Raw genomic sequence first — 215,403 nt, forward strand, 5'->3', positions numbered from 1 at the left:
GAGAAGAGTAAGCACTCTGTTATTTACATCCATGCCAGGCCAAAATACCCAATTAAAATCATGTATTGAGGGTATTATTCCAGATAATTTACTCTCACCATTCTATTCACACTCTACTATATATATGGGGGGGGGTAGGTGGGAGGGATAATACATACATATATGTTGCTTAAGGGGAAAGAAAACACTAATTAGATCCCTCTCGCTTCCCTACCTCTCTACTAATGTAGCTCAGTCCTGAGTCAGAAACTTCCTGTGAGGAGGGGCTTTGCAGAACTGAATGCAAGAACACTTCCAGGAAAGAGAGCTACAGATTTTTTTTTTTTTTTTTAAGCAGTTATTGTGTCTTTAAGATAAAACCTGTCACATCAAAGAAACAATGCACCTGGAGCCAACTACACTGGATAGAATGCTCCAGAAGTCTGGCCTCAGTCCTAAATTGCTGAATTACCTGGGAGACACAGCATGCTCAGGTTACAATCTTTTCTTTATCCTGATAAAACAGCCTCCCCTCGGAGACTACGTGTCGTCCAACTGTCCGCTCCAGCACATTCTGAGGCCTTTTTTTTCCCCCTCAGAGTTGTTGGATGGGCCCTGTGCTGATTCAATAGAGCTGTTAATAGAGTAGAGAAGAGCCAGAAGATTTTTGCCTCCGAGAGCTCAGCACTCCGTTGTATGTGGATGCCCCAAGCGTGTCTCTCTTAAACACTTATTTCCCCAAAAAAGTTTCCAACCCCAAGAGTGTAACTGCATGAAAATTTTCATAATGAAAACCCAGAACTTTCTGGCCTTCCAGTCTCTGTTTCCTGTATTATTTTGCCCTCAGTTCAGGACAACAGAGTCTGTGTTTGTGTTGTGAGTCCCTGTCTTAGCTTTCTTAGGTTGTGCTCTGTCTCCTGTAAAAGGTCTGATTCCTTGTGCCTCAGACCCATTACCATCAAGAGATTTTGCTAAGGATGCCCCACAGGCCTGTCGTATACACACCGAAGTGAGAGCTAATAAAGCAACCTTACACTTTTGTGCCAACAATCAGTACGAAGTGTTAGGTCCCAGTTTTCCAATGAACCAGCAGCCTCTGTCTGCTGGTGCAAATACTTAAGTAAAACAAGTGTCAGTGCAGTTGAGCTTTTTTAAAATTTTTATTTATTTATATATTTTTTGAGTGCCAGTTGTGACTGACTCCCATTATAAACCTCCTCCAGCCACGTGGCAGAACCCATAGCTACATAGCTAAAGAAATTGGCTAAGAACACCTGCGCAGAGTATCAAAGAATCTTTGTGGACCTGTTGAATCATCCCATTACTTTCCTCATCCTCAGATACTTTGAAAATTCAGGGCTCACAGGAGGAGGAAAGATAATCCTCAGGCTTCGCTTCCTCCTGAATTACACTTAGAAAGAAGTGGAACAGAAGTTGTCCTCACACTGATAGACCATGGGAGCACCTCCCCCATGTGGGTTTGGGAAGATCCTAATAAAGGTATGTTGACTTTACGTTGGGCAGGCAAAAGTCTTACAGTCAAATACACTACGGTGGACATCCAAACCCAAAATGACGTTGTACTAAACTTTTCCGGAAGCAACTGGACTTGAAGAAACTGGTCCCATAGGTCAGGGTCAAGCCATCACTGCAACCCATTTAGGCCAGCATTGAGGGGTCCTGTCGGTATTTAAACACTGTTACTTTCCCAACACTTGGCGGCACTTGAAACTTCTCTCAGTGGGCCGAAATCAAGAACTCTCCAGAAGTAGCTCCCCAGGCATGTCGGTTTCAGACAGGTCTGACTGACTGGGCATGTTCAGGTAGGAGGTTGCTTGCTGCTAACTTGAAAACCACTGGGAGCTTCAGCCTCTTCGGGGCCCCAGAGCCCATATTCAGATAGACGTTCACCCATATAAGCCTCACAGAGCAAATCACAGCAATGTTGGAATTGTTATTTTCAAGTGCTTATTTCACAACATTCAAAGAAATATTTTTTCTTGGTATATTAAAATTAAAAATAAAATCATAACTTTTGATTTAAAACCAAACAGTGTGTGCGGTTTCTTTGATCTCTTGTTCTGGGCAGTTCGAAAGGGGGCATCCTGGACACTCAAAATCTCAGAAAGGTCATTCCGTACTTGACACCAACATGCTCAGGGAAATGCAGTGAGTCACTCCAATTCTTGAGTAGAGCTCAACAATGATGTAGTCCCCAAATACCACCGGTCTAAATCCCACAAGATGCCTGCCCTTCCGTGGTGTTTCACGGATATGACACTTAAGAACTTATGTGCTTGGGGCTCCTGGGTGGCTCAGTGGGTTAAGCCTCTGCCTTCACCTGAGGTTATGATCTCAGGGTCCTGGGATCGAGCCCCTCATTGGGCTCTCTACTCAGCAGGGAGCCTGCTTCCCCCCCTCCCCTCTCTCTGTCTGCCTTTCTGCCTGCTTGTGATCTCTCCCTCTGTCAAATAAGTAAATAAAATTTAAAAAAAATTTTTTTTCATTTAAAAAAAAAATTTATGTGCTTTCCAGACCTATTAGCTCACCACAGCCGTCCTCACAGGGCAGACAGTCCAAGTCAGATTCCCATTTTACTGATGAGGAAATTTTTCCTGTTAGATCAAATGTCACAAAAGTAGAAGGAATGGAAATTTCACATAATCTTAACTTCAGTTTCATTGTTGCCATTCAAATCTTTTGAAAGAAGTAGGGTATGAATGAATTAAACTCTAATACTCAGTCCTGAACTAGGAAGCAATTTTCCCTGTCATTGAACAAAGGATTTCAGGGCAGAATGTATGTTGGGGAAAATATTTCGAAAGCACAGCACCTCCTTCCTAGGAAGGCACTTTGCATACACACCTGTGGGATATTAGCGAGCACAGTCCCCCGCACTTCAACTCCTGGATCCTAAAATTTGACCTGCAACTGCTTGTGTTCTCATATGTTCTAGCAGGTCCTCTTTAGGTTAAATGTCTTATGGCGTTCTTTGTGGTTTGGGGAGACCTAAACAATGTGTACAACAGAAAAGCCCCTGCAGGATCGATATTCAAAACCTAGAACCTGCCATTTGGGGATGTTTTCCAGTGCCAAATTACTAGGAACGTGCCTCTTTTCACAGCATCTCAGAATGAACTTTTTATTTCTTTCATAACCTATTTAAGGTGTGTTCCTAATTTGGGACAAAATGGGAGGGGCCCTCTGTTACACACAGTATTTTTATTAACTTCACTAAAAAGGAAGAGATTGATGGAGGAAGGGAGAGAGAAGGAAGGGAGGGTGGGAAAGAGAGGAATGGAGGAAGGGAGGGAGGAAGAGAGGAAGGGGCAAACGAGGGAGGTGTTTCTGGTTTTGCTAGAGCTCTCAGAAACCCACTACAAATGACTACACCATCATGTAACTTCTGATAAAAACACAATCTGATACAATGTGAGCTCCAGAAATTAATAAAGCATTAAACATGCAAGCATTTTACATCACTGTCTAACTAATAAAAAGACTGCACTTAGGTAATTTCAAAACCAAGAAATTTACTACCAGCAGTCTTCTTTGAAATGAAAACATAAGAATGGGATCAGAATACCCATATTTCCACAATATGAGCACTCTTGGCTGCTTTTTGTTTTTCAAAATGAATGAAATTAATTGGAGCCTGTGAATGCCCTAAATCAATGGTCAGGACAGTTAAAATAACTAGAAGAGCTCCCCCCTGGTCAGTCTCTAGCTTGTTAATCTCCAGCCCTGGTAGATGTGAAGCAGGAACTCAGTTACTACCAAACACTTCTCCTGGGGCTACAGGGAGGCATGCCAAGAAGCAGTGGCCATTTGGTAGTGGAGGGTGGGGGTGGGGAATGGGATGTGCCACGTGACCCCCCCCAACCCAGGCACACACAGCGGGATACTCACACACAGAATTGCTTGTCCTCGCTGTCCTAAAACCTCATGTCATTCCCTAATAAAGGACTGGCCCAGCAAGATGAGAAGCTCTGGGTCAGGGAAAGATCTGATCTTACTGATGTAAAGAGACTGTTTCCTAATTCGCTATCTCATTTTACACGGTAATCTTTTACATTTCCTTCTGCTTTTCGTCGTTCATGCCTATGTAATAATTGAAGGGGAAAACCTTTGGTATTTCACCTTATTTATATATGTGTGATAGGATATGTAGTTATAAGGAAAAGATCACACACCTTCACGCAGGAAAACAATATTGCAGCCTAAGCATTTAAACACATGTGACAGCCCCTTCCTGTCACCAGCGCTTCCCCCTCCCCCACCACCAATACCGCCATCTCACTACTGGATTCTGCGGATCTTGGGTATTTTCAGGCCCCCAGGGGGCCTGAAAACCCTATGCTAGGGTTTTCTGGGCTTTCATACACAGCCCTGTTTTCTATGGACTACACTAATTCCTTTCATACTAGAGAGAAAAAGTGCCCCCATGGGTGTTTGTCTGCTATGTTTTATTTATAAAACTCTGATGGGTGTTTCTTAAGGCAGCCAATATCTCTCTACAAAGAGAAGGCAAACAGTGTTCTCCCTGCATCCTCCATGGCTCATAGTTATATGGGAATTACTGTAAAATTCCAGAGCATTTTTGCAAAGTGAACACTTTGTCTCCACACGAGAAACCATTCTAATTTCAGCTTAGTCTTAGAAGACTCAAATCAATAAAACACAAATAAAGGTTCTGAGTTTCCAAGCGGACTTAGGCAGCCACGCCAATGCATCTGTTCATCCACATGTAACTTGGATTTCCCTTGGACCCACCAGCCAGTGGAGACAAATTGTTTACTGGTCTGTAGCTCCCACTGATGCAGGAACTCTGACTGCTTGCCAAGTCCCTGGCTTCTAGCTCTGGACACCGCCAAGAGGAGCCTCACAGCCTCTGTCAGGCGATCCTGTTATGCCCCCAACTCACCTCCTCTCCTGCCTCCCATTTCCACCAGGCCCATCCACCGCTGCATCTCCCCACCAGGCCCGAAAATCTTGCTTTCTGCACAGCCAGCCTCGTCCTCAGCAGGCCAACCCCACCCCCACCCCATCAGGAGGGCAGAGCCCCTCTGCTCTCCTATGGGGCGAAACGCCTTTTCTCTTTGGTCGCATGTTCTGTGTGAGAAAGCTGGCCTCCTTCTCTGCTCAGGGGTCAGATGTGCCTCCAGGTGACAAATCTGGGGAACAGCCATCAGAATGTCTCTTTCCTCCACTACATAGGCAAAGCCTCTCCCTGGCTTGGGCTCAATGAACCTAGTTCCTTTCTCCACTTCAGTAAGTGCCATCCCCGGAAAGTTCATAGCCCCATTGTAAATGGGCCCTGGGACTACCCCAGACTTGCCCAGACATATCCAAGCTTAGCGGAGGACACAGGTAGAATTCCTTTTCCAGAAGCCACCCCACCCCGGCTCTCCTGCAGACTTGCTATTATCCGTCCCCACCATAGGTAAAGACATTTCTGTGACTCACTTAAATTTAACCCAGGCACCTTGGCCATCCACCCAAATAAGTAATGAAATGCAAACATATTTAAAACAAGTCTTTTTCTTCCCATTAAAAATTGGCTTTTGAATTAAACGGGCAAACTGCGGAAAGTCATGATAATTTCTGTGAATTGCTATGTTAAATCCTGACTCACAGCCTTCCCACGAGCCTGTTTCCTCTGCCTCAGAGTACAGGTTAGTTAGGGTGCTTGCATTTTCCTCTCACATTTCCGTGTGTTTCGACTTGCTGGAGCTTATCATCACAGTAATGAAACGATTAGTTATCGGTGGACTGTTTAAAGTCAGTCTTCTTCAACAGTCGTGAGCTCTGGAGGACAGGAATCAAGTTTGCCTGTTCTCCCTAGCAACGCCAGGACCTGGCAGAGGGCTGACTCCTTGTTGAAAGGATGAAGAAATGTTGGTATGTAGTCGTGGATGTAACCCGTGCCATTTTAGAGCTCATATGGTCTGTGTGTTTAGTGCGTATGTGTGTAAATGAGTGTGTTCGCATCCTTTGGGAAAGTCTTCGTACTTCTTCATTCTGTACTTACGAATAGGACGAACTGTATTTTCAACTCTTAGATTATTTGATTATTTACTTCCTATTTGCTCATTCTACTGGAAATTTTAAAGTCTCGTGCAATAGAGCACTTGTGATTCACAAAAATTCTTATCTAGGACTTCAGAACATAGGCTCTGGAATCCAACTGCCTTGCTCTGCCATCTCTTGGGAGTAGTTACTTGGCAATTCCTCATTTCCTCATCTGGGCAAAGGGTATAAAATGACACAACCACACAGAGTTATCAGGAGGATAAAATGAGATAATCCTTGTAAAGTGCAAGCATAGTCCTTGGTACAAAGTAATTGCTCAGTAAATATTAGTTAATATTCCCACTCTTGTTAATGTTATTTTTACCTTCTCTTTTCTGGATGATCTATACATGAGCCTCTCTTTGTTCTTCACCATGAGCCTTGAGACATTCGCCTATAGAACTTCTCCTGGGGCCACAGGAGGGCTGCTGAGAAGCAGTGGTGATCTCAGGGATGGCCGCCATCCCTTAGTGGGAGGGGATGGGATGTGCCACGTGACTGTCCCCCCTACCCAGACCCACACAGCTGGATACTCACACGCAGACAAAATTGCTTGTCCTTGCTGTCATTGCCTTATTATTTTCTTTAAAAATTGTTTATTTATTTACTTTAAGTAATCTCTACACCCAAGGTGGGACTTGAACTTACAAAACCAAGATCAAGAGTTGTACACTCCTCAACTGAGCCAGCCAGGCACCACAATTATTGTCTTATTATTAGAAAATGTTCTATAAACAAAGAAAATAACTTTTTCAGGCTAAGAAAGAATGAGATGCAAGGCAAACAATTTATTTCCATTACAGCAAATATAAACTTCTTCCTAACATTTTTGTTTGTTTCTTTTGGCAAAAACCCTTGAGAAGAAAATATCTTTCACCTAAGCACCCCCTGTTTGTGTCCAAATATTACTGTAACCTGTCTTAAGAGATCATTTTTCACCAAAGACCTACTTTTTGCATAAATATTGCAATAAAAAAGAAATTCTTACAGAGATAGAGGTGAGTTCCTGCATTTCATAACTTAAATAACATTTTTTGGCATAATACATTTTGAAATTGCCAGGACTATTAATCCAACACAAACATCTAAATTTAAATATCTGGGGGCACCTGGGTGGCTCAGCGGGTTAAGTCTCTGCCTTCGGCTCAGGTCATGATCTTAGGGTCCTGGTATTGAGCCCAGCATCGTGCTCTCTGCTCAGCAGGGATCCTGCTTCCCCCTCTCTCTCTGCCTGCTGCTCTGCCTACTTGTGATCTCTCTCTCTGTCAAATAAATTTTAAAAAATCTTTAAAAAAAAAAAAAAGAACATGTCTTGTTAGGAGGTTTTCTAGTGAAAGAAACTTGACTGCAGGAACATAGGCAACTACCAAATGACTATTTTATTCAAAATACCTGAAAACATATGAAATGCTGAATTGATTAAGTATGTACTTGTCATTCAAAAGTAGTAAATGCAATATTAGCACTAAGTATCCTTCAATGTAGACGCATTCGCTTACCTTTAAGCTTACAAATAAACCTTTTATTTGGAAACGTCTTCAGTGAGATATGAGGAAAGCTGTATGAATCGTCCCATCTGCTCTTGTGCTGAGGAAGAAAACCCATTTGCTTGTCTGTCCATTCCAAAGAGATTAACTGAACGTTGAAGTGTAGGTTATAGATTTTGCTTTAACTCTGGGAATTCTATAAACCTCATTTAATTAAGGTGTAAAGCCACTAAAAAGGTTTCTTCTCGTCTAGAATTTTGGTGTACTTTCTGTATTGCTTTGCAGTTATGTTACAGTGACTGCATTTTCATTAAAGCGGCATGTTTCTTTCAAAATTGCCATTCTCCTCCATGGATTTATCTTGTGTCCGGCTCTGAAACTAGAACAAACCCAGTATCCTCAACAAATAAGAGTCTTACAGACTGTTTCTTTCTCTCCTTTTTCTCTTTTATTACATATAGGTTGTTTATCAATAAAAATCCTTATTATATCAAAAAGCTATTTCAGTTCTTCCTAAAATGTCCCACATTTACATATATATGTGCATTTTAAAAAATTTTGAAGTTTTTTTATATTTTGAACTGCTTCTCAGAGCTTAATTCATGGCAACTTCATTGCATCTAACCACCGATTAAACCTTTTATCAGGGACACCTGGGTGGCTCAGTTGGTTAAGCAGCTGCCTTTGGCTCAGGTCATGATCCCAGCGTCCTGGAATCGAGTCCCATATCGGACTCCTTGCTCAGCAGGGAGACTGCTTCTGCCTCTGTCTGCCTGTGCTCACTCGCTCTCTCTCCCTCTATCTCTGACAAATAAATAAATAAAATCTTTAAAAAAAAAAAAAAACCTTTTATCATGAGAACTTTCAAACGCACATCAAAGTAAAGAGATTATAATAAGCCCTATATTCCTACTATCTAGATTAAACATTTATTAACATTTTGCTATATTTACCATATTTGTTTTATTTTTTTAAAAGATTTTATTTATTTATTTGACAGAGAGCACAAGCAGGAGGAGCACAGGCAGAGAAATAAGCAGGCTTCCTGCTGAGCAAGGAGCCCAATGCGGGACTTCATTCCGGAACCCCAGGATCACAACTTGAGCTGAAGGCAGATGCTTAACCCACTCAGTCACCCAGGTGCTCTGCCATGTTTGTTTTAAAGCAAATCCCAGGCATTATGATATTTTATTCTTACATACTTCAAGAAGCATTGCCTTAAAAAAAATTTCTCACATAACCCCAGTATTTATATTATGACTCCTACAAAATTAACCATTTATTACCATCTAATGACCATATTTCAAATTCCCCTGGTTATCTCCAAAATGTCTTTTTACAGACATCTCCTCCTACTTTTTTTTTTCATGCCAAGTGTTTTCTTGGAGAAAACAGGGTCAATAGGTCCTATGAAATGTCCCACACTCTGGATTCTCTGATTGTTAGCTTGTGCTATCATTTAACTTGTTCTCTGTCCTTAGTCTTGCCTATAAATGAGAATTTAGACCTTCAAGTTTCATTATATTCCAGCCTAAGATTTTTAGCAACAACATGTTAGGAGGCACTGCGTATTTCTGAGGAAGGCAAATAAGGCCTGGAAGCCCCACTTCTAGAGACTCTCAGACTGCCCAGGTGGCTCAAATGGCAATCTGCCCCCACTCTGTAACGTCAGCTCTCCCCTCCCACCCCTGTAGGCTAGGACTTTGACATCTTCCGAATGTCCAGTTCCTTATAAACCTCTCATCTAATCCTTTTGCCAGCCATTCTGAGAATAGCTGTCTGAATCCTTTATTTTACTGAGGGATGAAAAATTGAGATTTTATCCTTTTATTTTTGTGTCCACCTTAACTAAAATATTTTTGCTTAATTAGAAAGCATTCCTCATCAACTCGGGCCATTTGGGCATCCTGAAATAAAATTTATGTAAGGAACTATATAGGTAGGCAGGATAAATCCTTTGTTTTTGTTTTTTAAGATTTTATTTATTTGACAGACAGATCACAAGTAGACAGAGAGGCAGGCAGAGAGAGAGGAGGAAGCAGGCTCCCTGCTGAGCAGAGAGCCCGATGTGGGGCTCAATCCCAGGACCCTGAGATCATGACCTGAGCTGAATGCAGAGGCTTAATCCACCAAGCTACCCAGGCGCCCCTCTTTTTTTTTTTTCCAATTTATTTATTTTCAGAAAAACAGTATTCATTATTTTTTTTTTCTTTTTTTAATTCTTTCCTTAAATGGCAATTTTCGGAGTACTGATCTGGTGCACCAGGCATCTCCAATAGTGACAGATGAGTTTTGAGATTTTTCTTTCCTTTCATTCCTTCTTTTTCTCATTATCTTTATGAACTCATAGATTTTTTTTTTAATATATTCAATATGTTTCAACAAACTGTAGTCAATGGGAACCTGGTGGCTCAATCGGTTGAGCATCTGCCTTTGGCTCAGGTCATGATCCCGAAGTCCTGGGATTGAGCCCCACATCCAACTCCCTGCTCAGCAGAGAGTCTGCTTCTCCCTCTGCCTTTGCTCCCTGTGCTTGTGCTCTTTCTCTCTCTCTTTCTTATTCTATCTCAAAGAAGTAAATAAGAATCTTGAAAGAAAGAAAGAAAGAAAGAAGAAAACCAAAGTCATTACTCTCTTTTGGCTGCTCAAGTTATCTCATTTTGGGTCAGTGGGAGCCCTTTCAAATGGCTACTCTATCTTTCTGTCATGACCTCAGAGGTCTGATTGCTTCCTTTCCTTTTAGCAAAACAGGATGTTTCTTTGAGTGGGAAAAATTACCAATTTTTTCTCCTCTCAAGTATTTATATTTCACAACAAATCTGAATTTAACTACATCGTAAGGTTGAAAACCAACTTATTTCAAAGACTAAAAACCCGTTCATGTGCTGCTCACAAAAGACGTTTTAATTAATATAATCACCAGGCACACACAAGTAAGATTATCAAAGCACTTTGGGCATTTCCTCACTGGTTCTGCAATATTCCTAGTAAGTTGGAACAAGACAATTTTATCCCCATCTAACAAGGTGAGCTGAACAGGAAAGGAAAAATTTAATTGTACAGAATATAAGATGCATGTAAACTAAGGCATCAGTCATGTTCTCTCACTATTAACAGAAAGCTAGGCAAGGCTTTAAAGAAATTGTACAAAGCAGTCCAAAAAGTATTATACAAATGAGACTAGCTGGCAGTTATTTAATTAAATTCTAGTGAAGTTGTTTAAAAGAAGTGTTTCGATCGTAATTTTAAATATGTATTCCACAGAAAAATAGGTAAAGATTGATCAGGGATGTAATGTATTGACTAGAACATTCATTTATTTATGTAGTCAGTAAATATTTTTTGTGCCTAGAAATATGAGACACTAACATTTAGTCCATAGAGCTGTGATGTTTCAAATTAATTTCTAGAGATAGGAAGATTTTTCTGCAACTTTAAACCAATCTCCATCAAACTATTCCACAACTGTCAAAGGTAGGATTAGAGTATCGTGATGTATTTTAAGGACAAACATATGAAGAAGAAATTGGCCCAATTTCCCAAGATACCTATTCTCCTGAGGTCCTCAGCACTTGGCAGTTGATAAGCCTTTGTTTTCCACTGTGGCTGGGTTAGGGTTTCAAGCCATAAATCTGCTTTCTTCTCATTTTGGTTGCCAACTTGTCATTATCACCACCCCGACCAACCCCAGCCACCTCATTGTCAGGCATACTCTGCATCAAAGAGCAGGCTTGAGCCAAATGGATTCTTCCTCAGAGGACTGTCCATGGCTGAAAGGCCCAGGTGACTTCCAATAGGGGGCTTTTCCGTTCAATTTTATGTCTTTGTCAGCGAACGCCTTGTCACCGGGGCTGTTCCTTTTCAGTATGATTTTTCAAGTGTTGCCTGACAGCTTGCTTCAGTTCAGAGGGCGCTGCTGTGGAAAGAGCTCTATTCGAGGAAGTGAACATTCTAGCCTGCCTATAAGCGGCTCTCTGAACTGCTGCTGTCCTCTTGAGCAAGTCACCGACCTTTGACCTTCAGTGACGTCAGTGCCCTCAACTCCAGATGATCTATGAGGGTTGTGATGACCCCAACATTTTTCCCCAATTAAAATTAGATATCCCTCTCCACAGTCTTCCTAGAAATCCACATCGGCAAAGGGAGACACGCTCAAGGTCTACTTCGTTTGCATCACTGCACTTTGGTGTTTTCAGCTGGTACAACCTGTCAATAAATTGAAGTCAAGAATTTAGGAGAACTGACTAAACAACAGTAATCAAGGACTTAGAAACATCACCAGCAACTTGAGTTTTTCAAAAAATGAGCTGCCAAATAGAATTGACTAAATTCTTCAGAAAACAACCCAATTCCTCACTTAACTTTCTTGCAGGGATGCGGCCTTGTTTCAAAGGAACTTGAACGTTGTAAGCCTACAGGTACTTCTTTAAGTTGTGGCTATACCCTTGGAGGCTGTGTAGCAAAATAATGGAGAACATGTGCTCTAGAGTCAAACTACCTAGGTTTAAATTTTACTCTATCCACTAACCAGATGTATAACCACGGCCAAGTTATCTAACCTCTGTTTACCTCAATTTCCTTATCTATGAAATGTGGGTAGGAATAGTATCTCCCTCATAAATAAATGCATTAAAGTTCTTAGATAGTGCCTGGTCTATCCTGTGTCATCTGTTAATGTTAGGTAGCCTGCAGCAAGCCAAGCCACCATTCCTGACCGAAAAGAGAATTTTTATTTTTTTCAACAGACCACTGTCATCCTTCATCACCTACCTTCAAAAGCTCACAAGTCACTACATTGTTTTACAGATCACACAACACCTGCAGGGACAGTTAAAATTTCAAGGCAGTTCAACAGAGAAACCATAACTTCCAAATATTTCTAGAACACTTTCTTCAAGTTAGTACCTATCCAGTTGCAAATCAATCAAACCCATATTGGGCCATTATTGCTCTCCTGAGAGCTACTCAAAAACTCTGTCTCCTGGCAAGGGAAGCGGTCCACCTCTTTGGCACTTTTTTCCTGAAAGGTCATATCTACTTGTCTTAAAAATGTCTGCAAATACTGAAATGTGTAAGGTTTTCCCTTTTAACAGGATACTTCAGCCCACCAATCCCATACCACAGACCTCAACAGCTTTCACTTCCAATATTCAGAGCCAATAACCTGCACCAAGATCGATCAAGCACTTCCTCTCCCTATGATTGCTATGGTGGTTATAATATTTTCATAAGAAAAATTTATAAATAGGTTTCACAAAGTGTAAAATTTCCCCCAAATTCCTTCACGTATGCTGAATGTGGGAAGAAAATTAGAGTCACTTTCAGAAAAGTACATTTTTTTTCCCTTTTCTGCTATGAGGACCAGCCAGAGTAGTTTGAAACTATACGAACATGCCTGAGGATTATTTGCTTGTAAATTAAAAAGAGATTCATGTTGAAAGTTCACTATTTGACTCTGGGAGTTTCCCAGCAGCTTTCTGAAAAACAATTTCTCAGGTGCTTACATGAAATCATTGAGGCAAAATGGATTTTTTTACACAAATGGTTAATTAATTCATAGTCACATATTAAAGCATGTATTTTTGTGAATAAATAATGTGATATTGTGTTCTTTCTAGCCAGTCATAAGCAGGAGACAGTGGATTCATTTGCCAAGTTGAAAATCGCTTGGCTTACAGCTGACCAAAACAGAAAAAAAAAAAAAAAGAAAGAAAGAAGAAAGGACGAGGGTGCTTTTATCTCAGAAACCAATAGTCAGATATTCTTAGGAAAACGGTGTATGGGGGATGCCTAAGGAGGCCTTGTGGGAAATTACTCCAATGAGCCTTCTTTTCTCAAGACTTTATCTATTTATTTATTTATTTATTTGGGAGAGAGCACAAGCAAAGAAGGAGCAAAGGGAGAGTGACAAGCAGATTCCATGCTGAGCCCCACATGGGGCTCGATCCTATAACTCCAAGATCATGACCTGAGTCGAAGTCAAGAGCTGGACGCTTACTTGACTGGGCCTCCCAGGTGCCCCTGGCAGTTTTATTTTTAAGGTTACCTTAATCGGTGAACTGTACAGGGCTCTAGAGAAGACCCTCAAATGAGTCTCTAGCTGGTGAGCAAACCCAGGTACCAGTCCTCACAGAGCTGATTGGGCTGACTGCTTTCTCACCAGCCCTAGGGTTTGGGGATAAGTCTTCTCCTGCAATTCAACCTCCACACTTTGTGTCTGAGCTCTCCAGGCTTTATTCAGGATCTGTTTTAAGGCCCGGGTTTTTGTTTTTATCTCTCAGAGTGCCATTTGGTCTTTGGTTTGAGTCTTGTTTGGAACTGGGCTACCCTTAGTCTGACTTTCTGAACTCAGACTGTTTCTGTTTGAACTGTGCCAGTTTCAACTGTGTTGACCTTTGGTCTGATTCCCCCTTTTGGGGAAATCAGACTGTTCTAGTAAGAACGTGCCTGTTGGAACCTCATCAGCGTTTGGTCCGAGTCCAGCTAGGATGGAAATAGTTCCTACTGGAACTGTGCTAGCCTCCGGTCTAATTCCTTCTAGGGTCAGGCTGTTCCTGAAAAACCTTTAAGAAATAGGATCCCAGTCATTATAGTGCTTTGAGTGTCCCCCCGCTACTGAGACTCCGGTCAGTTTTATGTTTAAAAACTACGGCCTGGGGCACCTAGGTGACAGTTGATTAAGCAACCACCTTCAGCTCAGGTCATGATCCTGGAGTCCCGTGATCAAGTCCCACGTTGCTCGGCAGGAAGTCTGTTCTCCCTCTGACCTCTCCCCTCTCATGCTCTCTCTCTCTCTCAAATAAATAAATGGAATCTTCAATAAATAAATAAATAATAAAAAAACTATGGCCCCTCCGCAGACCCCTTTATAACTAAGTGGAGTGATTTAAGCAAAAGTAATAATGTTTCAATGGCCATTATGAAGCAAACTTGTTTTACTCAAAATGAAAACAGAAAGCCACGTCTCAGGGTGCCTGGGTTAAAGCTTCTGTCTTTGGCTCAGGTCATGATCCCTGGGTTTGAGCCCCGCATCAGGCTATCTGCTCAGCAGGGAGTCTGCTTCTCCCTCTCTCTGCCTGCCTCTCTGCCTACTTGTGACCTCTATCAAATAAATAAATAAAATCTTAAAAAAAAAAAAAAAAAGAAAGAAAGAAAGCCATGGCTCCTTAAGAGAAAAAGAAAGGGAGAGCAAAACTGAATGGGATGCCTATTTTAAATAGTACCCTGAGGCTCCAGGATGTTTTCAGGATTCAGGTTTGCCTCTTTGCAAAATACTATTTCTAAATTCACTAAGGCAAACACTTGAAAGAAGTCAAAATGGTTGGGGGTAGGAGGCCTTGGGGGACGTCTGCTGATGGCTGCCTTGAGCACAGGCCCCACCTCTCTACCAGTTTCCTCTGTTCTCTCTGCTGAACTTGCTTTTTTCTCTGAATTTTTCCCCACTCCCTCCTCTCTTGAACCTGTTAAAATTTACCTCTTTAAACTTAAGTCTTCTGAGGATCTAAATAAACCTCAAGTTTCTTATGTTCCCTAGACTCAGGCTGAATGGAGAGTCATAGCTAAAGAGTTTCTTCAAGTGGCTGAGGGCCCACAGGTTTGCTGAAGAATTCAAATTTTTCAAACTTACCAACCTGGCATCTCAGATTTATAGCAATTAACCCAACCGCTTGCTGGTTGGTGAAAGCCAGGCCAAACATTGGATGAAACTAGCCAGTGGGACCATCTTGAAGGAGGCTTTGAAGAAACAAACCCCTATTAACTAATTTTGTATTCTTTTCAAATTTGTGGTTTCTGAATTTGCAATCTTAAGGGTTATATTATCAATAAGACATTGGGTTCTAAACAGTTCTTTTGTGGTAACAGTACTGTTTTAAAATGTCTTTGAAGTTTTGCTATTTTGCAAATAGTTGATTAGCTATTGCTTCCTGCTTATGCCTGCACTGTATCTTTCCAGACACACTTGGTTAATTCTTTTAGTGTGTCCCTGCAGCATTCATAATTCTGCTTCCATGGCTGCTTTAAACAGAGACTTCCCGGAGGCATGCATGATTCTGGTTTGCCTTCATAGACAGAACTTTTCTTTCCTAAGTTGGAATGAGTGCCAATAAATATTTAAGTTAGTTACTTTCAGACCTTGAGTCCTGGTTTAGAACCATCACACAATGTGGAATTGTTACGTTTCTTCCCTTTTGTATAATTAAGTTTTGTATTTTGTTGGTTGTTGAGCTTTTTAAAAAAACATTGTACCCAGTAAGGTGATGGTGGCTCATTGTTGAGAAGATGTAGGCTTTTGGTAGGAAGTACCTGAGAATTTCTCCCTCCTAAGCTTTCTTGTTACACGAATGTGGCAGTTTCCAACTGCTATGCACTTTCCATCCTACAGAGGACTAGGCAACCACAAAAGGTCCTTCCTGGCACTGAGGGACAGAACCACTAATATAAAGAGCATGATTATGGATCAGCGATGCTTTCAAAGAAAGATCTGGATCAAAAGGGGAAATGTGAAAATTTATATAGGCAAACCTCACTACGAGGGAGTCAGTCAGAAAGTTTGGCATGGGGTACTCTCCTGCCCTACCTCTTTGTCATCAATCTGCAGACTCAACCGGAATAGAGAGCCCTTGCTTATGACTACTGCTCTACCATCCCAGCAGGTGGAAAGAGCGCTTCCTCCACCCTGGCTACAGCCCAGCCAGTGAGAGACCGTCATTGAGACAGTCAACTCAGCCAAAGAAACCCTGCTAAAGTTCCAGCTCCCAGCTTATTTCTAAAAGGCACACTCATAGGATAAACAAGAAGGGACACGAAGAGAAAAATAGAAAATATCTGATTGGCAGGGGCTGCATAGTCAACCTTTTTTAGATCAGAAGGAATAACATGAACCAAGCGTAGATTCCAGAGCTAGCTGGGCACCCGCGGATCGGCTGACCGGGTATACTGTGTTTCTGGTCAAGCGGAGCATTCAAGGACAAGTCTGGGTTTCTTGATGAGGTAGCTGGACAGGAGCATCTCAGTTTTGGGCCTAGAAATGTGTTTTAGTAGCTGATAACAACTCAATGGAGAATATCACTCTTTCCGTGTGTGTCTTGGGGGTGGGTGGTGGCAGTGCAAATAATACAGACTGTAATCTGGGCCAGGAACTGCACTGCGGAATTGGTCCCACCGAGGGTAAGGAGCCCGTCTTTTGTATCCGCTGATGGGGCCGATTCTGCAGTGCATTTCCTGCCCCAGATCTTCCATGGGGGAAATCTAGTCTCCAGCTTCCATCACATCCTTGTTTAGTTTTTCCTTCTTGCCCTTATTGCTGCTTCTCCCACTGCTCCAGAGAGCACTTCCCCAATGAATAACCTGAATGAGAAACCCCACATCCTAAGAGAGCTGGTATTGGTACTATATGGCCCTAGGAAGCAAAACAGAGGATAGGACTCTGCATCACTAACCTACTAGTTGGAAAGGAGACCGCATCCCTGGTGGGAGGGGGTGCGCTACTAATTCCCGGCATGGTGATTGCGAAGACCTTTAGTGGGAGGACTGAGATAGACTACAGGTGGAAAGAGGTGCATTAGCTGGTACAAAAGATAGGCATTTAGAGGGTATGTGGGAAATAGTAACTGTAGGGGCTGGAAGGGTTCATAAAGAGAGAAAATGACCAGCAGACCTGTTAATCAACAAGTTAAAGCACAGTGTGAGAATAAAAAAAGAAAACTCCTTGGCAGCTTTTAAAGTAACCTGGGTCTCCTACAGCTGGAAAACTTAATTGTAGGAATGGCAGAAGATGAGAGAGATTGGACTCCCAGCACAAGCCAAGGTCAGGGCCTTGATGGGAAAAGAGTGACCCTGAGAAAGGAGACGGGGATAAGTGAGTAGGCACCCTTGAGAACCTTGGCCCTCCTACCCCACTTGAACCACTGGTTCCTTAGCACTGCTTCTCCTCCCTTTCCTGAGTGGTTCGGGCTCCACAGTGGAGGCCCATGTGGGGTTGGCAATGATTGCTCACCAGAGAAGGGCCCCTGCCACTTCGCCTTCAGCTGTGCGCGAGCAGGCGGTCCAGGCACGGGTGAGTCACCCCTAGGACACCATTCAAGGGTCCTCCATTCACCGCTTTGTCATACGCACCGTCCTTGAACATCCGCTTCCTTGCTATCTGCAATCACTCTTGGAGGCCCGTGAGATAGTACCAACAGAAGTGCAATTACCCAGCCTCGCAACAGGTAGCCGCATTAATGGATACCGTGATTAGTACGCCGCCGAGTGTAAACGTAATGTCAAGCTTCCTTCCAGTGCCACCAAATGACTGAACATCACCCTTTCCAGACGGCTGAGCCAACTAAAATCGCATGATTACATCATGTTACAGGAGTCTTTGTCCGCATTCAGAGGTAGGATTACTCTCAGAGGTGTTTATCAGATAGTGCCGAGCTCCGGGAGCAGATGCCTGGGTAGTTTCAGGCAGATGGAGAAAGGCAAAGGGAAGTGGAGTAGGAGATCGTTTGTCTCATGTGCAGCACCAGGGAAACACCTATGGGGCACGGATTTGCCCAAGAATCTTAGCCTCTCCCTCCCCCTCCCCCACCCCACCCCACGCCACCCCACCTCACACAGACTGTGGAACCCCGATGGCCAGGGCGACAAACCAGTCTCTTCTTGGTTCCCGTGGTGGCTCCCCGGTAAATTGATTGGCATCACTTCTCTTCCAGCCTGCCTCCTGACTGTTGAGGAGTTTTCTAAACCTGACTCTGCGGGAATCTGCACCTAATCTCTACAAACTGCCCAGGGAAGTTCCTGTAGACAGATGTTTACATAAACAATCAGAGCCCCCCTAATCCAGGAAAATGATCTTGCAAAGATGTGTCCTTGATAATATAAGAGGCACTCATCAGGATTCTCACTTACAAATAATAGCTAACACCAGTTGGCACCTCCCCTCTATATTTTAGAGTCTGTTTTTGGGGGGTGCCTTGGTGGCTCAGTGGGTTAGGCCTCTGCCTTCAGGCCCATGATCCCAGGGTCCTGAAATCGAGCCCCACATCCTGCTCTCTGCTTGCCCCTCTCTCTCTGCCTCTCTGCCTGCCTCTCTGCCAACTTGTGATCTCTCTGTCAAATAAATAAATAAAATCTTTTTAAAAAAATCATTAAAAGAATCTGTTTTTTGGTTTCTCTTCCCCACCGTGCTAGCGAGTGTGAGGTGGTATCTCATCGTGGCTTTGATATTTGCTTCCCTGATTATTTGTGACGCCAAGCAACTTTTTGTGTACTTGTTGGCCATCTGTACATCTTCTTTGAAAAAAAGTCTGAATTTCTTAAATATTTTTACCTGTTGATATTTTGATTCAATCCAAAAAAGCCATGGAAATAGAGGAAGTCTGAAAAAGAGTCCCCTCTGTAACAGCATTTCCCAAACTTCACTTACTCACCAACCACTTCACGGATTTTGCCATAACCATATACCACCTCAACTCTTATTCATCTGGAATTTTAATTTAACTTCATCTTGAATTGACACAATTTTTATTTGGCCCTGGCTCCAGTCTGATATACTTGAAATCATAGACTCGATGTTCTAATTGTCTTTTTCCTAAACCATTAAATATAAGCAACCAGGGAAATCAAATTACAAATACAATGAGAACCACTCACATTGAAAGAAAGAGTAAAAATAAAAAGACTGTTGATAGGACAGGCAACCCACTCACTGCTGGTGATGTAAACTGGTTCAATCACTTTGGAAAAAATTTCCCTACATTTTCTTTAAAAGTGAAAAATATATATCTACCCTGTAACTTGACAACCACAGCTTCACCCAAGGAAACTGACAATCTCTTTACACAAAAAGAACAGACTATTATTCAGCAATACAAAGGAGTGAACAGAACAAAGGAGGGATGCAGAACAAAAAGGATGAAGAAAAAGATTAGGCTGAGTGAAAGAAGCCTAATGTAAAATTTCCATTTATTTGTGGTTTCCAAAATAGGTACAATTACCCGTGGTTATAAAAATACATATCTCAGGGGACGCCTGGGTGGCGCAGTTGGTTGGACGACTGCCTTAGGCTCAGGGCGTGATCCTGGAGTCCCGGGATCGAGTCCCACATCAGGCTCCCAGCTCCATGGGGAGTCTGCTTCGCTCTCTGACCTTCTCCTCGCTCATGCTCTCTCTCACTGTCTCTCTCTCAATAAATAAATAAATAAAATCTTAAAAAAAAAATACATATCTCAGAATAGTGGTTGCTTGGGGATAAGAGACAGGGATGGGGATTAAGCCTCAGGGAACTTTCTGAGGTGATGGCCATATTGTATATTTTTATAGGAGTTTGGGTTACACAGATATTTGTATGTATTTTGTCAGACAGTACATTTTACTCCCACAAAAACATAAACTATAAGCAAATATTGAACTCTCAATGATCTGTCTGCATACTAAAGGGTTTTAGGAGAAATGTACTAGTGTCTGAAATGCATTAAAAATAAGATGCATAAAATGCATTGAAAATAAGAGAAATTGATGGCTAGAGCAAGGGCTGGATAGACAGTTATGCATGTGATAAAGCAAGGAGAGTAAAATGTTAATTACAGAATTCTGGCAGTAGGTTTATGGGTGTTCGGTGTAAAATTCTTTCCACTTGGCTTTATTTTGAAATTTTCCATCATAAAATGTTGGGCTAAAAGTAAACACCTAACCATTATAATAAACTGTTCACCTAGGTACCCCTTGAAAGCACGCCACCTCCCACCAGTAGTACCTGTTCATAGTCCGCAAACACTGCCGCAGCAGAAATTCCCTTGCCTTGATGCCTGGAGTTGCAAAAGATTATTCCAGCTCTGTTTAAGCCTACATAGCTAAGTGAAAAATGTTTGGTTTAGAGTCATATCCATCTCACTACTTTTCATGTCAAAAATTACACATTTCTTCCAATTCGTCTCAATTCCAAGCTTTTCTGAAACAAAGGAACAACTGACTAAAATTGGTAAATGATCTCCATTCTCCTTTAGGAAAAAGTCATTCTTCAGGAAAAATGAGGAATTTGGCTTCTGGAAGTCTTGGTCACTGCACAAATATGTCTGTAATTTAAGGCATGGTGGAAAAAAATCAAAGTTGACAATTACAGAACTTGGTAAGTTTCACAAGTGTCACTACTTAAACCATTGCCTGAGATGCCATTGACCGTCAGCAGGAAAGGCTCAGTTGTGGTATGCCATTATCAAGTATGTAAATCTAATGACAGCTCGCATCAATAGTGGTTTGGATTAATTTATTTTTTTCTGACAAACTAATGACAATCATTCACAAGATTTAAGTAATAGTCCCCTATCAGAAGAAAGTGAGAAAGCTAGAACAGCAGAGCAAGCGATATAAAACAAATTGGAATAAGGGATTTGGAGCACTGGCAGAATAAACAAAACGATTTTTTTTAAAGATTTTCTTTATTTATTTGAGAGAGAGAGTGAGAGAGAGCAGGAGGGGAGAAGGTCGGAGGGAGAAGCAAACTCCCTACGGAGCTGAAAGCCCGATGTGGGACTTGATCCCAGGACTCAAGGATCATGACCTGAGCCGAAGGCAGTCACTTAACCAACTGAGCCACGCAGGCACACAATTTTTTCTTTTTTTTCTTTCTTTCTTTCTTTTTTTTTTTTTTTTAATTTTAGCAAAGGCAATTACTATCTTGGTTAAGGGAGAAAAAGCACTAAAGACAAATATTCAGTAGTCTGAATAGAGTTTGAGATGGCAAGAGTTTAAATAGCTATTCGCTTAGATTACATCTGTGAAAGAAAAAAATGGCACATGGGCTTTCTACTTGCTATTGGATATCCAAAAATTCAATGCTTATAAAACATAAGAGTCATCCCAATAGGCAATTATAGTGATTCTGTTTATTGAAACTGTATTCAAATGCAAACTTCCATTTTACGTGCTCTCACATTAAAATGAAAAAATTATTTGCTGTTACTGAAAAAAAATAACCCCACAATGCTGTTTGCTTTGTAGCTATGAATATGTGTGTCAACTAATAGGAGAGGAATCAGATCTATTTTTCTCTTCTTATGACATTGACATGAAAGTCATACTTATTAACTCCCTAGATGAGACTTACTTTAGACAGACTAACATAATGAGTTTCATATTCATATGAAGATTAGGGCAATGTCTTTAAGCCTTCAAAACTGCCCCCAAAGGGAAGAGGCCAAATGTCTGTGGCTCTACCAAAGAAAACTTACACACAGCTTAAAAGGACAAAAGTGACTCCTGCCAAGAAACCAGAGTGGGGAAGTTATGGATTTGGTCTTGATGCCTACCATTTGGCAAAAAAGGGAAGACTTGTGTTGAATTAGTGTGATGAATAGACACACCATGAACACGGCCAAGATCAGGCACCCTGCAGTGGTATAGAGGCTAACAGACTCAAAAAGGACACTTCCATTTATTTTTTTAGAGGCTTTGAAAATTGATCTCTAAAGTGGTCCCAGGTGAATGTCTCCTTGGCCCAACAAATCTCTGAGAGTACTTTGATTTTCCTTGCATCCCAGATAAATTTCTCCATTGTGGCTATGCCTCTTAATTGACGAAATGAAAAGATGGAAAAGAAGCCAAGTTTCTGATTAAACTAATGTGCCAGTCCTCTGAATTATGGAAGACCTCTTGCAAACCCCAAATGGGTCATACGGTTTTTCTGGGACTAGTTTTTAAAGAAGTGAACAAACAGCAAGACCAATTCTGACAATCCAGGGCTGAGATGAATTGTTACATGATTTCTTTCTAAGCTCCCCAAGCTGGAATAATTTCTTTGCCCTCCCCAGCCTCATGCCGGAGAACTTTCTCATTATCCTGTCGCATCCATCCCCATCACCCCTCTCCACTGCCCACTCCTTCAAGTACTTCAATTGCTAGAAATGACCTTGCAGCTAAGGGGGAAAAAAAAAAAAAAAGCCAACATTGGAGCCCAGTGGAAGGGGAACACACCACAGTGTCTCTACCAAGGAGTAAACATCTAGATTAGGGAGTAAAAGTAAAATGCTGCCATCATTTCCGGTATCCTCAATGTAGTGGAAGAGAGAGCATTCGGCACAGTATGTGGACGAGGGGAGGTGGCGGAGGGGGTAGGGTGTAGGTTTCAGTTCCAAACTATAATGTTTCCCTTTAGACATCATTTGTAGTTTGGAAATCACACTCAAGAGATTCCCTGAAAGGCCATACACGCCTCCCTGGATAAACTCTTGAAAAGGGACATTTGACTATTATAACTGCAAATCTGCACTGAGTTCAGGGATGGCAGAAAGAGAAATAATACCGTATAAAGGGGCTCCTTCTTTAGGATGGTTGGCTGAAAGCAAGTCTTTCATTTCTTCCAGAATCTCATTGAAATGACAGAAGAATAAAATCTAAACTACAAAAACTAGTTCAAGTGGACAATTCATAATTTTTTCTTTTCTAGAATATTTTAATTTTATAGGTATATTCCTTATGCAAACATCAGAAACAAGTTTAACTTAACTGTATGAACAGGGTTTAAAGGAAATTAGAACCATATCAATTATGTTGGAAAATGGCAGTCTCTCCCATTATATATAAGAAAAGGGTACAATGCAAGGTAGTCAAAATTTGGTTTCGTGATGGGGCGCCTGGGTGGCTCAGTCAGTTAAGCATCTGGCTCTTGGTTTCAGCTCAGGTCATGATCTCAGGATCGTGGGATCGAGCCCCACATTGCATAGGGATCTCCACTCAGCAGGGAGTTGGCTTGGGATCTTCTCCCTCTGCCCCCCCAACAAAATAAGTAAGTAAAGCCTTTAAAAAATTTTGGTTTGGTGAGCCATTTACATAAACATGACCTTGGGCTGTTAGCTGACTCACGCTATAGATGTATTTTAACATTTTGAACTACTCAGTCTACCCACATCTCCTGCTGTAGAGGCTGACCAAAGTGCATGTCTGTCTTCTGTCCATCTGTTCTCCTGCCAATAGCTAATGAGAGCAGTGTAATCCAGGGTAAGCAAACCCAAAAATTGGACTAGGATAATCAGATTCCCTCTTCCACGAATTTGGAATTGGGAAACTGGATCAGCTGTCTTTTGATTCACTTGCTCCTCAAAGTGGAATCTGTGGGCCAGCAGCAACCAGGTCAGCTGAGAACTTGTTAAAAAGGTACACTCCTTCCCTGAGACTTAATGAGCCATTATTTGCATTTGTGACAAGATTTCTGCATGATTTTGAGGACATTCAAGTTTAAGGGACACCGAGCTGGACACTGGGGAGGGGGCACTTGGAATGAAAGATGGTATAGAATTTGGAGTATATGTATGGTATATATATCTGGAGTATGGTGTTCAGTTTGGATATCTCGCTTCTAAAAGGACACTGATGTTCTGGATCCCCACCTCCAAGAAGAGGCAACAGCTCTTCTGAAAGGTCTAAAAATATAATCGATAGAGGAATGCACAAAAAGGCAGGGAGATTTGGCTTCTGGGGGAGAAAAAAAAAAGATTTTCAGGAGACATGTCTTGAAAAAGGAGATACTATTTTTTTAGTATTTAAAGGATTAAATGAAGAATTGGTCATCTAGCGATCGGAGCTGGTTCAGTGGATGACTGTTACAGGCAGATGTTCTTGAAACTCCAATGGCATAACAGCTGTCCTCTGAAGCACCAAGCTGCCCACGATTACAGGCAGTAAGTTGAAAGGGACCCTCTTCAGAGACTTGGGAGAGGAAATCCTACTTTGAGCATGGAACTAAACCTTTAGGATATGTTGTATGACTAAACTGTCTGGTTGCAAGGCTAAGACTACAAAGGCTCTTTTCTTCCTTCCCTTCGTGAGTATACTGAATGATCACTGAAGTCCAGATTTTTCTTTCTTTTCCTTTTCTTTAAGATATATTTATTTTAGAGAGCAAGCATGAGTGGGGGAAGGGGCAAAAGAGAGAATGGCAAGCGGATTTCCAGCCATCCCAACACCCATGAGATCTTGACCTGAGCCGAAACCAAGAGTCCCATGCTCAACCAACTGGGCCACCCAGGCACCCCCAGATTTTTTTTTCTTTTATTTTCTTTCTTTCTTTTTTTTTTTTTAGAATTCCTCTATTCTCTTGTTTTTTTTAATAAACATATAATGTATTTTTATCCCCAGGGAGGGGTACAGGTCTGTGAATCGCCAGGTTTACACACTTCACAGCACTTACCATAGCACATACCCTCCCCAATGTCCATACCCAGATTTTTTTATTTGCCTTATTTTCTGAGAATTTGTTGAGTTTCACGGCAGATTTTGAATAAGAAGATGGTAACAACTGTGGGAGAATACAAAGTCGTTTGGAGTCCAAGAGAAAAACTGAAAGAAAGCTGTGAGTTTGGAATGAGAAAGGGACGAACCTGGTGCCAAGAGTTCCAATGAGGCAGAGGACTAAAAATGGTGATGCAGGCAGAAGTCTTTAGCTTCTACTTTCTTCCATTTTGTGATCCTGACTGCCTTTCTGCTTTAATTACTTAAAAAAATTATCCCTACCTATTATCTCATGAATGCGAGAAGGACAGACAATTTCATTATCATTTCCATCTTGGGACAAACATACACATTGCTATGTTAATCTGCTGAATAATTTAGCAAACACAGAAGGCTGCACAAGGATTTGAAAAGTAGAATTGAAAAATGAAAGTTAAGAAGAAAAACGGAACAATGGATTGCTAAAGGTCAGCTTTGGTAATAGAAGGTCAAAGCAAATCAAATCACCAACATTTGAATGCCCTTTTTCCTCATAATTGCAAGCAGCATTTTATTTTTACCATACCCAACCAGGTCATTCCAAATGGCAATTTTTATTTTTTCTATGTATTTCCTCCTTTGTTAGACACAGACTTTCTTTGCCCATAACCTCCATGATCTCATTCCTCGTTTTGATCCCTCTATTTGCCAAATGTGTTCAAAATGTGTGGTGAAAAATAAATAAATAAATACATACATACATACATAAATAAGTGTGGGGGGGGGAACCCACAAAATGTGTGGTGAATAGCATTTTTGCCATTCTTCAGGCTGTTGCAACTGTGGAGGAAAATTCCCAGATCAGAACATGGTGACCCAGCCTGTATGCTCCATGGCTTCAGAGAGCCAGACTTCAGAAAGCCCAGCTCGGATAAACGCAAGGAATGTGAGTAATTCTGCTTTGGAATCCATGAAGTGCTTAGTAGAATTTAGGGACAATTTCTATTGTGTTCTTTTCACCATTTTGGAACTGTAAAATATACATTCCCCCCCTTTTTTGTCTTACATGTAGGCAGTTTACAGAGAAATAATTAACAATAACAACAATAATAAAGACCTATGTAGCCACCACCAAGACTTAGCATTAGCAATAGAACATTATTTCTTACCTATTTTTCAGATTAACCTATTTTCAAGTGTGTAGCTACAATTCACTTATTTTTAGCTATTATACAGTATTCCATATCATAATAATATATATTATATATAATACATATAATAATGATTCTATATAAGACTCTATAATAATTTCTTTTTAAGATTTTATTTATTTATTTGAGAGAGAGAGAACGCACGAGCAGGGCAGAGAGGCAGAGGGAGAGAGAGAAGCAGACGCCTCACTGAACATAACCTGATTATGACCTGAGCCGAAGGCAGACACTTAACCGACTGAACACCCAGGCACCCCAAGATCATGCAATAATTTCTTGTTCACATTACTGTTGATGGATATTTTGCATAAAAGATTAACTATTTTATATGTGCCTTGAGAGATACAAGTGTAAGGGTTTCCCTAGGATATACGCCTCAGATTAAACTTGATAAGTTGTGAAATATAAACATGTCCAACTTCACTTGGTAGTGCCAACATAATTATGCCAATCAACAGCCTACCAGCTGTGTGAGAGGACTGTTTGTTCCACGCTCTTGCTAAAACTTGGACTTGTCTGAGTGAAATGTCTGCCAGAGGCTTGGTGTGAAATGGCATCCCATTGTGCTTTGTTCCCTGAATAATAATGTAATGGTACTTCGTGCGGTTATTAGGTCACATTTGTGTTTCGTCTTCTGCCTCATTTTCTAGTGCGTTGTTTTCTCTTGCTTATTGCCTTTAGGACATATTTATATATTCCAGGTTTATAGCAAACTTTGTCAGTTATATCTGTTGCAAACTTCTTCTTAAAGGTACATCTTGCATTTTGACCTCCTTGTGGTGTATTTCGAGAAAGAGAAGTTCTTAATTTTCATGATAGTTTACTGATATTTTTCATTTTGGGGGCCTTGATTGAGAAATTCTTCTTTAACCCAAGGCTATTAAATATGCACTCTTATAAATGTTTCTAAAAGAATAACAGTTTTGCCTTCTGCATTAAAATTTATATTCTACCTTGGGTTGATTTTTGTGTAAATGTGTAAGATAGGGATCTGTTTCATTATATTCTTTTTTTTTTATTAAGATTTTATGGGTGGCTCAGTGGGTTAAGCCGCTGCCTTCGGCTCGGGTCATGATCTCAGGGTCCTGGGATCGAGTCCCGCATCGGGTTCTCTGCTCAGCGGGGAGCCTGCTTCCTCCTCTCTCTCTCTGCCTGCCTCTCTGTCTACTTGTGATTTCTCTCTGTCAAATAAATAAATAAAAATCTTTAAAAAAAAAAAGATTTTATTTATTTATTTGACAGAGATCACAAGTAGGCAGAGAGGCAGGCAGAGAGAGAGAGGAGGAAGCAGGCTCCCCACTGAGCAGAGAGCCCCACGCGGGACTCGATTTCATTTATTCCTCATTTCTTGTATTTTCATGATTTGATCTGGGGTCATTTTACTTCTGTCTGAAAATTCTCCTTTAGTATTTCTATCAGTGCATGTCTCCTGGTATCCAGTTTTTTAGATTTGTGTTATCTAAAGTTCTTATTTTGCCTTCATTTTTGTAAACAATATTTTTGCTAGATGTTGAAATCTAGTTATTTTCTTTCAATACTTTAAACATATTATTCTATTTTCTTGTGGCTTTCATCATTTCTGTCATCTGTCTTATTTTCATTCATTTGAAACTATGCTTCTTATTTCTGAATGCTTTTTAAATCTTCTCATTTTCTTTGTATTAGAGGTTTTCTTTGTATTTCTCTTATTTGATTTTGTGGCATTTCTTCAACCTCGTTTATTATTTTTCATCTATTTTAAAATATTCTCAGACATTATCTCTTCAAATACTGCTTTTACCATTCTCTCTCTTCTAGCCTTCTAAAATTAAATATATATTTATTTTCTATTGACCTATTCTCTAGCTTACCAACTGTCTATTCAGCTGTGTCTAATCTTTAAACCATTTACTGAGTTCTTTATTTTAGTTATTGTCATTTTCAATTAGTTTTTTAATAGATTCAAATTCTTGCTGGAATTCTTAATTATATATTCTTAACTTATAAACCTAAGTTATTTTGAAATCCATGTCTGATAACTTCGATATTTGAATCTCCTGCAGGTCTATTTATTTTGCCCATTTTTTTTTCTTTTCTTTTGGTTTTTGGTCAATTGTCTTATTTCCTGGTTTACCTATTAATTTTTTGTTGAATACCAGACATCATGTATAAAACAAATATTTGAGGGGTGCCTGGGTTGCTCAGTGGGTTGGGCCTCTGCCTTCAGTTCAGGTCATGATCCCAGGGTCCTGGGATGGAGCCCCACATCGGGCTCTCTGCTCAGCAGGGAGCCTGCTTCCTCCTCTCTCTCTGCCTGCCTCTCTAACTACTTGGGTTCTCTATCTGTCAAATAAATAAATAAAATCTTTAAAAAAAAATAAAAAATAAAAAAATAAAAATAAAAGAAATATTGGAGAAATAATAAGACACAGGAATAAAATTCTGAAAAACAGTTCCAGTTGACCAAGTTGACACAATGCAAAGACATGAAATATTTAAAGCTTATATTTTCCCTGTGGAAAGATTGTTAAATATTTTAATTTCTTTAATGGGTTTAGGACTATTCAGATTTTCTGTTTCTCTGTCAGTTTCAGTAAGCTAATTTTTTTTCCCTAAATGATTGTCCATTGGCTTAAATTTCAAATTTTATTGTTACAAAGTCATTCATACTATTCTCTTACTTTCTAAATTGTTACCACACCTGTATTTTTATGCCCTTTTCATTCATAATATTAGTTGTTCATTCTCTCTCTTTCTTTTGATTAATATTGTTGTATATTTGTTAAACTTCTCCAACAACTAACTTTTGGCTTTTTTGATTCTTCTAATTTTTTCTTTTTTCTTTTTTAAAGATTTTTTAAAAAATTTATTTATTTGACAGACAGAGACCACAAGTAGGCAGAGAGGCAGGCAGAGAGAGGAAGGGAAGCTGGCTCCCTGCTGAGCAAAGAGCCCTATGTGGGGCTCCATCCCAGGACCCTGGGATCATGACGTGAGCTGAAGGCAGGGGCTTTAACCCACTGAGCCACCCAGGTGCCTCAATTTTTTCTTTTTTTCAATAATTTCTCCTTTTATCTTTATGAAGTCTTCACTTACACTTCCTTTGGATTTATTCTACTTTCTTTTTTTAACTTCTTCAGTTGGGTACTTCTTAGCTCATTAATTTTTTTTTTCTGTATAAGGATATATCTTATATCCTTTATATGATTCCCTCTCAATGCCAATTTAGTTATATACCATTCATTGTGGGGTATATAGAATTTTCACAATTGTTCAGTTCTATGTGTTTTCTAATTTCCATTATGATTTCTTCCTTGGCCCATAAGTTATTAGGAAATGTTTATGTAATTTACAAACATTTTGTTTATCACTTTATTATTAACTCTAACTGAATTTCATTACAATCAGAGAATATGGTCTGTATCACCACATTCATGTGGTCCCCAGAAAATTATTGAAGCTACGTTATGGACTAGCACATACATATTAATTTTCATGAAGTTATATGTGCCCCATATATATCCAATTCTAATTACTGTACTTTAAAGTCTTCTATGTCCTTTCTAATTTTTTTGTCTCCCAAGTTTATTAATTACCAAGAGCAATATGGCAAAATCTACTGTGATGTTATTTTCTTCAATACTTCTGATAAAATGTCAATTTTTTGCTTTATATATTTGAGGATGGGTATCATATGTATATGATTTTAGAACTGTAATATATTTCTGGAAAAAATAAACATTTTATTATCATGAAGTAATTTCTTATCTCTAGTAATAAGTTTTATTATTCATCTTTAATTTCCTTCAACTTTGGATACAATCTTTAAGGATAAGTAAAATGGAAAGAATATCTGCTCCACTAAATTTTTTAGATTGGATGTGAGAACCAATGAGATTAAATAAGATAAGGAATACAATAATCAGAAGCCACGGTGCAACTGTAAGATATAATTCTGGAGAAAAATATTTTAATTCCACAGATTCAAAGTCTTTTTGATAGTGCAAACTACCATACATATCCACATCTATAAGACTAGGTAGGCTTAAATGGGATTTGGGTATAAATGGTTTAAAAGCTCCATCATAGCCCAGTCATTGTCATACTGCTTTTAGGTGGTATTTCCTTACCATTAAGGCAACAGGTGGAAATACTAATAAAAGCTGGTGATGATAGTGAAAAATTTTGGAAAGTGGCTGTTGACAGAGATCAAGTGGTTCTAGAACTCTAATTATATATTTGCTTACCTATCATTAGAAGCCACCACCTGTGTCTTTTGTGCTGCTGTCTCCAGCTCTAACAAATTAATACGTATTTAAAACTAATGTCCACATTTGACAGTGTATTTCTACTTGGTTTAACAGCTGCCAACAAGTGTTAGAGTACAATCTCCCTAGAATATGTAGACAAAGGGGTTATTCTCATAACACATAATTTGCATTATGGAAAGTCAGCTGGTATTTTCAGAAGCTTTATGAGGTTTCTCAAAAACCTCTTTAGCTTATAAGCATCTTGCCTTTAAAACAATAGATAAAAACAAAAAAAAACTATTTTCCCAGATCTACCTGGACATAGATAAACTGTACAATGTTGTCTCATAAAACAAATATAGTCATTATTAATGCTCTTTATCCAATGTATAAAACTTGATGAAAAAATGACCAACATATCCCAAACATATATGTCTAAGATGGTCATTTTAATGTAAAAGTGAAATTGAATGTTTAACCTGTCTTGATATTTGTGTACAACACCTTGTGAAATTCTGACCCAGAGGTTTAGGGCTCTGCTCTTAGCCCGATCTTCATATGCCACTTGCCTGGAAAAGAAGCAGTACAAACAAGTTTACCATACCGGAAGCTAATACGATTGAAACAGTGGTCTCAAAAAGGGGTAAAATAATAACAATAATCATATGGTTTAATTTTGTGGCAAGCATTAATGGTAAGCACCATGCATGCATTATTTCACTTCAAAGCACAACAACCCTATGGCAACCGTAATGTTATTCTCCCCATTGTGAATATGAGGAAATTGAAATTTAGAGAGATTAAGTATTTTGAAGAAGGTTACAAAGCCAGTAGGTGATACATACATGGTATTTAAAATCTAGTCCTGTGGCATTCAGAGACCATCTTTTTAACCACTACATCATGTATCATCATTACATACATAATGACATCACCTCATCTATTTGGAATTGATGTATCAGCAAGCTAAGAATACAGCTGAAAACAGTAAGGAAAAAATAAAGGTTGCAACATACCAAAAGTTTAAGGGCTAAAATCTATGTACTGTACTCAGGAAATATTCATAAACTTGCCTACAATATACATTTATTCTTACTTTATATACAATGCTAACTTGCTTGGTTATCTGAATACCACGTTTACAAAACAGAAACAACGAGAAAGGTGAGATGAGGAGCTTGCATGGGAGGTAATCGATGGAGCCATGAGGGCTGACAGCTGGAAAGTCCACAGGAAAAGTAACGTAAATAATAGGTTAAAATGTTCAGACTCAAGATTTAAGAGCATTTAAGGGCGCCTGGGTGGCTCAGTGGGTTAAGATTTAAGAACCTTTAATATGCAGTAAAGGAGCTCTGATCATCCCAAAATGATAGCATTTTATTATGGCTTATATGTAATAAAGTCCTTATTTTATTAAGAAAACGTATACTTGTGCTCAACATGTTTTTGTTTTTAAGATTTTATTTATTTATTTATTCATCAGACAGAGATAGAGAAAGAGAGAGCACAATCAGCAGGAGCAGCAGGCAGAAGGAAAAGCAGGCTCCTCACTGAGCAGGGAGCCTGATGAGGAACTTGATCCCAGGGCCCTAGGATCATGACCTGATCCCAAGGCAGACGCTTAACTGACTGAGCCACCCAGGCATCACTTATGCTCAACATGTTTTATATGATGATAGATACACTTATGCTCAATGTGTTTTATACAATGATAGATACACTTATGCTTAACATGTTTTATACAATGATAGAGAAGGAGTTATCCTAGACTGATAAAAGAGCATCAGTATATAAAGCAGTAAGGCCTACAACATCTCAATATCTTAGTAATAACACCTTAGTTTGTATTGATGCTTGCTGGGACTTATGTTGTTTTCACACAAAGAATGCTTCATTTTAGAGCTAAAGAAACCAAGCTGTGAACATTTGACTCACTGTCCAAAATAACTCCCTAAAAGTTCTGAACGATAACAGTTTTACTATGCTTTCATTATTTTGGCAGATGAGGGGTATAAATTAAAAAATAAGAACCCAAATAACTCCGCCATTAATTTGGGATTTATAACTCTTCATTTAGAACACATCCTGACAACTGGATGGAAGACAGCGGTGGAGTAGGAGGACCCGAGGCTCTCCCCGTCCCACAAATACAATTCGATAACTTTGAAATCATCCTAAATACCCCAGAAATGGACCTGAAGACAGGTCCTGAAGACCACACAACTAAATGTAGAGAAGAGGCCACACTGAAGAAGTTAGGAAGTGTGGCGATGGGCTTAGGAGAGAAATGGATCATGGCATTACTGGAGGTGGGGAGCATGGTCGTAGCAAAGGGTGAAAGACAGATTAGTACACAGAGGAGCACAAAGAGAAAAGGAATCCCTGAGCAAATGACTTAGAAAGCAAGAGGGCTTGCTTGAGTTCTTGCAACCAGTGGGAGTTAAAGTTTGGAGTTTTAAAGGTCAGCATCCTTGGTTCTGGGATAGCTTGGAGGGCACTAAGGCTGCTATTGGAGAAAAGGCCAGCAAATAGCCCAGAAACATACAGTATGAAAACAGTGATGTGAAGATTACCTGGGGCACACAGTGGGAGGTTATTCGCTCATCTCAGAGCACATCCCAGAGAGACAGCATTCATGGAGAGGTTGCTGTGGGAACAAAGAAACTGGCAGTGCCATGTCCCTCTCTCACCCCTCAGCATAAAAACAGAGCCACCTGTGGGAACCAGCACAGCACTGACACTCACTACCTAACTTGCTTACCACCAAGCCCCACCTCTCTGCACTCTGCTGGAACTGCCCCTCCCAGTCATGCTTGACTCAGTCTCAGCACAGCAGGCCCCCTCCCCCGGAAGACCAGCCCAAAGCCCTATTCAAACCATCACCTGACCTGGAGTTTTGCAGAGCCTTGGTTTTGGTGGTGGTGGTGACAGGGCTCATTTAACAAAAAGACCAGCACACACTTGGCTAAAACATACCACCTTCAGGCCAGGGACCAAACACTGCCCATAACAGGTGAAGAGAGCCACTGCAGATGGCTGGCCTGAAGGATAAAGTGGCCAAGACAAAATAGCAGAGCACACACAGCACACATTGGAGACAATCCTGGAAGTACCAGGCCCTAGAAAGCAGGGGGCACTACATTGCAGGGCACTACAAGGTCTCTTCTTCATAAGGCTATTACCCTCAAGAACAGGAGAGGTAGTTGACTTTCCTGACTTTCCTAACACATAGCAACAGGCACAGAGACTTAGACAAAATGAGAAGACAGAGAAATCTGTCTCCAGTGAAAGAACAGGACAGGGCCATGGCCAGAGATCTAAGTGAAACAGATAAGTAACATGCCTGATAGAGAATTTAAAGTAATGATCATTAGAATAGCCACTGGACTTCCAAAAAGAGTGGAAGACAGAAGTGAGACCCTTACCACAGAAATAAGGAATAAGATAGCAGAGATAAAGTGCTCAAAAAGCAAAATGAGAAACACGCCTGATGGGATGAACAGCAGGCTGGAAGAGGCAGGGGAATGTAGAAACATCTAACATGCAGGGCGCCTGGGTGGCTCAGTGGGTTAAGCCGCTGCCTTCGGCTCAGGTCATGATCTCAGGGTCCTGGAATCGAGTCCCACATCGGGCTCTCTGCTCAGCAGGGAGCCTGCTTCCTCCTCTCTCTCTCTGCCTGCCTCTCTGCCTACTTGTAATCTCTCTCTGTCAAATAAATAAATAAAATCTTTAAAAAAAAAAAAAAAAAAAAGAAACATCTAACATGCAAATGGATGTCAAAAGAAAGTGGGAGTAACAATCAATACTTACATCGCACAAAGTAGACTTTAAAACAAAGACTGTAATAAGAGACTAATAATAATAATAATAATGATGATACTATTAATAATAAGGGGAACAATCTAAGAAGATGTAACGATTGCAAATATTTATGTACCTAACATGTGAGCACCCAAATACACAAAACAATTAATAACAAACATAAAGGAAGTAATCAGTAATGACACAACAATACTAGGGGAACCTTAACATGCCACTCACATCAATGGACAGATCATCTAAGCAGAAAATCAACCAGGAGACAGTGGCTTTGAATGACACATTGGAACAGATGGACTTAACAGATATATTCAGAACATTCCATCCTAAAACAGCAGAATACACATTCTTTTCAAGGGCACATGGAACATTCTCCAGAATAGATCACATATCATCAGCCCACAAAACAAGCCTCAACAAATTTAGAAGATGGAAGTCATTCCATGCATATTTTCTGATCACAAGGCTATGAAACTAGAAGTCAACCACAAGAAAAAAATCTGGAAAGACCACAAATACAAGGAAATTAAATAACATGCTACTAAACAACAAATAGGTCAACCAGGAAATAAAACAAGAAGAAAAAAAGCACACGGAAACAAAGGAAAATGAAATCACAATGATCAAAAATCTCTGGGATGCAGAAAAAGCAGCTCTAAGAGGAGAGTTTATAGCAAGGCAGGCCTACCTCAAAAAGCATGAAAAATCTCAAACAACTTCACCTTACATCTAAAGAATCTAGAAAAAGAACACAAATGAAACCTAAAACAAGCAGAGGAAGGAAATAATAACTATTAGAGCAGAAATAAATAATATAGAACTTAAAAAAAATAAAACAAATCAATGAAACCAGGAGCTGGTTCTTTGAAAACATCAATACAATAGATAAGCCTCTAGACAGACTTATCAAGAAAAAAGAAAAAGGACTCAAATAAATAAAATCACAAATGAGAGAAGAGAAATAATAACCAAAATCACAGAAACACAATTATAAGAGAATATTAGGAGAAACTACATACCAACAAATTGGACAAGCTAGAAGAAATGGATAAAATCCTAGAAACATATAAACTACCAAGACAGAAACAAGAAGAAAATTTGGGTAGACCAATTGCCAACAATGAAATTGAAGCAGTAATTAAAAAAACAAAAACAAAAACAAAAAAACTCCCAACAAACAAAAGTCCAGTACCAGATGGCTTCACAGGCATACCCTACCAGACATTTAAAGAAGGGTTAATAGCTATTCTTCTCAAACTTCTCCAAAAAATAGAAAAGGAAACATCCAAATTCACTCTATGAGGTCCGAATTACCCTGATACCAAAACCAAATAAAGACACCACTAAAAAACGAGAACTACAGGCCAATATCTCTGGCAAGTATAAATGCAAAAATTCTCAACAAAATACTAGTAAACTAAATCCAACAATACATTTTAAAAATCATTCATCACAATCATGTGGGATTTATTCCTTGGTGCAAGGGCAGTTCAACATTCACAAATCAACCAATACGACCCATCATATCAATAAGAGAAAGGATAAGAGCCATATGATCATTTCAGTAGATGCAAAAAAAGCATTTGACGAAGTATAATCCATATAAAAGCCCTCAATAAGTAGGTTCAGAGAGAACATACCTCAACATAATAAAGGCCATATATGAAAAGCTCACAAACATCATCCTTAATGGGGAAAGAACTGAGAGCCTCTCCCCGAAGGTCAGGAACAAGGGAAGGCTGTTCCCTTTCACCACTTTCATTCCACGTAGTACTGGATATCCCCTAGACATGGAAATAAGAAAACAAAAAGAAACAAAAGGCATCCAAATCCATAAGGAAGAAGTAAAACTTTTGTAGATGACATGATACTATATATAGAAAACCTGAAAGACTCCACCAAAAACCTGCTAGACCTGATAAATACAGTAAAGTTGCAGGATACAAAATCAATGTACAGAAATATGTTGCATTTCTATACACTAATAATGAAGTAGCAGAAAGAGAAATTAAGAAAAGAGACCCATTTTCAATTGCACCAAAAATAATTAAGGTACTTCAGAGTAAACCTAAGCAAAGAGGTGAAAGATCTGTACTCTTAAAACTATAAAACTGATGAAAGAAACTGAAGACGACACAAAGAAATGGAAAGATTCCATGCTCACAGACTGGAAGAAAAGTATTGTTAAAATGTCTATACCCCGCAAAGCAACCTATACATTTAATGCAATCCCCATCAAAACACCACTTAGTGTTTTTCACAGAGCCAGAACAAGCCATCCTAAAATTTGTATGAACCACAAAAGATATTGTATAGCCAAAGCAATCTTCAAAAAGAAAAGCAAAGCTGAAGGCATCACAATTCCAGACTTCAATCTATATTATAAAGCTGTCATAATCAAAACAGTGTAGAACTGGCAAAAAAATAGTTGCAGAGATCAGTAGAACAGCCCAGAAATAAACCTCCAACTATTCGATTAATTAATCTTTGATAAGGAAAGAAAAAATATCCAGTGGGAAAAGACAGTTTCTTCAACAAATGATGTTGGGAAAACTGGACAGCAACATGGAAAAGAATAAAATTGGACCACTTTCTTTCACCATACACAAAAATAAATTCAAAAAGGATTAAAGAACTAAATGTGAGACCTAAAACCATTAAAATCTTTTAAAAGACACAGGCAGTAAGATCTCTGACATTGGCTGAGCAACTTCTTTCTAGATGTGTCTCCTGAGACAAAGAAACAATAGCAAAAATAAACTACTGGGACTTCATCAAAATAAAAAGCTTCTGTGCGGCAAAAGAAACAATCAACAAAATTAAAAGGCCACCCGTGGAATGAAAGAAGATATTTGAAAATGACATAACTGATAAGAGGTTAGTATCCAAAATACATAAAGAACTTATAAAACTCAATACCCCCAAAACAAATAATCCATTTTAAAAACTGGGCAGAAGACATGAACAGACATTTCTCCAAAAAGATGTACAGATGGCCAACACATACATGAAAAGATAGTCACTATCATTTACTATCAGGAAAATGCAAATCAAAACTACCAGGGGGTGAGATAACACCTCATGCCTGTCAGACTGGCTAAAATCAATAACACAAGAAACAACAGGTGTTGGTGAGGAACGTGCACTGTTCGTGGAAATGCAAACTGTTGGTGCAGCCACTGTGAAAAATAGTATGTAGATTCCTCAAGGAGTTAAAAATAGAACTGCCCTGTAATTTCACTACTAGGGATTTACCCAAAGAATACAAAAACATGTACCCCAAGGTTTATTGCTGCATTAGTTATAATGGCCAAACCATGAAGGCAGTCCAACTGTCCATCAACTGATGAATGGATAAAGAAAATATTGTGTATACACACCACACACACACACACACACACACACACACACACACACACACAATGGAATATTATGCAGCCCATAAAAAGAATGAAATCTTGCCATTGCAATGACATGGTTGGAGCTAGAAAGTATAATGTTAAGTGAAATAAATCAGAGAAAGACAAATACTGTATTTCTTTCATATGTGGAATTTAAGAAACAAAACAAATGAGCACAGGGGAAAAAAGAAAGTGAGGCAGACTAAGAGACAGACTCAACTCTAGAGAACAAACTGCTGGTTACCAGAGGGAAGGTGGGTGGGGAGGAAAGGTGAAATAGGTGATGGGGATTAAGGAGGGCACTTGTGATGAGCTCTGGGTGCTGAATGGAAGTTCTGAACCACTATACCTATACTAATGAGTTTGTACAGGTTGTACACCTGAAACTAATATAACATTGTATGTTAACTAACTGAAATTAAAATATAAACTTAAAAAAGAAGAAGAATGCATCCTGAAGTCTTCATTGTTGAGTGCAGCACATCTTAATTTTCTTCTGGCCCATCAGAAACTGAATCATGGCAGAAGGGCCAAATATTGCTGTAGAGGGAAAAAATATGACCACAGCTAGGAAATTTTCCCATTTTATAATTTAAATGCTTCTGTTTCAGATGTGTCCATGACTAACATGATACTAAATGTCTGCCACATATTTTCCTAGGGAGCTATGCTGTGGCTAGCATATAGTCACTAGCTACAGATGTCCTATGAAGTTCTAAACGGCAGAATTGCCTCAGGCATGTCTAACTTTGAAGAGCTGAGGTTGAAACAATGCACAGAACTAGGGTTTCTTATTTAAAGACTTAAAAAAAGAAAGAAAAGGAAAATATAACAAGAAGATGACTAGGGATTTTCTTTTTCTTCCAAAATTATTTTTAAGGATTATTATTTAGTGCTTTTAACACATTTTTTATTATCACACAATAATCATTTATTCACATGACAAGGATATGAGCTGGAAATCAAGGCTAATATGTGGAACAGGTTTTGAAAGAATACAGTGTCCTAAGCCTTCATTAGATGCTAGAAGGGGGCTGAATGCTCATTTTATACATAGTAGGTGACAAGTAGTCAAAGAGAATCACAATCGGGCACTATGCCCAAGGAGACCATGAGAGTTAGGAAATAAAAATATTCAGTCTGGGAAAAATGCAAATTAAACATCTCAGATGAAAATGCTCTTTCCTAAAAATTAATTTTTAAAAGAGGATATTTCTTGTAGAAACATGGAACCACAAGAAAGGAAGCCATCTCTTCGTGGCGATTTGTTGACTGCAAAATGTGAAGTACGTTTTCTGTTTAATTTGATAGGGAGGCCAGTGTTCCAGCCTGGTCTGAGATTTAACATGGTCCCAATTTATGAGGTATCAGATTCGTTGAAAGGCTTGAAGGAAATGGAGTATCTGGTTCAAAGATAATGTTATGCTATGAGCTACAGTGGTCTCATGTCGTCTCTTCAGTTATCATTGAAATTCTAAAAGAAAGAGGTAGTAAATTTTTTTTAAATTGTAAGATCTACACCCAGAAAACTTCAGATATGCTCACTTTGGAAAGGAGAAAAAAGATTCACACCTCGGAATATAATTTCCCCATAGCTGGGATTATTCTGAGTATTGTTTTCTGAGGTCATTTCACTCATTAGAAAAAAAAAAAATAGGTCTTCTTATCCTTTAGGGTATCAACTGTCAAAGCAAAACTTTATACAGAATACAGAAAAATCTGTATTTGTATAAATCTGGGAAAGGGGTCATACTGAATAATTATCTAAGTTATCCTCCTCACCACTAAACCTTTTCCAAAGTTCCTAAGTTTCTACTTGAAGAGATGTGCTTCAACTCCTTTTTATGCTGACTTCTGGACTGACCACGGTCTAAGGAGCTGAAGAAAAATGCAAGAAAAAGTAAGCAAAGGGACTAGCTGATGCTTAAGCTGAAAAATCCAAAGGCCCGAACAGTCTATACTTACTGTATTAGGTAGTATAATGTGTAATAACAGTGTCTTAGCTACAAGAACAAGGTTTAATTAGAAGACCTTAGGAAGGGGGCACCTGGGTGGCTCAGTGGGTTAAAGCCTCTGCCTTCAGCTCAGGTCGTGATCCCAGGGTCCTGGGATAGAGCCCCGCATCGGGCTCTCTGCTCAGCGGGGAGCCTGCTTCCTCCTCTCTCTCTCTCTGTCTGCCTCTCTGCCTACATGATCTCTGTCTGTCAAATAAATAAATAAAAATCTTTAAAAAAAAAAAAAAAGAAGAAGAAGAAGACCTTAGGAAGTTTTACTTTATAAAGTTCCAATAGATTTCAAAATTATTTTTAAGAGTATAGCAATAGGAAGCTTCGACAATCACTCTGACAAATCACTTTGGTTCAACTCGAATATCCCCTAAACTATAATTTATTATTTAACCAGGAATACAAGAAAATGTTTGTTTCATAGTGATTTTATTGAAATAATTAGAAGAGATCGATTGTTCAAAATGAAAATAAATCCAGAAATTTGCTTGCAATCTCATATTTGAAAATAAGTACAAATTCTGTGCCAAGACATGACAGGAAAATTTACCATTTTCATTTAAAAAAATATTCTGTGGGGAAAGGATAGTAATGCTTGGGAAACGTAATGTCTCCGGGTAATTTTTCAAAGTAAAATGTTTTTGTTCAAAGATTTTAAGATAGAAAAAATAAGCCAACTAATTCTGAAGAAATCAGGTTTAAGTTAATACAGTTTTTAATTAATTTATCAAAATTCATTCTGTGAAGTCAGCAGCATAGATCAAACCAGTGATAGGTTAAATGCCCACAATGTATCAGACCAGCAATTTTAATATTCTAACCATTTTGTAAGACTTAGATAAATGTTCTGTTCAGATAAAAAGAATTATCTTATAACTGACCAAACCACTGTGGTTGCCTGCTTTTAGCCCAGTTTCTTGTGGGGCTGCAGAGGAAAAGTACCTAGCTGTAGTTAACTATTGAAGTCAACACAGTTTACAAAGTAACACCGTGCTTTGGTTTCCAGTGAGTTCCCTAGTGATTCTCTCTATTACTCTTACTTGAAAACTCTGCAACAGGACTGCTTGAAGGAAGAAACAAAAGCATGACTACCTGTTTGTCTCCAGGACCTGAGGGGTGATGAGTGGTAGAGATTGTGTCACCAAAATCCATATTTTCCCTCTACCTTTTGAGATGAAGTATTACCATCTATCAACACAGTTAATCCTTTTTGATCTTCCCTTTAATTCTAGTTTTCACTGAGTCATCTTCTTTTGGGGTGGTGGATCTGGGGCCCTTTGTTGTCATATGGGTTAGCCGATAGGAGAGAATGTGGCTTCTCAATCCCCAAAGCAATGGGCTGTGCCCCACAGGAGGGGAGAGGAAAGCTCTGCTCCGTTGTCTGGGGACCAGAGCCTCTATCACTGGACAGTGGAGTGCGGCAGCCTTGCTCTGTGCCCACATACACCTGGGGTTCATTTCTCCATGATGTCCGTTGCACCGAGCCTACATGAAAGGAAAAAGAAACCTGAGGATTCACATCATTCACAATGTCCGGCAAGAGACGCCCAAATAACAGTGACTGGAGGGTAGGCCCAAAAGACGAGAGAGACATAGAATCAACCCATTCTCAGACTATGTGGACCCAATTTCTAAAAAATTCCTCTTGGTTGCATGAGATGATTCAAAGGCAATGCTACCTGACATTCCTCTTTGACTTTCTCTGTGTACTTCTCTCCCCTTCGGGGAGTCTTGGGAACAGAGCTCAGGTTTCCAATGCATTTGCCTGCCTAGTCCCTAGCGTGGCACTCTGCCTGCAACATGATGCTAACTTAACCTGCACCAGCTCATGTTGGCTGAAGTCAAGGAATATGGATCCACCACTAGCACAGCCTGTGTTTTAAGGGGTTTTCCAGGAGCAGGGAAGGACTCGGCTCAGAGCCAATCTCGATCTTTTATCTCATTTTCCTTTCTCTTTCCCTACTTTGGATCTCTCACCTCATGCATTTTATGAGACAGCTGGCCATGATTGGGCTGTGATCACTCAAATTGGGAGACAGTTTTATGAATGGCTCATAGAGAGTGAGTCAAACTGTAGTAGAGTGAGCAAAAAGGGAGACATTCTAATCTTTTCCTGTGTACTCAGCTAACCAAGTCTTTAGTTATTTTCTGAGTTTAACCACACCTTGGTCCAATCATTGTGCTGCTGGTTAACTGGAAAAATTATATGTACCTCTTTACTGAATTACTTTTGTAACAAAGAATTATGTGCTTTTAGCTCTTCAAGAAAAATACGTAACTATAAGATATCCATTCTATTACTTTCTCATAATGTCAGTATTAACAACAAAACCCAAGCAACTTTTGAAAATGCCAAATGTTTTTGTTATGCAGGTAACAACACTGGTAACAGTTTACACAAAAAATTGTATCAATTCTTAAGTGTACCCTAATATCCAAGGCCTATATCAAGGAAAAAAAAGTTCTATTGAATTTGGGTTACATGGCAATATACATAGGATACAGTTGTGAATGAGTTTTTCAAAACTAGAATCCTGCATTTTGTCTGTAAGGAAATCTAAAGAGGAGAGTAGGGTAACAATCATATATTTTTTAAAGATTTTATTTATTTATTTGACAGAGACACAGCAAGAGAGGGAACACAAGCAGGAACGGGAGAAGCAGGCTTCCTGCAGAGCTGGGAGCCCAATGTGGGGCTCAATCCCAGGACCCTGGGATCATGACCTGAGCCAAAGGCAGACGCTTAACAGTCTGAGCCACCCAGGAGCCCCAGTAACAAGCATATTCACAAAGGTCAAACATCAGAAAATATAAGCAGAGCTGAAGCCCCTCTCAGCAGAGAAACTGGTGTTTTGTTTTGCTTTGTTTTGTTTTTAAGATTTTATTTATTTGTCAGAGAGAGAGAGGGAGACAGAGAGGGAACATAAGCAGGGGAGAGGTAGGTTCCTTGCTCAGCCAGGAGCCCAATGCAGGACTCGATCCCAGGACCCTAGGACCACGACCTGAGCCAAAGGCAGATGCTTAATTGACAGAGCCAGCCAGGCATCCAGAGAAACTGTGTTTTATGGGTTCAATGTTTCTTCGAAACTTTCTAACAGCTTATAATTCAAAACATGTTCAATTTTGTCCTCTGAGTTATGAAATAAAACTGACATCTGAGCCCCATGCCTAAGACGTTTATTATCATCGTGCAACTCTTGGCAAAAGTATTATGTTGAAAAGTATCTAATTCCAATTCCACCTGAGGCAGATTGAGTCCCAGAGCAGCCTGAGAACCCAGGATGATTTTATGGATCCTCTCCCAGTAGCCTGCATGGACTTCACAGATGACTCAGGCATCTGGCTGAGGGCTGGCCCCTGATAAGAAGTGAAAATTCCCAAATCCCCAGGAGGACCCCCAGATCAACTTAAATTCACAGGAACCTTCCTACTAGAACATGGAACACATTTTCTTAGAGCCATTTACAATTTCACCAGAACTATACCTACAGCTACCAACACAGATCCCAAAGACTGACCACAAAATCCCACCGAATTCAAAAGAAAGAGTTACTTGGGGGGGTGGGAGGTTGGGGTACCAGGTGGTGGGTATTATAGAGGGCACAGCTTGCATGGAGCACTGGGTGTGGTGAAAAAATAATGAATAATGTTTTTCTGAAAATAAATAAATTGGAAAAAAAAAAAAAAAGAAAGAGTTACTCATTGTGTGCTGGCCCAAAGTGATCTAGCAAACTGCTGTGCAACCAGAGTTTTGAGGAAACAGGGTCACTTCGTGCACAATAAGAATCCAATCCAAATGCATCTCTCCAAGGCTCTGAGGCATTTCAATCCAGCCTAGCCACTGGCATAGCTCCTACATAGTTTAACTATTGTGTCTGCACTTCCATGAGACTCGGAAAAACATTCAGGATCCAGATGAAGACAGCCACTCACCTGGCTCCAGAGAGGAGAACTGGCTAACATCTGCTGCCTCACCGTCCTTGAGGGTCACGGGTTGACTTCCATTCCTGAGATTTCCGTGTTCCTTTATCACCACAAACTGCAGAGAACACAAGGGAGGGAAGGAGAGAGAGGACATTGCTATAATTCATCAATGATCTCAACATACATTGGAGCCAAAGTTTACGGCTTCATTATGTTCATTGTATGGAAGGTGAAAGCCGAAAGGAAGGCCCTGTAAAATTTCTTTCTCTTGCTAATGAAAGATTCTGTTTTCAATTAGGAGCCTCATGTCGATAAAGGCAAATGGGCACTATCAATACTTAACTGGAGAATCTATTCTAATTCTAGAATCCCAACTTTTGGGTCATGGATCCCAACAATCCCACTATTTTACTTTAAGCATTCCAAGAATCCCTTAGATTCCCTAATTCTAAGCATCGCCCCCAAGGCCAGACAAATAAGATCTCATATACGTATGCGCTCCAACTTTTCAAATATGTGTGTTTAGTTAATATGTGTGTTTAGTTAATGAAGTTCATTTAAACATGCTACCAAGTTCTTGGTAATTTGGGGTTCTTAATGGGTAATAATAACTAATAGTAGAACTACTATTTTGCAGGGATCCTCAAAATGCTTTTTCATAGTTGAACACCTTAGAAACAAGAATTCTAAAAGGCAGGCCCAGAAAGGTTCAGCATTTCTCTTCGGTCAAAAAATTAATTACTTTTGTCCTTATTGTACTATCTGCGATTGTTGGGCACTTGCAATGCAGGCTGAGCAGAGTTCACTGGCTCTCACTCACACTAGATAGATTTGATATTAAAATAGACCAATGAAAAAAAATAGATCAATGCTATAAGTTAACTCATGCCCTTGGACAAAGAGTACAATTTGCAAAGTCTTTCCTCACCAATCAGTAACCCAGCAGAGGGACTGCCCTAAGATTTTAGCTGATCATGCTCACTGTCGGTTCAGAGCTGGCCCCTCCCCAGGAGGAGCCCATAACTCAGAAGTACAATAAGAAAAATGGAATAGAAAAAGAAAAAGAAAAAGAAGACCTCCCTGCTCATATTTCTCTTTGAGATAAGTATAGGAAGAATAATGACTGGAGTCAATTAGGAAGAGAAATGTTGGCGAATCCCATGAACATGTGTTTTCATTTTCTTATTTTCCACAATGCTAATTATCCTTCACTGCTTTCTCTCCCTTAATGGTCTCCCTGCAGCAACATATTGCCAAATCAATACACAACTCACTGTTTCAGGGCACCTACCCATTATTTCTGACTAAAGTCAAAATCCAGCCCTCTGCACTGCAAATTTTCCAGCCACATGTTTTTCTGCCAGAAGAACCGAGGTCCTAGAATCCTAGGCTGAGATGAGGAAGGCAGCTGATGCAACCAGATTTGGTTCTGCTGCTTCTCCTGCTGGTTCAGATGCTTGGCTGTCTCCCACTCCCACTGTATCTGCAGCAGCAGCTGGTGTGGGTGACAGTTACGGTGGACCGTTAGGACAGCCAGGGGGACTGAGCTCAGCAGCCCGAGGCCTTCTGCCACAGCTCTGAGCCAACAAGCTGCTAATGACAGTGGCAACTGTTTTTGGTTTTTTAAAAACTAGATACAGATTGTTTCTCCCTCCTTTCCATGATTTCAATACCATGAATTAAACTTGCTACTCAAAACCTGAATGAAACACCCTATAGTCCAATAGGTGCAGTATAGGTCATTTAGAAGTCCACGGGCATGAGGGCTCAAAGAACTGAGGACTTTCTTTAGGTAAGTCCGTCCAGGAGCACACATTTAGGGAATCCAAAGATACAGAAGGGATCTCAGAGGTCCTGTAATCCAAACCCCTCGGTGTCCTGAAGAAGAAACGGGATTTTCAGTGACTTGCTGAAGATTAAGACGGCCAATTAAGAGGAGGGTCAGGCTAGACTTCACATTTCTTATTTGATTTTTGTATTTTAAGCTTTTGTAGTTTAAGTTTCAGCCAGAAAACAAGAATACACTGATGCCTCTAAGAGGCGGGATCAGCGATGACCTGCTAGGCAGAAGCATGGCCCTGGGGCAGCTACTCTTGTGGGGTGGGGGTAGAGGGGAAGCACCGTGAGTGCAGCCGGGGTCGTGGGAGGGGACGTGGTTTGGAAAGGAGACAAACGCTGCCTCTGTCCCTCCAAAACAGCCCCCTAAGAACCTTTTCCCTACTAGTCCACAGGTTTCAATCCCAATGGATCTGCCATATATTCCAGCGTCTTGTGCAATACATGCCGCACATAATACCAGCGGCATGCACTGAACTACTCAAGTTGTCCCTGACAGGTGTCTGGAAATGGAAATCCCAACAGTTTCAAGGGAGCTTAGCCTAGCTCGAGCTAGCCCTATTCAGTTTCAAGATCAGTTACTGAAGTGGATAATTTATGAAGCATTTTGAACTTCCCAATCACTGTGCTTTTTGGCAAACGTATAGGTTTGCCAGATAAAATACAAGACACCCAGTGAAATTTGAATTTAAATTTCAGCCTTCACTGAAAGTATGAATTTAGCTAGGCATCCTGTATTTTTATTTGCTACATCTGGCAACTATTTGCTGCTGAAATTTAGACATTTAAAATGTATGTGAAGAAAAGAAATCTTAAGAAAAAGATAAGATAGATAAGATAGAAAAAGTAGATAAGAGCATCTACTGTATTTCAATAAAATAAATTAATGAACAAACAAACAGCTATAGGAGAAATCACAAGGGGAAAAAAAAGGAAAGAAAGGTAGAGCACAATCTTGGGCTTTTAAGTCATCCATTTGAAAGAGACTACCTAATAACTGGGAAGGACTTCTCATATAACCCATAAAAATGGAAATTATAAGAAGAAGCTACAGGATAGAAAAAAAATAATGAGAAAAAATGAACTGGGGTCCATATGAACTCAATTTTTTGCTTCATGTACTTTGGTCACATTACCCAAGGCTGGGGACAGGAGGCCATCCTAGCCTGGCTGTCTGTAGGCTTGCTACTGCTACCTTCTCTGTTCGACTCTTCATAAGGATTCTTTAAATTTTTTGATGGCAGCTTCTTAGTCCTGCAACAAAGCCAAAATGTGAGACAATTTCAAAACAAAACACAACCAGTAGCCCACTCAGTGAAGGTCAAGGACAACTGCTTTTGCCACTGAAATGTAGGTACTTAAAATGCCTGAGAGAGAAATATCAAGAAAACTAGGAGCACAACTTCAGGTTTTCTAAGCATTCTTTTCTGCACAACTTTCCAGATACTTCACTTTTTCCAAGGTTCTGTGAGATGCCTGGGATCCTCCCACTAGTTTGATGCCCTCTCCTACTCAAAGGCATCAGACACAAGAACACACAGAGAGGAGGACCCAAGAGAATACTATCTCATGTTGCCAAGCTAGGAAGTAGAATAGGTCTCTTGCCTCCAAATCTAGCTTTATAAATACTTATTTGTTTGACAAACATGAAGAACAAAGTCTATAGAGGTCATGGTGTCATGCATTGAGGGAAAGGGGAGTAAAGGGAGGGAGAAGTAATATGAAGCTGGGATCCCTGTCCCCAGAGCTGTAGTCTCTAGAGGGAAAGGTGGGTACATGATATATTGAGCAGCCAATTAATGGAAGGCAATGAAGTAAATATGGTGGTGAAGACCACTAGCCAGCCTCAAGATTCCTAAAACAGTGTGGCTATCTTGGGCAGGTAGCAGCTAAGTCAGTGCTGCTATGTTGGGCAGGTGGCAGCTAAGGGAATGTGACCCTCTGACAAATAGGCCTGCCAGGATATCTGACCAACGGTAGTAAGGAAGGTAAGCACTGCTATGAAAACCATTCTAAGGAACTGTGATTTCTTGCAATGGATGCTGAGAGAGTATATGTTGTACTGTTCTTAATCAAAGGCATCAGGGAAAATATTCAATCAAGTGGCTAATAGAAACAGTTCCAAGTTGCAAAATAACAAAGTTATAGTTTGTGACAGAACACTTCCTGTGGATTTTCTTACAAGTGGGTCCTTCCAAGAAATCAAACTCTTTGAAGTAATAATATTATAACATTTAAAAAATTACTTCATTCCACAATCTTGAAAGATATACAAGACAAAGTGTCAAATGCTCAGTCTGGCCAAGACAGGCAAGGAGTGCTACAAAAGGAGGAAATAACTGATTCAAACTTTTTAAAGAAAATCGTTCAACACACCTAACAACAACCCAAGACTAGAGCTTTATTTATTGGTATACTTCAGTGACATGGCAATATTTAAACTAGCTATTTTAATTTGATCCTCTCAGAATCAACACTTAAAAGTGCTTGAATGCAGTCAAACACGTAGCTGAAAATTTGCAGGGGGATAAGCTGGAAAGAGTGCTGATGAGGCTTTTTTGTTTGTTTTTGTGGGGTTTTTTTTGTTGTTTTATTTATTTTTTTTTTTGAAGAAATAGTTCTTACCACTTTTGATTTTAGGCGTACAGGGATCAGAAGCTAAACTTGTTCTGATTTTTATATAAAGTCTACACTAACCCACTAAGCTGGTCTTTGAATTCCAAGTCCAAAAAGACAGCAAACTGACAAGAGCTTTCAATCCAGAGCTCTGAAGAACAGCAACAGAACATAAAACTTACTTACTACGTAATAACCCACAGAATAAGAAAAAGTACTTAATAATTATGACATACATGAACTTGACTTTCTTGCTTCCATTTTTTTCTACACTATTTGCCAAGTATCTACTTTTCTTTTGGCATTTTGTTCAATGAGATAAATCTTGGTTACTTAATATTCTTCCTACAAATCCAACACCAGGCTAAAAAGTGAAATGGTTACTGTTGGATCTCTGAATTAAAAATCTCAAGTTTGTGCTTGAGAACCTTGTCTCTCAAGGTGTAAAATGGTTCAGAACATGTCAGACTTGGAGGGACACATGACCGCTCGTAGAAAGTCATCATCATGTTAACACACTGTTCATTAAGTCCCATTTGCCAGTTCTACGCTGAACTCTTTACTTAAATTAACTCAATTAGTTTTACAGTAAGTCGAGGTAAGTATAGTTTTTTCTTCCCGTTTTATAGCAAAGGAAATTAATGAATACAAAGGTTAAATAACACGTCTGGTGTTCCTTAAGCATGACTGGGACTTGTCCCTGTGTGGTGTGATTCTAGAGCTCCTGCTCTTAACCACAATGCTAGGAGACAGTGGGATCTCAGAGAAGCATGTCTTGGATCAAATGCTGAAATTCTCCATAATACATGCCATTTGCCACCTGAGTGGTTGGGTAGCCCTGGCAAATGTGCTTGATTTTCATCTGCAGATGGTGGTGTAGGTCTTTTCTACAATTCCAGAGAATTAGTGCCATAGGTTAAGTGGGTCATAGGTTCTTCAAGATTAAAATGATGAAACTGGGGGCGCCTGGGTGGCTCAGTGGGTCAAGCCACTGCCTTTGGCTCAGGTCATGATCTCAGGGTCCTGGGATCGAGTCCCGCATCGGACTCTCTGCTCAGCAGGGGGCCTGCTTCCCTCTCTCTCTCTCTGCCTGCCTCTCCGTCTCCTTGTGATCTCTCTCTGTCAAATAAATAAATAAAATCTTTAAAAAAAAAAGATGAGACTGAATTAGATAATTCTACAAAGTTCCCCTCTGCCCAAACGTGTTATGACTCAATAATTTTGTACAGCACAAACTCTAACATCACATACAACGATAGGAAAAGATGAAGTTCTTTGCAAGAAAATGGAAAATGATAACTTCACCTTAATGTAGTAATCTTTTAATTAAATGCATAAATATTTTTGCTCCACAGTTTTTAACTTTTACCTTGAAATTACTGAAAACACAAACCCCAAGTGAGAGAAAGTAACGATTCTTTGAACAGGAGTTAATATACTTTGTGGTAAATCGACTGAGTGGAAGGCCGCCACGCAAAATTACTTACCCAGCCTATGGGGGGAAGCAGGTGATGCATAGAAGAAAAAAAGGTAGAATACAAAAATGCATTATGCTTAGTAACAACCCCATAGGGGTGCCTGAGTGGATCAGTCAGTTAAGTGTCTGCCTTCGGCTGGGGTCATGATCCCTGGGTCCTGGGATGGAGCCCTGCATCCGGCTCCCTGCTCAGCAGGAAGCCTGCTTCTCCCTCTCCCACCCCACTGCTTGTATTCCTTCCCTCTCTGTCAAAAAAATAAAATCGCTTAAAAAAAAAAAAAAAAAACATAAACAATGTAGATATACTGACAAAGACCAGAACCAAACAAGGAAAAGCAAAACCACTGAGGCTTCAGAGCAGTGAAATCCTTAGTCATTGCTTGTTTTCCTTTTCACTGTTAGTCCCCCCTTTAAACAAATGTAGCAAGTGTGTAGAAGTTCATCTCGAGGAGGCAGGCATTCCCTTGGGAGGTGGTAGAGAGAGGTTGAAAATGCCAAGGGAAAGACAGTCACCTGTAGCAGTGAGCCCCCCAGAGCCCCAGCAGCAGCAGCAAGACGAGCCCCACCACGCAGACGGCCACCACGGTGACTTGCCGCTGCCTCCCCTGGCCTGCGTGGCGCAGTTCCCATCTCAGGTCTCGGTGCTGACAGCGCTCCCCGACGTAGCCGAAGACACAGCTGTAACAACACACAAACAGAGGTCAGCGCTAAGCCCTGGCCAAAAACGCTTATGTATTTTCAGATTCCATATCCTGCTGTCTTTCAACCTCTGCATTTCCAGACTCAGCTCTTTGGAAGCATATGGAAAATCCATCAGGGGTCAGCTGAAAGCTCTCTGATTTACAAGTTAATGCAGCATGGACTTCCCCCTTTGGTCTTTTTGCCCTGGGATTGATGAGGAATTATTTGCATCCCGCCTTTATAAGGCATTGCAGAACATTGATTAAAGATTAGCTTCTGTTAGGCTAAAATCCTGAGCAGCTACCTTTAAGACCAACACAAAGCAACTCTGCCCTAAGTGCCATGAGAGTTTTTGAACAAATGTTTGGCCAGATTGCAGAGAGTATAGGTCAAAGTAAGGAAGAATTTGAAGGCAGAGTCCCTCACTTGAGACCAGACTTGTAAAAGAATATGCAGTCTCTGAACAGGAAGGACAGCCACATCAGCCAAGGAAACCTTTTTCTTAATAAATAAATAAATAAATATCATCACTGGCCCAAAGGGAAAAGGTCTCGGTGGCGACCCATGAATGTTTGAGTACTTTCTTCAAAGGAGAAAAAACTAAATGGAAGAAAAGGAGCTTTCATGGTGTTTCATGCGTGAATCTGTAACGAGCATCACCAGCCACCACCACACGCGGTGACCGCATAGATAAAAGTAAATGAAACAATGCTGCCATCTACTGGAAATGTATAGTTCCAGAAATTATGGGAGCTCGGGTACAATTGTATTCTATTACCCTTCACAGGAGCATAAACTTCAAAAATACCCTCTAAAGTATTTTGAGCTGCTCACTTGTTAGGAATTTCCTCCCAGCTCAGCCCTGGCTCAACCTCTATTCGCACCTCACTGCAAAAGGACCCAGAGGAATGAATGCCAGGGAATGGATACAGGTCCCCACAGTGGGAAGAGACAGCAAGGGAAAAAGCACGAGATAAAGCTGCAGAAGATCTCAGTCCTAGTCCCAGTTCTACCTCGAGTTGGTCATAAGAGCACTGGAAAGTCACTCTAGGAGAGAAGAAGAAACTAGCGTTTGTTAAGCACTCTTTGTATCAGACTCTGTGTTAGGCACTTTTACCCATTTTCCTTTCAATAGCAGATTCCCATTTTACAGATGAGAAAAGTAAGACTCAAAGGACTTAAGTAATTTGTACCAGGTTATACAGCTGATGAATGGAAGCGATTTGGTTGGTTGGTTGGTTGAATATAGCTGACACACAATGTTGTATCAGTTTCAGGAGTACGATATAACCGTGTGACAAGTTTATGCATTCTGCTCTGCTCACAAGTGTAGCTGCCATCTGTCCCCACATATCACTATTACAGTATCACTGACGCTACCTCTTATGCTATGCCTTTTATTACTGTGACTTATTCATTCCATAACTAGAAGACTGTATCTCCTACTCCCATTCACCCATTCTACCCGCCCCCCTCCCACCCATCAGTTTGTTTTCTGTATTTACAGGTCTGATTCTGCCTCTTTTTTGTTTATTCATTTTTAAAGATTCCATATAGGAGTGAAATTACATGGTATTTGTCTCTCTGAGTCTGACTTATTTCACTTAGCATAATACATTCTAGGTCCATCCATGTTGTCTCAAATGGTACATCTCATCCTTTTTTTGTAGCTGCACAATATTCCATCACACACACACACACACACACACACACGTGTCTTCCTTATCAATTCACGTATCAGTGAACACTTCAGTTATTTCTATACCGAGGCTATTATAAATAATTCTGCAATAAACACAGGGGTGTACCTATCTTTTTGAATTAATGTTTTCCTTTTCTTTGGGTAAATACCCAATAGAATTACTGGATCATATGGTATTTTTATTTTTAACTTTTTGAGGAAATTCCATACAGTTTTCCATGGTGGCTATATCAATTTATCTTTCCATCCACAATGTGTGAGGGCTCCTTTTTCTCCACATCCTTTCCAATACTTATTACTTTTTGTCTTTTTGCTCTTAGCCAGTGAGTGGCAGGTTTGATCCAAATGGTTTTCTGATTTCAAAGCTTGTGTTCTTTCTACTACATCGGGCTACTTCCAAAAAGGGTTTTAAGCTCTAAGCACCTCTGAAAAGCTATTCTTCTAGAACACATCATGAAAGAGATGACAGGATCTGAGTGTAGGAAGTATAAAAGGACCATCAAGTTATTCCAGGCTTTCCTGGAATTAACTGTTTTAACTCTAGCTATCTTTGGTTATAGTCATTTATTATCAATGCCTAGCAGCTACTTGTAACCTGTTGGATATTAATCTCAGAGACTTTAGGGTCTCAAGGAATATATCAGTCACATGTGCAAGAGTCCTGGGGAGCAAAAGCAAGCTGTAGTATCAGGGCCTCTCTGAGCCATACATGGCCCAAACCAGTCGGCCAGCATTTCACATAGATGGGTCCTCCCTGCTAGTTCTTTGGGTTATCAACTACTTCGGTTAAACCAAGCAAAAGATTTCTGGGTTTATTTATTCCAATAAATTATTCAAATATGAGTTTAGTTGGTCAAATAATTTCAAGAAATTCTGAAGGAAGGTCAAGATTGACCTTCACATTGTGGTGTGCTGTGATCAAGATCTGAGGACTAGAGTATATAACATTTCTCAGACTGATTTGGCCACACAACTCTTTTCATGCAACCTTTCACAGCACTGGTGTTGGGGCGGCTTGGTCTCAAGAAAACCTGGCCAGAAGCATGTGGGCTGGTTCAAAGCCAAACCAGAATGAATAAGGATCTCCTGTTAGCTCAGGAGATTTGGTCTTCTGAGAATGTCAGGACCAGGGAACCTTTGAGGAAGATGTGGGTCATGGGGACTTCAGTTCTCACATTCTCTGCATCCCAGATAGCCAGGGGATCTCTGTATATGGGGGAGGTCTTCCAATGCCTTCAAGCAAGGAAAGAAGAGCAGCCCTTTATAAACCTTCTCACGGTATGGAGAGCACTCTGCAGAATGATACCGATCAAGTGTTTCTAATAAAAGTTAGAGCTGGTGAGCATTCCTAGAGATGTGTCATGACAGAATTTTAAAAATACAAGGTGAAGTCATCAAGGCGAAAGGAGGAAAGCGTTGGATGTCTGATTAAACATTTGTTTTTGAATTTTACATTTTTATTAAATGTAAAATTCAAAAACAAAGTTATGACCCAGACTAATGGGACCTCTGTTGATATTTTAAATATTGCTTTTGATTAAAGGTCCTTAAATATGAGTGTTATCTCTAGTTTAATTGTCATTTTGTAGCAACTCATGTTTAAAACATTATCAGGGAATAAGATATTTTCATCAGGATTTAATGACAGAAAGAAAAGCAGTGTACTAAAGAGTTCATAAATCATTTAATGAATCGATGTTATCAGGTCAAGTGAAAATAATCTACTAAATGCAATTCATAATTGTGAAGTACCCTTCACACTATTGTAATGTCTCTTATAATCTAAAGTTTAAGTATCATAGAGAAAAATAAACCACAATCTAATAAAGTAGGACATTTATTTCATAATTTCATTATTTTGGATAATAAGGAACGATGAACATAAAAAATTGATTCTTATCAAAATCAAGGACAACTATTGTGAAGATTGGATTTATCTTAGGGTGGGAAATTATAGCATGCAAATATGAACATGAGGGTAGAATTTTATGAGATTTAAGTCAGTTTCACTAACAGTCATGAGCATTTTTCATCACTTTTGTCTGGCTGATGTGATTTATAATGCAAGGCCATTCACTTTGTCACAGAATACAACTTGTTCTTCTAACAATTTAGACTATGTTTCTGCTGATTATTATTCATAAAATAATAAAAGCCTTTAAGCTTATAGCTTCTATTCATGAGGATCAGAATATTTTATCACTTCTTCCTCAGGCAGAGAAAATTATCAGTGAGACAGTAGTCTAGCCACAGGGGACCCATTTATTCTTTAGGACCTACCAGTTCTCTCTGATTGACTTGAAAGCATGAAATCCACTAAAAGTAAAATTTGATGCAGAACTAGATATTGCTGCCAAGGAAGTGTTTTCTGAGTAAGTATGGTGGGAGGACCTACAATTTCAGGTCGCCCTCAAATCTACTTTTCAGCTGACGGTCCCCACTGTGAAACTGTCATGGGGACAAAAAAAGGAACAAACAGAAGCAGGGGCCACTTCCAGCAGTTGTTACTAAGCAACTATTAGAAACTGAAGAAAAATTAGAAAAATTTAGAATTAAAAAATTTAGAATTAGAAAAATTAGAACTAGAAACTGAAGAAAAATAATTTTTTTCCAGTTTCGAAAGTTGAGGGTAAGAAGTCCAATGTGTATATATAATCTTTTTGTAAATTCAGAAACATATTGTGGGTGTTGTCCACACATGCGGCAGGAAATAAATCCAAGTTTCAAGGAATTCTTTCACAAACCTAAATTTTCAGCCAGAACGAGAGGTTTCAGCCCCAGACTGTACCAGTAGCAACATTAAGTTAAGAGGGAAAATCGCCAATTCTTTAAATGTATATTTATATACGCAAGGAGGGTGCAGTATGTACATAGACACACACACACACACACACACACAATTTATATACATGTGTTTATATGGTTTTCCCTAGCAAAAACCCAATTATAGAAAAAATCTCCTTGATATAAATTTTATGAATTATCTAAAAGTTATGAACTTCAGTCCCATATCTCTGTGCCGTCACAAAGACAGCTTGACTTACTTGCATGCATATCTGTCAACTGCTTCAATGTACATACACACACCGTTATGGAGGCAGTAGCCATCATAGGATGGGGGACATTCCAGGAAACCATTTCTCACAGAATGGTGGCCGTCCTCCATGAGATGAGAAGGGGTAGTAGAGTCTACAAGAACCAAAGACATTACTTTCACTCTCTGAAGCGATTAGGTCTTCCAGGGATCAATATTCAGAACTAGTCTCTGTGAACAATTTGTGATCTAGTGTCTTTTAGTGACAAGAACTCAGAAGCAACTCCAGTTTTCATTTTCCTAACCAGACTTCATGTCATTCACCATGAAGCCAGCCATTCTTTCTTCAGCTTCAGTATTATCTGACAGAAAGCATACTGGAGGCAAGCGAGGAAACAGTCAATTCTAAATGACTGCATGAGTCCCGAGTCACTGGTCTTTTACCAGTGACCAGTCACTTACCCCCAGTATCCTGGAAGCCTCAAAAATTTCTCCCACACAATGCTTTCTTCTAAAAATGATGTAAATATCAGAGGAGCCCTCAAAGACCAGACTGGTAAGTCTGACAGAATAGAAACTCTACCATAACAGAGGGAATGTCAAAATGGCAAAGTCCCTTTTATTTTATTTTATTTTATTTTAAATATTTTATTTATTTATTTGACAGACAGAGATCACAAATAGAGCATCTGGCAGAGAGAGAGGGGGAAGCAGGCTCCCTGCTGAGCAGGGAGCCCGATGTGGGGCTCGATCCCAGTGTCCTGAGGCCATAACCCGAGCTGAAGGCAGAGGCTTAATCCACTGAGCCACCCAGGCATCCCGCAAAGTCCCTTTTATTGAATGGTTGTCTGCTCTTTAAAAGGGAATCATTAGGGTGTGTAGCAGACTATATAAATATTAGCAGTCTCTCAATACCTTTAAGAAGAGCAAATTATCTGAGAAAAATAATGTGTTAAAAAAAAGAGACCCAAGTAAGTCCTGAAATTTCCTTTCTTAAGATGTTTTGTGCTTGCAGAGCAGAGACAGGTGAATTGCTGGGAGTGGTGGTGAAAGAGACCCCAATCCTGGTTTCCAGGGTTGAGCTGAAGCCAGCTCCCCTTCTAGGGTACAGGTTGTGAGAAGATATTGCCATTTGGGGAGAGCCTCAAGAAAGCAGAAGTTGACCATTAACATTAAAAAAAAAAGAGAGAGAGAGAGAGCTGAAGTTCTAATTCAGATCAAGAAATACTAATGTTTTAAGGTAATATTTGAAAAGTTTTAAAAGTGATTCAAAATGCTAAGGGTCCAGACATCTTTCCTGACCTGACTTGACCTGCAAAGTTTTTCCAGCAGCCCCAGAAATCAGTATCACAAATTAAGACATTGGTCTCATAGTTAAAGAGAACCACCTGCATTCCCACCTTTTGAATTGTAAGTAATAAGAAAGGAATTTCTTCCAGATGTTATTAAATTAAGAAAACTTGGACTACTTCACATTCCCAAGCTCAGCATCCACCTAATCAGGAACGTAAACTCACCAGCCCGGTTGAATCGAATAATTTCTAGACTCTTCAGAGCAAATACATTGGGGTATAGAATTTTCCAGAATTAAGTCCCTTCCTTGGCCCTAGACCACCCACCAACCTACCAGTGCATATCCGCCCAGGTTCAGACAGGCTGCCGGCACACATGCAGGTGTAGTTTCCCTCCGTATTTGTACAGGTGGCATTTTCCCCACAGGTGTGCCTGCCCAATTGGCATTCATTAATATCTGCCAGAAACAAGGGAGTAGGGAAGAGAAAAGTGAGGTGCAGAGGAGGACAAAGGGTTATATTATTGGAAAAGCCAACATTCTGGGAAGGGAACAACTTCAACCTCTCCCATGCTGCACACTCTCAGACCCTCTGTATTTTTTTATTAAAAATTATATTATGAATGCTGGACACAAGGATGAAGTGGGTCCCTCAGCTGCCTGCCCATTCAGGTGTTCTAAACTCCTGAAATAAGGCTGAGTGTTTTCTCAGTGCTTGGGAGGAAAGGAGACATCCCAACATGCAGTTCAGTGGGAAGGTTGGAGATTGGTAAACCAGCTCTAGGCAAACATTTAGAAAATAAGATCCTGAAGATTCGTTCTTAACTTTTGCCAATAGACATCCAGTCATTGATATATATTTAGAGCATGTAAGACATTTCTGCTTTTTTTTTGCATAAACATAAATTAAGTCAACCCTTTCTTTCCCAACTACTACTATTTTCTTTCTCAATTACCACCAGCCTAACATTTAAATCTTTCTTCTCCTCAATTTTACATTACTATAAGACAGCCTCCCCACATTCCCTGCATACCATTTCTCCCCCACTCTACTCCTAAACACAGGCGTCAGATTAACATCCTAAAGCACATCTCCCATCACTGCACCCCTTGACTCAACCACTCCCTTGCCCAGAGCTCAGCTGCCCAATATGGTAGCCATCACCCTCTATATGTGCGTATGTGTGGGTGTGTGAGCACCTGAACTGCGACTGGTCTACAATGACATATGCTGTAAGTGTAAAACACTTAGCAGATTTTGAAAACTTAGTACTAAAACAAGAAAGAATGTAAAATATGGTATAGTGCAAAAAAAGTGAATTTTGGATCACTGAAAAAAATAAAATTTAAAAAATATCTCAATGATTTTTATATTGATCACATATTAAAATGTTAATATCTTGGATATGTTGGGCTTAATAAAATAAAAATTAATTTCACCTACTTCTTTGTACTTTTTGTAATGGAGCTATTTGAAAATTTAAAATTATATAGGTAACATATATTATAGTTCTATTAGATAGGGTTGGTCTAGAGAAATAAAACCCTAATGACCCTCAACTTCTAGTCTTCTACATATGTAATGCAACCCACCTGTTATGAACTGAATTGTATCTCCCCCCAAATCTCTATGTTGAAGCTCTAACCCCCCGCGTGACTATATTTAGAGATGAGGCCTTCAAGGAAGTAATTAAAGTTAAATGAGGTTGTAAGAGTGAGGCCCTAATCCAATAGGATTGAAGTTCTTATAAGGAAAAAAAGAGACACCAGGTCCCCCATCCCCAAACCACAGCAGAAAGGCCATCTAGTTCACATACATTATACTTAGTGCTCATGTAGGCCATTGTCTATGCCCCAAATAGACCTGTCATATGTTCACACCTGGAATGCTCCCCATTCCTTCTCATTTCTGCCTAAGGAAAATTTCCTCATGCTCCAATGTCCATGCACAGTGATCCTTCCTTCACGAAGTTTTCTTAATACCTCATTCAGATTTTCTTCCTGTTGGGAACTTTCACTGCAGTTTTTACTTCTCTCATAATGCATACCCTCCTTCACCACTTAATCACAGCTCCCTGTCTCTCAGGTCCTACTCTTCTCGCAAGCAAGCACTACCTTCATCATTCTGCTCTTCCTCGCACTTCCGGGCACTATGTCTGCACTGATAGTTGCCAAATAAATATTTGTCACATTGGACTGCTATCCCAAATGACTCAAATTGAGTCTTATTTTTTTTTAAAAGATTTTTTTTTATTTATTTATCAGAGTGGGGGGGAGAGAGCGAGCACAGGCAGACAGAATGGCAGGCAGAGGCAGAGGGAGAAGCAGGCTCCCTGCTGAGCAAGGAGCCCGATGTGGGACTTGATCCCAGGACGCTGGGATCATGACCTGAGCCGAAGGCAGCTGCTTAACCAACTGAGCCACCCAGGCGTCCCATAGTCTTATTTTTTTTTTTTTTTACTTACTTCCTACTATAATTTCTATGAAATCTCTATAACCTCTTTATCTCTGTAATCTCTCTTTCTCTATAATTTTATAATCTCTGAACCTTGAGAGACAGAGCTTTTCCAAGAATTAAGAACAAAGGTATACTCTTGGTCAAGAAACACAACCACTCCTAAGAATAAGAATAACTTACTATTTTTATGTGGCATTTATTACGTTCCAAGCACAATGTAAAGCACTATATCTACATATATCTGGAAGTAGGAAGGAAAGAAGGAGGGAGGGAGAGTGAGGCAGAGATAGCAGGGGAGGAAGAGGGGAAGGAACACAGAGAGGGAGAAAGAGAGAGAGAGAGAGAGAATAGGAATCAGCCCATTCTTCCCTGTGGCCTGAGGACTCCTTGCCCCCAGGCAGGCTGCGCCATGATGCCCAGTTGCGTGTTCACTGCTGGAAGGAAATAGGTTAGTAATACAGAATCCGGAGTTTAATGAGTTTAAACATCCAAAAGGCATACCTTCTTTCCTCTTCAAAGTAAATTAAATATAAAGCCTGTTTGTCTAAATTATCTATGAGCCTGATTAATTAGAGCAGTGACATTTTCTTGACTGACAGCCAACTATGTGCTTAAAAGACTATTTACAAATGACTCTGGACTCCACAAAACTAATCTGATAAAGGTCTGATTTAAACCAGCCAGCTCCAAAAACACTTGGTAGTCGTGACTGATGGTTCATATTTAACCTCAGCATGTGGGAGAAAGCAGTATTATTTCAGTCTCTTATCAGGTCATCTGCCCCTCACCGTGAAAAGATCTGCATGTTTTCAGAAGGCAAAGAAAATACTGTTAGAGACATGTGAAAGCACATGTCTAAACCCCAGGTAAGCACTTCGTGGGGTTAGGGTGGCTTCAGGCAGGTCCCTACCTGTGGGCGCTGCTATGTTCCTGACACCTGGCATGGCATGAGACAGCCATTAAGTGAGCTCCCAACCCAGAAGCCACACCCAGACCTTGGCAGAGGATGGAGATTATGAAAGACATCTTAATCATTCCTTCCTTGTATCAGAATGTCAGTGGCTTGCCTCTCCCGTCTACTGACACTCCTCCAGAGCTGTTCCGTGAGCCCTTTCACAGAACCACTCCCCCCTTTCCTGTATGCCCAGAGCAGGGACTTCCAACAAGCCTCCCTCAGCTCTGCAGTTCACCGCGGCTCACCTGCAAAATCCAGGGATAACGAAAATGCTGTACGACCCCCCGCCATGATGGCTCGAGGTATGGAGTATTAATGGGCACTGGCGTCACTCAACTCCAGAGAAAGAATGAGAAAGGCAGAGGGACCCACAACCTCTGTAGCATCTTGAAGCTGACTAGTCCCATCCTAGCACAAGGGCACAAACTTGACTGTTCATCCAGAATCGACCTATGTCAGTTTGAACAGCTCACGTAACTTCTCTTCGAGCGTTAACATGGGTGGCACTTATATTATACCCTGTCTTTTCTCGACCCACCACACCCACAACATTTCCCCATCCTCGGAGGCCTGCCTCTAGCCTCCTCCCTTGGCACACATGCTCTCTTACCAAGACAGTGAATCCCATCGCCTTGGTAGCCTTCTGAGCACCGGCAGACATAGCCACCTTCGGTATTGACGCACTGAGAGGAGGTGGGAGGGCAAACAGTGATGCCCGTCTCACATTCATCTATATCTGCGGGCAAAATGATTAACTAGTGAAATATGTAGACAATCCTGGCATTAAATGAGAATCATGGGAAAAAGAGAAGTATAAGCATTCATACAACCAATCACTCAACCACTTTCAGATACTGTTTGCAAATGTAATGCAAACTCTGTAGCTTGGTCTTAAAGTTCACATCCAAACCAATTTTTACAGCTTGTTTAGGTGTCTGCTTAGCTAAGTGTATGTAAATACATCACAGTGGGCCAGGGTTGCAGATGATAAAACTGAGATTCTTACAGTAAACACTAACTTAAAATTTCAAGGCACTCAATGTAATATGGAAACCCATACAGCACAACCAATTTATTCAACTTAAACTTAAGACCTCAGCTTTTAGGGGGGGAAATTTGTGTTCTTATTGTAACTGGTGAATTTATAAATTTGACTCAAGCTCAAATTCATGCTTCTAAAACTAATTATAAAATTTTCTCCTTAATATCAACTGCATATATCATGTAATTATAACAACATACTATATGTTTCATATTTTCTAGATATGCTGTTCATTATCATTTTAGCTAATATGAACTAATTTATTCTATCCTGATGATTACATAAATCCTCTGGAGATTTTGAATCAGTATTATCTGAAAGAATGTTTCTGGTTCCCTATTTTCCAGATACATGTATTGGCCTTTGCTCTTACCAAAACATACTTTTCCATCCCCAGTAAATCCTGTCAAGCATTGACATGTTGCATTTTCTCCCTCGGAAACACACTGAGCCTGTGAACTGCATCCCACAGGACCACAGTCATCAGCGTCTGCAAAGAGCAAGAACCCCATCAGATTATTTGCAGGCCTTAGAGGAAAAATGGGCTTGAATGTTTTGGGTTCTACAGAACATTCTAGCACTTCCTTCCTGAGTCCTGGGACAGGTTAACCTCCAAAGAGAAACAATTAGTTGACCTCTAAACTCTATCTATATTAAAGGGTCCATAAGCTATATGCTCCCATTTATATGCTTTCAGTAAATCTTTAGTCTTAAAGATCTATTGGTATTCAAAGAGCCTTGTGTGAACTTGTTTATAACTTTTTAAAAAGCATTTGCAAACTTGAACTATAAAATTTCCAGGAGTAATAGGCTCAAATATCAAAACTTTTATTGCTTGAGAATTCTCAACCATTAGGACATACAATAGGGGTCAATATATTCTTATGCCCCCAGAAGACACAGACTAATATTTAACAAGTAGATCTGGGTACCAACATGGCAGAGATACAATAAATAAGAATTCATTACAATCATACAAGATGCAATAAAAAGATTTATTGTCAATTTACTAAAATTATGTCTCATATATGAGAATATGTATGACACAATGTATGGTTATTGTCAAGATTTATGCAATGACTTGCAAACCTCAAGGCACTTTTACAAAGTCATGAACCATATAAACTAAACGCTGTAAATGGATCGTTTCATTTCATACTCCATTGAAATGCAAATGCCCCGGGGGACAGAGCTGCATGTTGAGCCATAAACACGAGCAAGTTTTTTTTTTTTCCTTTTGACTACTTATGTATATAATCATTCTCCAAATGCCACAGTTGGAGTTGGGGGGATCTGACCTACCACAGCAGGATATAAACTATCATCTCTCTATTCACTGGTAAGTTTGCTTACCTGAATACAGAAGAGGTAAAAGAAGTCCTCTAAACTTGCCCATAAATTAAAGAAAGTTAGATGATCACAGGAGGATTCAGGTCCCATGTAAAGGCACACATTAGGTCATTGCATTTGATTTGCTTGGCTATTTGAGTGAGATTTCTCATGCGGGAACACATGCCCTTCATTCTTGCTTGGTCATCTCCTGTCACTCATGACTCTTCAAGATGGATAAGTTCAGACTAAATCAATTATACATTTGATTTGGCATTTATTTGGAAGACTAGCTCTCAAGTCACTAGGCTGCTCAGTGTATGGTGGACAAGATCCAATTACCCAAGACATTTTAAATCACTTGCAGAATTGCCTTAAATTAGAATATAATTTAGGATTTATTTGGAAACTTGCAAACCCCAAGGCAGCTTTTGCATAATGAAAAGCACTGGATATGCTGTTGGGGGTTGGGGGCTGAGCTAGAGCCAAAGTTCTTTTTGACACAAGCTGGCTCTGGAAGGAATAAGTGCCTGGGCTTCACATCCCTCTTCTGCAAAATACAGGTGACATTTTTTGTCCAGTCTACTTCAAATGATAATTGTAAGGACTGAGGAAAAAAATGATTAAAAAAACCCCCTGAGAATAATAAATTTTATTCATATGTAAATAAGGATGATAAAGAAGAAGAGTATTGTGACAGTCTGAATTAGAATTAGCCTTATGACATTAGAAAAAGAATCCAGGACCTATTAGTTAAACTACTAAAATTTATTTTTTAAAAAGTACCCTATCACACACCAGATCCTAACATGAGCCAAAAATACAGTGATGGAGAATACAGACAGGGCCTCTGCTGTCTTGTACGATTAGTTATTGAAGTACAGGTGTGATACACACTATCAAGAAACAACACCAGGTTCTCGGGTTTCTTTGTTTTTTTTTTTGTTTTTTTTTAAGATTTTATTTATTTATTTGACAGACAGAGATCACAAGTAGGCAGAGAAGCAGGCAGAGAGAGAGAGAGGAGGAAGCAGGCTCCCCGCTGAGCAGAGAGCCCGATGCAGGGCTTGATCCCAGGACCCCGGGATCATGACCTGAGCCAAAGGCAGAGGCTTAACCCACTGAGCCACCCAGGCGCCCCACAACACCAGGTTCTAAGGGAGATGAAATAACTCTCATCTCACCCACTTAGGAGACTAGGAAAAGCTTTCTAAGTGGGATCTGAAGCTGAGATCTGGATACATACGACTTGGATGGGTGTAGAAAGAGTGTTGTGGGCTAGGAACAGAGCATCTGTCTGTTACAGGCAAGACCCGTGTGAATGAAGCCGGCCAGAGCAAGTCGAGGACAAAAAGGCCCACACAGAGGCTGGTGAAGTGTGTAAGGACTAGTTCAGCTAGCACCCAACAGGCCATGTTCAGAATTTTACATTTTATTCATGAACTTAGAAAAAGTCATTATTTTAGTAAACTTGACAAGGAAATCTTTTCATGATTGAATTTCTTTGCCTTGTTGTAGACAGAACTACTTGCTACATAGAAGTCTGTATGTCTTTGGGGAATAAGAATATATTGATCCTAACCTAAAATCTATTCTAGAGTTTTCAAATTCGTTTTTAGTATAGATACTTTGTTTAAATGAAGTCTCACTACAAAATACAAATATGACCCCTTAGCCTACCACCACTAGAACTAAAACTTTATAGACTAAGACAAAATAGAACACAAATCAGATATGGAAAGAGGAGGCAGTTCTCACAAAGACAGTCATTTCCATCTATTTTGCACAAGGTAGAGTATAGTTTCAGGTATGAAGCCAAATACAGCCTTTAATACAGTATGTGTTTTCCAAATATTTGGGCATCTTATCACTCCCCTATCCCACCCATGTGCCTAATTTACTATATCTCATTACCTTGGTCTTTGAGTCTCCCAAACATTAGTCTTTCAAAACATGCTCTGTGAACATTTAGGGATTCTTAGCAACTTTGAAATGGTTCTCAATACTGCTAATATTTATTTATATTGTTTTATCCCATCATTTATTTTTCTTGACTTCAGACTATGACCTTGGAGAACAGGTCTGTGTTTAGCTCATCATCGTATCCCTAGTGCTTAGCACAGCATGTAGCAAATAAATAATCACTAAATGAGTAATATTCATAATGTGCTAGTGTTTTCTAGGCTTTGTCTTGATATGAATTAATTATCTGGCCATAATTTTCAAAAATCTTTGGTAAAGTCATTACCTTAATATATCTTGGTCTAGGTTTTCAAATCTGTAAAGTGATGGGTTGTGGTCAGAATCAAATTCAGGGGTGCCTGTGTGGTTCAGTCAGTTAAGCTTCTGACTCGGTTTTGGCTCAGGTCATGATCTTAGGGTTGCGAGATCGGGCTCTGTGCTCAGCAGGGAGTTGCTTGAGATTCTCTCTCCTCTCCCTCTCCCTCTGCCACTCCCCAACCCCCTCTCAAATATATAAAGAAATCTTTTTTTTTTTTAAATCAATTTAGAGGGAAAGTACTTAGTAAATTCTAAAGCTCCATACAAATTGTAACTACCAAAAATATCCACCTCTGTGTGTCTGTGTATTTTATCTTACTATAAGTCCTTTTTTTTTTTTTTTTAGACAGAAGGTAGAGGGACCAAGAGAGAAGGAGAGAGAATCTTAAGCAGGCTTCACACCCAGTAGAAAGCCTGATGCAGGGCTCGATCTCACAACCCTGAGATCATGACCTTAGCTGGAATCAAGAGTTGGACACTTAATTGACTGAGCCACACAGGTGCCCCTGTACTGATAAGTTCTTATAATAGGGAAAGGGAAGAGGTCTCCAGGTCTCCTACACAGGCAAAGTAGTCTGTAGACCACAAAAGTTGAATGAGAACTTTAAGTGTATCTAAGGTCTTAATGTGGAGCTTTCAAACTTACTTTTAGCCATAGATACTTTGTTAAGATAAAATCTTAGAAATATAAATAAATACAGTGTTTCAAAGGAGATCTGTGCCGACTACAGGTAGAGAGCTGTGAAGAAGGGGTGAGGCTTGCAGAGGTTTGAAAACCACTGACCTCATGAGTAAATATAGAGTATAAAAGAATTAGGCTCCCTGAAGTTGTTAGATACTGAACAAATTATTTAGCATTCTGGTGATAAATGTGCAATATAGAACACAATTCTACTATTTGCTCTTTGTAAACTCTGGAGCAGCTGAAGCAACCAACCCATATTTGCTTATCAGTTACTATCTACTTTTCACACTAAGGGAAGTCTAGCTAGATGGGCTAAATATCAAAATTACTCAGTCTGGATGGGGACACACTTGAGTCTGTTCCATCTTAATTTTCACCTTTGTTTCCAAGTTAGATTTCTTCAAAGAAGTTTCAGCTCAAAGACTCTCCATGAGTAAATTCATGTCCAGTCTAACATGGTGCCATCGTCCTCAGGCACACGGTTCAGAAAAAAAGGATCAAAGTTTGAGTCCAAAGTCTGGCTTGACTTGTTTTGTGTACGCTTAGCCAAAGTTAGAGAGCTAATTCAGGATTCTAACTAGTAGGCTGGAAATTGTTGGAACCAAAGCTATGTTGGAGAATTCCTCATTCATACCTGATACCATGATTTCAGCCACTAGCAAACTCTGAGATTCTGTAATGCTCTCTTCAGATCCTCTATTTGTGGATGAGACGTCCAATGGCATCCCTTGATCTGCTTCACTACCTAGTGAAGATCAAAAGATACAGTTAATGTACCTTTTATGATCAAGAAACTTGGACTTAATTTGTACCTATGGCTGTGTGCTGGTTGTTTGAGTTTAGACTTGTACAGTAAAAGCATTCAGGGAAACTAGCGGTGTTTTGGTGACTTGGAAAATTTTGCCTGCTACACCATACCCTCCCAGTTTCTCCCAGAGCACTTGATGGTTGAGGGTTGTGGGAGCCAGAGAGCAAAAAGACAGGACTCTTTTAGGTACCAGCAAATACAGTTAGAGTAGAATCTAAGATCCTAACGGACATTATCAACTCACAATCACAACCCACCATCACTAAGGACAAATTAATAAGATGATCTCCCTAACCTGCTTTCCATGTATACTCCTCCTTTAGGCTACTTTCAATACTTATTTTACCAGTATTTAGAAATGTGTAAGGGTATAAACAAGTCATAATTTAACATAGGCATGGGACCTATGCAATTCTGTAGTACATAGGAAAAATGGATCTCCTAAAACACTAAGTTCTCAAACTGAGGTCCTTGGAACCCAGGTTCCCATTGCATGCACAGAGTCCATAAGGTCAAAACTATTTTCACAAAATGCAAATACATGTGACATTGGACATCAGGTAAGACTGCTGGCATCTTAACATGAATTAAGTCTATGGCACCAAACTCAACTAAAAGTCATGTTCTTCACTGTACACATTCACATACACACATACACAAACAAATCCTGTCTCACTTAAGAAGAGCCATGATGAAGCAGTTAAGCATTATTCATTTTTTAAAATCTCAACCATGGAATACTTGGCTCTTTAAAATTCTATATAACAAAATGGGAAGTATATATAAAACATTCTGGGTACATTATGAAGTGACAATGGTTGTCTGGTCATCTGGAAGAAAAGCACTGTGTACTCTTTGAGCTGCAAGCTGAAACTAGCCTCTTTTTACATTGAACATAATTTTCACTTGGAAGGCTGACTGACAGAGTTTGTTATGAACACTTAGAAATTTGGCAAGCATGTTCTCAAAAATGAGGTGAATCTGTCATTTCAAGAAAAACAACTGACAGTACTTATTGCTAATGATAAAATATTAGCTTCCAAGTAAAAAGTAGAATTTTGAGAATTTTTCTTCTCTACCCTGAGCTTGACCAAAAATACCAAAACTCAAAGACCCATCTAATGAGTTTGATGGTAATAATTAATGAACGTGATTTACATGTGTGTGTGACACTTGGAAGATATGCACAACTCAGGCAATCCGAATTTTCCACTGGAAATAATAGACCACTGGATTTTAACATAGCTGGTGACAAAAAGTTTATTGGTGTGGCTTCAGATTCACACTGCAACTATGGTTTAAGAAACTACGACCTGTCCAGTTCTGCCACAGTATCGAAAGAAGACACACAAAACAGTCATCTGAAAAAGCTATTAAATGATCAATCCTCTCTTTTCCAAATCTATGTGTGAGGTCAGATTTTCTTCATAGGCTTCAAGCAAAACAACAAAGCAACAGATTTCACATAGAAGCAGATATGAGAATCCATCTGCCCTATATTAAGCCAGACATTAGGATATAAATGCAAAACAGTGCCATTATGCTCACTGTATATTTTTGTTTTAGAAAATAGTTATTTCATTTATTTCCCTAAAAATATGTGATGCTCATACATATTAGAATATTGTTATAGCATAATGGACATATTTTTTAAACTTTAAGTTTTAATTTCTAATATTATACATATTGATAGATATACCCCACATTAACAAAAGCTCTTTGGAGTTTTCAGTCATGTTTAGGAGTGAAAAAGGGTCCTGGGGTGACACATGGTGTCCAATTCTTGATTCTGGCTCAGGTCATGATCTCAGGGTGGTGGCCCCGAGCCCCAGTGTCAGGCTTCCTGCTCAGTGCAAAGTCTGCTCACACACACACTTGAGCGCATGCACATTCTCTCTCTCTCTAAGAGAAATAAATAAGTCTTTTTTAAAAAAAAGAGTGTAAAGGGGTCCTAAAACAAAAAATATTGACAACTGTTTTTCTAAAGCAACAATCCATGGAAAATTCTGAAAATCCAAAATCTCCAATTCTGGTCCATGGATAATCAATCCTTGTGTTTGCTGCTTATCTATCACCAAACTTACACCATGCCTACTAGATAAACCAATTTTTTAAAAAATCTCTAATACTGCTTACATCCCCATTCAAGGGAAGCAGGTCAGCACTACTCACTACACATCACATTTGATATCTTCTTCCTTTCCTCTGCCTCAAAGTCATACTTAGTTTTTTTGCTTTGTTTTTTGTTTGTTTGTTTGTTTGTTTGTTTCATACTTAGTTTTTTAAACATGGGTCCAAACCTTCTCAGGCTACATTCCCTACACTTATTTACTATCCTAAAGTTATTTACTATAAAGAACTTTGCTTTTCATATTAAGACCAGTTATGTGGTAGGATTGTATATAACTACCTCTGAAATTGAGGCCATAAAATGTCTAAACAAAATGTCTCTGAACATTATCCGAGGTGGTCAAATGCTGGCATTTTTTCACCCCAAGTTTGGGCCACTCCACTGTAAATGCCAGGGAGGGGTGGAGACTGGCACTCAGTGTTTTGGATAGTATCTTTTGTTGGTTTTACAGCTAGGGCAGGTCGACTGAATTTAGTCTTTAGTAAGAAGTGCAAACTCATGAGAGCAGAAAAACAAAACAAAAAGACTCAGCATCCCTAAAAGCAGGAAAGCATTTTTGGGGGTGGGGTGGGGGGTGCAGAGGGAGAGAGAGAATCTTTAAGCAAGCTCCACATCCAGCATGGAGCCCAATGCAGGGCTCAATCTCAGCACCCTGTGATCATGACCTGAGCTGAAACCAAGAGTCAGACACTTAACTGACTGAGCTACCCAGACGCCCCGAAGCAGGGAAGCTTTCAAAAACAAAATATTAAACATCAGCAGAAGCATGAGGATTGATGTAGAACTATATCCCTGAGCCAAAATAAAATAATTTAACCATACAATTTATCATCTTACCTGCCGGAATCTGATGGCCATTCAGAGCCAGACACATTTTGCCATCTGGGGCTTTCACAAAACCTTCACGACACAAACACTGAGCAGTTCCAAACCTCTCTTTGCAAATATGTTCACAGCCTCCATTTTGATGTAAGCAGGGCTGTGCTCCTTGTAGGGAAAAGAGGTACATTCACAGATGGGCTTGGAGATCAAAAAAAGTGCCATTGATACAGATCACAGCATACAGCTTTTGGGGGGAAAATTTCAGTGTATCTAAATGGAACCTATATCAAGATCTATTTCAGAAGATTTCCTAATGGAGCCAGTTCTAAGATCAGCTCAGAATGTTATTACCTTGTGCATATTTATTGAGTATAGTCAGTACTTTTTTTTTAAAAAAGATTTTTATTTATTTATTTGACAGAGAGAGAAAGAGATCACAAGCAGGCAGAGAGACAGGCAGAGAGAGAGGGGGAAGCAGGCTCCCTGCTGAGCAGAGAGCCCGATGTGATCCCAGGATCCTGGGATCATGACCTGAGCTGAAGGCAGAGACTTAAACCACTGAGCCACCCAGGCGCCCCAGTATAGTCAGTACTTTTGTTGAAGAAGCTCGTTAGGCGGATGTGATCCCTATTTGCTGACTCATAATCTAGTCAAACCAACAAGGGGCAATCCAGAAGGAAGTTAGTACAGGACACTGATGATGTTCAGGCCCTGGCGCTCTCAGGGGGTAGGGAAATGCCCCAGTCGAGATAGAAGCTTCTGCTGCAGGTGTCTAAATCGCCCCCCATCCCTCATTCCCACCCTCAGTGCCCTTAACCCAAGACTCCTTGGAAAGGACCAACTTAAGTAGAAACTGGTCAGGAGAAGCAAACATGAGAATGGAAAGATGAAGCCCAAATTTACTACCAGATTGTCTCAGTTTAAACCCAATCCAAATCTCGGGAAATCTTAACATCCACCCAGATTAGTGAGAATTGCCATATCCTCCTCCTCTCCTATCAATTAAAATAGTTACATATGCCAGCCAAAGAAACACTGTGTGACATGGCCAGTGTACCTGGTTTTGCCAATGGATGAACTACAACCAGTGATGAAGGCTTCAGCATGCTGCCTCGGAGACGTACCCGGTTTTTGCCCGTCCTCTTGTTCACCCTCATTACCGATGGCATAGTCCAATCTGAGAGCCACACATGGTCCTCAAACACAGCCACAGCAAAAGGGTGCCCTGAAAGCAGTTTATATCCAAGTTTGAATCCAAGACAAGTACATCTTGTCTTTGCCATGAATATTTTTAAAAGAACAAGGCTTACAACATGCTCATGTGATTCCCACACTAAAGCATTCCTTTACTATAGCTGCTAAGCAAGACACATACCACTAGCTATGCCTGCACCAGGGAAAACCCACATGGTGAGGGAACCTTGTTCTAGAAGGGGAGCCCAGTGGTATGAGGTGCTCACATTGTCACACAGCATTTGGGGCATGGGAGAATGTGGGCTGATTGACAGAATATCAAGAAGGAAGAGGCTAGGGCAGCAGTGTTGTGTTTGGTGATTCTGTCACTATAGACTAAACTTCAGTGAGTTATTTTACCTGTTTTTGCACTAGGTTCCTTGTATTTTAAGTGGCAACAATAAGTAGTAGGCTAAATTTGCAAGTTGTTGTAAGGACCTTTAACAATTCGAAGTAACTCAGTAACAGTCTCTTTAAATTCCCATCTCCAGCAACACATTTCCCTGCATTGGACCCCCACCTCCTTTCCTGCCTCTCCTGTTATCTAGTTTTAGTGCACTGGCCTGTGCTCCTGGTCTCATTCTTCCTGCCTTCTCTCACACCTTGTTCTGTTAATTATCCCTTTCTTTTACATCTTCACTCTCTTCATTCTACTAGCTGCCTTCCCTTAGCTCATTAATATCCCCATCTCCCTGACCCCTCTAGCTTCCTTTTGTCTTTCTCCTTCCCATCTTGGCCAAGCTGATTAAAAGTCATTTATTATCTACTGCCTCCATTTTCACGGCTCTTATCAACCCCTAAGTGGGCTCTTCTGACCCCACCTCAACTAACCCACCTCTCCATGCCCCTGGAACTGCCCTGATAAGATATTCAAGTATTTATAGTAAGCAGGGAAATGCTGTAATACACTGTCTCAAGTAGTTAGAGGCTAAAGCTAGGGAGCCCCAAATTTGGAACCTTTAATCATGTTCAGTCACATTTCCCAGACCAGTTTTTTTGCAAATGAGCAGTGGGTTTGGTGGATTAGGATGAATGTCTCCCTCTTCTGGCAGCAAACTCAAATGACTTGTGCTGGTGACAATGAGTCTCCATCCATCATTACTGACTAGAGCCATTAGAGAATCTTAGTAGTCTCTAGCCTTTTGTTCCCAATTAAAGCCATAAATGCAGCACAGACATTTTTTATATAGATATGAGGGTTTTTTGTTATGGTAAAATACCTCTAACATAAGATATATCATCTTAACCTAGGCATACATTTTAGTAGTGTTAAGGACATTCACTTTGTTATACAGCCAACTTCCAGAACTTTTTTATCTTGTAAAACTGAAACTCTAATATCCATTAAACCACAACTTCCCATTTCCCACCCCCCTTATTCTACTTTTCTATGAATGTGACTATTCTAGATACGTCAAGTAGATAGAATCATATGGTATTTGCCTTTTGTGCCTGGCTTATTTCACTCACCATAATGTCTCCAGGGTTTACCCATTTGTAGCACGTGTCAGAATTAGCTATTTTTTAAAATCTCTTTAAAATTTTTTATTTTCCTTATTTTTAATACTGAAATATAGTTGATGAGAATTAGCTATAGTTTTTCAACAAATACCTCACACTAGAAACAATCTTCGTTAGTTTTTTAAATAGAAGAGCCACGGTTGAATGTTAAGTGAAGAATGAATTTCTTCGGGGGCACCTGGGTGGCTCAGTCAGTTATGTGTCCAATTCTCGATTTCGGCTCAGGCCATGATCTCAGAGTTGTGAGATGGAGCCCTGTGTCAGGCTCCACACTGAGCCTGAAGCCTGCTTAAGATTCTCTCTCTTCCTCTGCCTTCTGCCCCTCCCCTGTCTCTACCACGCACGTTCTCTCTCATTAAAAAAAAAAAAAAGAATGAATGAATCCTTCAATCTTTACATTAAAAATCCTGAGTGAGCGGCAGAGAAGCCACCACTTACTTACACGCCAGTAGATGGCACTGTAATGATGGAAATGGTCACTTAGATCTTTTCATAGCAAATATCTGATAATGGCTTTTTTAAAATTTAAATTCAATTAACATATAATGAATTATTTGTTTCCAGGATACAGGTCTGTGATTCATGAGTCTTACAGAATATCCAGGGCTCATTACAACATATACCCTCCCCAAAGTCCATCGATAATGGCTTTTAACAGGAAATTGTATTTGTCACAGATTACAAAAGCATAGAAATTATTCACAAAGTATCTGTTATGCTTTTTGGGTTAGCATATGGTATCTTTACATTCTGGTTAGGAATCTTCAAATCCTTTTAAGCCTTCATGTATCAAAGCTATAATTTCCTACTTATTTGGGTGATGTATTTCTTAAATAATATATGCCTCCCATGACCAAACAAAAATAAAACATTTTTGTTTTACTCTCTACTGTATCTCCACTTCCCAAAACGATTCCATAAATATCTGTTAAGTGCCTGGGTGAGTAAAGTCTACGATCTTACAAAAGCTTATGATTTATTGTAAAGTATACCTTTAATTTTTATTTTATTTTATTTTTATTTTGACAGAGAGAGATCACAAGTAGGCAGAGAGGCAGGCAAAGAGAAAGGGAGAAGCAGTCTTCCTGCTGAGCAGAGAGCCCTATGTGATTCTTGATCCCAGGACCCGAGATCATGACCTGAGCTGAAGGCAGAGGCTTAACCCACTGAGCCACCCAGGCGCCCCTTTATACCCTTAATTTTTAAGGAATCTTGGAAGTACATAAAATTTTAAATTTACTTATCATGATCAATTTAGTGTATAATATATACCTAGAAATTCATCTCCTCTAACCCAAAAAGAATAGACAAAATAAATATGGAATTATTAATCAGCTTCTTCATAGAAGAGATAGACCGTATTTTTTGCATCTACTCAACCAACCAGCTTCTGAATCTTTGAAGCGTCTTCAGCATCTCCCTGACTCTCATTTTGATATTCTATCTATTACCAAATTCTTGAAGTTTTTCATTCACAGTGACTTTTTTCTAATACTCGAATCCTCCATTTTACTTTGAAATGGCAATGTTCTATCTCAGGCCTACATTGACTGTTGACTAGACAACAGTTGTAGCCTTGTGACTAATTTCCTTCTCTCCAGATTTCAATCCAACCCTAATACTGCTACCTAAGTGCTTACAGGGAGGTGCCAGTCTTATCATATGTATTTCCTGCTCAAGAAAATGCAGTGGCTCCTGGAATACTCAGTATTTCTCTCTCTCTCTTTAAGATGCATTTATTTATGAGAGAGTTAGTTCAGGCTCACGGGAGTGGGGATAAGGACAGAGGGGAAGCAGACTTCCCACTAAGCAGGAACCCCAACCCAGGGCTCAATCTCTTTACCTGTGGATCATGACCAGAGCTGAAACCAGGAGTTTCACGCTTAACCAACTGAGCCTCAGACATCCCCAGTATTTCTTTTTTAACATTCAGCATAGACTATAGCATTTTAATATGTTTATGAACATACATGTCACCCCATGAAAAATCTGAAAACATAATAGGAAAGAAAACTATAATAATCTTTGGTTATGAATGTATATTCATTAATACCTAAAGGTGATACTATGACAGTTGTACAAACGTCATTGTCTAACACCTAACAAATGACAACTGAATAAAGTTCTTATCCCCAAAGAAGTCTTAAAATTGTTAATATTTTCCTTCTGATTTTGGCAAAAAGAAATGCTTATAAATCATCATGTTTTTATCCAGTATTCCAATGTGAAGGTAATCTTTGTAGCTCAGAAGTCTCCAAAGAAATCTGTCAGTGTGTTTGTCTCCATACTTCTCTCACCATATATGGCTGAGGGATGGGTGTGTCTGGGGAGTTGAGTGTGTGTGTCTGTCTGCGTGTATGTGTAAACACATTTTGTATCTAACAATTGTCAACACTTAGGACAAAAGGAAGAAATCACCCATCCCAAAGCCTCACCTACATCGTTCTGGGCAAGTCTTTGGCGTTTTGAACCATCCAGATTGGCCATTTCGATCACAGACAGCTTGGCATCACACCAATACAATTTGTCAGTTAAGTAATCAATTGTTATTCCACTGGGCCAGACCAGATCAGAACTAGCTATAACCAGTCGGCCAACGCCTTGAAGGGAAGAACTTTCAATTCGTGGCTTAATCCCCATATCAGTCCAGAATAATTTCCTTTAATCAAGAAAGCATAAAACAAATAAAATTTACATGAAAAAAAATTCTTCTATTCTTTCATCACTGAAAACGTCAATGTAAATCACTTTAGAATAAACTGAAGTAGTATACCAAGGAATATAGAAAGTATAGCAGTGTACTCTGGACATGTAATGTTCTCAATAGCAAAAATTGTCTTGTCTATGTAGAGCATCTTGGACAGGAAATGCTGAATTAAGTCTCAGATCATTGGATAAAGAAGAAATAAAGAAATAAATTAGTTTGAAAAATTGAACTATATTACTAATTGAAAGTGTGCTCAAGAACATATTCTTAAATTAGCATTTCATGCTGCAAAAGGCAATACAATCATGTCAGCCTGTCCCTTTGCTATGCATTTATAAAACTCACTCTACATGTAAAATTGCAACATAAAGGAAATAGCATATTTATCTGTTATCTAGTTTTATACAGTGTACTCAGTTAACTTGGTCAATTTTAAGGTACATGAATTGAATGCTGAGGCACATTTTTTTAGGTCAATATGGTTCATTATCTTTCATATTGGTTTGTTTAGAGATGGTTACATTCTCACTTTTTAAATCACATGGCTGGCTCCAAATCAATGATCAATTACTGCCAGTATATTATTTCCCATAGACCGTCATAAAATTCCCATTAGAAATAAAATAGGGCTAGTTTTTAATCCTTGTTTTTGAACAACTAGGAAGAAATACATTATTTTCCTTAATTCTCTAAACTTAAACCAACATTTTTTGCCAATATGTCAAATTCACGATCACCAACATAGTCCTCTCATCTTTCATGGTTTCTATTTCCAGTTATCTAAATCTAGGAATGACCGATCATTCAAACTCATCTTATGTTTTCTCTAAATAGAATTCGTAAGGCATGAATTCTATTTAGAGGAGAGGTTGAGGGAATTACAGTCTAGGGAACGTAAAGAATGCAGGTGAGCAATAATAGCAATAATGTAGATTTTTAAAGAAAGTAGTTTTGTGGGCTTACATCTAATTGGTTAATGAATTACAGCCCACTTCTTTTTTAAAAAATTAAATTGGCTTAAAAGGAAGGTTATGGGAATAACAAAACTTTTATGTAAGAATAGAAAGTCTAAAGACATAAAAGGATGATGAAGTCATGCTAGCTATATCATTTCTGAAAGTTTGAACCAATCTCATGGATTTTCTTGATTTCTGACTCCCCTGAACACCTGAGGTCTTACGACAAATTTTGGACACTAATACATCAAACATGAACTCTCATGACCCCTATGGGAAAGTGCATTATTTTCACAAATACTTACTTGGCCATTGGATGAACAGCAATTCCTCGTGGCTGAGAGAGATCCTCCTTGATGATTATTTCACGATGTTTTCCATTTAAATCACTCCCTTCAATGAGAGATTTCCTAAGATGCATGTAATAAAAAGGAGCTTGTTATATCAGCTTTCCTTTTTAAACAAACATACTCTTTCTCCCTGTTACTTACTGAAATGCAAAGACAGGCATTCTCAACTACCTCCATCACATGTGTGCACACACATACCCACACACTCAACACAAGTCAAGGTCATCACACAGACATACACACATGTCAGCACATACACCCATGAATTCTATTTTTTTAAACAGCCTTTTAATCAGCACCCCAGTATTTATCCCACACAACTAAAATACACAGTGCAAGGATAAGGTAAGAGGGGACTGTGTCAGGGGCCTGGCAGGGACAAAGTCAGGAGTGTAAATACCACTGACCCCTTTTCTTCACAACCTCCCAGCTCCTGCTAAACCCACTGAAAGCCAGAGGGGAGCCGCTCTCTTCTTCATGGTCACAGATCACAGGGAGGAGAGGGAGTAGGCCTCGAAGGGGGACAGAGGCAGCTAGCACAAGGACAGCAGAGGCGAGGTTTCTGTTGACTTTGTTTTCTTCCATATGATTCTAAGACAAATGGGAGTACGGAAATATTATTGCTAATCTTTACATTAAAAAAAAAATAGGGGTGCCTGGGTTGCTCAGTTGGTTAAGTGTCTGCCTTAAGCTCAGGTCACCCTTCCAGGGTCCTGGGATCAAGTTCTGCCTTGGGCTCCTTGCTCAGCAGGGAGCCTCCTTCTCCCTCTGCCTGTTGCTCCCCCTGCTTGTGCGGTCCCCCCTGACAAATAAATAAATTTTAAAAATTAAAAAAAAAAAAAAACCTGTGGAATCTGGCAGAGGAGAAAATCCTCATTTCTTGAATTTTCTATTTGTTAAATTGACCTTTATTACAAATAAGTATTTACTGAGCACCTACCATGTGTCAAAGATTTGCTGAAGCATTAGGGACAACAGTAAACAAAACCCTGCCTCTGTCCTTATAGAGCTCAGAGTCCCGCAGGAGAGGTTGAGGGAATTATAGTCTAGGGAACGTAAAGAATGCAAGTGGCAGACTCAAGACAGATGCCTTATTCCAGCATGCCTCACCCTGTTTACTAATCTGGGCTTCCGAGCAGCAACCAGGAGCAGGCAGGACCACAGGCTGAGAGAATAACAACCTCCCCTCCCACCCTGTGTCATCTGCTCAGCCTGTTTCCCTACCTGTACACTGGAAAGTATAATTATCTTTAATTCATTCAACCAACATCTGGAAAGGCCTATCCCTCGCTCTTGTGGGCAATGTCCACATAAAACAGGCCTGGCCAGAAACACAGGGCAGAACTATTCTCTCCTCCCTGTTCTACTAAACACTAAGGAGGTCTCTGCGTGTTTATGTGAGTGTACTTTCTAGCCACTCGGTGGGGAAGGGGTTTCATATAGTCCTCCTCATAGTTTCTGGGTGGGAGGGAGGCAAAGGCAAAAATGGCTCAGAGCCTGTGCTGGTCAAGTACACGGTACAAACCACCAACTCAGGGCACTGGATAACTGGAAGCCATTTGCACAACAGAGCCACTCTTAAAAGATAATTCTATTTCCAGATGAAGTGATCGGTCACCAAGGTACTGCCTGCTGGAAGGTATTTTTGAACTTGATGTGTCTGAGTGGGAGGGAAGGAATTCTGAGGCCACTTGCTTGTGACCAGGGGAGAGAAAACTGTTAGTTCTGATCTCACGGCTACATCATCTCTAAGTTCTTACTGTTTTGAACAGAAGTGAACTGATGAGAATCAAGACGGATGTAAGCTCTTGACGCTGGAGCTGTCTTAGGCAGGATATCTGGAATTTACTTTCACAGCTCCCCAGGGGCTCACCCAGTAATACACTTCTATTTCATTCAGCCAGAAAGCAAATCTCTAACTCCAGTGTAGGTGATGAGAAAGCAAAGACAAGCATGGACATCTGGGTGCACGAGTTCAAGCAAGACTGTTGATCTAATGCAGTGTCTTTCTCTTTTTTTCCATGATCTAAGTGGTCTCGAAGCCTCTGGGATGCCCCAAAACTCACCCTGTTTCCAGGCCAGGACTTGTCCACCCAGAGCCCTAGAAGAGTGATTTATACCTCCCAGGAGGTATAAATATATCTAAACATATATTTTTCCCCTCCTAATTCATTTTTGCTGGGCATTTGACTTTAAGAATCAGGATTCCTTAATGCTAAATAATAGCACTGCCAGTGGAATGATCAATTAGCTTCCTTCCTACAGTGAGATGTTAATGTGAATATGTCTTTTCCTCAGCCAATATAAACTGTAAGCATCCACTCTGGTTCTTTCAATTGGCTAAGAGTTACCATATAATCTAATAGCATGAGCTTGGAATCTCAGTTATTTAAATCCAATTTCTAGCTAATATTGAGGTTTTCAAGCTATAAACCTCTCATTTCCAGACAAATTAAAGGTTTCCTTTTAACAGCTGCCATTAGAGGGAAGAGGACTTAGAAGGGCTTGTTATTACTGAAGTCCGTGAACTTGAAGTTGAGGTCTGATTCTCCAGCCCACAGTGGTACCCGCCTATCTCCTGAAGGCATTGTCTTGCAATAGGTACCATGGGGCCATTAATCAAACACTGAAAATTAAAGGTGCCATGCAAATGCAGGAAATATGAAGAGACCTGGCATCCTTGGAGAGGCCAAGAGCGGCTGACATCTGCTGTCCGGACCAACATTTACCTTTCTGGGAACAGCCGCAGACAAACTCTGTTATTACACACAACTGACATTTTAAAACATCCTTTTAAGTAGGTTTCACACAGAGGAGGCTGTTATTATGATTTTTATCATTACTACAACTAAAACTCCAGATCTACTTCTTGCTGGCTGCTTGCCATTGGGGAAGCTACCTTACCTCTTTAATTCCCAGGTTTTTTTCATCTTTAAATTGGGGATAAGAAAACTTATCATTTTGGGATTCACAGTGTCATGACTATAAAGCTCTTAGCATAACGTCTGATGCATTTCAGATATTCCATAAACAAATATCCAAAGAATAAAGGAATAAAGGTATGTTTAAGTAAACAAACAAAAATGAATGAATGAATGAAAATGGACTACTGTGAATATAAAGGTACCATGTTATTGATAACTGTACACCATGTCATGCATCTGGCTCATTTTTTTTTTAAGATTTTATTTATTTATTTGACAGAGAGAGAGAAAGATCACAAGTAGGCAGAGAGGCAAGCAGAGAGGCTGAGCAGAGAGCCCGATGCGGGACTCGATCCCAGGACCCTGAGATCTTGACCTGAGCTGAAGGCAGAGGCTTAACCCACTGAGGCTTAACCCAGGCGCCCCCATCTGGCTCGTTTTTAATGAGAGTCATGGGAGACACCATTTGTCTCCCATGGATTATCCAGACCAAAAAAACTTTCTGGGACATAGGAAAACTACCCCCAGATCTATAAACCTGTTCCCTGGGACTTCTCCTTCTGGATTAGGACCACTGACTTCCTAGAGGTGAAATCCTAATTAATTCTACCTTCTTTCACTTTAACACAGTTGCATAGGTTGACTACCATTACACTCTGGCTTTAAGTGCTCTGATCAAACATCCTAGAGCACAGAGAATTTCTCATACCATCTTGTGATAGCTGCCTGTTCTCTGTGGTTAGCGGCCTCTCTCAGAAGCAAGGAGTGGCCCTCGATAGCACACAGAAAAGATGCAGCCACTTCCTTTCCTCACCCTCCTCCCACCACCGCCATTCCTTGGGTTCACACAAGCCACACACACACCAAGCACACCTGCCCCTCTACAGCCAGGGGAGCAATACGCCCAAAGGACAGGAACAGCCTAGCTTCTCTCTAGTTCTGGGAAAGCCAGCATCAGAGCAAGTAGACCATCTCTCCACTCTCGTGAAGACTTGGCTCATAACTCCCACGTTCAGCCTTGCTCCCTCCTTTCAGGCTTATTCACGAGGAGACAACATGTGTCTTCTGGTCTGTACAGTGAGGGGGTGGGGCTAGCTGATGCCTGGAGCCTCTTCCAAGCCCCTCCAGGTGTGCACACCCTTCATTTGGCAACGATTTATGCACCACCTTCTTTCTACATCTCTTATACTGATACGTGCGTGGAACAAGCATTTGCCCACGTTACCGAGGATGTGGGGTATCCAGAGCAGATGCTCAGAGGATGCTCAGTGATTGTATTCAGACAAGCTTTGCCTTTCTCTGATCACAGCCTGAAGAGCAAAAGCCTAGGCTACTTCCTTGGTCCTCACAATTCTCCCTTGGATATAGATCCAGTCTTGATGAAACAAGGACACCCTGCCTGGTAGTGTGGGGGGAGTGGAGGGAATGTGGACAGCATCAGTGGCATCTTTCCTCCAGTCCCACCCAAGTGCCCAGCTATATTCTCTTGGGTTCAAAGCAGAGGCTGAGACCACGCTATCACCTATGCCTCACTCCCATCCCACGTGGCTTACAAGTGAAGGAGGAAGCATACCCTTTGTCCGTCCAGTAGAATTTACGCTCAATCCAATCTATGGCAAGACCTTCTGGCTCATCTATAGCTTCCTCAATAAGCCTTTCTCGCTGGGAACCATCCATATTAGCTCTCTCTATCCACTTCAGGGCTGTATGGGCGAAGTATATCTACAAAAAAGAACACAGGCATTTCTATCTGATTTGTTTTTAAAAATTAATGTGGAACACAGGTATAGACATGGTTAGTAAATCTTTAGACCACATAGTGCAACCACTAAGAACTTGGCCTTGGAGATAGACAGACCTGCAATGGAATTCCACATTTCACCTCTGCTGCTTCCCAGATGTGTGTAAACATAAGCAGCTTCCTCCAGGTCTCAGACCCTCAGTGTCCTCCTTGGTTAAATGGGGATAAAAATATGAATCCAAAAAGGAGATATACCTATATCTATGTACATTTATATACATATAGATATAGATCTATCCCTATGCCTGGCACATATTTCTATTACTACTGGGTAATTTGTTAAACTTTGATAATTGATCAATAACCACGCCATTGTACTTGAACTCTAATGGCTTCTACAGCCTGAAAGGGAGCAATGATGAACAGTTTAGTGGGGGCTACAAACTGGGCTGTGTCTTCTACTGCTCAACCCCAGCCCTACACGTCCCTACAAGTCTGGAGACACAGGTTTGTCTCCCAGTTCAGGCCCTTCTTTGTTTTAATTGAGTTGGCCAAGTCATTAAATTCAGTCTTCTCAACTGGAAAAATGACAAAGTTAAACTAGATATTTGCTAACATTTCTTTCATCTCTAACCATATTTAATTGCATTTTAATTAATCCATCTTCAACAGAACATGAACTTGCAAGTGCAAGGCTCTTTTTCACTCTCCTATGCAGACTAGTCAACGGATACAAGAATTTTGTGAGAGTGTTAAGAACTGCCGTGGGTCAGCTGACAATTTAATGATAGCATTTGTGGACTTTAGCTGAGTAGATAAATGTACCTAAACTTCTAATCAATGATGAGAATGTTCATGAAGTGGTAATTCCTTAACCAATGGGTTATCATCTTCCGCTACAGATAAAAAAGAAAAGGTTCTATTCCAGAAGACAAAAATGGGTACTTCTCCTATTAAAACACACTCAGCTACAGCTCTTCTCAAACTCAAGTGTACACCTGAATCACCTGGAAATCTTGTTAAAATGCAGACTCTGCTTCAGAGATCAGAGGTGGAGCCTGGAAGTCCGCAGGACTAACAAGCCCCAGGCGACAACAGTGCCACTGGTCCAAGGACCCAGTTTGAAGAGCAGGGACAGGATAACTTGATGAGGGAAATGAAAAGCAGCCCCATGACTGCAAGTTCTTCTAGGTCTCTTTAGTCACCTTATAAATGCTGACTATGTCGGTAAAAAAAAAAATCTAGTTTGGTAACAAATGAATCTTGAACTGATTTTGTTCCTATTATTTTCTTTCCATTAATATAATTCTTCCAGCCAGTCATATAGATTCAGTTCAAGGAAAAGAAAGAAGGATTTTTTTTTATTAGTGTTTAAGTATAAAGCTTCTCTTTGCAAAAAGAGTTATATTTGGCTACCAAACCATAGCAATTAAACACAATCAATCTGTTTCACTGTCTCCTTCGACCGTTTACCTGACTGCTTCAAATCAGGAAGACACAAAAATACAAAGTTTAAAACTCTAGGAATGAATGCACTATCTAGTCATAACTAAATAATTAACTAATAGCTATGTAAATGTATAACTACCATATGATTAAACTCCAGAAGACACCATATCATTTCAAGCACATTCTAACCTAGCACAAATATAACCTACCCCAGCCTCCCACCACTTCTGCTATTGGCAAATAATGGAAAACCTATTTATGGCAGTCCTCCTGTGGGTACAGCACTGTGCTAGCCTCCCAACCTCATCTCCAAAGAGGAGACTAAATTTAAGAGCCTGATCTATCATTTCCAATAAAATAGCTGAGTCACAGTAAGGGCCAGGGTAAGGTTATGAGAATAGGAGAGTCCTTAACATTTCCCAAATTACACTCCAGGGTCTATATCTACATTTCTCTGCATTTCTAATCATTTCTAATCATTCTGAACTTAGCAGAGGATTTTCAAGTAGCTCAGGTCATCTGCTGGCATAAAATCCTCTACTCTGTCCTTAAGGCATAGCCACCTCGGTTCAACGACAAAGCCATACCTTATTTTCCACGGGGTCATGATCAAGGGCAAAAACCGTTCCCATCTGCTGGCTGAGCAGGGTTCCATACTCTGTTCCATCAAAATGCAAGCGTCGAATGTCTTGAGAATTGGCAAACAATAAAAATGGCTGCGGTCCTGTTAACCAAATTCAAGTACGCCTCCATTTAAAATATGTCTTGGAACCCAATAAGCACTTCTGACTTCTCCTTTCATCGTGCCCTCTTTCTGCAGTTCTTACCTACTTAATATTCCACCAGTGTGGTGTAGGTTAAGACAGGGAAGAAGTTTTCTCCTACGAGGCGACATTTTACCAGAATTCCATTTTACTGGATTCCCCTCTGTCTAGGTACCTGCTTTTAAAATGTAAATTACTTATAAAAAGAGCCAGCATTAAATAGCCAGCACCACAGCCAGATGATGCAAGTCTTAGTGCCATAATCTCCTTGATTCACACATATGGAAACATATTAATGTTAGCAGATAATATTAATTCATGTCAGGATAAATACACTTCTCTGACCTGGCACTTCTGAAAGGGGGGCATTATTATTTGAGTTAATAACAAGACCCCTGATAATTTTCAGATTACGCTATATTCACGAAGGCCCTGTGAAGTTAAGAGTATCAGGGTCTAAGGCAAACTCTGCAGGCTCCTCATTATGTTACCCCAGATTATAAGCATAATGAACCTCAGGAGAGATAACATCAATTTGATATAAATCTAGGAATCCAAGGCTGTTGAAGGACACAAGAGATAGAATGTCAGCAGATGAAAAAATTATTCAAGCATTCAACTGCATATTAAATCTTGACATAAAAAGGACAGAATTTGTCAAAGTATTATGACAGTTACATTCTCTGAAGAGATGGAAATCAAATCAATCAACAAAAATTTATTAAACACCTCTAAACTATGAAGTCTTTTAAAACCGTTCTGGTCATGATTTTTGCATATACTGGAATGCCATACTTGATGTAATGGCAAATCTTTGCTGAGTGCTGATAAACTAGAAACATTCCTCAAAAACATGATTATTTATTTATGTGATTCTTATTTATATTGACTATGTGATTCATTTTCTATTTCCAGAAAAATAAAAAATCAGACGTTCCACTCAGAAGCCAAATACAATTTAATTCCCCGTATTTCTAAATAAAGTGTTTTCATATAATCTTTTTGCAGAGACACACTTTCAAACATCCACAGCACTAACCTGATGCCACACAGCTTTTTTTGTCCAGTTGTAGGTCATACCCAGGAAAGCAACCACATTCCCAGGAGACTGGGCTGAGAGGGAGGCAGAGCTGGCTACACCCACCATTATCAGGTGACGAACAGCCTACGAAAACAAGCACTTGCTGATGACACCATGTCATTCAAAAATATAACAATTTTTCATTAAAACACTGAGTGAGCCCAATACGTGAGGGTTTTTAAAACCATTTCCACAATATTTTATACTGCTGCAATCAACGTTATTTTTCAGAGACTAGGAGGAAATTTGTCACCGTATTCTATTTTCCTATAACCTTATAGCTTGAATGTTAACCCTTCACATGGCAACAGCCCCTGTCCTCCGTTCTACCACTGAGTTTGAAGACCAGTGCGCTGACAGCGGCTGGAATAAGGAATATATTTTGATGAGTCTGACAACTGGTTCAACTCCTTCTAGTGAGTAATATATTTTCTTCTCACATATATTTTTGGACTCGTGAATTTTTTGCTTTCTTTGTTTTTAAAAAAAGCCACATATAGCTCTTATGCTAATTCTAAGTTACATCTGGCCTGCTATATGCTTAAGTCTCTATGAAGATGAAGTAGAGAGGTATTTGTTAGTAGCAAGGAATAGGCTAAAAACTCTGCACCCATCATCTTGTTTGATGCTGGCCACAAATCCAGGAAGCAGGACTGACTAACTTCTACAGATGAAAAAAATGAGACTAAGGAAGGGCAAGTAACTAGTCCAAAGTAACACTGCTACCAACAGGTAGTACTACCTCAGAGCTGTCGGATTTCAAAGCCCAAAGCCCTGGCAACTACTACACCATGCTGTCTAAAACAGAAAATATGTCAACAAAAACCTGATATAAATGTATACGTTACTCTGTTGTACAAATATCTTTTAATGTGTAATGTTGGAAAGTCTCTTCTCCTTTATAAATAAGATCAATCTTTAGGTGTCACTCAGAAAACTAATGTTTGCAAACAAACAAAAGTCAATAAACTTACCACTACATGTTTTTCCATCTGTCTCAAGCACTGAGCCTTCAGGACAGAAACATACGGGACCATCTGATGTCAGAACACAGTCATAGCTACACTTGGATGTATTGTTTGGACAGGAAATTAATTCTAATTAATGAAGCATAAGGTCAAGATTAGTGTTAAATCAGGTTTGTGAAAATTTAGCAAAATCAACTGCTAACAAAAATGCTATGCTAAAAACTATAAGTTAAATCAAGGATCAGACATTTATGAAATGCTATGGTAAGAGAGATATAAAAATAAAGAAGGATCTCAAATCTAAAAAAATTAAAGAAAGACCTTATTTTGGAAAGTGCTTCTAGCTTCCTCTAAGCTTCTTTTATATCAAATATTTTCAAAGTTACTAGTCATCAAAGTATTTTTTTGAAAGATTTTATTTATTTATTTGACAGAGAGAAAGCACCAGTAGGCAGAGAGGCAGGCAGAGAGAGAGGAAGGTAAGCAGGCTCCCCGCCGAGCAGAGATCCTGATGCGGGGCTCGATCCCAGGACCCTGAGATCATGACCCGAGCCGAAGGCAGAGGCTTTAACCCACTGAGGCACCCAGGTGCCCCAGTGATCAAAATATTTTAAATGGAACTTAGTTAAATGGTTTGCAAGTTCATCTGGAAAACTAACTGTATATGTAAAAAAAAAAAAAAAATGAAGAACATTGTAAGACTGTGGTTAGGTGTAGGAAGAGAATGAGAGGCTCTTAACAAACATCAAAATGTATCATAAAGGAGCATTAAAACATGAGTGCAGGATTAGACAGAGAGGATAACAGAATCAGATAGAAAATTCAATTTAGAAAAGACTCAAGTATGTATAAGAATGTAGTATGTGATAGAGGTTTTTTTTTTTTAAGATTTATTTATTTATTTGCGAGCACGCATGCATGAGTTGCAGGAGTAGGAGGGGAACAGAATCTTCAGGTGGACTCCCCGCTGAGCACAGAGTCTCATGCAATCCCAGGACCCATGAGACCATGACCTGAGCCAAAACCAAGAGTCCAGATGCTTAACAGATTGAGCCACCTAGGGGCCCCTGTGGAAATGTTATTTTAAATCATGAAGCATGTGAAAGATCATCTGATATGGCACAGAAATAACCGAGAAATGATTTGAGGCAAAAGCTAAATCTCTACCTTACACCATACATCAAAATAAATTCCAAGTAAATCAAAGATTAAAATATAAAATATGTGTACCATAGAGGTCTTAGAAGCCTTGACAATCAAGTGAGATTATTCATGTCATGTGTGGCATGCAGTGGATTCCGTAACAGATTAACATCATGCACTTAAGTATATTTGCAACAGGTAAATCACATGGTATGAGAAGAAGGGCAAATTCCACAGACAAGCACAAATGTAGTGGGTGATTTCCAAAAAAACTCATTACCATTATCTATTTTTAAGAGCCTCAAATCCCATAAGCACTTTGACACTCAGACTGACATATCCTGTTCCATCTCTGGAACAGGACTGGACAATATACATGGTTTTAAACATTAATTTCTACTTAGCTATGGTAGTAGATTCAATAAGAAATCTATAGGAAGGACCTGAGTATGTGATCCTAAATTGAAAATGGGTGTGTCTGTATACATTCATAGCATATTTCTTTTTTTATTTTTTAAGATTTTATTTTTTTGATAGAGAGAGAGCACAAGTAGGGGGAGCAGCAAGCAGAGGAAGAGGGAGAAGTAGGCTCCCTGCTGAGCAGGGAGCCCAATGTGGGGCTTGATCCCAGAATCCTGGGATCATGACCTGAGCTAAAGGCAGCCACTTAACTGACTGAGCCACCCATGTGTCCCCATATTTCTCTTTTTAAAAAGCGTATTCCTAACTCTGATGCCCCAAAACAATAGACACAATAGCTAACTTAATAGCAGGCTATGTTCTCTAAATATAATTTTCTCATTAAAAAGGAGCACTTCTCTTTAAGAAATTGCAAATGCCACGTCTAGAACAGAGAATATACAGGATAAGCCTGGAAAGTATGTCCTATGAGATAACAAGGCAACTTTTGAAGACTACTGGGGTCTTTGAAGAGGCTCCCACTGGCCAAGGAGAAGACAATTTGCTCATCGGTAAGGACAACAACTGTAATAGGTTGAACCATATTAAAAATGTTAAACACCCATGACTTCATAATAATTAATTTTTAAAAATCACTCACCATTCATCTTTGGAAAATATTAAGGAACCATATCATTTACTTATATAAATAAAGGAAGAAAAAAAATTCAACATTTATCCTGACTTTAATGTAAGAATTCTATCTTGAGGTGACAAAAAAGTTAGTGAGAGAAAATGCTCTTTATGAAGCATAACTAAGACTAAGTAATACAACTAGATCTCACCATTTGAAACCCTTGGTGAAGTCACGGACCTGTGTATTATTGTTTCGACCATTCATTGAAAGACCACTGGACTCTGGTCACTCCCAACCATCTTAGTGTCTTCTCTTATTTGAAAACTGTCCTGTACCTAAGGCAGGAAGATGGTGTCCTCATAGAACAAGAAAAAGTTGCTGGAATAGATCAACTCTAGGCTCCAACCCATTATGAAGAGTGGAAAGTGCATACTGTAGTACAAGAAAACACTGAAAATGATTAGACAAGGCAAACAAAACTGGTCATCCTCACCAACAACTGTTGCCCAGCCTTGCAGAAATCTAAAATAGAGTACTGTGCCATGTTGGCCAAAACTAGTATCCATCACTACAGTGACAATAACATTAAATTAGGCACAGCATGTGGAAAATATCAGAGAGGTCATTAACACACTAGCTGTTAACAACCCAGGTGATTTTGATATCGTCAGATTTATGCCCAAATAGCTTTCATGGAAGGCATCAGAGTAAGAAGATACGAAGCGCACCTCATCCTATGGGTACACCTAGATAACACCCATATCAGGGTAAATAACCCAGAAAACAACCTGAAGACTGTGGGAGACCACCTCTCCACAGCTAGTTGTAGAGACATGGCTGGGAACAAACTGACATGGCAAGACATCCCTTGGGAGGGAGTGCCACTCCAAGCATGAAGAATGGGGAAGAGCAGACCCCATCGCAGCCACGCCAGGCACAGGGGGACCCACCCTGGGAAGATGAAGCCCCATAACACTTAGCTATGAAAACCAGAGAGGCTTGGCTCAACACCAGGACCTTTAGATACCAGTAGGCTCAGCTCTGGGAGAGCTGGAGGGCAAAGGGAAACTGAATCCCTACCTTTAAAGAGAGAACATAACAAAGAGCCTCAGGGAGATACAGCATAGAAGCAGCAGTGAGAAAAAAAAACCTGGAGTATACAAGAAGGGGATTTATTTACTAATCTCAGAATGTTCACAGGAGGGGCAAGGATCTTCAGGTGACTTCTCCAAGAATAAAAGAGCTGGCTAGTGCTATTTCTCTCCCCTGGGCCAGGGGGCCCAGATACACAGACACCTGTGCAAGCCAGTAGTGCCAACACTCTTCACCTAGCTTACTAACAACATACCTTGCCCCCACCCCCTCCTGTGGACACCTACTGCATATAACCTGCCCTAGGCAAACGTTTCAAGTGGCTCCACAACATTGGCTTTATGCAAGCAGCCCAGTCAGGGGTCAGCCCCACTCCAAAGTGACTCCTGTCCTGAGGAGAGGGGAAGATAACCACACATACCAGTTTGACTGCAACTCCAGCTGCAGGCTGGGGACTGACATCAAGTCTGACTGCAAGCCCCAGCCACCACTGAAAGCCTCTCGGGAGACAACACAGGGAGAGTACCCTGCAGTGTGGTGCAGCCACAGCTCTGGCAAACATCTGTTGTGACCCAACTCAATCACAAAGTGGCCCCAGACTGGCCCATTAATAACACAGGGGTCAAGGATGTACACAGTCATGATTATATTTATTCAGTACTAGAAATCCTAGCCACAATTAGACAACAAATTGGTAGGGAAGATGAAAAACTCTCACCACTTGTACCTGACATGATACTATATAGGGAAAACCCCAAAGACTCCATCAAAAAACTATTCAAACTAATAAATGAATTCAGTAAAGTCACAGGACACAAAATCAATGTACAGAAATCTCCTGCATTCCTACATACTAATAATGAAGCTACAGAAAGTGAAATTAAGAAAAACAAATCACATTCACAATTGCACCAAAACCAGTAAAATATCTAGTAATAAATTTAACCAAAGAGGTGAGAAATCTGTACTCTAAAAATCCGAGTTTTATATCAGGGTAAATAACCCAGAAAACAACCTGAAGACTGTGGGAGACAACCTCTCCACAGCTAGTTGTAGAGACATGACTGGGAACAAACTGACATGGCAAGACATCCCTTGGGAGGGAGTGTCACTCCAAGCATATAAAACACGGATAAAAACAAATTCAAGATAACAAAAGGAACTAGACATTCCATGCTCATGGACTGGAAGAATGACTATTGTTAAAATGATTATACTATCCAAAACAATCTACAGATTTAACGTAACACCTATCAAAATACCAATAGCATTTTTCACAGAAGGAAACTAAAACAAATAATCCTGACATTTGTATGGAACACTGAATAGCCAAAGCAAACTTGAAAACAAAAAACAAAACTGGAGATCACAATCCCAGATTTCAAGATACACTAAAATACTGTAGTGATCAAAATAGTGTGGTGCTGGCATACATACAGACACATAGATCAGTAGAACAGAATAGAGAACCCAGAAATAAACCCACAACTATATGGCCAACAATCTTTAACAAAGGAGTCAGGAATATGCAATGGGAAAAAAGACAGTCTTTTCAACAAATGGTGTTGGGACACCATGGTGTTGGACAGCTATATGTAAAAGAATGAAATTGGACCACTGTCTTTCACTATCTACAAAAATAAACTCAAATGGACTAAAGACCTAAACATGAGACCTGAAGCCATAAAAATTCTTAAAGAGAGCACAGGCAGTAATTTTTCTGACATTGGCCACAGTGACATTTTTTATAGATATGTCTCCTAAAGCAAGGAAAACAAAAGCAAAAATAAGCTCCCAATACTAAAGAAAAAGTTTCTGCACAGCAAAGGAAACAATCAACAAAACAAAAGAACGACTGAATGGGAAATATATTAGTAAGTGACATATCTAATAATGGGGTAGTATCTAAAATATATAAAGAACTGATACAACTCAATACCCAAAAACCAAATAATCCAGTTTAAAAACAGGTACAAGACGTAAGCAGATAATTCTCCAAAGAAGACACACAGATGGCCAACAGACACATGAAAAGATGCTGAACATCACTCATCATCAGGGAAATACAAATAAAAACAATGAGATATCACCTCACACCTGTCAGAATAGCACTAAGGGATATTTACTCAAAAAATACAAAAACACTAATTTAAAGGGATACATGTACCCCTATGTTTATTGCAGCATTAGTTACAATAGCCAAATTATGGAAGCAGCCTAGGTACCCATCAATAGGTAAATGGATAAAGAACTGTGTGTGTGTGTGTGTGTAATGGAATATTACTCAGCTATAAAAAAGAATGAAATCTTGCCATTTGCAATGGCATGGTTAAAGCTAGAAAGAACAATGCTAAGCAAAATAGGTCAGAGAAAGATGAACACCATTTGATTTCACTCTTATGTAGAATATAAGAAACAAAACAATTAACAAAGGAAAAAAGAGAGAGAAAGACAAACCAAGAAACAGACTATTAACTACAGAGAACAAACTGATGGTTACCAAGAGGGGAGTTGGGTGGAGAGATGGGTTAAATAGGTGATAAGGATTAAAGAGTACACTTATCATGACCAAAAAAAAAAAAAAATAGAACAACATAGAAACAAAATCCTTTCCACAACAGGTGAAGAAGTGAAAAGAGCCATTGCTGATAATTGAACTAAAGGTAAACAAGGCTCAGTTACAACAGGGCACACCCGACACACATAGAAGACACCCCTAAAATGCCAGTTTCTGGTGAACAAGGGACGCTGCACTGCAGAGGACTATAGGACCTCTTCTTAGAAGGCCACTACTTTCAGGAGCAGGAGACATAGATGACTTTCCTAACACAGAGAAATAGAAACGGGGCATCTGTGTGTCACAGTTGATTGAGCATCTAGCTCTTAGTTTTGGCTCAGGTCGTGATCTCAGGGTCGTGGGATCAAGTTCTACATGGAGCTCTACACTCAGCATGCAGTCTGCTTCAATGTTTCCTCCCTCTGTCCTTCCCACTCATGCTCTCTCCCTTTCCAAAATAAATAAATAAAAAGCTTAATTTTTTTAAAAAAAGGGAAAGAAAAGAAATAGATATAGAGAGTTAGACAAAGTGAGGAGATGGAGGAATATATCTCCACTGAAAAAAAAAACAGGACAAAATCACAGCAAGAGAAATAAACAAAAATAGAGATAAGCAATATATCTAATAAAGCATTAAATGTAGTGGTCATAAAGATACTCAACGGACTCAAGAAAAGAGTGGATTATCTCAGTGAGATCCTCAACAAAGATAAAGAAAATATAAAAAAGAATCAATCAAAGATCAAGAACTCAATAACTAAAATAATAATACACTAGAGGGAATAAATAGTAGACTAGAGGAAGTAAAAAAAAAAATGGATCAGTGAGCTGGAGGACAAGGTAATTAATGGAAAGCAGTAAACCTGTAAAGGAGAAAGAAAAAAGAATAATAAAAAATGAGAACAGGTTAAGGGAACTCAGTGATACCATCAAGCCTAATAACATTTACATTATGGGAATCTCAGAAGGAGAAGAGAGAGAAAGGGGGCAAAAAATTTATTTGAAGAAATAATTGCTATAAACTTCCCAAATCTGGGGAAGTAAACAGATATCCATATTCAAGAGATAGAGAAGGCCCTAGCAACATCAACCCAAGGAAGTCCAAATAAAAACCAGTAATAATTAAAATGGCAAAAAGTACTGATAGAGAATTTTTAAAGGAACAAGAAAAAAAAAAAAAAAAACAGTTACATACAGGGGAAACCCCATAAAGCTAACAGCTGATTTTTTTTTAGCAGAAACTTTGCAGGACAGAAGAAAGTTGCATAATATATTCAAACTGCTGAAAGACTATAAAAAGAGACAAACAAGGACTCAACATAAACATTAAAGGAATAATCCAACAAAAAGATTAATAATTGTAAATATTTATGCACCCAACAAATACATAAAGCAGCTAATAACAAACATATGGGAAGTACTCAATTGTAATACAATAATAGTGGGGAATTTTAACAACCCATTTATGTCAATGGTTAGATCATCCAAACAGAAAATCAATAAGAAGCAGTGGCATTGTTAACACATCAGATCGCATGGATCTGACAGATATGTGCAGAAGGTTCCATCCTAAAACAACAGAATACAATTTCTTTCAAGTGTACATGGATGATTCTCAGAAGAGACCACATGTTAGAACACAAAACAAGTCTCAACAAGTTCAAAAAGTCTGAAGTCTTACCAAACATCTTTTCTGACCACAACACTACGAAACTAGAAATCAACCATAAGAAAAAATCAGGAAAAAACACAAATACATAAAGGTGAAATAATACGGTATTAAACCATGGATGGGTAAACCAAGAAATCAAAAAGGAAATAAAAATACATAGAAACAAATGAAAAGGAAAACACGTAGTTCAAAATCTTTGGGATTCAAGAAAAGCTGTTTTAAAAGGGAACTTTTTGATTAGCCTCTAGCCATCCTCATAAAAGAGAAAGAGAGGGAGAGGACTCAAACAAACTCAGAAATGAAAAGAGGAGAAATAAAAACCAACACCACAGAAATAAAGGAGTTATAAGAGAACATTATGAAAAGTTATGTCAAAAAATTGGTGAAAATTGGGAAAACCTGACAGTTATATGTAAGAGAATGAAACTGGACCACTCTCTTTTACCATACACAAATATAACTCAAAATGGATTAAAGATCTAAACATGAGACCTGAAACCATAAAAACACTGGAAAAGAGAACAGGCAGTAATTTTTGTTACATAGAAAATTTTTTCAAGATACCTCACTTACGACATCTAAACCAAAAGCAAAAATAAATTACTGGACTACATTTTTAAAAAATAATAACCTTTTGCATAACAAAGGAAATAATTAACAAAACAAAAAAAATCTACTGAACAGAAGAAGAGATTTATAAATGACATATCAGATAAGGGGTTAGTATCTCAAACATAAATACAACTGGTACAACTCAATGCCCAAAAACCAAATAATTCAATTTAAAAATCGACAGAAGACCTGAACAGGTAGTTTTCCAAAGAAGACCTACAGATGGCCAACAGAAACGTGAAAAGATGTTCAACATCACTCATCACAAGAGAAATGCAAATCAAAACCACAAGGAAGTATCACCTTACACCTGTCAGAATGGCTAAAACCAAAAACATAAGAAACAATAAGTTCTGGCTGTAAGGACCTATTTAGCCAGAGCGACTCCATCTTGGGTAAATAGCCATTTTGTTGTTTGTGCAGTAAACTTAAATTGACTCTCCCCCTCAAGAGAAACTTACTTAGAAACAAGTCTGGGAAACCAGTGAAATGTATTCGGCTAGTTCCTGATAACAGAGCCCAGAATACAAGGACGAGTCAGGTCAGATGGAGACATCTAATCAGTAAGAAGTACTGTTTTTAACAGTGAGAAGGTCTTGCTCAAACCTAAATGACTCCATCTTGGGAAGGACGACAATCTTATTCACACTGAATATGTTAACTGACTAAGCCTTCCCAAAAAGTACTGTTTGTAAAGGTTCCTGGTATGGGGTAATCTTAAATAACAAGTCACCAGACCAGATGGAACTAGCCAATCGTCAAGAGACACACAAACCCAGTGGGTTGAGATATCAAGATATGGGTTGCAATTTCATCCAATAAAAGGTAGCCTGTAAGACTGGGAGGGGTCGCTCTCTTCAGAGACGGCCCTGGCCGGTCAGTCTGACTTCTAATGCTTAGCATAGAATAGAGCTTTGCATAACTTTCACCTTGTCTCAGTTTCGTTCCCCTGACCAATCAGTCTAACTTCTAATACTTATCATAAAATAAAGCTTTAAATAACTTTCACTTTGTCTCAGTCTCGTTTCGTTTAATAACAGACCTAACTGGCAAGACTGTAGAGAAAAAGGAACCCTTGTGCACTGCCGGTATGGATGCAAACTGATGCAGCCACTGTGGAAAACAGTATGGAGGTTCCTCAAAAAATTAAAAATATAATTACCATATGGTCCAGTAATTCCACTAATGGGTATTAACCCAAAGAATACAAAACACTAGTTCAAAAAGATATATGCACCCCTATGTTTATTGCAATATTATTTGCAATAGCCAAATTATGGAAGCAACTCAAGTGTCCACCAACAGATGAATGGATAAAGAAGTGGTGTACATACTTGATAGAATATTACTCAGCCATACAAAAGAATGAAATCTTGCCATTTGCAACAACATGAAGGGTTCTAGATGGTATAACACTAAGTGAAATAAGTCACTCAGAGAAAGACAAATATCATATGACTTCATCATATCTAATATTTAGGAAACAAAAGAAATGAAAAAAGAAAAAGAGAAACCAAGAATCAGACTCTTAACTATAGTGAACAAACTGATGGTTACCAGAGGGGAGATTGGTGGAAGCATGGGGCAAACAGGTGAAGGGGATTAAGAGTACGCTTATCTTGATGAACACTGAGTAATGCATAGAATTGTTGAATCACTATATTGTATAGAAACTAATATAAAACTGTATGTTAATTACACCAGAAATTTTTTAAAAGAATAAAAATAAAACAAAATACATATTTTTTAAGAAGAAAGAAATATGTCCAGAACAGACTGGTGAAAAGTAAATCATGTAAAATTTTTCTTTATTAAAACTGGTGAGGGGTGCCTGGGTGGCTCAGTTGGTTAAGTGTCTGCTTTTGGCTCAGGTTATGTTCTCAGGGGTCTAGGATTGAGCCCCACATTGGGCTCCCTGCTCACCAGGGACCCTGCTTTTTCCTCTCCCTCTACCCATGCTCATGCTCTCTCTCTCTTAAATAAATAAATACAATCTTTAAAAAAAAATTGGCCAGAACTTGTTGAAAAAAGAGGAAAAATAAAGACTATTAAGGAACTTTATAATGGATGACAAAAAGAGAAATGACCAGATACTATGTGTCTTCTGATGGAAGTATAAACACACCTAGGAAGCATTCCTGCCAAAAATGTCAAAGCTGAATCTGCTCAAGCCTTCTATCTAACCACAAGTTTGCAGAAAGACAGGGACATCACAGAAGTGTGATCAGGAAAATCCAAAATGTGAGAAACCACAGGAAAAAAACAGTTTCTTCAACAGATACTTTCAAGGAGAAAAAAAAACAGAGGTGAGGGAATCTGTAGAACAAAAGAGAAGTATTAAGCTAATACAACACATAGCTCTTGTCTGGATGGTTATTCAAACAAACCAACTGTTTAAAAAAACTTTTTAAGGTAAGTTGAGCACCGTCTAGACATTTGGTGTTATTAGGGAATTATTGCTCATTTTTTCAGGTGTGACAATGGTATTGTGACCGGATAATAGATGATAGCAGGGAATTAGAGCGAGTGTTTTAGATATAATAATGTATCATGATTGTGTTTTTACATGCTTATCTTTCAGAAATATACAAGAAAATATGGATAAATAAACAATAAATCTATATATAGAGAGATTTATATACTTATTTCCCCAACCTTAGGGGTTTTGATTTAAAAGGTCTTCGGTCGTGTCATTCATGTACATAATAAAACATCAAGGTAATTCCGATGCATACCACTGATCAAGGCTATGGCTATCTGCAACCCAGATCACAGCCACCTGAGAAACATCACTGAAAATGGAAGAAAATAGTGCAATAAATACTTACGATGACACCGTTTCCCATCAGGAAGCAGAATAAATCCTACAGGGCATGTGCAGTAATAAGATCCCGGGATGTTTTCACACCCAAGAGTACAGCCGTGATTCCAAAAGGCACATTCATTGACATCTATGCAATGACAACAATAAAACATAGATGCTTATTTTCTTAAATAAATTGTAATATTGCTAATAAGTCAGCACAAAGTAGAATATCACACACTTGGATGTGCTGTAACTGACCATGTTTTTGCTACCCTCACAAAGAATGAAAGAAGTCAGTTCGACTGTCATGAAAGCCATTTTTACTCAGCTTATACGTTCAAATAAACCTGTATTTTCATACCAGAAATGCCTTCAGGAAAAAGTAACACAATTTCCCATGAAAAGATGTAGGCTTTGAAGGCGGGGACTCTTGAAAGTTCGAGATAGGGATATGACATCCCCTGCTCTGCTCTTCAGCCTTCTCAGAGCTGACAGGAGCCCTTCACCTGAATGTAGAACATTCCCCAGCAGCTTCACTGTGGTTGAAACCCAGCTTCCAGGCTACTATGCTATGGCTCTCTCCCACTGGCCCCAGGTGAGCAGGTGGTAACTTACTGGTTACCAGTTACTGGTTACACTGGTCCCAGGTGAGCAGGTGGTAACTTACACCTCAGTGTCAGGTTTACCTGACATCACACCCCAACTAACTCTACTGAATGTGTGCTATAGCCATTGAAAGATTTTCATTAGTAACTCACTGGACTGACCTCCCAGGACAGAGAATGCAGTATTTCTCCCCGGTTCACTGAATTGGGCCTGAATTCTCAAAATAGAAGGAGCCCCAGATAAACAGCCTTGGTTACATAGCTTCTCAAGATTCCTACCAGACTTTTATGAGATGTGGTATGGGAATCACTTATTCTTTGAGGATCTAATGATAGCTGTGGAACTGTACTCCCTTTAAAAATTTGAAAATGCTAACATTTTGCCACTGTGAAACCCTCAGAAGTCTCTGGAGTCCACTCAGAGAATCCCTGCCTCATACCAAGCTCTGAGTAGCTTCTAAGAGTACTGGATCTAGGAACACAACACATAGAGAAGATCTGAAAATTATTATGAAGGTTTTCACAAAAGAAGAAAAACAAAATTATTTTTCTGGGGCAAAAGAGGAAGAAAGTTCAAGTTGGTTCTACTTCAAGGCTCTGGAGGACCCACTGAAGACCAGCTACTGGCTCAGGTGGGCTGTCATTGCTTTAGGTAGCTACCCCTCACCCCACCCCACCCCCGTACGTTACCTTCACAGTACTTTCCATCTGGACTTAAAGTATATCCCTCCGCACACGTGCACGAATGGGATTTGGATCCTTGACCACACATGCTGCCTCTGCAGCTACCTTTCCTCCATTTGCAGAGTTTATGATCTAAAAGAGAAGATGGTTTATTTGGAGTGGAGATATATTGTGACAGGGAAACTGCTTGATCCCTTTGTGGTTCTTGGAAGTCTAATACCTCCCGTGACAAGAGTAGGGGTGCTGTCTTTCCCGGAATGACTCTGCCCTGGAGCCAAGCAGTATGAGCCTGGATTGTGAAGCATTCAGAGAGGCAGGCCACTTCTCTAATTTATTATTCCTACCAAAGCGGTCAGGATTGGACATCCTAATTAGCTGGCGATTTCATTCCTTAAGCTATAAACACTAAATGCAACTTAGTGTTTAATTCTGCTTTATTTATTTTTTTTTAAGATTTTTTTGAGAGAGAGAGCAGTGGGGAGGGGTAGAGGGAGAGAGAGTCTTAAGCACACTCTGGGCTGAACATGAGCCTGATGCCCAGCTGGTTCTCAGCACCCTGAGATCATGACCTGAGCCTACTACCCACGCCGAAACCAAAAGTCAGGCAATTAAACTATACCACCCAGGTGCCCCTCTGCTTACTTATTTTATATACATTTATCTTTATACAAATACAATTCTATACATTTCTCAGTGCTCATCAAGAGAACTGTATTCTTAATCCCCTTTATTTCATTCATTCCGGTTTATTTTTATTAAAAAAATGAAAAAACACATAAACAAAAATTCTGAAAATGAAAGATCTGTTTAAGAAACAAAAAATCTTTAATCTTAAGAACATCTTTTTTTAAGTATAATAGTTATAGGTCCAATCTATCTATATATCTATATATCTATATATCTATATATCTATCTATATATATATATATATATTTTTTTTTTTAGCTGTTGTTAGGATCCTTATTTAAAGAACATCTTCCAGACTTAAAATACACCACAGCCTTATGTCTTATCCCCAAATTTCTGAGTCCATTGCTGCTGGTATTCCATGTTTTACAAAACAACCCAGAGTAGATAGTCAAATCTGCTTAGTGAGGTAGGTGCTTGGACTGGATTAGCCAAATACGTGGAACAACAAAAGGACAACGTTGCACCTTTGATTTTCAGCGTCAAGAGACAAACTAGTAATGGATATATCCCTGTTCAAATTTTGTTCCTTCCTACTTTTGCCCATTGTAACAATGATGGAACCTTTGTAAAATGTTCTGGGAAATACAGAGTTAATCCTGAGGGCAGATTTCAAGACCCAAATAGATAGAGAGGTCAGAACTCTGGCAAGAGGTGACAGATGGCAGGGGAAAGCTGGGGTTGTGGCAGGGCTGAGATCAGTGAGAGCCTCCGAAAAATGAGAAGAGCCAAGGGTCCAACGAAAGGGCTGCTAAAAACATGCTGTGAATGGCACAAGCAACAAACCAGGAAGAGCTTTTGCTCCACAGTTCAAGAAGCTGATACATTTTCCATGTAAGATTTTTCCTCTAGTCTCTGTTTATCTACTTATAAGATGTCTCCTCACTCTGACTCGACCAATTTCCTTCTTTTTCAAGTCCCTACACATTCTTCTTGACCAATAACACCATGACACAGTAAATACATATTCTTGCCCTCTTTTTTAAAAAGGATTTTTATTTATTTATTTGACAGAGAGAGATCACAAATAGGCAGAGAGATAGGCAGAGAGTGAGGGGAAGCAGGCTCCCCGCTAAGCAGAGAGCCCAATGAGGGACTCGATCCCAGGACCCTGGGATCATGAAGTGAGCCAAAGGCAAAGGTTAACCCACTGAGCCACCCAGGCGCCCCTATTCTTGCCCTCTTGAAAATGTCCCCAGTGTGCATTGAGACTACTGGTCCTTTAGAGATTCTGACTTGGTCCATCAAGAGAAAGACTCAGGACTTTGCATTTTCTTTTCTTTTTTTCTTTTTTTCTTTTTTGGAATCCAAGAATAAAACCCTTTAAGGACTCTGCATTTTCAGCTGAATCAGAGTGAGTCTGTTGTGGAGAGTCTTCACACCACGCTTTGAGAAACGGCCTACTGCACTAATGAAACATCCCAGCCTCCCCTCAGTTATTAATACCTCCTTTTAGCAAGTCTGTGTTGTGAACTTAGTTATTTTAAACTTGTCTATTCAGAGCTCATGATGGAATTAAATACAAAATCAATCTTGCCGAGTATTTGATACTGTTGCAATATTACCTACTGAATCAGTTCAGATTTACACTGAATAGTTCTTAGATATTGATCCCAAACATTTTATTTCTTATATATGGTTTCCAGACCAAGCACACATGTATAGATAGCTACATTGCTTTCAGGTTCCTGCATGCTTCATATACTAAAATTTTAACTAAGCAAAATGAAAAAATAAAATGACCCAAATTTTAAAAGTAAAAGACTAAGATTAAAAGACAAAATGTACCCACTCTGAATTTCTGGAAAAAAAAAAAAAGACACGTATTTTTTATTTTAATCGTTAAAATTTTAAAATTTTAATTTTTATTAAGTTTGCAAGGGAATAAAACAATAAAAATATAGAAATGTCCAAGTTGACATTTTTTTTAAATGTGAAGATCCAATAGGCTTTATTAAATGATTCATGAATCCAACAGCACCCTATCTACAAGGTGAAGAAGCAGTCCTCTGACTCAGCTTTTTAAAGGCACAAAAGTGCTACTACTTTCTTGATGTAACCCCCCCCAAAAAAATGAGGACTTATGTTTCCTAGCAATATCCCTTGTAAAAATCTTACCAAACCCAGCATGACAGGTGAGTACAGGATTAAGGACTAGGAAAACCAAGTTTTCTGGTTCTGCCTGTACATCGCATCATGATCTCTTTCATCTTGGTTTCTTAATACATGAACTAAAAGTTTGGAATAGTGCCCGAGATCCCTTATTTAAAAAAAAAAATTATGGTTCTATACAGAATCAAATGTTTGTGGTAAATTCCTCTAAGTTTCTACCTCTAAGGAGTCTCAAACCCTAATTACTGCTTATAATGTGTTAATAAGGAGTCAAACTGCTTAATGAAGAAACACAATTAGCATCCAGGGCACAGGAAATTCTGCATTCTTCATCTAGATCCACTATTATTTATCACTTTTTTGTACTTTTCTCCTACCTCTCGCCTCCACGTACCTGTGCTCTTACCATCATCATCGCACTCATTCCATGGTCATGACGATGATGTAAATATGCTTCTTTTTTCCATTAACCAATAAGCTTCTTGAGGCTAAGGGGCGAATCCCATTCACATTTTATAGCCCAAACAGCACCCAGCATGGTGCCTTTCACAACACGGGTACACTACAGACATAGGCTTCACGCACCAAAAAACCCTGTGATCATGTCACCTGCAACTTAACTCCTACTTAGTGTTAGAACTCAGACAGTCAGTGTCCACTTGCCCAGTACCCCTTCCAAGCTACCATGGTGCCCATGGTTTGCATGGTCCTCATGAGCAATATATATCACTCTTCAACGATGAAGATAGCCATAACAGCATCACAATTCTCCTCTAAGTGGTTAGGCTGAGGATGCCACCTGAATTCAGGCACTAAACATGTTATTATTTATTTATTTATTTATTTGACAGACAGAGATCACAAGTGGGCAAAGAGGCAAACAGAGAGAGAGGGAGAAGCAGGCTCCCTGCTGAGCAGAGAGCCCAATGAGGGGCTCCATCATGGGATCATGACCTGAGCCGAAGGCAAAGGCTTTAAGCCACTGAGCCACCCAGGCGCCCCAAGGCGCTAAACACTTTAAAAGGTCATTTTAGGAAGTGGCAAAACATAGAGGATTGAGGGCTATATTTTTGCTTAATCTTCTTAATCTTCCGCTGTTCTTTAGCTTCAAATTAGGCCAAAGCAAGCATTCATCCAGCTGCTGCTGACCTCAGATAACACCCCTTCCCACAGCTCAGCAGGGCAGCTTAATTACCTCTGAGATCAAATTAAAGCTCCTAATCGTGGCGTTAATGTCCACCACCAATTGCGCCTTGGATACTTGCCTGCCTAACACACAGGCTCTCTGAGCTCTTCTACCGCTGAGTTAATCTGTAGATTTCACCCTGGCCCAATTCTGAAGTAATGTAGGTGGGCTCTCCCCCATAGACTTTTCTCAAATTCAGTGTAAGACTCGCCTCATCAAGAAAGCCTTTCTAGGGGCGCCTGGGTGGCTCAGTGGGTTAAGCGGCTGCCTTCGGCTCAGGTCATGATCTCAGGGTCCTGGGATCGAGGCCCACATCGGGCTCTCTGCTCAGCAGGGAGCCTGCTTCCTCCTCTCTCTCTGCCTGCCTCTCTGCCTGCTTGTGATCTCGCTCTGTCAAATAAATAAATAAAATCTTTCAAAAAAAAACAAAAAGCCTTTCTAGGATCTTCAGTTTGAACCCATTCCCTTTAACCATTCTTATACCTCATTATCAGCACCCCTAGTATTTAGCACATACAATATAAAATTCAAAGAACATTTTATAAAGCATTTACATTATCTCATTTAATTTTCATAACAAGCCCTTGAGCTATGCAGCACACATGTATCTTTCATGTTACAGATTAGGAAACCGTGTCTTAAGGATCAATAAGGGGTAAACCTGAGACGCAAGCTCAAGCCTTCTGGCCGTAGACCCATCGCTTGACTGATAGATAGATACGCACACGCTTGTGTGTATGTTTATGTGTATACTCATATGTATGTGCATATATATAACTATGGGTTTTTATAGAATAAATATATATTATATATACAATATTATAGTTTTTCTTTTTTTTTTAAGATTTTATTCAATTATTTGAGAGAGAGAGAATGAGAGAGAGAGAAAGCACGTGAGGATGGAGGGTCAGAGGGAGAAGCAGACTTCCCACTGAGCAGGGAAACCAATGTGGGACTCGATCCTGGAACTCCAGGATCATGACCTGAGCCAAAGGCAGTCGCTTAACCAACTGAGCCACCCATGTGCCCCAGAACCTAGTTACGTTTTGTTTCATTTATTTATTGTCTTCCTCAGTAATGAGTTTCCTGAATAAATGACTTCTTCAATTTCCTCAAAAACCTTCCCAGACTATATAATATAGGCTTATTCTTCTTTGTTAATGGAAAATAATGAGGAAGAAAATACAAGAATAGTCTCTGGGAATTCTTAACTACAGTAAAAACAAAGACCACTTAGCCAGAATTCATCTACTTGGCATCCTCATTCATCTAAACCCCTCTAAGCGAACCGCAGTGAACAGGGTAAATATAGAGACTGGATTTTCATTACAGGCAACAGAATTGTTGATTGGTTTTAACCAAGGAATGGCATGATTGGGCTCTCATTTCTGAAGGGTTATGCTCCCTGCAGCATGGAGAAGGGAGGCAGGGATACGGATTAAGTAGAATGTAGGGATGAATTGCTGCCGAATAGGGCACTAGTGGTTAGACTGCAGGCAGGGGAATTGTTAGAGGCTGGAGGTTAATTTCATGGAGAGGGAGTGAGGAAAGAGTGAGGAAAGGCTCACGCCTGGATTTCTGTCTTGGGAGATGGAGGTGAGTCTTCACTCATTGAGATGGGGACCCTGAAGCTTGGGAGATAAGGTGTGAAAGTTAGTAGGTCAATTATTTTCTTTGTGCCTAAAGCATTTGCAAAATATTCAAGCAGAAAGGCTCAGAAGGCAGATAAATATACGGGCATTGATAAGGAAGTTTTCCAAGTGCCCCTGCAGGACCCTGAGCCTGCAGGGTGCAGAAGCAAGCAGGTGTGGCCCAGATGAGGTGAGCACATCAGGAAACCACCCTAATGGTGAAACCAGTGGCTCTGCTGTGTGGACTTGGGGCTCAGCCTCCTATGGCAGCCAGTTCCTCTGTAACCAGCCCAACGAAATGGACAAGCCAAGGAGTATTTAAACCAACAAATTACTGTAGTCTTCCTTGCAAAGTTGTGTGGCTTTGCTCGTTTGTAAACCTCACCCTTGCCCTTGGGTGGACAGTGTTCATTGGGGCTGCTCATGTTCGCATGCTATGAATAAATCCCCAATGTTTTAAATCAATTTTCTCTGCAGCTCAACTGTTATTGTGCCTCAGTCTCTCTTTTTTTAATTGGTCTAGATCTCAAGAAAAAGGTCTGGGCTAGAAACAATAGATTCAGGAGTCAAGTGGGCTGGTGCATAGAAAATAAAATAGGAAAATGCCATAGGTTGTATGGCCCTTAGAGACTAACAACGCACTTGACCATATGAATGATTCTGAGAAGTCACTTGGGGAAAAGACTCCCTGTTGAATTTTATTTAACCCAGTATGTCTAAATCATTTGACCCTGAAACTTTTTTGCCCCCAAATGACCCCATTAAATCCCAGAGAACCAGTGTTTTGTAGAACATGCTTTGATAAATGATAGTTTAGGCATTTGCATGAAGAAAGTCTATTGGTACTCACATGCATATACTTAAATTTTATGTAAAACATAAGGCCAACTAGGTTACATGATTTTTCTCAGTCATTTGCCCGTTGAAGTAATCTCACTACTAAATGCCTTGCAAACCAAAGTACGACCACCATCCACCTCTCCAGAGGAGCTGAAGTCATAAGCTCACTATCCAGGAGGAACTAGCCAGCAGCTAGAAGCAGCATGTCTTTAAATGTGAAGGCACTTGGAGAAGCTGAGAGCAGCTTTACATAACCTGCGTAGGGAGTGACAATTGCACATTTTCATCTTCACCCATACAATCAAGAGATTGACATGAAGAATTCCTGCTCTACCAGGCACTAACATAATTTAAACCTATTTAATGGTGGCTACTGTAACAGTAATTTTGGAAATCAAAAGTCCTTTGCCCTTGGCATATACGTGAAGCGGGTTCTTTGGTCACCAGCTGGAGCCAATATCTCCAATATCACCTGCCTTCTGCATTTCAAATCTGCCAACAGCTCTGCAGCTGGCCGTGGCCTCCCAACCAAAGTCCATGTTTTGCCAGAGGGTTGAAACTGTTCTTTAATGAATCACTGTAGATTTTCTACTAAACTTCATGCTTTTAATGATCATATTTGACCTCCCTTTCAAAAAAGCTGAATAATAGCAGAGGATTCTGAAGAGCTCAAGTGTTTATGGTAGAAAGAACAATAACTGACAGACTCATCACCAGGATTGTTTTCTCTCCCAAACCCCTCATTAACAAGCTGTGTAATCTTGAATAATACACTCTACTTCTCCAGGTTTCAGATTTCTCAATTATGAAATGAGTACAATAGTTGCCAACCTTTCTGCGTCACAATGTTACCATGGCAAGCCAGTAAGATAACGGTCACAAAAACACTTTGGAAAGCGTGCACTTATACAGAAATGTAAGAGACAATGATGGACGTATCTATAACGATTACAAGTGAGGCTCAATAATTACTTATTCATAGTACTGTTGGTTCTAATTTGGTGGTGAGTCACCACCACTTGGACAATGAGTCATATGTGAAGAAAGCTGGAGTCAAAATTTCCCATGGAAGGTATCTGGCGGAATATCAGATTCGCCACCTCACTGCATAGAATACGGTCACCATCTCATTTATAACACTGTCACTAGGTAGTTACTTAATGTTATGCTCCAACCCACAGCTGAATTGTTTCCCACAACTTCCGCTTTGTAAATTAAATCAGTTTTTTAAAAAAATAATTTATCTGAATAAACACTTCATCTCTTGGAATTTATTTCATCCTTGGAAGTTCCTCATCACTTGCATTGAAAGCAGAGTTGTTACGCAAGTTAAATTATGGTTTCTACCTAAGTTTTTAAAGAAATCAGTTAAAAAGTCCTCACAGGGGGCACCTGGATGGCTCAGTGGGTTAAAGTCTCTGCCTTCGGCTCAGATCATGATCCCAGGGTCTCGGGATCGAGCCCCGAGTCAGGCTCTCTGCTCTGAGGGGAGCCTGCTTCCTCCCCTCTCTTTCTCTGCCTGCCTCTCTGCCTACTTGTGATCTCTGTCTGTCGAATAAATAAATAAAATCTTTAAAAAAAAAAAAGTCCTCACACTATTAGTTAGCTCTTTGAGGATATAAGAAATAGTAATGTTATTTCCCCTAGATTCCAGCCTCCCTTCAGCAATCTCATGCCTGTCCTTCTGTTCAGTTCCACAGCTCTCTTCAGGACCTGTGTCTAGGGTGGGAAAAGACACATTCATCTACGAACTGCAGCAGGGACCCACAGTCCCTACCATTTCCCACACTACCGCCAAACCCTAGTGGTACCCAACAGATAGAAGGAAAACAAAGAATTCCATCTCAGAACCTCTCCCGGCTAATTGAGGATGAGAGTAAATATATGTCAGAGTCTGCTTGAAATTAAACTTTTACATATAGAAAATGTTAGTACATCATTTGTGTGGTATATGTACCACATTGAGGAGTCTACTTTAAAAAAAGTGTATGCTAAAGAATTCAGAGACTGCATTTGGAAGTAGAAATTTGGGACTACAAATAGATTCAGTCAAACCATCCATTTTAGTAATGTTATCTAAAATTCTTCATTTATAAGTATATCAGTAACCACTGAATGTAGGGAGGTTTAAATAATAAACAAACAAATGAATATTAGGCATGGTCCCTGCCTGTACAATATTTATAATCAAGTGGGAGATAAAATAAAAAAGAAAGCAAGATAATATGTAATTACATCTTGGGATAAGTTCAGAGAAGAGTGTACTGAAGAGGTTCCTCTTGACTGGATGACCAGAGAAGGCTAATCTGAGAACATGATACTTAAGCTAGAACTGAAGACAAAGTCTAGGCTGAGAAAGGAGTGACAGCAAAAGCCTGAAGGCATGAAAGGGACAGCATATTTGAGCAACTATGGAAAGACTTGAGTCAGATTCTAGCGAGGGGAGGAGGGGGAGTGTTAGATCAGTTTCATCAAATATTGATAGGCCTGGTAAAATGTTACATTTCAATCTAAATGCAAAGGAAAGCTTTTGAAGGATTTTTAGCAGGGGAGTTCATGGATCAGATTAACTATTTAAAGGCAAGAGGGAAAAACAGAAAGATTAGTTGAGGGGCTACTACAACAGGCCAGGCAAGAAATGTTGGTTGTTGGACTGTAGAGGAGAAAAGTGGATATTAGAGATGTATTTAGAAGGTAGAATGAAAAGGATTTGGCAGTAGACTGAAAATTGGCGCAGTGGAAGACACCAAGGATGGCCCCTAATTGTCTGGCTTCAGCAGGTAGATGGGTGGGGACAAAATACCAGACTCTGTTCAAGGTCAAAGATGACTCACCAGGTGCCCAGGCATTACTCTCTGCCTTGGGCTGTAAGAGTGGATGAACTACTTTGATTCTACCAGGTGGTACAAATGATGGGTCGAGGTTGATTCTAACCATATCTTTCCCGGTGTGTTTGTTAGCTATCCAAATTGTCTTCTTTTTCCATGTTGAATAGAAGATCTGATCACCAAAAAGGGACATTGCAAACAAATTGTGCCTAAAAAACAAAACAAACAAACAAACAAAAAACCAGAAAAATATAAAGAATGGCAGAACATTTGTTCCCAGGCTTATTAACGTTTCACTTCATTTCAATTTATTGACTGAATTTTAATTACCTACCTTTTCGATTATATCCCACTTAGGTTTAGAAGCAGATATTAAGTTTAAAATTTTATTTACTCATAATCTGAATTAATGGGGTATAATTTCTAGCTTCAGATTCATTGTCCCATTCTTTTGCTAATCAGCATTTAAGTGTGATTAAAGTAGAAATAGAGAAGAAAATAGAAATACTCCAAGAGTGGATTCTGGTTGTATCCATTTCACACTTCACTAGTTTCTGCCTCTTACCACAAGCTGGTGAGTCAGTTACAGGCAAGATAGCATATCAAATGAAACATAATTGCTTCACAAATATAGGACATAGTAATTCCAAAAAGAACAACTATAACCTATAACCAACATGTGAGAACTTATTAGATGCCAAAACTCTGTTAAATGTTTTTATTTGCATTTCTTTACTTAATCTTCACAATAACCCTAAAAAATAGTTACTACTATTATCCCCACATTAAAGGAAACTGAGGAGGGGCACCTGGGTGACTCAGATGGATAAGCGTCTGCCTTCAGCTCAGGTCAGGATCTTAGGGTCCTGGGATTGAGCCCCACATCAGGTACCCTGCTCGGTAAGAAGTCTGCTTCTCCCTTTCCCACTTCCCCCCGGCCCCAATTTGTGTTTTCTCTCTCAAATAAATAAATAAAATATTTAAACACACACACACGCACACACACACACACACACCAAAAAAGGAAACTGAGGAAAAGTCATGTAATCTTCCCAAAGTCACTTGTCCAATAAATGATAAATCTAGGACTTGTACTCATCAAGCCTTTTGGACTTCCAAATCTGTGCTAAGCCATTCTACCAGTTCAGCTGGACAAACTTAATTGGCAATTGCTTTAATTTACACTAAAACCCAAACTTACCGTGTAAGGTGTTTGCTAAAATGGACAGAACCTCCGTCATAATTACAGGAACAAATATAAGAATTTCTTCCTTCTCTGTTGTACTGAATCCAAAAAAGCCGTTTATCAAGCACATCCACTGACACAGCTGTTACTCTTCCTGACGTCTCTAACAGAATCTTCTCTTCTAGGCCATTCAGGTCTGCTCTGTGAAGGCTGCCAGCCACCTCTGAAGACCAAAATATAACCCTGAGAGCAAACACATTATATAGGCATGTAATTGAAGGTAAAGTCACTTAAATGGCCAACTCTCAGTGTGACAGCAGTCCCTGGATAGCCACTCAGGATGAGTTGGACTATTTTGAAGGAAATTCCAATTCAAACAATATTTATTGCTCTGCTATGGAAATTCCATGTAATTTCAAGTTAAAAAAGGAATTAGGCTTCTCTAGAAGGAAATCGTGGTAGTCAAGAGCCCCACTTGTAGAGGGAAGCCTGCCTTGGTTCAAATCCAGGCAACCTTCTCAGGGAGGAGGTCCTTCTGAGTTCAAAATGTTGATTCTATGAATTATCATCCAACTTTTATATATATTTCAATGTCTGAAAACAGCAGTTACCTTTCTACTGGATCAATTGCTACATTTGCAGGATAGCTTAAGGTGCTTAAGAGAACTCGAGAATTGTTTCCTTTCATATCTGTTATTGTAATCATTCCTTCCTGTTGATTTGACCAAATAAGTTCTTCATTTATCCAATTTATTGCCATTCCTGAAACATTTTTCTCTATATTGCATACTCTCTGTAAAATCAAATTTCAAAATATTACTATTTTCTCATTCACATCAACATTGTTTTTATCTTTATGTATAAAAGTCTATTCTTTTAAATACTTGTCATTTTTTGTGCATTCATAAAACTATTTAAATCATGAAATAGTCACAGATACGGTGCCATTGTTTTGATGGAGCAATGTTAACCCTCCCTCATGAATATTTCTGGGCTTTAAAGTGAAAAATTATCCTAGGCTTATTGAAATTAAGCAATCAACCATAATGCATTAACAAATTCAACTATAATAAGAGAGGTTTCCATGCTATCTTAAAGACAGTTTATCCATTTACTAATGGAATTTTCCACATTCTCAGCTGAACCCAATTCTAAGCTTTGCCAAAATCTGGCAAGATGCCCTTGACCTTTGTGCACAGACTTCTAAAAGAAATCAATTTCTCATTAGAGCCCCACTTTCCTGGCCCCTTCTCTTCCATCAGGCCCCACTTTTTCTACAAGTCTTCGGTGCCCTCACATTGTGACCGTATGGCCCAAAGACCAGAGCCTCTCCTTATGCCCCTTGGGTACAGTTTCCTGCTCTGTAGTGGTAAAATGACCAAACAATAACCTCTTTTACCTCCTAATTCCAGCATGTGCAGGTAAACCGGTCAGTCTTCTTGGGGGGTGGAGGGTGGGAGATAGGGAGAAACTAATTTGTGTGGTTGCAGATTTCCTTGGTTTGTTAATATTCCCACCACAGCTGATTTCTAGCCACTGACATGACATCACTGAACTCAGATTTTGCAGAGATTAGTCTCATAAAATTCCCCTATTCCTATACCTCATGCAAAGTAATCGAGCCAAGCCATTGAACCAGCTGCCAACATATTAATATATTAGCTCACCCAGGTGAATTGTATTTTTTTAAATATTTTATTTATTTATTTGTTAGAGAGAGAGAGAGAGAGAGCACAGGCAGACAGAATGGCAGGCAGAGGCAGAGGGAGAAGCAGGCTCCCCAGTGAGCAGGGAGCTGGATATGGGGCTTGATCATGACCTGAGCCAAAAGCAGGCGCTTAACCAACTGAGCCACCCAGGCATCCCCCAGGTGAATTTTAACAGGTGTTTTTTGTAACACTGTTTTAACCCAAAGGAGAGGGATATAATGGTGGATTTTCAGCACCAGGTCAATCCTTTCCTAATGATTTGACACAAATTCACAAGTATTTAACTTTTTTCCCTAGTCTATGACGGGAAACTCTCCAGATTTTGAGATTCAAGATTTTTGAAACTATTTTACAGGTGGCTGGAGAATAATGAGTAACCATTCTTGTTAAAGGTGACATTAGTAAGTCCCAGAATGTGATAAAAGAAATTAGCACTTAAGTGAAGCTTTTAAGAATAACTGAAGGGAGAAAGAGTTGAAGAAAAACAAATGAAACAGTGGGCACTTTGTGCTGGGAATAAACACTTAAAGTTTCTCCAGTCACGCGTCTCTGTAATCCATCTCTCAGGAATCTAGAGAACATTCCTCCTGGGACTCATTTAAGGGTTCCACCAGTCACAGAGAAAGATCAAAGATCTTTTGTACGTACTTGAAGCAAAATACTTTTTATCTGACACGTGCTTTATTATTTTTTTCCCCCAGAGTGCAAACACCTTAAAAATCAAAAAAGGTGGAGCGCCTGGGGGAGGTGGGGCTCAGATGGTTGGGCATCTGCCTTTGGCTCAGGTCATGACCCCGGAGTCCTGGGTGACAACCACTGGAGCCAAAAGTAATCATGTAAGTAATCTCTTTTAACCATGAAGTGGTGACCTGACTTAATAAATTTATATAGTTTCAAAATTCCATTGACATCTTGACTCCTTTTGGGATCTTCTGAGTATCAGTGCCACATTGATGAGTTTGTTCAGTAACATGCCACAGATACAAATTAAACAAATGTCAGAAATATTTCAATTGAAATGTAATTTTCATTCATCTGTTCATTACAAATTAATGATACCATGTTTGTCAACCTATACAAAAATCCCTTAAATGCTTTAGGGTTGTACTTTACCTCTTGCCTTGTCCCATTCAGAAAAACTCTTTGCAGAAGTTTTCTTTCTAGATCTACCCAATAGATTCTTCCCTTATTGTAGTGAAAATCCATGATCACTGATACACCAGCATCTGCCACCAATTGCTCATGATTAGTTCCTTCCAGGTCAATCCTAAAGATACTGTTTCCATGGGAGAAAATTAAGAAGGGTGCAGGACCTGGGTGGGAAGAGAGAAACCAAACTGTATGTTTTCAATATTTCATCTGATTTAGACTAAATATTTCCCCATGGCAACCAATACAAGTAGGTTTAATTTTTAATTCCTGGTTTTGTATTTTCAGTAAAAAAGATTATATGAAGAACATGTTCCTGTGGATGTTCTCCATTAATTTCACAAATCATCTTCTTCACAAATGGATTGTAAGAAATGTACATTGTCAAGGAAATGTTCAGGAAAAAAGAACTATTTGAAGAGAAAACCATGTTCTACTCTCACCTGTAAAATGCCATTTTATATGAAAAAAGAAGCCACCTCCTAAACTCTGTTTTGGATAAGCTCTGGATGAATATAAATTTTAATTATGCAAAATGGAAATAATATTACAGATATTATCATTTTGGAAATGGGACCCACCTCCTCTTCTTACCTTATGAACAGAACTTCAGGGTAATGACAGAGAAGATAGGGGAAACAAAGGGCCTTTTTTTTTTTTTTTTTTTTTAGGATTTTATTTATTTATTTGAGAGAGTGAGATCATGAGCAGGAAGGAAGGGTAGAGGGAGCAGGGAGCTCAATGCAGGACTCGATCCCAGGACCCAGAGATCATGACCCAAGCTGAAGGCAGACATCCAACTGACTAGGCCACCCAGGTGCCCGAAAACAAGAGGTCTTAAGCAGAAGCAAGAACACACCCTGTGAATGCTCTGAAGTGTGTTGTCCCTGATAGCATTGCCATATAAAACACAGGCTTCCCAGTCAAGTTTGAGTTGCATATATATTGCACGGGACATACTTACGCCAAAAAATTATTTCACTATTTACCTGAAATTCAAATTTAACTAGTTGCTCTATATTTTTATTTCTGAATTGGGGTGGTGGATCTCCCTGGATTTTTGATTCCTGCAGGACCGAGCCCTGAACCCTAACCCTATTGTCTCCTGTTCCAGGCGATGGCCACCTTCCCACTTGGACTCCGGAGTAGTCAACTCCTGCTAGGGAATTCAATACTTCTCTTTGGAAACCGCGGCACCAGTGATTAGCTGACTCCGCACAGAGCTTGCCTTTGATGCTTCAGAAGAATGCCAGAGAAGAGCTTTGTCTCCTGCAGCCCGGTTAAATGCCTTGGTCTCTTCTGCCTGAGCTCCTTCCACTGCGCCTTTAAAAAACTGTGGAAACTCTGGGATGAGTGGGCCACTGGAGATGAATGCTATCATAGTCTAGCTTCCCCACTAGGTTTACATTATTCTGTTTTCACATTAGCTTTTAATACCTTAATGTGACATAGTAAATGTGTTTATTGTTCTAAGGATTAAATGAAATGATGGATTAACCTCCTCTTACTCAGGGATTATGTTCAACAGTCAGAAGACATTAACTCCACTTTAGAGGATATCAGAATAGATACAAGAGGAAGGAAGAAGTGCAAGATCCTGAGAGTTTGAAACAGATGCCAGCACGAGTGTTCAAGTGAATTAGCTCCATCACTCTTCTTGTATCTTTCCCGTGAGAGAAGATCCCTGCGCAGATACGGAGGACAGCCCATTTTCTTTTTTAAAGATTTTATTTGTTTACTTGACAGAGAGAGACCACAAGTAAGCAGAGAGGCAGGCAGAGAGAGGGGGAAGCAGGCTCCTTGCTGAGCAGAGAGCCCAACGCAGGGCTCGATCCCAGGACCCTGAGATCATGACCTGAGCTGAAGGCAGAGGCTTAACCCACTGAGCCACCCAGGCGCCCCAAGGAAAGCCCATTTTCTACTGCCACTCCAGCTGTGGAACCAGAGGTACCATAGAAGAAATGGGAAGGGCCCTGAACTGAGAGCTGAGAGGCACTGGCACCACAGCTTCCCTACACATCTCACAAGACCTCCCTGCCCACGTCAGGGAATTACTGGGGAAGAAATAAAATTATTCGGCTGCTAATTCCAACTCAACCACCAACCAGTGGTGGGTCCTTGGGAAACATCACTGAATTTCCTCATCTGAACTAGATCTATGATTTCCAGTTTACCAAGTGTAAGAATCATCTGGAGTGTCTATTAAAAACACAGATTGCTAGCCCTCAGCCTAGCCCTACTGAATTGGAATCTCAAGGGAGGGGATCTGCAAAAAGGCACACACACACTCACAGCACCCTGTGTGATTCCTGCCAACAATTTTGGGGAACACTGAATTACGTAATATACAGGGTCCTTTCAGTTCTAAGAGACTATGATAAACCCTGGATGCCATGATTAACCAGTGAATCGGAAAAATCTGAAGAGAATATTCATTAGTATTCTTCTGCCTTGGTCTGAGTTACAATCTTCATTTTACTTATGTAACTGATTTTATTTTATTTTTATTTCTTAAAAGATTTTATTTATTTATTTATTTATTTATTTATTTATTTGAGAGGGAGAGTGAGCGAGAGAGCACAAGCAGAAAGACAGGGGAGGGGGTGGAGGAACAGAGGGAGAAAGAGAAGCAGACTCCCCACTGAGTAGGGAGCCCCATGTGGGACTCGATCCCAGGACCCAGGATCATGATCAGAGCCAAAGGCAGATGCTTAACTGACTGAGCCACCCAGGCACCCCATGTAACTTCTTTCAAAACCCTGTTCATTTCTTTTCCTACACTGTTAGCATCATTTTGTCAGCCCAGGGCCTGGGTAAGTATCTGTAGACTTGAAATGTAATACAGTTTTTTAAAAGAATGAAAGACTTTGAGAATCAGGGTTGGTGGAATAGTCATTCTATACTACCACTGGAAATGATAAATCAGTTAAGGTTTTTCAGACCTGTCAGTGACTCTGTACACATCGGTGTGTGGTACAATCCATGGATTTGAATGTCAGCAGGGTATGCATGTTTGAACAGCTAAACTTGCCCCTGTCAAAATCTGTGCCGTTTATTTTGGGTGCCATTCAGCAAAAGGGAAGTGCATAGAAAAGCAAACATCATTTCTAAGGAATACAAACCCAAAGACAGCAAACAGATCACAGCAAACCAATCAGAACCTCTGACTACCCAATCTTGGGGATTCGTAAAGGATCTGCGGAAATTAGGAAGGAGGACAGAATGTTTGGAGCACACTGGTGACTTTTATTAGTGACTCCAAGAACTGGTTCAGAGGTCAGTTAGGACAAGCAGGTTTTGATTGAAGTGGGCAGCAGAAACACAGTATTTCAAAGAGGCACCTCATCAGAGGCTCTGAACTGGTGGAAGTGGCCTCACAGAGGTCAACGAAAGGAGATAGCAAAGGTCCCATCCTGGGGGCAAAGACTCACAGGACCTAGATAACACAGAAACATCCTGCAACCTGATTAACAGCAAATCCTTGTCGTCTCTCAAGCCAGCATGGTACCCTGCTCTCCCCACCTCTGGTATCCAGCTCTAAATCTGGAGATAGACTGAAGGTTCACAGGACAGAGAGTGAAAAGGGAGCTTTGGACCTTCAGGATTCAACACCACCATGGAAAAAGAATGTAGATTTAAACTGACACACCTAGGGAACCTGGTTGGCTCAGTCAGTTAAGTGTCTGCCTTTAGCTGAGGTCATAATCCCAGGGTCCTGGGATCAAGTGCCATCGGGCTCCCTACTTAGCAGGGAGCTTCTCCTGCTTCTCCTGCTCCCTCTGCTCTTCTCCCAACTTGTGCTATCTCTCTCTGTCAAATAAATAAAATCTTAAAAAAATAAATAAACTGATAGACCTGATGGAAGAAAGCTTCATGCTTCCTCTTACTGCTCCCCCCATAAACTCCTGATAAAAGTCACTTATTACTGCCTCTCAAGGGGCTGACTTGAGTAGTAACTTGGGTTTTAAGAAGGCAGGACGTTTTATTTCACTCTAAAAGTCCATCTCCATCTCCTGGCTTTTTGGTTTTTTTGTTGTTGTTGTTGTTGTTGTTTTTAATTACCATACTTGAAAGGGCACATATTTAATTTGAGAGCAATCATAGCTTTCTTCTCAGCGTATTCATTACTGTCAACATTCAAGGCAGGTGAGAGAGACACCAAGTGACCCAGAAATAATACATCCGGAAAGGGGAGCCAGAGAGGTGAATTGAAATCTTAATTCTGTAAGACAAGCTCTGGGGCTCAATTTTGCTTCCTGGAATACCTGAGTGAAGTTTGCCACGTAGTCCCACAGCGGTGGTGGACATGTGTCATCTAAAGCAGAAAGTAGCCTCTACCTAACACTCAGCCTGATTCGTGTCATCAAGCTTAAGAGGTCCACTTCCAGGTTCTCAGGATACTGAGACTAAAAGTTTCTAAAAAATTGTTTTGTTTCTTTTCAATAGGACTTCTCAGTTTTTAATGTGCCATGACACTTTCTGACACTCCAGGAAGGCAGGTGGTGAATATCACCAGAATAATAATAGCCGACATCTTGGGTGTTATCACTAGGGTAGCTCATTGGATGCATTATTTCATTTAATCGGATAACACAGGGAGGTAGGGGCTCGGCATTTTCACTGTATAGAAGAAGAAACTGAAGTTTAGAGCAGTTAATTTGCCATAGTCATGTAGCCAATAAATAACAGATTTATATTATTTATAAATAATAAAGCTATATCTTTCTGGTCACAGAGTCTAGCTTTTAAACATCATCCTGTACTGTTTATTTCCAATTGAATTTAACAGGAACTCTTACCGGGCACTGTCTCATAGTTCAACTGTGTTAAGAAACCCATTCTAGGAAACACTGCTCTAGGCATGTTCACCCTAAGGCCAGATTCTCTGCATTCACGTTCCAGGAACTGATTAGAAAGTGGATCCCTTTAACAAAGGAGCCAAGAGCCTACAGTGAGAAAGGACAATCTCTTTAATAAATGGTGTTGGGAAAACTCATACAGCCACATGCAAAAGAGTGAAACTATGCTACTGTTTATACCCTACACAAAAGTTAATTCCAAATAGATTAAAGACTTGGATGCAAGACCTGAAACCATAAAATTCCTAGAAGAAAACATAAGAGCTAAGCTTCTTAATGTTGGTCTAAGTGCCATCTTTGTGGATCAGACTCCAAAGGCAAGAGTAACAAAAGCAAAAATAAACAAATGGGACTATATCAAATAAAAAAGCTCTGCACACCACAGGAAAGCACCATCAACTGATAAGGCAACCTACTGAATGGAAGAAGATATTTGCAAAGCAGGTATCTGATAAGATATAAATATGCAAAATGTACAGAGAACTACAACTCAACAACAAAAAACCAACCCTATTTAAAAGTAGGGAGAGAATATGAGTCAACATTTCTCCGAAGGAGACCTAAAGATGGCCTAAAGACACATGAAAATATACTCGACATCACTAATTATGCTAGGGAAATGCAAATGGAAACCATGAGATAACACCTTACACCGGTCAGAATAGCTATTATCCAAAAGACAATGAATAGCAAGTGTAACAAATGTTGGTGAGGATGTGAAGAAAAAGGAAACTTCATACACTGTTGGGACTGTAAATTGGCAGAGTCGCTAAAAAAAACAGTAGGCAGATTCCTCAAAAAATTAAGAGTAGAACGACCATAGGAGCCAGCTATTCCATTTCTGGATATTTATCAAAACAACACAAAAATGTTAGTTCAAAAGATGTATGCACCCCTATGTTTACTATAGCATTATTTACAATCACCACTGTAAGAAAACAAATGGAGTGGGGCACCTGGGTGGTTCAGTGGGTTGAGCCTCTGCCTTGGGCTCAGGTCATGGTCTCGGGGTCCTGGGGTCGAGCCCCGCATAGGGCTCTCTGCTCGGCGGGGAGCCTGCTTCCCTCTCTCTCTCTGCCTGCCTCCCTGCCTACTTGTGATCTCTCTCTCTCTGTCAAATAAATAAAATCTTTAAAAAAAAATGGAGTGTCCATCAATACATGAATGAATAAAGATATGGTACATAGATGTACAGAACGGAATATTACACAAAAAGAAACATCTCGCTATTTGTGACAGCATAGATGGACCTAGAGGGTATTGTGGTAAGCAAGAAGTCAGACAGAGAAATTTTACTCCTATCTGGAATGAGGAAGGAAGAACAGGAAAGGAAAGGAAAGGAAAGGAAGAAGGAAAAGGGAAGAGAAGAGAAGGAAAAAGAAAGGAAAGAAAAGAAAAAACAAAAGGAAAGAAAAGAAGAGGAGGAAAGAAAAAGGAAGGCGGGCAGGAGGGAGGCATAAAATAAAACAAACATAAATGCAGAGAACAGACTAGTGGTTTCTAGAGGGGAAGGGAGTGAACCATTTGGGATGGATGGTAACTAGACTTGTGGTGGTGATGACTTCATTATATGCAGATGTCATATTATAAAGCTATACACCTGAGACTTACATCATCATCATCATAATAATGTTTTTAAAATGGGTCCCTTTAAATGGATTCCTACAATTACATCATCTGGATAACTACATCTCTAATTTTATAATATATTGCACCCCATATATATATATTTCCTATATCTAATGTATTCCTTCCCCATTTTTAAAGCCAGTGGTGCAGACTCTTCAAATCTCTCTCCACTTACACTGTCTTCTTCCCCCTTGCATGTTCCTGCCTCCCTCTTATAAGGACACTGATGATTACCTTTAGGATCCACCTAAATAGTCCAGGATATCCACCCCATTGCAGGATCACATTTGCAGAGTCCCTTTTGCCATATAAGGTAACATTTACAAGTTCCAGAAATTAAAACATAAACATAGGCTGCATTCAGTCTATAACAATAACGTTGAGCATCTTTACATGGACTTAATTAGCATCCTTATATTCTCTTTGGTGAAGAAACTGCTTAAATCCTTTGCCTAGTTTTAGCTATGTTATTTGTTTTCTTATTGTCTTATTTGAAAGATTTTTTAAAAATACACTTTGGATACAAGTGCTTTGTCAGATACATGAATTGCAAATGTTTTCTTCCAGCAGGCAGCATGCCTCTTCATCCTCTTGACACTGCCTTTGGCAGAGCCAAAGTTTTCATTTTGGTGAGGTACAATTTATCAACTTTTTTCCCCTCTTCTGTTTATCATGCTTTTGGTGTCATTTCTAAGAACTATTAACCCCAAAACAAAGATTTCTCCTTTTTTTTCCCCCTAAAAATTTTGTAGTTTTACATCTTAAATTTAGATCTACGATCCATTTTGAGTTCATCTTTGCAAAGGTAGGTGGTTCAGGTTGAGGTTCATTATTTTGCTCATAGGTACCGACTTGGTCCTACATCATTTGTTGAAAAGACTATCCTTTCTCCACTGAATTGCTTTTGCACTTTTGTCAAAGATCAAATGACCATATTACCTCAAGTCCATTTCTGGACATTCTAGTCCATTCCATTAATTTATGCATCTATCTCCAGATTAATACCACAGCTCAGTGTAACTTTTTAAAAATTCATAAAAATGCAGTTTTATAGAACAGTGAGTCCTGTTATAAGGTTCCTGTGCTGTAGGTAATCCCTCGTCTCAAATAAGCATGTTTGAATCTCTCTCATCCTGTCGGCATAAATTATGCTCAATTTCATTTAAAGACTGCTGCTACCAGACTAAACTGCTTTCACCAACATTAAAGCATTAGAAAAGTTTTTCCAGATGTTCACACATACCCACAAACACACACATGTTAAGACTCAGAAATGCCTATTTTGATCTGTCTTCTGTGTTTTTCTACTATATTTCCTACTCTCTGCTCAACATTTCCAGCTGGTGATATCCCACAGTCCCAAAAGTCTCTGTGCATGTGAAAAATTGAGATTATGCAATACCTTCTGATTAGTTTATGTTTACTAAAAAGACTGAATATAACATAAGAATTTAAAAATTTGGCTTAAAGTCCAATGTTTTGATAATTTGATAGCTGTCAGAGACAAACATATTTCACAATTATATTTATGTCAAATGGAAGAACTGCCTTCACTGGCTGTATACACAAAATCATAAAACACATCATTCACAGATTTTATTGAATTAGGCTAGCAAATCTGTATCTTCCTAGATTTCAACCAGTAAATGAAAACTAAGCAGAAGGTGTCTTATTTTCTTTTTACCAATTAGAAAGAACAAAAATTATTTAGAAGGTTTTTTTAAAGTTCCAAAAACTCTGCTCACAAGGTTGTTGTTGTTTTATAAGAGTGCAGACATAAGAATTTTTAATAGGTGGCATACTGACATTAGGTTGTTCAACAACCTAATCACATAACAATGGAGATTTTTCTGAACACCTGTCTTCAAGTGCTCTCTTCATACCCAAGTTTCTTACGATCAGCAGTTACTTCCTCATTGTTAGAACATCACCTTCAATTTGAAGGGGAAAAAATGTCTGATTTTATTTTTTTGAGTAGCATACTAGTAACATCTATTTGTCATCACAGAAAAGGTAAGACAACAACAACAACAACAACAACAAAAACACAATGAGACACTTATTCTTTTTTAAAAAGAAAACTATGGGGTCCTAGGTGGCTCAGTTGGTTAAGCGTCTGCCTTGGCCTCAGATCATGATCGCAGGGTCCTGGGATCAAGCCCCACATCCCGCTCCCTGCTTGGCGGGAGCCCTGTTTCTTCCTCTCCCACTCCTTCTCTTGCTGTCTGTCAAATAAATAAACAAAATCTTAAAAAAAAAAAAAAGAAAGAAAGAAAGAAAGGAAAAGAAAACTATGTAACACTAGCTCTCTTGTGTGCTTTGCTTGAGGATGCTCTATGGCAAGCCTATGGAAAGAATAGGTTCGTGGTTACCGCCCCTCCCATCCAATACAAAGTATCACAAAGAATCCAGTTCAGTCTTGTTTTGGAGAAGTCAAGTCATCAGCGATACCCCACTGCACTTTGTGCAGTTCTAGTTTCAATTTCTTGACAACACTGCTGCCCTGGGAGATTGCCAAGGACTGTGGTATAGGGCCCGCTGTGATCTTACCTAAGAATCTTTTTTGCTGATATGCCAGTAAATTCAATGGTTCCATTGGCACTGGGTACACTTCTACTACTTTTTTCATAACACATTTGTCAATAGATAAAGAAGTCATTGACTATGGGGAAAATTTCTTCTCTGATGCATTTTTCCTTTATTGGTCAATGAAAAAGTATTTGTTCTTTGTGCATTTCATTGTTGAAACAAAGACGAATGCAAGAGTGGCTAAGATCACTAGCACTGAGACAGAAAGCCCCTGTTGATTGTTTCCCAGCACCACTAATTATTAGCTGTCTGACGTTTAGCTCATTACTTAACCTCTCTGCGTATTGGTTTCATCATCTTTAAATGGAGATGATAATAGTACTTACCTCATAGAATTATTATGAAAACTAAACAAATTATTTCATGCCATGTGCTTAGAATTTTTCCTCACATACAATGAGTAGTCATTTAAGTGTTGACTATTACTTTCTGGAAAATGCCATAAGCCAAGCTATATTTAGAAACACCTTTATGTTTACTCAACTCCATAATTTTTATAATACTTTCTCTTCAAAATTTTGGTAATGCTTTCTGTGAAGTTTTCAACAGTGTTTGCTGACAAAAGAACACGTTTTAATCTGTTGTTATGCGGTTTTCCATGTATTATTTTAGCTGTGTTCTACCACAGCAGGAAGCAGGAGAAATATGTATTTCACTAATAGTAAGAGGCTTTTCTATTTTTGCTGTAATGTCAGAAATCTTGAGAACCTTCTAAATTTTTGTCATTAAGCTTAGTAAATAGAGTCCTATATATCCAAACTTTGAGCACATCTGTAAAAACCAGAAAAAGTAATTTTGCATTCCTGGATACTCATTTTAAAATATCTTGTCTGTCCTGAAGGCTTCATGTTACCGTTAGCTAACATTTCAAGGCAAAATTTACACTTGTGTGGTTCATCGCTAATATTAATAAACATAAATCCAGTTTTCAGACTATCTTCTTATTAATTTTTTTCCTTATTTTTTTTGTCAAGTCTAAAGAGACTTACATTGTTTTTGTCTCTTATGCAACCAAGAAAGAGCTTATTCTAGGAAAAAGAAAACTGTCCTTCTGTCCTTCCCTCATTATTCTCTTGAGCTTGAATTAGTAGCATTGTCTGCAATCTTTAGTTCCTTTGCAGGAAGGTTTTTAAGCCACTTGTCGGATTTTGTCAAAGTTAGTTTTGGTAAATCCAACTAATATGGTCCATAAGTCATCAGGTAAACACTCCACATCCAGCTCTTTGAGCTGGGAACCCCTCTGACCCCTCAGCAGACCCTGGGCATTTGGATCAGTGATATTAACACTGTCAGTCTAAACACATAATTGATGTTGAATAGACATTTGTTGAATTGATTTGAATTAACTTATTGGTATAATTTATATAAAAGGAAACCTTAGTCCTACTTTCAAGGTGCTTTAAATATAAACAACTAGACATATTAAGAGACTTAACCTAAACCAACCTAATATTATTAATACTTTTAGGTAAGGAAAACTAATCATTACACTGGTGGGCTTTCAACCATCAGTCATGGGAGGTGGCACATACATGGTAAATTTTATGAGTCCAGGGTCCTGAGTTCAAAGTATTACAGAATCCTAGTGAATTACTTCGCCCCTCTGGATCTCAGCTTTTCAGCAGTAACAGGAGGCCGCTGGATACATGATCTTCTAGGTCTTTCTAATCTAACATTAACAATTCAATTCCTAACCTGCTGGTCTTACAGAATTCAATAGCTTCCTTGTCTGGAACATTTTGTGAAGAAGCCAAAGCTTGTGGTAAATTCATAAATAGATGCTATTCACCTTAACTCCTATTTTCTGTGAAATGCCTTCTTCTTTCTGCTTCTCTCAACTTCAAACATCAAGTTAATAATGTGTCACTATAAGCTCTACAAAAGGAAATAAAACCTTAACCTGAAAAAAACAATGCCCACCTTTGCCATGACGTATGCTCGGCCCTCTGGAGGAAGTCTAGAAAATTCATCAACTGATCACATCTGGAAAAAAATTATTGGAGGTACAAAATGTGGTGTGGATCTCATCTATAACTAACACAATTATCTTCTTTAACTGCCTTTAAAAGAATGTTTCCCAAACTGCAAAGTGAAACAAATAAATATTTGCCTATGGATACTACATTCTGAGCATCCCTAAACAAATAGATAGAAACAAAAGAAAATTAAGAAGTGTTGGTCTCTAGATGTTTTCTGAGTCCAATTTCATTGTTCTTATTAATTCCACCCTGGCCAGTACTTAGTCCTAGGCCCCAGCTGCATGCATAGCTATAGAAATAGAGGGGAAAAAAATGCTTCATATAATTTCTTCAGAATGTTGAAGGCAAATATGACAAATAGAATAATTACTTAGGAAAAAATAATGAATTGGGGATTTTGTGCCATACTTTATCATCAAGGATAATGACAAATCACAGAGAAGAGTGGGTAAGATGATGGTGAGGCCTTGCTCATCCCAAGACACTAACTTCAGATTTCTTTAAGCATCATTACAAATTTGAAGAAATGGCATTAGAAAAATTTCACAAAGTGAAGATGTTCCTAATGTCGCAGCTTATGGTCTTTGGTAGAAAGTAACAGCTAGTATCTAGTGGAAACTCACTAAATCAGGCAAGATTGTAAGCACCTTACATGAATTAATTAACTGAGTCTTCATAAAATCCTATGAGGTAAGCAGGGGCAGCTCATATCAGCTATATAACGGAACCTTATCCATTTAAAAAGCTGAGACCTAACACAACCTGCCAGGCACAGCACATTGACAGAGGGTAGGAGAGGCTTTCATGCAAAATAAGACAACAAGCAAAGTGACACCAGAATCACCTGTCTGCAACTGCCTCTCATTTTTGGTGACAAGTTCAATTCACTTGGGTAATGCACCAACCACAACTCACTCTGCTTAAAATGTGTCCTTTGTTTCTAAAATGACATTTCATACTCTCTGTCAGAAGTGATAAAATCTGGTCATTTCATGTGCATCGACCTGGTTTATGTTAAAGAGGGATATTCACGCACAGTGTGCTTCTTTTTGGCTTTCTTTTCCGGAAGACAATATATCAATAATGAAAGCCAGTATGGGCACTTGGGTGGCTCAGTCAGTTAAGCATGTGCCTTCAGCTCCAGTCATGATCCCAAGGTCCTGGGATTGAGCCCCACATCAGGCTCCCTGCTCAGTGGGGAGCCTGCTTCTCCCTCTCCCTCTGCCCCTCCCCCACTTGTGCATGTGCTTTCTCTCTCTCTCATTCTCTCTCTTTCTCAAATAAATAAACAAAATCTGAAAGAAAGAAAAAGGAAGGGAGAAAGAGGGTGCCTGGGTGGCTCAGTTGGTTAAGCATCTGCCTTTGGCTCAGATCATGATCCCAGGGTCCTGGGATAGAGCCCCATGTTAGGTTCTCTGCTCTGCCGGGAGCCTGCTTCTCCCCCTCCCTCTGCCTACAGCTCCCCCTGCTTGTGCTCTCTCTGTCAAATAAATAGATAAAACCTTTAAAAAATAAAAAAAGTTAAACAAATTTAAAAAAGAAAGACAGTCACCTATATCATCTTTTCTTGGGCATTATTGGGTGCTTTTTAACTTTTTTTTTTTAGATTTTTTTAAAATTTATTTATTTGACAGACAGAGATCACAAGTAGGCAGAGAGGCAGGCAGTCTAGAGAGAGAGGGAAGCAGGCTCCCCGCTGAGCAGAGAGCCCCATGCGGGGCTGATCCCAGGACCCTGCGACCATGACCTGAGCCGAAGGCAGAGGCTTTAACCCACTGAGCCACCCAGGTTCCCTATTGGGTGCTTTTAAATGTATTGAAATTTTAGATGAAAATTTTTCTTCATATACCTTTTTTTTCTTCTTAGATGAAATTGCTGCCATGATTCATTAGGATAACCAGGACATATCAAAGTTTCAGTTTTTTTCCAAATTTGCTTTCCAAAATAAAATAAACTTTTGGATCCACTTAGAGCTTTTAAAATTCTCAATAATGTTGCTTGAATCTAAAAGATGTACATTTCCATATACTGGACACATTAATGTTAAAGACAATAGCCTTTGCTGTCTCCCTGCAGACCAAGGAGAGGTTAAATTCCTTTCTGCTGCAAATTTTACAGTAAACAGAACAACTATATACTTCAGAGGGAGGGAGAAAAACACCAGAATATTCCTGGTAGCTCTTGCCTCTGTGCCTGTTTTAACCCTCATAAGGGAAGGGCCTGTAATACATAGGCTTGGTGTCAGCAGCTTCATAGTATCAACTTTGATCCTCTATCATTGATCTGTTTATACAAGGATGGAATCTACAGGAGAAGAAAGATCCTTCCTCAAGCTTTTGAAATTTTAACCAGAAAAGTATTGAAATAAATAAAATATAATATTTCTCAACTGCCACACCATGTGCGGAAGAACTAGGCAGCTGCCATGATGTTGTTGGGACTCTCTGTATCCTAGCAACCATCTATCCACAGAAAGAACCACCTCGTGAATGAAATCCACTTACATATACAAAGCTGATCGAAGGCACACTGATAGGCTGTTCCAAAGGAAGGAAAGAAGGTAGTGCTTTTCTCTAAGCCCGCTATTCTCTCCTGTCACTGGGAGGGGGCTTGCAAATAAATCAACGATTACCATGAATCATTGTCACAGGGGTCTGCTGGCTCTCAAATGCCTTCACACTCACACAAATTCCAGGGGACTAAGTATCCTGGGAAACCCTTGGGAAACCCAGACACCGAGAGACATTAGCATGGTTAAGCCAGGCCTGGGAGAATCAGAAAACCAAGGTCATAAAGTGAAAACAGACACACACACCAACTCAAACTTCAGGCTTTGGAGGAAGGTCAAGAGGTGATGAGAGCACGAGTTTCTGCCTCGTATGTGGCTGAAACAACTGAAGTATTCATACATTAACTAAATTCCTGCATCAAAGTGAGAGAGGAAAACTAAAGGGCTCCATAAAAATCTGCTTTTTGCTCCTCTTCCTGCTTCTATTCTTGCTCGGATCTGTACCCCGATTTTACACATACCTCATAGTAAAATAATGTATGTCTTCCTTGTAAGGGGCAAGGAGTTAATGATTTCTTTAGAGTCTTCCAGCACAACAGATAACATCCAAGGAAGGACTGGGCAAGGACTGGGTGAGGCCATCTTGTCCATATTCCAGACAACTGGGGTTAGACATCTAGGCGCCGAGACCCGCTAGCTCCAAGTAACTTAGGGAGGACACCCAGGCCTTTGTCCTTGATCTGACCAGTTCCTGGATGCCTGGGAGGTAACGTGTACCAGACCACAATCCTCAGTAAAAACCCCAGACCCCAAGCAAATATGAGATTCTTCTTTTCCTTTTTGAGTCTCACAGCCTCTGCCAGTACCTGTACTTTCTCTATATCTTCAATAACTCTGCTCTCACTCCCTCAAAGCTTGTGTTTGATTTTTGCCTTGCATATACCCAAGAACCCTCTTGGCTGGTCCTGGGGGACCCCTGCTGGGTTCTTGGATCCAGCCTGCCTACACCAAAAGAAAGCAATCAAAAAATACATGGAACAAATAAAAATAAAAACACAATGGTCCAAAATCTTTGGGATCCAGGAGCACCTGGATGGCTTAGTCAGCTAAATGTCTGACTCGATTCAGGTTCAGGTCATGATCTCAGGGCTGTGAGACCAAGCCCCACATCCCGCTCTGCACTCAGAAGGGAGTCTGCTTGAGATTCTCTCCCTCTCACTCTCCCTCTGCCCCTCCCCCTGCTCATGTGCTCTCATGTATACATGCTCTCTCCCTCTCTCTCTCTTTCAAAATAAGTAAATAAATCTTTAAAAAAATCTTTGGAATGTAGTAAAAGCTGCCACAAGAGAGAAGATTATGGCAATACAGACCTACCTCAAGAAGCAGGAAAAATTTCAAACAAACAACCTAACCTTATACCTAAAGGAGTTAAAAAAAAAAAAAGAGCAAACAAAACCCAAAATCAGAAAGAAGGAGATAATGAAGATTAGAACAAAAATAAATAAAACAGACTTTAAAAAAAATAATAGATCAACGAAACCAGGAGCTAGCTCTTTGAAAAGAGCAATAAAATTGATAAGCCTCTAGCCAGACTCATTAAAAAGAGAGAGAGAGAGGGAGAGGGGACGCAAATAAAATTAGAAATGAAAGAGGAGAAATAATAACACCACCACAGAATTAGAGGAGTTATGAGAGAATATTAGGAAAAATTATATGTTAAAAAATTGGTCAACCTGGAAGAAATCAATAAATTACTAGAAACATATAACCCTCAAAAGTGAATCAGGAAAAAATGGAAAATTTGAATGGATGGATTACCAGCAATAAAATTGAAGCAGTAATTAAAAAACTCCCAACAAACAAAAGTCCAGAACCAGATAGCTTCATGGCTGAATTCTACCAAACATTTAAAGAGTTAATATCTATGCTTCTTAAACTAGTCCAAAACATAGAAGATTCTGAATTTATGTGAGCCAAATTACTAGTCCATTTACTTTTAATGGAAAATAATTAACTGTTCAATTCTGAACAAAAGCAAAGAATTCCCACCTTCCAACTTCTAAACTAAAATGTCGAATATTTGGACAACCACAACTTGTTCAAAATGTAAATTCATTTAAAGAATTATTTTATTATTTCTTTATAAGCCCACAACAACTTTAAACATCTTAGAGAAACTGGTTCTAAATACAAGAAAAAAATATGCAAGAAATTTAAATAATCATTTTCAAGTGGCTTGTTTTTGATACTGTTATTAAAATAAAATTATTACTGGTAAGAAATCTAGCAAGCAGATTTAATTGGTGCTTAGTGCAATTTTTATCAGTTGATGTCACACAGAAAGACAAATGGACACTTACTAAAGTCAGTTTGATGTGTTCTTGTATTTTTAATAAACATTTCTTCTGATTACAAAAATACAAGTTATAAATGTTGAAATTATTTTGACTACTTTTTTAATGTGGTAAAACCATCATCAAGTTTTTCAATGTGTCATTTTTTTCTGTGTGTAAAAAAAAAAGAAAATTTAATTATTGTAGAAGAAACCAAGCCACATTTAGAAAATATTATTACTATTGCCACCAATAAAAATAATGTTAACAATGATAAAAATACTGATAGAAGCTAAGACTTACTGAGAGCTAATTATATGCCAGGCTCTGTTTTATGCACTTTTTTTTTTTAAGCCCTTCTTATGTATTAATTTAGTGGTCCTGGACCGAAGCTGTTCATTATGCCTGTTGAAACTGCCAAAGGAGAATAAAAAAGAAAATGGGGCCTGGATTGCACCCCCAGAAGAGACTCTGACCCAGATGATCCAGGGTGGTAACCCAGACACTGGCGATTGTAATGTATGGTAGACACTGAAAACAAATACATTAACATAATCCTGACAACAACAATTTTGAGGGTGTTTTGCACTAAGGAAAAAATCTCTGTTTTGCACTAAGGAAAATGAGACTCCATTCACAAGCAGCAGAACTGGTATCTGAACCCCAGTCTGTCTCCAAAACTTAAGCTTTTTTACCACTAAGCTTGATGGCCCCTCAAAGCACCAAACCACTGAGTACTTGAGGGGGTGGTTTCATTCACATGGTATGTGTAGAAGATCATTTCTATAATTTCTTTGCAGTTAGATTTAAAAAAAAAAAAACTTTGTATAACCTTGGTTGAAAAAATAAACAAGATTCTGATCTTGGAATTACTCCGCTTTGCACAGGACTGGGAAGCTGACCAAGCCTCAGCCAGTGCTGAAATCAAGGATCTCACTGTTTACGGAGAAGAGTGATCTTCCCAGTTGGCTAACTTAGTACCCCCGATCCCTCCTGCAGCCAGCTGTCTCACGGTTGGCCTGCACTTCTTCCTCACCCTTTCTTTACTAGGAAAGTTCAGACAAATAATACAGGTACACATGGCAAACAGGAAAAGTTCCTTTTTTTCAACTGATTTTTCTCCTCCAGGGCAAACAGGCTTGAAAGTTCAGAAGCCACTTGCCAGCAGTTTTCCTTATTGCTCTTCTCACCTAACTCTAGCTCAAATATGGCTAATAAAATACTCATTCAATTAAAAAAAAAAAAAAAGAGGCAGGAAGGATGGTGGAGGGTAGAATGAAAAAACCCAATTCCGTGTTATCAAGTGGCTTACCCGGCTAGCAGTCACATGAATGACAACCTTGCACAAAGTAACCTGAACTTTGTCAAACCGCAAAGCGTTCTTCCTGCTGGCCAGAGGTGGTCTGGCTCAATGCCAAAGGCAAGTAAAAAGGCCAGTAGAATTTAATTGGCAGAAAAATAGATAGCACTCTATCTATTTAGAGGGGAGGAATACTATCCTCTGAAATGCAGGGGGCACAGAGTGTGACCCGGGCAGTTATCAGCTGACATGAGATGTGGAGTGTAAAGCAGGGGGGTTTAAACCAGTGACTTGCAAGGAACGAGGGAGCAGAGGCAGAATCACCAAGTGGCATCCAGACATTCTACACTCTCTGGGGTCTGTGCCATGTCACAAGACTGTTCAAATAAGGCACCTCCTGGTATGACTTGATCAAAGGGTTTTAGTCAAGCCGTGGAAGGGCCAAGAGACATTATTGAGCACCACCTGCAACCTCCATGCTCATGCTAGGTGCATTTTATGTGTGATCTCACGCCATCCCCATGACAATCCCGAATCGGGGGTATACTTAGTTCCCAGCAACAATCTAGTCTTGCTTAAGTATTCAATAGGTAGAATGGATTTGAAAGGAGGTGTGTTTGCTTCTAAAGCCTTCCACTCTGACACAGTCCTGCTTGACTCACTGTCTCTAGCCTGGCCTTTAGGTTTACTTGGTGCAACCAGCCTTAGTGATGGCAGCTCTGAGCCACCTGCAGGGGCAGCGAGGAGCCCAAGGCAGAGGCTCCTTTGCAAGCAGGAATCAGTCAGTTTGTTCCCTGAACCTCTAAAGGTATGTGCAGCAGTTCATTTCTCTAAAATTTTGCTCTCTCAGATTCTGCTTCTTGACTGGCTCCTACCATCTCCCCTCACATTCCATGCAGAAGGCAGAGCCTGTCTCGGGGAACTGGCCAACTAGTCTCAGAAAATTCTCCTGCCCCAGAGAGTTTCCAATCCACTTGACATAACTGTCCAAAAGTTTTTACTTCTGCTCCAACAGCTGAGGAACAGGTTCGTGGGGTCCCTTTTGGGGGAAGGTGGAGAGAAGGGAAGAAGGGGAAGCAGGAGTGGAGAGAGAGAGATGTTTTTCAGACAAAGTTCTCAAGCATGATGATTCTTTGCGTCTGGTAAAAGTTCCATTTCTCCTTGATGGAAAACCCATTTAATATAGGAGGGGTGTGTGGCATACTGTCATTTCTTAGCAGTGCTCAAAGTTTCAATGCACCTGTTAGTCAAAAACTGAAGTTGCCCTCAGAGCTCAGAAACAGCAGGAGAGGCGAGAGGGGAGAGGAGGTTGAACTTGAAACTTGGCTTTCAAAATGACAGAATCACATTTGTTCCCTATTCCCATCCCATTTTTTCACGAGTGTTTTAGCAACTTCTGAGTTCTTATACAAAGTTATCAGAAAGAAGGATTTTTTTTTAACTTTATGGCTTATATAGAAACAGTTTCCCAAAAAAAATCCATCTGTTTCCCCAGCTTCCAATATAAAGCTGACTAGCTAAGTGAATAGATACTCCTCATGTCAGAATAAAGTTTACATGAAAAGAAATGTTCAGTTACTTACAAATTACTTACTTACTTACAAATTACTTAGTTACTTACAAATGAGACATATTCACTCAAACACACAAGAACAGTTTGAGAGCTGTGAATTTTTATAGTTGGTAGCAGATTACCTCTCACAACCAGAAGGAAATGTACTTGCATTAGAAAACAAAAATTACCCAAATATACCCACCCAAAGACAAATCAGAAAAAAACACCCAAGTATACAAAACAGAATGGACAGGTATATGAAGGCAGTTTCTGGGAGGATATGAATTCCTTTTAATGAGATGACTTACCCACACAAGTAGAATTTCCCTTTCCTGAGGGAGAGGCTTCAGGGCAGTTCCAGTGTTCCAGGACTGAGAGACTAGCAGAACTACATTTAAAAACTACTGGTAACAGAATGACTAGGACGAGCAGCATAATCTTGATAGTCTTGAACCTTCAACAGAAAATCACTTGACTTTGCTTGAGCATAGCCCCAGCAGAGTGGGTACGTCTGACCCCAAGCGTGTCCCCCTGGGTTGGCCTGCAGCCCTGGGGCATCTTTCGCTCTGCTCCTTTGCTGTATAGTCTTCCAGCTCTTCCTTCTTCAACTCAAGACGGTGGCCTGCAGCCTGTCGGGGACCCCTGGGGCAAGATTTCTTTATCAAAGTTCTTGGGAAGTCAGTAAGAAATACCTGACACCCGTATGACAAATTTCACAGTTTCACGGGCGGCTGACTTCTAGAGGCCTGCTGGTGACTTCCCTGTGACAGGCAGAGCAGTATAGGCCGCGGTGAGAGAGAAAGGAAAAAAAGGAAAGTGATGGAAAGTTCCGACCGACCCTTGCTGAGGCTGAAAAAGAAGTACAGAGATAGGATTCCTCCCCAAACATAGTTTCTCTTTTTGCAAAGTAGAATGACTCCCTTTCCTTTTTAAAGCCCTTTTGGCTCCACCTCCTGTCTCCTTCAGTGACACTTGAGTGAGCCTCTGTTTGCAAATGTGCGTGTGGGCAATTGCTTGCTGCAGGAAAGCAGGGACGGCTGCCAGGGAGGAGATAACTGGCGACTCACCATAAATATTCCGGGCAGAACCAGGGAGAGAGCAATTAGGGGGCTGTGGAGTTACTCCTGGTGTCTAGGAGGTACCTGTGGGAGAGTGGCTGTTTTAATACCTGGAAGGATGGCAACAAAGCTAAACGGGGCCACACAAATCAGTGGTGAACCACAGTGCGGATAATTAAGACTTGGAGTAATTGATCATTCACATGAGCCATATTAGAACAAAATGTCAACACCAGCACACATTCCTGGAGCTTTATCTTTTTTTCTTTCTCCTGTATATTTTATAGCGGAATTTGAGAGATTATTCTTTCCAAATCAAAGGGAAATCCCTGAAGCCAAATGAAGAGATACAGTATGCACAGACACCTTTTCTTTCAGCATGAGCATAACAAAACATCAGAAGGGGCCAGGAGTGCAGGGAAAGGAGTGGGTTGTTATTACAGAGCCACATTGGAAAAAATAAGCTAATAGTGCAGAATCTGGGAAGCACTGGAAATCCAGCACAGCTGACTGCTGTCCCTTCCCAGACAACTTAGGCTATCTTTTCACATATCGGGGGTAGAAAAGAAAAGCTTGAAGTACCCATTATTGCCCCCTCGGTTGTTTTGTCAGGAATGCACCCAGAAATAGGCAGCTCAGGCAAACCGTTTATACCACATTTGATGAACAATGGAATTTTCTTCCTGTTTACTTCACCCTGGAAAACAAGTTTTCGTTTAAGTTGCCCAGAGGTAGTGTTCCAAGTGCTAGTCAAAATGTAGATAAAGCGATAGTCACAACAGTCCAAGTAGTGAGCACCCATTCTGGGAGAGAAAGGGAAGAACCCCAAGGCTTTCACTCATATTTATGTCCTCATCATTCCTCTGATACTGGGTCACTTTCTGAAACGGCTAAAGTCAGGATTTCTCTGATTTTAGTCGGCCACAGCCAGACAGCTCTGATTTCTCACAAGAGAAGCAGACCCTGGCAGGCAGCAGAAGTCACATGGGGGAATATATGGAATATTCCATTGCTTTCTGGACTCGGACTCGAAACTCAGAATGAATGTCCACCAATAACCTGCACTAAGTTACTAACCTTGTTAAGCTTCCCCTTCAGCAGAATGCATTGCCAGTGTTACAGAGGACGAGAACTAGAAGCACAGTCAAGCACTGGGCTGAATTAGTGGAGAGAGGAGGAATGAATGATATAAGCACAGATATGAAGTAATCCACAACTATATTCTATTTGGATGTGGAATCTCTTCTTATTTTTTGGTCTTAAAAAGGCTCACTTTCCTAATTACATGTGACCTGGACTAACAGGGTCATTAATGTTGAGCATAAGCCCCTTAGGAGATGATGGAATCAACATGATGGAATCAGTCTCTAGTCTTGACTAGAGACTGATGTAAGAGATCAAGCTCAACTCATCCACAGAAAACCAGGGTTGCCCAGATAGCAAAACCTTAAACGAGAGCTACCCATGCAGAAAGGACTTGCAGAGATATTTTATTACTCCATATTCTTACTCCTAGGTAAACCTGAACCTCTTCTGGGCAAATGAACATTGCCCGTATTTTAAAGGTGCCCAGAAATCAGTTTGATGGGTCAAATACCTATTCTAGTTTCAGGGATTGAGTCAAATTAATTAATTCCTCAGTTAATTAAACATTTATGTGTGATAGAGCCCTGTACACAAAATAGAAGTCATGGCCCCCTAAGTTCAAGAGCTTGCTTAGGTGGATTAACAAAGAAGGCAGTTTGTGAGTATGAGCTAATGAAAGGCCAGTCACCAACGATTCTGGAGGTGTCAGGAAAGAAGGGGCAACTGTCGCAAACTGCGGACCGGAGCATGCAGTGAAGCTTCGGGAGATAAACAGGAAGTCTCAGATCAGCGTGGAGAGGAGGAAAGCCAGGCTGACCATAGGACGTGGAACGGGAATGGACAAAGAAAAATAAATGCTTATTTATGAGGTCCCGAGATCCTGAGGGGACAGAGATGGATGGGAGGAAACCCTGCTGGCAGGTTAGTAAGAGAACAGGGTATTGATGGCAAGGAGACAGCTCCGAATGTTTTTAAGCATAAGTGGACATCAGTGGGAGAAGGGAGACTATTGGGAGACACGGTTATACGTGCTGATCACCATTCTTACTCTGCAGATAAAATTTTCCTATTGAAGCACAAAGCACCTAATTCTCCTGGGTTACAGATTTGCTGTATGCCCAGCTGCTGTTTGTCATCACCATCACCATACCATCAACAGACTGTTCCCAAGGAGCCAGGCATAGGCGAAGTACATGCTTTATTCATTTCACCTCCAATCTTCCCCACCACCTCGCCATTCACAAATCAGGACACCAGAGATCAGAAAGTCTGAGAAATTTTCCCAGTATCACACCCATTTATGGAGGGCACGGACTCTAAAGTCATTATTGTCTCCTTGTTAACAGTGGTTTTGATAAGAAAATATTTATAGCAGCTTTATTCATAATCGCCTGAGACTGGAAGAGACCAAGATGTCCTTCAAGAAAAAAACGGATAAATAAACTGTGGTATATCCATACAACAGAATATCACTCAGGAATAAACTGAACTCTCAAGCCATTAAAGACCTGAAGGAATCATAAATGCATATTGCTAAGTGAAAGAAGCCGATTTGAAAAGCTCCATACTGCATGAATTCAACTTTATAACATCCTGGAAAAAGTAAAACTATGGAGACAGTAAAAAAGATCATTGGTGGTCGGGGTTAGGATGAGGAGAAGTCAATAGGGGGAGCACAAAAGATTTTTAAGGCACTAAAACTATTCTGTAGGATACAACAGTGGTGGATACATGCCATTATACACTTATATATTTATCAAAACACATACAATGTACAACAACAAGAGTGAACTCTAAGCTACGGACTTTAGTTAATAACAATATGCATCAATAGTGGCTCATCAATTGTAAGAAATGTAGAGCACCAATGCAAGGTATTAATAATAGGGGAAAGAGGGGGGACTATGGGAATTCTCTGAACTTCCTGCAGTTTTTCTGTAAGCCTAAAACTGCTTTAATGAAAACGGTCTATTTTTTTAAGAAAAGGAAGGGAGTCACTATCCACCATCATAAACAATGCTATGCTCAATGCACAGATTAAGTAATGCCACGCTTCTACCAAATGAAATCAGATTTTAAAAAGCTCTTGGTAAACAAGAGTAAAAGAGGAATCCTGCCCATGCTCCATTTTTCAGCTAATTCCTACCTCAGTCACCTGAAAGGTGATCAAGTCTTCCTCTGACCAAGAGGAAGAAAACAGACTCCAGAAACTGGACAGACAAAAAAGAGCACAAAAATCCGTAATCTATAATTCTATGAAGTAGCAGCAAAATTTAAAATTAAAAGAAAAGCTCATTTTAGACTGCACTGCATTTATTTACAGAATCTCAGCCTGTTTGTTTGCAACCTGAGGAGTTTCTTGGGTGAAATCTGAAACTGGCCCTGCTCTGGAAGGGCGGGGAGAGACCGGAGAAAGGGGCAGCCACTCCAGATTGGTAAGTGGCAGGTTTTCTGCTGTTGTTGTTTTTGTAAGTGGCAGTTTTTTGGGTTTTGTTTTACTTCTAAAATATAAAATTTTATTTAGAAACTGATTAAAATGGGAAAAAAAAACAAACAAAATAAAAACCCTGTCAAGAAAGACCCAGTGGATGGGTGCTGATTCATTATGGCTCAGGTCCTGATCTCAGGACTGTGAACTTGACCCCTGCGGGGTCGGTGTGGAGCCTACTTAAAGACTCTCTCTCCCACTCCCTCTGCACCTCCCCCCACTCTCTCCCTCTAAGAAAACAAACGAACAAACAAATCAAAGACCAGGTGGAAAGTAGGTTTCCAATAACATGGAATTTGGGGGCAACAAAAGTCTAAAAGGCCACAAAAGGGAAACAGCACCACTGCTTTCCTTGAATAATGGCTAATTACTTGCCTTTTTTTTTTTTTTTTTTGTCATTGTTAATCACTGAATCTGGGTTTACCTCTGAATTCCACACAGAGCATGTACTACACAATTTTAACATAAAGCACCTGCTTTTTACACGCATTTTAGGATAAGCTAGGGAGGTGGCAGTTTTAATAAGCAAGGGGACTTACTTAGGAGGCTCGTCATAAGAGGTTGCAAGACAAGCGGGTCCCTGCACTCACTGGCCAGAATCTTTGAAGTTTATTTGGAAGCCTTAACAGGGTTCAATCACACACATCCCTCAGCGCCTCGCACTGCATTGTTCTCTCAAGGTTGCATCCTTGAAATGGCTCCGGCTACAGGAACAATGAGCGGAACGTACCTTCCAAGCCCAGGATTGGAGGTGGGGAGCCTCCCACTGCCTGGTCCATCTAGCGGGTCATCCGGCCTCAAGTCCTCCGGGTTACCTCCTCCGAGTATGACTTCTTCACCGTTCTCTCAGGTATTTTTAACTTACAAAAACGTTAAGGGTTAGGGAAAGGACTCTGGCTTTTTTTTTTTTTTTTAATCATCTGTAATTCACTGTTTCCCCCCGACTTTCAGTTCCACTGAATCTATAGGAAGCGTAGTTCCTGAAGTGTGGACTAGGCGTCCCTGCGTGGCTCCGTCAGCTAAGTGTCAGCCTGCGGCTCAGGTCCTGATCCCAGAGTCGTGGGGTCAGCCCCACGCTGGGCTCCGGGCTGAGGGAAGAGTCTGCTTCTCCCTCTCCCTCAGCCCCTCGCTACTTACTCCCCGCTCCTGTTCTCGCTCTCCTCTCTCTCAAATAAGTCTTCGTTTTAAAAAATTTTTTTATTTTATTTATTTAAGATTTTATTTGTTTATTTGACAGACAGAGATCACAAGTAGACAGAGAAGCAGGCTTCTGCTGAGCAGAGATCCTCATCTGGGGCTTGATCCCAGGACCCTGAGATCATGACCTTGAGCCCAAGGTAGAGGCTTAACCCACTGAGCTACCCAGGCACCTCAGCCCCCTCCCTCTTTTTTTTTTTTTTTTTAAGATTTTATTTATTTATTTGACAGAGAGAGAGATCACAAGTAGGCAGAGAGGCAGGCAGAGAGAGAGGAGGAAGCAGGCTCCCTGCTGAGCAGAGAGCCCGATGCGGGGCTCGATCCCAGGACCCTGAGATCATGACCTGAGCCGAAGGCAGTGGCTTAACCCACTGAGCCACCCAGGCGTCCAATTTTATTTATTATTTTTAAGTATAGACTGTTAGAAGGCTGACAGGAGCGCCTAGAGATGCTATAAACTTCATGTGATTAAAACTCCTTGCTTGGGGTGCCTGGATGTCTCAGTCGGTTGAGCCTCTCGCTTTTGGTTTTGGCTCACGTCATGATCTCAGGGATCTCAGGGGTGTGGGATGGAGCCCCGCACTGGGCTCCGAGCTTAGCACAGAGTCAGCTGGAGGTTCTCTCTCCCTCTCCCCTTTCCTGACCCCCGCTCATGCTCTCTCTCTCTCAAACAAAAATTTAAAAAAACTACTTGCTGTAAACTGATGAAAATGTAAACCATAGTTTGCAGTTCTTTCTTTGTCCTTATAATAGTTATAAGATACAGATATTTATAAGAACTGAAATATTTATTCGAATATTTATAAGAACTGAAATAGTTCTTTCCTTTCGTCTCCCTCCAAGGACAGAAACTACTTGGGGGAAAATATAGTTTACCACCTGAAATTAGAAGGATGTACAAAGCAGATGGTGGAGAGACTTGAGTAAATGATATATTTAAAAAATTTTAAATAACCAGAGAAACAAAATTAAGTTGCTTTCATTTGGTTTTCCTAGCTTGACTCACAGTGGAGATGCATTCATTTTGTATTTTTATTAAAATAAAATTTATGTATAGGGAACAGATCTTATGTATAAAATCTGAAGAGCTTTGGTAAACGTATAGACACATTAAACCAACACAGTGACCAAGATGAAAAATGTTTCCGAAACCACCCAACTGCCCCCTGTGCTCCCTCCAGTCAGTCCCACCCACATCCACAGGCACATCTGGTTCTGACATCCTCACAGGTTAGTTTTGTCTGTTCATGAACTTGATATGAATGCAGACATAGAGTCGTTTTGCTTTTGGATCTGACTTCTTTTGTTCAGTGGGTTTTGGACATTCATCCATCTTGCATGTATTAGTACTTCTTTCCTTTTTATTGTAGGGTGAATTCTTTAGTATGTAGATACCACAATTTGTTGATCCATTCTCCTGTCCATGGACTTTTGGATTGTTTTTGGGTGTGATCAAAATAAAAACAGTGAATGTTTTTATTTCTGTTCTGTTAATACCTAATGGCTGGTTCATAGGTTAAGTGTATGTTTAACTTAATAAGAAGCTGCCAAACACTTTTCTGAAGGGGCCGCTGGATTTTTTTTTTTAAGATTTTATTTATTTATTTGACAGAGAGAGATCACAAGTAGGCAGAGAGAGAGAGGAGGAAGCAGGCTCCCTGCTGAGCAGAGAGCCCGATGCGGGACTCGATCCCAGGACCCTGAGATCATGACCTGAGCCGAAGGCAGCGGCTTAACCCATTGAGCCACCCAGCGCCCCAAGGGGTCCGCTGGATTTTATACTCTCACCAGTAGTGCGTGTCAGTTCTGGTTGTCTCATGTCCTCACCTATATCCAGTACTGTCCATCTTTTAAATTTTAAATACTGTAATAAGCATAACTTAATATTACATTACAATTTTAATTCGACTTTCCCTGATGAATAATGGTGTTGACCTTTTTTTCCTTATGTTAATTAATCATGCGTCTTTTATGCGCTGTGTATTCATATCTTGCCGACTTCATTGGTTTTTTTCATTTTTTTTATTGATTTATAGTTCTTTGTGTATTATCTGGATATAAGTTTATATCTGTGTATTACAATATTTTCCCCTAGTCTGTGGCTTATTCATTCATTTTCTTAATGGTTTCATTGATGAGCAAAAGATTTTAATTCTGATTAAGTCCAAGTTACTCATTTTTTCTTTATGCTTACATTTTTTGTATGTGTTCTCTCTAATAATTTATCACCTATTCCAGGCTCAATATATTCTCCTGATTTTTTTCCTAGACACTTTCAGAGTTTTAGCATTTATGTTGGGATTTGTGATTCATCTTTGTTAATTTTTGTATATTACGTGAGGTTGGAATAGAAATTTATTTTTCTTCACATACATATTCAGTGAATATATAGTTCGATTTAAGAAGAACCGAGATCTTAATGATATTAAGTCATCCAATCTATGTACATTATATATTTCTCCATTTAAGTCTTCTTAAATTTCTCTCATCAATGTTTTTCACATTTCAGTGTAGAACTTTATATATCTTTTGTTAAATCTATTTGTATTTTATGTTTCTAAATGTTCCTGTAAATAATTTTTCAATTTTATTTTCCACTTGTTTGTGGCTCTTTTATAGAAATAAAATTGTTTCATACATCAACTTTGTATCCCACAACCTTGCTAAATAATTCATTATATAAAGAGTTTTTTCAGTGAGTCCAAAGCCTAATGTTTTACTCACGATACATAAGTCAGATTACAAGTAAAATTAGAAGTCATGGTTTCTTTCTCAAATATCAGCTACCTTTGCTTGTAGTCAGCCAGTAGCCACCATCAGGAAGAAGACTGGAAAAGAAAACCTCTATCTGGCCCTATGAAAAGTAGACATTAATTCTATTTTATGGAAGGTGAATTTGTGGTTAGAGAAGTTCAGGATCCTGCCCAGAGTCTCAGAGCAATTGAGTAATGGAGATGCTATGACGTGATTGAGACACATATACCCCAAGTCTGTCTGACTCTAGAGCTTATGCATAAATGTCTAGTCTCTAGGACTTCTTTATTTTGCTAATGCTGCTAAAATGGGCACCCATCACTCCCATCCTCTGTGCCAGGTCCCGAGACCAGGGCACCAACGGGAAAATACGAGTTACCATACCCATCCTTCTGTTTCCTTTTGCCAACTTTTTGGTGTCTCCCTGCATTGAGAATTCCACCTGATAAGGTCCCTCTGGCTGCTGGTTGTGTTGTTTGAGAAACGAAGTCTTCTTTTTCAGTGATCCATAAAGATGTGCCTGGAGATTTAAAAACAAAAAAGAGAGAGAGAGAGAGAACCATTACATTATTAAAGATATCCTGATTATCAAGGAAGTTTAATTCAGTACTCCAGACAGGGAAGTCATATGAGAATATAAGAAAACAACCTGAAGAATGAATGCAGGCGTTTGTGGAATAACAACTAAATAATGTTATTCTAAACCCTACACAAAGACTTTATGTATATTAGAAAAAGAAAAGAGGAAGGGATTTAGCCACTTTCGCTGAGACCAAGACATCCTGGGGCAGTTGTTAAAACACCAAATCTCGGATCCTGTGGTTATTCACCTGAATTAAATCTATGCCATGGAAAGATTCATTCTCTTATAGGTCACCTGTGGCCCCAGTTTCCCTGGATCCATTCATGTATTCATTTTAGCCTTTTCATTAAATGTATCTCCTAAACCAAGAATAACAAAATAATACAACTGTGTCATTGTGCAGATAGAACTGCTTGTGCCTGGTATTTTTACACTATGCATCAGATTCTGACTGCCTGGTTTCTTAAAAGGAAAATTACCTTGTTTCCAGGGAGTTTGGGCACTAGGTGTAATCGTCATTTCTTACAAGTGACGATTACAAAATGAAATTGAGCTCACTATGCATATATACAAGTAAAGGCTCGGTCCTCCTACTATGTGTACTGAGGCAGAAAGAAGCACTGAGATTATCTTCTCTGGGCATCAGGCCACAGCTTTTCTAAAATGTAACTTCCAGAAGGGATCCACTTTAGAATTAAGACCAAAATGAACAGAACTGAGGTTTGTGATTGCCTGGCCCATTCACAATATGGCAGAATTCATAATTCTATGAATCAGGAAATGATATGTTTTGTTCCTCACTAGTTGATAAGTGGTTAGTTTAATATAGCACATATGTTGATCTTGTATCAAAATAAGTCTGACCTTTAAAAGCCAACTTGCATTTGGTACAACCCTTTTAGCAAGCAATTTGGCAACACATTTCAGAGCCATAAAAATACTCATAGGCGTTGACCATATAATCTGACTCTTGGCAATTTCTCACTAAAGGAATAATCTCTCTACTAAAAAAAGAAGTTATAATCATACAAAAAGGTATTGTGATGTTATTCATGGTAGCAAAAATTAGAAAGAGTTTTCATTTACAATAATAGAAATAGTTAAGAAATTATTATGAGACTATGACATACTCATTAAAAAGAAGGTGTTTTCCACAATATTAGTAGAAAAATATACAAACTCTTACCGGTCCTATAATTATAGTATTTATTATTTTTGTAAAACAGATAAGAGACACAGAAAAATTGATAATAATTTATTTGAATAGGCAGTGAGTTATGGGTTTCCCCTCATTTTTAAATTAAGATTTGGTTCTTAAAGTTGTAATTTTATTTTTTGCCCATAACCAAAACTTTATTGAAACACTAACCGCAAGATAGGAGATCACTGTTGTATACCTTACAAAATTAAACATAATTACATTATCTTGGTAGAGTAATCGAATTACTGAACTGATAAGGCTTTCTGCAGTATAACACAAATTCAAGAGGTGGTGTAGATCATTAGTGCTGCTTTCTTCTTCTAAATGAGCATCCTTCTGTGAGTCTGCCCTTTCCTCCTGTTGGCTGGCACAACACTGTTGAACTACCATCTGAGCCTGGCGGAAAGCCGTGGGAATCTTGTAGCAACCTGAACATCTTACATCCATCAAATAGGACTCTGGGCTTTGAACTAGCCATTTCTTTTTGTTTTTTTGTTTTTTTGTTTTTTCTTTTCCTTTCCTAAGGTTGGTGTAGTAAATCTGTAGCCAAAGGGATGTTGACCCTTCTGCAATCCCAGCCGGTCCCAATCTCTAAGGCCTACAGTTGTACTGAAGGAGGCTTAGTAAGATTTCCACTGACCTTCAGATGAAGAGCATTACATTCAGTTCTCTTGTAACCTAAAAACCCTGCCCTCAGGTGTGCTGCCTCTAATAGTGCTGTCCTTCGGACAGCCCTGCTTATTGAAAGGAAAATTACATTTAGAATGTAACTCCCTTAGAATGTTCCCTTGCCGTCTGACACAGCCACACTTTACTCAGAATTCCATCTGGAATTCAAGACCTCATAGGTAAGGATTCTGTATCAGCCTCAGTAGTTCATGTCAAGAACATTCAGGAGTCCAAAACACATTCTATTTAGAAACTGGGCCATAAGATAAAACGATTCTCCAAAGGATGCTTGGTTTAATATTTCAAATCTCTATCTTGCCCATTGTTAGCAAATTAATTTTTATCCAACATATTACATGTTTCCAGCACAGGAGGAGAAGCCTTGACAGGATAGTATTTCCCTGAAAATCAATAAGTAGATGTTTACTTGACATAATTCTTGAAATTAGGCCTGTGTGGGTGGAAGCATGCACTAAGTACTGTTTTATTAGTTTCTTTTCAGTCCACTTTTTATGTATACATACAGATTTACTGAAGTATTTCCTTTTAAATTCCTTTAGAGAATATTTGGAGTTGGCCCACCGATGTGTCTCTTCAAGACGAGACTTATCCATCACTTCCTATCAAGCTTGTGTTCTTAATAGTGTTAAACATTTCTCTCTGCTCAAATAAGTGTTAAGCTAGTAATGTAATACAACTATAGGGCTTTAAGACAAATTTCCAGGTGGAATGTTTTCTGTGTAGCAAATATTAGATACATAATAATCTTTATCTACATCTGAGTCTTCAACAAGAACATTTGGTCTCATGATTCACCATTCTTTGAGAAAAAAATTCAGTGCCTAAAGTTGGAAATATAGCCCCCAGGAAGGTAGTCAGATCTGGATTATATTGGCCCAGGGATTAAAAGACAAAGGTAGAAATTGTGTCTGTAAATTGAAGACTTTTACATTTATGGGGAAAACCATAATTTTTTTTTACCATTTTTTAATGTATCAGTGATAATTCGTGCATTAAACTACAAGGTCTTCTGGATTTGAAAAATATTTATTATAGGCTAGGCATTTATCTGAAAGGATTGGTGTAGTTTGAATCAGTCTTGCAGCACCACAGGAATCACGTTCTACTTCTGAAACCAAAAAAACTCCTTCACTCTGAGGAAAACATCAACTACATTAATTAGCTCATGTTCACATAACTAAGAAAGCTGATGCTGGGTATAATTCCTAGATATTATAAATTTCCCATTTCCTTCATGACTCTCTAAAATTTTTATTCTTTGGTGACTGGCTTATTTTTTTTAATTTTTATTTAAATTCCACTTAGTGAACATATAGTGTATGTTGTATATTAGTTTCAGATGTATAATTTAGTGACTCGACACTTCCATACAATACCCAGTGCTCATCCCAAGTGCCCTCCTTAATCCCCACCACCTATTTCACCCACCACCACCCACCTCCCCTCTGGTAACCATCAGTTTGTTCTCTGTAGTTAAGCGTCTGTTTCTTGATTTACCTCTCTCTCTTTTTGTTTTTTGTTTTTTTTAGTCCTATGCTCATTTCTTTTGTTTCTTAAATTCCACATGAGGGAGGGGTACCTAGGTGGCTCATTAAGTTAAGTGTCTGACTCTTGGTTTCAGCTAAGGTCATGATCTCAGGGTCCTGAGATTAAGCCCCACTTTGGGCTCTGTGACCAGTGTGGAATCTGCTCCCCTGTGAACTCACTCTCTTTCTCTCTCTTACTCTCTCGAAAAAAAATCTAAAAAAAAAAAAAAAGCCACATGAGTGAAATCATGTGGTATTTGTCTTTCTCTGACTTATTTGACTTTGCATTATACACTCTAGCTCCATCCACATCGTTGCAAATGGCAAGATTTCATTCATTTTTATGGCTGAGTAATGTTCCATTGTATATATAATATATATACACACATATGTATATATACACCTATCTACCACATACAGTACTTTATGGCTGAGTAATATTCCATTATATATATATTCATATATTCATATGAATATATATATACACACATGTGTGTATATACCACATCTTTATCTATCAGTTGATAGACAATTTAGCTACTGTAGGTAATGCTGCTATAAACACTGGGGTGCATGTATCCCTTTGAATTAGTATTTTTGTATTTTGGGGGGTAAATACCTTGTAGTGCAATTGGCTGGATCATAAGGTAAATCTGTTTTTAACTTTTTGAGGACTACATGGTCTTCCACAGTGGCTGCACCAGTTTTCATTCCCACCACAGTGCAAGAAGTTTCCCCTTTCTCCAAATCCTCACCAACACCTGCTATTTCTTGTGTTGTTGGTTTTAACCATTCTGACAGGTTTGAGATGGTATCTCATTGTAGTTTTGATGTGTATTTCTCTGATGATGAATGAAACTGAGCAACTTTTCATATGGATGACTGGCTTGTTTTTATTTAAAATTAATTATCTTAGAGGGAACTACTTCAAAGTACTCCTACCATATTGCTAAGTCCCATGACCAAGCACACATCTTATCAATAAAGAGACAGTGCCTGGCACAGAGAGGACATTCAGTGTTTCTTTGTCAAGTGAAGAAATGAATGACTAGCGAGTGGAAAGTGAAAAAGAAGCAGAGGAAAATATCTCCGGTATGCATGTGTGCATTTGTGTGTGTATTCATGCACACATGTAAATATGGAGACTCAAAAATCTACCCACAGGCAAATAGTTTCCCAAAACCCAATTAACAGAAAAATCCTCTGTGAAGGTGATAGTTACATAAAGGTCTTTCTGCCACAGAAGTCATTCCCCCAAAATGACATCAACTCTAGGTAAAATCCCAAATCATCATTTGGAAAAATCTGAGGAATCCTAAAGGGTAATGTAGATGCATCACTTCTACCCAAGGAGGAAATGAGGCCACTGGGAGGGTGAACCCAAGCACCCATGTGAGAAGCCCTGTGACCCCACACAACCTCCCAGCTGCCTAGGGAACAAAGCCAGTATGTGGCTTTCAACCTCAAATGCCATGATGAGAGAATCTCGTGTGTGGCATTTGAGCCCCATAGTGAGAGACACACCCTGTTTTCTATCACAGCTGTCCATGCTGTTCTTGGATGGGGACAAGAAGGAGGCCAACTGAGAGCAAAGTCGGAGGGCAAAGGAGTGAATTTGGTGCTTGGATTCCCTTAATATTTAAACAAATTGATCTTTGCTAGATTTAATCTATTTTAAGCCAGAACTTTTGTTTGATGGCTCTGTTCTTTTATTTTTTCCAGCATGATACACTGCTTGGAGCAGTTCATACTTACTGACTCTGTACTTCACATTCACTGGAAGTTGCTGATAAAATCAAGAAACAAATCAAGAGAGAACACTAAGCTCACCAAAACCCAATAGTATGCCTTTTACTTAATCTGCTGTAAACATGCTATTTGTTTTAAAATGAATAGAGGAAATTTTTCAGTATCTTAACTGTCTATTTCACATGCTTTTTTTATGTTTCTAAACACCCAGTTAATCACATTCCTGAGAAAGGTGACATTTCTGGAGCACGGAAAGAATGGTATTCACAGATATTTCCCCAATCACATTTACTACCTCCTGCCAAGAATGTCCAGTTGATTGCTCAAGGGAATGTATCTCACCTAAAATCCCTTGGATTGTATGCATTTGTTTTATACTGGTCATGTTCGGTCAAATTCTATTAGGCATTTAGTCCAACAACTCTTTTTTTCTTCTTTAAGATTTATTTATTTAGTTTAGAGACATAAAGCACACAGGGTGGATGGGCAGAGGGGGGGAGAGTCTCAACAAACTCCTCGCCAAGGGTGGGGCCCAATGGGGGGCTTGATCTCACCACCCTGAGATCACAACCTGAGCCAAAACCAAGAGTCAGATGCTCAACTGACTGCATTACCCAGGTGCCCCCTAGTCCAGCAACTCTTAACTGAATTCTTTTCCCCTCCTAGTCTGAGTAATTCAGCTGCACTAACACAAGGAAACCTGGGGACCAAGAATGGCTGTGACTTTGGACAAAATACTCCTCCTTCTGGGTTCTTATTTCCTTCTCTGAATTCAGAGGGCTGTACCAGATGGCTTCTAAGGTATTTTTTGACTCAAAGATAGTAAGAGCTGTGATTGGCAGTGAATTGCCAATTACAGCTCACTGTTCATTTCCTGAAAGGAATAAACCACAGCATTTTATAAGGAATCATGGAAAGCCAATTCCCAACATCCTTTTTAACCAGAATAGGGAAAATGAGGCCCATAGACAAAAGGTATCTCACTTAATGGCAGAACAAACTGAGACCCAAATCTCTTGATCTTTTGTCACATACAACAGGCTGTCAAGCACACTTGTCAAATCTCCTGCTGGAAATGGAAGTTTGACATAAACTAAGAAGTGGAGGAGTCAAATGCCTCCTTCTCTCTGTTCTCATTGCTCTTTGCTAATATTTTTTCTACCACTCATCACATTGCACTATGATTAGTTAAGTACAGGTTTGAACATACACATAGTATGATGTATGTATGTATGAGGAGGATGTCCAACAGTGCTCCTCCTGCTCCCATCTCTGCTTCTCGAGTTCTTTTCTTCATCCTCTTACCCTCACGTTCCTCGTCGATTTGTCGTGCCGGCCGCGACAAGTGGCGCCTGAATAGGGACACAGGTAGACAATTTGTTAACACACAATGGTCACAATGGATATTATACAATAGATTTCCCCCTTGGAAAGAGATGAGAACTATTGATCCCGAGCCCGCTATCAATAAAAAAGGTCCAGGAACACAGGCCTGCAAAGACAGATTATAGTCTTTTGTGGCAGTATAACCATTTCTGGCTATTTGCACTCCGATTGGTCCCAGGGCAGCAACCAGTTTCCAGAGTTCTGCATGAAACATCCCTCTGGCTGTAAGGGGGGAGACGTCTTCTCCTCCATCTGTTCTGGCTGTTCAATGTGAGGCAAGCCATCCTCTGTTGGAGACACAAGGATTCAGCACCATCTTTCTGGAAGCTAGCGTGGGGTATTTTTATCCTGAGGAAAAACACAAAACCGAGTCCTCTGCAGAGGATAAGATCAGGACCCTTCCAAGTGCCTGTCGGAGGGGTCTTTCCACCTAGCATAAGGAAGAGGAGAAAAGTCTGGATGCCAAAAGCGTTCAGCTGCTGTGACCTATATCGTCGACATTCAAAAAATTTTAAAATATAAAGAGTTAAAGTTAAATGCATATGAGGAGAGTATCTCACTGTTTTCTTTTAAACCCATAAACCAAGGCAAATAAAAGTCACTTCCCCCCAGCCTTCTACAACTTACTATATACCCTCAGGTTTATCTCCTTTCAAGTTCTTGTGTAACCAGACATTTTCACTTTAAGACAAAACTACTCATTCTTTTAGGCCCTCCTTTTTGTGTGTACAGTTAATCTTAGTCCGTCCTGACCATACCTAAAATTCTTTTTCTGAAGATTTCCCCTCACAAACCTTCTACAACTTTCCTTTGCATTCAGGTTTTGTCCCAAGTCATTTCCATCCAAACAACCATCTCATTCAGGACAAAATTACCTTCTCTTACTTTTAACAAAATGCATTCTCATTTCTTAAATCTTTCTTACATATCTCCTACTTTCCTACATACAGGGTTGCTTTCTCATTTCCATCAGCCTTACAGTTAGCAGAATTTTGTACTCTCAGAAACCTCTTAATCTCTAGTGAAGACAAAATATAAACCAATTGTGAACTGTTACAACAGAATTCTTTAAGAGGCAGACTTATCAGTTAAGTATAAAACATGTTTACCAACAGATTTAAATATTCTTAGTTTCTTTGCAGTAAGACGTCAAAAGCACAAACCTACATCCAGTAGTTAATTACTTAGCAGTTTATCCTATCTGGAAAAAACCTAGATGTCTAAAAAATTTAATTTCATTTGTCATCCAACCAAAACTTTAAACTTTTAGGTTACTAAAGACTTTGAAAGTTACTTCAGCAATACCCATTAAAACTTTGAGACAGACCATTAAACATCAGTTTAGTAATTTCTTTGCTAACAAATTTTAACAAATAACACGAGCTTATTTGACCTTCAGTAAACTTCGATAGAATAAAAGCTTTCTTATACACTAACAATGAAAATACAGAAAGGGAAATTAGAGAATCGATTCCATTTACTATAGCACCAAGAACCATAAGATACCTGGGAATAAACCTAACCAGAGAGGTAAAGGATCTGTACTTGAGGAACTACAGAACACTCATGAAAGAAATTGAAGAAGACGCAAATAGATGGAAGACCATTCCATGCTCTTGGATCGGAAGAATAAACATTGTTAAAATGTCTATACTGCCTAGAGCAATCTATACTTTTAATGCCATTCCGATCAAAATTCCACCGGCATTCTTCAAAGAGCTGGAGCAAATAATCCTAAAATTTGTATGGAATCAGAAGAGACCCCGAATCGCTAAGGAAACGTTGAAAAACAAAAATAAAGCTGGCGGCATCACCTTACCTGATTTCAAGCTTTATTACAAAGCTGTGATCACCAAGACAGCATGGTACTGGCATAAAAACAGAGACATAGACCAGTGGAACAGAGTAGAGAGCCCAGATATGGACCCTCAACTCTATGGTCAATTAATCTTTGACAAAACAGGAAAAATATACAGTGGAAAAAAGACAGTCTCTTCAATAAATGGTGCTGGGAAAACTGGACAGCTATATGTAGAAGAATGAAACTCGACCATTTTCTTACACCGTACACAAAGATAAACTCAAAATGGATAAAAGACCTCAACGTGAGACAGGAATCCATCAGAATCCTAGAGGAGAACATAGGCAGTAATCTCTTTGATATCAGCCACAGCAACTTCTTTCAAGATATGTCTCCAAAGGCAAAGGAAACAAAAGCGAAAATAAACTTTTGGGACTTCATCAAAATCAAAAGCTTCTGCACAGCAAAGGAAACAGTCAAAAAACAAAGAGGCAACCCACGGAATGGGAGAAGATATTTGCAAATGACAGTACAGACAAAAGGTTGATATCCAGGATCTATAATGAACTCCTGAAACTCAACACACACGAAACAGGCAAACACATAAAAAAATGGGCAGAAGATACGAACAGACACTTCTCCAATCAAGACATACAAATGGCTATCAGACACATGAAAAAATGTTCATCATCATTAGCCCTCAGGGAGATTCAAATTAAAACCACATTGAGATATCACCTTACACCACTTAGAATGGCCAAAATTAACAAAACAGGAAACAAAATGTGTTGGAGAGGATGTGGAGAAAGGGGAACCCTCTTTCACTGTTGGTGGGAATGCAAGTTGGTGCAGCCTCTTTGGAGAACAGTGTGGAGATTCCTCAAGAAATTAAAAATAGAGCTTCCCTATGACCCTGCAATTGCACTCCTGGGTATTTACCCCAAAGACACAGATGTCATGAAAAGAAGGGCCATCTGTACCCCAATGTTTATAGCAGCAATGGCCACGGTCGCGAAACTATGGAAAGAACCAAGATGCCCTTCAACGGATGAATGGATAAGGAAGATGTGGTCCATGTACACTATGGAGTATTATGCCTCCATCAGAAAGGATGAATTCCCAACTTTTGTAGCAACATGGACAGGACTGGAAGAGATTATGCTGAGTGAAATAAGTCAAGCAGAGAGAGTCAATTATCATATGGTTTCACTTATTTGTGGAGCATAACAAATAGCATGGAGGACAAGGGGCGTTAGAGAGGAGAAGGGAATTTGGGTAAATTGGAAGGGGGGGTGAACCATGAGAGACTATGGACTCTGAAAAACAATCTGAGGGGTTTGAAGTGGCGGGGGGGTGGGAGGTTGGGGTACCAGGTGGTGGGTATTATAGAGGGCATGGCTTGCATTGAGCACTGGGTGTGGTGAAAAAATAATGAATACTGTTTTTCTGAAAATAAATAAATTGAAAAAAAAAAGAATAAAAGCTTCACATTTACTGCTCTAACTTCAAAGACTTGTCTATCTTAATTAAACCAACAAACTTAACTTAGTTCTGGGACGCCTGGGTGACTCAGTGGGTTAAGCCACTGCCTTCGACTAGGGTCATGATCCAAGGGTCCTGGGATCCAAGTCCCGCATCGGGCTCCTTGCTCAGCGGGGAGCCTGCTTCTCTCTCTGCCTCTGCCTGCCTCTCTGCCTGCTTGTGTGTACTCACTTGCTCTCTCTCTCTCTCTGGGAAATAAATTAAAAATCTTAAAAAAAAAAAAAAGTTCAAATACTGATTTATGTTCCACTTGGGCCCACTCCACTTTGAATGTTTACCTGAGACATGCATGGGAAGATCTGGAGTGGGGGGTGTTAGGTGCAGGGGCTGCTCTTCTTGCTCCTTAACAGTGAAGAGAGAAGGAGCCCTGGTGCATGATCTAGAGGCTAGTCATGCAGGTTGCACGCACATTGGTACAGAAACAGGAGAAGGGGGAAACAGAGGAAACAAAGTGCTGCCAGTAGGCAGAGAAAGGATTCCCAGTTTTAGAGCTCATCAGCTCCAAGAGAGGAGCAGACACCATGCTTTCCCACCAGCAAGGGGGGAGGGTTTAAGCAGTCCAAGTAGAGCCAGAGAAGACAGGGAAACTTCCCCAAAACAAAGAGAGTTTCAGCCGCTGCTTGGGAATATTCCTTACGGTCTCTGTCTCGAGTTAGACTAACCCCAGTTGGCTCCAGTTATAGCCATTAACACGGGAAATGAGTGAGGGAGAAGCCCCCACATCCATTAGGAAAAACAGAGTCCCCTTTGCTAGGGACGGCCCAGCAACCTGGGTTTACTAGAAGGCGGCTTATTTACGTAATTATCTGCAAGGCCCTTTTAGAGACCTTGGACCCTTTTTGCTTCATAAGGGCCTGCAATGCAGTGACAAAAAAAGTTTGTTTCACTGATTGACCTTGCCCCATGTTATTTTACTCCTGCTGTCACCCGTCAACCCCGGGCTCCTCTTACTGACTGTCGGCAACTACTTGCCTGTATGTGCGCGCTCCCTTGAAATGTTCTCAGGTCCCTGTTGGGCGCCACTTGTCGCGCCGGCGCGACAAATCAACCAGGAACGTGAGGTTAAGAGGACGAAGAAAAAAACTCGAGAAGCAGAGAGAGGGGGCAGGAGGAGCACTGTTGGACATCCTCCTCAGTGCTCCTCCTGCCCCATCTCTCTGCTTCTCGAGTTCTTTTTTTTTTTTTTTTTAAGATTTTATTTATTTATTTGACAGAGAGAGATCACAAGTAGGCAGAGAGGCAGGTAGAGAGAGAGGAAGGGAAGCAGGCTCCCTGCTGAACAGAGAGCCCGACACGGGGCTCGATCCCAGGACCCCGGGATCATGACCTGGGCCAAAGGCAGAGGCTTAACCCACTGAGCCACCCAGGTTCCCCTCGAGTTCTTTTCTTCATCCTCTTACCCTCACATTCCTGGTCGATTGGTCGCGCCGGCTGCGACAATAAGTAAATAAAATCTTTATTAAAAAAAGAAAGAAAAAATTTCTCCACTTGAGAGTGAAACAGTTATTTAAATTGTGAGAATTTAAATTAAATTTAAAAATAACATCTTTATTTAAAAAAAAATAAAATTTCTCCCCTTGTGAATGAAACAGTTATTTAAATTGTGAAGAATTTAAATTAAATAAAAAACTTTTTTAACAGAATACTACTTAAATGTTTGAGTTGGTTTTACAGAATAAAAGTTATTGAGAGTACTTGGGTGATTTAAATGAGCCCATTATAAATGTTTAGTTTAAATACATATTTTTCCTTTATAGAGGTAATATATGATTATGTCAGAAAACTTGGAAAATGTAAAAACATGGCAAGAGGGAAAAAATGAATTGCTCATAGTCCCAGCTATCTGGAGGCAACAACTAATACAAAATGTATTTCTTTCTGCATATTCTTTAGATTTGTGATCATAGCACATAAATGTAAATTTTATTTTAAAAAAAGTTTTCTGATGATAAAAGTAATATCCATTCATTGTAAAAAAAAAAAAATTCCTGACACACAAAAAATCCTCTAAAATCCAAAATTTATAGATAATGTTACTTTATATAAAAAGGAGAATGAAACGTGAACACATCTGAGCCAAAGTTTTGCTTTACAAACCTCTTATAGAAGTCCCTGGTTTTGAATCTTTGAAGAAATCGTAGTATAACATTATACTTCTAAGGTAAGCCTCTGTAGTTATTATTTTAAGGTAAATTGATATACTTCTAAGGTAAATGCCAAGGTAAATTTGTTTTCTCACAGGAAATTATTCTGAAAACTTTTCAGACACATCACTTCTTCAAATCTCTTAAATCCATTGTCAACACAATGTACCCAGAAGGAGGTTAAAGAATATATCCAACTCAATGCCAAAGTCCTGGTGGTTTTCTGGGCTCTATGATTAGAGCCCAGAGATGGGAGGGTTTTAGAACTAAAATTTAGAGACACAACTTTCTCTGAATGATAGCTAAGCTTTTAGCAAATAATATCAGAAATCACTAAGAAGCTCTAATACAGTGGTCTGAACCTCAGCTGTGCATTATGTAATCACCTGGGGAGATTTTAAAATCCCTGTAAGTAGGCCCAGACCAAGGAAGTCAGAATCTCTGGGGACTGGCGTCAGCGTTTTAAAAAACAGGTGATTCAGGTGATTCCAAAGTATATTCAAGGTTGAGAATTCTGCTTTAGGGAGAAAACATTGCACTTTTACCCCAATAATGCTTAGAATGCATAGAATGTCTTTCACCTAGATGGCCATGTACTTGTCCCACAATGTAGATTAGAACTAACCAGAAACAAGACATATTTTTTTGGTTTTCCAATTATGTTATTTTTAAACTTTTAAAATTACAAATATATTTTAAGTATACATAGTCTGATCCTTCCATTGTAAAGTTACAAGAAATATTTTTAAACTTACAAAACTAAGTTAACTAATTCACCAAAAAATTAATTTACCAAAATTTTGGATTATATCTGCTATCTACTTCACATCACGCATAAATTAAAATTACCTGTAAATTAAAACTTAACAGTAAAATACAGCTGTAAAAATTTCAAGAGAACATTTGGAGAATATATGTGCAATTTGAGGACAAGGAGGACTTTTTAAGTACAGTAATAAGGCCAGAAACTGTAAGTGTGACTAGAAACTGATTAACTACACAGCAGTATAAAACTTCTCTATGCAAAACACTATAAATAAAGCTAAACAGCATATGAAAAGCAACAAGAATATTTGCAAAATGTATAGCAGATGTACAATTAATATCCTTAATATTTAATATTTAATATTTAAATATTCTTACAAATTAAAAAGGTGAAGATTAACTCAATTTTAAAAATGTCCAAAAATAAGCTTTTCACAAAAGAATAAGCAACCAGAATATATGAGCAGATAGGTGTTCAATCTCAGCAAGAGAAATTTAGTTCAAATTGAAATAATTAATGGCCACTTATCAGACTGCAAGGAGGCCTTGATTCTCTTGGTGGGGAAATAACTCCAAAATATCCTTTATCCAGATTCACCAGTTGTTAACATTCAACCACATTTGTGTCATCAATAGCTTGATCTTTCCAAATACACAGTAATATCCAGAATAGGTTGAAGAATGAAGAATAGGTGGCATACATCATAATATATTGTGTCCCTTTACTCCTCAATTTGACATGTGCAACTCTTAAAATAGAGATTAAAATGAAACATGAGCACATCTGTGCCAAAATTTAGCATAACAAAACTCTTAGAGAAGTCTCTGATTTTAATAACTTCTATAGTTACTACTTTAAGATAAATTCATATACTTCTATGGTAAACAAAAATAAAGTATCTTTTATTATCCTTTGTTAGAATTTGTTTTCTGCCATCATTAGCTCATAGTTGTGAAGTATAAGTGGATATCGGGTCCATAGAAGTATCCAAAAGAATCCTTGGTCAAAATACCTATTAAGCAATCCTATATGACACCTCGCTTCCTTCTGAGAGTTTGGCCTCTGAAACATGACGACAGTTGATACATTTGTCCCCATACATCAAGAACTCTATTTGAATTCCAAGAGAGTACTAGAGGGCCAGTTTCTCAAGGAGCAAACTGCCACGCATGCACATAAGCATGCACACACTAGATGCACACGCATATTCAAAGAAGCCAAGAAGCTGGGACACACCCGTTGAGCAATGCTTTGAAAATTAAAACTCCAGGTGTCCAGTTTTACAAATGTGCAAATTGCTGAAGTGAAATAAGATTCTGCTAAGGGTTAAAGGATATCAGGATTACCAAGAGTGTATGAGGAGGTGGGGGAAGGAGTCCTGAGGAAAGAGAATTCAATGAATGTTGAGTTTGTAAGTATTTTCCTGGGCTAAGGAAACTACTCCATTTGTCCTGAAGAAAGGGAATCAGCTGCTGTGTTTGGGCATTGGCTGTATATACAGTGTGTTGGGACATATGGCACAGATCATGTTTAAACAAATACCAAAAATGCCTGCCTAAAGTGGTTGTATTCTAATAATACATTTGCACCATTGAATTCTATCTAAGGATGCACCTTAGTTGCATTAATATCAAAAATAATTTCAATTTTTCACTTCCTAAACGTTAGTCTTCGCCAACAAGGAACCTGATTTAGCCACTTACATTCGTTGAAGTTCTGTTCTTTCTCCCAGTACATGTTGAATTTGTGAAAAATGATTATTATCATAACCTCTGCCAACCTGAACAAAAATAGTTTCATTCCAGATTTCTATCTATAATTCAGAGACAGGGCTGTAGCAGGGTTTTCATTTCCTACCTTCATTCTGATCTTTAATCTACTACCCTGCATTGTTTTTTATTTTTCTTACTTCAAAACAACTTGAAACTGGTAAAAAAGTTACAAGTGTACTCCAATATATCCTTTATCCAGATGTACAATTAATATCCTTAATATTTGTTGTTAACATTTTGCTACATTTGCGCCATCAACCTGTTGTTCTTCTGAAATGTATATTGAAGTATAGGTTGCAGACATCGTGATAGGTCACGCCTCTTAACTCCTCAGCATTGCATGTGCATCTCTTAACAACATGAGTTTTGACTTTATTCCCTTCCATAACTTCAGTACTGTTACTAAATTCAAAATATCTAACACTGATGTAACACTTTCACTTAATCAAGCGTCGTTATCCCAGTTTCACCAGGTATGCCCTTTACACTTTTTCTCTCTTCAAAGAGTCCAGGATCCAGTCCAGGATAACATCCTGCCTTTAGTTGTTATTTAGTCTTTAATCTCCATTAAGCTGGAGCAGTTTGTCAGTCTTTATCTTTAATGACATAAATATTTTTAAAGAATACAGGTCAGTTATTTTCAAGAGTGTTCCTCAATTTGGACTAGTCTACTGTTCTCTCATGAGATTCTGTTTATCAGGGGCATGTGGATGGCTCAGCCCATTAAGCTTCTGCCTTCAGCTCTGCCCTGGGGTCCTGGGACAAGCCCTGCATCAGGCTCCTTGATGAGTGAGGAACCTGCTTCTCTCTCTCTCTCTCTCTCTCCCTCTCTCTTTTTAAAATAAATAAATAAAATCTTAAAAAAAAAAAAAAGATTCTGTTTATTTTATCCCCAGCCATAATACTACGTAGGTGATACTGTGCCCTTCTCAGGAAATCATACATTAAGGCAGGGTGTGTCTGTTGCCCTCTTACTGGTGATACTGATTTTCTTTTCCCAATGGTTAGTTCTGCTTATCCACTGTATAGTTATCATTTTTCCCATTACGGTAATGAGCGGTCTATGGAGTCACATTTGGAAAACCGTGCAAATATCCTGATTTTCAAACTTTTCTCCCTAGATTTGTCATTCATTGGTGATTCTTGCACAAACTAATCTTCATTCTGATGATAACAAAATGGTGATTTTCCAACTCTTGATTTATCAGTCAGCTTTCTGCAATATGGAAGAGTTTGGACTTTATCTATCTATCTATCTACTTTCCTATCTATGTACCAGCCTGTCTGCTATGTACTATCCATGGATTGACTCATGGATTTCTATTTTACTTAGTGGGTTATAATTACCATCTTTATTTATCTTTATGCTCAGATTGTCCCAGATTTAGCCAGGAGAAGAACCTGCAAAGTGGTTTCAGGGCGGGCTTTTGACACTACCCATTTTTTGAGAACTTCTTTATATTCTGACACAATAAGATGCTTCTGGTTCAACTCTTACCTTCCTTACCACAATCTTGAAATTAGCTATTTCTCCAAGGAATGTTCCTTTCGATGGCGAATGATATTTAGAAAGTAAGATTTGGTACTAGGTATACCGATTACTATTGCTATTGGTGTGTAATTGCTTATAACTGGTTCAGAAGGTAGAGAGCTAAAAGACAATCATATGCAGATGGATGGATGAATGGATAAACAGACAGGGATATGGAAATAATAAGTTCATAGCTTCAGTTCCAAACTTCAATCCACCCTGCCAGGTTTTTCCTTTCCTTTCTTTTCCCCATATTTGTATCTCCCTGTGCAGTAAAAATCCTGGTTCCAAGAATATCAACCCATTCAGTCATCTCTTATTCCTACAATGCATAGGAAATAGTACTAGAATTGTTAGACTTAAAGTATTCCAAAAAAATTCCAAAAGAAAGAGTTCAAGATTTATTTGTGGGTCTTTTCCCACCTTAGGGCAAGATTATAAAAGGACTATATTCAAAAGTTACTTGGGAAAAACTCCCACTTCTAGTAAGATAGACTAGACATCCTTTTTTTTAGTCCTTCTATTCAGTGCAACTAAAAAACGTGGACTCTATCCTTAACAGAAGACTCTGAAAAGAGTCTAGCCAGGTATCTCAAGACCCAAGGGACGTGATGATGATGAATTCCCTGGCTTTACTTTTTGCCTTCTGTATGCAACACTTCGAGCTGAAGAAACTGTCAATCCAGAAATGCCAACAAGCACAGACAAAAACAACAAAAGGCTGCTTTCTCTAGCCAAAGGATTAAGAAAGGGCAGCCTAGCAAGAGAGGAAACTTTTGGATAATAACCATTCAACTTCAGTCAAATCCCACAGAAAAAAATGCAGCCCCATCTTCACCCCATCTTTACCACCAGCAAAGGCCAAGTGAGGAGCCTAGACTTTTTTTTTTTTAAAGATTTTATTTATTTATTTGACACAGAGAGATCACAAGTAGGCAGAGAGGCAGGCAGAGAGAGAGGAAGAAGCAGGCTCCCTGCTGAGCAGAGAGCCCGATGTGGGACTCGATCCCAGGACCCTGAGATCATGACCTGATCCGAAGGCAGTGGCTTAACCCACTGAGCCACCCAGGTGCCCCGAGGAGCCTAGACTTTCATTCCTGCCAGGCTGTAATGAGGTATCCTAGCCTCCCCCAACTATAACTGCGTGTGAATCTACAATTATCTCAAAATTAGAATTTTAATTCAAAACGAAAATGAAAAAATTATTTAAATTACTTTTTCCTCCCTCCCTTCAATGTGGACAGATTATGAGTTGGAAATACAGTTGGGGTTTATTTGTTTTTGTTTGCATTTAACTTACATTTTTCTTTTCCCACACTTGAGGTTTTAATTTTCATTTGTGAATACATAGAAGATTAATATGCTTTCAAAGGGAAAAACTTTTCAAAAAGGTTTACTCAGAGAAGTATACTCTGTCCCCTATTCTTCCCACCCTAAATCACCCCTTCCTTTCCCCCTGCTTCTCCATACACATCCTTAGTAGGCAGTCTATTTCATTGCTTTATTACCTGTGTTTCTTTTGAAAGAAGAGCAGATATATGGGTATATTTTATTATTTCCCTTTATTTCTAAGTAGTAAGTGTCTAGCTCCAGAAAAACAAAGGGATTATTGGTATTTTTATTGGGATATTAAATTTATAAATTAACTTGGAGATAACTTATCCTGATGGCATTGAAACATCTTAGTTGGGAATAAGGAATGTCTTCTGCTTTGTTCAGATTTGTTTTTATAGCTTTCAGGTATGATTTTTTCCTTAAATGAGTTTTAAATATTTTACATTTCATTTTTTCCTATTTTATTTATTTGTTCATTTTGCTATGGTAAACAGGGTTTTCTTTTCCATACTATCTTCTGTTGGTTATTATTCGTATATTACAAAGATTATTAAATTTGATATGTTGATTTTACAGACTGCCACCTTGCTCATTTCTTTTGTTTTGAGTTGTTTTTGTCATTAATTCTTCAGGTTTTCCAACATTACTATCACATTTTTATTTTATTCTTTTTTTGTTTTCCAGTTATTTTATCTCTAATTGTTTTCTCTTGTCTAATTGAGGTGGTTAATACCTCTACTACATGTTAAATAATAGTGGAGATAGTAGGCATTCTTTCTGTGTTCCTGTTATTGGTGGGTATGCCATTTTTTAAAAAAAAGATTTTATTTATTTAATTGACAGAGAGCATGCATGCATAAGCAGAGGGAGTGGCAGGCAGAGGGAGAAGAAGAAGCAGGCTCATGCCAGGCTTGATCCCAGGATCCTGGGATCATGGCCTGTACCGAAGGCAGAAGCTTAACTGCATCTGCAGGAGCCCCAATGGGTATGCCTTTGTGTTCTCACATTAGGTAAAATGTTGCCTTTATGTGTGTGTGTGTGTGTGTGTGTGTGTGTACATATGGACACATACACTTACATGTGTGTATATACATTAATATGTGTGTATGTCAATCCTAATATCAATGATAATTGACATTTCTTAATCAACAATCTATGATACATGACTATCATACATAACCCATATTTTATCATTACATCATTACATATAGTCATATATTACCCGTATTTATTTTGAGAGTTTTTATCAGGAATAAGTGTTGACCTTTTTCAAAGGCTTTTCAGAACTATCAATGTATTACTATAGTAGTTTATATTAATAGACTTCCTAATATTGAACCATCCTTGCCTTTCTTCATAAACCCTTCTTGGTCATGATGTTTTCTTAATGTGATGAAGTCTCTTCACTAAAATGTTATTTTGGGTTTTTTGTGTCAATATTCATAAATGATATGATACAAAATACTCCCTTTAAATTATCTTTATCATATTTAGATATTAGTGTTATAATTGCTTTGTAAAAAGAATTTGAACGTTTTCCTTCATTTTCTCTGAAGCAATTTAAGTAGCACGAATAGTCTCTCTTATGGTCTCTTTTGGAGAATTCCCTTTGATATCATCTAGGCCCAATGACTTTTGTGGGAGAGTTCCTTGATTGCTTCTCTTAATTCTGTTATTAACTGCTTTGCTTATGCTTTCTATCAATACTTGGGTCTATTTTGGTAAATTGTATTTTCCTATGAAATGATGCATTTCATCTAGGTTTTCTGATTTATTTACATATTGGTATGCAAAGTAGTCCTCTGATTTTTAAAACTTTCTGTGAATAGTTACTCCTCTCTTGTCATCTTATGTTGTATATTTGTTCTTTATGCCCTTTTAAAGTTAAATTTCTTAGTGGTTCATCTCTTTTGATTTTTTTTTTCAAAAGAACAGAATTTCATTTTTTTGACTTCCTATTTTTCTATTTTCTGCCTTATTAATGTCTACTTCTGCCTTCATTATTTGCTTCCTTAAGCTTCTTTTTGCTTACTTTTTTGCTTTTTCTAATTTTTTTTGAAATTTATTTTTATTCGCTTTTATTTATATTGACATATATATTTGCCACTATGAATATTCTGCTGAATACTTTTTAAAAGTATCTTGATTTTTATATATAGAATTTTAAATTATCCCTTATTTTTCAGAAATTCTGAAACTTCTCATATATTTTAGCTTTCACCAAGAGTGGTTTATGTTTGTTTAGTTTTTTAATGTCTAGGTAGGAATTCTACTTGCTGGATTGAAGATAATAGCCATACATTTTTACTAACTTCTGTTGACAGGGGGGGTCTATTTGCCTCCCCCCTTGATTATGGATTGGGCTGTAACTACTTAAATCAACAGAATATGTTGTTCTGGGTGTATCTTTTAAGAGGACTGTCTGTTTCTCTTTGGTTTCTTGAATCCCAGACCCACCACGAAGGAGTCTGACAACTCAGCTACAGAGACCATGTGCAAAGACCTTGAAACTATTGAGAGAAGGGGAGGGACCCATCTAAACCATCTATAACCAGCCTTGCACTGTCCCCACCAGTGCACGGACATGTGAGCAGAGAAGCTATCTTGGAGGTGTATTCTTCAGCCTCAGCCATCCCAACCAACATGACAGCATCAGAAATTAACAACCCAGCCAGCATTTTCCAGATTCCTCCCTGACAAAATCATGTGCAAGAAATGCTTTAAACCACTAAACGTCTTAGGAAAAGGGGAAAATAGCTTTTTATCTTCTTTAGCCTCAAAGGGTTGCTTAACTGTATAAAAGATTGCTGGCTTGCCTTTTCTTCCTGAGTTTCCTCAAAAGGCGGCTCTGCTGTACGTTGTTTAGTATGTTGTTTTTTAGAAGTCCGATGGCTACTTAATTTTCTTAACCTTTTAAGTAATTTGACCTTTTCGCTTGGAAACCCTGAGGATATTTTCCTTTGTCTTTAAAAACAAATAGTTTCAATCTTTCTCTATTTCATGTCTTGCTTTTTTTTTAATTTCACTTGGCTTTTAAAAAAGCATGCATTTTGTTTTTGTAGTTTTAACAGGTCTTTTATAGTGCTTTTAATTCTCTTCTTTCCTACTTGAAGTTTTACTATCCATCTATAATTTTTAAATAGTATCCTTTGACTTCCACTTATTACTTATACATCAGCCAATTAATCTTCTTTCCTATCTCTCTTCCTTCTCCATTTTTCGTTGCATTCTTTCTACTCTGCCCATTTGTGCACTGTTAACATACAATTCTTCCACTCATGTACCCACCCTTGTTTTAGTCTTTGCTCTACAGTTAAATGTATTAAATGATCAATGTCAGTGCATTTGCTTTAATTTTCACCCTCTTGTTTCTTCTTTTTTTCTTAATACCATGTCTTTGGTGATTAGCACCATTCTCTAATTCTTCCTCTTCTAGAAGCAATGCTTTTCCAAGGTTTCCAACTCTGGTCCCACTCACTTTCATGCCTCTTCCCTGTAGCTCATTTTGGAACTTCTAAGTCTTAGACGCAAGGTCCATATATTTGCACTTGATATTGGCTTTTCGTTTCCTGGCGATTTTGTCTTTGCTTCACATACACTCTCGGCTCTCCTCTTCCTTGCAGTCCTTTAACACCTCCTTCTCTGCTTTCCGTACGCACCAGTTTGCAGCAGTGGCAGGACAGCCATTGGAATTTAATGTTTCTTTCTTTTGTAGGCAATTCGTAGTTCATGGTATTCTCAAAAATTGCTGCTTTTCTCTATGAACTAAATAATCTATACCAAAATAATCTATAAACATTGGGGGGGGTTCCCTGAATAATTAAGAATTAAATCATCAGTGTTATATCCTACACCAAAGAGGAAAAAATTACAGTAACTCTTTCATCCAACCACTTAATGGAAACTAACTGCATCAAAGGAAAACAACATCAAAATATGCACTGCTTAAACAAATCAAGAGTCAGATATTTGTATACAAGATCAACTTTATTATAAATTAAACAAAAAAGTGGCTACACATAAATACAAATATTAGTGTTCTCTTTCCACTAAAACCAGTGAATATATTTTTATCAGTTTTTCTTTTGCTCTGCTATAGTCAGAATGATTGACCAGAGGACTTTTAGTCTACGGTATCCTTCAGTATCCCTTCAGTATCATCCCTGACTCCTGGAATATCCATGAATGTCCTGAGTAATATTATTGCAATATGCCTTTCTATACTATTTTCTCCATCTAGTTGTTACCAAGAAAGATTATTGGTTGTTTTTTGTGTTTTGTTTTGTTTTGTTTTGTTTTTTAATGTGGAGCCACTTTGCTTCTCTGTAATTCCATTACTGCTTCTACATCCAGTGCATAGAACAGCATTTCTCAGACCTTCACCTCATCCGCATCATTTCCCTGGGTTGAGTATCAAAATGCAGCTTCCAGGGCCCCAGGCTCCTGAATCCAAATTTTTACCTGCAGAACCCAGTTGCCTCCATTTTAACAACCTAAGCAGATGCACCTCAGAAACACGCTGTAGGACAACATTCGGTGTCATGTGCTACACTAAGCTCATCTGGTCTCCTCATATGCGCTCTAGGTTCTTAACCTTTTCTTGCATGATAAAATTTCTAGATGCTTGGTGATCCTAGTTTCTTCCTATGAATGAATACTCCATAGTTTATCAAGGTCCCTATTAAATTTGGCACCCAAAATTAAATTTGCTCCTATAAAAATGGCTTATTAATGCAGAGCACAGAGGGACTGTTAATTTTCTTGATATCTACTACTTATATGAAAGTAATTTAATGCTACCATACTTAACAATTACATAACTCCATTGGTTTGTAGAATGTTTGGAACCATTCTAATCTAAATAATCTAAATGAAAAATCTCAAGTCACACATTTCTTTTTACCACTTGAACACACATTTGTGCCAATTTAAATGCAAATATTTATGTTTATATTTATCCCTGTTAGATTTAATTCTGTTCGTATGCCATCTTATTAAGATCCTTTTCAAGATTTGGTGTCTTACCTGTCATATAAATGCATGCATGGATGGCTTTATTCAGTATGAAATAGCCTGTACTAGAGAGCCGTCATTCCCTGTTTTTTACCCTATTCTGTTTAAGGTTTTTATGATTGATTTGAATGAAGATAAGTAGAGCACCTCAGGGAAATATGTGCCAAAGTATTCAAAGGCACAGAGATGCCAATTTAAAAAAGAAAACAAAAGAAAGAAAAGAAATTGATTAGACAGAGTTATTTTATATTTTAAAAATATGAAATAAACAATGAATTCTGGAACACTGAAAAATAAAAAAAAATAAATTTAAAAATATGAAATAGAGTGGAAATTCACATAGTTTTTAATTAAGACAAAATAATTCAGAGAAATGTCTCTCTTTTGGCAGCCACTTAGGATAATTGCCCTGGTTTCTCAGATGTATATGTTTACTTTCCTCTTCCATTAAGAATATTCTGTGGAAAAGTTTGAGAAGCACCAACATAAGATACCCTGTCTATTTTCATGTCCTCTGCAAACCTGAGAAGTCTGTGTTCATCCAGTCATTTACAAAAATGGGAAATAGGGGAAAGGCATCCTAACAAACACTTTCTCATGTTATTTAAAGCCATTATTAGACATTTTTGAGAGGAAGCAACCCTTATTACTCCACCAAGGCAAGACAAATAACATAGCTAGCTACTATTTGATTTTTAGGCAGTCCTTTGATGTCTGCCTAATAACCTATAAAAAAAATAAGCCATACTGGTTTATTAAAGCTTCTCCTTAGTTGACATTTGTTGGCTGCTAATGACCATAACATTCATTTCTGCATGCTCAAAATCAAGCCTTTTAACAATCTGTTGTCAATCCTATATGCATGAATCAAGTTGCCTCTAATTTCTAGAACCCACCCTATTCTTCTCTTCAAAAATAAAGATGAAAGTTAGTCAGTTATGGTCTGTGGTCTCTCTCCTATTTGCCATGAGTTTTCCAAGATTGCTAAACAGTAGCTCTGAGATTATGACTGAAAATTTTGTTACCACCCTGGTAATTTATCTGGCCTCATTGAAAATACCCTGGAATTAGTTTACTAATCTCTTACCTACCTTGGGCTAGAATTTTCACTTCAGTTAGTTTCTTCACCATATTCAGTTGAAAAACCCATTTAGAAAAGAGAAGAAAAAATAGGAGTTGAATGATTCTGCTACTTCTTTGATATACTTTCTCTTATCATCTCTAAACAGTAAACTTCTTATTTCCTTTTTCTTTTTAACAACAACATAAAAGCCTTCCAGTTCCTTCTGGCCAACTTTACCATATTTTTTATCCTGTTTATTGGGGCCTTTAGTTTATGGTGCTTTCATAATAGATTGCTACACTTCTACCTTCACCTTGATCACTCTTCCTTCTTTATACCTTCTACATATATCATTTAAACTTTCAGATGAGTAGACAGCCATTTAACTTCCCTGTCTGTTTTATTTAAATTATTTCACAATTATTCAGCTAAAAGGTTTTGGGTTTTTATCATCTCCCTTTGTTAGCCATAATCCCTTTTTGAGACACAAGTCTATGGGTCAAAAATCTTTTGTCTTTGAACTTTTTGTAAAAATTTCCCAAAGTCTAGGGTACTTGTCTGACTCTAAAGTACAGCATTTTCTTTGGCAGCCCTCATAAACCATGAGCTTGGAGTTCTCAACATGTTTTATGTGATAGCACATCATTCGTGATAGTCTCCTAGGTGACACACCCTCTCCATTTACCCATGTTTTACAAACATCTAATATATCTTGTCTGAAAGTAAAACAGTGTGATCATATTTAATTGTCACATATATTGGCTATATGTCAGTCCTGATTGCTCTCTACAATGGTGGTGGTGACATTGGCAGGCTGTTGATTATGCAGAATTCCATGCTTGCTACATCAACCTTTTCCTCCCCCTCAGGAAAGCATACTTGTAAGAACATAAGAGCAGCGATATCATCAGATATCATTTGCCTACCCTCAAATGTATGTATTTTTAGAAAGTAGCTGGTTTACAATTTTAGTTCTTTCACTATTAGTAGCACATTCCTTAGGACTCACTTCATGGGCCAAGACCAAGTTGTAGATGACAGAAGTGCCTTCTGTTCTCCACAACAGCAACTAGCTTCTCCTCATTGGTCAAAATTAAGTGCAGACTTTTGGTTATGAGGACCATCAGTAATTTACCTCATCAGGGTGAGCCAAGTCTCCTTTCTCAACAGATAACCCTCTTTTGTACAATTTGGGGGCCACCTGCCTCAGTAGTCCATAACATTCTCCTGTAGTCATTATTTCTAACACGGTAATGCTTTGGCGGTCAGTTTATATGAACCTTTTAAATATGGCAGTGAATTCCATGATGTCTGTAGAGTAAATAAATGCAAGTTTTTGCAGTCTTTTAATTTAAAATACATTGATCTCAACAGAATTTGAAGCTAGACACAAAATTGTAAAAAAGTATTTTTCTAACAAATCTTAACAATGCATACTGAATTTAAAACAGTTAGATGTTTCGACAATGCACTCAGTGATGAAAGCACCAAGGACAAACAAGCTGGAAAGGAAAGAGAGAGAAAGGAGAAGAAATTATACAAGATGGGACGGACATTTGAGAGTTCTGGACAGGCCATCCGTCTATGCTGGCCTCCTCCTAATACACAGAATATGTCTAAACTAGAATTCTTCTTCCTTTTTAATTAAGAGCCATGTGGAATGAATGATTTTTCATTGTTCAGCAGCTTGTATTGTAATTTTCACAATGTATTACATTGAAGCCAATCTATTGCCTATGTAAAATATAGGATTTTCTTGAAACTTGCTTCTCAGAATATTTCAAGACTTTTGACATACCTTTATAAACCTGTTCTGTATTCCAAAGTCTCCAATAAAGAGAATATAATCTTTAGTAAAGGTAGTCACAAACTTTTTTCCTAAAAAAAAACCTAAATTTTATGTGTGAAGCCCTTTTCTACCTATTTGTGTGCCCCACTCCAGTTCAATATCCCTGATGTTTTTACCTAGAAAATTTGACCAAGTTAATCCATTGAAGCTGTTCTTCAAAATCCTAAAACATCCTTTTCAGCTCTAAAAAAGACTTCCAAGTTATTCCTGTTAGTCCGAAGATCAAAATATAACATGGCAAAAGACAATCATGGCAAAAGACAAATAGTTGTGGTCTTTTAGCTACCTGAGTATCTTCTGACAAAGCTGAAGCTAAAAAAAGAAGGAAAGACAGAGAAAAGGAGGAGAAAGAATAGAGTAAACATCACAATATTAAAGAGATTTTTTTCAAAAGGAGCACGTTTTTTTGTTTTTTTTTTTAAAGATCCACACTGGTGAGGTGCATAAACAATAAATTTTGGAACACACACAAAAAAATTAAATTAAAAAAAATCCATAAAGTCTGTTAGCAAATGTATTAGGATGCAGTGGTTACTATTTTTAGAAATGGCCTTACTATTTTCATGATCCTCTTTTTAAACTTCTTTTTGCTAATACTTAAAAATTTTAAGGATAAAGGAAAATTTTTTCTTGAAATATTAATACAACTGTATAGTCTTATAGTGCATAATGGTACCAAGAGTTGGAGCCCTCCCTTTCCATTGGGTTGGATTTAACTTCAATGAATGCAAAATTTTGTACTTTCTCACTCTCGCCCACTAGGCAATGGCAGTGAATACCCATAGCAAATGCCATAAAGCACTTCAAACATGAATGAATATCAAGGCTTAGCTGGTTACACTAATCTTTCTTCATTTCCCAAAAAACTATCTTTTAAAATTCAGACTTCAATTTTTTACAACTATTCTCACATGAATTTATTTTTAAGAACTAAAACATTATTCTAAAACATACTATTCGCTTATTAAGAACTACCCTAAAAATTATTTCTATGGAAGTCTTCCACACAACAAAAACCAAAACTATTTATTTTTTCAGTTCAGAAGTCGCATGGTAGTTTTTAAGTAATCTCTACACCCAACATGGGGCCTGAACTTACAACTCCAAGAGTTGCAGGCTCTATTGACTGAGCCAACCAGGTGCCCCTCACATAGTATTTTTTTAAGCACGATTAAAAACACTCCATTTGTGATTTTCATAAAGGATATGAAAGTCTGAACAAAAGTCATCTACATCCTCAGATCCTTAATTGCATGGAAGAAATTTTGTGGCATTTACAATGTCCCTAAGTTGTAAAACCTTAGCAATAATACTCTGGCCTTGAACCTTCACTTTTAAAAGTCACCTGAGATTCGACGCTTGACCTAGAACAAAGCAGCAATTTTTCTGAATCATCTCTGTGCCTCCGAGTCCAAAGTTCCCCTACACTTTGAGACCTGGGGAACAGGGTCTCAAATTGGATGTAAGTTTCTTTTGCCAGATCATCTTCCCAGAAAGATTCTGACCCACATTGCAGTTTACAGACTTTGTACAACAGGAAAAAAATCAATGGCAAAACAACAACACAGGCAATACTGCTCACCACGACAAGGAAAGACACTTGAGAATCACCTTCTTCTTTCACTCTGTCAGTAGAAAACGTAATACATTGGTCTTTCTGGGGAGATTCTCCTTTTGGACAGACACATGCTGTGTATTCCCTACCAGGCTCCAAGCCATCTATGGTTACTTGATTCTTGCTGGAGTCTGCATTCAGCAGCAGCAGCTCTTTCTCACCGTACTTGGAGTACAATACGGTCATCTCAGACTGGTGTGTGGTATTGACGGTGTTCCACATCAAAGTCACACTCTCTTCAGTCTCACGGACTACCCTGAGATTTTCTACTGTGGCATTCTTTCCCATTGGTGTCATTTGATTCACTGATGCCAACTCTTCTTTTTTACTTGCACTAGCTGAGGGAAGCTTACTTCTACCTACTTCCACCTTTAAATTTCTTTTCCCATCTGGGCGGAGCTGGAGTGACTGCTGGCTGGCGATGGTAGGGCTTGTTGAAATTCTGTTGCTTGGAGTTGTGACTGAAGACATGATGGAGGAGGGGAAAGCAGATGAGGAGAAGAAAGCAGCGGAGGGAGGAGATGAAGTAGAAGTAGAAAGAAAAATGGAAGAAGCAGGGAAGGAAGGGAAGGAAGAAGGCCAGGCAGATGACCGTGAACCAGGTAGGGACGTAGCTCTAGATCCTGGCTGGACTTCTTCCTCAGGGTGATCTCTAGTTCTTTCAGAGATATCTGATGATAGAGTAGTCGTGACAACACCAACCACTGTCACAGTAACCACAGCTTCTGACGTTCCAGCCAAATTTTTGGCCTTACATTTGTAATCCCCAGCATCCTTATAAGAAATGCCTGTCAAGCTTATTATGGACCATCTGACTCCTTCCCCTGGAGATTCCTGAATTACTGTAAGAAAAAATACATATATTCTGTAAGGGGAAAAAAAGGAGAAACTCAAACAACATGCTAACCGATCTGGTTCTACATGCATCCTTTTCACATAAACCAAGAGGGAAATAGCACACAATCACCAGTCTCTGATGGCAGGTATAGTTCAGGTCTAGGGCATGCCAAGTACCATGAGGTCTATATGAGGAATGGTATTTTAAAAAGACACAGGGCTGTGAATTGGGAGACTTAGCTTTAGTAAATGTTTGTCCACAGATGTATATGTAATTTCAGACAAGTCAATTAGGATCTTTAGGCCTCTGTTTCTGTATTTTTAAAATAAGGGGATAAGACAAAGTGGTCTCAAAGATGCTCTCCAATTTTAACTCACCATGGTCCTATAAAATGGTTATTATAAGATCTTACTTAAATATTTCCCCAAATATTTTTTCATTGTCATAAAAATGCTATCTATCTACATAGCCAGATAGCATAACAGATCATTTACTGGCATAGAGAAGTCATAATTAGTATTCTCAGTCTTTCATTTTATATTTAATCTAGATAAGTTAATAAGCCATGGATTCTTTTATTTGTAGAATAATATATAGTTTTAGGGGTGCCTGGATGGCTCAGTGGGTTAAGCCTCTGCCTTCAGCTCAGGTCATGATCTCAAGGTCCTGGGATAGAGCCCGGCTTCAGGCTTTTTGCTCAGCAGGGAGCCTGCTTCCCCCCCTTTCTCTGCCTGCCTCTCCGCCTACTTATGATCTCTCTCTCTCTCTGTGTCAAATAAATAAATAAATAATCTTAAAAAATAATAATATATAGTTTTTGCATTGGAATTTTACTTTCCTAAACACTGAAATCTAACATATTACCATTCTGTCTTGATTTCTGAAACTTTCCGAAGAAGAATAATATACTAAACAGTATCCTAGTATCCCAAAATTTAACTTACTACTTTAAGCTGTGGGCCATTTACTATCTATTTGTAAGAATATTAGGCCTTACCTATTTCTTCTTCCATCAGGTTTCATTATTTTTACTTTGATTTACATTTACCTTTATTTTACTTTGATTTACAATTAATTTTTTAAATTTAATTTTATTTTTTCAGTGTTCAAGTTTCATTGTTTATGCACCACACCCAGTGCTCCATGCAATGTGTGTCCTCCTTAATACCCACCACCAGGCTCACCCAACCCCCCACCTCCCTCCCCTCCAAAACCCTCAGTTTGTTTCTCAGAAACAAATAAAATTTACATTTAATTTTAAATATATCACTAGTTTTTTAAATATATCACTTTAATTCACCAGAATATCACTACTGAAACTAAAGCTGAAGCATTGAGTTGGTTATAGTAGGATCTAAAAAGTCTACATAACCAGTATTTCTAAAAATTACACTTTTTGCTTCATGATAAGGTTTGTATGTAATTTATTATTTAAACAAAAATGATAAACTTGCATGAAAATCTTTTCTAAGAAAACTGTAATAGTTATACATTTTTAAGTGAGTCATATCCAAGATGACGCAGCAAGACAAGGGGCCTTATTTGCAATCATCTATCCACTGGATCATGTTTTCTATCAAAAAAAAAAATCAGATTGTCTAATGTCATCTATGTAATTAGATAAACTGAGGAAAATATTAACAAATAAACCTTTCAAATTTTTTTCATCCAACAATCTTGGCATATTTTATTAGAATTTACTAGCCAATTATGGGGATGCCTGGGTGGCTCAGTTGGTTAAGCGTCTGCCTTTCTCAGGTCATGATCCCAGGGTCCTGGGATCGAGCCCTTTATCAGGCTCCCTGCTCACGGGGAGCCTGCTTCTCCCTCTCCCTCTCCCTGTGCCCATGCTCTCTCTCTCTCTCTCAAATAAATAAACTCTTTTTAAAAAGGAATAAAGAAAATACCTGTGTGATTAACTGGGGAGCTGTCAGACCTGGTCCATGTGAGCTGTGGGGTAGGGTACCCAGTAGCATCACACCGCAGCAGAACATTACTGCCCAGGGCAGATGTGATCTGGGTGGCCGAGGTCATAACGGACGGCTTCAGACACTGCTCCAGCTCAGCCCGCTGAAACAAAATCCCTGTCAGGCGCTCAGGCTCACTACAAATCATTAGAGGATCAAGCAGCACTACAGCAGGGTCAGCAACTTTTGACAGCTCGATCATTTTGGAAATGTGGCAGTCACAGAACCAAGGGTTGTCCTGCAGACCTAAACCAGAAGGGAGGAAAAGATGGACAAAGATTATTCTGTTGACTTCTGTTTACATCACAACCTCTCAGGCAAGCAAGTATCTGAATTATCTCCCTAAAAATAGAGGTGCTTTGAGAGATGGAATGGAGTCGCCTCCCTGTCAATTTTGCTCTGCAATTTGGCTACCTGAATGAATACTGCCTGTCAGGTCAGGTCGTTAATGACCATAGTCAACATTTATTGTGCATGTACTCTGGGCAAGGCTCTGTTCTAAGTGCTTGTCTGTATTATTTCATTTAATCCTAAAAATCCTATGAGAAAGAGGATTACTATCCCCATCTTAAAAATGAAGAAGCTGAGATACAGAGAAATCAAATTATTTGAGCAGGTGCAGATAGCTTAATCAGCATCCGAGCCAAGATTTTAATTCAAGTACCACAGAATACTATAAAACACTGCTAGAGATATTTCTAGAGTGCTAGGAAAGTATATTATTGTCAGTATTGGAGGGTGTAGAGAGGCTCCTAATTCAGCCTGCACTGTGTCATGGTTTTGCATGATTTGAAGACCTTTGAAGGTAGTACAAGTTCTGTGTAGCAGAAGTACAGAGTGAGATGAAGGCAATGTCAGGAGATAAGACTGGAGACCGGCAGAGGCTAGAACAGAGCTTGGCATGAATGTCATGTATGGTGGCCAAGAAGGTGCACTGCTCAAATCCCCCTACAAGAGAGAATCAGCAGCAGAAATACAGTTAGCTGACAGCCTCCGGTTGGAGGACTGCCTCCCTCAGCTTTCAAACTGTTAGCAGAAGTGTGTTGGCCCTCAAGGGGACCATCAGTGAGAGCTTTCAAGGAAAGTGAGGAAGATGTAACTACTAGAAACTAGAGGAAAGCAGACCCTTTGATGGCGCGGCAGAAAGTTGAGAAACATTGTCACGCGTGGTTAACATGGAAAGTATAAACTGCACTCAGTGAAACGAACATTCTCGCTAAGGATATTTCCATACCAAGTGCTGCAAGTGCTACCTGATGTCTTCTTGCTGCTCATGGTAAAATGGAAAGGACAGTTAAAGGAAGAACTGTTAAGGAGAAAGGAGACAAAACTTGCAGGGTTCAATAATAAAACTGAACATAATAAAAAAATTAAAAATAAAATTCAAACAAAAAACCCTGCTTCTTAATCCCAGCCTCTCCAAAGTTCTCAAACTAAGAAAAGGGCTTCCGAGCAAAAATCAAATCCAGGGAGGGTGAAACTATAAAATTATTTGCTAAGATCCCAGAAAGATCTAAGACAGTGCTTCAGAGCCCTTGGCAGACAAAAGTCTCTCTAAGGCTATTAAGGGTGATAATGTCCTACAACAGTTTCACATAAAGCCCAAGGTTGCAAGAGATTTATCTCAATAATGTTTGTGGTTGTGGGTTTTTACAAATAGAGTAGATTATACATTGATTCATAAGGAAAAAAGACAGAACTGCAATTTTAAAAAATGCTAACCATGTTGGAAGATTTAACTGTCCATTTATAAATCCTATTTAGGTCTATTTTTGTTTTAATATAAATTTCTATATATGTCTATTTTTATTATATTAGCACTTGATGATTGGTTCATATTTTTCTGCCAGTATTAGTAAAAACTTGCTAGGTTTTTTTTTAATCTTCTATCTTAGAAATTTCATTTCTTCCATGGGTGAAACACCTTGAACTTCTTGCATTTAGTCCTGTGTGTCTATGACCAACCTCTAATATCCAGCTTGCCAGCAAACATCAATTTCATTCTGTCATGTAGCAATTAATATGTGGATAAAACTTTATGCTCTCAAAACACTTGTAATGCTAGATTTTTGCTTTATAAAATAATAACAAAACAGGTTGATAGTCACTGATTGCTTCCTATGTGGCAAATATTGTACTTTGTCAAGAATTGTAAAAGGTCTGGGCGCCTGGGTGGCTCAGTGGGTTAAGCCGCTGCCTTCGGCTCAGGTCATGATCTCAGGGTCCTGGGATCGAGTCCCGCATCGGGCTCTCTGCTCAGCAGGGAGCCTGCTTCCTCCTCTCTCTCTGCCTGCCTCTCCATCTACTTGTGATTTCTCTCTGTCAAATAAATAAATAAAATCTTTAAAAAAAAAAAAAAAAAGAATTGTAAAAGGTCTGAGCTTTATACTACTTTAGGGGGACTAACACCTCCCAGTTAGCAAAAGACATAAGATTACTGGTCAGAGATGGAGGATAGTTTACAGCTCTGGAGGAAGACATAGTCTTCATTATACCAGGCAGTAAACATGCCTACCGTTTCTCTGGACAGAGAAATATCTTTACCTTCCAAAGCAGTTCTGTACACAGACATCCTTAAAATGATAGTTCAGGACAAAAGACAGACAGTGATGGTCTCTGCTCACAATACGTGCAGAAATGTGAGAGGCCATGGAAAATTATCTTCCAACAGTACTAAGCATGCTAAAGCATTTGTCTACTTCAATCCTGACAACAGCATGAGGTAGATAATATTAGCATCACACTCATTTTAAAGAGGAGAAAGCCAACACTCAGGTTAAGGGATCTTCCTGTGCTCATACAACTGGATATAGTCAGGATTTGAACCTTGGAATCCTTAGAGCTTTCATTCTCAAGCTCTATATGTCCTACACTGACCTCATGAATGAAGTTAGTATGATTCTTTTGAGTTTCACATCAGAGGACACTAAAGCACAAAGAGATTACTGCCTTGGTTCTGTAAGTAGCTTAGAGTCCTAAGTCCCAGATTTTCAGCCTCCTAATCTAATATTCCTTCCACCATAACTCATTTCATCACCTAAAAACATCTAGAGCCAGGGGTGGCAGCTATAAGTGCTGTTATCTATAAACACATGTCAAAGCAGCGATGTCTGGAGCACAACTGTCTACGTAGGGAAAGATCCAAGAACTGTAACATTTGCAGTTCTAGTCCTGCTATGAAACTGTCATAAACCTATGATAATGGTGAAAGAAAAAAAATTTTTTAAAGATTTACTTATTTGAGAAAAAAAGAAAGAGAGTGTGCATGTGCTCGCAGGCAGGGAGAGGGGCCGAGGGAAGGACAGAGAGAGTCTCAAGAAGACTCCCCGCCAGCATGGAACCCCGTGCAGGGGCTCCATCTTACAACCCTGAGATCATGATCTGAGCTGAAATCAATAGTCAGATTGCTTAACTGACTGAGCCACCCAGGTGCCCCTGAAACAAAATTCTTTTACAAATTAATCCAACTGGCTATGTCTTAAAGTTATATAAAACAGGAAAATATTTTTTAAATCCTTAAAAATAGAGTATTTATTCTACCTTTGAAACACCAAGGTCAAAGGCACAACTTTTAAAACCTGAATATTAAGAGTGACCTGAGGACTGAACCAATTCATCAAGTGTTTTGTTTTTGTTTTTGTTTTTTTTCCCTTTTGGGGACAAAGGTACAAGAACTCCCTGAAGTTAAACTGTTATTTGTACTGCATTCCTTCAAGGCAACATACCAACCACAATCACAGTAATTTGCACTAATTAACTTAGTTCATCTAACTATTCTTGGATAGGGGTAAATCAATTTTGCCTTATTCCTTTTCTAAAAGGATAATGTTTTCCATGCATCACAGTAGTTGAATTAAATGTGGTTTTTTGTGTGTGTGAAAAGTTCACAATAAATTTCTGTACAAAAGTAATTCTTCTGACTATAAGCTCTTGAAAGCAAAAAACCATACCTTAGTCAGCTTTGGAGTGGCAGTGGCATTTAACAATTCGGGGGGGAAAGTAAAGTCTTCTCAACAAATGGTGGGGGGACAACTGGACATCTGCTTAGAAAAAGCCTCAACCCCTGCCTCACACTATACTCAAAAACTGTTTTGAGACAGACCACAGACATAAGCATAAAAGATAAGAGTATTAAAAAAAAAAGATAAGAATATTAAAGCCAGTGGGGTACCTGGGTGACTCAGTGGGTTAAAGCCTCTGCCTTCAGCTCAGGTCATGATCCCAGGGTCCTGGAATCGAGCCCCGCATCGGACTCTTTGCTGAGCGGGGAGCCTGCTTCCCCCACCCCGCCTGCCTCTCTGCTTACTTGTGATCTCTGTCCATCAAATAAATAAATAAAATCTTTAAAAAACAATTAAAGCCAGAAATTGAATATGAAAGTTAAAACTGTAAGGAAAATAGAATTTCTATGACTTGTAGGTAGATAGATATTTCTTAAATGAGACACTCAAAGCACTAACTATAAAAGAAAAAAACTAATAAATCAGATGTCATTAAAATTTCAAACCTTCTTACCAAAGACACCATGAAGAAAATGAATAAATAAATCACAGGTTTGGAGAAAATATCAATAACTGACAAAAGGCTTGAATTCAACAATAAAAAAAACTTTAAAAAATTATGTATTGGCATAAAGGAATATAGCAATGAGCGATAACCCAATGAAAGCATGGTCAACAGCATTAGTCATCAGGGAAATGCAAATTAGAATCACAATGTCAAATCACTGCCTGACCCATCACCCCCAGGAATGGTGAAAATGAAAAAAATCTGATAACATCATATGTTGGTAAGAATATGGAGCAAGTAGACTGTTGTGCAATGCTAGTGAGAGTGTACAACGGTACAACATCTTCGGAAAATTGGCAGTTTCTTAAAAAGACATATGGCCATCCTATGACCTAGCAATCTGAAGCCTAGGAATTTATCCAAAAGAAATGAAAATATGTACTACAAAGAGCTTTGCGTAAGAATGTTGATAGCAGCTTAATTCATAATAGCTGAAGACTGGTAACCGCCCATGTTTCCAAAAACAGGGGAAAGGATGAACAATTCATATATTTGTAAAACTGAAATGACTCCGCAGAAGGAACCACCCATTCATGCAACGACGTTAATGAATCTCAAAAACAATAATGCTAAATGAAAGAAGCCAGGCACAAGGGCCATCTTGTATGATTTCATTTACATAAAATTCTAGACAAAATTAACCTATTGTGATGAATAAAAACAGTGCTTGCTTGAAATGGAGGTGCCTGGTTGAGAAGCAGCACAGGGGAATTTTCCAGTGTAATGAAATTATTCCGTATCTTAATGAGGGTGTGGGTTTCGTCAGGATATATCATTTATCATCATTTACTAAGCTGTACACTTAAGATCCATGATATGCAAATTATACCTCAACTCCTCAATTTAGAAAAGGCTTAAAAAACAAAAGAATGATATCTCTGGAGATGGACTGAACTTGAAGCTTGACTCTGCCTCTTCACCAGCTGTACAAAGCAGGTAATAATTACAGACCCACTTTACAGCCTTGTCCTCAGATCCTACCAAGGAGTCCTCAAAAGAGCACCTGGCAAGGAGTTCACTTTATCTATGTGGATTTATCTCCTCTGTGCCTCAAAAAGAACCAGCTTATCAACCGGGATTGAGGAGTGTTCATTGAATGAAATGAACACCATTTTAGAAAAATTTTGTGGAAATACTCGTGTGGTTAGTGCCGTTCAGGTAAACTTCATTCTGAACAGGAAAAGAATTCATGTTTGCAACTGAGCAAATTCGAGTAGCAATAAAGCAACCAACAAAGCATTTTATGCCCTCTCCTCCCGCAAGCTTTTTCCAGGACAAAGAGTGTTGGGCCTTACAGCGTCTGCCTGTGTAAATATTTGTATCTTCCTGAGGAAGAGGCCATGGAAATTTACCTGCATTGCAAATAAAAAATCCAGTCTAGTTTTACACTTCATTTAAATGTTTACTTGCAGGACACTAGTTTATGTTTGTATAATACATCAGAGGACAATTTTGTTAATTTTTTTTAACTCATGTAGAAATTTTTACTCATGTAGAAAAGAGGAGTAATGGAAAAGCCTCTTCCTAATTTTTTAAAAATAAATACACTACTTAAAGATATCAGTAAGGCATATGTGAGGAAGACAACTCTGATATTATCCCATACAATACCCTGCATGATGCAGGAGTGGGGAACATGACAAGTTGCGCAGCCAAACCACCTGTAACCACCCCAGCTCCACCACTGTGTGATGAGTAAGTCTGCACACATGGCTTACTGTGCGTCTCCATTCTTCTTCTATAAAATGGGGGTGGAATGGTACTTACCACAGGGTTAACATGAGACTGGGATAAGTTGTATCTATAAAATGTAAGAACTAGCTTTGGCCCTGAGTAAGCATTCCATTAATGTCAGCTACCAATATTGTTACAAACATAACTTCTATCTGCTCACAATAATAAACACAGGACACTAACAAATAAAAGCAGAATATATTCCACTGTAATAATAGAAAAGTAAATTCTGCAGGGTACCTGGAAAGATACAGTTGCTACAGTTATACACCAAGTTCTAGAAAAGCTAGCACTGGTTTTCATCACCATAGTTTAATGATGAAATTGGAAGACTCAAACACAGGTAAAATAACAGAAAAAGCCAAAATAGAGGAATCTTTCTTTATAAGACACTCCCATCTCAGTCACAGCTGCTATGGCTCATTGTTGATCTAAAATCATAACCTTAGAGACTGTTCACCTCATATTCTAAAGAACTACCCCATAAACTATCTCATAATATTCTCATTACAATCCTATGAGCAGGAGGGAGTGAGTCTTCCTACCTCCATTTTCCAGATGAGAAAACTGAGTTTTCTGTATGTGATTCACACACATGAGCTAGTCTTCTTTTAGAGGAGAGTACTTTCTTCCCTTTCGTTACATAGCAGGCATGGCTTTGCTAAGATCAGCTGCCACATATGACTGGACATGTTTCAAAATATCTTTTGTTATTTATTATCATGATTATCATTATTATTATAAAAGCAACACATGATTGATGCAGAACATTTTGAAAATACAGAACACTGAAAAGATGTCCCATCACCAAAGAGGACAGTTAACCAGATAGTGTATTTTTCCGTCTTTTTCTTTGCACATTTTAAAATAGTTAGGATCGTGTACAATGACACATCCTGTTTTTTAAATTTAATGTTATACCAAAAGGATTTTCATGTTACCCCTTTAAAGAATCTGCTTTTGAAGAATCTGAACCCCATAACAGAGATTTCTATCTCCATGTTTATCTTCATGAACAGTGAAATTTCATAACCCTTTTCATTTCATCCCTAAATTTTCATCCGGATTTAATTCACAATGGAAAAATATTAATGTCCTGAAAATCAGTTCTTTATAGTGATATTAGCAATATTAGTGACTAATCATTAGAGAGCTATTAATAATAGTTCGATAATTTGATTTTATTTTCTACTATATAGCTCCTTTTGGCAAATCTAAAGAAACTTAGAAAAATGTGTAGGAAAAAATGTGTAGAGAAACAGAATCTCATTATTTAAATTAAGATAGTTTCTAGCTATTAGTCACAAGAACTAAATCAGTGGCTAAAATAAACACTACAGTATAGGTTTACATGGTGCCTATCATGGTAGACATAAGGACTCCATAGCTATTGTTAAATTCATGTTTTTTTTTCCCTAGCTAACCCTATAATATTTCTTTTATTCTTTAATAAAAATGCTTGAAGCACTAGATAAGCAGTAGGCAAACATAAAATAGGTATAGAATAAATAATTACATGATTTTTCCTCTTTCTGTTTGGTTATCACTCACACTGTTAGTCTCATAAGCACCAAAATGCATTTCAAAATGCATTTCAACCAAAGCAATGCTAAAATCATTTAAATGCTGCCACAGCATTTTCCTTTTTATCAAAAAAATTTCAAATTATTTATACTTGACTTCAGCAAATATTTGAGCATGTGATATTGGTCAGCAGGGATTCCTGGCATATATTCAGCATCAAGTTGCTACTCACACCAAAAGGCTTGTAAGTCATTTCATTCGCCGAACACTCAGTTCTTTCATCCCGAGAAATACAACCTCTTCATGGCCCTATGGACGTCACGAGTGAACTGACAACACAGCCTTATTGGGTGAACAAGAATTTAGTAGGAAATCAAATTGACTGATCAGAGCCTTAGGCTTGTGTCTCACACAAAAATATGAGAGGCCTCACTGCTCACAGGTACCCCTGAGAAGGGTCTCAGTTCACTGATTTCAATCTGGCAACCACATTTACTGGGCATTCTCCATGTGCAGAGCACCGTGCAAAGCACTGTGGGAAGGTACTTTAAAAAAAAAAAAAAAAAAAAAAAAAAGGAAGAGAAAGACTTACTGGAAGGAGCTTACACTTTAAGAACCCAAGACAAATACCCACAGAACCTAAACAAAGTCAAGATCAAAGTCTGCAAAACAAATCACAGCTACACTAATCCATTAGGAGATTGTCTTCATCATTTCTTTTTAGATTAAGAGAATCTGGAAGCTATTCTCCTGAACTAATAAAACCACCACCACCTTGTAAAGATGCCAGTGCCCCTCTTTCACTCCTGAAGAGACTGATGAAGGACTGAACAGAGAACAGAGCAGGTTGGCTGGGGCAGGGCATGGAGCACGGATGTGCTCTCAGAATTGGGGCAGGGTAGTAGATTTTATCACTGAGCCCCAAGCTAATAGCAGCATTAGTCTCTTGGTTTATGAGGGTCTCTCCTCTCCCTCCAACACACACACACACACACACACACACACACACACTGCTGCCCTCACTCCAGCGCACAGAGCCATTACACCTTACACAGGGTAAGGCCCAGGTCTGACCTAGATCAACCGATAAAGTACCAACCCATCAAATGTGCAAGGAGAGAGTAAAAAGAGAAATTTGACACATATGTAAAGACTGGGCAGCTGAAGCCTTGCAAAACAAATTATCTGGACCTGAGAAGCCCAGAGGCTTCTGAGCTTACCAAGAACAATTCTTCGTGGTGTAAGTTCCAGGCTCCGTGATGATGTAAGTGAGTGGGACCAGCTCTCCAGGAAATCCGGTGGTAGTGTGGTCAGCCTATTGCTCGATAAGTCCAAGTAGGCAAGGTTCTTCAGGTACCTGACCACCTCATTTGGCACACTGGTTATTCTGTTGTTGTGCAAGTCCAGGGTCCTCAGATGGGGCATGTCCAGCAGAGATGCCCAAGGGAAAGCAGCCAGAGAATTTCCATCCAAGCGCAACTCATGTAGCTGCTTGAGGTTGTAAAAGCTGCTGGCCTCAAGGCTGGCCACGGAATTGTAAGTCACCCAAAGGTACTGGAGCTCCACCAGGTAGTAGAAGGCCTCTGCGGGGATACTGCGGACCACAGTCTTCTCTATCCGCAGCTTCACAGTGTCCACGGGGAAGTTCATAGGGACCTCGTTCATATCCATGTCATTACATAGAACCGACCTAGTGTCACAAGAGCAATGGAAGAAAACCTGCTTTCCAAAACCCATGGGAAAAAATAATACTTGAAATATGCATCAGGTTTTCATTTCCTCCTAGTTTTCACAAAACAGTTGTTCAGCCTGACTGACCTATTCATAATTCATCATCGTCCTCATCATTACCATCATCTTCTTCTAGATTGAACCATATGAAATGGTCACTTTTGCAGGTTAGAAATGAGCAAATATCAGCAATCTCGTGGTTCAACCTAACACGGATGGAGCTCTCTATGTGTTAGACCTGGGCAACATATCACATCCGCCCTATTTAACCAGTAACAGCCCTAGAAGGTAGATACTGGGGAAAAGACGTAAAGGCACCAGCTCTGGGGTCAGGCTGATCTTGGTTCAGATCTAAGCTCTGCCTCTTCCTCTGTGGCCATGAAAAGCCACTTCACCAATCCCTCCATTTCATTTTCCCATATAGCCTGTTATAATTAAGTGAAAAGGATATAAAATGTTATACCTTCATGGCACATAATAAGCACTTAATGGTTGTTTGCTATTTTTATCATCAATCTCATTTTTACAGAGAAAATAACCGAGGCCCACCAACACATGGTAACTGCCCAAGATCACATAGTTAGTGGGTTACACAGCCACATTTCAAACCCACGTGCTCCAAAGTACACCCTCTTAACCTCTTTAGGAAATGGTCTGTTTGTTTGTTTTTTTAAACCCCTGTTGAAGTTATAAATTGATCTTTTTTAAGAAGATAACTTAATTTTAAAAAGGAAGGAAGGAAGGGAGGGAGGAAAGAGAAAGAGCAAGTTGTTCACACTAGATGCTTAAAGTTGAGCTCTATTTTAATAATGTGACCGGCGCATTGCTTTTAGCCTAAGGAATAAATCAAGCTGAGTTTACTCCTCTTACCGTTACTAACTGAAGTGACCTTGAATAAGTCACACTGTGATCTTGTTTAGTGGCAATGTGTAAAACAGGCACAGAAAAACAAGCCTGTCCCCTGTGTGTGTGTGGAAAAGTATGAAGAATTAGAAAATTTAATTCATTTTAACCTGAAAAAAGACCTATTTATGTTTCATTATATACTCACCCCCACTGGAATGCTGAGAATGGATGTTAAAATTTTTTTGCAAAGCAGAGTCTAAATTGTATAATGTAAAATTACATTATACATAGAAATACATTATACTTGTACATAGTAGCAATGAAACAGCCATGCCATAAAAATACATGACATTAAATCAGTGAATTTCAAAAGCCAGAGTATAATGTGAAGAGAGGTAGATAGCATAAAGCTGGGGTGTACTGACAGGGTCATCTTTCTGTAACTTTAGGAGATGGCCCTATGGAATCATTGGAATTCTCTAGGAACACCTATTATTCTTTATCTCTATTCTGTATCACAAGTTCCATTGCTACTTTATATGGGAATGATCTGATATCTACTTATTAGGTCAGCATTCCAGTGTAATGGAAAAAAGTCTACATAGGAAACAAAGACCTTATCAAATAGTCCCTGCATCCACTCAGTGCTGTCAACTTAGACAAGGCTTATAATCTCTGTATGGTTGTGTTTCTTTGTCTATAAAATGACAATAGTCAAACTAGATTATTAGGCATAATCTGCTATGGTTTTTACAAAATCCATCAATAATGGGGCCATCACTAAGAAAAAAACATTTCTGTGACTGCTTCCTCAAAAGTACCCTGCCCTGAGTCATTAGCTGCCTCATATCTTTGCCAAGTAGGTCTTTAATTTGTTATATTGTTCTCTTTGTCTGAAGCCACCTAGAGAACATCTCAAAAAGATATCATGAGTCGGTTAAGTAAAGTTCATACAATAAGACAAACTACTCAAAAATAGGTTTTAATTGTTATTTATTTGTTTGAAGTTGTAAAGTATAAATTGGGTGATTGTTTTAACAAATTATTTTCTGTAGGAGGTTCACTATTCACTTCAACCAAGTCACAAAATAACCTTATTTTGTTGTCAGATATCCTCTCCAGGGGTGCCTGGATGGCTAAGTCCTTTAAGCATCATTGACTCAGGTCATGATCTCAGGGTCCTGGGATCAAGTCCCACATCAGGCTCCCTGCTCAAGGGAGAGCCTGCTTCTCCCTCTCCCCACCCTGCCCCCTCCCTCCGCCCCATCCCAACTGTCTCTCTTGAAGTCTTTAATAAATAAATAAATAAATAAATATCCTCTTAAAAAAAAAAATCAAGTTCTACCACGGTTAGCTAACAAAAGTCCTGTTTTTCATTTAACTTCTATCTCAAAGGGCTCACATATATTAAAAATACGTAATTATTCTCAGTTCACAGGTAGATGTTAAAAGCAACCCAGAGGGCAACTAACTTCTGTGACGCCCCTCCCCCAGTGTCTGCAACAGACAGGACTGATCCACATCTTTCAAAGTTATGTCTTTGTAAACTCCAAAACTTTAAAATGAAAAATCTTAATCAAGAACCTCTCTAATTTCACTCTTGTGAGCTTCCCTCCTACTTTTAAAAATCTATCTAGTTGGCATGAATAACCTTCAAAATGAAACGGGAACTCGGGGAAGCAAATCATCTGGGCAGTCAAGTACCTCCTGATCCGCCCTCCCTCCTGGGCTTGCTTTCTATAAACAAGCTGAGCGGCCGCACTCATTCTAGTAGTCTGACCTCCTGAAGTGGCCATGTTGTGAATACGAGTGCATTGGATACTTCTATAACACAGAATGTGTTTGAGAGTCTCACGTCATTTGAGGGGCTTTTAAGAGTTCAGCGGCTCAAAATGAAAACAACGGAGTGGTAAACGGTAAACAATGAGGTTAAAGCTTATGTAAATTAAACCTTCTCTCCTCTGATACCTGGCCAACAATTTGCATTCAAAGTAAGGCTATCTGGTTGGAGCCCTTTTCCTTGGAATCGTTAGAACACTTAGTAGCAAGGAGAGGAGCGTACCTTGATCCCGTGCCGTCATTTCTGCCTTGATAATCGCAGGTGCACTGTGAAGGACATGAACAGCTCACTCCCTCCGAAAAGCTAATAAGTACAATGCACAAACATGCGGAAAGACGCATCGCTCCTTCTAGAGGTTATTTGAACAAAAAGTAAAAACCAAATCCTAAGCTTCAGAAACTGGTGTGCCAGGAATACAAACAGCCATTTAGTAACAGCAGATTACATGGGATTAGCCGAGCTCTGTAGTTACTTAACCTTCAAGTGTATTTTACAGGGGATCAATCGACCTAGCCTTTGAATATGGTTTCAACTCAGTAACACGTTCTAAGGAAAATGAGACTCAAGCACATGTCAAGAAAATTTCAAAAGGTTCTCATATCCAGATTTGTAAGGAAATGCTTATTAAGTCGTTTTTCTATGGATGTAATTGCTGCTATTATCTTGAAGATACACTTCTTGTTAAGAATAATTGTCTTTTAGCAGATGCTAGAAAATACTGCAGATTATTTATAACATTATATATAGATATATATATTTTTTGCATTTATAGTCTCCAAAAACAAAGTTAACAAAATCAAGTACCTAGTTTTTTTGGGCAAAATGCTTCAATCCACCACTGAGTGGCAGGACTAATACTCTGGCTTTCCCAGGTCATTTCGGGGCAGTGTAAGATTATCCCAGCAGTTTCTAACAAAGGCCATGATCTCTGTTCAGGAATATATTTTATTCTTAAGTAGTTTTTCAATATAGGCATCAAGCCATATCTGAGGATCAGCTGTCATGTCTTTTAGCAAAATTAGGCTCTATCCACCAAAAATAAAAATGAAATTCAATCATTAAAAACTACCTCCATGTACACTAGATGGAAAATCCTCATGGCAATTGACAATCAAGGATTTAGGTTTTATAAACACATACAAACACATATATATATTATATATATCTGGGCATATCCTGATTAGCCCTGCCCGATAACACACACACATATATATAGAATTTAATCTTGTTATTGTATAGTGGTTCTATCAACAATCTTTAAACCAAAACCCTTTCAAAAGAAAGTCAATTCTGTAAAAAATAAGATTATGGGAAATGTTTAAAATTGACAGGATGCATACAGAAACAATAAAGGCAGAAAAATTTGCTCAGTTAAAATAAAATACCATAGATTTTATTTTATTCTTTTTTTAAGATTTTATTTACTTACTTAACAGACAGAGATCACAAGTAGGCAGAGAGGCAGGCAGGCAGAAAGAGGGAAGCAGGCTCCCCACTGAGGAGAGAGCCTGATGCGGGGCTCGATCCCAGGATCCTGGGATCATGACCTGAGCTAAAGGCAGAGGCTTTAACCCACTGAGCCACCCAGGTGCCCCAATACCACAGATTTTAAATGTCCACTATTTAAACAATAGTCATTTAAAACAAAAAATACATGAGTCTACAAATGCATTCAACATTCAACAATGTTTTTTATTGAGCACCTACTATGTGCCAGGCAAAATCCATCTACCTGCTACGGATACATCAAAGAAAAGTAAACAGTTATCAACAGACATAAAGTCTCAGTTAAGCAAGACAATATGTTCTACAGATCTGCTGTACACATAGTTACCAATACTGTATCGTACACTTAAAAACTGGTTAAGAGGACAGAGCCACGTTGTGTTCTTGCTGCAATAAAATAAATTCCAGACAAACAAAATAGGAAAAAGGAGAACAAATATAAACCCCCCATGATTGAATTAATCCTAGTGGCAAATATATGGAAATACATACACAGAAAAATGTAAATTAAAAATGCAGACTACATAATAATATGCAGAGATTACATTGCTATGTAAGGTATATATGTGCATCAGCTAATGTGATTTAGAAGCAACAGTGTTTAATATTTTTGTTAAATAGTAGAAGTTAATAATTGTATTACAATTTTAGAAGTGTGAAATGCTTAAATATTTTTCCATCTACCTAGGAACATCCAACAACTCATTTCAGTAATTTACTTATTGAAGACTATTATTATTATTATCGTTATTACTAATTTATTTTAACATTAAAATAGTGGCTCCTTCTAATCTAATGGAGAGCCTAGACAAGTTAGCAAGTCACTGATACAGTATAATGAATCCCATGATTGGGAGAAAGGGAATGGGCCTTAATCTCACATGACTAGAGTAATCAAAGGAGATGAACAGTAAATGTACATGAAGAAAATAAACAATCACTACAATAGCCATCCCATAAACAGAAGAATGAGGAGCTAAACTTGGGGAATTTAGGGTCTAATAAGAAAATAATCTATGTTTGCATCTGATCTAAACAGGATCATATTTAAAATAAAACTAAACCACTGGGGAATAAGGTAAATAAAATATTTTGACACTGTGTATTTTTTCTTTTACTTCAGTTTCTTCCAGAAGCCAGTGGATTTTGAGATACATCCATTGGTAAAATACTCATCATGGGCGTTGCTTGGTGAGTCTGACATTTGAACATGGCGAACATTGCCTTCCGAAATCTACAGTAAGAAAGGGGAAATCTGGCATGATCCTATAATGACTTGGAACTTTTAAAGCATTTTCGAACATGGCTAAGATGCCTCTACTGCTAACTGAGATCTCGAAATACATTTTTGCCTCCAATTTTAACATCTGTCAAGAACATTCATGAATATATAAAGTATACGGTACAGTTAAAGACCAGTTTTGCCCCATTGATTATAAACATTGAAGACACTTAATAAAAATCAGTATGTATTAAGATGACACTTCAAATGTCAGTTAAAATTCACTTGAACTAAGGATGTATATTTCACATGTTTGTTCTTCTGAGCAAAGGCCAGGTGAAATTAAGGGGAGCTTGAGAACGACTAATCTTTCCAAAAGAACTACCAATGGACTCTGAATTTAAAATATGTTGTTTATGCTTCTTATGTGATCTGTTTGGTCTTAAAAGTATTTATGTTTCTCTGTGTACCTGTAGCTAAAGCTGTTCTCCAAAAAAATGTGCGTAAGTACAAATGTTTGCATTTCAGGACGAGATTGCCTGGCCTCTACTGAGATTTTTTTGATCCAATATTTAAGGACAATAAATTGGTTATCCCATCTTTTAGCAGTAACAGGAAGTAAAATAATCTAGGCTTTACTGAGGAGCCAGAAATCTTTGCTAAGTTCAGGATTCTTTATTATCCTGAATAACTACCCACTCCTGAAGCCCTTTTATTTTAGCGTGGAGTTTTTCTCTTGCATTTGAATATCTTCTAATAAATATGCAACTATACCACCCACTTGTGGAGTCCAACTTTGCCTTCCTCACTTTGTCCATTTTCTGATAATAAAACCACTCTTTTCTTTGGAAAAGTAATTCCATGTATTGGGGAGGGGATAACCATGAGAACCAAGCAGAGCCCACCAACAACCTTCCAGCAGCTTTTCTGCCAGAAAGCCATCTGAATCTGGGGAGACATAGCTGGTAGAGCTTGGGTCTTGGGTTGCTATAATCCTCTCCCCTTCATATGGGAAGAGGCTGTCACAGAACTGGAGCTCAAGGCATTTAAAGGCCTAGATGCTTCTCCAGTTGCATGAGCCAAATTTTTACAGTAGTTTAAAGGAGTTTCTGTCACTTACCTCCCCCAAAATCTTTTTAACAGTCTTTCTATATCCATTTTTTTTTATTTAAAAGCATCATAAACATTACTTACTTTTTGTTAGCAACCACGTAAATACAGGGATTGTAGAATGTAGAAGATTTTGCAAACAGTGGAGCTATGATGGCCATTGAGGGAGGAATCTTCTTTGGGTCACCAAAAGAAGCCCATAAGCACACGATGGAATAAGGGGACCATGCCACCAGAAACATGAGTATCATTATCACAGACATCTGTAAAATAAATCAATATTTGGCAAACCCGATATCTAAAATATTGAAGTAGCTACTATATTTAAAATAGCATGAATAATTATCTAAATAGGAATTCGAATAAGTTTATGTTGTTGATGACATAGAGGAAAATCTGAACTTTTCCAAACCTCGTTGTACTTTGCTGCTGTGCCTCGAGTCCTCTACGATAGCAAGAGCTTGTTAAATGGATAGAATGTTAAACAATGTAAAGTATGTCCTCTTTCTTTTAGTGTGCTAGAGAAGAATATGAAAGCTGGCTTTGATGACAGGCAGATGAAAATGCACTCCTGACCCATATCTAGTAATTGTGCTAAGGACCGCCGGCATTGTGCTTCTTCCCCCTCACTGTCTTTATCCGCTAATCTGAAAAAAATAACTTTCTAGCTTTGTAAATTCAATCTGGAAAAAAATGAAATCTTGCCATTTGTAACAACAACATGGATGGACCTAGAGAGTATTATGCTAAATGAAATAAGTCAGAAAGAGAAAGATTAATACCATATGATTTCATTTATATGTGGAGTCTAAGAAACAAAACAAATGAACAGACAGAAAATGAAAATAGACTCATAAATACAGAGAACTGGAGGTTACCAGAGGAGAGGAATATAGAAGGATGGGCAAAATTGAGGAATGGGGTTAAGTGGTACAAACCTCCAGGTATAAAATATATAAGTCATAGGGATGAAAAGTACACAGCATAGGGAATATAATCAATAATATTGTAATAACATTGCATGGTGACAGATGGTAACTATAGTTACTGCAATTGAATCACTATGTTGTACACCCGAAAATGGTATAACATTGTGTGTCAACTATACTTCAATAATAAGTTTTTTTTTTTTAAGATACAAAAAAAAAAAGTGGTGCAGAAATTCAGGGGAAACAAGAAATGTGTGATGAACAGAAGGAAAATGTAAATATGTACATAATACTATCACAGAAAGAAGATATACATCCATAAAACAAGAAGAGGAGGCAACTGGAAAGGAGTAGAAAATGTGAAATTAATTCTTTTAATCTATAATAACCATTTTTATCCTTTACCCTAAAAAAGGGCATAATTTTAAAAATGCAGTTGAAAGGCTGAATGATGGGTTAGCTAGTATTAGGGTAATGAGGTGAGTTATGTTAAGTACAGGGTCAGACCCTGTCTTCAAAATTTTCTATTTTGTTCAATATGGGTTTTTTTAAACTAATTTTTTATTTAAAATCAATTAATTAACATATAGTATTAGTTTCAGAGGTAGAGTTTAGCGATTCATCAGTTGCATGTAATACTCAGTGCTCATTATATCATGTGCCCTCCTTAATGCCCATCCCCAAGTTACCCATCCCCCTTCCTACCTCCCCTCCAGCAACCCTCAGTTTGTTTATTTCCTACAGTTAAGAGTCCCTTATGGTTTGTCTCCCTCTCTGATGTGATATTAAATTTGATTTTTAAAAAATACTACATTAACTATTTTTTGGAGGGGGGGATTGCTGAGTTTTTTTGGTGCTGTTTAAATTTCACACCAAGGCTTGAGCCTCACTTTTCTCACCCAATCCCAGACCTGGACATGGTTGAGGAAATCTTACAGAAAGTAGAAACAAAAACAAAGTCCAAGACAGGGACAACATAGAGAGAAAATCTAAGAAAATTAGAAGATATTTTCAGGAGATTCAATATAAAAAAAAAAAAAAGAAAAGAAAAGAAACAGAAAACAAGCAAACAAAAAAAACTTCCAGAAAAAGAGGACAGAAAAAAAACAAGAACAAACAAAAAAACATGGAAAGGAAATCACCAGAGAAATAATACAAGAAATCTCCCAGAAGGGGAAGACTTAAGTCTTGAGTCTTCATATTGAAAGCACTCGCTAAGTACCTAGAACATGGGTGAATAAAGAGCCCCCTCAAGACACATCAGCATGAAATTCCAGAAAATTTGAGACACAGAGATGATCCTCCAAGCTTCCAGAGAGAACACATAGAACACTACAAAGGGTCAGTCACCATAATGCTGTCAGCCTTTGCGAGAGCAACACTGGAAGCTAGTGGACCCTAGAGCAATGCCTTCAAAATTCTTTGAAAATCATTGTTCTACTTAAAATTCCATGTGAGGCAAACAGTCAAATATGATCATAGAATTAAGACAGTTTCAGACAACAAAATCTTTAAAAATTTACCTCCTATAACCTCCTCAGAAATCTATTTGAGAATGTGCTCCACCAAATGAGAGCGAGTACCCCCCCCCCCGAAAAAGGAAGACATGCAAGCCAGAAAACAGGTGATCCAACCCAGGAGAGAGGCCACAGGCATTCTCAGCTGTCAATAAGGAGATCTGAGGATGCTGGCAGTCATCTTAGAGAAGGGGCAGCGTAGAGCAAGACGCGGGAGAGTCACAGCAGGAGGGAAGGTTCCAAGAGAAGGATAAAGTCAATTAGTCTCTAATGCATTTGAAAACACAGAGAGGAGATTGGTGCTTCTGGTGGGGAGTTCAGAGAAGAATTAGTGACCCATACACAGAACAGTGAGCAAACAAAACTATGGGGGTGTGGGAAGGATAGGGAGCAGAAGAGGGGACTGAGAGGAGGAAGAGATAGAAAATGATTAGCCCCAAAAGAAAAACAAAATAAAAAAAAATACAAATCACAGAACCGTAAAGAGATCTGCAATAAACAAAATTTAGGTAGTTACAGTAAGGTACAATTATGTAACCAAATATTATTAACATTATGCTGACAAGATGAGGAGAGAGAAAGGTTGGGGTGGAGGAATAGGAAAGGTGGTGTAAGAGAAATAAATTCTCACTATCCATAGTAGGAAATCAAGAGTATTAGCAAATAAAAATATCTGAAATGGCAGAGAGGCACATCATTTAGAAATATGGAGACAAACATAAGAAGAAGAGTCAGAGAGTAAGAATCAGGGGATGGGGAGAGGGGATTGTAATATGGACCACATATGCGTAAATTAAGGATTTTAATGTCTTACCTTTGTTACATCTACCTGATCTGACCAATCTCTGTTGAGGTACTCAGTGCAGTTACTAGTCGTACGACATTTAATGGATCGAGTGACATGGTAATAGCAGTAAAACATCACCATCAAGGGCACAATAAAATTTACTGCAATAACTGTCATCGTGAAAGAAACAAAAGATCTGAAATTAAGAAAAGGGAATCACCAAATCACTACTTGTTTATTGTGCTGAAGAGGGGAAAGGAAACGGAACAATTATTAAAAATAACTGTAGCACTATTCAACAGTCACTGTATTAAGTAATGTAGGAGGAATATTTAATTGGTTCATTTAGATTAGAGGTTCGCAAACTATGGCCTGTCTTCTTTATAAATCACCTTTTACTGGAACTACATTTATCTACACACTGTCTATGTCCACTTTCACAGGCAGGGTTGAACAATCGTAACAGAGACAGTCTTGTCTGTAAAGTCTAAAATATTTTCTTATTGACCCTTTACAGAAAGTTTAAGATTTGGATTTAGTTGGAGAGTTAGAAATTTTCTACCCATTATTCTGGGTCATCTTTCATTTTCTTTAACAAACTAAGTTACCCTCTTCTCCCTGGTAAATACAGAAGAGCATCACTAAGGAGCAATCCGGTCCTTACAGTGACTGTGCCTTTGCCTTGTCATTCCAGCTTTATCACCAGGTCATCCTGAAAAGATAGTAGGGGGTCCGCCTGGGCTTTCAGCAGAACCACACGCTGTCTAGTGATACTAATGGTCCGTTTTTCTCTTTCAGATTCTACCCCTGAGATACCAACACGGAAGGGTGGTCTATACGCACTTGGCTGCCACAGGAGAGAGAGGACGGTAGAGGGTAAGGGAACAAGGGAGCTGGATGGCCTTTACTTGCAAACAAGTGTAATTTGATGCTGGAATCACACCATCACTACCAAGGAAGCACTTGGCCACACTCTGTATGGAAAACATTTGATCTGAGCTTAAATTTGAAATGAGAAACTGTCTACATTAGAAGCATTTGATTATTTTAAAGTGAAAATGTGTCTCTTACGCATCATTCTTCCGCCAGTTTATGGTACAAGTAGCCCCAGTAGGATCTGGGGCATAGCTAGCCCACCCTATGATAGGCATCAAAGCCCAAAAGAGACCATTGAGCCAGGCCCCTAGAATCATGCCGATATAAGTGTTGGTGGTCATTCTTCTTCCTATTAACAAACAGATGAAATATTAGCATCATTTGCCAATGATGGAATTCATATCTTCACTTTGTTTTAACTGATTATTCAAAGTTATTAGGTAGATTTTTTACAAAGCACGTTAGTTCACTCAGCGCCTTCTACATGAATTCATATTCAGGTGAAAAAAAAAAAAGGCATTTAAACTGCTACCTGAATGATAAAAAGGATCAGCCAGAGGACAAGCAGGAAGAAGCATTCTCCAGGGCCAGGGAAAACAGCACTTACAAAGATCCTGAAATGTGAAAGGCCTAGGCCAGTACCCCAAAGCGAGGGGACGCTAGCCAATGCTGGAAAGATAGCCAGGGGCCAGACCACATGGAGGCTTGGAGTTTGGGCTGTGAAATTTGGATTTTATTCTGAGTATCATAGGAAATCATTGAAACTTTTGAACAAGGATTATCAGAGAAACAAGAGTGACTATGCAGTCTTAATGCAACTCATTACATTTATATTTTATTTTATTTTTTAAAGATTTTATTTTTGCACGCGCGTGAGAGAGTGTGCCTGAGCAGGGGAGGGGCAGGAGAAGAATCAGACTTCCCACTAAGCAAGGAGCCAGATGCCGGAGCATCCAGAGCGAGCACACAAACAGGGAGAGCGGGAGAGGGAGAAGCAAGCAGGGTTCCATCCCAGGCTCCATCTCCACTCCTGGGATCATGATCTGAGCTGAAGGCAGATGCTTAACTGACTGAGCCACGCAGGTGCCCCAATCATTACATTTTTATTTTAAAGTGCATGTGTGTTCAGTAGTACTTAGGCCAGAAATGATTCGCTGAGAAAGCTAAGGGTTATACCTGTGTCCGGACTACAGATGGTCAGGTATCGATCTATGGCCACAACAGTGAGTAATCCAATACTTGCCATTCCGAAAAAGATATTCAGCCCGGCATAAATCTAAAAGTCAAAGTTGGAAAGAATACACCATTCTACACACCCTCCCAAGAGACACTTACATTTTTATTCCATGGCTAGAGTACATTTTAAGGACATTGAATGGTTTTTATTTTAATAATTTTAGAATACATTTTCCACTGTCATATTGTAACTGACTTATTAATGGCATGTACAAAAAGTGTTTTAGGTCTTCATTAATTAAAATAAACTTTAAAAAAATTTTAAGACTTAAAGTAGAACTTCTATACAACATATTCTATAAACATAGTGCAAAAACAAACCACAAATCGGGCGAGGTGCAGATAACCAATGGAATACTAGTGTTCACAAGATAGAGAATTCAACAAGAAGAAAACACAAACGAAAAATGGGCTAAAAAAAAAAAAAAAAAAAGAAAAATGGGCTGTTCACACAGGGGAAACCTCAATGTTTATGATACAAGATGTAAACCACAATACACATTCAAAGAAGTGCAGATTATTATATACCCAACAAATGACAAAAAATTAAAAATCTGACAATCCCCAGCATGGGAGAGAATCTGAAATAGTAGAAGTTCTCATAACTGGCATACCCATTTTGGAGAGCAATTTGGCCACATCTGATGAAATTGAGGATGAATATTCTCTACAACCCAACCATCCTTCTCCTAAAGCAATATGTCTAAAGAAACTCTTAGACATTGTAGGAGACATAAGAATGCTTACTGAAGCTTTGTTTGTGACTGAAAACAAATGGAGTAAATGCTTAATAACAGAAAAATAAATACATTGGGGTATATTCATAAAATGGAATATCATAGAGCAGTTAAAGTGAGTGACTTACAGCTACATCCATCAACATGGATAAACTTCGAAAACATGGTGTCATATAAGACGACTGCATCATGTACACAACATATTATTTTATAAAGAATTTGAAATATCCTGACAGTATAGTTTATGTGCAGGTAAATATGTACTAAGATAGAAAGACATTCATAGAAGAGAAGGAAGGCTGGAGATAGTAGGCAGCGGCCTTCAACAGTACTATTCAAATTTTAGATCTTTTTTTTTTTTTAAAGATTTTATTTATGCATTTGAGAGACACCATGTGTGCACACACACGTGCACACACGCGTGCACATGAGCAGGAGGACGGTTAAGACTATAAACTGGACTCTGCACTGAGCACGTGGAGCCAACACAGGGCTCGATCTCACGAACCTGAGACCATGACCTAAGCTGAAAGCAAGAGCAGGTCCTTTAACCACCTGAGCTACGCAGGTGCCCTCAAGTTTTTTATCTTTAAAAAGCTGAACAACCTGAGGCACATATTGCAAAACATTAAGATTTGACAAAACCAGGTGGTACATACACGAGTATTCATTATTCTATTACTCTCATTTTATTCTCTGTAATTTTATAGCTTAAAATAGTAAACTGTTTTAAAAACTTGGGCCAAAAGTCTTATCTCCCTACTCTCCTAACATGAATTAATATTAATATATTTCCTGGCCAGTAAAAATAATATGAATATAATTAGTTGCAAGTCCATTGGAGGACTGTCCATAGAGGGGGACAAAAACTGATAGCTTAATTACATTACTTAGATATTATGATACTGTCATTAGATAGTTCATTATTTCCAATGAAAAGTTTTTTGAATATGTGGATTTTTACTTATCTTCTCTAGCTGAATGCTGATTTTTTTGTTTTTTTTTCCTTTGGGTAAGGGAAATTTTGAAAATATAATAAATGCTACCAATGTCATTTCTCTTTTACTAAGTAATGTATTTCCCAGTCACTTCTGAAGCTATTTTCTGTAAGACTACTTTATCTATTATCCTACGTGATCTTATTTGTTTGAAACCCTTGGAATTTCTTTTTTTAAGACATATAAATTTACATCTCTTTACTATTTTATTTTGCTTTCATTCCAAAGATATCCAATACCTGGCATCCTGCATATCCAAATTTCCAACTTCCATACAGATCTGAAGCTGCTGACATGGGATATCCAATGCTACTGACCCCTATATCAGTAACAGCCAGGTTAATGATAATTGCATTTGTGGGTGTCCGAAGTTCCTTGTACTTAATGAAGATGCCCAGAACTATGAGGTTGCTGAAAATACTTATTATACCTGAGAACATATACAAAAAAAAAAATCACTTTGTTTAATTTGAATATTTAGAAGTAGTATCAAAATTAAATATTTAAGCCCCCTCAAAAGCAAAGCAAATCCATTTTAGTTCATTTACTGGAGGAGCTCCAACTATTCTTAAAATTGGTTGTAATATCTTCCCAGCTCTTCTGTGAAATAGAAATAATTAAATTGAAATGAAGAATCTACCAACTGCATACAGAGTACTGAAGGCCAGTTTTACTGTCCTCACTGTTTATCATGCTGCCCTTGAAATTCCTCCCGTCTTTCATGATACCAGCTCCGCTGATTTTTAAGATACATGTATGACTATACCATCTCTTTTGGCAGTCTAACTTCCTCCTCCTCCTTCCTAAGGCCTGAGGCTTTTCCTTCTCTATAGTTTCCTTTCTCAAGCCTCACCTATCAATTTTACCCTAACAATTCTGTCACTTTCCAGCCCTGACCCATGCTCCAGTTCCATGTCCCTTTTCATTCAACTCATTGCCATTTACTAGGATCTATAATGTACAAGATCATATGACTGTTTCAATATTTCTGGAAGCTCAGTGTGTCCAAACCTGAGTACCTCATTCAGTGTGCACAAACACAGACCTCAAGAGAAGGCACAATGCAAGGTTTGACTATACAGAAAGGGAATTGGGCTTTTAGGTACACTGAGAATCGTCACAGGTGACACCTTCCTAGTCAAGTTTCCACAGTCTGGAATCTGACTCTTAGCCTTGGGGGGCCCAGAAATTCACTGTTGTCAAGAATGTTGTCATAGAATGGGCTGGACTCAGGTAGACAGATGACTGAACTTCATCATCAGAATGGCAGTGTATTGTTGAATGAACCGGACACCCACGTTAGCCCATTTAACAACCTCTACATGCTGCAAGGGGTGCATAAACATCCTGTAAGCCAGATGTGGGTCATATACTAGGTCCTAACAATTGGGGAGTGAGCAGCCCCCAATAACAGTAGAGAGGGAGGGTTTCCAAGCACCAACACACAAAAGTACCAGCTGAGGAAGAACTTCCACTTCATCTTGGCACCTCAGTCGAAACTTCCTCTTAGCATCCCGTGACACTAATCTTCCAGATTCCTATTCTTTCCCTCCGTGCTGTTGGTGGAATAAGCTGGCTACAACAGAGAATTAGCCACGTTTCTTCTCAGAGCTTCAATACTCCCTGTTGGCTGTGCGATAAAAGCCCACATAGCCCAACCTGATAGCCAGGTTTTGCCTCAATCTGTTTTCACCTTCTCTAAGCAAATTTCCACACTTGCCAAACAAGCCATCCAATTCTAATTATTTATCAAAGACACAAGGCTTGTTGTAAAGCCTATCTCACTTGGAACACCCTATTTTTTTCCTGTACCTATACAAATGCTCCTGTACCTATACATCCTTCAAAGTTCTATTCAAGCCCAGCTCTGCTCTAGAGCTTTCCCCTACCTACAGTAATTCTCCCTTCTCTAAATTCCCAAAGTGCTTGCTTATATTATACACTATTCATTTTATGTGATGCTATATTTAACTTTTAGGTATTCCTAGCCTTCTCATTTAGATTTCAGGTTCCTAATGACTTCTGTGTTCAATGATTATGTGGCATATAGCAGATTTATTTAATAAACAGACCACAACTGAAACTCATATTGTTTAATTTCTATCATTCCTGCAGAGCATAAGTAAGGCACAGTGATAGCAAATTTGGTGATTCTTTCTCAAGACTTTATTTTTAAGTAATCTCTACATCCAGTGTAGGGCTAGAACTCACAACCCTGACATCAAGAATCACGTGCTTTACCAACTAAGCCAGCCAGGTGCCCCTCTTGGCTCTGATTTTAACATCAAGTACTGTAGCAGACATACAAGAAATACTCCAAAAAGCTTAATGAATTGAAGAATCTTTCTAAGCTAACTACTAATTGGTGATTTCGAATCAGATAAAACATAGTACGGTAAGTTGTTGCCTACCAAGTACACAACCAGAAGTAACTGTACTTTGGGGCAGGTCTTAGATATAATGGGGGGTATGAGTTGAACAATCTGGCCTTTTTCTCTATTCGTTCAGCAGCTATCTCAAGCTCTCTGCTCTATTTTCTTAACGGCAAGTATTTTCTAATGGGTAGCAACACATCATTTAATAGGTCTAAATTAATTTCCTCTTAGCCTCTGGCTTTCTTACAATCTCTTGGTAGATCCTACTTACTCTACACCTGGCTTTCCTTCTCCATCTCCACCTTCTTAGACCCCCTTCTTTTCACACTGACCACATAATCTGTGATTTCATACATATCCGAGGCTATACGCTGCTCTTTTCCAGACTGACCTCATAAAATTCAAAATTCAAGCCCCACATGTCCACTGGACATCTCTCACGCTGAACCAAGTGAATTTTCTTTTCCTTCTTCAAACCAGTTCTTCCGCACATGTATTCCTGGTGAATAGCTTCACCATCTAACCACAGGAGTCCCCAAACAGAAAACCTGTCTTCATTGATACCCCCTTTCCCTCTCCCTCAATTGCCACATCCAACCATCAGTTCTAACTTCTGGCTCTTGAATGTGTCTACTTCTCTCCTGATTGCCACTTCTCACTTCTCAGGATCCTTCTTAATCACACAGGGGCTTCCTATGTGGTCTCTTAGCTACTAGTACAGCATATTTCCAAAATGCAAATGGAATCATGTCATTCAGGGTCTCCTCATCACCTTTATGACTTAGGTGATTCTTCATCACCTGGTATACAGCCTTCTCTGCAGCCTAGTATCTTTTACCCATCAATTTACAATTCATCCATAATGAATGTATTTCAGATCATCAATTTACCATGTCCTCTTGCCTCCCAGCCTTACTTGGAGAAAGGGAGCATGCTCAAGCTGGTAAAAGTTTGTAACAGCTAAAATCTAAGAGAAATATTAAGTTGAAAATTAAATTTTAAACAGATCTAATAAACTCTTGGTAAAAGTAACAAATGAAATAAATGCTTTAACTAAATTCTTCTCAGAGCTTTGGTTTTGATTTGGAAATATAAGTAGGTTTTGTTAAAAAGGGGACCTAAGAAAACTAGGGGACCCAGAGAACAATAAATCTTTCAACAGGAGCATAAAGAGGTTAGATATGCTCCCTTCAGTTTATCTACCAAAACTGCGAATAACACATACCCAAGGTATTCCTTAATAAAACTGACCGTTGACATTACATGAGGGCTCTAGAATCAAAATGCCTGAGTTCAAATCCTGGCATAGTTCCTTAATAGATCTGTGTGTGCTGGGTTGAGTTAAACTATTTGTCATTATAAATGGGGAAGATAAAACTGATTCACTTACTGACCTTGTGTAAGGATGAATTATTCTGTACATTTAAGTATTTAGAACAGTGTATGTATTCAAATAACAGTTAATAGTGGTAGTCAGTGGTGATGGTGGCAGTAATGTTCATCGTCGTAGCAGTGGTGGTAAAATTCCTATCATTGTTACTGCTACAGGCATAAGAACCAGAGAGAACAATTTCTTAACAAGAAATTTTCTTTGCATGCTACTTTTGTAAACAGATCAAAAAAAGAAAGCTTTCCTGGTCATCTACAAAAAACTAAACCAAAAGTTTGCATACAAAGTATTTCTATGCAGTTGTAATAAGATTTTCTCCTTAATTAGCAGATTATTTTTTCATATTGTTACAACAAAAATCAAAAAGAAAACAGAACTTGTCCAGTACTTATCCAGTACCTGAATATTTGCAGTATTCAAGTGAACAAGTTAGCTTATCATTAAAATTTACAAAAATTAATTGAAGAACCACAATTGCTAGCACAATAGTAATTGTGAATTATAGGGAAACTAAGCAACTATGAAGTATAAACTGGTTATAGTAGGATTTGTGATACTTTTTCTCTCCTTTTTCTCTCCACTTTTGAATATATTTGAGAATTTCATATAAGTCAATCCAAAAAATGACAATAAGCCAATGTAACAGTTATTTTTAAAACTCATTAATGAGCATAGAGTTGGAAATGAAGTAACTCCTCAATATAAAATTTATATAATTCAACCTATACATTAAAAAGATAATTAGACAACTTCTATTTCATTTCCCCCATCCCTTCCTCCCAACAAACATGCCTTTATCTTAACCCACTGTACATCAATGAGTGTGTACACATGGGGAGAAAGAAACAAGTATGTGCCCAACACCTACTGTATGTTATTAAGGTCACCTAATTTCACTCTTCTCAACAATCCTGACAGTTATCTTATTCTTATCCTGATTTCAGAAAAGAAAATATAAGAACAGAAAGCTGAAGGAACCTGCTTACTATTGGAAAGGTAAGATACTAAAAGATGAAATTCAAAGCTCAAGAGTTTCCCAATACAGCATATTCTGGGAATGAGCTCAACTTTCAAACTCTGCCCTCAGTGACAATAGAGTCTGCTCTTTTTATAACTTAAATTTTCTTTCCAAGACCTTTTCATCTTAACTAGAGTCCACCACCAAAGACAAGACTATGAATAGTATTAGAATAGTAAAGGACACAAAAATACATTTTTGCCATGGTACACACTCTTCCCCAAATTTTTTAAGTACTGAAGGAAAAAAAAACAAACAAACCTGACAATGTAATAACCAAATATATGGATGACATATTATTCATTTTATAGAAAACTTTTCTCAGCCCCACTTCACTGTTACATTGTTTATCAAGATTCAAAATAACTGTGGCATTAACCACCATCAACAATGACTTCACCTATCCTTTCACCTACATTCTCTTACTATACAGCCAAGAAATAAGGCAACGATTATTATTCTATTTGCCACATGAGCACCCCAACTCAGGGTAAGTGGCCAACAATATGGAACTTGAAACACTTCTGAAGCCATGCTTTTTCTACCTTATGCTGAAAACCTCTGCTTTCCTTCACTCATTCAAAACAAAATAACAGTTAATGGAATAAACCTTCATACCTGCTGTGATCAAGTAAGCTGCAACAATATTGTGTTCAGTCTGTGAAAAGACCGAGCCATCTTCTTGTTTAGAGTCTGTACTATTGTCTAAATTATTCCTTAGCATTTTGGAGGGAAGAAATTGAGACAGCCTTCATAATGAGCCTTCAATAATTATGAAATTTTTTAAGAACTATTGAAGGAAGAATTTTCAGAACCAATCATTTCCACTTAAAGACCTCAAAGAAGGGCCTTTTCATAGAGGCCCTCCCTTAACAAACTTAATTGGGCTGGAGAGGAAAGGATTTTAATTCCTAGGACAAGGAAAAAGCTTATTAGCAAAATAAAGAGAAATACTAAGCACAGCATTTTATACAATTGGGGCATCAGACTTGTAGCTAAGGAGATTATCAAGTGCACACCTCTTACTCAAACAATAAACTCGAAATCAGCAGGACCTGACTTAATTGATTGCTTGTGAAATCAGTTCTGAAATCAAGAACTGACCTTGGTCTCCTAAAACTTTTCAGATCAAGGGCCCTGCTTTCTGCTGAGTCTTTTGAGTTTTTCCATGTGTTTCATTTTCCATAAGAATCTGAATAATCAGACAAACAGAGAAGTGATCTCCTTCCATCTTTCCAAATCTCACTTTCTTAAAAGTAGTAATATTTTCTGGTGTAGATCTTCTGTTTTTCTTTGCTTATACAAGTATGTATTCACACTAGTATCGAGGTTTCTCCCACTTTTTTCTTTTAAGGAAAAACGGGGAGATATGCATTTATAAAATCATTCTGTAACTTGTTTTCCTCTAAAGTCACATCATAAATTCCAGGCCAATAAACCCAAGTCTAACTTATTAATAACTTGTATTTCACAGCATGCATATATATGATCTTCTTCACAGTCCACCTTAATTAACCCAATGCTTTGATATGCACAATTATCAGATAATAATAATCACAGCATCTATCAGCAAAGAATCTGGATTCATCCTGTAAAGTACAGGGCAATTCTAATATTCTGAACCATCTTGTTATAACCCAAAAAGTAATTATAGAAACAGGCTATAATCTACATGAAAATCGTTAGAATAAGATATCCCTGGGACACCTGGGTGGCTTGGTTGTTAAGTGTCTGCCTTCAGCTCAGGTCATGATCCCAGGGTCCCAGGATCAAGCTCAACATAGCGCTCCATGCTCGGCGGGAAGCCTGCTTCTCCCTCTCCCACTCCCCCTGCTTGTATTTCCTCTCTCGCTATGTCTCTGTCAAATAAATATATAAAATTAAAAAAAAAAAAAAAGATCTCCCTATAAGCTTCCCCCCCCATATTCTTTATGTCATGTAATATTACTAAAACCTGATTATTTTTGAGTTAATTTTTCAAAATCAGTTAACTTCAGAGAAATGCTAGATATACCAATTAACAATGTAAACATGTAACAGAACCACTAGAGGGCTATATTTACCCACTTAATTTTATAACCCTTAGAATAGCACAGCAGGAAAGGACACAAGATAATCCTTTGCCTCAGTTCTTCCAACTATGCATAAAATGAAGCTGAGGGGCACCTATGTGGCTCAGTTGTGTAAGTGTCTGTCTTCAGTTCAGGTCGTGGTCCCAGAGTCCTGGGAAAGAGCCCCTGCTCAATGGGTAGTCTACTTCTCCCTCTCCCTCTGCAACCCCATCCACCAACTCCACTTGCATTCTCTCCTGCTCTCAAATAAATAAAATCTTTTTCCTTAAGATTTTATTTATTAATTTGACAGACAGAGATCACAAGTAGGCAGAGAGACAGGCAGAGAGAGAAGGGAAAGCAGGCTCCCCACCAAGCAGAGAGCCTGACACGGGGCTTGATCCCAGGACCCTGCTACCATGACCTGAGCCAAAGGCAGAGGCCTCAACCCACTGAGCTACCCAGGCGCCCTTAAATAAAATCTTTTTTTAAAAAATTAAAAAATAAAATGAAGTTGAGCCAGGTTGATCTGTCCCAGATCTTACAGCTAACCAGTACTCAAAATTTCATAAATGTAAAGTAACACTCCAAAGATTATCTATATTAGGAAAGTGAATCTCATCAGATTCCAATATCAAAATATTTTCAAATGACCTAAGGCAATTAACATAACCCTAAAAGGAATTCTCCCCTTAAAAAAAAATCTCTGGGTTGTTGGGTTTTAAGTTTTGTTTTGTTTTTTGCATTCAATATGTAGAATAAATCACAAATTACTTGTGTTTTCCTTGGTTTATAGGTTCATATTCCCTTCCTTTTCTGTAATGGATTATACCTAGTTGTAGCATCCACTTAAATTTTCCAGAAAGATTTATTTCTAAGAAATAAAGAAAAATAATCCCAAATTTATCTGCTGTAGATAAAAGTTTCAAAAGTATGAATGTGCTAAGTACTTTCAAACTACTTTTTCATGCTCCCTCATGATCAATACAGAAAAGCTGTACTGGGATGAGGCTTAGAATACTAAGTAATAGAACTATAAGCATATAACGTTTACATATAGCTCACAATTCTTTAATCCGATAAACTTCAACTGACCTAAAGTCAATCCTTTTATAACTCTTCCCAAATTTCCAAGCATATTAAGATCTACTGCTTGTATTCCACTAAACTGTTTAATTACTATGGCAACAAGTACATTTTAACATGATGCAAGCAATCAAGATGTTATTCAGTTAACAACTCCAAAGATTTAATATGTGAATCATCGAAAAATCTTTTGGAATGGAACTCAAGTGATATTTACCACACCACAGTACCAATTCACTGTTAGGCTCCCTAAACATGTGAACTTGATTCAGAACTGAATGCCCCAAAGGAAATCCAGAAAGAACTACTGTAAGGACGAAAAGGGGAAAATAAGATGTGAGAGTAAAAGTATCAAGATAACCAACGACCAAAGATATACCTAAGGTAAAAGGGGAAACCTTCAAGTAGTTTGTCTACCAACCTACACATTGTTTCCATCATAGACATTTGAGACTTTTAAATATCAAAAAAAGTGCACTATTATTTGTTCTTTGGACAATGCCATCATCACCCCTGTAGTGCTCACGAGGTTTCTTACAAACCAAGAGCAGAAACCTTGGCTGTAACTCTAAATCCAATTTCAACCCAACATTTCTAAAAAATCAAATAGCCTCCCTTTCCAAGTTCTAAAAACACAACCGCTTCTTCCTGTGAAAAAGTAGTTTTCTTTTTTTTTTTTTAAGATTTTATTTATTTATTTGAGACAGAGCAAGAGAGAGACAACATGAGCAGGGGGCAGAGGGAGAAGCAGGCCCCTCGCTGAGCAAAAAACCTGATGTGGGGCTCGATCCCAGGACCCTGGGATCATGACCTGAGCCAAAGGCAGACGCTTAACTTACTGAGCCAACCAGGCTCCCCGAAAAAGTAATTTCCCGCATATTTGTTCATTATATATATTCATGGCCAACATATTTATTAATTCTGCTGCAATTCTATTAATCAAGAAAGATAAATAAAACCCAAATCACTGACATAGACAATACTATATGCTACCTCAAACAAGTATTCAAGAGTTAACCAAGTATTAATATTAGGTATAGTATGCTAGAAAATTTAAGCAAAGATGGAAATATCATTCTTTCTGAGAACAAATACGTGTGGGGGGAAAAAATCAATGGCGGGGAAATAGTCCTATTATCACAGTATTCTAACTTGTTATCATAGTTACTTCTTGATACTACACTAGCCGTGGGGATCAAAAATCAATTTCATTTGTAATGTCCCTACCCAGGATTCTGAACATGTAACCAAGAATCTGAACAAATATATATTTATAATGAATAACATCTTTTTTTAATGATAAATAACATCTTAAACCTTTAGAGTTTCTTTTAAAATGTAAAATAAAAACATTCAATAAAACTTTCAAGATTCCATCTATGTTGAATGAGAATTGAACACGTCTCCAGAAATTACTTGAACTTCCGTTTTCACGTGAACAGAGCTGTTCCAACTTTAATAGATTCATAATCAAAACCAAAATTTGCTAATCAATTATTATTATTAAAGAAAATGCTTTAGTAACTCTTACATATACAAGTAAAATGCAATAAAAGGTATTGTTTTCACAAACAAAAGGCAAAGATTTTGAAAGGGGGTGTTAATTTATAAAAAAGGTTAAAGTACTGTTCCACTAACCTACTTTTTTTAAAGATCAGTTACATATGTAAACAAATCATTTTTTCTATCTGAAATCCACTCAGTTTAAGCTTAGTTGTACCTTTTAGCTTCAAAAATAGCCCTGTTTTAATAAACACAGCTGCTCTGTTACAACTTAAAGAAATAAAACATTTTATTTTAAAAATTCCAAGTATGCTTCAAATGGAAACTGCCCATTTATTAAGCACCCACAGAGTTCCATTGTACAAAACATTAAAACGTTTGTTCATACTCTTCTAGAGCAAAATCACCTATTCTGTTGCACTCATTTTTGCATGGCATTGACATTTTAATTCCACTGTCAGAAAACGACCAGTTCTTCAAGACTTGCTCAAGAAACAAGTTTCTGATCCATAGTAGTTCATGTAGAAAGTTTCTCTGCCAACTGTTATACTTAATGTCCTCTCCCTGATTAAGAGAAAATGAAAGTATTAAGGCTACAGAAAATCAATTTTTTAAAATTTTAATTTATTTTTTAAAATTTCTTTTCAGTGTTCCAGAATTCATTGTTGATGCACCATACCCAGTGCTCCATACAATACGTTCCCTCCATAATACTCACCACCAGGCTCACCCACCTCCCACCCCCCAATCCTCCAAAACCCTCAGTTCCTCAGAGTCCAGTCTCTAATGGTTCGTCTCCCCCTCCAATTTCCCCCAATTCCCTTCTCCTCTCCATTTCCCCATGTCCTCTGTGTTATTTCTTATGCTCCACAAATAAGCAAACCATATGATAATTAACTCTCTCTGCTTGACTTACTTCACCCAGAATATCAATTTTTAATCGCACTATACCAGAAATCTCAAGTTTAAAATCAGCATGAGGTCTTAGACTGTTTAGCCAACCAATTTACCACACTTAACTGTCATTCATATTATACTTTTTCGTTTGTCAAATTAATACAGCAAAACAAATTAGAAGTAGGTGAAAAAATTCAAAAGCCAAAGCACCGAAGTGATCAAAATAAAGCTACAAATCAGGCTAAAGCAAAGAACACCACGGTTTCCATACACTGGGGAAACTAAAATAAGACTGAATTAAAATTTAAAATGGTAGATAATACCAATTCAGAAATTCACTGATTCCAAGATTTGTTTTTTCACACTCACCTCTGAAACCACCACCCCCCCTTCCTCCTCTGAAGCCTCCACCTCCTCTTCCACCTCTGAAACCACCTAAAAATAAAGGAAATAATTACAAAATTATTGTAGCCTCTCCTATTCTGATAAGCCTAATACCCTAGATTGCAACTTTTTAAACAAGTATTCTGCCCTACTGTTAAGTGTAGGAGTACCTCAACTTTTGCTTAATTACTTTTTCAATTGAACTAAGGATGTTAATCATAAGAACAAAGGGTAGCAGATGGAGGTGATTTCACTCCGGAGAGCCTATAATAAAACAATTATTTAAAGTTAATTGAGCTACATTATGGACGATCACTGATGCTCACATGTTGCCTAGAAATGTAAAATTTTTAATTATTTAACACACATTTAGCTTCCTATTTCAGTCTCCATTTTTAATTCTTTACGTGGTAAGGAATGATGAATTATAACAAGAGGAAAAACAAACATATTTCTAAAATACTGGTATACAAATATACAAATTTTAAGAAAACATGAATTTTTTTTCATTATATATGAGACTGAATATAGAATGGGAGGGGGATCTCTAATTAGAGTCTCAAAAATATTTATTTAATAGACATATATTCAGATTTCTTAAAGAGATTATCCTAGCTATGGACCCAAAAAAGCACATTTAGAATGAAATAACTAAATTGAGAAAGACAAGGGTAAAAACAGTTCTCTCCTTTCTGTTTCAGTAACTGAAGATATCCAACCGATCTTCCGCTCCCCTCCTAATAACCTGGCTCTGCCGTCATCCTACCACCCATCCACCACCCCACTACTAACAGATCTAGGCATACTCGATGCTGCATTGCACCTTATCCCCAACTCTGCTCATCAGCTAACCACCCACAATTGTATACCTTATAAAATGCTCAACAAAACATGAACAACCCCAAAAAGATAAAATCCTTCAAAATTACACTTTATTGGATTTTTTAAATGAGTTATTGAAACTGAGCACTATTACTCTGACAATCTGCCAAGATCTGAAAATAGCTTTTCTAAAAAAAAAAATAAATAAGCATAAAGGAGGTTTGCTTACATAAAAAATTAAACTGTACTATATGAATTGGCTGCTACTTTGAAATCTCATTAGAAAATTTCCCCCCAAAATAACTTACCGCCTCTGCCACCTCTGCCACCTCCGCCTCTTCCTCCTCCTCGACCTCCCCTGCCACCACCTCTTGGAGGGCCCTTCTCACCTGGAGGTCGAGGTAAAAACCTCTGCAGTGGCAGCAGTTTATATGGGTCTATATAAAACTGGAAGTATAACAGAAACAATTAGTGTGACAACTTAGGAAGCATTACAGTATAATCTTTAAGAATCTACACACTAGACTTAAAAGGCAAAGACTTAATTTCTTTGTGCCTTAGTTTTCTGATCTATCAAATCAAGAGAACAAAGTACCTACCCAAAGTCTTTGTGAAGATCCAAAAATTAATGTACATAAAGCACTTAAACTTCATACACAATAAGCATTTACATGCATACAAAAAACCCAAGACCAATTCAGCCTCATTTCTCCTTATAAATGGATGCCTTCCAAAAATTAACTACCTTTTCACTCAAAAGAATTGCCCTAAAATGAAAACTATTAAAAATTTAACATTAAAATTAAAAATGAGGCACATACTAGTTATTTCAAAACTTTAATAAAGGATCAGATCAGTAACTATTTGCTGAACATACAAAGTCATAAAGGATGTGCATAAACTAAACCCACTCTATTATTTGGAATTAAAGACATTATTTTTCATAATAATGAAACATAATGAGGTATAGTTCACAATTTTATGTAAAACACGCATAAGCAGTTTCGAATGGTAATGTATCACTTATAAGATGTCTGACTCCCTCTTTAGATACCACCTTATCACTCTTCCCTTCAAACCCATTCTCTCAAAAATACTGTCTTGCTCTGCACCGCCCAATTTAGCAGTCACTAGCCACATGTGGCTATTTAATTAACAATTAAAAATTCAGTTCCTGAGTTACATTAGTCACATTTCAGGTGCGCAATAGCTACAAATGGTTAGTGGCTACTAAACTAGGTAGATATTTCAATCATTACAGAAAATTCAATGAGACAGCCTAGGCTAGATAAGGAAAACCTGAACCTAAACAGTGAATCTAGAAATGCGGAAAGGCAGAATGTACCAATTTAGCATCCGTGATAAAAAACAAAACAAAACAAAACAAACCCACTAAATCCACAGGGGCACCTGGGTAGTTCAGTTGGTTAAGCGTCTGCCTTCCGCTTAGGTCATGATCGCAGAGTCCTGGAATTGAGTACCACCTAATTGGAATCCCCACTCAGCCAGGAGTCTGCTTCTCCTTCTCCCTCTGCCCCTCCCCCGTTCATGCTCTCTCTCACTCACTCTCTCAAATAAATAAAATCTTTAAAATAATAAATGTTCAAATAAAAATATCGTGAGAAAGAGCAGGCATCCAGATGGAATTTAAGTGGGTACTGCAGGTAAATTCCTTTTTTCAGGTCACTAAATGAGAAGCCTGGCTCTCAGGCCCACCTAAAGCAAAAGTCAATTTCCCAGTGGGTACTTGCCAGGGTTCCTACAGCCAGTAGCAGCCACATGCCAGCAACAAGGCACTGTCCCCTTCTCATCAGTGGGCCCAGCATTCCACTGGCTCCATGACATTTTGCCTCGCTGATGCTAAAGCCAAAGAACACTCTACAGCAGCATTTTGCCACATTTGAGCATTTCTGCTCTTCTGACTTTGGTGAAAACCACTTTTATAAAACTCTCCTGGTTTGTGTCCTCCTTTACTGATGTGACTTCTCAGTCTCCAAGAGAGAATATTAATTTAGGAGGTATCCCAAAGCTCTTTTTCTCATTCTTTCTTCCTAGACTGTACCATATATTGTCTGTACAATGACAACTTCCAATTCCATCTCTAATCCAGGCTCTTCTTTTGAGCTCCTAAGTATCTAGTATCTCCTAAGTGCTTCAAATTCATTATGTCTAAAACTGAATTCATCATCTTCCCCCAATTCCCTTCTTCTCCAATGTTCCCCATTTTGGTACATCCACAAAGATGCTAAAATCAGACATGAGAAAGATGGTGATTTTTGAGAGAGCATGAGCTGGGGGAGGGGAGGTAGAGGGAGAAGCAGACTCCCTGCTGAGCATGGAGCCAGCTGCCAACCAGGGGGTTCCATCCCAGGACCCTGGAATCACAACCTGAGCTGAAGGCAGAGGCTTTACGTAGCCACCCAGGCGCCCCAGATATTGCTAATCAACTACCAAGATCTATCACTGCTACTTTCTGTATCTCTCATGAATCAATCCACTTTTCTCCATTTCCACTGTCACTACTACCCTAGTCCGAAATATCATCTCTTCCAGGATTAATGCAATTCTCTGTCCTGCCTCCTTTACATACTGTACTAACAAAACATGCTTTTATTTTTCCAGTGCTCTTTTTTAACATAAATTCACTGTATTTATCCTAATATTTAAAAACAAAACTAACGCCTAACTCTTTCCCACTACTTTGAAGGCCTTAAGTAACCCATCCCCCGCCTACCTCTCCAGTCTCATCTAAATGTTCTGCATCTGAGCTATACTTCTGCTTTTTCAGATTCTTACATTGCCTGTCTCAGAGACTTGTACAAACTGTTTTTCTCTACTTGCAATGGGCTTCCACCTCTTTGGCTAGCAGTGGTTCCCAAGTGTTAGCCTAATATATCAAAATTATCCAGGAGCCTCCCTTTTTAAAACTGAATCCTGATCCCTACCTAAGACTTACTTGCTCAAATTTCTAAGAGTGGGGCCAAGAAATAATGACCTTAAAAGCTCCTGTAGATATATTTTTTTTAAGATTTTATTTATTTGACAGACAGAGATGACAAGTAGGCAGACAGGCAGGCAGAGAGAGGAGGAAGCAGACTCCCCACTGAGCAGAGAGCCCGATGTGGGGCTTAATCCCAGGACCCTGAGATCATGACCTGAGCCGAAGGCAGGGGCTTTAACCCACTGAGCCACCCAGGTGCCCCTCCTGTAGATATTTTGATGAGCAATGAGGTTTGGGAATCACCTCTAGTGATTTTCAGGTCTCGGCTTCTAGTTCACGTCCTCAGAAATCCAATATATTAAATTTGGTCCCACTACTAACATTCTCATAGCAATCTGTATTTCTCCTTCACACCTAGTATCAAAATGTTATTGAAATATTTGTGAAATCATTTAATGTCTGACTTCACCCAAATAATATTTCAAAATTTAACATTTTACTTAGAACTTTAGGTCATGTAAGCTTTCCAGTAAGAGTTTTACATAAACTAAAAACACATTATAGCAGTTACAGAATTTGCTAATAAATATTTATTTTAAAATAAATGTTAAATATTAAATAATTGGCTTTTAAAGATCAGTTAAGTTCAACATCTAAAGTACAAAACATCTGCATTTAAGAGCTTCACTAGTGATACAGCAGGGGATTCTCAAGTGCTAAGTAGCACTGTCCTAAGGAAGGTCATTCACTTATAAAACCAAAGATCCTAGTTATCCTAAGCTTGACTCACCTTCTGCAGTTTTTTAAAGGAAGATGCCTTCATATTTTCTGACAATTTAACAGAAAAATACTATTAGTTGTATTAAGGAATAAGCAATTAAGATAAAAAATAACCTCATGAATTCATATGTAATTATAAAAACAAAGTTATACGGGAATATTTAGGAAAGGTAAGAAGTGAGTTTCCAAGAGAAAATGAAGTTTTTGTTTTTAAAACTTTTAATTCCACACTACTCCTGTGGCATCATCATAATCAAAACAAAGTACCTTAATCCTGTAGCACTTATCCAAATGGCAATCATTTCTAAAACCTTCCAAAAAGGAAGTCACTCTTATAGGGTCTTTTCTTTTCAATATTTGGAAATACATTCTCCTCTCTTGATTCTCCTTTATGGTCCAATCATAGCAATATTCTGTCCAATTTAATGAAGCAAGAAGTCTAATTAAATCAGGACTTAGCTCCAGAAAAAGCAAATGGTAACCTTCGAATGAGATCACTGGGTCTTCTAATTAAAAAGGATACAAAATCTCTAAGTTGTCCAAATATTTCATCCACTTTACCAATCTGTTCTTTGTTCTCTAAATAAACTGGAGCATTGAAATAAGGCACCTTATTTTCATCTGTAGTACACTTACAAACTATGTCATCTTCACAGGGATGCAGGAACTCTCCTAATACTGAAATAGGACAAGAAAATGTTAAAATATAAAACAATTTCAAATGATATTGACTAACATCATCTGGAAGCTTTCTTCTTGGGTACCTGGGATTTCACTTTATCTGTTCTCCTCTGAGGCCAAAAAAAAAAAAAGCCCAAAACTCCACACTAGCTATGTGAACTGCAGTAAGATTCTTATCTCTCTGTTTCAGTGTCCCTGTCTTTAATAAGGGCTAATAACAGTACCAACACCTAACATACAGTATTATGAGGAATAAACACAATATATAAATGTCAAGTGCTAAGAAAAATGCCTGGCACATTAAGACCAACCTATAACAGGTGTTTTATTATAACAATAACTATTATATTAAACACCATGCTTACACTCTACGGTCTCTTTTCATTTCCACAGTCCCTAACCATAAATCAAGTCTGTTCTTTTTCTCCTCCCCTTTTATAACTTCCCATTATCACCTCTACACCAATGACTCTTCACTCTTTTTCAGAGAAGTGTGGGATCTCAAAATACCATTATTTCTGACTGTCACCCCCAACAAAAATACTCATCACATCCCTGCAAAACCAATTCTTCATCCCTATCACCCAAGCTCAAAACCTGGAACCTTTTATTCCCAAGTATTATCCAAGTTCTACTGAATTTGTTTCCACTGGACTCTCTCTTCCATCAAACCCTTCCTTTTTTTCCCTCACTTCCACCCCCCTCACAGTGCACCATGCCTGGATCATTGCATGCTGGTGGGCTAGGACCTATGACTCTACCCTTTGCACTCTTCAAACCATGTTGCACAACTGCTTTTAAGGCCCAACCTTATCTTTATATTAAACTCTCTTCATCATTTCTCCTTTTTGATGTAGGTTTCTACTGTCAAATCTGTGTCACATTCCACAGCTTCCATCCCACCTCATTGGTAATTATTTCAAAAACTACTCTAATTAGGTCTTTTTCTTGGCTTCCCCTCTATAATATCCCTTCCAAGCAATATTTCACACTTCTCTTACTTATGAACAGCAACTGAGAGCATGGGCTTTGGAGTCAGAAAAGCTTTGTATCTCAAACTGATCACTTATTACTATGATCCCTGTAAAGAAACCTAACTCTGAATCACAGTTTTCTTACCTGTAAAACGGGAACAACAGGAGTAAATACATAATACTACCTACGTAATAACTTCGTTTTCAGCCCAAGCTCAATTTCCACCTCCACGTACGCATTCTACGTGTTCTTTTGCTTTCTTCATCTTCCCTTTCTCATCACAGCAATAAAGCATTATTTCAAGTCAGTTTAAGCATCTCCAGAACTGACTCCCCAACCAAGCAGCAACTTCCGTATGAGAGCTGCTAGAGGTATCTTTCAGCATGTAACCCCCGAACTTAAACCCATAACCTCCGCCCCAAGCAGGCTAACAAGCAGGCTATGATTTAAGGCGACATACAAACTACATGTTCCGGAGGTCCTTGGTCCTGGCCCTTGTTAAAGCCTCCGCGGCCACCTCCTCGTCCAAATCCTCCTCGGCCGCCACCGCCGCCTCTGAAATTCCCGCCTCCGCCTCGGAAATGGTTGTTGCTGCCGCCGCGATTGAAGCCGCCACCTCGATTAAAGCCTCCCCGACCTCCTCCTCGAAAAGACATGCTTACTTTACCTGGTGAGAAAAAAAAAAGTGCGTACCGTTGGGTCACTGTGCCGTCTGGGTGCACCACCTAACCCCTCTGAGCCACGCTCAGAACACCATACGGGGGGACAATAATAAATACAGCAACCTTGCCACCTCACGCACGACCAAGTCGCTAGAGATGAACCTAAAAGGTGAGGAGAGTCACCTCCCCAGAGCCTGTGCGCGCTGACCGGACCACTCACCAGCCTCGGCGTCCCCGCTTAGTACCTCCTCCCCGAGCAGGCAAGAAGGTCTTCACAACGCATTCCCTTCCTCCCCCCAACCCTCCCTTAGCGGCATTCCGGATCCAGCCATTTTCGGACCCTTCTGCTCCCTACTCCAACTCACCTACGCCACGTGCACCTCCAGCCCCGCTGAGCACGCCCACCTGCCCTGTTCTTCCGCTATACACGAGCCTCCTCGGCCACCGTACCCGCACACACTGAGGGCGAAGCGAGGAGGGGTGGGGTGCGGTGGGAAACGGCTAGAAACTTGAAGGACTGGTTTACAAAAAGCCAATTACCGGCAGAACCCGGGGCGCCGTCGCCTTTCAGAACAGCCTTTTCCGCTGGAAGAGCAGCAGTACTATCTGACTTCAAACCCCAGTTCACGACAGGTCAACTTGCCTTCACCTACGTAGGAAGTGACGTATAATAGTGGCGTCCTTTGAATGCAAAGAGGCTGCAGGAAGTTCCCTCACGCTGTTGCCCTGGGAGATGGCTGGCGTTAGTGATCCGCCCTTCTCCCGGGAGCCTGCGTGTTCTAAGTGGCGGGGGACTGGCCGTGAGCCCTGGCTTTTCAGGCCGTGAAATGGTTTCCTCGTTCGTCAATTCATTGCCAGCCGCAGCAACTCTGCAGCCCACATCTCTGAGGACTTTTCAGCTGCGCTCTGCCCAGAGGTCGATCTGGTGGCATTGCAACCCCGTGCAAGGTCTTCCTGCGTTCTTGGGAGCGCTTGTTTCTCCCGGACCTTTTGAAGTATGTACGATTGTGAGCTGACTGCGCCTGTCCTCTCCTACGGTTTCATCAGTTAAAGGAAGAAAAACTGGGTGTATGTGTATCTTAAAAATATTTTTTTCTTTAAAAGTATATTTTATGTGACAAAAGCCAAATATTTTTATCTTTTGCACCAAACGGTTTATTGTTTGTCCAGTTGTTTTTGTTTTTGTTTTAACATGCTTTAGTTAAATAATCTCTACACCCAACGTGGGGCTCCAAAACACAACTGGGAGGTGGAGCGTGGCAGGCTCTTCCAACTGAACTAGCCCGGAGCACCTGTCCAGTACACTTTTAGCACTGACAGACTCTGGACCGTCTGTGCTGCAAGCCCCTCTTCCCCTTTAAGCCCTTGATATCTAATTTCAGCTTCCAGTGTAATTTCTTTTCCAAAGAAAGCTAGTGAACCGTTTATTAAATTTGGATGGTATCTTTTTTTTTAAGATTTTATTTATTTATTTGACAGACAGAGATCACAAGTAGGCAAAGAGACAGGCAGAGAGAGAGGAGGAAGCAGGCTCCCTCCTGAGCAGAGAGCCGGATGGGGGGCTCCATCTCAGGACCCTAGGATCATGACCTGAGCCAAAGGAAGAGGCTTTAACCCACTGAGCCACCCAGGGGCCTCTGGATGGTATCTTTTACACCAGAATTGTCTGAGACCTTCCCTTGGTATTTGACGCAGTTGAATACTGTGCCTCTGAAAGGGCAGAGATTGGTACCTACCTCAGAGGCTAATTTTGATTTGGAAACAATGTTGTAAACTTCACTATGAAATGCTAGAAATCACAATATGCCTTCTACACTAATACATAAACTTTTTGAGAAAGCCCCTAACAATCCTATGTATGAAAGGAACTTAATAAATATATTTTTTATTCAGATTTGGTAAATGTACTTTAAATTCTGTAGATCATATAGAAAATTACTCTTGACTGCCTTGCTCTATTTTGCTTTGCTTCATCTAACTTTTATGTTCAGTGTTTAGCTCCATTAGGTGTCCACTGCTAACTCTAACTCACTGTGATGAAATCATTAAAGTTTTTTAAGACCTTCCAGATTATCTGGTGCCCCTTTATTTTACTTATTGTCAGTAAAAAACTAACATTCAAGAAAGTGAAGTAACTTCTCCAGGCAGTTAGAGGAATAAAGTAGAACATTAGATTCTCAGAGTCTTCAGTCCTTTTCTGTGCCCACTCCCCATTTATTACTCATCCCAAATTGTGCATCATTCCAGCCACCTGCCAGCCCTCACAGTAGCATCATACTCCTCATTTCTGAATCTTTTGACTCAGATCTTTGAGCAGTCTCCTTTTGTCATTGTTAGCATCATCGCCACCCCAGCCTTGATTGATCTCTTATCCAAAGCTGTCAATTTCTATTAATTCCTGGAAGATAGCTTTCTGCTGTAATTACAGGCATCTTGTTGTCATTACCATACTTCCTGTGTTAATTCCTACCCTAAATCACTCAATATAATCTATAAGTATTGAAAAGTCCATAATAAATGTTTCCATGTATAACTTTTCTTCCATCTGTATTGCGTATGATGACATACTGACCTAACTAAAATGGTTTATTCTCAAGACCTCAGAGAGCTCTCCACATCCTTTAGAAACAAGTCTAGAGTAAAATCTCTCCATTGATTAGGTCCTGTAGTGATTAATTTTATTTTCTTCCTATATTGTACACCATCCCTCTGCTTAATCAGGCCAGCACGATTGCCTTGCTTCTCTTTCCTCCATTGTTGTCATATACTTCCTACTTAGAAAAGCTTCATTTCCTGTCTACCAGACCAGCTGTTTTCTATCTTTTCCATCCTGGAGGAACCCTTAAAATAATTTTCATGTGTTGGAAACCCCTGCATAAAAATGTTATAAGTGTGTGTGTGTTGTATGTATTGATATATATATATATATCTGTAGACATATATATATATATATTGTATGTATTGATATATATATATATCTGTAGACATAAAGACATAAAGACCCAATTATAATTATCAATGCCCTTTTTAAAAAACTGGTATGACCAAGTGGGATTTATTCCACGACTGCAAGTTTGGTGCAACATCCACAAATCAATCAATGTGATACAATACATTAATAAAAGAAAGAAAAAGAACCATATGATACTCTCAATAGATGCTGAAAAAGCATTTGACAAAGTACAGAATTCCTTCCTGATCAAAACTCTTCAAAGTGTAGGGATAGAGGGCACATATCTCAATATCACCAAAGCCATCTGTGAAAAACCCACAGTGAATATCATTCTCAATGGAGAAAAACTGAGAGCTTTTCTGCTAAGGTCAGGAACACAGCAGGGATGTCCATTATCACCACTGCTATTCAACATAGTACTAGAAGTCCTAGCCTCAGCAATCAGACAACAAAAAGAAATTAAAGGCATCCAAGTTGGCAAAGAAGAAGTCAAACTATCACTCTTTGCAGATGATATGATACTATATGTGGAAAACCCAAAAGACTCCACTCCAAATCCGCTAGAACTTGTACAGGAATCCAGTAAAGTGTCGGGATATAAAATCAATGCCCAGAAATCAGTTGCATTTCTACACACCAACAACAAGACAGAAGAAAGAGAAATGAAGAAGCCAATCCCATTTACAGTTGCACCCAAAACCATAAGATACCTAGGAATAAACCTAACCAAAGAGGAAAAGAATCTGTACTCAGAAAACTATAAAGTAGTCATGAAAGAAATTGAGGAAGACATAAAGAAATGGAAAAGCATTCCATGCTCCTGGATTGGAAGAAAAGATATTGTGAAAATGTCTATGCTACCTAAAGCAATCTACACATTTAATGCAATCCCCATCAAAATACCATCCATTTTTTTCAAAGAAATGGAATAAATAATCCTAAAATTTATATGGAACCAGAAAAGACCTCGAATAGCCAGAGGAATATTGAAAAAGAAAGCCAAATTTGGTGGCATCACAATTCCAGACTTCAAGCTCTATTACAAAGCTGTCATCATCAAGACAGTATGGTAATGGCACAAAAACAGACACATGGATCAATGGAACAGAACAGAGAGCCCAGAAATAGACCCTCAACTCTGTGGTGAACTAATCTTTGACAAAGCAGGAAAGAATGTCCAATGGAAAAAAGACAGCCTCTTCAACAAACGGTGTTGGGAAAATTGGACAGCTACATGCAGAAAAATGAAACTGGACCATTTCCTTACACCACACAGAAAATAGACTCAAAATGGATGAAGGACCTCAACGTGAGAAAGGAATCCATCAAAATCCTTGAGGAGAACACAGGCAGCAACCTCTTTGACCTCAGCCGCAGCAACTTCTTCCTAGGAACATTGCCAAAGGCAAGGGAAGCAAGGGCAAAAATGAACTATTGGGATTTCATCAAGATCAAAAGCTTTTGCACAACAAAGGAAACAGTTAACAAAACCAAAAGACAACTGACAGAATGGGAGAAGATATTTGCAAACGACATATCAGATAACGGGCTATTATCCAAAATCTATAAAGAGCTTAGCAAACTCAACACCCAAAGAACAAATAATCCAATCAAGAAACGGGCAGAAGACATGAACAGACATTTCTGCAAAGAAGACACCCTGATGGCCAACTGACATATGAAAAAGTGCTCCACATCACTTGGCATCAGGGAAATACAAATCAAAACCACAATGAGATATCACCTCATACCAGTCAGAATGGCTAAAATTAACAAGTCAGGAAATGACAGATGCTGGCAAGGATGTGGAGAGAGGGGAACCCTCCTACACTGTTGGTGGGAATGCAAGCTGGTGCAACCACTCTGGAAACAGCATGGACGTTCCTCAAAAAGTTGAAAATAGAGCTACCCTATGACCCAGCAATTGCACTACTGGGTATTCACCCTAAAGATACAAATGTAGTGATCTGAAGGGGTACGTGCACCCGAATGTTTATAGCAGCATTGTCCACAATAGCCAAACTATGGAATGTCCATCAACAGAGGAATGGATAAAGAAGAGGTGAGATATATATATATATATATATATATATATATATATATAATGGAATACTATGCAGCCATCAAAAGAGATGAAATCTTGCCATTTGCGATGACGTGGATAGAACTAGAGGGTATTATGCTTAGTGAAATAAGTCAATCGGAGAAAGACAACTATCAAATGATCTTCCTGATATGAGGAAGTAGAGATGCATCATGGGGGTTTGGGGGGTAGGAAAAGAATAAATGAAACAAGATTGGGTCAGGAAGGAGACAATTTATAAGAGACTCTTAATCTCACAAAACCAACAAACTGAGGGTGGCCAGGGATGGAGGGTAGGGAGAGGGCGGTGGGGTTATGGACATTGGGGAGGGTATGTGCTATGGTGAGTGCTGTGAAGTGTGTAAACCTGGCGATTCACAGACCTGTACCCCTGGGGCTAATAATACATTATATGTTTTTTTAAAAAATAAATAAAATAAAATGTATAAATGTTAAAAACTGTGGTAAAATACACATAACACAATTTACCATATTAATCATTTTTAAGTGTATAGCTCAGTGGTTTACACTGTTGTGCAACTCACTGTTATTTTAAATAGAGAATGATGTTTTTCTGTGAATGTACTTCTTTGTCCAGCTTATTCGCCTATTCTTTGTATTTTCTGCTCCTCACAAAAGATATCAATTGTGATGCAAATTTTTAAGAGATTTTTATTCATTTTATTTGACAGAGGGAGAGAGAGTGCCACCAGGAGGAGCTGCAGAGGGAGAGGTTCATGAAGTAGGGTCCCCACTGAACGGAGAGCCTGACATGGGGTTGAACATGGGGCTGAATCCTAGAACCCTGGGACCAAGACCCTAGCCGACGGCAGATGTTCAACATACTGAGCCACCCAGGTGCCCCAGTTGTGATGCAAAATATGTAGGAGAAGAAACTTCCATTTTTCCTTTAATTTAGCAAAGGTTGCAAATTGATTTTAATAAATGTTAATCTCTTTTTATAGGCCTATATTTGGATGAGTGTTAATTATGAAGTGAAAAAATAATGAAGTTTACCTATTTAGTATGAAATCTTTTATCTTTTGCTGTGTATATCCTCAATTCTGAGTCAGTCTTGAAACTGGCATTCACAGATTTCATTTTCAACTACAATAAGATGATTTCTGTTTTTGTTCTTAATGCTCATTATTAGACAAGATAAAGCTTGCTCACACAAGTAAGAAGTTGAAAAGTACAATACAATTTTTATTACTTTCCTAGGAATCGTAGGATGCTTTTCTTTTACAGAAATACAGAACTTAAAGAAGAGCAAATCAGTAAATTTCATCTTACACTTAAAATCCTTAATTCACAAAATTCTTCCTCTTCCCTCAAAGTCAGGTGCTCAGACTGAGAAGATTCAGAGAAAGGAGTCCTCATTCAGTCATACAATTGTGTTGAAGTGAAGGGAAAATACTATTTAGTTTTGTCCTATACTTCCCCAAGGTGGTTTGATCTCAACCTGAGACTTGAAATTTCCTCACTAAGTGCAAGCAGCAGTGGAAACTTCCAAGATTTTTTTTGCCGTGTGATTTTTTTCCAAAATTTTTATTTCCATTTAAAACCAAGAATCTTGTTTCTTGAAATCAAATTATTTTCTCCAAGCCCTTGAATATACTCAACTTATTCAACTAGTTCATGTGATGAAAAAATGTCTACTAAGTAGGCTAGTTTCTGCAGCCCTTCTTGATCTTCAAAGCATTTGGGAAAACCTAGCCTACTATTATTTTGGAAGTGTTATCACAGTTCACTTTGTAGCTCAAACATCCTGTTAAGAACCAAAATCTGTATTAGTTTTTCTTACTGTGGAACATATTACCCCAACATTTAGTGGCTTAAAACGGTAAACATCTTGCATAATCTCTGTAGGTCAGAAATTCAGGACCAGCTCAGGTTGGCGGTTCTGGCTCAGAGTCTCCTGTGGTCTCAATCAAGATGTCTCCTGAGGCTGCTGTCACCTGAAGGCACAAGTGGGGATGGAGGATCAGTTTTTAATGTGGCCTACTCCTGTGTCTAGCAAGCTAATGCTTTCTATTCCTAACACATGGGCCTTTTACAGAGTACTTAAGTATTCTCATAATATGGCAGCTGGCTTCCCCTAGAACAAATGATATTCTAAGCCATGAGATTTTATGCCTATGGCAGGAGATTTATGTGGTCTTTGTCCAGGTTTTCAGTTTCTTAAACATTGTTCAGTGAACTAGCCTTTGATAAGTTTAGGCATTTCTCTCTCTCTCTTTTT

The 215,403-nt window shown here is 38.9% G+C and overlaps 4 protein-coding genes, 2 long non-coding RNA genes and 1 pseudogene across 10 annotated transcripts; 2 read left to right on the forward strand and 5 right to left on the reverse strand.

Moving 5' to 3' along the window:
• Window positions 1-40,083: 40,083 nt before the first annotated feature.
• EGF (epidermal growth factor) lies at window positions 40,084-129,426 on the reverse strand. Of its 3 annotated transcripts, none has more exons than XM_044224259.1 (24): window positions 128,753-129,426; window positions 109,656-109,855; window positions 107,445-107,626; window positions 106,849-107,076; window positions 105,654-105,856; window positions 96,370-96,495; window positions 95,097-95,219; window positions 84,163-84,285; window positions 83,147-83,272; window positions 81,931-82,067; window positions 79,727-79,875; window positions 75,185-75,289; window positions 73,652-73,875; window positions 69,520-69,687; window positions 68,478-68,627; window positions 65,336-65,446; window positions 60,781-60,897; window positions 59,976-60,101; window positions 56,289-56,411; window positions 54,672-54,816; window positions 49,758-49,922; window positions 46,288-46,405; window positions 43,325-43,430; window positions 40,084-40,876 (listed from the first exon to the last, which is right to left on the reverse strand). In XM_044224259.1, exons 1-24 carry the CDS (start codon window positions 128,877-128,879, stop codon window positions 40,635-40,637), a joined length of 3,624 nt encoding a protein of 1,207 aa, XP_044080194.1. In that variant the 5' UTR covers window positions 128,880-129,426; the 3' UTR covers window positions 40,084-40,634. The 3 variants fall into 3 exon arrangements, with proteins under 3 accessions (XP_044080194.1, XP_044080193.1, XP_044080195.1); XM_044224258.1 differs by having other exon boundaries at window positions 109,656-109,879; XM_044224260.1 differs by lacking the exons at window positions 68,478-68,627; window positions 69,520-69,687 and having other exon boundaries at window positions 109,656-109,879.
• Window positions 129,427-132,958: 3,532 nt separating this feature from the next.
• On the forward strand, window positions 132,959-142,945 carry LOC122889265. Its single transcript, XR_006380861.1, has 3 exons — window positions 132,959-133,023; window positions 133,757-133,926; window positions 142,750-142,945. It is a non-coding gene; the product is annotated as an uncharacterized LOC122889265 (long non-coding RNA).
• Window positions 133,862-196,067, reverse strand: RRH (retinal pigment epithelium-derived rhodopsin homolog). The gene is made up of 8 exons (XM_044224262.1): window positions 195,962-196,067; window positions 190,800-190,990; window positions 188,766-188,865; window positions 187,785-187,938; window positions 186,741-186,909; window positions 183,565-183,743; window positions 182,272-182,382; window positions 133,862-133,926 (listed from the first exon to the last, which is right to left on the reverse strand). Exons 1-8 carry the CDS (start codon window positions 196,065-196,067, stop codon window positions 133,923-133,925), a joined length of 1,014 nt encoding a protein of 337 aa, XP_044080197.1. The 3' UTR covers window positions 133,862-133,922.
• Window positions 139,113-139,306, reverse strand: LOC122889263 (annotated as a pseudogene).
• On the reverse strand, window positions 164,135-179,983 carry LRIT3 (leucine rich repeat, Ig-like and transmembrane domains 3). The gene is made up of 4 exons (XM_044224261.1): window positions 179,865-179,983; window positions 176,446-176,915; window positions 167,339-167,644; window positions 164,135-165,435 (listed from the first exon to the last, which is right to left on the reverse strand). The coding sequence occupies exons 1-4, from the start codon at window positions 179,981-179,983 to the stop codon at window positions 164,279-164,281; spliced, it is 2,052 nt and encodes a 683-aa protein (XP_044080196.1). The 3' UTR covers window positions 164,135-164,278.
• LOC122889266 lies at window positions 182,279-195,981 on the forward strand. Its single transcript, XR_006380862.1, has 3 exons — window positions 182,279-182,339; window positions 187,512-187,589; window positions 195,270-195,981. It is a non-coding gene; the product is annotated as an uncharacterized LOC122889266 (long non-coding RNA).
• Window positions 196,068-200,254: 4,187 nt separating the features above from the next.
• Window positions 200,255-208,784, reverse strand: GAR1 (GAR1 ribonucleoprotein). Of its 3 annotated transcripts, none has more exons than XM_044224265.1 (7): window positions 208,666-208,784; window positions 207,924-208,130; window positions 206,331-206,485; window positions 205,818-205,877; window positions 202,395-202,533; window positions 201,250-201,315; window positions 200,255-200,547 (listed from the first exon to the last, which is right to left on the reverse strand). In XM_044224265.1, exons 2-7 carry the CDS (start codon window positions 208,117-208,119, stop codon window positions 200,534-200,536), a joined length of 630 nt encoding a protein of 209 aa, XP_044080200.1. In that variant the 5' UTR covers window positions 208,120-208,130; window positions 208,666-208,784; the 3' UTR covers window positions 200,255-200,533. The 3 variants fall into 3 exon arrangements, with proteins under 3 accessions (XP_044080200.1, XP_044080199.1, XP_044080201.1); XM_044224264.1 differs by having other exon boundaries at window positions 208,491-208,784; XM_044224266.1 differs by lacking the exon at window positions 208,666-208,784 and adding an exon at window positions 208,346-208,484.
• Between the last annotated feature and the right edge of the window lie 6,619 nt (window positions 208,785-215,403).

This window comes from Neovison vison, chromosome 11 (genome assembly GCF_020171115.1).
Source record: "Neovison vison isolate M4711 chromosome 11, ASM_NN_V1, whole genome shotgun sequence".
In the NCBI taxonomy this organism is placed as follows: domain Eukaryota; kingdom Metazoa; phylum Chordata; class Mammalia; order Carnivora; family Mustelidae; genus Neogale; species Neogale vison.

Coding starts and splice junctions, on each gene's coding strand:
- EGF (XM_044224258.1), bottom strand. CDS start 128,879: ATGCTGCTCGTCCTAGTCATTCTGTTACCAGTAGTTTTTAAATGTAGT. Junction 83,273..84,162: donor AGATGGAAAAACATGTAGTG/GTAAGTTTATTG, acceptor TTGTTTTCGTAG/GCTGTTCGTCACCTGATAAT. Junction 82,068..83,146: donor AAAAAGCTGTGTGGCATCAG/GTTAGTGCTGTG, acceptor TTTGGTTAACAG/GACCGCAGCCATTTTTATTG.
- LRIT3 (XM_044224261.1), bottom strand. CDS start 179,983: ATGCGTCTTTCCGCATGTTTGTGCATTGTACTTATTAGCTTTTCGGAG. Junction 176,916..179,864: donor AATGACGGCACGGGATCAAG/GTACGCTCCTCT, acceptor TTGTGACACTAG/GTCGGTTCTATGTAATGACA. Junction 165,436..167,338: donor CTCCCCAGTTAATCACACAG/GTATTTTCTTTA, acceptor TTTTTCTTACAG/TAATTCAGGAATCTCCAGGG.
- RRH (XM_044224262.1), bottom strand. CDS start 196,067: ATGCTAAGGAATAATTTAGACAATAGTACAGACTCTAAACAAGAAGAT. Junction 187,939..188,765: donor CATCTGTAGTCCGGACACAG/GTATAACCCTTA, acceptor GTTTGTTAATAG/GAAGAAGAATGACCACCAAC. Junction 186,910..187,784: donor AACTGGCGGAAGAATGATGC/GTAAGAGACACA, acceptor TCTTAATTTCAG/ATCTTTTGTTTCTTTCACGA.
- GAR1 (XM_044224265.1), bottom strand. CDS start 208,119: ATGTCTTTTCGAGGAGGAGGTCGGGGAGGCTTTAATCGAGGTGGCGGC. Junction 206,486..207,923: donor ACCTCCGGAACATGTAGTTT/GTATGTCGCCTT, acceptor GTCCTATTTCAG/TATTAGGAGAGTTCCTGCAT. Junction 205,878..206,330: donor TTGGACAACTTAGAGATTTT/GTATCCTTTTTA, acceptor TACAACTAATAG/TATTTTTCTGTTAAATTGTC.